Here is a 278,516-nt window from a genome sequence, read left to right as displayed (position 1 = left end):
ACATCTCCTCAGCCTCTTGGGGGCTTTAAAAAAAGCCAGTTTATTCTCCTGAAGTTTCCAGACTCGCGTGTTACAGCCGGCCGGTCGAGCTCTTCGGAGAAAGTGAGTCAGAAGCTGCACACTGACACAGGGCTGCGCTTCACTGGCTGTGTTGGGACAGAGCTGGGGGGACAGCAGGCGATGGGGAGCACCCACATGGGAAGCAGACGAGCTCCAGGCATGTTTCCGACATGGCTGTTGGGGTCTAGACCTCAAATTTGGTAGCCACCTGCATAGAAACAATTTTGATGCTCCTGAAAATCCTGAAGCATCTTCCCAAGGCTGTCAGCTGCAAGGGGCCCAAGCCAGCCCCCCCCCACACACACACCCCGAGGAGAGAAGTCATGGCTCCGCTGTGGCTGTTCATCTCTGGCCGTGGGAGGGTAGGATGTGTCCGAGGGCTGGGGTCAGCAGAGAAGGGCTGCCTTGACATGATATGCCAAGGCACTTCAGGGAGGGAGATGCTCTTGTCGTTTGCCTGCCTTTGAAGTAAAAACCCTTGAAAAGGGGAGGAACGCCAGAGCCTTCTCCAAACGCACTTAATTAATTCAACTTGTCACATTAACAACATCAAAACAGGGCAACTGCAGCGGAGTCTGGGCCTCATCTCACACCCACCAAGCCAAGAGGGCTCCACAGAGCTTCCCCCGGAACTGGGCTGATCGGCTGCAGTGCAAAAAATTGGGCAGGATGCAAAGGACTCAAGGCACGAGTTGTACCTTGATGGCATTTGTACAGCATCGTGCACAACGGGGCCAGGTCCCCACCAACGGTGCTGGGAGCCCACTGGCAACACGGACTGCACAGGACCCTGTGTCTTCTTTGCTGTCCTGCTTCCTCCAGCTGGGAGGAAGTTATTTCTGTATCTGTGAATTTGTGTGTGCCCTTTCCCAGGTGGCTGTCGGGGAGCAGCGTAAGGATGTCTGTTACGGTAACTGTACCCCAAGGTCTCGCTGTTGTCTCGCCGTGTGCCATTGCGGGCAGCAGCCAGGTCAGAGGGGTGGCTCTCGCTGAGCCAGGCTGAGCCCCCGTACCCGGTGGGCATGGCCACCCTGGTGCCCCAGGCCCCCCCCAGCTTCTCATTGCCTTCCTCCCAGCACCTGACCCCAGCTGATAACCTTGGAAAGTTCCCCCTGACCCAGAGGAGCTGGGAGGGGGAAAGAGATTGACTTTTAACCCCTGCTGTGCTTCATCCTCCTCCTAAATGTGCTGAACTCTCCCCTGCCGCCTCCTCTCTACACCAAACCCATCCATCTCCCTGCTGCTGGAGGGGCCGCTGGAGCTGGAGGCCCCCAGGTCCACACACAAGCCCATCTGACATCGAGGAGGAAAGAGCTTTGCTTATAACCACAGCCTTGCCTGGAGCCACAGTTCCCTTCTTGCCCTGGCTTGTTGCTGCAGGGCAATGGGACCCCAGCAGCGGGTGCCTGGCCGTCCGCCTGGCAAGGCTCGGTCCCTCAAGGGGACCTGGGGGGCAGAGCGGTTATAACAGGGCCGCAGGCAGTGCTGCTCAGTGGTTAAACCACAGACCTCGGCCAAGTGACCAGGCGAGACAGACCCTGACCCTTCCCCTCCCAACGTGTCCAAAAGGAGCCATCGAGCAGCCCCGCACCCAGCCGGGACCTGGCGATAAACACAGGGCTTTGATGTGGAGGGGAAAGGGAGCCATCCCAGGCAACTCCTTATCTCCCTTTTCTTCTACCCCTGGTGTGAATGAGTGGTGTGGGAAAAGGCACTTTCCAAAAGCATCCCTGGAAGGGAGGGGCTGGGCAGAGGGCCGGGTACCCCGAAGCCACGGGACGAGGGGGCAGAGGTTGCAGCCCCAGCCCTCTGCAAGCCGTGCCTGGGGCAGCACTACGTGACAGCTGAGAGCCGCCTGTCACGCCAGGCCAGCCGCGTCCCCAGGACCATGCAGGAGCTCAGACACGAAGCTGGGACACACAGGCTGATCAGAGGAGACCCCAAGCGACTTGGTGGGGCCCCGATCCCCCTGCCTCCTTCTGCCCTCCTCCGGTGGCCGTGGGAGGTTTTTCTTGGATCATTCTCATCGGCCGTGCCGGCTAAAGCCTACTTGTTCACGTGGAGGCAGACCTTTAATGAAGCCCTCAGCGTGGTAGGGACAATTATCTTGTGCTCCGGGAACTGCCCTCATTATTTGTTATTAATACCGGACAGGGTGTTCCCAGCCCAAAGAATTACCATAAGAAATCCCAGCCCTGATCCTGCCAGGCGCTCCACGGGAGTCGTGCAAAAGGGTTTGCAGAGTCTGGGACTAAATATAGACCATGACGTGATGAGGAGGAGGAGGAAGCAAGACCAAGAGTCGGGAAGAGGAGAGATACATGTGCAGTTCCTTGGGCGGAAAGGAGCTGCCTGTACGTGCTGCTGTGTCTGCCTGCACCCGCTCTCTCCCAGCACGCTTAGGAAGGAAAAGCACACCCCACCGTGGCTGCTCGCGCACTTGTTAGGGCTGTTCGCATCAAAGATCTCCCACAGAAAAGCACGTGTCTCAACTCTCGATGCCAACCACCAAGGAGACCTGGAGGGAGGGAGCGCAGGGGCTGGGAGCCGCCCTTCACATGCCACCGCTCTCCCGAGGGAGAGGCGGCAGGGAGGAAAGGAGATGGCTGCTGGGAGGAGGTTTTCCCTCCTTCACTCTGTCTGCTTTGGAGGGGCAAAAGCGTCTGGAAATGGGGTGTGCTTTAGTGCAGAAAAATCAGTGTATCCCATTGCCCCTCCGGACAGGGCAGGCAGGAGACGGCTCTGCGGGGAATGTCCTGAGCTGCTGCGGGGCTGCTCGGCCCCTGCCACCGCTGCACGGCTGGGTCCCCACCTCGGGGTCGCACCCCACAGCAGCTGGGCTGCAAAAGGCAGCGGGGAGAGTGCTGGGGCTCCAGAGGCTTTTTTTTGACATTGTTTTAAACCTCAGAAACACGTTTCAGGAAACTTCAGAGGAGAAAATGTATAAAGCAAGGAGGAGCAGCATCTCCAGGCGACAGGAAGGTGGAGTGGGAGAGCCACGCTAGCAGGAGCCGAATGGTTTAAGAGCAGAGGTTTCCTTGGTTTTACAAATAAGAGATTCAAAGTTTGAAAATGAGTGAAGCTCTCTGCTTATGTGGGTCAAATTGAGGCAGCAGCTTCACAGAGAAAGGGGAAGGGGGATGGATGCAATAAAAACATTGAAACAGTTTGCGCCAGGGCTTGCCAATAAAAAGTTTAATTCTGGAGCTGCTAAATGTTTTGTTTCATCATTGTCAGATATGAAACGTGCTTTTGGGTAGCGGCATTTTCCCTGAGAAATTGGTCCCAGCCTAAAAAGAAAGAGAAAAAGCCTTTAAAGAATATTAAATGGCCCCCAAGAAAGAAAGGAAGGTTTTAATTTCATGTGGAGCACATTTGTAGAATGAACCAGAAAGGAAACATGGCAGAGACGCTTTCTTTGGACCTGAGCCTGTCTGACTTTGTCCTTGTGGTTTTTGGTTCAGCTACAGAGTAGAAACATCTGTTTCCCCCCGTTTCTCCCCCTGAGCCCTCCAGTGCAGCCTTGCTGCCGACACGGGCCTGGGACCTCACGGCCCGGCAGTGCCCGTTGGAGCTGCAGTCGGGTGTAATTAATTCACTTTGGGTGCTGCTGGTTAAGAGCCTCTCACAAACCCCAGCTCTCAGCTGCAGCTGAAGTTATTGCTTTTCCAGGCTGAGCCATGTGTTTCTGTTTATTTGTTCCGTGTGCCAGCAGAGCCCCCGCGTCCACATACATTATGTTTGCATATAAGCTGCAAATTTGAGTTTGATTTGGCGGGTTGGAGCCCTGGGGGCCTCTTGGCTGCCTTTGAAATAGTGTCTGGGTCTGAAAGGTCTCTAATACATGGGGCTGTGTGGTCCGGGAGAGGTGCTGGGGGTGTGTGGGGAGAAGACCAGGAGGAAAGAGAAAGGAAAAGGAGAAGAAGGGTGTGGGGATAATAAAGGAGAAAATCCAGCCGGGAGAGGGACCAGCAAAGCCAGCCTCCTTGCACTGCAGAGCCTGTCTCATGGCAGGGACACGGGATGCTGCCCAGCCCGCAGTGGCACAGCCGGTGCCCAGGTCACAGCAGACGCAGCTGGACCCCGTCTTTCCATGTCCTTTACCAAGGGATGTAAATGGAGCTCAGCATCCCCAGCCCAACAGTGAAACTCCCTCCCTGGAGGCAGCAGAGACAGAGCAGGCTCTGGCCACCCGAGCAAGGCAGTGCCCTCCTTGTATCATCCTCCAGCACAATCTGACAGTGGCTTTCACAGAGCCCAGCAGCTCCCGTCCCCGTCCCCCTGCTCTCCTCCCACAGCCGCAGGACCGCCGTGCCCTTGCATCCTCCAGCGCGCCCGTCTGAAACACCCAGCAGGAGGCTGGGAACGTTTGGCTGCTCTCCCAAGGAGATTTTCCTTCATAAAACACAAGGCAGGCGGGAGCTTTTCACATGCGGTGGGCACGGCTGAATCCCTTTTCTCAGCAGCCAGCAGGAGTAAAATGGAGCGGGGACAAGAGACGGACCAACCCGTGCCCCCTCCTGCAGCCGGCGGGATGGCCAGTGCCTTTGTTCAGTTTTCAGAGATGGAGGCAGAAAGAGGATGCTACGGAGGGGTTTAAGATATAATGATGGCCATGAATGCGGTGAAGGAGCAGCGTGGGGTGGGAAGGCTTTGGGCTGCTGAGGCTGAGGTTTGGTGGTCACCACAGGTGGCTCTGGGCTGACCGGGTGCGGGGCCGGGGCCAAGCCCCTTGCTTTGGGCATCTGTACGGTCAGGATCTTCCTCCAGGCTTGTCCTGGGCTTGTCCTGTCATGCTTGCAGATGGCATTGAGGGGGCAGCCAGGGTGCCCAATTGGGTCCCCACCATGGGGCATGGGGTTCCCATGCACCCCAGGAAACAGGGCTCAGGCAGGGTCTGGGGACACCCCGGTTTACCCAGGGGAGAGCGATGGCCCTGCGGCTGGTTTCTGCAGCCAGGCCCTTGGATTGGGGCGGGTTCCTCTCTAAAGTCCTGTGAGGAATTTTGTAAAAAAAGTAATAACCCAACACTCTTTTGCACTTTGGTGTTTCTACACTGCCTCACCCTAAAAGGCGTTCAGCATGCAGGGAAGCCTGCTCCAGCTTGCCCACACCCAGCTCTGGCTCTGCCCCTCCAGCCCCTCATTTCCCCCCTGAGGGGCCGGTGGGGACAGGGATGGGGCCACCACCCACCCTGGGGACCCGCCATGGGAGTGGGGGCAGCCGGGCTGCATGTCACTAGATGGCGGCGCCGGCTCAGAAATGGCTGCCAGGGCCTGGCGGGGTCCAACCTGGGGGACCCCTGGCCACACAGGGCTGCTGGAGGGTCCCCAGCACAGCCCCTGTGCTCCCCTGGCACCCCACATCCCACAGGCGCTGTTGGAGGCCGCCATGGAGGCCACTCTCCCGCCGTGGGGGAAGAGGCTGGGATGAGGCTGGGAAGTGCGTCCTGCAGAGACTGCAGCCGCCCCGAGGAAGAGGAAGACATGCGGGGCCACCCTGCCCACCAGACTCCTCACTCTCAGCCCAGCTTGAGTGCACAAGTGGTGCCAGAGAAGGAGGGCTTCGCATGAAGCCATGGCAGGAGGCACATGGGCTGGCAGCATCATGGCAGGTGGTGGCATGGAGGAGGGCAGTCACCGTCCCCAGGCCCTGCCACCACTCCCCAGCCCCGCAGCCACCTGCACAGGGCCAGGAGCGAGGGGCTCTTGCTGACACTGTCTTGCAGGGAGACCATGGGGTGACTGTGGCTGGGCTGTGGCCTTGTCAGCTGCCATTGTCCTCACTGAGAAGGGCTGGGGCACGCCCAGCTGGCATGGCTCCCCTGGCTCCCGCAGCCCCGTGGGGGACAAAGCAGGTCATCAGGGTGTCCATGGGACTTGGTGGTCCAGCACCACTCATCCACCTGCATGAGACCCCACCCATGGGTATGTACCCAGGTCTGGGGTGTTACCGCCATCACCCAGGACAGCAGATGGACGCAGGGACGGAGAAGAGAAGTCCATGTTTCAATCATCCATGAGTAAATAAAGACATGATATACCTCACCTACTGAAGCTGGAAGCTCTTCTTTTTCTGCTCGCTGCATCCTCACCTTATGGGACCATTCCTGCTCGTCAATGCCTCAGCAACCATGTTGTCTTCAGGATGGTTCCAGCACACTCCTCCCGTGTGAACAGAGTCACCTTCCCTCCTGTAAGTTTACTTTTGATCTCTCTTTTCTACCCATGAATCTGAGTCTCTGGCATCCTGAAGGGCTACTTTTGCTACCAGGTAGGAAGCAGCACAAATTCCTTAGACAAATCCCAGAGAATTTGTATAACCTCACTTACCAGCATGGGCCATGCTCATCTGCTAGCCGCTGAGTTGCCCAACATTAAAGTTGCGAGCAAAGAACTCTCAGTTGGAGAGAGACAGAAAGACAGGCTGAGTTAGAAGATACAAGAAGGATCCTGAGGGAGCCCTAAAGCAGAAAGCTGGTATGTTCTGGGTCATGAGCAGACTCACGTGGCAGGATAAAACACTTCCCACCTCTTGCCAGACTGACATATTTTTTAACTCACTAAATTTTAAACAAGCAAAATGTTGTGGAAAGTGAAGTCAACCTGCCTCAGAAAGCCGGTGGATACGTGACATAACCCTGAAAAGTGGTATGGGGTGGTCCTCCAGCTGCCAAGCTGATCCCAGATGAGTCAGGGCTAAAATGGTCTCTCCCTTGAGGTGTCTAAGTTCTGTTTGTCCCAGTCCTTCCCATTTTACCAGCTGTTGAGCCAATTCCTGTCCTCAGGCTTTCACACCCCCTTAAACAGGTCACTTTGGCACATTTCTGACCTCTGCTGCTCTGGGTTCATGGGTCGGGCCATTCCCTCCTGCATTAATTCCCAATGAGAGCGGGTTCTGCATCGCTTAACCAGGTAGCTTAACCGGGATCATCTTTTCCATGGATTTCCTTCTGCACCTGCCATGTCTTCTGGAAGCCTTTGGGAGCTGCCTACTGCAATGCAGCAGTGACAGTGAGGCATCTCTCACCCTCCTGGGAGCGGTGTGAGCGTGGAAGGCGTCCAGCAGGACATTCGGCACGTGCGCTATGGCCATCAGCCCCTCAGAGCCCATCCAGGCTTCCCCCTGCACAGCTCCTTCCTGCGGGGCTGCTCCTGAGCCGCAGCACAGCCTGACCATGGCTGAGAGCAGAGAGGAGGTCAGAGAACTGCATCCCTCCCGTTCTTTCCAAGGAAACCCAGGTGGAGAAGTGAAAAGATCTCATTTCATGCGTAGACCACCCCAGGTTGAAGGGTGTTAACCTCCCATGGGGGTCTAAAACACCCTGCATCACAACAGAGGAAAGCCCTTCACTGTGCTGAACCCCCAGGCCTGGGCAGATGCAGGCAGGGAGTGCAGATGGGCACCCCACCGGGGCAGGGTCTGGGGTCTCCATCCATGAGAAATCATCAGTGATTCCCTGGGAGGTATGCAAGCCTCAAAACTGGAAAGCAAACACCTCTCTCAGCAGCAGACATCCCCAGTATGGCCCCCACTGAACTGCTGCCCCACAGTCAGACCCATGGCAGGGTGTTCACGTTCCCAGTTTGGCCAGTTCTTTCCAGTACTGGAGCCCGTTACTGGACAGATCTGCAGCTTTAAGGCACAGCCAGGCCTCAGAGCAGGTTGCTCTTCCCAGCCTCCAGTGACCTGCCAGAGTCAACTTAGCTGAGAGTAATTAGTGTGGTTATCAAGGGAAGAGGTGGATTAATGTGGGAAAGTCATTGATGAAGGCAGAGAAGGGCAGATGCTTTCCTGGAGTCCCCAATCAATACAGACCTTGGAGGATGAATGAGGGCTTCAAAGAAAAGCATCAGTGAACAATTGAATGCTTTTAGCTCCCGGATGGCTGCTCTGCCTGCAGCAATGAGTGAAATATGGCACAGGGCACCCCGCACACTCTAGCAATTATCCCTCGCTTGTGGCTCTGAAGGAGCCTCTGCCCACCAGGCACCCGTGTGTGCAAGGGAGGAGGACGCCAGTGGGGTGGGATGAAGATGGGCACCAAGGATGCGGAGGTGGCTGTGAATTTGTGAGTTGGAGGAGACATCCCTCCAAACTCCTGTCCACCCTCAGCCCTCTGGCTCTGCCCCACACCTTCCCTCTCCAGGAGAGCGAGTGGACACTGGCAACGAGCGGGGCTGAGGGTGACCACTGGCACGCAGGGCTCTCTGTGGCAGCCACAGCCTTGAATGTGTCCCACTCAGGGAGTGGGCAAGAGAAAACCATGCCACCCCAGGTCTCTGAGCCTGAGCAGCACCCAGCACCACCCACTCTCCTGCCCCATGACCATGCCCTGCCCCACACCACGCAGCAGCCACCAGCGGGCTGTGTGCTGCCGGTCACAGCGCAATGTGTCGGCAGCCATGCCAGTGTCCCCTCCCCCTGCTCCATTTTCCTTTTGCTTTAATTGTGCAATGCTGAAAGTGGGTCAGGAAGAGCCGGGAGGAGCCGCTGGGAGGGGAGGGAGGGAGCTGCAAGGTCGCAGGCTGTGCTGCAGCCCCTCGGCAGGGCATGCAGGGGATGTGCTCCCCTGGCCTGCGGTGACGCCAGGTTGGCGGCCACCATGGCTCCTGCATGCCAGCACTCCTGCCTGCGCTGCCTGCAGTGGGCAGGGGATGCACACGGACATGTCCCCATGCCCAGAGCTGACCCCTTCCGAGGCAAAGCCCTGTCGGTCTCCGAGGTGCAGAGATGTGTTTTTAGTTTGCACTTAAGGAGAGACTGAGGCACGAGTGGGGAAGCAGCGTGCCCAAAGTCAGCAGCCTTGGTAGGAGGAGAACATGCCAGCGCTGCCGTACGTGCTGGTGCACGGGTGCTGAGCTACGTGGGCGGCTCCTGGCACACGGGTTATTGGCCACGGCCCTTAGTGCCATCCGGGCGGCAGTTGGTGCCAGATGAGTACGGCCACACACCGTCGGTGGAGCCAGGTCCCTGTGGCCCAGATCCCGGTTGCGGGGTGGGAGGGGAAGGCAGAGCTGCCCTTGACCCTGGTCCCAGCAGGTCCCCGGTGGCAGCAGGGCAGTGCTGTGGCCAGTCGGGACTCGCGGCGTCCCAGCTCCCTGCTGTGCCACTGGCTTGCAGCACCCAGTGGCTTTACTCGAAAGCCAAGCGGGACATGACGGCTCTGCAGAGAGGGAGAAAAACCCAAACAAATCGGAGCATGTTTTTTTTGCATTCCCGGCCCAGCTCCTGGCCCCTCCTCTGTCATCCCCGCTGGAATGTGCCTCCGAATTCCTCGCTGGCTCGCTGCGTGCTGCTGCCGGCTTTGCCTCTGATTGTTTGCAGCGATTGCGCTTTTCCCACACTCCAGATCATGGCTAGGAATCACCCGTGGCTCCGTGCCGGCTCCGTATCACCCCCAGCACAATATGCAAGCGCAGACTTAGGCGAAGTGGCAATTGAAGAGAGCCGGCGGGGTGAAGTGGGTGCTGCGTGACTTGGCCCTGAGTCACGCCGCGCCAGCTCAGCCTCCCCTCTGATCCCGGTTCAACACCTGCGCCGAGCACAGGGCAGGCGGGCGGCTGCCTCTTGCCCCTTCGCCCCCACATTGGACGCTGCTGCGGGGCTCACATGAGCTTGACCAAGCCCGGTCTGGGATGAGCAGGGTGGGAGGTAGAGGTGTGACTGCTGCCCTTTCACGCATTCCTCATCGCTTCGGCCTCAATCTCCATTCCAGAGCCGTGGAAGCACTGTCACAATTTTAGGTGCCCCTTTTCTCTGGTGTGGAGGCTGCAAACATTGGGATTTCTTCGCTTGCCGGCAAAGCTTTGGGAACACTTTTCCGTCTGAACACCTGGACTTCTGCTCTCTGCAGCCCTTGGAGAGGGAGGTGGGGGGGCTGCAGGGACATGTTTGCCTCCTGCACGTTGTTTTTTCTGGCTGGGGCCACATCCCCCTGCCTGGTGTCACTTCCCTGCTCCACGCAAGCAGGGCAGCTGCCATTTCCATCAATCTGGACACACTAGGGAGATACCCATGCCCCAGTGCCGGAACATTAGCAGCAGGATGGTCCAAAAACGGCTGAGACCAGCTGTGGTCACACAGATCCCATGTCCATCCCAACTCTGTGAACATCTGACACCTCTAAGCTTGAATCCGCCCACTCTCACCATTGCATCAGCAGAGCACCTGGCAGCCATTTCTCCTTCCAACACCCAAAAATGCCCTTATCTGCATCATAAAGTGGGGAAGAAGTCCTAAGGAGAGGTGTGATCTCCTGCCGACATACAGGAGGTCAGGAACCACCTGGGAGTGAGTGGCCCAGATTGACGTGCTGAATCCAGGCTTCCCAAAGCCGAGGCAGCCTCCATCCACTCCCATTAATGGACTGCATTTACACAGTAACTCCATAAAGTAGTTAATCCTTATCTGCAATTTATAAAAGGATAAACTGCACATGATTAAGACCGTACTGCGCAAGGCACCCAGCTCCAACAAAACAGCATTGCATCCCTGCAGCCCTCTGTGCTCAGCTCCCCCGGAGGGACCAGCACCCCGTTCTCAGGTCCCTCGAGCCCTCCAGGACCAGCCAGCAGGGACTTTCCAGAGGTCACCCACAGCCCCCAGCACCCTCCAGCCTCCTATCTCCCAGCCCAGCTCTAATCTCAGGGCTCTGAGCATGAATAAACTCACCTGTTATTTGCAAACAGTTCACCCACAAGTACTCAACAAACAAAAGCCTGTAATTAAGTAAATAAGATGAGCCCTCTCTCCCATTATACAGTGCTGTGGACTTACTTCTGTTTGAATTGTTTTATTGCAAAGAGTTTTAAATCACCCTTTTTATTTGAGATGAGGTAAAGGCTAAACATAGGGGGGAAAAAATCAGGGAAAGAAGGTCTGGATGGGCGGCTGCCAGGGCTCAGCCCTATCGTCGCTTTTCTCATAGGAAACCCCCATAAAACCACTGAGAACAGGACACCCGCAGCATCGCCTTCTGTTCTGCTCCTATCGCAAACCAAACATAGTGGAAGGTGAATGTAAACAGTTTCTTTAGCCCGATCAAATCGCCAGATGTCAAATTAGCACACTCAGTTAAGCCTCGGTCCTAATTGTGCCGTTTGTCATGCTGGAGCAGGCAGCGGCACAGCATCCCCCCCTCCCCAGCCCTTTGAGGGGGGAAAGGACTCCCGGCCCCCCGCTGCCCCCCAGCCCCAGTGCTGAGAGTGGGTCCTGCCCCCCCAAGCCAGCGCTGCACCCCAAGGGATGAGGATGGGGCAGGGTCCCATGTGAGAGAAGCCCCTGGGGGGGTGATTTCCCACCCTGTCCTGCCCAGACACCCCCAGTTTGGGGAGGGGGAAGGGCGGCTGCAGACGTCCCCCAGAGCAGCATCTTCCCCCCGCCAGCTCTCCGGTCCTGACTCCTCCAGCGAGGTCTGTTTTCTTTGGGTACCGCGTCTGCTTCTGGGGCACCGGCTGGTCGGGAGCCCTCCTCCTCCAGCCCCTCTCCCTGCCTCAGTCCTGCTGGCTCCAGCGCTGCCATCCCCAGCCGCCCGCGGCCGCAGCACCCAGCACTCGCCGCTCCCCTGCTGCTGAGCACGGGCAAGCTCGCTGCACGCGCTGGCACGCGCGGCTCAAACCCGATGTCGGTGTCAACCCCGGGCGCTGCTGGCAATCCTTATCACATTTTCTCAGTAGCAGAGCTCCCTCCTTCCCCACACAATGCAGGTCAGGGTGCAGAGGGACATTTGGTTTCTTGCCATCAAAACAGCCCGGTTTGGGGTTTGTTTTTTTTTCCTTCTTCCTGCCCATTAAATCCCCGTGGCTCCCCGTATCCAGCAGCCCCAAGGTGAGGTGGCCAACACGATGTGTGGCTGCTGGGTCGGGGCAGCCCTGAGCCAGCCCCACCAGCCACCGCTTCGCAGCAGAGCCCTGCGATCTGCCCTGCGCAGATGGGATGCCGCTCACACAGACTCCCACCCAGGCGAGCCGGGAAATGACCAAAACGGGAAATTAATGTAGTCAACAAGCATTTGCAGCTTTGCCTATTTTTTTACCACTTAGAGGGGTTTTTTTGAAAGGGCTCAATCATTTCCACGGGTGGGAAGGTCTGCCCCTGAGCTAACCCACTGGGACATCCAGGCCCAGGGGAGCAAGAGGATTCTGGTGATTTTGAAATAAAACTATTTTTTCTGTTAGAAAAACAAGTGGTTGGCTGGCCAAAGACAAATATTTTAAGTGTTTGCTTTTAACGCTTTCGGCACCACCCATCTGTGCCTTTCCATTTAACAAGAGCTTCTCACCTTGCAATGCTCCTTGAATCTGGGGTTGCTAGTTTTTTTAATTAACTTGAAATCAAACCAAAAATGGTTTCATCAGTCCCAAAAGAACATATTTTAATGTTTGGCTTTGCAAAGAGAAGCTTTCTCTGGCTGTGTGGGTTTTGCACAAGCCAAACAAGCCTCCTCCTGCCCTTCCGGCTTGCTGGTACGGTCCCCTTGGCCATGCCACCAGCCCTCGAGCTGCTCCCACGTTGTGCCCAGTGCAGCTTCACCTGCGCAGCAGCACGTGTGGCCAAATCCAGCCTCCTCTGACCCAGGAGTGACAATCTCAAAGCTGTTTTTTTGCTGCCAGCAAGTTTCATGCACATAGGCAGTGGAATATGAGGTCAGAGAGGCCCTGTTGGTGTCGCTGCTGATGTCACCTTAGAGAAAGAGACTGCACGGGGAGCTCAGCCTTCTTATTAGACAGCAGAGCACCCACACATGAGAAACACTTTGAGCGGTAAGTGCATAGGAAACCAGGCTGGTTTCCTGTCTCGGCTCTGCTGCTCCCGGCGCTGCTTCGTGCCGTGAGCCCTAGCCGAGCTCCAGCTCTGTCCATGCCAGCTCCCGTGCAGCGTGGCACAGCAGTCCCACGGGGCTCACGGCAGCTCTGCACTGCCGGGGGCGGGGGGCACTGGCAGCTGTCCCCACCACGGTGCCCGTGGCTGTGCAGCTCCATCAGGAATCGCCGCGGTATCACATAATGCTTTGCTGAACTCTTGTTTCCCCTGTTGATAAGACCATGCTCTTGGCCAGTGCCCAGGGCCAAGTTCTCCATGAAAAGGGGGATCCATCTGGAAGGCACCCCCATCACGAAGCTACCAGGCTCCAGGATGGAGGAACAAGCTTCCCTGGGAACTGAGGGATGGGACGTCTCCTTGGCTTGGGCATAGAGAGAGGTGGGAAGGATCTACGGGACTTGTGGTCCTAGTGGCACTGACCATCGTGCTGTGATCTCTGCAAACCTCTGGTGGCAACATGGCCTGGGCAGGGACCCAGCTCTGGGCACCAAACACCTCGGTCTGGCCTGCGATGGAGAAGGTGAGCCCCAAGCGTCCCCCTCCCCAGGGCTGCACTGCCCCTTCCCACCCCAGAGGCTGGGTGGTGCCGTGCCATGCCAGCCCATGATGTGCCATGCCATGATGTGCCATGCCATGCCGGCCCATGATGTGCCATACTATGCCATGCCACGCTATGCCATGCTGAGCCATGCCACATCAAGCAATGCCGTGCCATGCTGTGCCATGCCATGGTGGCCAAGCCCTGGTGCAGGCAAGTAGCCCTGAGGAGGCGAAGGGCCGGGGCTCTGCAGGCCGGTGCTTGCTGGAGCTCGGAGGAGGAATCTCAGCTGTTTGTGTTCAAAGCCATCGGTGGCTGGGGCCAGGAGTGCAGCAGGAGGGTGCGGAGCAGGCTGGCCGGGTTTGAAAAACCCATTGGTTCACGGAGGAACCAGCAAGGGAGGGGCAAGGGAGCAGCCTGCCTCGTAATTGCATTAATTAACCAGGCTCGCTCTGAGCAGGATCCCACACTGAGCATGCTGCATTCGGGGCTGTGCCGTCCACGCCAAAGGCAGGTGCTTTGTCATCCCTGCAGCTGTGCCCCGGCAGTGTCACCATCCCCTCTTGTCCCCATCGTCCCAGCGGGAGCATCCAGCCACGCCTGGGGCATGCTCTGCTCCCAAGGTGGCTCCCAAGCGGCTTCCCCGTCCCCATCAGACAGCAAGGGTCACATCTGGGGTCACCCTGGGCGTGCAGCCCTTGGACACAATGATTTTGGGGAGAAGCCCAGAGCGGTCACACGCTGGTTCCTTGCAGGCTTTTGGGAGGGGAGGGCAAGGGAGGGTTCCCAGTGATGCTCAGGGGTATCACGGGGGTCCCCGTGTCCTGTCAATCAGCGGGGTAGCACTGGGCTGCCAGGATGCTGCTGTGCTTTGCAGGACCGGGCAAGGTGGTGTGTGTGGGATCTGGCCCTCGGGCGTTTGCTCAGCCGGTGTCAAAGTGACGCAATGGAAAGCGGCAAGCAGGAGCGTGCCTTGCCCCTACTTGCAGCTCTTCCAGCTCTAGGGCTCGATGGTGGAGATAAACGGCCTTGATGGGACGGCAGGACAAGTTCCAACACTGCTTCCCAGCGCCTGCTGCCAGCTTCAGAGCGTGAGAAAATACCAGGCAGGGAGGGAAGGATCAGCATCGCACGGATGTTTAGAGATGATTGATATTTTTATGGTGAAGTTGGGATTTTTGGGTTCCTCCATCCCTCCACGTGGCAGGTTTCTAGGCTCAGGCTTGCATGCACGTGTTCGGCGCAGTGCTGCCCACGGGCGCTCAGTGACATGCCAGGGGCTGGGCTGCACCCCGACTTCTCGCCTGTGCACCCACAGGCGGGTGCAGGTGCCCGCTGAGGCCATGCACAGCTCCGTACACGGCCCCACCAGCCCCAGCCCTTTCCCCACTCAGCACCAGCGTCCCTGGTTGAGCCCGCCGGCTGGTTACGATGGGCTCTCAAAACTAGCGAGTCTGAAAGGAAATCAAGCAAAGTGCCAAAAGCACAAGTCACCCATGGGTGTCCATGGCCAGGGACCCGCAAGCCGGGTACAGCTCAGGGCTGGGTGCCTGCAAGGAGCTGCTGCCTCCCTGCCCATGGTGCAGCCAGCTCTGGGGACCAGCCACGGAGAGGGCTCTGGTTAAAGAAGCAGCAGAGACAACTTGATGCTTCTTAAACAGGCGGTGAAATAACCTTTCTGCTCAGCTCTGGGTAATGATGCTGTGGGGATCAGAGGGTCCCAGGGTGACCCCACTCCCCCCCCTCGCTTTGGCTGTCTGCATTTACAGCAGCTCTGGAACCAGCTGCGAGATTGAATCCTGGGGGACGGTATCTTGTGGTCAGCTGGGGAGGACCAGACCCTTCTTGAGATGCTCTAGGACATCACATTCGGCTCCTTTCACCAGCCCACCCTTCATACTGCTAAGAACACAGAAACCAGCCGGGAAACTCAGCCCTCATCTCCTAGCAGGTTGTGGGACATGTCCGGGCATAAACCGGCTCCCCGCTGCAGACAATGAGCCACCGTGTGCTCCAGAGGTGCTGTCTCTCTCCATGTAGGGGATTTGGTGTGGGCAGGAGCTCTGGGACAGGTCCCCGGCAGGGCCCTGTGCCCCTCCGTGCTCCCTCGGGAGAGGGAAAAACACAAAGACTGAGCTCAGCTCTCTGGGAAAACTCCCTGCCTGCTATTCAGTGCTGCATCCCTTGAGGTTGTCTAGAGGAATTCAGCCTGATTATCATCAGAATAAAGCCAAAGGAGCCCAGCTCTCTCCCTGGGCTCTCCTGCTCTCAGCTTCCCCCAGTGTCCCCCCACCGGGTCCGGCTTGGACCCCACTGCTGTGCCCTGCTCTGGGCTGCGGCTGGGAGCTCTGCCTGGTGCAGGAAGATGCTGTGGGGCGGGCAAGGCTGCAGTGAGAGGTCCTTGGCCGGTGTGGAATGGCCCGTCCTGCCCGCAGGAGAAGGGCCACGCTTCCAGCAATCGCATGTTGGTGCTCCCCCAATGAACACACATTTTGTCTGGTCCCAGGCCCTCTGAAACCAGCCGCTCTCCGGCTCTCCGTTACCAGCCTGCCTGATCATCACCACCCAAAATTCAGGAAGGGAGAGATGTGAAGAGACACGTGCTCCAGAAGGACGCAGGCTTGATCCAAATCTGAAACATCCTGCAGCATCTTGTCAGTGCTTCCACTGGCACATGGGTCAGGAGCCACAGACAGCAGGAACTGAACTAAAAAGGCACAGCCTGCTTCAAAACCAATGTCCTTGCAGAGCAGCTGCTTGGGGCAAGGAGAGCCTTTGGGCAGGCAGCCCCAACCCCAGCAGCACCTCCGGCAGTCCTGCACCACGTGCGGATGCTCCAGAAAACGGGGGGTAAATCTACCCGGGTAATTGGGTGCTCTATCAATTAACTGGGAACCTGCATGTGGTTCCTCTAGTTATTTATGTCTGATCATGCAAAAGCAACAACCACGCATCTTGGTAGCAGGTAGGGAACACACTTTTTGCCTCCAGCACTCCCAGCAAATGCATGTTTCCGCTCTGGTCCTGGAGGTTTGCTCTCACCTCCTTATCAGAGCCAGGACACGTGTGGTTTTTTGATCAGGAATTGTGTCCCCGGGCGCTCCACCTGCCAGCTCAACCTCCGCTGCTCCCCGTGGAGGAGGAGGCTCCGCACCGTGGGATTTCTCATCCTCCAGAGCAGCGGCACAGGGAAGCGGCTGTGCCTGGGCACGTCCCCGCAGCAGGCAGCGCTCGGCTCCCCCAGGCACTGGGGATGCACACCGCCGTGCCCGTGAGCTCACCCCAGCCACTCATCCCAACTCAGGCCTTTCCTCTTGTCCTCCTCAAGCCAAGACCTTGAGGGATGGGGGCTGTCTGCGTGGCGGTGGAGGGGGGAGCCCAAATCGGTGGGTTCTGCCCAGAGGTGAAGCTCGGAACCTGGGCAGGGGAGGCCAGTCCCTTACACTGCCCTCAAATATCTGCACGGCCACGGTTTAACCCTGCTCTGGTCCCTCTCCAGCCCTCAGGCTATTTTCTTGCGGGTCCAAAAGCTGTCCATGAGGGATATGACCCTGCAAAGACCCGCAGCAGGGCTGGAGCAGAGGAAGTATTTACACCCAACCTTTAAACCACACAATTTTCAGAGAACTGATCTGCAGGTACATTAGTGCAACAGCCTGTCCACATCCTCCTTGCGAGTGTGTGACACCGGCAGCGCCCGGCCCCGTGGCTGGAGGGCTTGGCAGGTCCCCCCGTCCCTGCCACCGCTGCGCTGGCCCGGGGCGAGGGCGTCCGTCGAGCAGCACCTGATGCATGAGTTCACCTGGAAAGCCCCAGCCAGCCGTGCCAGGAGAAGCAGAGGGGACACTGATTGCTGCCCTTGCACACTTGCATCCCGCCAAGCCGTCACCTGCCCCTGCCCTGCCCCACCGAAAAGGGCTCGATGCCACCCCAGCTGAAATGGGGACCAGCGTGGGGCGGGGGCTGAGGTACCTGAGCTGGGGCGATGCCTTGGAACTAAAGGTTGGGAGTTTAATATTACACCAGGAAAACAACTCACTGGAAACCTGCCACCGTTCATAAATAAATATGGGACAAGTCCTGACAAGTCCAGCTCATAGCTCCGGTGACACAACCGCTCTCTTCCCCGTGCCCTTTAAGAAGCCCTGTAAGATGGAGAGCATCCTCCCTCCTGCGCTCCCCAGGGCCAGGGATCACACCTGGCAGGCAGCTGGCCAGAAACAGCTTCTTTTTCCCGGGGCTTGGTCACAGCTCATCCCAGCAAAGCTGTGACACTTGTGGCCTGGCCCCCCGCCATGGCCGCTTTGCCCATCCCGCATCCCCCGTGCTGGGCGCTAAGGTGGGGAGTGGTACCCAGGAACGGTGTGGGGTGACGCTGCCCCGGGGAATACCCTTACAAAAGCTGCCAGGGAAGCTCAGGGCAGGCAGAAGTCTGATCTCCAGAGCACACTTAGTCCCTACGAGTGGTGACTGTCAGCTGTCAATCAACGGATGACACAAAGGGGGCTGGGAATGGCAGTTTGGGCGCATCTGGCCTCCGATGGGGGCCTGGGCCAAACATCTGCCTGCCAGCCTACTGATAAAAAATGGTGTTTTCATAAAACTGAGATTTGGGGGGAGGGTGCGTGGGGGGTGACATTTCTAACAAAACTCTTCTCTAGTGCCGGAACAGCAATCATTTTTATCACTTTTTGGCAGCCAACCAGATTTACAACGGCCTTTCACTGAAGAGACAGAGCTTCTGTTTGTTTTCAGGGCATCCACATTCCCAGGGTTTGACAGAAATGACTATTTTCCCCCCTTTTCTTCCAAATGTTGACACAGGAGTGAAACACTGCCTTTGCTGCCAGGTCGCCAGCCAAGCTGAGAAAGGGAAATGTGCTGCTTTGCTGGAGGAGAGGCTGGGACGTGCCTGGGTTTGCCTGCGCCCTTGGGATGCTCCACCCGGCCGGGATCGCTCCGAGCTTGGAGCGGCTGCTCCAGCCCCGCTGCACCAGCACCACATCCCGCATGGTCCTGGGGGCTGCTGCAGCCTGGGCACCATCACGGGGAAGGGCAAAACCCAGGGGCAGCACCGTCGTGCCCTCTCTCACCGCCGTGTTGAGCAAGGAGCCCAGAGCAGGGAGCCGTGGCCAGTCATGGCTTTGCAGGGATCCCAGATTTGGAGGGACCCCAAGGCGGTCACGGCTTTGCAGAGACCCCTGTAGCCATCTCAGTCCCCGTGTGCCCAGCCTGGTGCAGGGCACAGGTCCTCTGCAAGGGGGGTTCCCCTGCGGGACAGGGGATGAGGAGGGCATGGCCCAGGACCTCTGGGGTTTAAGGAGCTCGAAGCCATGCCCAGACCCATTTCTGCCCGAGAGCAGGGTGCCAATCTGCAGACAACCTCAGCAACACCCATGGGTGAAAAGCTCAACTCTGGGTTTTAATGCGCCCACTTTAGGCAGGGAACCCCAGTTTCTCCCCCAGCTTCTGTTCACCCCTCCAGCCCTTTGCACGGAGCCTTTGGCTGCTCATGGCCCTGACACATGGTCCCCAGCCCATCCTACCCCCCTCGAGAGCATGAGCCCATCCCTCGCTGGCAGCAGCCCAGCCGGGGGGCCGTGCCGGGCGGTGGGAAAGCAGAGGTGCGTGCACCTGCCCGTCGCCCCGGGGAGGTGAGTGGCTGTGCGGGGGGAAAGCGGGAGCAGGCTGGGGGAGCAGCATCCTCTGGCTGGGAGGGAGGAGGCTGGAGCAAGGACAAGCCGGGGGAGGAGACCAGGTGAACCCATCTCTTGGTCCTTGGGCCAGGGCACCAGGGCATGGGGAGGACGGGCCACCAGGCACCCATCTGACACCGTCCCCGCACCGAGGCTGAATCCTGCTGCGAGACAGGTGCCGGTGGGAGGCCACGGGCCGCCCTGGCGTGCCCTCACATGTCTGCCTGCGTCGGTGTCTCCTTCTGCAAGAAACTGGGAGCTGCACCAGCCTCCCCGTCTCCTGCCTGCTGCTGCCAGCGCTGGGTGCTTGCATCCCCCGGGGACGGGTGAAGCACACGTCCCGCTGCCCACCGGCTGCCCACGGGCAGTGGTTTGCTCCTGCATTCCTGCCCATGCTGTGCACAGAGGTGCCTGACCTGTGCAAGGATAAATTTGCAGTCTGGGGTGTGCAGGGCCGCTGGCTGGCCACTGATGAGGCTGTGGGCTTGCCTCTGGACTCTTGGGGGCTGATGGTTGCTCCCAGAAGGTGCAGCAGACCCAGGGCAGAGCACTGGGGAGCTCCCAGCTCTCTGCCCACCGTGGCAAAGCCCCGGTGCTTGGGAAGCTGGAAGCACCCTTCCTCTGGGTAACGCCAGTGCCAGATTCCCAGGGAACTTGAAACAAAGCAAATCCAGTCCAAGACACGCATCTCCAAGCTCTGTAGCTGGAGGGCACCGGGGGGAGATCAGGGGGAGAAAAGATGAGGGAAATCAAAACCTTTTTTTGCAGCCAAGTGCACATTTTCTCAAATCCTTTGCAGCTCTGCATCAGAGGCTGTAATTACCGAGACCTGCCCCCTCTGTCTGCACAAGGCTGCCGTGCTGGATGCTGTCCCCACACTTTGAAGTTACTCTTTGCAGCAGGGTAAAAGTTTGTTAACTCTTTTGGGATGAGCAGGGCGACCACCGTTGTCTCCTGGCTCATGAGCAGTGAGAACGCCTGCAGCACCGTGATCGGAGCTCGGCCTCCACCGCTGCGGCCACGATTCTGTCCTGCCGCTCTCCTGCCCTCTTGTCAGATGAGGAGACGTCAGCCCAGCGAGGGCAGCAGCCGGCGTCTCACACCCAGGCCATTTGCAAATGGTGACCAGCAGCATGGCAGGGTCCAACGCTGCGTGCCCGGACGTGTCAGCAGATGGCAATGTTTCTGTGCTCTGCATATCTCCGCAGATCTCTCCTTTACAGCCCACAGCCTGCTACCAAACCCCGCCAGCATCAGCAGGACCCCCCCATGGGGTCCAGCCAGGACCCAACCCAGAAAGTCCAGAGCATCAAGGTCTGATGATGCTAACATGCCCAAACATCTCCAGCACCCTGCTAGCAAAGATCTCCCAGCATTTCTCCTCCATCCGTGCCCAGGACACGGCCGTCTCATCCTCTCTGCTCTGGTGTTACTGTTTCTGCTCTCAGCCTCGGCCAGGAAGGGCAGAGGCAATGACAAAAATAGCCAACAAACTGTTCAATGAAGCCTTTTCAGACGCTTGGGTGTGGTGCGACTTTTGGGCAAGAGATCAGGGGTTGGCTTTTTCCATCCGGCACTGCTCCCCTGCACCGGCTTGGCTGGGCTCGGCTCAGCTCGGCTTGGCTGAGCCAGGGAGCTTGGGAGCACTAAGGCAAGCAGGCAGAGGCTGGGAACGGAGGAGGAGGTGGAAGTGGCCTTAGTAAAATGTCAGCCAAAACATCCCTGTGGGGAGCTCTGAAATGCAAGGTCTGAGCAGCAGCAAGTCAGGGCTCGGCGCTTTCCGTCCCTCTCACCCTCCTACGGCAAAAGCGGTGCCTGCACGCGGTGCCACCGGTGCCTGGCTGCAGCTCAGCCCGCCTCGCTCGCAGCGGGACATTTCTGTTTCCCAGACTTCCTCTTTTGGATGAGATTTATGAAGGCCTGATCACAGCAATTAGGAACCAGGAATGACCCAGCGAGCCTGCCCCAGGGGGGAAAAATAGCCCCGGGTGGTGACTCAACCGGCTTGTGGTGTACAGAGCCCGGAGGCTGTGGACGCATTCCAGGGTGGTGATGCTGCCACAGCCCTGTGTCACCCGTGCTGCATGGTCCTGTCCTGCGGACGTGTCAGGAACCCGCTCCGCCCCAACGATTAGCCGTGCGGGAAGGTGCCGGGGGCATCAAGCCGTGCGGAGCCAGGGCAGTTTGCACGATGGGGTGCTCCAACCGTGACCCAGCTCTCTTGAGCTGATGCCCCATTGAAAGTTTCTGCTTGTCCTGCAGGAGCTAGAGCGATGCTCAGCCCTGAGCACGGCCACGCTGCTGCGTTTGGCTTTTGACAGCTCCCGGCAGCTGGCAGAGCCTGTCCATGGACACCATGGGATGGGGGCTGCTTTCCAAGGACCTCACGTCCTGCGGGGGAAAGGCACCGCGGCACCAAGCACCAGGGAGAAGCCAGGTGGGATGCTGCGAATGTTTAGGGATTGCACCCCAGCAGCCCTGTGCCTCCCTGCCCGCAGGCTGGGACTGGAGGGGGGCCAGACCCTTCGTGCCGGCGCAGCACCGCAGCACGTCCCTGCCATGTCCCGGTATCGTTCCCTTTCTCTGTCTAATCCCATCAGGTAACAACCTTCGCTGATGCGAAGCCCCGAGCAGCCAGGCACGCTCCACTAAGTTGTGTGTCAACTCCGCTGAGCAGAAGTGTCTGTTGAGGGTGGGTGGTTACCGCAGGGTAACGTGTGCTTCCTCTGTGCAAGCTAAAAATAGATGGCAGAGCACAAAGAAACAAGGTGCTGGGTGCACCTCTGCAGGCACAGGGCACGGGGCAAGGAGGATCTCGACACAGCTTCTGGGTAGATGTTGCAAGAACAGCTTAATTCAATGCAACGTGTGCTCCAGTTTCGGGACTCCTTTTTGTTTTCACAGGAGATTTGCACTTGAAAAGCCACTGTCAAATTTGCATGCACAAACATGTGCGTAGTCAGTCCAGAAGCAGAAATGATGCCCTCTGGTTTCCAGAGCGATCCCCACTTCCTATTGCATACCTGGCTTGCACACCCACGGAGCAGCACCGGGCTGGTCTCCCAAGCTGGCCCAGAGCACTCGGGGAAAGCAGAACGGCAAACCCCCCCGTCAGCGCGTGTGCTGAACCCATACCCCATCACGGAGCAGACAGCTCTGCCCTGCCTGGTGATTAATGACCCTCTGCTGAGATTTCCCAGAAAGAAGCAAGTGCCTTTCCAATGGAAGGAGCTCGTTTCTAATGACACGGCCCTGACAGCTCATGCCATCTATTGCAAAAGGGGCTTTGACCATGAACTCCCACTCTGGAGGCTGACTTTGCATTCCTGATTTAGGAAAAGCAGCGATGCCCTTGCGAGCCAGTTCCTCCAGCTGCTGGCCATGTCCCGGGGCAGGCGGAGGAGCGAGGTCCTGGGGCCACTCCGGAAGCAGGAGCAGCTCGGTGCACATCGCCCCGGAGCGGAGCAGAGCTGATCCCCGGCGCAGTCTTTTGCTCCTTTGATAACACCAGCCCTCCCGCACAGCAAGCTGTTCCCTCGCGTGGCTACACATCCCCAGCCGAGCCACCGAGCGCACGCAGAAGCAGCAGCGCCAGTGCCAACTTGTATTTAAAGCTGAATCCTCGGCGGCTTAAGGGACCTGTGTGGTCTGAGCATCACTTCAATCCGCCCCCGCGGGGGCTCGCTCCCAGCACACACGGCTGAGAGGCTGCACGGGGTGAGCGGTGCCGTGCCGGAGCCCGCGGGGAGCGTTGCTGGCCGGGCGGGAGATGCAGAAGGGAACTGGCTTTAGGGCCCTTTGCCTGGCCAGGGTCTCCCCAACGCAGGCATGAGCAGACATGGTTTGCACTTCTGCAGCACGGAGCTGGTTTTGCAGAGCGCGGCTGGCTCCCCAGCATCCCAGCACCATGCCAGAGGGGCAATGGGGGAACCACAAAACCCTGGCCGGCCCCAAAACTTCCCACTGCCCTGACTGCTGCCCGTCGGGCCGGCCGCATCCAGCCTCACGTGCAGGGAGCGTTTGCTCCTTGTTCTTTTGGTCAAAGTGAGCAGAGAAAGCTGGCCAAAGCTGGAGAGGATTCGTGCCAAGAGCTGATCCTCTCCCACTCGCTGCTGGAAGGGTTATCAGGACAGGAGCGAAATCTGGAGCGGGGCCGAGGTGGGAGAGGTGTGGGAACGCAGACAAGGCAGGGTTATTTCCCCTGCGCCGCGGAGAAGCGAGGCAGGAAAGACACACAAATAGACATAATTGAGGCTAAATGTCTTAGGTTTTTGAATCAACATGCACCACTGAGAGCACAATCAAAGGCTCTTTAGTAATTTATTGACTTACCCTGAAGTAAAATTATCTGCACATATTTATCACACCCCCACCCACCCCCACCCCTTCCGATTAGGCAACTGAGTCCTTCCAGACCGCTCAGCTCCCCGGTGCAGCGAGCCGGCGGGAGGAGGATGGGACGTGGGACGGGGAGCTCCGTGCAGGAATGAGCCTCACGCCAGCGAGATGCACATCAGCACCCATCAGGGTGCACGTCTGCTGCCTCCCCACCGCTGCAGGTCAGCGGACATGGCCAGATCCTGCTGCTCTGAAATTCAAATCAGATACAAACACGGCTCCAGAGACATCCCCAGGGGGTTTGGTGGTTCTGCAAGAGCCACGGCCATAGGGGAAGGGGAGATTCCTGGGCTCTGACTGCAAGCCAGGGAGGCTTGGATGGGTCAGCAGCACCATCACATCCCTCACACCCTCCCTGCCCAGCCCAGGAGTGCAAAGAGGCTCCCACAGAGCAAAGGGAGGTGGTACAAAGCACTGGGGTTTTGCATTTACCACTACATGACGTCCCAGCTCCCTGTCGTGGTGCTCCCAGGTGCGTGTGTTTCCCCTTCCTGCCTGAGCTCAGCTGAGCCCAAGCAAACTCATGGCAGAGGTGGCCCTTGCTACCACCAGGCCAGCACGAGTGACACTTCAGCCTCATCTTTCCATGCAGAAAGGGGAAGGCAGCGGTGAGAGGCACAGTCCCCGGGCCCTGAGGTCAGGCATGGTTTCAAAAGGCACGTGCAGGTTTTCTGCGCTTGCAAAACTTCCCTCTCCATCCTCTTACGAAAGGCCCTCAGCTTGCAAAACAGTGGGGGTTTTGGAACGTGCGAAAAAAAACAATTTCTAAAGGAAAAAAACGCACTTAAGGTATCAGGCTTGCAGTGGGGGTGAGCACCTGGCTCTGATTGCACTACCGGGTCACAGCAAGGGCAGTCTGTGCCTCAGTTTCCCCTACCGAGGAGCAGGGCAGGCGCTGGGGGAGCAGCTGGCACCACGGGGCTCCCCCCGGCAGGCTGCCGGCCGTGCTCCCGCTCCCGTGCTGGCGTCTGGCCCTGGCCCGGGGGCTTGGAAAATCCCTCCCTCCCCACCCCATGCTGCAGATTCAAAATGCTGGTTTTTATTACTGACAAATGAGGTGGCGAGTTGGAGGAGGCCGATCCTGACCCCGCATCCTCGGAAAGCACCAACTGTCGCTGCGGGCAGCTGGGAGCATCCCCGGCTCCCTCGGGATGTATGCGAGACCATCGCCCCAGCTCAGCTCGGGGGGTCCATCCCAGCCTGCTGCAGGCGGACAGACACCCCTTTCCCTGGCACAGCCACAGCCCTGCTCCCTGAGGATCCCCCAAAATGCAGGGAAAGCCTCGCTGCGGTCCCTGGGAGCCCAACACACCGCAGCAGAGAATGCGAGGGGGTCCCCAATCCAGGGAGAACCGGCAGCCCCCCTGCCCCGCGCTGCAGCCTCGGGGAGCCGGGAGAACCCTGCTTATAATTAGCTGGCGGCAAAAACCCGAAGGGGAAACGCAATCGTTTGTGCAATCCCGTGCACAGCAGACAGGGGAAAAAAAGCTCCTACGCAAAGCCTTGCCCACGCTTCCTGGTGGATGCGGCTCAGCGGCAGCCGTCCCACGCAGGAAAGCTGCCACGGCTCAGCAGGGATGGGGTGTGCTGCACCCGCACTGGGACCAACATCTGTCCCCGCTCGGTCACCTCCCCGTGTGCCGGGGACAGCCCGGGCTGCCCTGACCGAGTGCCAGAAACGGACCCGGGCTCTTCCGTTCCCACCAAGGACTGGTTGTCACCGCGGGGAAAGTAAAATAATTGGAGGTTCGGCCCCAGCGCTGGGTCCCTCGGCCGCTCACCCAGCCCATCTTCCGAAATAAACATCCTCTGGCACCCGCGAGGGGAAGGGAGCTTCTGCCACTGCAGAAAAAACATACAAAGTGAACCAAAGCCACAACCAAACAGGAACACATGCTGCCAAAATGGGTCCCAGCTCCCACACGAGGGAAGATGAATCATTGGGAGATGAATCTTCTCCAGTGGGAGACCCTGGGGCCCGGCAGAGCCTTCCCGTGGGGTACCGCTGTACCCCGGGGTGCTCATGGGGGGGACAGAAGCCAACGCGGGAGGCAGAAGGGGTTTTACAGCCCAAGGACTCATCTGTAAGCACCGAGGGACACCCCGAAAGGAGCACAGAGGCCGTGCAGCCCCCGGGTGCCTCTGAGCACAGGGAGGGGTGCAGGGTCCAGCTCAGCACCTGGGTGCGGGGGGGACCACGCACCTGCAAAGCCCCTGGGCTGGGAAATGGGGTGTTTTCCCCCTGGCTTGCCCCGGCCCTATCGCACACAGCCAGCTGCTCTGCGCATGGGAAACTGTGAGTGCAGGAGAGAAAGATAGCGGCCAAGGGGAGATATCACCCTCCCTTCCTGCGGGCAGCGCACAGCCCTCCGCCCCGCGCCAGACAGGGGAAGCTGCGGTTCACCGGCCCCCGAGCCCCTCTGGCCCACAGCTCATCTCCTCGCCTGGCCTCAATTAGCCTGATTAGCACCAGGACTTTGCATAGTGGTAGATCAGGAGAGCCCCAGCCCGCTGGAGCAAAGCCTGGTCTGTGCGTGGACAAGATGAGGGGTGCTTCTCCCAGGCTGGCGTTAGCCCCCGAAAAGGAGGAGCGCTGGTCCCCCCCATCTCATTTTGGCTGCAGGCTGGTGCCGGAGGGAGGGTGCCCATCACCCAGCGCCGTGGCACAGCCGAGAGTCAGGGTGGCCTCAAGGCTCCCTGTAAAACCATACTAAGATGTGCCCGTAACCACGCTTATCACGTGCTCTGAAAAGCCGAGTGATTCGGGAGCCAGCAAACCACCGCCAGAATACCGTAAACGCCCGGTGCAGGTGCCTCGTGTCCCGCTGGGAAGCGAGATTGGCCCCAAAGTCACAAAAAATCTCACAGTGCTGAGCAGAGCGATGCCTGAATCCCCCCGGCTGAAGAAGAGAGAAAAGCAGTGATGTGGGTGCATGAGCGTGCACACGTGCAGGCACGGGTGTTTGTGCAAGAACGGGCGTGTGCGCACACCTTGGGACATCGCTCGCAGCAGGCAGCACCCAGGTCGAGCCCTGCCTCGTGCAGGTTGTGAGGTCGAGGGGCCGGGAAGGGCCGGATGCTGGCATTGTCCCCGGTGACAGACCCGGCCCTGGGAACAATCACCAGCAGCTCCGGTTGGGCTGCCGTGAATTATGGACACCTCCCTGCGGCCGACGCGGCTGGTCCCCGCGGCAGAAGGCATTGCTTGGGTTCAGCCCCCGCATCTGCCTCCCCGGGGCTCCCCAGGGATGGCCAGCCCTGGGAACCAGCACTTCACGGAGGGGAGCGCAGCCGTGTCAGGATGGGACCCGCATCCTCTGTTCTGCCCTGGCAGCCCCACTTTCACGCTCTGCGGTGAAGCGCAGCGGCCGTGCCGCACTGCAGAGCCATCCCAGAGCTGCTCACGCTCCCACCGGAGCCCACGGGAGTCCTGCAGCTGGGAAAGGGCGATCCACCCCATAAATCCATCAGCCTTTCTCTTTTTACTGGGAGAACGTCTGGAAGGGGATGTCGTTATTAAAGTCACCCGAGTGCTGGGCTCAGACCGGGGGAGGCGTGGGGCAAGATGAAAACGGAGCTGCACGTGGGCTCCCAAAACACCGACACTGGAAAGGCGCAGCCCCATCCCTGCGTGCAGGATTCATCCCCACCGAGCAGGATTCACCCCTACCACGGTGTCAGGGTGACCTATCGGGGTTTTGCTCGCCTGGTCCCGCAGGTCTGAGCATGGATGCTCCGGTGCCAGCCTACAGCAGGATAAATCCTCGCCGGCCCCAAGGATCAGCCTGGAGCAGCGGAGCCAGCTGTGAACGATCCCTGGGCGAGGAAGATGTGTGGGGGCAGGAAAACACAAGTCAGGGAAATGCGGCAGCACTGGGAAAAGTCTGCTCTTTTTTTTTTTCTTTTATTATTGTTGGGGGTTTTTGTTCTTTTTTTTTTTTTTCGGAAGGTGCCTGGGAAAGGAAGCGATTGTTTGGAGCAGATCTTGATGGCTCCAGGCCCCTCGTTGGGGAGATAACCAGGCGCAGCCCCTCTGCAGCCGGCGAGCCCCAGCCCGGCCCCGGTGGGAAATGTCCCACTGCAGCTGGGCAGCGGCGGGGGGGTCAGGGGGTCCGGCACCAAAACCCACCACCCCGGAGCCAGTGTGACTTGGGGGGGGAGGGATGAGGGCTGTGGGGTCCCCCAGCGATGCCACCCCCGTGGCTGCTGCCCCTGGGGCACTCACCCGTGTCTGCTTGGGGCTATTTTGGGGGTAAGCAGGAATTAGGCAGCTTTAGCTCCTTTCTGATGCTGTTGCCAAAAATCTTGGCTAAGCATATGTAATTAGGGACTCCATCATCTTTGGAGCCGTTACCCCCCTACCCGGCACTGATTTGCAATATCCACGTCTCAAACACCACCGTCGCGGACCTCTCCTCCGCCTCCCGCCATCTCTCACAGCTTGAGCTGGAGATTAGGGAACAAGAGAGGGGTTTGGGGCCTCGCTGTTCAGTCGGGAGATAGGGCCGGGTTTGCTCTGAGGAGGGAATTATTCTGGGTATGAATTATGTCATTTTCCTCTCCGGAAACGGCGCATGCTCCCGGGTGTCACAGCTGGTGGGGCGGAGGGGGAGGCTCCTTCTCTGGCACGTCCCGGCTCCCGGACCTCTCCAGGTCCCCGAACCACGAGGAGAAGCCAGAGGGTGAAGGAGAATGAGCAGCGGCTCCTCTCCGCTCTCCCCTCCACCCCAGACACTTGCTGCCCGGGAAGGATGCGGCCACAGTTGTACCAGCGCCCGCGGGCTCAGCTGTGCACGGGGTGCAGGCGAGCCAGGGCCATAATCCAGGCTGGCAACCGGGGCGAGACGCGAGGCAGATCAAAGGCCCGCGAGCCCTTCTCCCAGCCCCCCCAGTGAGCACCCACCAGGGTCCGGGCTCTGTGGCATGTGGAGCATCCCAAGAATCAGAGCAAATGGTGGGGGGCTGCATCCCCCTACCCTTGGCAGGGAGGTTAAAGATAGCAATGGGGAGAAAGAGCTCCGGAGGGGTCAGGAGCATCTGCCCCGTGAGCAGCGATGTCTGGCTCAAAGGCGGTCGGCAGCAGGCAGCCGAGCCGAGCCGGGTTGGGGTACAACACCCTGCACCCTCGCCAGCACACCGCAAACCCCCCCGTGCACTGTGCGGCCAGCGGCCCCGAGCCCCGCGCCTCGTCCCGGCCCTCGGCAGACACCGTCAAAGGGAGCATTTAGGGCCGTGCTGGCACCCTTGGCAGGCACCAGGGCGGGCGGCTGGGCCAGCTGCTGCTGCTGGCGCCAGAGCCGGCGGCACGGGCTGCGGGGCAGGTGGACGGCTGGCTCGGCCGCCTCGGTCCCCACAAAGGCGCCCCTTTCTCCGGGGCAGAGTCGGATCTGAATGAATCCGCCTGATTTATTTGGCGTCGTTTCCTCAAATGGCTTTCCCTGCGAGCGTGTCCGCGCCGCCTCTCCCCCTCCCAACCGCCGGCACAGCCCGGGCGCTCGTGGAGCGGCAGCGGGTGAGGCTCCCTCCAGAGCGGACGGTGCACCCAGCTCTGCGGGGTACCCCACAGATGCCTGGGGAAGGGGACACCTGAGTATTTTTGGGGAGAGGCCAAGTGCAAGGGCAAACAGTTTGCCAGTGCTCAGGGAAGATGCTGGGCATAGTATGTGTCCAAGGAGTGAACCGCTGCTGGGACCTGCTCCGGAGGCTCACGTTTATCCTAAGTACTTCAAAAAAGCACTGCGCAGACATCCCCACATCCTCCCCTTGTGCGATGCCAGGCTCTGGGCGTGCAGAGGGAGAAGCGCAGCAAAGCCCCGCTCCATCCCTGCAGGCAGCGGCTCGCACCCTGCCCGCCCCGACACCCCGACCCTGGCAGCACCCGAGAGCCAGGCTCCCCCGGGGACCCGGGGCTCTGCAGCAGAGCTGGGGCCCAGACATGAAAAGGCCTCTACAGTTTTCCTTCCTTGCGTTATCCAAGCACAATGTCAATTAAAAAACCACTCTGTTTAAAAATGCAAATGATCCCCGGCATGCTGATGCAGACAGAGGGAGTCGCCCTGTCTCTGTCAGTGAGGGCCCAGATCTGCTCATTTCACTATCTTGCTCCGTCGGAAATCTTAATTAAATTCTCCCTTTGATTTGGGCATGCTCCTGCACCCCACGCGGCTCCTGCCAGGGCGTGCAAGCCTCCCCAAGCACCTGGCTCCCTCCTCCTGCTCGGGGGAGCACCCCACACCCACAGACCTTGGGGGCGACGGTAGGAGAAACCCCTCCAAGACGGTGGGTCCCCATGCCCACGCAAAACACCGAGAAGTGGCACAGTGCACGGAGCAGGTGTGAGCCACGCCACGTCTGCTCATGCGTGGCAAAGCGGGGACCCGTGATGGGAAAATCTTTGCCTTCTCGGCTCTCGAGGGCTGATGATGGGGAGGCTGCTTGGAGGTGCCTTTTCCTTCTGGGGTTTTCCACCTGGGTTGGCATCCGCCCAGCCGGCCGTGCACTTGGCTGCATGTCTGTGCCTCTGCTTAAAAAGAAAAAAAAAGACAAGTATCAGTCCCAAGAAGACGCCTTGGCTCATTGCAGGCTGTTTGCACGCCCTTACGACAGCTGAAAGGCCATCCGCGCTTATCGGAGACGCCTTCCCTGAGCATCCCTGCAGACCGGCTGCCTTTTACTGCGTGGGGCTCCCCCAGGACAGCCCCCCCCACGACACGCTGCCTGCGGAGCAGGTTTCCAGCCCCGGTTGGAAAAGCAGCCGGAGGGTGAAGCCAGGCGGGTGCCTGACAGCTCACAGATGGGGCAGAGCAGCAAAGTAGGACAGCTTGGGGAGGCAGCTCTGCCTCTCCAGCCCAATTGTCCCTTTTTCTTCCCCGAGCCCCAGCGCGGGGAGGACGCGCGGTGCTCAGCATCACGCCGGCGGGTTACCATGGCGTTTCCCTGCCAACACCAGCCAGCGGCTGCCCCGCTGCCCGGCCCCTCCGTGCCTGCTGCTGCCTGAGCACCACTCGGCACAGCCAAGCTGCCCGCGCCGGGGGCTGCCTCCCTCCCCTCCTGCCTTTCTTCTGAGCTGGTGGACGAGCAGCCGTTGGGGAAGGAAGCGGCAGGGAGGAATACATTGACCTGGTGTCAGCTGCGCTGGCATGGCTGGAGCTGCTCCAAGGATGCGTTTCACCTGCCCAGTGCAATGTTAAAGTGGGACTTTCCTACCCGGGTAACTTGGACCAAGCACAGGATCACCTCGTTTGCTGCTAATTTGCTATTTTGTTCCTGCTGCTATGGCAAATATTTGTGTGTGGTATGTGTGGAGAAGTTCTTCCTTTGTTCCACAGCCTCTCCCATTGCCAGTCCCTGCAGCAAAAGCAGTCTGGGCTGACTGTTGATGCAAAGTGGTTTGGCAAGAAAGATCCTGTCTCTCCCCAAAATCTTCATCAGTGATGGGCTCGGGACGGCACAAGGCTCCGCTTCCCACCTCTCCCCCTCTGTTCAGGCCAAGGGAAGAGGGACTGAGCGGGGAAGTGGAAAGTCTGTTCTGTAGGAATTCAGAGCCAAGTTTGCAAATGATTTCAGGCATACATTTTTGCAGACTCCACTGTGGCAGAGCCAGAGGAGCTCCTGCCTCCCAAGGAACGGGAGTTCAAAGACTCTGCTGGAAGCTTTCATGACCTGAGAAACCCCCGAGTCCCAGGGCACATGGGCTTGCTGGAGACACTGCCCTGTCCCAAGGACCTTCCCTCCTGCAGTCAGCGAGCTGGAAGCAAAGACCTCATGGAAAATCAGGGGCTTTCGGTGGATGTTGAGCCACCCTGCAGCCCTGCACAGCCCACCCGGGGCTCACCACCAGCCGTGGGCAGGGCCTGCTGCGGTGCAGGGAGGTGTCCGAGGGATGGCAGGGATGGCTGGGAGCGTTTGCACACCCTGGTTCACCCCGTGTTCCTCACTGAGCCCCAAAATGAGGGCAAACATGATGCAAATCCAACCCTGAAGATAGAAACCAAAATTCATTTGCTTTGTTAATTACCTAATTACACTGAAGATAAACAACAGAGAGCATCTCCTGAGCCCTTTCAGTCTGCTGGATGTCAGATACCTCCAGAACTTGAGCCCAGCCATGCCACAGCAGATTGATTTTGGGGTGCCTCGTGCTCCAGGCTGAGCTGGACAGCCCCCCTGGCTCGACTCCCACCCACCTCCCACCCACCAGAGCCAGGAAAGGAATTTGGCCTCCAGGACCACGTTAATTATGATTGCTCCTTGCTGCCGCAGCAGCCAGAGAATGAAATTCCCTTGAGGAATTCCCTTGAGGAGCAGCGGCTGTGAGCTTTGCAAACACCCACCTCCCCAGCACGGGGCCATGGGGTCCAGGACACACCATCCCAGTGCCGCAGGAGCCCCTGCATCCACCTGCTGCCTTGTCCCGCAGCACCGAGACGCGGCATGGCAAACGACGGCTTGGGGAATGGCACTTCTTCCCCGCACCCTCCCGTTGCGAGGATGTGCCCGGGCATATTCCCCATCACTAAAATGCAGCCACTCAAAACTTGCTCGCCTGGAGTTCAAATGTGCAGAGATGTCCCGGGGCGCATGGAGAGGGGACCGTGCCGCCTGTGCGGACATGTCGCCCGCGCGTGGGGTGCTTGCGCCTCCCTCGGGAGCACCAGGAATCCTCCTGAGTTGGAAAGGAAGGGTCCCAGCTGGGCTAATCCCAGCCAGCCCCCCACCGTGGCCTGGCCTCCCCATCTTGCCAAAACCACCCCGTGCCACCCCCAGAGGTGCGCGGGCAGGGGGTGGTTTGGTGCCGGAGGTCCCTGAGCCGGGCTGACCACCACGTTTCCGCAGACAGGCTGGTTTCACAGCGCGGGCAGATTTCCAGCTGGGGCCCAGCCAAAACCAACCCATTCGTTACAGTCCAGATCTCAGACTGGGCTTTACAGCAACCGCAGTCCCAGAGCAGAGGGGAGAGGTGCCCAAGCCTGGCTGACCCCCAGCTCCTGCCCTCCCCAGCCACCCACCACCCATGTCCCTCCGGTGCCGGTCAACACCGGAGCCGTGGTGCCAGAGCTCTGGTAGGAGATCCCAGGGGGCACGGCCAGCGGGACCCTGCTTGGCAAAGCACCAGCACCAGGGGTTTTGGGGCTAGTGAGGCCCCCCCCCTTCCCACGCAGACCCCCCCCCCCCCCTTGCCCCGTGGGACCCACTGTCCCCAGGGGAGCGTGTCGGTGGGGCAGCTGGGCGGCTGCGGTCCTGGCCCTGGGATGACTTTGCTGGCATGGTGGTGAATGGTTTAGCTGGCGTCTGCCATGCCTGTGTGGCTGGCTGGGGTTGCGTTGATTTAGCAACGTGAGACGATTCTCTGCTCCTAACAGCCGGGCTGCTCCCAGGAAAGCTTCGCGGCAGAGGCACGGCAGGCATTGCTGCTCCCACGGGGACCCTAAGGGGTCAAGCCCCAGCCAGGCACGGTGACGGCAGGGAGACATCAGAGAAGGTTCAGGCTGGAATTGGGGGGATGAGCAGTGAGTAGGGAAAGACATCTCCAACCCTGCCTCCGCTGGGATCCCAATGGTTAAAACTGAACATCTTTGGCAGAGACATGCTGGTTGCTCAAGTGACTCCCCGGCCGTGAGGAGGCTCAGGGGGGCCGGTGGCGAGCCGTGGGCGTGCAGGAAGGCGACTTAAATTACCCCCACGGCCTCTCTGTAGCCAAGACTTTGGAAAGACTCTCTGGAGCCCGGGAAGGGTTGACCTCACATCAGCGATGCTTTGGAGCACAGACGCTCTCCATTTGGGGTTCCCGCAGAAACACCGCTGCAGCCAGCCCGGCGCAGGATGAGGACACGGAAATGCGGGGCAGCAGAACCGGCGGCGGTGGCTGCAGCGGCACGAGCAGGACCCGGCTCGCTGCCCCGGCGCTGGGCTGGCTCCAGCTGGAGCGCGAGTGGCTCGGTGCCTCATCCCCACGCAGGCGTGCAGGCAGCCGGCCCCTGCCGAGGGCAGCGTGCTCCGGCCGGGGGGTGCACGCGGCACGGCTGGGCGCAGCGTCGGGGCCGAGGATGGAGGCACCAGCACCCCGGCTGCTGTCCCACAGTCTGCCCGTGGAGCGGGGCTGTGGGGACAGCTCGGCTCCCCCTCTTTTCCCTACTGCAATTTTGTGCATGGAAAGGAAAGCAGAGGCCCCCAAAAGTTTAATTTCCTCCACCCACCCACCCCCCGCCGCTCAGAGCAGTGCGAGTTGAATTTAATGCTGTTAGTCAGGCAGTGCCTGGCTGGCTGTGCCGCTCTGCAAGCTGATGGGGAAACCAATTGAGGGCAAAATTGCTGCAAACAATTGTCCTTTTGTCCCTTTCCCTGGGGTCTGTCTGCCAAGGTTAGTGGAGCTGAATAAAACTCACTTGAGCTGCAACTCACACAACATACCAAGGGCTCCTTTCGGGGCTCGGCGGGGTGGGAGGAGGGAGAGCAGGGAGGAAGGGAGGATGAGGAGCAGGAGGGGATGGCGAGGGGAGGACGCTCCAGCGAATGCCCAGCACCCACCTGCCGGGCACTGGGATGCGGCAGCGGGCTGGGAAGCATCCTCCCAGTCCCAGCTCGGACCCAGTGGTCCATGGCCAACCACCAGCAGTGACCGAGCTGCTGAGAAATGGGGCTGCACCAGGGCTGAGCTGTGGCTCTGCTCACCCCCTTGGCACCCCAAAACAGGCAGTGCCACCTGCCTGGGGAGCCCGAGGGGGCCATGGCTCCTCTCCCATGCACCTTCTGCCCAGTGTCAACCTGAGAACAGTTTGGCCTCACCAGGAATCATCCCTCCGTGCCTGTGGGCTGCCCAGGAAAACCCCTGTAAAACACGTGGAAACTGATGCCTCCTCCAAATAAATAATAGCACACTTGTTTGATTTCCTGAGCACAATAATTAAAAGCCCGGGGGCAGGAGGCATTGTCTGAACGCCCCTGGGACCCAGCTCCCTCAGCTGACTCTTTACATTCCCCCAGTTATTCTTTGCATCCTTTTTTTAGCTTCTCCATTGGCAAATGAAAAATAAAAGCACTTTTTTCCATCAATCTGGCTTTGTTACTGGAAGCCGATGCCTGAAAAGAACTTCTGTGGGTTTTTTTCATGAGTAATGAGCACTTCTGTTCTCGCTGCCCAAACATGTATGTGTTTTCCCGTGGGGATGCTCCTCGCTTCCTTTCCCCCCACTCCCCCAGGTTTGTCCTGGGAGATTTCTTGCCTTATCTGTGCAAAGTGTAAGGGCTCGGCTGGAGCCACTTCTCCCTTTCTCTGCCATGTTCCGTGTCTTTAAGTATTTCCTCACGTGGCAGGTGGTGCAGCATGGCCCTGGTGGGATGGGACCAGCAGGCTCAAGGCCCAGGTGATGGGCTGCTGGGCTTCTGGGCTAGCAAATCTGCCCCAGCCCTGTGGGACACAGCCAGAGAGGAGGTGGCATCTCCAGGATGGCAGGAGCAGAGACTCAACCTCACCGGCACCAAAGCATCTCTTCAGTGCTCCTCTGCAGTGGGGAGCCCCGATATGGAGACCCCTGCTATGGAGACCCCCAATACAGAGACCCTTCTCTCTGCTCCTGCTCGGCAATCAGAGGGGCTGTGGGTGGTGCAGCCCCTCCAGCCACTGCTGGGCCGTGGTGGAAATATGCATCGTGCAAGAAAAATAAAGCAAAAGGACACCAAAGTGGGGCTGGCTGCTTCACTATTATCATCCTGGACAAACTCAAATGCAAAAAGGAAGCCTACAGAGGGTGGAAGCAAGGGCAGGTAGCCTGGGAGGAATACAGAGAAACTGTCCGAGCAGCCAGGGATGAGGTTAGGAAAGGTAAAGCCCTGATGGAATTAAATCTGGAGACGAGTGACGAGTGGCGTTCCTCAGGGTCGGTATTGGGACCAGCGCTGTTTAACATCTCTGTCAGCGACAGGGACAGTGGGATCGAGTGCACCCTCAGCAAGTTTGCCAATGACACCAAGCTGTGTGGTGGGTCGACACGCTGGAGGGAAGGGATGCCATCCAGAGGAACCTGGACAGGCTGGAGAGGTGGGCCTGTGCAAACCGCATGAAGTTCAACAAGACCAAGCGCAAGGTCCTGCACATGAGTTGGGGCAATCCAAGCACAACTACAGGCTGGGCAGAGAACGGATTGAGAGCAGCCCTGAGGAGAAGGCCTTGGAGCGTTGGGGGACAAGAAGCTCAACATGAGCCAGCAATGTGTGTTCACAGCCCAGAAAGCCAACCGTGTCCTGGGCTGCATCCTGTCCTGGGACTGTTTACAAGGAGATGGAGTGACAGGGCAAGGGGGAATGGCCTTGAGCTGCAGGAGGGGAGATGGAGATGAGATGTGAGGCAGAAATTCTTCCCTGTGAGGGGGCTGAGGCCCTGGCACAGGTTGCCCAGAGAAGCTGTGGCTGCCCCTGGCTCCCTGGCAGTGTTCAAGGCCAGGTTGGATGGGGCTTTGGGCAACCTGGGCTGGTGGAGGGTGTCCTTGCCCATGGCAGGGGTGGCACTGGATGGGCTTTGAGGTCTCTTCCAACACAAACCATTCTGTGATTCTCTGATCCCTGGCTTTGTTTGCAAAGCTGCGCTGGGCAAAATCCAATTTCTGGGACCTTCTGGGAGCTGGTTTTCTAGGAACCCAACCAGCTATGGGAAGGGCGAGGGACAGGCAGGCTGGTGGCGGCTCTGCCGCCCCGACGGGGAGCGTTTCCCAGCCATTGCCGGCCGGTTTCAGTTCCTCCCTGGGGACGGCGGCTCCGAGCAGAGCGGGGCTGTTCCCCGCCTGTCTGGCTGGTGGCCCCATGGGGATGGCACATTCCCACCCCCACACTGGGGTTCCACAGGGTGCAAGGGCCGGGCAGAGGAGAAGGGGGGGGGAAGGAGAGGGCAGCAGGGCTGCTCCAGCTCCCAGGATGAGCGTTCCCAGCAGTGACACCCCTCTGGGTAATTTTAATGCCCCCCAGAGGCCCCACTTTGCCGATGGGTGAGAAATCTCTCGCCTGCCTGCGAAGAGCAGCCGGGACAGCCGTTCCTCCCTCCATCCCCCCAATTCCCTGCACACAACGGCTCCAGCCCTGCCAGCCCCGGGGACACCCTGTCTGTCCTGAAACACGAGTGAGAGGAGACCGAGGCCTCGCACCGGCACCGTGCTTGGAGCTGTACACCCCGTCACCCCCAAAAGCTCATGGCGTCCCCGGGACAAGCCACCAAGGAGGAGCAGCAGAGCGTGGCAGGAGGTCATCTGGGCAGGAGCACCGGGAAGGGTCGGGGTGTCCCATCGCCTGGCCACCACCTAGGAGACATTTTGCCTTTCCATTTTTAGCTTTGCTGATGAGGAAAACCAACAAACGTCCCCAAAGGAGCTGTGGGGAGGGGGAAATGCCTGAAAGTGAATCAACCCAAGCCAGACACAGCAGTTTGCAGCCCATAGTGCTGGTAAGACCACGGCGTACATTGTGCCATCAACCCCAACCTGGCAATTAGCTGCGTCTGCGAAGCAAACCTCCCCCCAAATGCCAGCTGAGTGCTGGTTAACCAGGCACTTGATTTAGTGAGTTGGAAACCGGAGGGGCCTGTGGCAGCCAGCAGCAGCGGGATGCCCAGGAAGAGGTCTGCCGGTGATACCCGGCTCGGCCGGCTGCGGGCTCAGCCACAGAGCCGTGCTCCCATCAGCTGAGATGCAATACTGACCCAGAGAGGTTTTAGTTTACAGTTGCCAAAGGCAAAAAAAAAAACCCCAAACCATTTTTTTTTATCTGCTTTTTTGGCAAGTTTTGCTCTGAAAAACCTCTGAGTGTCGTAGCATTGTTGTCTTTTTCCAACCCGGAGGCTGCCTAGTGATTCAAACCATCAATGAAAGCTGCTGCCCCGGCCACAGCAAAATGAGGTGCTTTCAGCAGCCTGAACGTGTCGTTGGGAGGTTGCCATCAAACACTGGTTAAAAAAACACAGCAGAAAAAAAAAAACACAAAACAAAGGCAAGAGTACAAACAGACAGGGCTTGGGATCAGACCGAAGGAGAAAAAAAAAGTTATGAACTATATTTACTCTGCCCGAGATCCTTCACTGCCTTTGCTTCTGTGTGCGCGATTATTTATTCACCGAGGGCCAAATCGCAGGAAGTGCGCTCAGCCCGCAGCTCCCGGCAAGTCACCGGAGCCACCGCAGCTGCCACGGCAATCCTGCCCCCGCGCCCCCCGCCCGCCCTGGCGATGCTGCTGCGCCTCCCCAGGGACCTTCTCCCAGCACAACGTGACGCCCGTGGCGCGGCCGGGAGAGCGCGATGTTCCCTGGTGACTGCAGACCTCCAGGTGATGGCTTCCAGCTTTTCTAGGTGCTTATGGACACCCTCAGCACAAAACCAGCGTGAGCATCACAAGCTGCCACCACCAGCAGCGTTTCTGCGGAGCTGATTGGGTTTTAGTTGAGTGGGAGCTGCTCTCCCGTGGTACCACGAGCCCAAATTTCATGTGCCCAACCAGAGGAGCCAGGGAGGGGCTGGCTGGGCACCCAAAACCACTTCAGCTCCCACCGGAGCCAAGCATGGCGCGTTGTCCCCAGCAGCTGGGGCAGGGGACTGGGGCAGGACCTATGGCGTGCAGAGCTGCCCCGTGATCCCAAGGGAGCTGCGGGGTCAAGGTCACCCAGTGGAGGAGCTGGTTGCTGGTCCATGCTGTGATTTACCGGTGGGGTAATGGATGCATTAAAGATGTACATTATTTTTTGTTATTATATTATTTTTCTTTTTCTTATTTTTTTATTTTTCTGCTGAAATGCCTCCTGCCCAGGCACGGGGGTTTCTTAGGGAGCCCCAGGCGGGTCCCTGGCAGTGCTCTCACCCTGCTTCAGGTGCGGCAGGTGGGGAACAGCTTGAAATGCAAAATCTCCCTTGCTTTCAGATGCTCTTCACACGTCAATCAGGCCGGCAGTGAAAGCGTGCTGCAGCCCTGCCGAGCACTTCACACCAAGGTGTGCAGCCCACCGCTACCACCGCCGGCACCACCGGCACCGCCGGCACCGTCAGCACTGTCGGCACCATCAGCACTGTCGGCACCGTCGGCAGTCCTGCAAAACCCCGTGGGTCCCCCCAGCCCAGGGCCAGGCAGTGGGGCCGGCCGGAGGCTGCAGAAAGGTTTCCCTTTGACTCTCTTCTGCTTTCCAGGAGCATCCGTGTCAGCGAGGGGTTTCTGCCGACTGGGAACCCCATGGCCGTCAGGGCTCGGCAGTCCCACGTGCCTCCACGCAGGGTTATTTTTCTAGCATTTATTTTCTTTCCAGTCATCCGGTACGGTTGTTGTGACACTACAGTCAGCAAATATCATTAAACAGTAGGAAATGTGAGGTTTTACTGCTTCAGTGAGATTTGGCTGATAAAAAGAGGAAGACAGAAACCCTCTTTGAGAGAGTGCGAAGCCTTCGCGTGCTGCCCCAGACCTCCCCGCACACCTCGACTGCTCGGACCCCCAGGTCTGGGTCTGGCTCACAGCTGCAGCCCCACTTGGGGTGAGGGGGCTTGCTGGGTGCTGGGGGGTCCCCCACAAACATGCCAGGGCATCGTTGCCCGCCTGTCATCCCTGTCCTGGAGTGGAAGGCAGGATATGACCCCCTCATTGCCAGCCTGTCACAGGGTACCTGCAGGACCTGGGCTGGGGACTGTGCCTGGGACCCCCAAAATCTGGATAAAACCCATGGGCTTGCTCACGCCAGCGCTGGTGGCCATGCAACGCTCATCGCCAGCGCAGCCCAGGGAGCCGTTTTCAGCTCCTTTATCTGATGGGACTTTTTGAGGGAACAATGTCCCCCATGGCAGAGCTGGGGTGAACAATGGGCGCGGGGCGGTGGGCGGCTCGGCGGCTGGGCTGCAGGACCCCGGGCGCCCTGGCCCGCAGGAAATCCTTTTATTTTTCACTTGTGAACTGAAACAAACACAAGCTCCTGTTTATTTCCTGGTCGATTGTATTTTGGAGGATGGAGATGGCTTCCCCACGCCGGGCAGCTTAACTCCTCCCGTGCCGGCTGTGACTGTCCCCTTCCTGCAGCAAGATTGCTCCTCGTGCGGTGGTCACCATGCAGCAGGACCCCAGCTCCCCCCTGGCCCCCCGCCTCCGCTAATTTATGTTTAATTTGAAAACCTGGGGGTCATAAATAACACGTGCTGGTGTGGGAAATCTGGGAAGCGGGATGCCGGCCCGTTCCCTCCCATGGCTGAGGCTGGGGAGCGTGGAGCGGTGGCTGGAGCTGCTGCTGGAGGAACGGTGCAGCATCCCTGGGGCTGCTCCACACCGACAGCCAGAAGCAGCCACCGCCACGGCCCCATGGGATGTCCCGCTCCGAAGCAGGAGGGAAATGGCACCCCGATGCAGTGCTGGCTCAGGACAGAGCTGCTGGGCAGGATTTGTCCCTCATGTCTCCATCCCCCTGCACCTCTCCCTGCCATCCCCCAGCCCAGACTGCCACCATCCCGCAGGCTCGGGGCTGGCATCACCCCGTGTCTCCGGCTGCCGAGCTCTCTCCTGCGAGGGAGAGCGGCTCCCACGGCAAGGCCGAAGGTTTGCCGACCTCAGGCTTTTCTCACAGCTTCCCCGTCACATCCTCTCTGGCTCCCACGTCTGCTGTTCACAGGCGCTGCTCTCTTGGCTCCCGGCCCCGGGGCCTGTGCCTGGGTGGAAACAGCATCCAGATGGAGCTATTTTTTCACATTTTTGGGGGGGAGGGGAGGAAGGTTTGGGAAAAAGCCGCCAGGACCAGGAAAGCAGAAGGAAGGAGCGGATTTGCAAGGGGGCTGGTTAGCATGACCCCATTTCTGTGGGGTGCTCCTGGGAACAGGGGGGCTCAGTGGGGAAACTGAAGCGTGGAGCATCCCACCCCGGGCAGTGTCCTGGCTGACGCTCAAGTCTTTAACTCCTGCCCCATCCCTGCGTGGGTGCAGTCAGGGGGATGGCGTGGTCTGGATCGCACCTCCATCAGCGGGGAGCAGCTGCCCGGACAGGGAGTTCGGTGCCACGGGCAGAGCCCAAACTCGGCTCTCGCTTGTCCAGAGGCTGGAGAGGGAGGAAAAGCTCCTCCACCCCCTGAACCTTAAATTGCATCCATAGAAAACTTTCGAAACCCCACTATTGTGTTAGAGGATAAACATTTATTGAATATTTCCTGTTTGGCACAAATACTCTTTGACTCCTCTATGGTCTTTTTCTTCTCGTGTCTTTAAACAAGAATTATTTGAGCTGAATGTAAAGGAAAAGTATCCCCAGAGCGCGGAGCCCCTGGGAGTGCAGAGTGAAGGAAAGCCCACGTGTGTGCCATGCCTGCTTGCTGTTAGCTATTAATTTCTGTCTCCCGAGGTCTGACATGAGCAATGCATTATGCAAAGGTTGTGGGAATATTTCAGACACTGCATCCCGGGAGAACTACAATTTCAGTTTTACAGGGTTTAGGGTATTTTTTCTCCCCCCCCTTTCTTTCAAATGTGTTATTTCACTGAGATGTAACAGCGGTTACAACTTACACAGCATAGGGAAGGACGAGCTGGGTCCAGCTGGGGTGGTCAAGGGCTCACCGCTCTGGGCACCCACGGTTCAGCCTGGCCCCTTGCATCTCCAAAGCCCGCTGAGGTGGGCACCCATCAGATGGAGGAGCAGCGGTCGGACCTCGCTTGAATGCTTGGGTACAGGCAAAATCTGTGGGGCTGGACAGGGGCCGAAAGCGGGGCTGTGAGCCGCTGGGCAGCAGCCGGGGCTGGAGGCTCGTGGTGCAGCAGGGAAGGCGGCGTGGGGGGGACATGGAGGGGTTTGGGCCAGCACTTGGCATACCCTGGGCTGGGGAGAGCCTTGCAAAACATGAACTCTTCCAGCAGATAAGCCTTGCAACAGGCACCGGCCACAGGTACTCTTCTTCCCACTGCCGCTCCTTGGCACGTGCCGCCGCGGCAGCTCCGGGGCTGGAGCTGGGGAAGGCGAGGGGCGCACGGGGCCAGCCCGTCCTGCACGGCCGGGAGCCCAGAGGGAGAGAGAGGGCTCAGGCTGGGATGAAGCCGAATGGGGCTTGGTCCTGACACAGTCTAATTCTGGCCCAGGCACAATCAAAAGGGATTTATTTTTAGGCTCCAGGCTATCGCTGCTTTGGAGAACTGAATGGAAAATGTATATTTAGCATCTTTGGCGATTTGCTTAGAAAAATAAGTTCCTGTCACCACTGTGGGTGGTGATTTGTGCCAGCCCTGCCCTCACCAGCACCACCGGGGCCCCGGGTAGCCGAGCGAAGCCGGCAGGCATCGCCCTGCCGCATGGCTGGTGGCTGCAGCCCTGGCTCGCTTGGGCAGCGAGCGCTGTGCCAGGAGCTGGCTGGCAGGCTTGCTTCTTTTCTGTTTCTCAAAAGGATCATGCTGTCCCGCAGACTTTGCCCTTGCTGTGCCAAGGCAGGTGTTGGAGGGCAGCACCGGGGGCCTCCCGTGCCTCCCACCGCTGCACCCGTGGGACATCCCACCCGGGACCGGCACCATCCCCGTGCCTGGCGGCCAGCGCAGAGGGACGTAGTCACGTATTGACCTCATTTATTTAGTGCCTGTGGGAAGTGCCGAGGCCTCTCGGGTGTGAAAGACACGCACAAACGCACGGGAGGGAGATGGTATTTCCTCCCTGAAACGCAGGTGAGAGCCAGAAGGGTAGAGCGTTACAGAGCCGTTCACACTATAAATACACAAGATACACAGGAACCCGGGGCCCGTAGCTATTTTTGCCTGCAGGAAGCCGGGATGAGAAGGAGAGTTGCTGGCAGTGGGACGTGCCCAGGGCCAGGGCTGCCGGGCTGGGCATGTCCTGCCCCACGCCGGCTCTGAGCACTTCGCTCGCACACCACCACCGCCAGCAAAGGCAAGAAGTGTGGGGCCAGCGCTGCCCTGTCGCCTTCACCCTCACAGGGCAAAGAGCAGTTGCCAGAGAGCTGCCATCCCTTGGCTGGGGCTCGGAAAGAGGGTGCGTGGTCCTTCTGCCAGGCTGCTGCAAGCATCTCGTCTCAGGGCGATGGAAATGGCCCGGATAGGAACCCCAGAGCTGCTGGACCCCACGGTGGCTCGTGCTCCCCAGCGCCGGCTGGCGGGGCGGCTGAAGGAAAAGACGTGTTGCCTTCTCTGGGACCGATATCAGCTCCACATCCTGCAGAGAACTCTGCTGAATGATGACCTGCTCCCCTTGCACATGGGAAACAGCTTTACTGGTGCTGGATCAGGCCGTGAAGTGTGCACAGCCAGTATGGGAGGCAGCAAGGGCTCTGCAACACTCCTCCCTCCTTTTCCTCGCTGGCTGCGCTGGAGACAGCTCCTGAAGCTCCTGAGCAGCAGCTTCAGCCCCTGACCTGTTTTCTTACCCCACTTTCAGCTCCCTGGCAGGCAGATGGGCTGCATTGCTGCAGGGTCACCAACACTCCCGTGTCTCGTGTGAAGCGCACCGGTGAGCCAAAATGCAAACTGCATGGAGGGGATTAAAGGCACTTGGCCCCGAGAGGGGAGAGCGAGAACAGGACGGTGCTTGGGGCTGCCGCCTCCTCTGATCGAGTCTCAGACAGCTCTCTCCATCCACACTCATCTGCCCCAATTTCCTCGTTGCTCGGCTATCTCTTGGCTGGCATCTCTTCTTCGGAAGAAGCCAAAGGCAATAATTGCACGAAACCAGTGATGGCAAATCACCAGCAGCAGCGTCACTAATTGTACAGATGTTATCACCACCTTCAGCACTGCCTGTCTGTCTCTGCATCCTCTCACCTCTAGAAAATGGAGCCCAGCAATGTTTCTTGGTCCAAAAAAACTTAAAGCAGAGTCCTGTCTCTGCCAGATACTTGCTTGGGGGGGGGCAGGGGGTGTGAGGTGTGTGTGTGTGTGTTGCATGTGCATGCCTGTGGGTTTGAGTGTGTATTTGTGTGTGTGTGTACTTCTAGAGAACACACGTTTTGCAACCGACAAATGGGAATAAAATATTTCAAGAATGTCTCTTGAATAAAGTAATCTTGGGGAATTTGACAGCCAAGGTCACCCATAACTTTTGCTTCTTGTTTGCTCAGTGCAGAGCGGGGTCCCGGGCAGCGTCCCATGGATGAGGAAGGTGGCTGGTCCCCAGCTCCCCAGCTGAGGACAGCTGTGTGTTTTGGGATCTATGTCCAAGAGCAGCAATAGCTTTGGGATGTGGCTGGGGCCTGGAGCTCCCATCTCACCCCCACAGAAGGAACCCTGCCTGGGGAGCATCTCTCCTCCGAGTCCCGGTGTGACCTGCCGGGGCACGCTCCATCTCCGGCACTCACCAAAAGAAAAGTAGCAGGAAGAAAAAAAAAAAATCAGCTCCTCGTGATGTAGCCTCATAATTACCTGTTATTCTCATATCGAGGTAATTAACAATTAGGCAGCTGTCTGAATCACATGGAGAGGAACAATTATTTCGCTATTAATGGCTTCTGTTTAACAGGTCTTATTTTCCCAGATGTTTTTTTCTTTCCTTGTGCTCTCATGAATTATCCTAGCAATTAAACCTGCACCAGAAAGAGGGAGGAGTAGTCCTAATATTTACTGAACCTTGCAAAGCATCACATTTCTCAGCTCATGAACCTGTCACAAGTCATCGGGGGGCTCTGGTGGTGACGGGGAGCCCGTAACCCAACACCCTCCGCTGTCACCTGCGCAGATCTGCTGGCTCTGCCCTGCCGCTGCTGGGGAGCTTATTCATTTCACGGGTACCGCTGCAGATAAAAGCTATTATTTACAGTCAGTTACATATTTCCGTTGGCAAACCTCCTCCCTTAAGTGCAGGTTTGAAAACATCCCGCTCAGCAAACCAAAGCCGCGCAGGCTAAAACCAACCCGCTTTCACACGGGCGCCGTTCCCCCCGTGCCCGCCCCGATGCCCCAGCGGCGCTGTGCTGGGTGTCACCCCAGGGTGGCTGCGGTTTGGGGTGCGGGAACAGCCCGGCGGGGCCCATCACCTTTGTGTTCCCCGAAGGCACTTTGCAGGAGGCACCCCGGGCCCTCCCTGGAAGCGCTGCGGGGTGGGGATGCACTCCCCGCGCCGCCGTGCCCGTGCGGAGACATGTTAACAACCCCTGAACACTTCAAGCCTGGCGGCAGGGACATCCCAGGTCCGACCCTTTGAGTCAGCTCCCAGGGGTGCAGAGGTGGGTTTGGTTTTCCCATCTTTTCAGCTTGGCTCGTGCTCTAAAGCAGGAGGATTTGACTCCCTCCCAAATCTTTGAGTTTGGGGTGGCGGTTTTGTTGGTTTTTTGTTTTTTTGGGGTTTTTTTTTAGGGGGAAGACTTTTTGAGTTTGCTTTCTTTGGTTTGTGAGTATGGACTGGTCCAGCTCTGGAGTTTGTGTTTTCAACAACCAGCCAGGGCTGAGCCCTTGCAGCCACCCTGCACAGGGCCAGGCACCTGCTCCGCTCCCATTTGTTTTTTCCAGGCACGGAGTTGGGGATTTCACTGAAAAACAGGAACTTCGTTGGACAGCAGCTGCTCCGAAGCGGTGAATCAGCTCGTCCCGCTGACGCCCAGCGGAGCCGTGCCAGCACAGCGCTCCCATGCCCAATGCCCCGCACGCTTCGAGCCCCGACGTGGCAGCACGTGCCACCGGCCCGGTGGGCAGCCCCCGCAGCGTGGGGACCTGGCTGGCGGCTGCGACCACCCGCGTGGCAGCAGCAAGGGGTCTGCGGCTGGTGCCCCATCCCCGCCGCCTGCACAGAGGTCAGTGGGCCACGACCGGGCGCGGACGGCTAATGCCCTTTGTCCCAGCCTGACTTTTCCCCTCCCAGCAGGATTAGGACGGGATGACGAGGCAAGGAGCCCCCTAATCCTATTACCAAACCCCAGCGCAGCGCCATCGGGCAGCTCTGGGAACCGGCACGGGGGCAGTGGGCGAGGAAGTGGCCCGTGACATGTTGCACTGCTGCTGCAAAACCAAGTGCAGCCGCTGTCCTGCTCGAACCCATCTCCATCGGTTTTGCCAAAACCACTTTGTGCTGCGCTTGCAGAGCACTGGGCACGATGCCCGTCATGCGTGGGCAGCAGGAGACTCACGGGCACCCCCGACCCCTGCAGCCCCCACTGGTGGGGCTCAGCCCCCCGCAGCCACACACCCGGCGGCATTTGGAGCAGGTGGTCCCGAGCCCTTTTGGCTCATTTGGCTCATTTGCCACATTTCTCCACGGGGTTGCGGCTGAGAGGGCAGCAAACCTTCTCCCGCCTGGAGAGAGAGTTGTTTTTCTCCCCCGAAAGTTGCAAGGAGCCGTGTTTGTCTTTCTCTCCCTTCCTGTTTACCCGCTGCCATCAGGATGGGCTTTGATGTGTTTATGCTGCTGGACGATCGTGGGAGCATCGTCTTGTGGCCGCCTGCAGCTCCCCGCACAGCGCAGCGGGGACCGTGGCTCTCAACGCGGCAGCTCCAGCTGTGCCGAGGCCCCGTGCAGAGCCCGTGTGCCGCAGGGGCACGGCTCGGCTCGGTGCCGGAGCAGGAGGGAGCAAGCACGCCACTACCCTCGGCAGCGCCCGGGCTGCCGCACAGTTTCTACGCTCCAAAGTCCAGGCTGCAGCGAGAGCCCTTCCCAGCTCCAGTGGGGCACAGGCTCCTGCCAGGAGTGGGCAGACGGTGGTGGCACAGGGGTCTCACCGGGCAGCGTCACCCCATTCCTGTGTGCCGGAGCAGGGGAGTCAACCCCATCCCTCCAGTGGGTGCAGGGGTGTGCAGATCCCACCCCCCCATGGTCCCCACTTCCTCCCCCGCTGTGAGTCTCACCACCCCGTGCAAGAGCCGCTGCATTTGAAAGGTCACCGGGCTTTGAAGTCGGTGGCAGGGGAGGGTTCACGCCTTGCCGGTCCCTCTTTGCCGGCTGGTTCCCGGCCCGTGCCGCAGGGAGTGGTGCTGCTGGTGGGTGGTACGGCACACAGCCCGGCCCGTGCCACCAGCCCTGCGCCGGCACCGCGGCATGGGAGCAGCAGGACCGTCCCTATATGTGGAGATTGGGGGAAGCCCCACGGGCCAGCCAGGACCCCGAGGGGGGACACCCCGAGCGAGACCCCCCCTTCCCGCCGAGGGAGGCAGTGGGCAGCAGCCCTTGCCAAGCGGGAGCGATCCCTCCCCACAGAGAAAACCCCACAGAGGGACAAAGGGTTGTGGCATCACACAAGGGCTATTTTGGTAATTTATTTTCCAGCCTAATTCTAAAGAAAATCTACAATGATTTTCCAGGAAATAAATCACTCACATATAGCTGCCAGCAGGCAGAGTTTGGGGAATGGGCTCTGGGACTTCTCCAAACCCTTTGCCATGGGCCGTGGCACACGAAGCCCCCGAGCGCAGCCAGCCCTGTGGGACCTGCCGCAGCGCAGGGCAGGGGACCCCCGGTGCCCCGGCAAGAGGGATGCGCTGGGCATGACAGGGGTTTTCCTGGGGCTCTTGGGTGCACCCAAGCAGGGTTTGGGGGGGGTCCTCCCTCCCTCCCTCCCAGGTACGGAGCCTGCCGCGATGGGGCACCCTGCGATAAAGCAGGCGGCTCCGGGAAGGCAGCCGGTGCCCTGCAGCCTCTCCAAGCGGAAACGTCATCTTTTGGCCGATTTCTCCTGGTTCCCGTCTTCGTGTGCCTGGCTTTGATTCGCGGCCGAGCCCTGTGATAATGTGGCTGCCTGGGAAGGAAGGGAGTAGAAGGAACTGGCTATTATGCTTGGCCCCTCTCCAGGAGGTGTTTTTGCTGGGAGGCACCAAGGTCAGAGCTGGGTGGGAAGCGTTCCCCGACAGCAGCCCTCACACATGCACCCCACCATGGCAGGGGGGACGCAGGAGCCCCCACACCACCCCAGCAGCGGGGCTGCCATCCCGGATGCCCATAGCCCAAAATGCCTTGTGTCAGCACAGAAGATGCGTGGTTCCCTTTGCATGCATTTTTTGGGGGAAAGAGCAGCTTTGCAGCCACTCTGCAAAACGAAACAACTCCAAATCTTCCCATTTCCACGTGGAAGGAAGGGGGCAGTGGGTGGGAGCACCCGCGAATGGAGCAAGCAGCAAGGGCTGGGGTGCAGAAAGCACATTTTCACCCTCTTTTTGTAACCACTTTAGAATTTCAGCTGGCTTCAGCCCGGCGCAGGAGCTCCCAAGTCCCGAATCTCATTGCTGTGAGAACAGAACTGGCATTGACCTGCCCCTGAAATGACCTGCTGGCATCAGAGGCATCCCAGGACCCTCAAACCTGGCTCCCCCAGCCCAGCGCAGCAAGAAGAGGCATGTCCAGGTCTCCGGGAGTGACGTCTCCCAAAAAACCTGCCTGAAAACCTGCATGGAGCGAGTGTCCATGTGACATGACGTCTTTCTAGAGTGCTTGCCATGGGAGAGGCAAATCCCAGCGGAGCTGGGTGAAACTGCGGGGATGCCAGCATAACTCAGATGTGCTTGGCATTGCGCGGCGGTCCAGAAATCCAGTATCAGGTTCATGCCCAGGCTTGTGCGCAGAGAATCACGCTTGGGTTTTCACTGCTGCAAGCGATGGTTTTCAATTATTTAATGTAAATCTCAGAAGGGGCCTGATCCTTGCCCCTCCACACCCTCCAGAGAGCAATTTCTTTACTGAGATGATGAAAAGTCCCGTTTGTCTCAGCAGAAAAAGGAGGAATGGACAAAAAAAGCAAAGAAATGGATGGTTTTGAAAGAAGGTGCACACGACATGCAGGGTGCAAATGCATCCTGCACATCCCCAGGGCTGGGGGCAAAGCTGGGCTGGGGTCTGTACTTCGGGAGAACCGGGGTCACCGCCTGCGTTCCCCTGTAGGCAAGAGCTGGAGGGTGCAGAGCCACCCCCCACCCTGAGCTGGGTGCCTGCGACACCCCAAGGAATCGCCCTGGTGAGGGACGGGACGGGGACACACAGGGTCTGCAGCACCCGGGTGCAGGCAAGGGCAAGAACAAGCATGGAGGGGACAGGGACATGCACCGAGGGATGGGGGGACCAGCATCTCCAGTCAGCCCGTGCAGGTGGGTGCACCCACACCCCGGCACCCGCAAGGGAGCAGCACGGGGACGGGATGGGCTTGGGGCCGGGCGCATCGTCACCCAGAGCTCCATAAACCCCATCGGCCTCTGTTTACACAACAGAGAATGTTTCAGTTGTTTTATGGAGCAGGATAAGAGCAGCACAGGGGACAGGGAGGCCAGGGCTGGGCTGAGAGACACCTGCCCAACACCTGCCCTCCCTTCGCAGCCCATAAAGACATTTTATTTTAAACGTGACACAGATTTTATAGCACAATAGCGCAGCAGCAACTTTCACCCAGGTATAAACAGTACAGGGAAATCTGCTCCTCCGGGACGTCTCCCCGCCTGTCACTAATCCTGTGGGTGAGAGTTACTAAGCTGACTTTACACACCGAGAAACGATGGCCAGAAGCAACCCTGCAATTAAAACCAGTTTCAGCAGCCCACAAGGAGGAAAACGCCGTGGGTGCCAAGCCCAGATGCAGCAACTGTGCCGGGTCAGGGACACGCATGGCACCAACCTCTGCCCAGCGAGGGCTGGCTGTCCTCTGTGCCATCCCGACCACGGACATCCTGGTGGGACCGATCCCCGCAGCGTTGCCAGGAGGAAAGTCATCCTCCACGGGCACGTGCTGCCGGAGGCGCTGCCATCACCGCCGTGCTGGAGGGATGGCGAGATTGGTGTGCTTTATCCTATGGCTGTCCATTCACAATCCTCCACTCAGCTATTTAAGAAAAAAAAAAAAAAGAAAAAAAAGAAAAATCAGGATTTAGACCATTCTTGCAAATCCAGCCTCATTTCTCCAGTGCCCCGGGGAACTGTAGCTTAATCCCATTATGGGGCAGCTTTGGCTGGGATAGTTTTACATTGCAGACTCTGTGACCGGCTGTATTTTTATCTGCTCAGACTTTCCAGGATGCTCTACCCACTTTGATTCAGGCTTAATTACTAAAAATTGCTTTTTTTGAGAGCATGAACAAAGGTGCGGGTGCGTGTACCAGCGCGAGGAGGGCTAACCTTGCGTGTTGCTCCAAAGACCAGCCAGCAGAGGAATGCCAAACCAAGCACGGCGGGGAAAGCAGGAGAGATCCAGTTTGATGTTTGCCTTATCGGTCCTATTTTTATTGCACTGAATGTATAAGAGCAAAATATTGATTGTGATGATAAAGAGATGAAAGTGTCAAGAAGGAATAGGCACACTAGTTACTCAGGCGATTGGAAGCCGCGTTGGTTGTATTTAACAGGCATTTGCCATTAAAAAAACGCCTGTTTTTATTTAAATAGCCTAGGGCAAATTTCTCACTAAACCAACTTTCCCACGCCAGCCCAGTGCTCTAACTCTGGTTTTTGGCAAATTTTTTCCTGAGCTGTCAAGGCAAAATATATATAAGAATGCTGGTCTCACTTAGGTTTTTTTCCAGCCCCTGGAGACATGAAAATAATTTACAGATGTGCATTACCTGTTTATATTTGTATTAAGTTTTGCTTAACGGACATAATTTTCTTAGCTTGCAGTAACAAAAATATATTCCCAGAGTTTCACTCATTTAATTTTAACTTATTAAAACTTTTAAACATGTGTGGAGGTTTTATGTTTTTAAATCACTAATCACATGGACAGTTGCCAAGGTTTCTATTAAAGCCTTTTATGAACGCTATTTTTAAAAGTACCTAAAATCCCATTATTTTTAACCCCTGAAGACCACTCAAAATAAAAAGTTTCTTTGGATTTATGTCATATTCACCTCTTATTGCAAAAAGATTTATGCTGAACGCTGACTCTTCCCTTCCTCCCCATTTTCTGTTACTGGTGGGAGTCTCTGGGGGAGGCGTTTGGGAGAAGGGAACTCGAGGAGGTTCCCTCTGAGGATCTTGCACCAGATGCCCCCCGTACCAGGGGAGGGATGGCACCAGATTAAAGCGGGGCATCTCACAGCGATGCCTGGCTGGAGGAGTCATCCTCGTGCCGAGATGCTCGTGCCCCTGTCCTGCTCATGGGAAACCACAGAGGAGACCTTTACCTCCCCCACAGCAAAGCCTTCCCCAGTGCAGAGCCACCCCACTGCCGCGGGGTCACGGCAGCCCCCGGGTGATGGCAATAAATAGATGTATTTGACCTTTCGCGTTCAGGGGGCGAGGTGGCACGGCTGCACAGCCGCACGCACGGATGTGTTTGCGTTTATCCACAGCCTGGCCCCCGGCTGCCGCGCACAGACCCTCCCCACCGCAGAGGAAAGCCAGGGCCAGGGCTCACACGTGGCTTCCCACGTGCTCTTTCGGCCTCAGGCTCGTGGGTGTCCAGCACCCTGAGAGCAGCCAGTGCCAGGGAGAGCCGGTGATCCGGCAGTGCCTGCCACGGCAGTGCCAGCGCAGCAGGCAGGGCTGCCTGTCTCCACCACCTGGTCCTGCCACCGCATCCCGCCACACTGCACGGCAGCCAGCATCTCCACCCCTCCGTCCCCAGACGGCGTGGGCATGGTGGGGACCCCGACAGCCCCGTGTACCCAGGCACAGCCATGATGGTTCAGTGGGGCTGGGGGGGCTCCCTCCAGTTTTGGGGAGCAAGTCCCCGAGCGCAGCTAAGCTGAACGCGCAGTGCTTTCTGCATATGGAGAACAAGCCCGGGCAAAGCTACGGCCGGTATTTCCAGGCAGGTAAAGCTGGGATGCTCCCTGCTCACTGGGCTCCAGGGGAAGGGAAAAGGGAGAAGATGGAGAGAAAGAGAGCAGAAGTTTCCATCTCCAAGGAAGCCCGAGCGGTAGAAACCTCGGGCTGCCCTCACAGCTGCCTTGCCTCTGGCTGAGGCTGAAGATGGTGGCAAGGTCATGGTGGTGCAGAGACATCACTCAGCTGGGGTGGAGGCAGGGGCTGCATCCCGCTGCCCAGTCGCTGCCGTCCTATTCCTGTCTGCAGGGAGGATAAATCGGGGGGGGGGGGCACCCCCCTCCCTGCCAAGGGTAGAAAATGAGGGTGAAGAGGCATTGCAGCCTCGTGTCCTTTGGCGTCTGTTATTTGCTCATGAAACACGATGACGATCCAGCCTTGCCCCTGCTCTGCTGCAGTGGAGAGAGGCAAGTGGCATCCCCCCAGGATGCTTTAAGGTTTCAGAGGGGGCTTGAGCTCCCAGCAGCACCAGAACCCCGAGCGGCACCATGCTCCGCTCAGAGCCCCGACTCCCCAGCCCGGACCAGGGCACTGTTTTAGAGCCCAAAGTGACAAATGCAGGAGGAGCAGAGGAGGAGAGGAGAGTGCTGGAGCAAGGTACCGCTGCAGGGCTCACTCCTTTGATCTGACGAGCAGACTCTGCCCTTTGGTTTGTTTAATTGTTTCACACTTGCTCTGGAAATAATTTACAACAGGAAGCAGTGGGATAACACCGGGCCTGGCATGGGACGAGATGAGCCCTGGGGGCTGGTGGAGAGGTGCCCTGTGATGAGAGACACAGATGACGAGGGTGTCACCTCCTTCCTATTAACCCATTGCTGACCCTTGCTCCTCTTCCTCTTTCCCAAGCTTTCAGCCAAAGGCCGGCAGCCAGCCCTGCACATCCCCACAATCGAGAGCTGTAAAAGAGCCATCCGATGGTCTCCAACGGCCACAGCTTGGAGGGGCTCAGGGGGAGACCCAGGAGCATGACGGGATTTAGGTGCACCCATCCCTGGGGCGGTTAGTACCCCAAATTCTCTGCTCCAAGCTTTTGCCACCCCCTTTGCAGGCGCCACAGCACAGCGCTGCAGTGGCAGACACTAGGCTGCCGTAGCATGACGCAGGGGACCGGTGTCGCGGTGAGTCTCGCTGAGCAGGGTTGGCCCCCACAACCCCGCGAGGAAGCATCACTCGTTAGCACCCTCACACCGGCTGTTTCCGGCAGCGGTGCTCTGTGGGTACAGTCACTGAGTAAACCCCTGCAGTCATAGCCCTCGGGTGACACCACCAAACACGAGTTTAAGTGTTTAAACCCCTCCCCAGGCTCAGGGCCTGGCTGGGTTTCAGGTGGGACATCCCCACGCTCCCACCCCACAGGCTCTGGGGCAGCTCGGTGTGCCAGGCTCGACCTTGGCACAGTGACGGCTGGGGGCTGGAGCGGGGCTCTGGGGACACGGGGATGAGGACGCAGGGACCCACAGGCAGTGCTGCACGCACAGGAAGCCTGCGCATGTCTGGGGGTTGTCGGGCTGCCTCCCAGGTTTGGCTTCCCCGCTTCTCCTAATTTATTTGTTTATTTGTTGATGCGACGCATCGGGCTGGCCAAGGCTCTGCCTGCAAGTTCATTAGTTCACAGCACAAAACAAATAACATCCGACCCCAGCTCCGTGGGTAGCTGCCTGCACGTATGGTGAAGGCGGGTAGGAAATGGCTTGGCATACCTGCTCGCACCTGCATCGTGGTGCAGGTCAGAAGGTGAATCCCACCCCATTCCCCAGAGTGCACCCTGTGCCCAGCTCTCCTGTGACCCCCAGGGGATGCTCAGCCCAAGCCCTGGTCCCCCAGTGCAACCGGGCATTTACAACCGCCCCATCCCCGTGTGTCCCCATGGTTTGTGGGCTCAGGGCCCCTGCCCAGACACGCTGTGGGCCAGGCTGGGGGCCTGGGTCCTCGGGCAGTCCCTGAGCAGGTGCTGCAGCCCCCAGGGGCTGTGTCCCGGGCCTGTGCAGGGGCTAGGAGGGCTGCACTGGGGGGGGCTGTGCAGGGGCTGTACTGAGGTTGGTTAAGGGGGCTGCACCAGGGCTGGGAGGGGGCTGTACTGGGACTATGGGGGGAACTGCATTGGGATCATGCAGGGTGTAGGTGGGGGGCTGCACCAAGGCTGGGGTGGGGGGCTGAACTGGAGGTGTCTGGGGCTGCATTGGGGATGTCCAGGGGCTGCCTTGGGACTATGGGGGGGGGGGCTGCATGGCGGTGTCCGGTGGCTGCATGGGAGGGCTGTGCTGGAGCTGCACTGGGGTTGGGGGGCTGCACTGCGGGGTTGTGGGGACTGCGTGGGGGGGCTGCACCGTGGGTGTCCCCGGCTGTCCGGGCGGGCTACACCGGGGGTGTCCGGTGGCTGCATGGGAAGAGGGGCTGCACTGGGGCTGTCCGTGGGGGCTGCGCGGACCCCGCAGCCCCACTCCCGTCCCACGCAGGGACCCTCCGTGGCGGGAAGGGGGGTCCCAGCGGCGGCCCCCCGGGCTGGGTAGGGAGGAGCGTCCCGTCCCGTCCCATCCCGTGCACTGCCGTGCCGTGCCGCGGCGTCCCGCCCCGCGCCGTCCCGCCCCCCCCGCCCTCCCGCCCGGCCCGGCCCGGCCCGCCGGGGCTGAGCAGCCGCGGGAGGCGCCGGCGCTCGGAGTCGCTGCGCTCGGCGCTGGGGCGCGGTGTGTCTGGGGTTCCCGGCGGGGCAGCGCGTACCGGTACCGGCTCGGCTCGGCCGAGGCCCCGCGGATCTATGCGGCTGTGAGCGGCGGGAGCAGAGCGGGATGGAGCGGCTCCTGGCGCCCGGCCTCCTGGTGCTCCTGCTGCCCGCCCTGACGCGAGGTGAGGGCCGCTGCGACGGGCCCCGGACCGGCCGCCCCTGCACCCGGCAGGAAGTTTGCCGAGAGTGGGGGTCGGGCGCGGCGTGTGCTCCGGTCCCGGCTGGGCACCGCGGACATCGGAGCGCGGCACCGCCGGGGCGGGTGGGGGAGGAGGGGGGGTCCGGAACGCGGGGTCCCCGTGGGAACCGGGACTCGGTGCCGCGGGATGCCTGGGAACCGGGCTCAGGTCCTGCGGGGGAACCCGAGCTCGGCGCCGCCGGCGGAACCGAGGTCGGAACCGTGAGGGGAGCGGGGCTCGGCACCGCGGGGGGGGCGGGGGGGAGGGGAGGCCGGAGCCGCGGGGGGGCCAGGGCTCGGTGCCCCGGAGGAGGCGGCGGGGGAGCGGCGCTCGGGGCCGCCGGGAACCGAAGCTCGGTACCAGGGGGTGCCGCGGGGAACTGCGCTCGCTGCCGTCGCGGGGACCGGAGCTCGGTACCGCGGCCGGCCGGAGCGGGGCGCGGCGGGGCGGCGGGGGAGCCGCAGCTTGGGACGGGCTCGGTCTGGCGGAGGGGCGCGCGGGGCGGCCGCGCTCCTGCCTGTTGTTCCGCGAGAGCTTTTGACCGTTTTGCAAATTTTTCTCGGTTTCCTGTTTCTTGAAAGTCAGCCGGGTTCCCCTTACCGCCCCCCCCCCCCCCCCCCGCAACCCCCTCCTCCCCTGCGGCGCCGGCCCCGGGGCGGGTCCGGGTGCTTCGCCGCAAAGCGCTGGGCGACCGTCGGGGCCGGGGGAAAAGAGCCCTAAAAGTGGCCGGAGGTGCGGGGCGGAGCGGGGAACGGCCCGCTCCGGGGTGCCGGGGCTCTGCCGTGCTCCCGGGGACCCTGCGATGTCCCCTCTGCCCCGGGGCCGAGCGAGCAGCCTCCTCCTCCGCAGGAGTGTCCTGGCAGGATTTGGGGAAGGGAAGGCAACGGGGCTGCCTTCACCCTGCTCCGCACCGGGGCAGCCCGGGCTGAGAGCCGTGTCTGGTGCCTGGTCCCTCGGAGGAAAAGTTTGCAGAAAGTTGTGCCCGGCCGGAGTGGTCCCCAGCACCCCACTCCATCCACCCGTGGGACACGCGGGGCTGCAGACGGAGCCCCGAGCCCAGGGGGTGTCCCCGGGGTGCGTGGGACTTGGCAGCCGTCCGGGGAGAAGTTTGGTTCTGGCGGTGGCGGCGTGAAGCTGTAGTCGCTCAATGTGAAACTGCTCTGGCTGCACACGCGTGTCACAGAACCGGTTACCGTGAAGAGCGAGTGGGGCAGAGAAGGGGAAGAGCGAGCCGGGGTGGAAATCGGAAGCGATTCTGGTACTTTCAGTGAGTTGCTGTGGTAACTGTGCAGAATTTGGCTCTAAGGGCCAGACAATGAAACCTTTACTCATAGCAAGTTGTGACGGGCGACTCATTTCGTTACTGAGTTAATGGTAACTACTGGGCCCTCGGGCAGATGGTTTTTCCCAAATGGCATTTGTCACTCAAGGGCCTGATCTGGGGTTTCTCTCTGTCACTCCTCCTGCTGGAGGAGAAGGCAGAGCCTACCATCAAGCCCACCCCGAGTTTATTTTTAGGTGAGCCTCTCTGTGCTGGGGCCACACGTTCCCTGCCCGCCTCCATCACCCTGCGGGTGCTGCAGTCCCCATCTCACCAGGCTGCGCAGGGGCAGGGCGCTCTGGGGGTCTTGGCAAGCCTGTCCCTCGCCCGGGTGACGCTAGGGGATGCAGCCCCCCCCCGCCGCTGCCACCCGGGATCTGCGCTGTGGCTAACGCTCTCCTTCTGTTTGCAGGTTTACGGTGTACACAGCTTGCCGAATCCTGCCTCAACGGGGGCAAGTGTGAAACTTTTCTCAACGGGACGGAAGTGTGCCAGTAAGTATGGAGGAGCCAGAGGATTTTCATCTCCCCCGACCAACATATTGACATGCATGTTGACTTTGCTTTGAAGGCTCTGGATTTAATAGGGCAAGATGCGTTTTCTTTCCTTGAGTGGCAAGAATAACCTGCTTGTGTAGGAGTCGCCGCGAGTTTGGCAGGATTGGGCTTTGTTCCTGGCTGGGTGGAAAAACATGGGCAAAAGGCCATGTTTTGCTGGTGTTAACCTATGCAGACTGCCCTGCTGATGGAGCAGGAGGTAGGGCCAGCCCGCAGCACTGGTTGGACCGTCGGGCAGGGAGGGAGGCTGTCTGTCTGTCTGTCTGTCTTCCAGCTACTCCCTCCTGCCCCTGAAGCATTGCCTTTCAGTCCCTTGCACCCTGGCAGTTTGTGGTGCGGTGTCCAGTACATCTCCAATAAACTTTCAAGAGAGGTTTCATGGCGTGGGTCTGGCTGCTGGAGCTGCCCCGTTGATGTCCGTGGGTCTGCGGGGCATCGCCTGGGGCAGGCGGGGGAGCAGGGCCACCTCCTCCCGCAGCCCTGCCGGTGCCAAGCTGTGGTCCAGCCCAGCGTTCCTGGCGGGGACCTGGCACCCGGGCAGGAGCTTTCTCCAAGCCGATTGTGGGGAAACGGATGTGTAAAGCGTTGGGACTCTTTGAAGGACCAACTGACCCACCGCAGCGATGGCCGATTCACTCCAGGCTCCCAGGGAACAATAACCAAGAGAAATGAATAAGACTCCAGCTCCCTTTTTAAAACTATTCCATAAAAGAAATGTGAATGGGCAAGGCTCTGTTTTCCGGCCAGATTTCCCCTCTGCCTGTTGAACGTGGCCCGAGCTGAGAGCAGGCGGGGAGATGTTCCCACCCACCCCAAATTTCCAAATAGGAAGTCCTCGGCGGAGGAACCTGAAGGCATTTCCAATCCCAACCTGTTGAATGGCAGTTTCCCTTGACAATGTGTGTTGCTTTTTTGCAAATCCGCCTGGGTGCCGTTACTCTGCCCAGTAGCCAGGCACCTCCCGCCCCCTTCTCCAAGCTGAGCCCCCCAACCCTTTGGTGCAAATAAATCAGCAAATCAATCAGGCACATGAGCAATTTAATGGACAAAGGCTGGGTCCCTTTGTGAGCCACTAATGAATGCACGCCACTTTTTTTTGCACAGAAGCCCTTACCAACGCTTGACGCTCTAAATCTTGTTTTCTTTCATTCAAAGAGCGACAGCTGGGATTCGGTCGAAATTCGGCAGCTATTGTTAAGGGAGGCAGATTAATGCTGTGTGACTAATCATGTATGGCTTCCCAGAATGCCCAACCCTCCGCCCCCTCCCCAACCTTACACCCCTCCTTTTCCTTGTGGTCATTCTTCCCTTTTTTTCTTAAGTCTCTGCAACTCCTGATTTACATTTCATGTGCAGATGGTGATGGAATCTAATTAGATCTGATGCGTGCGAGCTCTATTTGGAGGAGAAGCCTCCAAAGTAGGCTTGGGGTGGGTTTTTTTTAAGAGAAAAAGTTAACTTTGAAGAACTTCTTCGTTGCTAGCTGCGAATAACCGCCTCTCTCTTGGCTGCAGACGCCGGGATGGCTTCGCAAGTGTGTGTGAGTTATTTTTGCAGGAAACCAAGGTGTGTGCTCTCAGTGTGTTAAAGCGCTTGTCCCGTGCAGGGTACGCTCTGTGGGCGATGGGGGCAGATATTAGATGTACTGCCAGCCTGGAGGAGGTACAACTTTCCAAGGTATCTGATAGCAGCTCGCAAAATCCTGGTTTTTCACTTGTTTGAATATCTCTTTACGAGGAGTTTTGCTTCCAAGATTCTTAAACAAAGCAGAGCCAAGAACACAGATACCAGACGCAGAAAAGCTTGGCACTGCCCTTTGGCGCCTGCGTGAAATGCACCATTTTGGCTGCTGGCCACATCTCCGCTCGGCCTGGCACTTAACAAAGTTTGGCCATAAAGCCCCATTGTGCTGCCCCCACAAATCCAATTAGAAAGTAGAGTGAAATAAATAGCGTACGAAGGAGATGCTACTCCAGCGGACAAGCGTCCCGGCGTTTGTGGCGAGAGAGAGCTAGTTGGGTTACGTGAAGACGACTCTGATAACACCAAAACCGAGTTATCAGCCCTGTTACGGAAAGGGAATCGCCGGTGCGAGATGAGGAGCTTTCTCTGCCTTTATTATTTTACAGCGATAGTTTGCAAAAGTCCAGGTGCCTTATCTTGCCTGTACCTATGCCAGGCAGTCCGGGGCACGCAGGGCTTTAATCGAATGGAAAGGACTGAGCATTTGATCGGCTGGAGGGCTCGTGACAGAAGCGGCCTAATTAAGCCGCCTTTGGAGCTGTTTTCCATCTGGGCAGGGGTAGCCGAGTCTTTCAGTGCTGGGAGAGCAGCAGCAGAGTTTTTGTGCATCTTGCACGGACCCCAGCTGAAGGCGCGGGGTGTTTCTGTCCCATGCATGGCACTTGCGCCAGACCTGGAGCTTTAAAAGGTCCGGTCTGCAGACGATGGCTGCTGCGGTGTTGCAGTGTGGTTTCATGCCACTGGGGAGCTGTGGCTTTCCAGAAAAGGCACTTGCCTCTGACTGAGGCATTTTCCCAGACAAAATGAAAAGGTTTTCCAAAAGGTCGTTTTGATTTCTAGTGGTAGCTCCTAATTAGACTGTTGGATAACCGTAGTTTTGACTGGCATCCCTGCAAATGAGCGGGGCTGATTTTAGATCGCTGTGCCATGTGACGCTTATTCCCAGGACCTCCCTTGCTCCGCTAGTTAAAAGCAGATGGCATGAAAGAGGGCTGAGTTTCAAACCCCGCTCCACCAGCCTTTCACCATTAAAGTCAGAGGAGCTGTGTCTGGGTTGTCATACTCTTGCCCAGAGAAACCAAATAGACGGCAGAGGAAAAGAGTAAGTTAAATTAATCACTAGGCTTGCGCTGAAAAGGGGGAAAAGTCGGTTTGCTAAAGTACTTCCTCTGTTTATGAATCAGCGCGGCGTTGTAGTTCAGCCGGGGCGATGGCTCCTGAGCTGGTGCCCATTGCCACCACCAGCTTCCACGGGCAGCGGGCCAGAAACCTTGGAAGAAACATTCAGAGGGGGACTGTAGTGACAAGAGATGATTATTTTAGCTCAAAACTTTCATGAGACAACCAGGAAGACAGAGGAGTGATCTGAGCCCTGCAGTTCTGTGCCCTTCAAGTTATTCAACTGCTCAGTCATTGTTATCTCATTGTAAAGGGCGGAAGTTTCCTTCTGGTTTGGTTTTTCTCATGTGCTTTAACCTAACGTTATTTCCATGAAATAATAACAAAGAAAAAAAAATGCAGTCTCCGTGCTGGAGAGGAAGAGGGTGGAGTGTTGAACAATCAACCAGAGGAAGCTCTTAAAGAAGTAGAGGAGCGGTGATTCAGCCATGTTGAGAACTCGATGGCTCTTTCGAGTCTGATCTCATTCTCGGAAAGAACAAGGTGGAAATGGGTAAGAGGGTAGATTAAAAATACAAAAGCATCACCTGTTGTGGATTCCAGTGGAAGAGAAACTTAGCTGAGAAACCCAGCTGGTGAGGTCACTGGGACAGCAGCGGGATTTTTTAGCTCTTTTTCTAGAAAAATCTGTGTTTACATCTCTCCTCTCTGCAGGGCATCTTGATGGTTATCGCTTGTCTCAGGTGGTCCCACTGACTTCTGCTAACTTACCCTGGGATTTTATTGGTTGGGCTGAGGTTTTTTTTTGCTTGATTTTTCTCACGGCTTGGTACTTGTGGTGGCCAGAGGGTTGTGTTGCATTTGGACAGGGGCCAGCATGGGTCACACTCAGGAAGAAATACTTCGGTAGGTCCCTCAGCAGTACTGGTGACACAGAGAGGAGCAGGAGAGGCGGGGTGAAGCCCACTGAGGTGAATTTGATTGGGGGTCCCCAGGATGCCGAGGGGATGAGGTGTTTGCAGTGGCCATCACCACCTGAGGTCAGAGGGGCTGTTCCCCGCCGGGTACTTGCAGCTGTTAAATGTGTGATGCGGTGCACGGGGCTCTGCTCCACGTGTAGCTTCTGTAGGTCACTCACTTTGTCATACGGAGTGTGTGTTATTCCACAAAAATCTCTTCCATCTCAACCACCTGACTTGCAGTTGTCTTACCTGCTGGAAGCCACGATACATCCATTTGTTCCATGCCCTGGTCTCACCTCCAAGGCTGTTCCAGTTTATTGTATGTAGCATGAGGGAGACACGTATAAGTCATTGCAAGACCAAGCTATTCACCAATTAAGGGCTTGGATAACATAATCAGGAGGCAGTTAGCAAGTTTTAAAATAACATTGTTTGGAAATTAACCTGCTCTTTCCAGGCCGGGAGGTATGGTGACCCTCGTTTTGCTCGTGTTGGTAGGTGTCCCAAATGGTAACGGCGTGTGTACATGAGTGGAATGTGAAATTTATAGAGCATCGGTGTGTTTAACGAGGAAGTAGCCTCGGGGTGCAGTTACCAAGAGCTGGTAAGCTCTGGATCTGGATGGAGACTTCTCTGTGGTTAACATGTTGCCAAACTCCAGGTGAAGGTTTTGGACCATGTATTGGGGCTGCGGAGTAGAAGAGCCTCTGGGATACAAGTTAAACCCCCTGGGAAAGCAAGACCTGCAGTGGGGTCTTGGTTGAGTCCGAGGGGCCAAAAAGGTGGTCAGGGCCTGTCTGTCTTCACTGCAGGTGCGTGGCTTTGTGTCCGGCCGGCTCCTGCTGCCGCCCAGGATGGGGCAGCACCACAGGCCGCTTGGGCTGCTTGCTCACCGCTCCCCAGGCCAGTCTTGGGCTGATCTCCTGGCCCTTTGCTTTGGGGACCAGGGTTAGAAAGACCATCAGGCTGGAGGGGTGAAGGTTTGGGGTGATTCCAGATGCTTTCCGAATGGTCTCTTCATCTCATTGCATGCCCTTGGCATGCAGCACCGAGCCCCAGCTCCTGGAAGTGGCTGTGCCAAAATCCTGCAGGTCCCTGACATTGCCCTGCTGCGTGGTGCCCTCATGAGCCTGGATTTGCTGCGGGGAAGAGGCATCCCAGCTTCCCCCACCCATCCATCTATGGAAGGGCTCCATCCTGCAGTGCTGGGCTCCTTGGGGTTGGCCTCGACAGGTATCGGCAGCGGTGGGTCAGTGTTACCACCATCCAAGGACTGCCAGGCATGGACATTGTGTTGGGTGCTCACCAGCCCGGAACTGTACTTGTGCTTTGGTCTGGGGTAAAGCTGCAGCTACTCACATCGGCCAGAGATCTGGAAAGAGCAGAAGAAGTGCTTTTCTGGTGTCGAGGGGGGCATTGCAGTTTTGCTTCTTGGGTGTCTGAGCTTGGAGGCATCCCGGAGCAGGAGCAGATGTGAGGGTCAGGACTTTGGCACCGCTGGCGTCAGCAGCATCTGATCAGGGTTGCTGAGGAAGCCCTGGTTGGACTTAATAGCACAGTTCTCTTTGCACATCTATCACGTGTGATGTTGGGAAGTCTTTGCAGCACTCCGCTAGGTCTTGGTGACATCGGACCATGGCAGCTCTCATCTGCCTGCTTGGAGAGTCCCAGGACCCCTAGAGATGCCCACCTGGGGACACCCAGTCTTTACTTTGACATCTGAGTCTTGCTGGTAGAGCAGCTTGGTGCAGCTTCCAGCCGTCTGGCCAAGGTGTGATGGTGGCCGTTCAGACTTGCGTGCCCTTGACTGGACTCTGCCTTCCTCAGTGCATGGCAGTGCCTGGACCCATTGCAGCACCTCCGTCTACAGTTCTAGCGCATGTCTGGCAGATCGGGTCACCTTGTATCACCTCCCTGCGTTGGTGAGTGCCCCGTGGGCAGGGTTCTGCGGTACGGGTTGGTGTCAGAGTTTCCACATAAATCAAGTGAGATGTGCTTGGTGCCTTCGTTTATCTCCATGTGCTGTTGCTTATCTGAACATCAAAACCTGTCTTGGTGCGAGCTGGAGCAGCACAACCTGCCAGGTACATCCTGGCTGATGGAGGTGAATTAGGCGATGGAGGTGCCTGTTGGTTAATGCAGCGCTCGGTGTAAGAGATGCAGGACCAGGACCACGACTAAAAGCCCATGCGTGGGGTTGAGGGGGGAGCCCTGCCCCGGGATGGAGCAGCATCCTGCCCACCGCCCCACGTGCAGTGGGGTTTGTGCCCTGCTCGCGGCCGGTGATGTCCCACGTCTGTGTCTGCAAAGGGCGGTTGGGAGCACGTGAGCGATGTGCGCGCTGGGTGTGCCTCCCTCGCGCAGCAGTAATTAATGTCTACGTCAAGCTTTCACCCGTCACGTCCTCCCCTTCCCCCATGGCAGTCTGGAGTTAATATTGGAAAAGTCGGTTAAACAGTTAATGTTTAGGCCCTGGTTAGCAGGCTCTTGCACATTTCCAGCAAAGGGAGCGGAGTTGCATTTTAATGGGAAACTTTCACGCTCAGTCAAGTTGCAAAAATTTATTTGCGCAGAAGTCATTTTCTTTTAACAAGTTTTCACCCTAATTCCCTTCCCCAAAATCTGAATTTAATGGTATTTATATGGGAAATGGATTTATTAAGTTTTAATGATGCTATAACATTGCCCTTATTTAATGGAAGGGGCACGCTGCAGGCAAGCGGCCATGTGGTGGTGGGCTGGGAGGGCTGGGTGCCGGGAGGAGCACCGACGGGCTGGGGAGCCCGTTGCTTGGGCTTGATCTAAAGTCAGTGTAGCTGAGAGCGGCGGTGCCAGGCTTTGCTTGGACCTCCAGGGCTGTGCAGGATCAGTCCCGGGCTGTCGCAAGGGCTGGGGCTGCAGGGCTGAGCCTCGCCTCCCGCTGCCGATTCCTCCTCATCCTCCACCGGAGTTCCTGGTGCGATGTGACACTACCTGTGTCCACCGTGACTGTCACCAAGGGGAGCAACCGAGCTTTGTCAACTGCTCTGTCCCATGTACCCATGCCGAGAGAGCCGGCATCAGCGGGGCGATGGGGGACCCCAAGGACCTTACAATCCCCACCAGCATCATTGCCTGGGGGCTGCGTGTTTCTGAGCATGCAGTGGTTTATTTTAAGATGGAAGTTATCCGCTTTTGATGAGCAGCCGTGGAGGAGAGCATGTCCCCAGTGCTCCCGACCCACCTGTGTGTCCTTGCGCAGGGGGATCAGAGAAAGACCCTCCCAAAGGCGCTCACGGACGGTTAACCCATCAAATAGCTCCTCTCGGGGCAGGTGGAGGAATGTGGCTGTCGACAGCGGGATGCGCAGTGCCGCTGGCTCCCGCCTTCGCGCCCACGGCCCGTCAGCGGCCGGAGCCCCGCACGCCGGCTTCGGGGCGGGCTGGGAGAGTGACCCCGCGGGGGAGCCGCCCGGGAGGAGGGGGGGGCCTCTCCCCAGCCCCTATTAAAATGTTAGACACAGACCTCAAAGTCAAAAGGCAGGGCGACAGACGGCCCTTTCACAGGGCCTGCTGCTCCCCACAAAAGGGGGGTTTCCAGGGGAGGGGGGCAGGAATGCGAGCTGCGGCCGGAGGGCAGAGCCGCTGCCATTGTCCCCGCTCCCTCGGCGAGGGCGTCATGTTGACACAGGGATTTCTGCCGGCAAAAGGTGTCGGAGGCAGAGTCTTCCCTCCCTCTGTCAACGTTTCCTTGGTTAAACTTGGCAGCAACAGAAATCCCGGGATACACATCCCCGGAGCAGATACTCGTCTACTCGGAGGTGCTTTACGTCCCTCAGGCCGTGCTTTCCAAGGGGGCGAGGGTTTTGTCGCTAATAACTATTTTTGAAAGCTTTGCTTGCAAAGAGAAACCAGCAGCTTCATGGCTGTGAGGTTGGGGGGAGCTGGATCCATCGCTGTCCAACCGTCCCCCTCTTTGCCTGCTCACCATCTCACAGATTGCTTTGGCTTTCGGTGGGGTTTGCGCCGCAGGGGCACCCGTGTGCTCTGCAAAACCCCCCTCTCCTCCTGTTTATAAATATAGGAGCTAAATATAGCTTGTTTAAACTCTTGGTGGCTGTTCAGATCCTAATCTCAGGTTTTATGTTCAGGATTAGAAGAGTGGGATGGTGGGGTCACACATGTCCCGGGTGGGAGTTTTCCATATTTGGCTCTCGGGCAGCGCCGTGTTTAGCCGAAACTTGATTTGAGGGGGAAAAGGGGGGGGAAAAAAAAAAAAAAAAAGTTCATCATCGCTGAGTGAGATGGTGACACCAGCGCTGCGTGCGTGCCAGAGCTCCCGGGAGCAAGGCGGCGTGAACCCACCCTGCGCAGGCAGCATGCGTGGGCAGCGCTGTGTCCAGAGCGGGTGAAAAAGGCCATTTACCCCAAAAGGGATGGGGAAGGGAGGGTGGCCTTGGGTGCCAGCGGTGCTGGGCTGGCTCGTGGCCTGGTGAGGTGGAAATTCCTCATCTCCCCCAAATTCCGATTTTTCCTTATTCTGGCTTAAAGAATAAAACATTTTTAAAGGGAAAATGTTCACAAATGAGAAATGGAAACAGGGAGCAGTTGCAGCGGGTGTTCTCGAATGCCACAGCTGCTGGGCAGCACCGCGGAGGAAAAGACGAGCCGGGTAACTTAATGGTGCCTAATGCACACCCGTCACCAGTGTGGCACTTGCCTGGGGACCTGCCCCGGCGTGGGCGGGCGGTGGGACTGTTTGCCAGCCTTAGCCCAGGTTGTGTTCCCCAGGGATGGGCAGCTGGAAGCACAGCCCTCGTGGTCGCCCCATCAGTGGGCTCCTCCAAGAGAAGGAGCAGGGACTGGGATGAGCGGGGAGAGCAGAGCTCAGCACGGGGCAGCCTGCTCCCACAAACAATGGGGCTGTGCGGATTTACACCGGCAGAGGATATAAAAAACATCAACTGGAGGAGAAAAAAAATATTTAATAGCAGCCATTGTTGAGGGTGGGAATGAGGCGAGTTTTGTCTTGGTCTCTTCCTTCGACATCTTTCATGTTTATTGTGAATGAAGCTCCATTGAAAGGCAGCTCCTTCCCAGGTAGCTGGTTACCACCCGGTGAATAGCCTGGCCACTTTGCTTAGTAATGGGATTACATTGTTTTTCATTACAATGGGAACTTTGATTCCCAAACTGTCCTGACTAATGTCTGCTTAAGAAACAAAGCCTTTCCCCCCCCCCCCCTGCTCTGTGCTGGTAGGAGGAACAGGGCTCTAGCATGATTTTCCCCACTCCCGTCCATGAGTATATCCAGCTTTGGGAATTCCTTTAGTTTCTCTCCAGATGAAAGTCTGGGTCTTAAAATCTCAATTAGATGGCTTGGGCTAGGTCAAAAATGAAATGGAACAAGAAAAAAACACATCAAAGACTTTGGATTGCAGTTTGCTTTTTTTAATTAAACAGGACTGGAGATCTGCTCTTGCTTTATTAACCTGATGTCACTCGAAGTAACCTGCTGCTTTGCCAACCACCCTCCCTGTGTGAAACTCTGTTTTTTTCCCAGGCTGGTGTCCCAGAGTGTTTAATAAAGCAGGGCCTGGATGGGACTTCATAAAAACCACCGGTTTGGTCTAGCACGGGGTTTTTGGTGCTGGGAGCCACGTCACGGCTGCCAGAGGTGTTTGTGGGGCCGTGCCGGCGCCGGGGGAGCGTGGCAGGGCTGGCGGGAGCTGTGGGGTGCGTTGCCCGGTCGGGGTGCCCCACGTGGGCGAGGGGGAGCTGAGCAGCTCTGCTTTCTCTGCCTTGGCTCTCCTGGAGCCGTGGCGAAGCCTTTGGGTTTTTAACGGATGCGTGTGCCAGAAACCACAGAGCGAAGCTGCAGGTGAGGTGCGGTGAGCCCAGCCGTGCGCACTGCTGGGGGGGGGGGGGGGGGCTCAAGCGGCCCCCACCAGCCCCTGGCTGCCAGGGCGGGAGGGAGCATCCACGGCCCCACGTGCCCCAGGGAGGTCAAGGCAGCGTCCAGCAGCGTTCCTCATCTCCCGGCACCCATCTTCTGCCGGCTCCGGGGGTGCCGTGCCACCCCAAGCAGGGTGGTGATGCCAGGGCAGGAACTGAGCAGGAGACGGGACCAGAGTGCAGGGTGCTGAGCTCCACTTTCCCAGCAGGACCATTTTCCAGGCCTGTCTTCCTTCTCCTGGCTCCGCAGTGTTTTCCCACGCTCGGCGGGGTGTTTCCGAGGCGGGCTGACACCGCTGGGAAGTTGTACGCACCTGCGGTCCCCAGTGATGCTCCTGCAGGAGCACAGGAGGGGCTCATGGGGAGGCGACGGAGTAACGGTGGATGGAATAAGATGGAATGGGAAGATGGAGTAAGAAGCAGATCTCTTCTCTCAGTGACACGGAGACATATCTCTGAGCGCTGGCCCTTTCTCTGGTCGGAGCGGAGCTGAGGGAGATCGGGGTCCCCCAGGCTGGCACCGAACAAACATGTCTTGGGGGGAAGGGTGTAACTTCAGGAGAAAGCTGGGGTGTTACTTCCAGGCTGTGCCAGGCAGGAAGCCACCGGCACAACTGGAAAAGTGACTCTTGTGCGTGGATGCCTGACGGAAAGCAAGCTTAACGCCCAGGGTCTACAGCTGCTGGGGCTGGGGAAGGCGTGAAAGCGGGCGGTTGTGGTTCCCGTCCGTAAGCCCAAGGGGGATGGTGGGGTAGGGTCGTGTCACCGCTCTGCGGCTGGGAGCAGCATGCGGTGGTCCTGCGTGCAGCTAAGGGAGACTCTTGCTGGTTATTTCTCCTTCCCTCAGCTGTTGCCAGCAAACACGTGAAATCCGAGTGTCCTGCTCGCGTTTGGCCGCTTGCTTTGCTCTGCAGGGTCCGGACGATGCTGGCACAGGCGTCCGCTTGGTTGCGCAGCACCATTGCTGGTGCAGAGGGCTCTGCGGTTGTGATGGTCCCTCGGCGGGGACCCTCTGCACCACACAAGGTCACGGTCGTGGTTTCTGAACCACCTCTGTGCTGGGATGGCTCTGCCGGAGGCTTTGGGGTGCAGGGAGGGCAGCTCGTCTGGGATGGCTGCTCCAGGCCACGGGTACCGCGGATCAGAGAGCAGCATCCCCCACAGCCCAGCCTGGGGACGGGTGTTGGGGTGGGGGCTGCTCCCCCCGGCAGGGAAGATCCCGCACCCAGCGCCTGGGTTTGCTGCTGCCCCAGAGGCAGCGGGGACTCTCCTGGCCCCATTAGCCTCAAGTACCCCCAAAACGGGGCTTGAGTAAAGACCTGAGCCTCCCCTCCTCAGCTTTCCCACGGTGCTCGTATCTTGGGGAAAACAACCGCGGCCGTTTATGCTTCCAGCAGATGAGGGTGAGGAAGAGGTTATGTGATAACAGCGCAGATAAGAGGCAGCCTGGTCGCGGGGCCAGCGGCCGGGATGGGGCTCCCCGCCAGCCCCCTGTCCCCTCCCGCAGCGTGGGGCTGCCCCCCGGACATGCCCCCCCATGGGGTAGGGATGGGGGACAGCGCCTGCGTGTCCGGTGGCTGGTTTTCATTTTGCTTGTGGGTTTATTTTGTGTGTTTTAAGCCTGAGGTGGGTTTTACCTCCAGCCCTGCCACGGTCTCAGCCCTTGGGAGGACACACTGGGGCCGGGCAGGAGAGCAGTGGGTGCTGTGAGTGCGGCCGTTCTCAGCTGCGGGGCGACGCAGGCTGAGCCTCTGCTGAGCGCCCCGCATCCAGGGCATCCCCCATGCACCCAGCACCTCTGAAACACCCCCCCAGCCTGCGCTTATGCAGGGCTGACGCATCCCGAAGTTGAACAAAGCCCCCGTGCCGCCATGCAGGAGCTGTGCCGGGGTGGGGTGGGCTGCGGGAGCACCTGGGTGTCATCTGTGCCGGCCGTGGCAGATGGCAGCTTAGCGCCGAAAGGAAAACAGCAAAACTCTTGAATTAGTCTTGGGTCAGAGGTCACAGAAACATCTGCCTCGGGATGCTTTCAGTGCCCGCATTGCTGCGGAGGGACAAAACCTGTTGCTGGTGGGTTGGGGGAAAAGCTTCGTGTGCTGTGAGAGGGAAGGGAGCGAATAAAGGGCCGGCGGCACGCGTGGAGTCGCACGCACGGAGCACCCAGTGTGTGGGGGCCAGGAGAGGCACCCCAGGTCTGCCGGTGCCGCTCACAGGGCGAGGGGGTGCTGGCAGCCGTGGCACCCAGGTGAGCACGTGCCATGCAAAGCTGGGGCAGCGGCGTGGCGAGAGGCAGCAGAGCTGCTTGGCGCTCTTGATATTTCTGCAGCTCATTCATGCTTTTGATTATATGGTCTGCCGAGCTTTTCTGGAGCCCTGCTGAAATAACTGCAGCGTTGGGCTGTTGTTTGTAACTCGTTAAGGATGTGCAGCAGACACAACAAATGCACGTGCCCACGCTGAGCAGATCCAGATTTGGCCTGGGCTCGGTGCTGGGAGCAGGATGGGAATTTGGGGCCGCTGTTCCCGTTCCCAGGCCATCCCCTGAGACTGGCTGTCTGACCTTGGACAAGGCCTTCTCCATCACCCTTCACATCACCCGTGAATCGTGCCGGAGATTTATGGGTCCGGAGCGCGGGGCATTATTCATTGCGCCTCCCCCCTCGCAGCAGTTTGAGCTCCAAGCGCTTGCTCGGGGCCAACGTTGAGGGGGAAGATGCGCCACAGCCCGATATCGTGGGAATCCAGCCCCCAGCCTCTGCCTGATCCCCCGAAACAAAAAGCCACCAAGATGAACGGGAGCCCCAGATGCTCCGGGGGTGTAAATCAGTGTGTTCACACCTGCAAGGAGCACATGCAGCATCCCCATCCGCAGGGATGGGGACCAGCTGCTGCATCGCTGTCCCCTGTCCTGCCCGGTGCTTCGGCGATGGCCCCGGTCCTTTGGTTAAGTCACGTAGAAAATATCGTAGAAGTGAAGAGTTGTGAGACTGTCCACCCTGACTGGCTCCTTGTGCCGGCACAGTGCTGGGAGAGGGAGCATTGTGCATTGGAGCGTGGCTCGGCCATCACCGGGGTTGGGATGCTCTCACCTTCCATCACCATCTAAAACAGCAGAGTGGGTCGCGGCTGGAGCATTTGATGCCTTTTCAGTGGGTTAATGAGTCAACGGAAACATTTCTCAGCTGCATGCTCAGGGGACGGAGAAACACCGGTATTTTTAGCCGTTCCTGCCTGGGTTGGGAACGGGGCGTGCGTCACGCGTGGGGCTGGAAGCATGGCCACGCTGGCCTCTCCGGGGATTTCACGGAGGCTCCTCAGGACCCTGGGCAGCTCGGCTGCCTTTCGCTGCCTCAAAGGTGGTTTCTAATGGCCCTTCTGAGCTGTTTTGATCTGAGGAACCGCCCTGTCCTCTGCCGACACATATATCTATAATTAAAGCATAGCTTTAATGTCTCTTCTGCTCATTGCCATAAGCTGCTTGAGGTTTGGTTTGGGTAGCCCTCGCTTGGGAAATGCCAAAGGAAAAACCACAGGGTGATCTTCACCTGGCTGAGCCCGAGGGGACGTCGCATCTTCCACGTCTGCTCACCTGGGATCCCTGACGCCACCACCCACTGGTATGTTTTTTACAGAAAATAAAGCTTAGCTCCCTGGGCTGAACTTTAGGAGAGGTTTTTCGCCCCTGGAGAAGTAGGTGGATGCATGATGAGGTTGCAGCACGGCTGGGAGCTGAACCTGGCTCTGCTGAATCCAGCCTTTCCAGACCTGGGAGAGCTTAAAAATAACTACGTCTTGGGCTGGCCCTATTTTTTACCTGTTTTTTGATGTCTTTGATTGAAGCCTTTGCATACGAGACTTGTCTCCAGGCTTTCCTCTGCAGCCAGGACTCTCTAAAGCCACTGCAGTCGTTGGGCTTTTAAACGCAGCTCCAGCGTCTGCGGCTGTGAGTGAGCTCTGCGACCCGTGCAGGGAGGCAACAGCGAAATTCATCCCCTGGCTTTGGTCCGCAGCAGTGCTCTTCCCTGCCTCGTCTCAGACTTGCTGTTGCAAACGTGGGCAGGAATAGCATCGTTTCTGTGCAGAAGTGTCTACGGATGATGCAGGAGTGGTGTCGAAGCCACCAGGTGCAGGGCTGCCCGTGGGCATGACCTGGGTGCTGCCATGTGCAAGCAGAGGAGCGTCCGGTGTCCTTGTTTCGTGCTTGTGCTGAGCAGCAATGTCACTATTGCGATAGCGACGTCTCTGCCATCAGAGGCCTTTTGCTCTGAAACCTTGAAAAGAAACCGAAATGACTTAGAAACCGTGGAAGGAGTTTGAGAGGGCTCCCCGAGCCAGGAGCTGGTGCGATGCATGCAACGGGTATGCGAGGGCTGTCCCCGTCCCTGCTGCGTTGTGGTTGTGATTTGGGAATTGCCAGGCATCCACAGTGGGTCTGTGCTGCACAGCCCCGCTCTGCGCGATGCAGACTCCTCCCTGCGTTATAGTAGCCACAACCGGATTTTAAGGGTGCCTGTGTTGTATTGCTTTTTTTCTGAAGAGTTGCTTCACCAGCACTTCACCCCCCTTGCAGGGAGGAGAAATGCGATGCGTGAGCGTACCCCGGTCCCGCCTGCCCACGTGTGCCCATTGCTCAGCTCAGCCCTTTCTGGCCGGGCCAGATCCGTGCCAAACCCTTCCCTGGCGTCTGCCATACCCTGCTCTCTTCTTGAGCTGATTGCGTCCATAAACCAGCTCTTAAAACAAACAAATAGAAAGCCATTTAAAAAGAAATAAAAATCTGCAAGCTCCATGAAATTTGAGGGATTTCCTCAAGCAAAAGCCTGGAAAGCACCGGGCAGCCCAGCCGGGCACAGGACAGCCCCCAGCCCAGGCACTGCCAGTGTCCCCAAACCCCCCCGTGCCTTCAGGCAGGGGCTCCCCTGCCCCCCGGGGGAGTTCCTCCAAATGCTAATTAACCTCCTGGCTAATAACCGTACCCGGGCTCGGGTTGGGCTCTACCCTGGCTTCCCATCCGTGAGCTCAAACCACCACTCGCCTGCACTGAAATTGGAAACGGTCCGAAAACTAATTGGGTGGGAGGGCTTTCGGCTCCGCGCCCCTCGCCCTGGCCTCATTTAAGCCCCGCGGCGCAGGAACCCCGATCCCAGCCATCGCCCCGCCGGCCGCCCGGCTCAGCCCGGGATGCAGAGCATCACCTCCCCGTCCCGGCTGCCCACAGCGGCACCACCGTGAGCCAAAGCCCACGCCGCGGCAGTTCCTGCGTGTTCGGCCATTCCCGCGCTGCACCCGGGGCTCTTTGTCCAGCATCGATTTTTTTTTTTTTTTAATTCCCCCACCCTCCTTTTTTTTTTTTCCGCCTTTTTCTCCCATTGGAGAATCTTGTGACGCTTCCCTGTCCGCCAGCCGCCGCGAGAACCCGGAGGATTGTTTTAAGAAAAAAAGCGTGTGTGGTGCGGGGAGGCGGGGGAGAGCGGTGCTTTTAACAGATGACTGCACACTTGAGCGGTTTGCCAGCGGCGTGCCTGCGCCGGCCGCCCGGCCCCGCACAATGGCCCCTCTCAGGCGGCCACGGCCCCAGCCCTCGCATTCCCCCGCTCAGGGCCGCAGCGCAGCCACCCAGAAGCGCCGTCGCCCCGCAGCCGAGGCGCCCCGGGCTTGGAGCCGCCGGCGAGCCGGGCATCGGCCGCGGGCGCCGGCAGCTGCTCTGCCTCATTAGGATGCACACCTGCTCCCCGCCGCCCTTTGTGTGCCGAGCAGATGCCCTGATTTATTATTATACACATTTTCTTTTTCATTTGGCCTGGATAATGCCGTCTCATTAACTCAAAATGTCTCCGAATCCTGACAAATTCTCACACAATCCCCAACAATGAAATCAGAATTGGGTTAAAAAAAAAAAAAAAAAAAGTAGGGAAGAGGAGAGGGGGAGTGGGGCCGAAACGTGGTGCTGCCGCCGGCACGGCGCGGCAAAGCACGGTGGCTCCGGGTTGGGGCCGGCTGAGGGTGGGGGTTTGCTGGCTGTGCTTCACCGGCGGAGCCCCGCTTTCTGGTTTTGGGGTTTGCAGGCTGGTGGGGTTTGCAGGTGGGTGCTCTGATAGCAGCCGGCAGCCCAGCACGAGCTGAGCGTGGCGTGCCCTGCTCTGCTGGGGTGGCATTGCCATCGCGGCGTGGGACGGCAGCGTGCCGGCGTTGTCTTGCTCCTCCCATGCCCTACTCGCAACGGCTTCTCGGTGCAGCCAAGCCTGGGCAGAAAATCCCCTTTGGAAGTGATGTAACGTGAGCAGAGCTGGTTGGGGACAAAACGCGCGGCATCTCGTGTTGCAGACGTGATACAAGAGATGTCGTGCGGGAGGGTTTGTGCTGGGAAGGTGCCGAAGGACGTCGTCCCCGTGATCTTCTCTGATGTCAGGTGCCCTCGGTCTCTCTGTACAAATCTTTGCTCCCTCCTCCCTTTCCTGGGGGGCAGCTCCCCCCTCTGCGGGGTCCTTTGCCGGCCCTGCCTCCCACCCAGCGTCGCCGGGATGGCCAGCAGGATTTGCTCTTGCGGCATGTCCCCGACATCTGCCCCGGTCCTGCAGCAGGCAGTTGCTTCAGCCCTTTTGGCCAACGGTGACAGATGGTTGAGCCAGTGGCTGCGTCGTGGGGCTTTTTCTCAGGGCCCCCACACAGAGGGATGTGGCAGCCGGGGCCACTCGTCCCTCCTTGCGCAGGGTTTGTCTTGGCTGTGAGGAGCAGGAACGTGTCCCACCTGTTACCAGTCGATGCTGAGCCTGTGTTTGATCACGTTTGAGCGATTTCTGAGGATGGAGGGAGGATAGGAATCACCCTGGTGGAGCAGGGACCCCAGTGCCGGCAGGGCCGGGCAGGGGCACAGGGTTGTCCCCGTGCTGCTTGGCCCCACGGGCCACTGCAGGGTTTCCTCTCCCTCGGGGTCTGTAGGTGCCCGGGGTTGGGTGCGGGTATGGGGGTGCCCCTTCCGGCTCCACCGCGTCCCTCCTTGTGCCTTGGTTTCCTCTTCAGCGAGGAGGGGGGAGCAAAAACCCCACGTTGTGATGAGAAGCAGGACGTCAGCGCTGGAGGCTGCGGTTTTGCAAGTCGGTGCAGGCTTCTTGATGGGGGACGCCTTTGTTCCTGGCGTCTCTTTCATCTTCCTCTTCTCAGCCCAGAGCGGCCAGGGCAGAGCCTTGCAGTTGCCCAACCCGATGTGCTGGGATGCGGTGCGGGGTCGGGCTCGGGGAGGCGTTCCCGGAGCCAGTCGCTGGGGTGGTGGGGTGCCCCCAGCCCCTCGGGGCTGATCCCGCTGACGGCGTTTCTCGCCCCTGCCAGGTGTAGCGGTGCCTACGTGGGCGAGCGGTGCCAGCTGCCCAACCCCTGCCTGAGCTCCCCCTGCAAGAACGCCGGCACCTGCAGCCCGGTGGTACGCGGCAGCACCGTGGACTACACCTGCGCCTGCCGCCTGGGCTTCACCGACGAGCTCTGCCTGACGCCCCGCGACAACGTCTGCCTCAGCAACCCCTGCCGCAACGGCGGTACCTGCGACCTGCTGACGCTCAGCGAGTACAAGTGCCGCTGCCCGCCGGGGTGGTCAGGTGAGGGGGTGCCACCGTGGGGCACGGGGATGTGGTGACCCAGGTCGGGGGGGTTGAGGGGCACCCTGTGCCAGGGGAGGATTGCTCCTGGAAAACCCCCACGGATGGAGGAGGATGCTGATTTCAGCTTGGTCCAGTGCTGGGGGAAAGGAGGGGGGTCTGCACACCTGAGCAGGGGCTTGGGAGGGTCCCTGGCTGGGTGAGCTGCAAGCCTCCTGCATGGGTGAGGGTCTTTCAGGGGCAGAGGCGCACCCCCTGAGAACACAGTCCCCAGTCTGCGCCCCAGCACAAAGATCGTTCCTGCCAAATGCCTGAGCTGCAGTTTACATCCTCCTCCTCCCTCCTTGCCATCCCCAGGCAAAACCTGCCAGCAGGCCGACCCCTGCGCCTCCAACCCCTGCGCCAACGGGGGCCAGTGCGTCCCCTTCGAAGCCCACTACATCTGCCGGTGCACCGCCGGCTTCCACGGGGCCAACTGCAAGCAGGACGTGAACGAGTGCAACATCTCGCCACCCGTCTGCAAGAACGGCGGGAGCTGCACCAACGAGGTGGGCACCTACCAGTGCTCCTGCAAGCCGGCGTACACCGGGCAGAACTGCGAGCACCTCTACGTGCCCTGCAACCCCTCGCCCTGCCAGAACGGGGGGACGTGCCGCCAGATCGGAGACACCACCTACGACTGCACGTGTCTGCCAGGTAGGGGCTGCCTCTGGCGGGGGAGGACGGGGACCAGGACCCTCTTGCAGCCCCTTTGTCCCTCTTAAACAAGTAGTGCCCGATCTTGCCTCGAGTTATGGCTCAGGGAGGAACAAAACCCAGGAGCTCGCTGTGCCGTGTGCGTTTGGGAAGATGTTGAGCAGCAATGCCCGAAGAGGAGAGGTCATCTGGGGGCTTTTTATACTTGGTGATTCACCAAAACAGCTCTTCCAAAACAACTGTTTGAGCAGAGGCCCCTGTGCGGATGCTCATATTCCAGAATAAGAGTGCCTTTTTCCGCTTTAGCTTAATCCACTTCCAGAATGGAATAATTAGCCCGGAATAGCTATTTTGGAAAGTTTCCGAGTGCTAAGGGAGCTGGGAAAGGGAAACCCTCTCCGTGCTCACTGCTGCTCCCTCCAGCAAGCGCTGGAGCAGCCTGGCTGAATTACAGCCCCCGAAATGAAGGGCTCTTGCGGTGGGGCCCGCTGGGGCCCTGTCCCAGGAGCCCAGCACCCTGCATGGGAGCTCAGCACCCTGCACGCCAGGGGAAAGAAAAGCAGCTGTGAAAGGGCCCCCTGACCCCTGCGAGCCCTTTCGCTTCTGCCCTCGGGCAGCGCGGTCTGCAGCGCAGTCGGGGCAGGGAGCGGAAGGAGCTGAGCACAGCCCCACGCTCCTCCTGGCCCCGCGCTGGCTGGAGAAATGAAATAGCTGAGTTTCCTGCCGGCGGGCGGCCGGCGCAGCCCAGAGCCCCGCTGCCACGCGATGCAGCCCCACGCTCAGACCAGGCTGTGTTTGCCGGGGAGCGAGTGCCATTTCTTGCCCGAGCCAGCCCTGCCAGCCCGCTGCGGCAGACGCAAAGGGGACGCGTCTGCCCTCTCCCTTGGAAGGAAGCTGTGAGCAATGCTAAGCTGCCGGACAAGTCTCTTGTGGGATTGCTTTGATCTCCTCTGGTCACCCGTAGCCCTGCAGGAGCTGGGGCAGGACGAGGGGTAGGCGGCTTCTCCGCTCTGTACCCCGGGTGGTGCTTGGCATTACGGGGGGAGCTCTGGCCTTCCTCTGCTGTAGCTCCTGTCCCACTGCTGCTGGGGACATGGCATTGGGGTGGGGATGGGGTCTTCTGACCGGCACGGACGTACCTGTATCCTGCCAGCAGCCCGGCTCGGTGCTGAGGAAAGATGTGCGATCCCTGCAGGGCAGCATGGGGGGTCTCACGTTGATCTCTGACACAGGCTCAGAGGTTCAGTCCCCTTCCCAAAGCTTGTGGCCACAATAACTCAGGAGGCTCATTAACCATCCAAAATATGCAAGGCCCTGCAGGATCTCCTGCTTTCCCTCCACACCTGCTCACCCAGGCTGGAACAAAGCTCCTGTCCTTAGGGGCAGCGAGGCATTGGGGCTGACCAGGTGAGCGGTGCTAGGGAAGGAAACTTTTCCTTCTGGGATGAGCCGGTGCAGCCAGGAGCTCCTGGGGCGATGCTCTGCGGGAGCAGCTCCACGCCCTGGCCCGGCAAAGCGGCATTGCCACAGGGACAGGCAGGTGGAGGGGGCAGGAGGAGCGGTGCTGGCCCTGCCCTGCCGTTCCGCTGACGAGGCACTTTCCCCGGAGCAGCCCAAGCGTCGGGCATGTCCCGGTGAGGTGTGGCCCTGGGGGAGCATCCCTGCTGCGGGGGGGGATCGGCACTTCCACACCCAGCTGCGGCTTCGTGGGCTGTTTCCAGATTTGCATGCTGCACGAGCTGGTTCGCCTCCTGCGGGGTGGCACGGCATGGCTCCTGCTCCGGGGGGACGGGGGGGGTCCCTCGGCACCTCTGCTATCCGGCATGGCTCGCTGCAGGAGCTGCATCAGCTTCGGGTGGAGGCAGGAGGGACCGGGGGGCTGTTTCTCATGATAAGGGAGTGATTGATACGCTGGTATGCAGCGCAGCAGACCTGAAACAATGTCCCCTTTTCATTCCTGGAGAGGCCTGGCCGTACCGAGTTTCTTCAAGTTAAACTAATCTTGGCTGTTTTATCATGCCATTGCTGTAGAATGTAACCCTGAGTTTAAACTAATTGCAGTACTAATTACTCATTGGGATGGTTCACAATGAGTTAATCCTGGTATCTAGGACATTGTCAGTTATTGCTGTTCAGTCTCAGCCCAGCTGCTTAAAAATGAGGCACAAATCAACATTATCTGCTTTGGACTCCTACCAGCAATCGTAAATAGCTGTTGCTGCTCCTCGTGTGATGGGGCTGAGGCTATGGGGGAGAGGAAAACACAACCCTTCAAAGAGAGCGGGGACAAAACCCCAGCTGGGCCAGGGTCTGGGGTCCCACTGAGGATGAGCCTGGGCACCCCATCCCTTCCCCGTGGAGGTGACATAGTGAGCTGCCTGCGTGGGGGAGCAGCCTGGCTGGGACCTGCAGGACGCCTTGGGGAGTTCAGGGGAGCTGCAGGTGCATGCCGGCACCGTGGGGAGCTGCTACGGGCTGGCACTGCCGTCCCGACCCCGAGTGGCCAGGCGGACTGGGAAGGCTGATGCCTGACGTCGGCTGGGTCAGGGGCATCGGAGGTCTTACAGTAAAGGCAGCTCTTAACCCAAGTGGCAGTTGGAGGGGGACGGGGTGGCTTGGCAAATGCCCTGAGAAGGGCCTGGCCGTTTCATTTCTGCTGCAGATGCCGCGGGGAGAGGCCGAGAGCGGTGCAATTTCCATGCGTGCCGCGCTATCGAGTGGAGGCAGAAACATAAACGCGAGCAGCCGGGCTCACCGTGCGAGAGGCGGGCTGGGATTCGCACAGCGCTGTGTGGGGTGGTGGTTCGCCCTGCCAGGGACTTGGATCCCCCTCCGGGGGAAGCGCTGCTGATGAGGCTCTTTACATGTGAAATTAAAAGCCGGTGATTCAGCACCAGGTGCCGCAAGCCTTTGTGGGAGCAGCGCTGGTTTATCCCGGCTTGCCATGGAGCCGGATCCTCCACTGCTCGGGGTGAGCGTCTCCAGAGCCGGGGACGCCCCGTCTGCCCTGCGTGGAGGGAGCCGCAGCCGCTTGCTGGGCTCTGGCGATGGTGCCCTGGCAGGGAGACCTGCGCGGCAGAACCGAGCCCCGGCAGAGGCAGGATGGGGCTTCGGGTGAAACCGGGCAGCTGGCTTCAAAGCTGGGCTGGGAGAGCCTGGTGCCTGCTCAGCACCCAGTATCGAGCAACCTGCCATCAGCGGGGGGGTGGTGAGGGGCTGAGGCAGTGGCGGTTGGTCGGTTGGCATCACAGCAGACATCTCCTCTGTGCAGGGTTCACGGGCCAGAACTGTGAGGAGAACATCAATGACTGTCCAGGCAACAACTGCAAGAATGGAGGCACCTGCGTGGATGGCGTCAACACCTACAACTGCCAGTGCCCACCCGAGTGGACAGGTAACCCCACTGGTGGCAGTGAGGGTGGCATGGGGCTGGGGTGGGCGGATGGATCCTGTCCCGGGGGATGCCAGGGACTGGGTGGGGAGAGCTGTCCTGCTTCACAGCGATGCTCGAGGAGCCTGCGGGCGCTGGGCAGCACCAGCCTCATGCAGGTTCCCTGTCCCCTGGCAGGTCAGTACTGCACTGAGGACGTGGATGAGTGCCAGCTGATGCCCAACGCCTGCCAGAATGGGGGCACCTGCCACAACAACCACGGCGGCTACAACTGCGTCTGCGTCAATGGCTGGACCGGCGAGGACTGCAGTGAGAACATCGATGACTGCGCCATGGCCGCCTGCTTCCACGGGGCCACCTGCCACGACCGGGTAGCCTCCTTCTACTGCGAGTGCCCCCACGGCCGCACAGGTGAGGCCCCGTCCCATCTTGCCCCCCGCGCGCAGTGCAGGGCGGCAGCTCCCCGCATGTCCCCTGGCTCCTAGCCGAGGTCTCAGTGTACGATGACTTGTGTGCCCATCACCCTTGACGCGCATCTGCCTTTTGCCACCCAGGTTTGCTGTGCCACCTCGATGACGCCTGCATCAGCAACCCCTGCAACGAGGGCTCCAACTGCGACACCAACCCCGTCAATGGCAAAGCCATCTGCACGTGTCCTTCGGGGTACATGGGGCCGGCCTGCAACCAGGACGTGGACGAGTGCTCGCTGGGTGAGTGCCGGGGCTGAGCTTGTGCGGGTGGCCGAGGAGCAACTGGGGAGCGCCAGCGCAGCTGGGAGCTCACGTGCGGCCGGGAGCGTGTCCTGTAAGCCATGCTTGTGTTTTGCAGGAGCCAACCCTTGCGAGCACGCAGGGAAATGCATCAACACCCAGGGGTCCTTCCAGTGCCAGTGCCTGCAGGGCTACTCAGGCCCTCGCTGTGAGATTGATGTCAACGAGTGCCTCTCCAACCCCTGCCAGAACGATGCCACCTGCCTGGACCAGATCGGGGAGTTCCAGTGCATCTGCATGCCCGGTGGGTGGGCAGCCCCATGGACCCCTGCCTCAGCACCGAGTGTGGGTGGCGGGAGGGCTCCAGGTGCTCCGGAGCTCAGCATCGGTTTGGGCAAGGAGCCGTGGGAGGCACGTGTGCCTGGGACAGCACCGAAAAGAAAGAGCTTGGTAAAGATTGCATGGTATCCTGCAGGGATGAGGGGACGGGAGCAGAGAGTTGGGCACCGTCAGCCCTGCTCTGCACTCCTCTTCCCAACCTTGCTGGCTTGGATCATGCCAAGGGCAGGGAAATCCAGGGTGTACTATCATGGAGCAGCTTGTGCATCAGGTCCCACCACCTGTAGCGCATCTCCTGAGCTGCCTGTGTAAAGACAGGGGGACTAAATACACCCCGGTGTAACTTGCCTGTCCTGTGCCGGTCCCGTGCCACGGCACTGACAGTGCACTGCGTCTCTCCGCAGGTTACGAGGGGGTTTACTGTGAGATCAACACGGACGAGTGCGCCAGCAGCCCCTGCCTGCACAACGGCAACTGCCTCGACAAGATCAACGAGTTCCATTGCGAGTGCCCCACCGGTACGCGGCATCCGTCCCACCGCCTTCACGGCAGAAACAAAGCCATGGTGCACCCTGGCTCGAGCCGTGAAGGAGCCAAAAATGGGCTCCTTTCATTTTAGAGCCCCCAAAATGGGGAGGGGGGCGCTGAGCACCGCCTGGTGCTTTTGGGATGGGGGTTCCCCCGTTCCGGTGGGGGGCTGAGCCCCACGTGAGCGATGCTGCGCCGGGTCCAGCCCATGGGAGAGGGGAAGGAGGATTAAACCCCACGGCTTTGCACTTGAAAAGGCCCCTCTTTGGGAAGGAGGGCTGGGGACCGGGGGGGCTGCACCAGCGGCTTTGAATGCGGTGTCAAAGTCACGGGGTGGAGCGGAGAATGGGGAGACGGTTAATCTGTGAAAGGAGGTTTTGAAGTTCAGAGACTTTGCTCCTCTAGAGATGTAAATAAGATGCTCTCAATGGCGGGTCGCAGCCCTGCATTCAGGGCCCCCAGCAGCCATCCCCATGGAAACCCGGCGCCCCGGCCGGGACGCGGGGGGCCCGGTGGGATCTGCCCGGCGGCGGGGGGAGGCTGGCGGGTCCGGCCGCTGCGCAGGGACGTGACTTCTCCCTCCGTTCCAGGCTTCAACGGGCACCTGTGCCAGTTCGACATCGACGAGTGCGCCAGCACCCCCTGCAAGAACGGTGCCAAGTGTGTGGACGGCCCCAACACCTACAGCTGCGAGTGCACGGAAGGTGAGGGGATCCCCGTGTCCCGGGGGGCTCCAGGGATCCTGCCCCTTGATATGCCATAAAACCACACTGCTGAATTAAGTGCCCACCCCTCCAAGCACCTGCCATGGGGGGTGTCCCTGGACCCACTGGCAGTGGGGTTGGTCCTTGGCGATGCGATTCCCACGGGGCAGGACTGTCCCTTTCCCAGGTACTGTTGGAGCAAGTCGAGCCCTGCTGCCCACTGGCCCGGAGTTGGGTGTAACGAGCCCAGCGCTCATTAGGTGTGGCCCCGCAGCAGCCGTCCCACCGTGCTCCCCGCCTCGGCAGCGGGCGGCAGCGAGGGGGACGGCAGGAAGGAAGGAATAAAGCTGCCTCTATAGGGATGCAAGGTGCAGGGCTGCGGGGGCTCGCCGACCGAAACCCAAGGAGCGGTTGCACAAAATGATGACTTGAGCCCTGGTGGCAAACAGTGGCTCTTTTGTGGAGCAGCTCCCGCCAGAAATCTTCCAGCTGAATGGCCTCTAATTAGTGTCTTGCTAATGCCAAGCCCCGATGAAAAGCTGCTATGTGGGCTTGGCGGGGTCTAGTCAAAGCTGTACTTTGTCCTCGGCTCTCCACCCCCAGCCTGGCGGGGAGGGAACTGGCCAGGAGAATAGGATCTGCCAGGGGGGGTTATTATTCGGGGGTGCCTGCCCTCCGGGACGAGCCACGGGCGAGCGCGGGGCCCCACTCCTGAGCCGAGCTGGTTTAATGCAGGTCATTGTGCACCCCAGGACAAAGCCCGTGAGCAGGGGTCTGACCGGCCCCACCGGGGTGCTCCCCTGCCTGTGCCCCGCTCCCGGGGGTCCCAGGGCTCCTGGTGGGGCGGGTGGGCAGGTCGCACCACCCCGGTGCACTGCCCCACACCTGGGCAGGGTAGGAAGGAGTGTCCCCCATCCTGACCCCGCGTCTCCCATCGTCGCCCCACGTCCTCCACCCTGACCCTGCGTCCCTCCCGCTGGTGGCAGGTTTCTCAGGCGCTCACTGCGAGATCGACATCGATGAGTGCAACCCCGACCCGTGTCACTACGGGACCTGCAAGGACAGCATCGCCGCGTTCACCTGCCTCTGCCAGCCTGGCTACACGGGCCACCGCTGCGACATCAACATCAATGAGTGCCAGAGCCAGCCCTGCAAAAACGGAGGGACCTGCCAGGACAGGAACAACGCCTACAACTGCCTCTGCCTCAAAGGGACCACGGGTGAGCGGGAGGGACCCCCCCCGGGGGCTCCACGTGGGTCAGCCATGCCGGCACGGCACCCTGGTCCCATCCCTGTCCATGGGCGAGTTGGCCCTGGGCCACTGCCAGCCACCGCCCTGGTGCTGGGGCCAGCCTGGGGCATCCTTGGCGAGGGCAAGTTCTCCCAGTTTGGTGCCTGGCTCTCGCAGGAGCCGTGCCCCAGCTGGGAGCTGGGAAGCCACTTGCAGTGGAGGCGTTTTGTTGTGGAGCAGCGGCAGCAGCCACTGCCAGTGGGCTTCATTTTGACTCGTCAGCGGGGCTGGGGACACCCTAATGGCACTGCTCTCCTCCCCAGGGCCCAACTGCGAGATCAACCTGGATGACTGCGCCAGCAATCCCTGCGACTACGGCAAGTGCATCGACAAGATCGATGGCTACGAGTGCACCTGCGAGCCAGGGTACACAGGTGAGGGCAGGGCACGGCAGCCATCGCAGCACCGTCAGGACCTGGTCCGGATCCAACCTCGCGCTGGGGAGCCCCGGGAAGTCCCCTGTGCCCACGGCGGTCCAGGGATGCCTGCGGCTGGTGGTGCCCCACGCAGCCGGGCCAAGGGTGCAGCCAGGAGGGGAGATGCTGCCGTCCCACTTACTGGAGGTTTTGCAGCCTCCGGCGCTCCTGCTTGTTCAGGAGGGTGACCCTGGCCCAGGCTGAAATCAAAGGGGTGTCTGGTGCCGCGAATTCGACTCCCACTGCGCCCACTCCCATGGGTATCGGGTTGCTGCCTTGTCCAGCTGGTTTGTTTGATCGCTGCTGGAAATGGCGGAGGGCTTTGATGGGAGCGGCCCCCGCCTCTCCCCGCTCGCGCGGCCCCTTGTCCTTCTGCCCGCCGGGAGCCACAATAAAGCCTGGCTTTGTCGGCCACGGCAGGTAGGGTTACAGGCTGAAACCGGCTCCCTTCAGTATTCCCTCCTGGACCAAACAATCCCAGGGCACGGCCTCTTCCCAGTCACGTTTATTTAAGCCAGGCGGGTGATGCAGGGGTGTGAAGTCACCTTACCCGGAGGGCAGCCCCGCTCCTATGCGGCCGGCACACGTGTGCCCGGAGATTCGAGCCTCCGGCAGCCGTTTCCCAGGTGGCTGGAGAGGGACCTGCCCAGAGGGTGCCTCTCAGGAGGCAACGCGCGCCCACCATGCCGTGCATCCTATGGGGTAACATTTCATCACACCCCCCTTTCCCAGGGCACATGTGCAACATCAACATCGACGAGTGCTCCAGCAACCCCTGCCACAACGGGGGCACGTGCAAGGATGGCATCAACGGCTTCACCTGCCTCTGCCCAGAGGGCTTCCATGACCCCAAGTGCCTGTCTGAAGTGAACGAGTGCAACAGCAACCCCTGCATCCACGGGAAATGCCACGACGGGCTGAATGGGTAAGCTGGAGGGCGTGGGGGCTGCTGGGACCACCCGGCAAAGCCGGGGTTAGAGGCAGGGTGAGCACCGTCCCCGGTGCTGGTGGTTGTCCGTGCTCTGTGCTAGTCCCACGGGATGTTTCCCTGCAGGGACATGATGAGGAGCCTGGGCTTTGCTGGGTAAATGATGGCTGGTGGAGCTGGGAGGGCCAGGTCGAACCAGATCCTGTGTTTTATGCCCCAATTTTTCCCCAAAGCTACAGGTGTGACTGCGACCCGGGCTGGAGTGGGACAAACTGCGACATTAACAATAATGAGTGTGAGTCCAATCCCTGCATGAACGGTGGCACCTGCAAGGACATGACCAGCGGCTACATCTGCACCTGCAGGGAGGGCTTCAGCGGTAAGGGTGCGGCCAGGGACGCTGCCCCGTCCCTGCCACGCTGGGGCCTGGGTAGGAGTTCTGGGTGGGGGTCCCCACGACGCTGGATAGGCTGGAGGCTTCTCTGCAGAGATGGTGGAGACCCCAGGTCTGGGTGGGAGACGTGGCAGCGCAGCCAGCCTGGGGACCCTAAGCAGAGTTCGAGCACCCATGGCTGGAGCTGAGAGCAGGAGGCTCTTCCAGGGCGATGGGTGGGCCGTTGCCGTTGTCACCAGTTCCCACCGTACCCTCAGTCCCCTCCCACCAGCACACCTCCATCACAGCCACTTTTATCTGGTTTTCTTAACACAGGACCCAACTGCCAGACCAATATCAACGAATGCGCTTCCAACCCCTGCCTGAACCAGGGCACGTGCATCGACGATGTCGCCGGCTATACCTGCAACTGCCTCCTGCCCTACACAGGTGAGGGGGAACACCCTGCACCCCCAGGCCCTCGCCAGGGCTCCGCGGGGGCGCAGCTTCGGGTGTGACAGCAAATTGGTCCCTCTGCACATGCAACGAGCCTGGCTGTGGCTGTGGCTCCACCTCCCTGCGCCACTACAGCTGGAGGAAATTTGGAGGAGCTTTAGGAAGCAGCGAGCCAGAGCTTCCTCCCTCATCTTCCTTCTCCTCCTCCTCCTCCTCGAGGGCACCGAGGCGGTGGCGTGGCTGCAGCCTGCACTCCGGGCAGCAGCACCGAGCAGCCGCCCCACTCACACCCCACTGCCCTGGGGGGTCGGTGCTTCCAGCAGCCCCGTTCTCCTGCCGTGGGGCTCACGCTGGAAAAAGCGAGCCGAGGCTGAGGGGCCGGGGGATTCTGCTGAGCCGATTCCTGTTTGCCGGCCTCCTGCTTCCGCTCGCGCAGAGCGGCAGCCAGTGCACAATTGCAGGAAGCCGTGAGCCGTTTCCTGCCCTTGGCAGTGGCCATAGAAACCCCTGGGGGGGACGGGGACGGGGCAGGCGGGGCGGGGAAGGCTCTGGAAAATAGCAAAGGCCAGTTCAGGAGATACTGGCTGACAGGGAAGATAAGGGTTCGGAGGGAACGTGTCCCTTGGCTGGACGTAAACAGGAAAAGCAGCTGAGAGGGACGGGGGGAGCACAAGGGGGGAAAGACACCCCGAGTGACGCTTCCCTGCCAAAGGAAGTGTGCAGCGCTTTAATGCAGCCCAGATTGCCAGGGCTTAAAAGATGCGGGGGGGGCCCGGGATCATGGGGGACCAGGGCTGGAGGGGATGGCCCCAGCTGGGCTGCCCTGGGGCAGTGGGGAAGCCCGGAGCCTGCCCCAGGGCTGGCAGCAGCCCAGGGCAGGGGATGGGGTAGCGGGGTGCTGGGCCACCCATTGTGTCAGAAAGGGTGTCAGCAGGTGCTTTTGCCTGTGCAGGAGCCACCTGCGAGGACGTGCTGGCCCCCTGCGCCGGCAGCCCCTGCAAGAATGGCGGCGAGTGCCGGGAGTCAGAGGACTACAAGAGCTTCTCCTGCAGTTGCCCCTCTGGCTGGCAAGGTAGGGGCACGGCACGGCTCGGGGTTCAGCGCACCAGCTCCCCCGGCACCCCGCTCTCCTTGGCTGCTCGGGGAGTGAAAGATGGAGGGGAGGGAGCAGCGGGCAGGTGGCTGCCTGTGTGCCCTGCCGCATGGGAGCAGCCCTGCACGGTGCCTGGCCTCGGGGAGGGTCCTGACCTGCCCACGGCTCAGCCGGGTGGATGGCACATCCCGTGGTGAGGGTGGTTTGCTGTGAGCGGTACCCAAATTGTCATCGTTGTCCCTGGGGCTTTTGCCAGTGCCTCCAGCCCACACGGTCCCTGTCCCACTCTCTCCTGCAGGTCAGACGTGTGAGATCGACATCAATGAGTGCGTGAAGAGCCCCTGCCGCAATGGGGCCACATGCCAGAACACCAACGGGAGCTACCGCTGCGCCTGCAGGACCGGCTTCACTGGCCGCAACTGCAACACCGACATTGACGACTGCAAGCCCAGTAAGAGCAAGGGCTGCGCTGGGGACCGCTCTGCCTGGCCCTGAGCCGTTGGCTTCTCTGCTGGTCCCGAGGCTGGGGTCCTCTTCCCGGTGCACAGGCGAGCCCCAGCCGCTGTTTCGGTCTGGGCTGTGCTGCAAGCCCTGCTCGGGCTTTTGGGCCACCTCAAGCACGTCCCAGTTGAGCTGCGTCAGTCCAAGGCCAGATGGGAGCTGGCAGGAAGGAGGCTGGGGGGGGGACAGTGACGTGCAGGCAGTGAGCAAGCGTGTCCCATGTGCCCTCTTTGATCCCAGTCTCCCGGTGGGGCTGGCCTGGCCTCTGCCTGGTCCGTGGGCTCTGTCCCATCCCTCCGCGCGGTTAGGGGACGTGCGTGGCGACAGTGCTGTGGGGCAGCTCCCACGCAGGGCTGCTGCACCAGGGCCGGAGCCAGTGCACCTTCACATGGTGTTACTCCTCTCCAGATCCGTGCCACAACGGTGGCTCCTGTTCCGATGGTGTCGGCACGTTCTTCTGCGAGTGCCTGGCTGGTTTCCGCGGGCCCAAGTGTGAGGAGGACATCAACGAGTGTGCCAGCAACCCCTGTAAGAACGGCGCCAACTGCACCGACTGTGTCAACAGCTACACCTGCACCTGCCCCTCTGGCTTCAGCGGCATCCACTGCGAGAACAACACACCTGACTGCACGGAGAGGTACAGCCCAGCGCAGCTCCTGCTGCAGGCGCAGCCTTTGTCGGGGCTGGAGCAAGGGGCTGAGGTTCCTGCGCTGCCCCATAGCCCCGGGCCGGTTTGCGGGGGCTTTGGCGTGGAGCACGACCAGCAGTGACTCACCGGGACGTGATGTTTGTGTCCCCAGCTCCTGCTTCAACGACGGGACCTGCGTGGATGGCATCAACACCTTCACCTGCGTCTGTCCGCCCGGCTTCACGGGCAGCTACTGTGAGCACAACATTAACGAGTGCGACTCCAAGCCGTGCCTGAACGGGGGCACGTGTCAGGACAGCTACGGGACGTACAAGTGCACTTGTCCCCAGGGATACACCGGGCTCAACTGCCAGGTAGAGGAGCGTTGGGCTGTCTTGGCTGCTGACCCCAGCGCCTGTCCATGCTTTGGGGTGTTGGGGGGGTTACTTCACCCCAGGTGTCCTGCAGAAGCCCTGCTGGGTCCTGACCCCCATCCCTTGCTCTGCTCCCCCCAGAACCTGGTGCGTTGGTGCGACTCCTCTCCCTGCAAAAATGGAGGGAAGTGCTGGCAGACCAACAACCTGTACCGCTGCGAGTGCAACAGCGGATGGACAGGGCTCTACTGCGATGTCCCCAGTGTCTCCTGCGAGGTGGCTGCTAAGCAGCAAGGTAAGTCCCTGCCATGTGTATGGTTTCACGGGGCCAGGGTGGGGTCCCCAGGTGCCCCCCACGCTGGGCTCTGAGCAGGGATATGCTCAGTTCTCTTGGTTGGGGATCTTTGGTACAACCAGAGCGATCTCCAGGACTGCTGTACCATGCACCCCCTGAGGCTGCAGTCCTGGCTGCCATCCCCGGTGGGACACGTGGTGGCCAGTGCATAGCCCTGCGGTGCGTGGGTGTCACTGAGGTCCCCCTGTCTCGCTCTGCTCTCCCCGGCAGGTATCGATGTAGCGCATCTCTGCAGGAATTCAGGGCTCTGCGTAGACACCGGCAACACTCACTTCTGTCGCTGCCAGGCCGGGTACACCGGCAGCTATTGCGAGGAGCAGGTGGACGAGTGCTCCCCCAACCCCTGCCAGAACGGAGCCACCTGCACGGACTACCTGGGAGGCTACTCCTGTGAGGTGGGTGCCGTGGGGGCAAGATGCACAGGGGGAAAGCACCAGTTACTGCCTTTCTGCTGTCCGAGGAGCTGCCCCAGCTTCAGGCTGGCTCGGGTTGAAGGCTGGCGTGCTGGCTGTGCTCCTGCAGCCACGTGGGAGTTGAGGGAACCCCTCTGATAGTTCCCTTCTTCCCTCCTTGTAGTGTGTGGCTGGTTATCATGGAGTTAACTGCTCAGAGGAGATCAATGAGTGCTTGTCCCACCCGTGCCAGAATGGAGGAACCTGCATCGATCTCATCAATACCTACAAATGCTCCTGCCCCAGAGGAACTCAAGGTAAATTAATTCCCCAGACTGGGGCATTAGTGGGCTGAGTGCAGATATCCTCGGTATCTGCTCATTAGCTGCTCGGGCTAGCAGAAGCAAACGCAAAGGTAGAGGTTCGTGTTTGCTTGCGAGCTTAGCCATCAAGGCCACGCAACCTTGGGCGCGAGCTGCGCGGTGCTGCGTGCCTCCTGCCAGAGCGGTGGCTCAGACTGCCATTGAATTGGTCAGGCTCAGCCCCTTCGCAGGGAAGGTTCACACGAGGGACCACCGGGCACCCCGATACTGTTTGATGAGCTCTGTGGGTTGTTCCCCCATTTCTCTAGGGGTGCACTGTGAGATCAATGTGGATGACTGCAGCCCTTTCTTTGATCCTGTCACCCTGGGGCCCAAGTGCTTTAACAATGGCAAGTGCACGGATCGGGTAGGTGGCTACAGCTGCATCTGCCCCCCTGGCTTTGTAGGGGAGCGCTGCGAGGGAGACGTCAACGAGTGCCTGTCCAACCCCTGCGACGCCCGCGGCACCCAGAACTGCGTGCAGCGGGTCAATGACTACAAATGCGAGTGCCGACCTGGCTATGCAGGTGAGCGCCGCGTCCCCCCAGCTCCCGGCCACCCTGTGCATCTCGCACGCCTTCCTCACACGTTCCTCTCCCTCGGCAGGCCGTCGCTGCGACACCGTGGTGGATGGCTGTAAAGGCAAACCCTGCAGGAATGGTGGAACGTGCGCGGTTGCCAGCAACACCGGCCGTGGCTTCATCTGCAAATGCCCCCCGGTACGTACCTGCTCCTCTCCAGCTCTGAGACTGGGATGTTGCGCGGACCTTGCGAGTCAGCCCCTTGCAGAGAGGGGCAGCCAAGGGGCCAGTTTTGCCCCTGAGGCTTCCGCTGCTGGGATAGGCAGGGGTAAGCGTGAAGGGGAAGATGCTTTGCTGTGGGTGCTTGCTGGAGGGAGGTGTATCCATGTAACCGTATCCTTCTCACTTGCAAGGAGACTGGGTGAGGATCAGGGAGAAGGAGGTGGCTCAGCCCTACAGGTATGCCACACAGCTCTTGGCCGGTTGACCATCGTTTGCTCCGTGTAAAGGTGGAGCAGGCAGCTATTGAGAAGAGCTCCCTTCATTTCGAGGGGGATGCTCTAACCAGGTTTACATTCCAGATTATTGTTGCCCATCACTAGTTTCAGAGAACTATGAAAGCCACGAGCCATGCCCTAGGTACAGCAATCTGATTCACTGGGTTCGTCCTAAGTTTCCCCAGAACACACGTGTGTTAGGCTGCTCGCAGGACAGCGTCAATGATTCTGACTCCCTCCTTGCTGTCACCTCCCCAGGGATTCGTGGGTGCCACCTGCGAGAACGACTCCCGCACCTGTGGGAACCTGCACTGCCTGAACGGTGGCACCTGCATCTCCATCCACAAGAGCTCCAAGTGCATGTGCACACCGGCCTTCACGGGTCCCGAGTGCCAGTACCCGGCCAGCAGCCCCTGCACATCCAACCCCTGCTACAACGGGGGCACCTGCGAGTTCTTCAGCGATGCCTCCCCCTACTACCGGTGCAACTGCCCTGCCAACTTCAACGGCCTCAACTGCCACATCCTCGACTTTGATTTCCAAGGTGGCATCGGGCAGGATATCATCCCACCCAAAATTGAGGAGAAGTGCGAGATTGCAGTTTGCGCGGGGTATGCCGGCAACAAGATCTGCGATGGGAAATGCAACAACCACGCCTGCGGCTGGGACGGGGGCGACTGCTCCCTCAATTTCAACGACCCCTGGAAGAACTGCTCCCAGTCCCTGCAGTGCTGGAAGTACTTCAACGATGGCAAGTGCGACTCGCAGTGCAATAACGCTGGCTGCCTGTACGATGGATTTGACTGCCAGAAATACGAAGGACAGTGCAAGTAAGTGACTTGCTCATTGACCCTCTCGTTTTAAAGCCATGACCTTTGTGCTGATCGTCTGGGGGTATTTTCTGGTTGCAACTACTAAAGCTCCTCAGTGCAGACCTGTTGTTCTCTCTCTACGTTCTGTTCTGCTGCCTACGGGGCTGCAACTCCAGCAACCACGCTTCCCTGTGGTCTTACTGAGTTTACGTACACGTTGAAGCTCTCTGGGTTAGGCTCACTCCAGGTGGCTTCCCCGTCCTTGCCTGTATCATGCCATAGAAGCGAATTCTCCAACTCACAGTAGTAACCCTGAGTTTCAGTGTAGGGAGACCCCAGAAAACATGGCATTAACCAAACATTGTCTTTGGCAACAGCAGGAACTTAATCCCAGATTCCTGGACAAGCTCTGGTCTGAGTAACTATTCTGTGTCCCCATGTCTTTTCTGAGTCATGGTAATTTGTCCCTTTTTCTGGTATCTAAATTGCAACTTAGAGTTTAACAGCTGCTATCTTTCACCCCCAGAGGTGAATGCTTCACAGCGCTGCATGAAACAGTTGCCTTCTATGTAAACCGGCTTAGCGTCTATCAGGATGAAGAATATTTATACAAAAGAGAGGTCCTTGTGGACCACCGCTCATTTTCTCAGCAGATAGGTAATATGCGCAGTACTTGGTCTAATTCATTCTTCTGCCTTTCTTTTTCTTCTGCCCAGCCCTCTGTATGATCAGTACTGCAAAGATCACTTCTCAGATGGTCACTGTGACCAGGGCTGCAATAATTTTGAGTGCGAATGGGATGGTCTGGACTGTGCAAACAACATGCCAGAGAAGCTTGCAGATGGCACGCTGGTGGTGGTGGTCCTCATCACCCCTGAGAACCTGAAGAACAACTCTTTCAACTTCCTGCGGGAGCTGAGCCGTGTGTTGCACACCAACGTGGTCTTCAAGAAGAACCCCAACGGAGAGTATATGATCTTTCCATACTATGGCAATGAGGAGGAGCTGAAAAAGCATTACATCAAGAGGTCAACAGAGGACTGGTCAGATATGTCTAGTGCTGTCATCAACAAAGTAAAGAGCAGCCTTTACTCCAGGGCTGGCAGAAGGCAGAAGAGAGAGCTCGATCAGATGGACATCAGAGGGTAAGGGGGACCAATGGGTTCCTTTCTCACTGAGTAGCATTTGTTTTCTGGGTTGATAATAGTAACACGCTATAAAGGGAAGGATGTAGGCCAGATAATTGTATTTAGACGTTGCTTTCTGTGTGAATAGAAACCGGATTTTGCTCTCATGTGGGAAAAGCAAGCGATCGCTCAGGAATCCCTGATACAATGCTGCGCCGACTCTCACGATTGAAGGAGTCCTGTGTATTGTTGGGAGCCGGGGCTGGGCTGGGTGGGACCTGGAAGCAGAGGCTGGCCTGACCGACTGTCTGACTTCAGGAAGTCATTGAGTTAAGCCTCAGTTTCTCCCTGGGAAATGCTTTCTAGAGCTTTGTTGTAAAACTCAATTACTGCAAACTGTGTTTGGAGATCTTTGGTATAAACATATAGATCTAACCTTCTACCTCTCTGTGGGCTCAATCAAAGCCACTGAAAGCAAAGGAGTTAGAGCAGCGAAACCAATGTGAAAAGATCTGAAGGCTCTCAGACAGCATTATTTAAGATACTGTAGTGTCTGGGTAATTTTAAAACATTGTGAAGTAGAGATTCCCTTCCATTCCTGTAGAAAAAGAGTTAGGTTTCACAGTATCCGTTGAAGCAAATCCAACAGACCACGAGTGTGAGCTGCAGAGCTTGGGCCACAGGGAAGCAAGGAGATGGGTTCCCACCTTCGAATTCCCACTGATGGGGGGTTAAGGAGGGAAGGGCAGCAGGACTCATCCATCTGCTCAGCGTGGCCATCGCTCCACGTTCCTCATTGAGTCTTTTCTCGCATAGGTCCATTGTCTACTTGGAAATCGATAACCGCCAGTGCATCCAGTCGTCTTCCCAGTGCTTCCAGAGTGCAACCGATGTGGCGGCGTTCCTGGGCGCCTTGGCCTCCCTTGGCAACCTGAACATACCCTACAAAATAGAAGCCGTTAAAAGTAAGTATGGCTGGTCGGCTGGGGAGGAGAGACAGCCAAAACTTTCCAGCCTCATCCATGTTTAGTTATCTGTCAGCTGGCCGCATTTGAGCACAGTCTGGTTTTAACAACCTTGCATCTTTTTTTTCCTTTAAGTCTGTTCTTTAAAAAAATTGCAAAACCAGTTTTTTATTTTTGCTTATTCCAGGTTTATTTCAAAATCATTATCACTATAAAAGTTAGGGGGGGAAAAAAAAAAGAAAAGAAAAGAGAAAGAAAACCCAACCAGCTCCAATCAATCAGTGACATGCAAGGAGTTGAAGTTTGTATCTTGAAAATCCCCCCTAAATCCTTTTGTCTTAACAGCTCAATGCAAGCGCAATGATTTGAAGTTTGCTAATCCTTTTCCTTAAAGGAGAAAAAAGTGAAGCTGTCTCCTGATGCAGGCTGGCTTGTGCAGCCGAGAATTTGCCGATAGTTTGCAATTCTGATTAATAGCGTATAAAATGACCTTATTTTGGGGGGGCTGATTTAGATCAGACTTAGGTACCTCTATTAACTAATTTTCCTTCATTTCCACTCTGTCACTGGTTTGCTATGCAGCTTAATGTCTCAGCATCTCTTTGTGCCCCACTGTTTTGTAGGTGAAACAGCTGAGCCCACGAAGAACTCCCAGCTGTATCCTATGTACGTGGTGGTGGCTGCGCTGGTCTTGTTTGCTTTCATTGGAGTGGGAGTACTGGTGTCTCGTAAGCGGCGCAGGGAGCATGGGCAGCTTTGGTTCCCAGAAGGCTTCAAAGTGACAGAGTCGAGCAAGAAGAAGCGACGAGAACCACTTGGGGAGGACTCTGTTGGACTGAAGTGAGTAATTTGCTTGCTAACCCATTAAACACGGTGCAGCGGGGCTGCTCGGGGCTCTTCTGAAAGAACCCATTGGAGTTTTGTTCTCTAGTGCATCATATTGGCATAGTGGGGAGGAGAAAAATCAGGTTTCTTAAAGTTCTGCATGGGGAAACAGTGTTCCCATCTGGAGGAGGTTTTTAAATGCTTCGTGGTCCATTTGCACTTGATAAACGATGAAAGGCAACCTGAGGGAAACCTCCTGGAAATTGCCTTGTTGATTCATCTTTCAGTCTGTGCATGTAGAGAAACACAGTCCATCACAGACTAGTTCCTGCAGAGGAGCTAATTTTTTGTATGGTTTTATTTTTCAAGACCCCTCAAAAATGCTTCAGACGGCACGCTAATGGATGACAACCAAAATGAGTGGGGTGATGAGGAGACCTTGGACACCAAGAAGTTCAGGGTAAGCTCACTGCCACATTCCCTTTCTGTGCTGCTAATAGTCACTCGCTGGGTTTTATCATGGAAGGAGCAAAGCGCTGTGGAAAGCAGCAGAGCAGAGGGACCCTCGGGGGCCCAGTCTGTGCTGCACATCGCTGCCGCCGGCTCCTTTGCAAACCCGCGTGTAACAAACGCACCTTGGAGACTCTCAGAACTTCCCACGCTAGAGCTCAGCCCCCTCTTCCCACCCTGACTTGTGCGCTTTGCTCGGTGCTCATTTCCCGCTGTCGTTCCCCAGTTCGAGGAGCAGGCGATGCTGCCCGACACGGACGATCAGACGGATCACAGGCAGTGGACCCAGCAGCACCTGGATGCCGCTGACCTGCGCATATCCTCCATGGCGCCTACTCCACCGCAGGGGGAAATCGATGCAGACTGTATGGATGTCAACGTCAGAGGTCCCGGTAAGGTGGACTCCTTTCACTTCTGTGCCGCTTGTCAGCTAATCTCCAATCCGCCCTTACCCCGGGCAGATGAGCAGTCCCAGACAGCGCTGCCCGTCTCTATTGCTAGTACGGAGTCGCTGCTAGCTGTTCTGCATCGCATGGTTGCTGTTGTGCGTGATTTAGAGATAGACTGTCACATTTTGCTTTCCATGAGAGCTCTTTTGTTTAATCACTGAGACGGAAATTAGAGAATACAGAAGAAGTACCTATTAAATAATCCAGTTTATCTCTCTGCCGCTCCTAGATTCCTCTCGTCCCACCAAACTGCACATTTCACAATCTTCTTTTCAGTTTTTTAACTACATTAATAGTTAATAGGCTTTTAAATTATTACAAACATTTGGTCTTCCCCACATCTGTGGAATTGACCTCTGAAATAATAAAAATATTTAAGGCTGCACTGTGCCATGCTTCAGTTTGCTTTGAGCAACCTTCCTTATAAATTGCACCTCACATGTTAGTCTGCAAGCTAGCAGATGAAATAGGAAAAGCAGCGAGTGGTGAGATACCACTATGGAATTTCAGATCCATATCAGAGGAAGGATATTCATGTTTGATGTTTAGAACCAGCCAGGAACTCAGTCTTGATGCACCCACGAGAATAAACATCTATCGCAGACAAAGCATCTTGCTGAGCCGCCTGCATTACAGAAGGGTAAAAAGCCTTTTTTTCACCGAGTTCCCCTGTGCTTTTCAGATGGCTTCACCCCCCTCATGATCGCCTCGTGCAGCGGAGGAGGGCTGGAGACCGGCAATAGCGAAGAGGAAGATGATGCTCCCGCTGTCATCTCAGATTTCATTTACCAAGGCGCCAGCTTACACAACCAGACTGACCGCACCGGCGAGACGGCGCTTCACCTGGCTGCCAGGTACTCCCGCTCGGACGCTGCCAAGCGCCTGCTGGAAGCTAGTGCCGATGCAAACATCCAGGATAACATGGGCAGGACGCCCCTCCATGCCGCCGTCTCTGCCGATGCCCAAGGAGTCTTCCAGGTAGTTGATCCTTTCTCCACCAGTTTTGGGGTTTTCTGGGGAAAGTACTGGTGCTACGTGGTGAGTCGGGGTCTCCAGGGTCTGCGGGGTCTCCAGCTTGCCCTGGCAAGGTGCGGGGTGAAAGTCTTGAAAACCGAAGCCCCTGGTGTCTCAGGGCAGGGCACGGCAAAGCAGCAACCCCGTAGCTGCCCTCGGACGTGCACCTCTGGGCTGGGAGCGGGGACTGGAGGGGTCAGCCTCGGGAAAGGGGCTTGCAGGTCCTGAGACCCAGGTACCTGGAGTGTCTGCTGTCTGTCCCTCCTGACGTTTGTGTTTCCTGCGCTTTGGCCCTTGTTGTGACAGATCCTGATTAGGAACAGGGCAACCGACCTCGACGCCCGAATGCATGACGGGACCACTCCTCTGATCTTGGCCGCTCGCTTGGCTGTGGAGGGCATGCTGGACGATCTCATCAACTGCCATGCAGACGTCAATGCTGTGGATGATCTAGGTACTGCAGGCAATTAAAACAGGCTTCCTCAGAGGTGGAAGGAAAGGGCTGCTTGCTGTTACTCTTACCACTCGTTAATGCGTGTTGTATTTCGTGATCTTCCCCTGTAGGCAAGTCGGCACTGCACTGGGCAGCTGCTGTGAATAATGTTGAAGCCGCAGTAGTTCTCCTGAAGAACGGTGCCAATAAGGATATGCAGAACAATAAGGTAGGAATCTCCTGGGCTGACATAGGCAAGGAAAGAACCATTTGGGGAGTCTGTTAAAGGGTAGTTTTTGCCCAAAATACAACACTGCCTGGCACTGAGACTCTGATTTGATTGTTCTGCTGTGAATGAAGCTGTTGGATTTAGCTCAAAGAAGCACTGTGGGATTTGGTCCTACGGGTGATGTTGATGGGCCGTGCAGTGCGTGGTGAACAGCACGATTCGACGTTCGTGTGGCCATCTCCTCGCGTGTTCTAGGTCACTCGTAGGGTTCCTGGTTTGATATCAGTATAAGGACATGGCTCAGCAGGGTAGGAAAAAGCAGCAGCAAAACCTCACCAGAGGAGAGACAACTACCGTCTCTGCCACCCAAGTGCATGGTGTTGGGCGTGGAGCTCAGGGTAGCGTTAGCCGGGACAATCTGTGAACATAAACCTAACCCTCTTTGCTGGGTTCCTAGGAGGAGACCCCACTGTTCCTCGCAGCCAGAGAAGGGAGCTACGAAACCGCCAAGGTCCTGCTGGACCATTTCGCCAACCGTGACATCACGGACCACATGGACCGGCTCCCACGGGACATCGCCCAGGAGCGCATGCACCACGACATCGTGAGGCTGCTGGACGAGTACAACCTGGTGCGGAGCCCGCCGCTGCACAACGGCCCGCTGGGGGCACCCACGCTGTCCCCACCGCTCTGCTCTCCCAACAGCTACATCGGCAACCTGAAACCTGCTGTCCAGGGCAAGAAGGCCAGGAAGCCGAGCACCAAGGGCCTGAGCTGCAACGGCAAGGATGCCAAAGACCTCAAAGCCAGGAGAAAAAAATCACAAGATGGAAAAGGATGTCTGCTTGACAACTCCAGTGTGTTGTCTCCGGTGGACTCCCTGGAGTCACCCCATGGGTACCTGTCGGATGTTGCCTCTCCTCCGCTGATGACGTCTCCATTTCAGCAGTCCCCTTCCATGCCTCTGAATCATCTGCCAGGCATGCCTGATGCCCACATGAGCATCAATCACCTCAACATGGCGGGGAAGCAGGATATGGCCCTGGGAAACTCCAGCAGGATGGCCTTCGATTCGGTGCCGCCGCGTCTCTCTCACCTCCCCGTCTCCAGCCCCAGCACGGTGATGAGCAACGCCCCGATGAATTTCTCCGTCGGCGGAGCGGCCAGTCTGAACGGGCAGTGCGACTGGCTCACCAGGCTGCAGAACGGCATGGTCCAGAATCAGTACAACCCGATGAGAGGCAACATGCAACCGGGAGCGCATCAGCAGACACAAAACCTCCAGCACGGCATGATGACCTCCCTGCACAACGGCTTGCCCACCACGAGCTTGTCGCAGATGATGAGCTACCAGGCCATGCCCACCACCCGGCTGGCTTCCCAGCCTCACCTGATGCAGAGCCAGCAGCTCCAGCAGATGCAGCAGCAACAGCTCCAGCAACAAAACATGCAGCCGCAGCAGCAGCCGCAGCAACCCCAGCAGCAGCCGCAGCAGCAGCAGCCGCAGCAGCATCACAACCCCAGCTCCAACGCGAGCGGCCACATCGGCCAAAATTTCCTTGGTACCGAGCTGAGCCAGCCTGACATGCAGCCGGTGAGCAGCAGTACCATGGCAGTCCACACGATCCTGCCTCAAGATTCCCAGATGCTGCCCACGTCTCTGCCATCCTCCCTCGCCCAGCCCATGACCACCACGCAGTTTCTAACTCCACCTTCCCAGCACAGTTATTCCTCCCCCTTGGACAACACCCCCAGCCACCAGCTCCAGGTGCCCGACCACCCTTTCCTAACGCCGTCTCCAGAGTCGCCGGACCAGTGGTCCAGCTCGTCTCCTCACTCCAATGTGTCCGACTGGTCCGAGGGCATCTCCAGCCCTCCCACGAGTATGCAGTCACAGATGGGACACATCCCCGAAGCTTTCAAGTAAAAGATGGTGTTTCAGAGACGCTGGCGCTCAGTGGGAGTTAGAAGCTTGAGGGAGATCTTTTTTAAAAGGACGTTGGATGCTTTTATTAAAGGATCCTTTTTAAATATGTTTTTATAAAAAAAAATAAAAAGACAAATTAATTCCTTTTTTTTTAGTATTTATTTATGTACTTTTTATTTTACATGAAAACACTGCCTTTTTATTTATATGTTCTATTGTTAAGAACTCAATGTGGAACACCAGTTGTGTTTCAAGAAATCAAAAAATTAGGTTTTTATAGGACATTCTCTTTTGTTTGGGGGGTTCATTGTGTTTGATTTGAGAGGAAATGTTTATGTAAAGCTATAAGCAATGATTTGTGATTCTGAAATGTCATTAATTTATTTTTTTCTCTTTCAACTTGGAAAGAGAGGTAAGAAAGAAAAGGGGAAAGTAAAATTGACTAAAAATACCACTCCTTAGGGGAAAAAAAAATTAAGTATGGACAGATTTTTGAAATGTACTTTAAAATGTTTCCTTTGCTATTATATCTGAGAGGACATTTTATGGTACCAGTCATGAATCTTTGTTTAAATTTCAGTATTATATAGTTGTACATTTGCCTTGATAATAGAAATTTTTGTTCTCTCTCATTTTTCTATATATAAAAAAATATATATTTAAATGATTTTTATGATCTAAAAAAAAAATAAATCAGGATTATAGACCTGTAAGAACAAGTTCTAAGCTAAAAACACCCCTACATAACATGAATACTGTCCCCCACCAAAAAAGATGTGTATTTGCCAAACTTTTAAGAGAACAAGCCCATAACTATGGAGTATATCCAAACCCGTAACTGTGGAGTTTATACGCAAAGGAGACTTCATTTTACTTTGAATATCTTTACTGGTTTTTTTGTTTTGTTTTGTTTTGTTTTCGTGTTTGCATTTGAGTAACTGTTTAAGAAATAAATGCCAATATAAACTTGTAAACCACATCCTTATTTTAAGGATGGCCTGCCTATTTTAAAGAAGGCGTGTCTATTAACGCAGACAACCTGAGTGAGATTACAAAGCATTATAACGCTGCCACCGCCAAGTGCTCGCCCGTATCCGGCTCCTCTGGCAGCGCAGATTGCTGGGTGCTCAGTGGAAAGCGCTGCTGGTTTTGGTGGGATGCTGGACTGGCTAAACAGGAGGGCGAAGGACAGCACAGGTGAGTCTGTGCTGTGAAACGTTAACATTTTGTTCTTGTTAGTCTGGAGTGATGCATCTTTTTTTATATTGATGTACACTCTTTCTGTGTATCATGTAAAATATAGTATAAGCCTGTGGCAGATTTAATGTTTGTAAATATGTTTGGGGGGTTTTTTTTAAGAAAAGGTGGATTTTGTTTCAAAAATCTAAATGAGCAAGTCTTAAATGCATCATAAATATATCACCTTATAGAGGTGTTGGAATATCACTCACTCGGGTGCAAAGGCAAGCAGACACCCTAAGACTAGATATGTGTATGGGACAGGCAAATAGAGAACAGTTCATCAAGAAAACCTGAGAAAAGGATTCCTTTTCCTCGTTCCTTTTTATTAGAACACCAAATAAAATGGATATTTCTCAAGGCACAGCACCTTGCTGAGCACTCATCTTAGTTAACATTTCAGACCATTGTTATTGTGACATGCCTGAGTGATAAAAACATCACGTGGTGTTGAATCTTCCTATGTTTTATAAACTAGAGTGTAGTTTAAGAAAAGATATCTTCTGTAATAAAGTTATCTACATGCAAAGTTGTAGTTTGCAAAAATGATGTATTTTTTTTGGTTAACTGATTTGCAATAAATGATGCTTCTGGGCATCTAGATTTTACTAAAACCGGAACTTAGTGTTTTTGTTACGGATTGGTTGAAGCCTGGGCTTGATACCTGCCGTCTTTCAATCCTGCAGGGCTGCCTCGGCACAAAGTACCGGCGCTTTCCTAATGTCTTGTTCTCTGGGTTAAAGCTCAGAGTTCTCTTTAACTTGTGCAAAGCTCTCGCAGACGTGAGACGTCTGGTTTGAGCAAGGCAGGAGGGGCTCTGCCCAGGTAGCCCTTTACCTGCGCTGGGGATGCTCTGATGTCCTCTCAGGCCTCTGCCGTTAGGTCGGGATCTAAAAGGAGAAACGTTGAAAAGCTGTTTTAAAGACCATCGCTCACACATGTTCAAAGTACTGTATTCTGTCACTTTAAAGCTTTGCTTTCTGACCAGTTTTTAGGAGCGTTCTCGGGCTGATGCGACAGCCAAGGGTATAAAATGGCCACATGCTTTTAATTACATACAGAGCTCTGTTTCCATAGGCACTACGAGTGGTGTTAAGAGTTATGTATAGCGCTTCCTACTTCACACACAGCGCTGAGCATATGGCCGGGCGCTCAGATGTGGTGGCTTGCACAGATAGAAACTGGAAATCCATCCGACGACACCGCCGAGGGGCAGCAGCACCCCAGGGAATTTCACTAATGCCACTCCGGGCACAAACACCGCGCAGAAACATTTGCTGTCCTTGTTGCACTCAAGATTTTTAAGGTAATTTAATTTAATTCTTTCTTTTCCCCACAAGGACTCTGTAGTCCAAATGCAGCTCCAAAGTCCCCAAATAACTGGATATAAATAGCCGAGCCGTGGACCTCCTCCCAAATCAGATAAGCCTGGTAACTCCTGGAATGCTGGTATTTTCCACTCCACGGCCAGGGAGGGAGCGGGCATGTGTGTACATGTACCCGGTATCCAGCCCCAGACGGATTCGGGGCCGCCAGACAGTTGCTGTACCACGGGTCAGAAGCTGGTGCTGCAGCTGTGGCATTTTACGTGCCACCCAGCAGCAGTGAAACGCAGTACCTTCAGAGGTCAGGCAGGCAACGTGCCAGCGTGCGCTCCCTGCCAACTCTGTGGAAAGGGGTATTTAACTGAAGACGAATCCCTCTTCCCCCTGCAAAACGTGGTTCACCAGTGAGGATCTCATTACCCCAAGGGACACCCTGGAGATGGGCTTCCTGAGACGTGCTCTTCCCCGCCCCCCCCAAGTTGTGTCTCGCTGCATCCCATCTGGGATGCGCTAGATGAAGTGTGTCTGCCTTCCCCGCGATTCGCACATGTGCTGTCCATGAATCACGCCTGGGAACATCCAGCCACGTTCCCACGCAGCCCATCCTTCCAGGCTTCTCCCACACGTACACGTCCCAGCGCTCATGCCCACGGCTGGCTGTGAGCAGGGCATGTCCCCTTGCTGCCAGCGAGACTGGGAGAGGCTCGAGCCAACGTGAGGCGTTAGTAAGACTCTCTCCTGTCTGGTCTAGTGTGCAACACTCCGGTCACTCATGGTTGAGGCGGGAATTTGGCCTGGAATGGATTAAAAAAAAAAAAAGGGGGTTATGAGGATGTGCAAAAGAACGTGACATTGCAAGAGGCAACTAAACACGTGGCTCATTTAAGAAGCGAGGGGCTGCAAAGGGAAAACAAAAAGGTCTGCATTGGCACATGAATAGGTACTAATGCATTGGCCATGAGGTAATTCAAACTAGAAGACAGAAAAGATTTTCTAAGCAGCAGAGGAGTAAGGACACACAGTTCAGTTTTTAAGGGTTTAGCCCCCAATGACTTGTACATTTACGAAGGCGTACGGTGACCCACCAACTCCTGCCAGTCACGGGTACATGAGATGATCGTGGGGTCGCAGATCCCCAGCTGCGATTGAGGCAAAGTTAAATGAGAAAGAAGAGAAATGGCCCCAATTTCAGACCCTCTCTCCACCCTTTGGGCTTTCCCACCAACTCTGTCCAGAAGGATCTGCCTTTCCCCAGTCCCCTCCGACCAACCCACGCCGTCCAGCCGCAAGCTCATCTCTACCTCATGTTGGTAAAGATGCTGGGAGCTGAATTTCAAGCTCTCACATCAACAGAAGATGGGGAGGAATGAATGGGTCATGGCAAGCGCAGTTGTTTTACCATTACAGGTGAAAAAGGCTGAGAAGCACTAAAATTACATCCCATGCCAAGGGAAGGGCTCAGAAGCGTGTGTGTAAGACGAGATTAGCACCGAGCTATTTTGATGGCAAGTATGTTGATGCTATGAGGAATCGGTGCGTCTGAACTATTTGTTTACATGCTGGAGGGCTTGGGGTTTTTTTATTCTTTGTTTTCATTATTCCTGCTCAATTAGATGGGACATTTAGAAATTGCTACTCTGTATTGCTTTTACCCCCAGGCTATCGGTGTTTGCTCAGAAAGTTGCTAACAGCTGCTTGAACCCTGATTGCCGAATTGTTACTGCAGCTCCAATCACCCCCTTAAGAATGTACAAAAGGAGCCAAATCCACCTAAGGTGTAGCCTCTCTCGAGTTACACACGGGGTAATGTGATTGCGGTAGTTTGAATAATCACAGCAACCAAATGAGTAAATAAATACAGCTCAGCTTGTCCGAGTTGGATAGAGAATACTGATACTCAGAAACTCTCCTTTAGCTATTTCCCCAGTTTCTGAACTCAGAAAATGATCCTTTTAATAGCGAGCTCCTATGACAGGGCTGTGCTTATGGTTGCCTGCAGCCTGAAGGCCGAATAAATTATCAGAAATTAATGGGAAAAGGTCAGTATCGTTTGCGTTGTACCCCAAGTAACCTGATGAAGCAGAAAAGAAAGACACACGCTGTCCTCTTCCCACCAGCAATTCTTATTTGTAATGGGCCGCTCTTGAGTGCAGGACTGCCTGCATTTGCTGAGTACAGCAACTCAGTTTGAAACCTTCAGGGTAAAAAGGGATCGAATGTCACAACTGTGAAAGGGATCGAATGCAACAATTCTTTATAATCACATACCTACCAGAAGAAGAGCAAAGGTGAGATCCCAGCATTCGTGTTTGCATTGCGTGTGTATGTGCGTAGGTATATAAGAAGAGGGTTAGATATGTAACATAAATATATTGCTGTAGATACAGATGTAAGCTGTTGATGGTATTTACAGAATATTTTTTAAAGGCCAATCAGGCTAATTAAAATCATGTTTCCTCAGATTACACCTGTTGAGGGAAATATCAAGGGAGGACCAGGGCTTTATCTGCAATTCATGCCTGCGTAGGGAAATGGTATTTGACAAGCTGGTTTATAAGGATGTTCCTACAAAAGAGGGAGATGAAAGGCACTTTAAAAATCACAGCGCTGCCTCTGGTTCCCACACCAGCATCAAAGTGCTGCTTCCCCTGCTCGGGCTGGGCTTTGAGGATATTACCCCGCTTTAATGATGGAGCCTCTTGCGCTGGTAATAACCCTCGATTAAGATGTTTGTTTAGGTCGTTTGTATTTTCCTCTCCAAGGCTTGTTGTTGGGTGCAGAGCAGCAGTGGCACGGCCGAAAAGGAGACACGGCTTTCTGGCGCTCGAACAGGGCCTCCCGCTTCACGGTTGTGTGAAACAGGGCCTCGGAGCAGAGCCGGAACGCGGAGCGAAGTCTTCAGACTTGCACCTCACCGTTTGATATCGCGTCACGATCTCGCCTAAACAAAAACCCGCACCCGAAGAGAGGGTTCCCAGGAGAAGGGCCGTTACCAGCCCCTGAGTTAGCGCACCCAGGGACGGGTGGGTGCCGCAGGCCTGAGCCGAGCCGCAGCTCCCGGGCACTGGTGCGTCAGCCTGCCGAGCGTTCCGTCACTAACGGCCCTTCCCCAGTCCGGCATCCGCGGGACAGAGACCTCGCTCTGCAGCGAGCAACGCTTTCTTACATTTGCCTCTTCCTCCAAAAAACCCAGTTTTTCCCCTTCTCTTCACCGGCCCCAGGCAGTGCCCCCACCCGCCCTGCTCCCCCCCCCACCCCGGCCCCTCTGCCGTCAGCTCCCGCCCTGACAGAGCGGGCCCGGGCTACGGCCCAACGCGGGGCCGGGCCGGCGGTGCTCTGTCCCGCCCTGGCGGCCGCCTTCGCCACTGCACCCGCCCGAGGAAACCCGAGGGCTCGGAAGTCCCGGTGGACGCTGGGCCGGGCCGCAGCCTGCCGTACCCAGCAGCTGCCTGAGACGACCGGGATCCCCCCACGGGGCCGCGCTCCGCCAAACCCCGGCCGGTGGGAGCGAGGCCCGTGGCGGGCAGGGGGCTCGGCAGCGCGGTTTCCCCTCCCGAGGAAGAGCCCCCCCCCCCCGGCACGCCCGCAGGCCGAGCGGACAGCCGGGAGCGCCCCACCGACCCGGGATAGGCGCAAAGACCGGCCGCGCCCGCAGCCGCCCTAGCCGGGACTCGAACCGTTGACACCCGAGTCCGCATCCGTACTGCGCCTGCGCCAGACCGTGACGTTGTCGACGCCGCTTCCGCCCTTAGTTTTGTGGGCTTTGGTGGTTTTTTTTTTTTTTTTTGTCCTCCGACATTTCTGCCTTCCCCCTTTTCCCTTTAAAGGAACGCGGAAGGGCGGGGGGGGTAGTGGGAGAGAAACACAAACAACTGCGCGCGGCGCCGGATTCCGCACGCGCCGTGGCGTCATCGCGCGACGCGGCGTGACACGTCGGCGGCAGCGGAACTTCGAGCCGGATGTTCCAAGATGGCGGCGGAGGGGGCCGGTGCTGCGGCCGTGAGGGGGGGCGGCGCCCGCTGCTGAGAGGCCTCTGTCGGTGGGGGGGCTGCCAGGTACCGTAGGGCGGGGCCGGGCGCCGGCGCAGCGCGGGGGGCGGCTGAGGGAAGGGGCGCGTCGGGCCGGGGGGCAACCGGAGGGCTGGGGATCCCTGGCGGGCTCCGTCAGGAGCTCAGGGCCTGAGGTGCGGGCCCCGGGGCTGGCGGCGGCCGGTGCCCCCTCTGTGCGGCTGGAGCTGCCCGGCGCCGTCGTGCCTCAGCGCGGGTGGGCCTCGGGGCCGTGGCGGTCCCGGGACTCGGCCCCTGGTCCCGGTTGGGGCAGGTTGTGATGCCGCAAGGAGGGGCGAAGCGGTGAAACGCTGCCGCAGTCAGCGGGGCTGCGTTGCCGAGACGTCTTTCCCTGCAGGATTTGGGTTGTTCTGGGTCGCCTCGAGTGCCCCGGTGGGACAGGCGCACGCACTGCGGGCGTTCCGAGCGCTACTTCTTGTGGTGGGGGAGAGAAAAAGAGATCTTGCGGTCAGAAGTATTGCCTGACGTTCGTTATCACGTATTTCTTTTGATGAGACGCAATACTTCTGGCAACTCAGGGTTGTTTTTGTTCGAGTTGTCAAGTGTCATAGGTCTGTGCTTTATTGGAGTAGCAACTGGTGCTGACTCAGTAGTACGGTTGCATTAAAGTGTTCAGGACCTGCTGGTGTGATGGACTGGTGGCCAGTCTCCCTCACAAACCAAAAGGGACTGTTGTGTGCTGCTGCTGTCATGGGTCACATTAAGCTCTGTGCTTTTGATTCCCAAAGAGCTCTTTTCACTGAATAACATTTGTAACTACAGTTGCCATTTGAGAAAGCTAATAGGAAGCTATCAGCTGTACTAAAGATGTAGAATGTGTTCAGTCTGAGCATCATCCACATCTGTGCAGATGTGCAACTGTCTACATAGAAGAAAAATCTGAAAAACAAATGTCCCAGATACTGACTTTAAAGCTGCCAATCTCATTTTCCAGCTATTCTTGTCTTGGGGATTGCAGTGGGGGTTTTTATTCACTTTGTTCTCATTGTTAGGAATCTGTGTATGTGAGCATGTTAGTTATTGTTTGGTACGTGCGCATGTGCGTGCAGACGTGTGTGTGTGTATATGTAGGTACACATGAGAATGAAAATTAGTACTCTGTAACCTGCTTTGTGGGCATACTTATTCTTGTTTAAGAGTATTTATTTAGCTTATGTCCCTTGGAGATAGGATTAAATTAATTCCCCCAAAATAAATTATTCCTTCGTGCAGATAAATTTTCACAGAGGAGTTTAAAACTAATCATGGCTATAGAGCTCATCAGGTGAAATTTATTGATGGCCTTGTCTAGAAGGTAGTTTTAATCTTTTTTTCTTTTCCTCTTTGGTAACATTTTCCTGGCATGTCTGGAAACACTTTCTGCAATTGTTATTTCTGGTGACTAATGTTTAGCAGGCTGCTCTGTATTATCTATTAATAAACCTGCTGAAAGTTAAGAATTTCCAGACTAGATAAAGCAGAGATGGATTGATCTTAACTTACGTAGTTATTTCCCGTTTATAAATTTCTTCAAATCAGCATTTCTGTTAATACTGGATTGGGAGCAGGGAGGGTCAGTATCACCGAGTTGATATCTTCTGTTTAAATTACCTGACATGGGCACGTTCGTTTTATTTGGACTTAATTCTTCACATCTTGCATGCTTTCACTACTGTGTGCAGTCTGTTAATATTAACTTTCCTTCTGTAAGGAATCTGATACCCTCGTATTGAACTTCTGTAATGCAACATTAGAGATCTTGTTCTAGGAATGACAAGCCAGCGCTTTAAAGTAGAACTCTACACTTATTTTAATTAGCTAATTACTGGTACTGGTTGTTACAAAAATGTGGTAAAGTATTGGGATTTTTTTTCTTTGTGTGCATCTGATAAGACACTGTAAGGGGTGGAGTCCACATTAGAAATTTGGAAGTGGGTATTTAAGTTATAAAAACAGTTGGCTTTTGTGCTCGGCTGTATTTCAGAAACAACTTTTCTATTAAGAACAGAACTGTTAAGTAGATATCAACATTTTGTTCAGTTAGGTTAGTGCTTTCCAGGAGATAACTGTTTTGGCAGATGTTTTAATTAGCTTTTTCCCTTCCCCACTTTGCAGTATGTTGCATAAAAACACTTGTTTGTTTGGAAGGGAGGGAGGAGCTTTTGCAGTTAGGTTCATACAGTAAAGAACGTGATGAAAAATAAATGGGGATGTCCAGAATGGATGTCCCCCAGCCTGGGGTTTCTGAAGCATTTGGAAAATGAGGTGGGTGTTTAGGCAGGGTTTTCTGGCAACATGGCTGGGAGGAAGCATGGCCAGCTGGAAAACCTTCACCTTGGTATCATAGTAAGAGAAAAGATTGCAAAGCACTAAAACCTTTTTGTAAGTATTCCTTGATAAGGATTCAACAGGCAGCTGTGTTTCAAAAAGAACGTTGAAGACAAATGCAAGTAATGCATGAAACTGATGTAGCTACGTTTCTATTTAATGTTTTTCTGTTGAAGTCAGTTTCTGGTCGTCTTTCCCATTTTAGCAAAACATAATTGTTAACAAATTTACAAAGTCTTAAGATATGTCTATGAAATATATGGATATCAGGGAGAAGTCGAGAAACTCTGTTGACTGATGCTTCAGGCCCTCTAAAAGAGGCACCTGGATTATACATAGGACTGTTGCATTCTACAGTGATGAGCAGAGAAATTTTTCCCTAGTTGTACTGATGTTTGATAAAAGTCTGTATCGATCATGCTGTAGTACCAATCAGTATGCTTTTTATTGGAATTTTTTAGTTATAAATCTTTATGAAATACATGTAGTTATGCAGTGTTCACTCAATATATATTTTTGTTAACTAGAAACCAGAAGTGTTTTGCATTTGAGCTTCTCTGTAGCTATTAAAATTTTGGCTTGCTTACAAACATCTGACTTTTCTGGCTTCCCATTTTATTAGTCTTACTGACGAGATGCTGAATCTTAAAAAAAAAAAAAAAACAACTGAAAATTGCACAGCTTTTGTCTGTCTTCTCTAAACAGAAGTGCATCTGGTATGAAACAATTGCCATGGGTACTTCACTCTACATGATATAAACCATATTTGTTGTGTACTATTAGAAAACATTTAGCAAAGCATTTGACACTGTCCTGCACGACATCCTTGTCTCTGTCTTGGAGAGACATGGATTTGACGAATGGACCACTCAGTGGATAAGGAATTGGCTGAATGGTTGCACTCAAAGAGTTGTGGTCAATGGCTCAACGTCCAAGTGCAGACCAGTGACAAGTGGCGTTCCTCAGGGTCGGTATTGGGACCAGCGCTGTTTAACATCTCTGTCAGCGACAGGGACAGTGGGATCGAGTGCACCCTCAGCAAGTTTGCCAATGACACCAAGCTGTGTGGTGGGTCGACACGCTGGAGGGAAGGGATGCCATCCAGAGGAACCTGGACAGGCTGGAGAGGTGGGCCTGTGCAAACCGCATGAAGTTCAACAAGACCAAGCGCAAGGTCCTGCACATGAGTTGGGGCAATCCAAGCACAACTACAGGCTGGGCAGAGAACGGATTGAGAGCAGCCCTGAGGAGAAGGCCTTGGAGCGTTGGGGGACAAGAAGCTCAACATGAGCCAGCAATGTGTGTTCACAGCCCAGAAAGCCAACCGTGTCCTGGGCCGCACCACAAATAGCGTGACCAGCAGGTTGAGGGAAGGGATTCTCCCCCTCTACTGCGCTCTCATGAGACTCCACCTGGAGTACTGTGTCCAGCGCTGGGGTCCCGAGGACAAAAAGGACATGAGGCTGTTGGAGCAAGTCCCAGAGGAGGCCACAAAGATGATCTGACAGCTGGAGCACCTGTCCTGTGAATACAGGCTGAGAGAGTTGGGCTTGTTCATCCTGGAGAAGAGAAGGCTCTGGGGAGACCTTATTACAGCCTTCCAGTCCCTAAAGGGGCCTACAGGAAAGCTGGAGAGGGACTGTTGACAAGGGCATGGGGTGACAGGGCAAGGGGGAATGGCCTTAAGTGGAAGCAGGGGATATCAAGATGAGATCTGAGGCAGAAATTCTTCCCTGTGAGGGTGGTGAGGCCCTGGCACAGGGTGCCCAGAGAAGCTGTGGCTGCCCCTGGCTCCCTGGCAGTGTTCAAGGCCAGGTAGGATGGGGTTTTGGGCAGCCTGGGCTAGTGGAGGGTGTCCCTGCCCATGGCAGGGGGGTGGAACTGGATGGGCTTTAAGGTCCCTTCCAACCCAAACCATTCTAGGATTTTATGAAAACAAGACTGTCACATGTTGCTAAAGCTTCACTGAGCTGAACTGGAAAAGTACTGAAGAACAACTCTGGTTTTGTCAGCTTCCCTCCTCCCTAGATTGTTAAGGGATGATAAAACTGAAAAATACATGTTTCTGATTAATTTACTGAACATCCTGTGTACCAAATTCCGAACTGGTATCGTTTGGAATTCTTGCTGGCAGAGTTGGAATACTTCTGTGCCTGTTCTTTCCGCTCTGAAATATAGCTATAACTCTGATACTGTGCCAAAGTTCCACTAGTGTTAAAGTGACATTAGTTAATAAGTGGGGGGAGTTGATTGTCTTTTATTTTCTTAAATGCAGTTTTTCTATTATGCAGCATTCATTTAGAAGAGAGAATATTTGTGATGAAAACTCAGTTGCCTTTCTCAAAATAAATAACACTGCTGTCCTACACAAAGTTTTCTTTATTAAAACAAAAATGGATTGTGTTCTGTTCAGGGGAGTAACTTCTGATGAATTCTTTCTTGAGATGCTTGCTTCTCATCTTACCTGTAAAAAGGTCCATTCACATTGAGCAACAGTGCAACAGAGCTGAAGATTGTCTGTAACAGAATTAGAGTTAGATAATAATTTCTCAACTCTTTATAATTAAATTGAGCTTACCATAGTGCTTGCAGCTTCTATTGTAGGCTGACTGCTGCTGTGTCTTGTCTATGATGCATATTTCTACTTAAAATGGATTTTGGGAAATGTAATGGTATAATACCATTGGTGTTTTAACAGTCTGAGATTTTAACATTTGTACAGGACCAAACTCTGTTTAATTACTCTTGGAGCTATTTGTTAGTATGGTTGTTAAATAATGTGCATTGTTACCACACAGCATTAAACTTCATTAATACTGGACTTGGATTTAGAAACATCATGTTAGGTGTAAATTTCTTCTGCATTCTGGAGGAGGGAGAGATGTTTTTCCACTTCAAGTTCTTTGAGTAATTTCGTTTCTAAAATAAAAATTGCTTAAATCACAGAAGTATTGTGAGAAAGGAAACTGACTTGTCATCTGTTTTGCCTTAACAGGACGGAAGAAGGGATCTGTCCACGGCATCCACTACTAGTTTGTCATCTAGCATCTGATCCTGCTGGAAGGCCATCATGCAGCAGCCTCCACAGACTGTTCCAGCAGGAGCAGCAGCTCCACCTCCTGCAGGCATTGCTCGGAACATGTACTGGAGAAGTAGCTCACTCAGTAAACGAGCAAATGCAACAGCTGCCCCAGTGCAGCCCGTGACAGACCCTTTTGCATTTGGCAGACAAACTCCACAGGGTTCCCCTTTAGATAATCCATCCAAGGGCAATGCATTGGTTATGCAAAGTTCTTCCCCAGCGGTGTTTCCACAGCCGGCCGTTATGCATACTTCACCGTCACGTGCAGGGGACAATCCTCATGGACCGCATATGTCTTTATCAGCTCCTGTATCTCAACCAGGAATAAATACCAGTACGTTTTCTAATGTTCCGATTCCTTCATCGTCCCCAGCATATGTTATAAATAGTACTACAGAAGTGCATCCAAATGCAGATTTTGGACTCCGTGGGCCTGCAGTACCATTGCATTATAATACAGGAGCAGCAGTTGAAAATTCTTTCAGCGTGCATCCTGGAATGGTGTCTGCCTCAAACAAACCTGGAGGTACACCCGATGTCAGTAGAGATCCAAATGACGTTCCTTCAGGACCTAATGCAACAGCGCTCTTCCGTCCACCTCCTCAGCAGCCTGTGTCTCAGTGGAGGCCTGTTCAAGGTAACCTGCAGTCTCCAGTTAGAAATTTTGTGCCCTATCCTGAGCCGTCTTCTCAGACTGACGTTCATAACATTTCTCAGTCTTCTGTTAGCACTTCTCATCCTCCTGCACAGACAAATTTACAGCAGGGTCCTGTACACCAAGGTATTCCACAAAACATCATGCAAGCACCTTTATCCATTGGTTGTGAAAAGAATGGGAAAAATATCTCTGCAAATAGCAGTCATCACATGAACAGCATCCAGCCTGGAAATGTGTTTAGGCAGAACACAGAAATGGCTAATGCTTGGTTAAGTCAACCATACCAGGAACAGTTTCACCCGCAACCACCACTGCAGGACTCCAGTTTTGTCATTCCCACAGCTCAGGAAAATAACCCCAAAAACCAGTGTCCAGATATGTCCGAAACATCAAATAGACCTGTTCCCACAGATCGAGATTCAGGAACTCTCTCCATGTTTTTCAAAGGGGATGAGGCAGAAAACGAAGAAATACTTTCATCTGAAAAGAATTACTTAGTTGAGAAAACAGAGTTTGATGCTTGTCAGTCAAATTTGACATCCTTGTATCACCAGCCAATGCATCCTCAGTGGGTTGCAACTAATGTTCTCTCTCAGGCACAGATAGGTACAAGTTCAGCCAATGAGGTAGTGCAAAAAGGACTGGATGTCCAGTACTTTCCTAAAATTGTAAGTCAGCAGGAGACACAGGCTGCTAAACACTCTATGTTTGTTAGTGATGACAAGGCACGTATAGGCAATGCATCTGGGAATGGTGGGTCACAGTATGAAAATGTTGAGAACCTGGAGTGCATTCAGAATCAAGAAGTGCTGCCAAGTGAACCACAGAACATCAGTGCTTCATCCCCTGCTGCTGGTCCGGATCTGTACAGATATGGATCCTTTCCAGGTCAGATGCTTCCAAAGAATGCTGTTGTGAGCCATGCTGAAGGAGGACCAAATTTGGAGGCACCTGATTCATTACCTCATCCTGTCCGACCAGATAGTGTATCTTCAAACTATAGCAACATTAGCCATAGGAGTGCTTCTAGCTCAGCAAGACCTCAAGAGCAAGCCGGTACGTTTATTCAGCAAGAAAGTGGGAAGCCTGATGAAGAATCTTCTGCTAGCTTCTTTAAACAGATTGACTCCTCTCCTTTGGAAGGTGATTCAAACGAGCCAAACCTGAGCAAGAACTACCATGGTAATCTATCCCAGCCTCCAACTCCAAGTCCTCCTAAGCCTACAGGAGTATTTCAAACAAGTGCAAATAGTTCTTTTGAACCCGTGAGGTCCCATGGAGTTGGTATAAAACCTGCAGAGATTGACCAAGCAAAGATGGTGGTTGAATTAAGAGAGAACCAGTCAAACCAAAAGAGTATCAAGAAGAATACAACTGTGCCAGCTGCGTCCCCAGGCAATCTTGAACAGCCACCAGATAATCTGGAAACTATTTTCATGCCTCAGGTACATCCACTGCCTCTTGCAGTCACTGGTGAAGCTGGAAATATGTTGCACTCTGGACCTGTTATGGAAAACATACAATCAGTATCTGAGAGAAGGTCCTCAACAAGAGCACAGGGAGCAGTTAAGAAGTGTGATAGCCCAGCAACAACTTTGTGGGCTCATAATGAGTTACCTAATTTTGGGGGAAATGTTCTTCTAGCTCCTGCTGCTCCTGCAGTGTACGTACCTGCCAAGCAAACTGTAGAAGTCATTCAGCCACCAGAAGAAGGCCTGTCTAATCAGCAGCCAAGTAAACCAGGGACTATTGCTGTGCAGCTTTCCCAAGATGGAAATATAACTTCTGAAAATCTTGAGAATCCTCCCAAAATGGGAGAAGAGGAGGCACTTCAGTCTCAGGCAAGTTCTGGTTATGCGAGTTTGTTGTCTTCTCCACCTACAGAGTCTTTGCAACATCAGCCTATCCTGATTGCTCAGCCTAATCAAAGCTATAACTTGGCCCAGCCAATTAATTTTTCTATTTCTCTATCTAATCAGCTAAGCAGCAATGAAAACAATCAACCAGTGAAGGACTCTGGGGCTGGGGACAAGCCTGCGATGGGTCCCCAAACTTCACATGCTGGTGGGATCATTTCTGGGGAAAATGTGCCATTATCTGTGATGCAAGTTGGATCTCTATTAGTTAATGCACTTCCAAATACTAATCTATTGAAACATAATTTATTACAAAACCCTGTTAATTCCTCTGATACTGCTTCTAATCAGCCTGCAAACTTGGTTATGAAAACTCCTCTTAATTTGGCTCCAGAAGGGCAAAAGAATATCAGTATGGAAGGTTTTGTTCCCGAATTTGCTAGCAAACCAGGGTCTAACTCATCTGTTTCTCCTGGGACGAATCTTCCCAGTGGAAGTGCAAGTGCACTAGCCCCCCCTGTTAATTCTGTAGTACAGGCTAATAATTCTGCAAACCATTTAAATAGCAAAGAAGAATCTGCTGGAGTGCTCGACTTCACAGTATCACGGACGTTGGAGAAAAGCAGTGCAAGTAATTCTGTACAGATGCATAATCAGTCACTTTCTGGTGGTCCAGTATATCCTCAACAGTCAGCTGGTAGTGCTGGTCAGGTGGGTGCTGAGATGCATGATAAACAACATTTCTATCAACAGGTGACAAAAGATGTACAGCATGAGGCTGTATCAGACAGAGCTGTACAGGGAGCATTGCCATCTCAACCACAAATGCAAGCAGCTCAAATGCAGCAACCAACCTCTTCTGGGCAGTCCTCAATTCCTTCAAACTACCAGATTGCCACAGGGACTAAAGCCACGCAGGCATCGCAGCAGCATGAGAACCAGGCGTTGAGTAACCATCCACAACCTGTGGGTCCCCAAGAGGCAAGTCCAGCCCAGCTGGCAGCAAGGTACGATCAGACAAGTCCTGATAAGCAGCCAGCGTCTGGACAGCCATCGGGTGCTCCGACTTCCACAGCCCCTTCTACCACCACCAGCCAGTCAGTCATGCCAAATGTGCAACAAGACCTGCAGCGTCCATCTCTGCCTCAGACTCCTCAGGATGCCTTTGGTCCACCCCAGAACCCTTACTACTACTATAGACATCCTTATGATGCTTACCAGCCTCCATATCCACCACCTTATCCTCCTGCAGACCCCAGAACAGCAGCTCATCTTTATTACATGGTAAATTTTTGTTTTTCCCTTCCTCCCCCATCAGTATGTATCAGTAATTTTCATCTTTGAATTACGAGTTTAGACAGTTTTGTCATGATCAACATTCAGTATAGCATTCATGTTAAGTATTTAATTGTAGGGAAAATCCAGATAGCAAAAGATTAAATTACAAAGATCATAAAATCTTAAAGTAGTTGCTAATACAAATTCCAGTTGGCACAGATGTCAGTCAATAGCAATTTATTTGGTTCTTTGGAAAAAGTTGGCAGTTATAACTGTCTTAGCTGCCCAGGTGTTCAAATTTGGTTCCCATCTGCTGTCTGAATTAATGAGAGTTAGCAGAGTGGCCAGCATAGTGGCTGAACTTCCTTTAGTCCAGACATAAGGCTTTTTTTCTTAAGTTTAGGATAAAAATAGCCTTGACTATAACTTGCCACAACAGGCTATACTGTAGTCTGTTGATCTGCATCTCTTCAGGTATCACAGTTGTGGGGTGTACAGTGATTTGGTTTTAAAGGCTTATTCCTGGAGATGGGAGGCCTCTTACCTTACATGTCAATCTCTTTTCTAGGAGGACAGCTACGGACAGTACGATCCCCGGTACAGACACTATGATAGCACCAGCACTGCATATATGGAGCCTGGGAGTTACCGGTATTCTGAACCTGAACGCCCTAGTTCCAGAGCTAGTCACTGCTCTGACAGGCCTTCTTCTAGGTATGCAATCCCTAAATTGAGTGAAGATCTGGTATACCCTGAAGCAGTGAGTGTGATGCCTGCTGAAGTTTTATAGCATCAGCCGCAGTGAGGAAGTTCAAAAACTCATTGTGTGCTGCTGTAGGAAGGGATGGTATCAATTGTCACATTTGAAAAGGATACGATTCTGCAGTCTTTTCTGTTGCTAAAGCCTTATTACTCCTTTCATTCAGTTCTCTGGGTGGTTGTTGGGATTTCTGCCAGGAAAGAAGTCACTGCAATGGACTTGCTGCTGAGGTTGGCCCTTTTTCACACATGCTGTGAGGGAGCAGTGTAGGCCATGGGTTTGTTAATCAATACTCATTTAGTTTCTGGCTGTCACTTAAGCATTGGTCCCTAGTTCTGTTAATAAATGGCACTTCTGCACACTGGTCTGGGATTTGCCTTGCAAGCATAGGAGTACATGTGGCCTATTGTGACAGGTCAGTTTGTCTGATGATTACTTCAACTGTGTGGATAAGCTTTCTCACAAAACTCCCGAACTGTGGTCCATGTAGCAAAGGTGCTATGTGGGCATATTTCACCCACTGACTTCACTACAGGTTTTGATGCAGGTAGCACACGAATTAGGAAAACTTAAATGCCTTGGTCTGTGTGATTATATGAAATACAAAAATTGAGAGAGGGAAACAATGTGTTCAGATGCTACTTGCAAATGTTAAATAAAAACCAGGAATTAAATATCAGGTGGTAGACAGAAATTAAGTCTTTAGTATTTCTCAAGCAAGAAGCAGCAAATTACCTTCCAGGAATTACTGGTTTTTGATTATTGCATAAGTGATTTGTATGAACTTCAAATTCATGACAAAATGTTATTGCTTACCACCTCCGGAAGATTATAGGAGGTGTATGTTGGCCTTGAGAAGTACAAAACAAAGGCTGTAGCTGCATGTGATAACTTTTATCAACATCCGAAGTGAATCTAAGTGCACTGTGAGATCTTGTAATGAGATAGTAACCTCTAGTAGAACTTCCTGATGTGTACTCTTCTTATGTACTATTTTTATAAGAGGGTGAAATTCCTATAGATGGCATTGGGCAGATCAAAGCCTGTTACGAGCAGCTCTGTCAGTGTTGATGTGCGACATGACAGTGCAGTCGGATGTGGACTGTGGTATGGTACTGCAGGGCGGCAGAGCCTAAGAGGGGCAAAGTCAGCGTGATAGCGTGTCTGAAACTTGCCCTTAATGTACCAGTATTGATGATGCAGCTTTGTAAACTCAGTTTGGGAAAGGGAGGGGAATAACATCTTTCTGAAGGAGACTGAGAAGGTTGGTTGGGTGGATAAACCTGATCTGATAAGATCAAATCTCCTCCTCTGCAGAGGTAGGTGCTGTGTTAGCAAACTTCCCACACGTTCCAGGGAGGAGCATCACTTGACTTGCTTGGTCACTTTGGAGTTTGCGCTATCAGTTGTCTGATCAGTTGTAGAGGAGCATGAAAGTTCCCATCATTCCACATTGACATTAACTATCTTTACCTCATGTGCATGTATGTATACGTATGTGTGTTTGTGAGTGTATGCACATGTGTAGATATAAACATATATGCATATACATACGTGTGTATATACGTAGACACTACATTTTTCATCTAACATACATCATCTAGCTTTTTTCAGAAATTGTGGGATGGTGTCCTAAAAATGGCATATAATAAAAGCTCAAGATTTTTCAAGTAATGGCCACTTCTTTCTTTTTCCAGTAAAAGTATTCTAATTATCTTTTGTATATGCACTGACTCTTAGTTTGACGTGTTGGTTTTAGTCAGGTTCTTGTGCTTGTTCTGTTCATTTGGACAAGCTGTATTCTAACATGGGCCCTGTAAATGAGTATTTTCTTCTATTCAGTCCTCTAATTCCTCAAATGAAAAAACAAGCCTTTCCTACATGCTGCTGTCCATCCAAGCCCGCTGAGAAGGGCAATAATTTAGAAGATGGCTCGAATTAGTTGTGATGTGCTGTGTTCCAATTGCATCTCAATGCTACCTCATTTATTCACAGTATTAAATGTAATTAAATATAAGCATGTGCTAACACTCAAAACATTGCTGCATCTACTGAAAAGCTGAAATTGAGAAACAGACTGAGTGCAGAAGGAAAATAAAGCATTGGGATTACAGTACTGCTAGTCCTGGCCAGCCACAGATTGGCATCAGCTCCAAGTCAAACAAGATGATACAATATTGAGTTCTTTGGCCAGGTACCCGAAGAATGGTGTAGCGTGTTCTGGTCTTGTTACCTTTGTGACTGTATTTAATGCTGGTGACAGATGCCACAACAGTTCTGGAGGCTGAAACCCTCTGTTCAGAATTATCTATCTATGAGAGTGCTAGTTCATGTCCTGACCCATTTTCCTGACCTCTTCTCCAGACCATAGTCCTCTCTTCATCACCATAAGATGTATAACAAAATACTGTTAAAGTTGAGGGAGCAATTACTTCATTACTTGTTAAGTTACTGACTTCTCTGTTGAGACAGTTCAAATGATGGTAATTATAGCAGTAGTTTTTGTGATTAATTGTGTGTAAGTAATTAAACTTATCACCAAAGCAGTTTACAAAAATCACTAAATTACTGTATAGTAAAGGGCTGTCAGCTTTTTATGGTGCACAACAATTTAGTGTTATGTTGGTTTGTATAGTCTTAATTTTATGATTCCTTGATTACCTGTAAATGCGTTATTTTAAATAGGAAACTCTACTTAATCAGTTGTGGCATATAGTTCTTCATATCTCCTGCTGACTTTAGAAAAGATTGTAGGAGGAATAATAACTTTCTGTACCTGTGCGCTTTCTTTCAGGCAAGGGTATACTGAAGATTATTATACAAAAAGTGGATGGAGTGATTATTATCCAGACTATTACCCAAACTCATATGATTATGGAGGTAAGGTGTCAAAATGAACTCTGATTCTTTTCAATAGAAAATTGCAAGTTTAAACAAAAATTTATGGGGAAGAGGAACTTTAAGATCAGACAATTATTATATTTTTCCATTTTAATAAAACTGATATCCTTTCCACAGCCAGCAAGAATAGAGTTCTATTTGCTGAAAATTGATCTTTGCGCTTACTTCAGTTCTTAAAACCATGCCATCCTTCCTGTACGTTTTTTGTTCAGTAGAAGTAGTAAATAGAAAATAAATTAAGTTTTTTCCTCACTAGCAGCCTTCAATTTGCCTTTTCATTGTGAAAGCACACCATTGTAAGTCCACAGAGTAGTTCTCTTTAATGTGTTGCAAGCCTGTCATTCACCGGGGTGTATCCTTGGTGTGTAACCTGCAGGCAGACTTCTAAAGTACATTTTGGATGGGTGTAAACAGAGATTGACTCATGACTAAAATTTGGTTTTGTCCATAATTATCTGAATGCTTACAGAGACATACTGGCGTTGGTAATCTGAAGATAATTGCTTGTATAGTGCCTGGGAGGATTTTAAGCAACATCTGTCCACATCCTGAGATGTTTAGCATGACGCTCTGAAGATTGATTACAAAGATTCTGTTAATATTTGTTGAGTTATTATCACATTATGATCGAGTTTTAAAGTTGTTAGAAAAGATCTATCTTTCTGATGATAAACACTGTTCCTTCAAGAGTATCTAGCTAACTATAATGACCATGTTTCTCTGAAAGATGTGAAATTGATTTTTTGAGTCGTTTTCTTTTTGGTTTGTTTTTTTAACTAGAAATGAGTGGACATATTTGCATAGCTTTAAGTACATTGTTTTGGTTTTGCTATATGCTTCGGGACCAAATCAGCATGTGATTAAAGAGAAAGGAGTAGAAGAAGGTTACAGGCCACAGCTTCCAATGCCTAAACCATTTCTTTCTGTTTTCTAAAGATCCAAGTCGCTGGGAACGTTACTCATCAGCATACGACCCTAGATACAGAGATCCTAGAAGTTATGATCAGAGGTATTGGTATGATGCTGAACACAACCCTTACCAGAAGAGAGAAGCATATCCATATGGCAACAGGTTTGTCTGTTCAGTCAGTGTTCTCTCAATGCTCTTTCCAGATCTAGAGCAGCGTGGGGCCTCAGAGCTGATGATGATCAGAGGACTTGTGTGTGTGTGTGTGTGTGTCTGAGTGGAAGTGGAGAATCTGGTATTGATTTCTTCAGGGCTGAGTCCCCCATAGTCAAAGGTGTCACCAGAAAATTAAGTTATGGCAGTAAGCATTAAGGCAAAGGCTGAGGCTTTGCTTGTGCACTAACAGAAATACTGCTTTTTTTTTTGCTCAATGTCTGCCCCAAAGCCTTCAAATTCATGAACTATTGTGGTAGTTGTATCAGGCATCAGAATTTCAGGATATCGTGCCGCTTTAAGTAAAATCCTCTCAGTATTCTCTAGGAATGCAGATGCCTCCTGTAACAGACTATTAAAATGCACTATTACACATATTTCACAGATACATGTTGTTAGTTATTTCTGTAGCTTTAACGCAGGTCATTGAGGAAAAACAGATGAGCTGTCACATCATTCTTAAGAAAAGGATTTAAGGCAGTAGGACTTGTGTTCAGATGGGGTGAACATTCTGTGTATTTTCCTGGAACAGACTCGGAGTATGATGTTGGTCTTCATCTTGAATGTTCCGGATGAACTTCTTGAAGAAATGTCAGTTTGTTTACTGTAATAAAAACCTCAAACTAGGAAATAATCTAAAAGCCCTTCTGAAGTTAGACAGAGTTTTCTTCTTGACAGGTATGCAGTGAAGTCACTTCCCCCAGGGATATGGGTGACTATGTTCATCTTTGCTTTCTGTGTTTTTTTTGTTCTTCAGACATGACCGATATGAAGATAACTGGAGATACGATCCTCGTTTTACTGGAAGTTTTGATGATGAATCTGAACCCCATAGAGATCCGTATGGTGATGAATTTGATAGACGCAGCGTCCACAGTGAGCATTCTGGTCATAGTCTCCGTAGCTCCCGCAGCGTTCACAGTCACCAGAGTAGTTTCAGCTCTCGCTCTCAACAAGTGAGTTTGAAATGGTCACATCAAGTATTCATTGAGATGCGTTGGGTCTTTCTCTATTTAGGGGTGGGTGAAGCATTAGAAATATGGAAATATTTCTGCGTTTAGCTTGGGGAATATGTATTTTGAAAACTTTTATTCTGTAAGTTAAGGCTGTTTTGTAATAGTGTTGAACTTAATATTTATCACAGTTGTTGAGAGAACTTTAACCAAAATCAGCACTCAGCTGCGCAAGTTGCCACACACACAGAAATGGAAAATTTCCTCTACTGAATCCATTTGCTGTTTGTGAGAACTTTGCCCTTTCTGTGCTTGGCTGTAGTTGATAATGTGTCTGGCTTTCAGTGTTACATCGTTTTTCTCCTCATAAGCATGAATGCTATTACTGAACTTGGGATCCATTAAAAGACTAACTCCATATTTGTATGATGCTATTTTGACTTTAAAAGCAAAACCCAAATCTAACAGATTGCTCATCTACTTATGCCATAAGTAAAAATACCTGAAAAACACAGAGAATATTTGGGTAATTCTTGAGCTACAGTCTTTGCTAGTGGAATGTGTCATTTTAGCTGTATTCTCATGTGTTGGTTCATCATGTTTCTTGAAAGTTTAGGTGGTTTTCCAGTCTGAACTCCAATTAATTTAGTAATATTGGAAGTAGTATTGGAGATCGTTTAGGCATTATTCTTTAGGCACCTGAAGTCACTTAGGCATTCATCAGGTTTAACCAGTTGAGACTTTCTGTCAGTGATACAGCAGAGGTGAACATTGGTTCTGATCCAGCAACACTTGAACCTGTAACTTGTTCTGTAATGTTATTCTTCACACAAGCACATAGACATTCTGTCGTGAGAGAACTGAACATACTTGGATGTGAACAGATCCAACGGTAGCGAGAACACCAGGATATATTATCTTCTATAGCCTGTTGCTGCAGGTGTCTTGCAGGGTAGCTTTCTCAAACGCAGTGATGTAGTAAGCCTGGTGTACGAACAGTATAAGGAATCAAAGCCGGGGAGGGGGAATGCTTACTCTCTTGAGTCATGCTTGCAGTATTGCTTGCTTTGTGTAACTTCACGCTCTCTGCTAACAATTACTAATATGATCTATTTAGAGCCAGCTGTATAGAAGTAATCATGATCTAACGGCTAATACGTATGAAACTACTGCGCAGGCAGTGTCGCTCCACACAGATTATCCATATGGCGGATATGCTGCTAACTTTGACGGACAACAGCCTTTTACAGATTATGGCTACCCGACTGAAACTGGATGGTCAGCCGTAGAACAAGGTATTGGCACCATTGGGGAAGGAGGAGGGAAGGCGCTGTGCTTGTGAGGCTGTCTACCAGTAGTAGTTTGCACTTCTGTTAGTATTTGTGGTGTGTGAGATGCCTTTCATGTATTCATTGAGCCTGTTAACAGGAAAAAAAACCCCTGTTTTACAGTGTATGTACACATGAACAAAGTTTTGTTTCCTTTTCAGTGTAAGGATAACTTGCTTGCTGAAACCTGAGTATATCGCAGAACAGTAGTAGCTAGACAATGTTTGCTGTACTGCATACTTCCATTTGTAAATGTCTTTTTAGATAGATTTTTGACTACACTGCTGGTGCTTCATGGGCAAGTTTAACTTAAACTTCAGATTTTTCCATAATTTTTTCTTACCCTTTTGGTGTGGAACAAAACACACTTTCTCCAGAAAGGCTTTTCCACAGTATGTTGAAATACATCATTAGCTCTTTGAAGATGCATCTTATATTTGTACAGGGATCACAGAAATGTATCTGATAAAAACAATCAAAGCTCCTGCACTGGGGGGGTGGGGGGAAGTGAATTTTAAAGTTCTGTAGTCTAATTAATTTTGTTCTTTTTGTTGCAAATCTTCAGAAGATCTTTGGGACTACAATGGAACTGATTAATTGTTGCTTATAAAGTTTAGCCAAATTGAATGTCAGGGTTCTTTCCACTAGTACTGTAGAGTTACTGAGTTGGATAAATACATCAGCAGGTTTACTTAGTTGCAAGACAGGTTACTTGTTCTTATTTTATCTTTTCTTCCCATTTCAGCACCTTTAAGGCCCTCAACACCTGAGAAATTTTCAGTGCCTCATATCTGTGCTAGGTTTGGTCCTGGGGGCTTCTTAATAAAAGTGCTGCCAAACCTGCCTTCAGAAGGACAGCCAGCTCTGGTTGAAATACACAGTATGGAGGTAAATTTGAAAAGAAAAAAGGGAGGTGGTGGAATACAGGTCTGTCTTTTGGAAGGGGAGTAGGGAACTTGGATCTATAGCTTCCTGACTTTTTTTTTTAATATGTCAGCGCATGTATCTTTATATTTATCTGTTTGTGCTGTAATCATAAGTAAACCAGTAACTTTAAAAATTCTTTTCCTCTGAGAGATGAGGTAGTTATGATCAGATCATCTAGCTCCTTATAATTTTGTTCAGGTAAAATCCTTACATCCTGGAAGGGCTGGAGTTGTGTTGGTTTGTTTCTAATATATTGCTGTTCATAGAGACAGCATTGTCCTCGTGTGTTCTCTGCAGGGCTAAGGGCTACTTGTCATCTAGATGGGCTGGGGATTAAACATCATGGATATATTTTCATTCTACTTGTGCCGCTACAAAAAAATGCAATGTTCAAGTCATGTAGAATATATGGAAGGAGGGGCTTACATGATGAGGGTAGAATTCATTGGTAAAACGTCACTAGAAGGGAGTAGAATCATACACAAGTACTAGAACAACATCAGGAAAGTTATTGGACTTGGCAGAGTTAGGTTTATGGTTGGACTCCATCTTAAAGGTCTTTTCCAACCTAAATGATTCTATGATCCTATTCTATGATTAAGGAGATGTGAGGAAAAATTTCATGTTTTTCTACAGAATGACTTCCACATAAAGTACATTTCATAATTTATTATGCCTGTGCAGGTTGCAAATCACCGTATGTATTTGGTTTAAGAGCAATATGCTTGATTAGGCTATGGGTTATGTTCAGGTCTGGAGTGTTTATTGTTAAAAAGCAAAATTCATAGTTAGAAGAATTTCTTACGGTTTGTATTTGTGTTTTAGACTATGTTACAACATTCTCCAGAGCAAGAAGAGATGAGAGCATTTCCTGGTCCTCTTGCTAAGTATGTTCTTACATATTTCAGAAATAACTTTCATGCATTCAGAATTCATTTCTTCATCAAATTTTTAATTGTCTGCAAATTACGGGATTTAAACTGACTTAAAATATTTGTGGCTTTTCACCTGCTTAAATAATACATGAGCTTTAAATTTGTTCCTCATACTAATCACAGTAATGATCTGAATGTTTACATTTATCTCCTTAAAAGCTTTTTTCTTTCTTTTATTATTTTTTTTCCAGGGATGACACTCATAAAGTGGATGTTATTAATTTTGCACAAAATAAAGCTACACAGTGCTTTAAGAATGAAAATTTAATTGACAAAGAATCTGCAAGTCTGCTTTGGGACTTTATTGTACTGTTGTGCAGGCAGAATGGGGTATGTCTCACTGCTTGAATTTTTATCTATCCGCAAATATTTTATACACAAAATGGTATTTATGTATAAAGACAGTAACATGCGTATAGTGACTTATCTTGGAATAGTTCATAGATTGATGGAACAGGTAAACTGGTCACTTGTCCTCAGGTGCTCAGAGGTGCTGATATTCACACGTTGTTGTTGAAGTGACAAATAAAACGAAGGCAATGTTGAAATAATGGAATTTTTTTATTGTTGTTTTTTCTCTACTATGTATAGACTGTTGTAGGAACAGACCTGGCAGAACTTTTGCTCCGAGATCATAAAACAGTGTGGCTTCCTGGGAAGTCCCCTAATGAGGCGAATTTGATTGATTTCACTAATGAGGCTTTGGAACAAGTGGAAGAGGAATCTGGTGAAGCCCAGCTCTCATTTCTCACTGACAGTCTTATAACCACAATTGACAGTCTTGAGAAAGAGACAGAGAGATTCAGAGAGTTGCTGCTTTATGGCCGCAAGAAGGTGAATGCTTATACTGTTGTTCCAAATACTGCGTGTGTCTTATTTTGCTTACTTATTTTTCCCAAATCTTAAAGCTCTATGCATCAGTTAAAATCATTTTTGCAACTTGCACTGCATATAGTATTTCACAGCACTGCACTACAGCAATGTGGAAAAATGTTATGCCCTGCCGTTTATAATATAAACCAAAATTATGTTCATGTGTTAGCATTTGATCTAAACAAACATTTTTTTCATTCAGTCACAAAGTACTACTGTAAAACAATCAGTGTTTATCTGCATAGTATGTTAAGCTATTCCCAGGGAACTAATCTCTGTATTAATTAGGATGCTTTGGAGTCTGCCATGAAGCATGGTTTATGGGGTCATGCTCTGCTGCTTGCCAGCAAAATGGACAGCAGAACACACGCGAGAGTTATGACCAGGTACTGTTTTGCTTGTTGCTTAGTACAATATGATTACCTGTTCTGCTAATGAGGTAGAGACTGGGTGCTCAGAAATCTTGCTGTCAAAATGACGAGTTATCCTTAGTAACTCATGCAAGAATTATGGTTTAATTTTACCTGTATATTCAGGTGTCATCTTTTACTTTTTATCCTGGGGCATTCTGGCCATAAACTTAAACCTGAGAAGTTATTCTGTGCCACTCATTCCATTTAAGGGGTGTTTGAACAGGGTCATCTTTGGGCTTGCTTGACAGGTGCTGTTAGTCAGGCTTTGAAAAAAACTGCAAAACCCCAACTGTCAACTTTGTTAAAGCCAAGTAACTCTGTTGTACCCTTCATTCTCCTTGCCTGAAAGAAGCAGATGTGTTTGTGCATGCTTTGTCTGTAGACAGAAAAACTCTCTGAGCTTCCTGAGTTTGTGAAATCATGTACTAAGTCTAGTCAGCTGGCATGGGGAGAATCCTGAGACTTTTCCTAGCTTGGGCTGACATATGTCAGTGTGGCAGATCCAGTTAACTAGTAATGTTTTGCTTTTGAACATTATCCACTGGGCAATTGCTTATTCAGTGTAGTATTTTCAAACAGCATTTCCTTCTCTTGAGCTAAGCTAGATAAACTGCCACAGAGTGTTCAAGTACATTTTAACTGCTTACCCCATGTTTGTGTTTTGTTTTTCTGTATAACGTCTCTGTAGATTTGCCAACAGTCTCCCAATTAATGACCCTCTGCAGACTGTTTACCAGCTCATGTCTGGAAGGATGCCAGCTGCATCCACGGTAAGATTCAAGTGTGAGCTGCAGTTGAGACTAAAGAGGTACTGCAGTGAGTAGTGTACAACAGTAATCTTTCCATGCGCTTTTCCTAGAATTGTCAGATAAGTTGTTTTAGTCCTTTTTAGGTTGAAACACCCATGCAGAGCTCCAGTCGCTGATTTGACTAAGTAATTCTTCTAATTTTAGTGCTGTGGAGATGAGAAATGGGGAGACTGGAGGCCTCATCTAGCAATGGTGTTATCCAACTTGACCAATAATGTGGACTTGGAATCCAGGACCATTGCTACCATGGGAGACACTCTTGGTAACTCTCGGGGAATGAACAGGGTGATGACTGAAGGAAAAGCTTTCAGAAAGCTTTAATTACTCATTTTTTAAAAAAACCCAAACAATTGCTGTGTAAAATGTAAAGTGGAACAGTTTTATGTGGGTGCGTGTCTATTATGACGATATTTGAATGCAAAGCCAAAACAATACGGGACACTAGATTGCAGTGTGTCACCGAGAGGAAATATCCTGAGTTCTGTCGCTTATTTCTTTGCAGCTTCTAAAGGCCTGCTGGATGCTGCTCACTTTTGTTACCTTATGGCCCAAGTTGGTTTTGGAGTTTACACAAGGAAGACAACAAAGCTTGTCCTAATTGGATCAAATCATAGGTTTGACTTTCCTTTTTTTTTTTAAATGACTTTTTAGATGGAAAAATGAAAGCTTAATGGCTTGAGAGACTGAGTTACAGTGCTCCCCTTACCATCACTAGCCACAGCTGGTTTTGAGATAACTCTTTGATGCCCTGTCCTTGTTTGAGGAGTAGAAGTTACTGATATTATGTGTCTAATAGAGCTATGTTTCTTACTTTATTTCTGATTGTCTTTATTTATTGTTGGCATATATAATCTCAATGTTAAATAACATTTTTCCTCTCCCATTCCCAAATAGCTTGCCATTTTTTAAGTTTGCCACCAATGAAGCCATTCAAAGAACAGAAGCCTATGAATATGCACAGTCACTAGGAACTCAGCCTGGCTGCTTGCCCAATTTCCAGGTGAAGAGCTGTTTTTTGGGGGTTTTTTTTTATATTTTATTTTATTTTGGCAGGTTTTATGCGAGGTTTTCTCTCTCATGTGCTGTATTCAGCATAGCAACTATTTTATCCGTTGTAACATGAAATACTCGTGGATAATGTAGTGCAAGATAGCTTTTTTCCCCCCTGTTGTCACTTAAATGTCCTTTTTGCATTTTTCATCTGTGCTTTCTGAACTTACAGATTTTAAATTTTGTTGTTATCAAAACTATATTCCAAAAGAAAAATCCAGCAGAATGTGTTGGCACTAGCTGTAGATAAATACATAACTTCCATTGGATACATTGGGTGGAAGAGGAGAATTGAATGCTTTTTCCCTCATTTTTTTTCCCTGCCTAGTATAGATGTGATAATGAGATACCTGAGCTTTCAACTGAAATGACAGACTGCCTTTCATTTGTACCTCTAAGAATGTTCTGACCACTTGGTTTATTTCACCCGCTTGCGCTCCATAGGTTTTCAAATTCATCTATGCTTGCCGACTAGCTGAAATGGGACTTGCTGCTCAGGCTTTCCATTATTGTGAAGTGATTTCCAGAACTGTCCTTAAAGATCCACACTACTATTCACCTGTACTAATTGGCCAGCTAATCCAGGTAACACAAAGAATTAAGTCTTTGTGGCTTCATAGTGTAAGTGGTAAGCTGCGGCTAAAGTTGTCTTTTGTTAGCTGGTTAACTTAAACTTTACAATGATTCCTTTCTCTAGGTGTCATCACAACTACGGCTGTTTGACCCACAGATAAAAGAAAAACCAGAACAGGAATCTTTTATTGAACCTTCATGGTTAGTAAGGCTTCGACATGTGGATGGACAGATCAAGGTACAGAACGTACTTTTCAACCTGAAGTATTCTGTTTTAAGGATTAGTCTAAATCCAGTTTTTAAATGGTTTTGTTCATACTGCTAATTACAGAAACATACGAAATGACCTTATGATATATTCATGTCGTAAATTGCAAGTGTTGTGATTTCATCCAAGTGGATTGGCCACACTTTAGTGCCCTAAGATTCAGTACAGAATAGTCAAAGGGTGGTGTACGTTATATGCAACAGGCTTTTCTTAGGACCGCAATGCAAGGAGAATTGCAAGGCTCATTAGGTTGCAATAACTCCTGCTGTAAGCAGGATCTGCTTGCCAGAAAAAAAAAAAGTTGTGTGTGAATTAATGTAGCTAGATTGTAACAGAGTGGAAATAATTACCATTTATTTAAAGAGTGCTGTTAGAAATTTGAACCTTGAGCTAATTAATGGAGCTTCCATTTTAAAAAAAACTAAACCCCAAACCAAACAAAAAAACAACCCACAAACAAAAAACTTTAACTGTTTCGGTTGAGCTTAGCCTGCAAATGGCTGACAACTCATTTCTTGACTGAACACTAAAAAAACCTCTGTGCTGTTTTCACTCTTAAGATTTCCTTTGCTATATGTTCCCTTGGTTATGAACTTAATGTCTGGTACAGTTAATAAGATCTTGCTTTTTTGTGCAGGAGGGTGCAATAGCTTATAACACAGACAGATCCACTCCACCACCATATGCATGTAGTACACCAAGCTCTGAATTAGACCATGCTAGTCAATGTGATGGAGCAGGAGTTGGCCGTGACATGGGTCCAGGTGCTGAAAATGCATTGTTAGCATCTTTATTACCCAATATGGCTCAACAGATGCAAAGTGTGCAGCTGATGCCTTCAGGTTAGTGTTTCATATCCTTCTTCATGACAGAGAGAAAATAAATGTTTCAGGTTTCTGGCATAAGAAACCACTTAAGAGGGTGGTAGAAACAGTGAGATTTCACTTCTATATTGTATCATTTTATTCATAGGGTGAAAGGTTCACACACTGGAATTTCTGTTTAGTTATAACTCTTAACTTTTTCTTTTCCATGCTGTAGTACCTCAGGCTGTCCTTGATGGACCAGCTGCTATGATTCCTCCTGGTGACCAAGAAGCTGTCCGAAGTGTCCCTTTCTATTCAGTGGCTTCTCAGCCTGTTGGTCCAGGACCTGGCTTTGCACCTCCGGGATTTTCAAATCCATATGAAACTGAACCATCACCACTGTATTTAGGGTCAGCACTACCACCAGGAGGGCCACCACAAGAAATGGAACCACGGTCAGAAGAGCAGGCAAACCTGGAAACAGGTCTGGGATCTTAGTAAATAGCTTTCCTTCCTTATAAGGGGAATGAAGTATTTTGGGGAATAGTGCAAAATATCTCTGTTTAGAAAATTTAAGTCAAGTCTGGGGTAATGAAATTTAAAAACACCATGTAATGGTACAGAAACATCTGCGGAAAGTTATAGTATTCATTCTGCTTATTTGGCTTAGTGTAAAAGAGAGGTCAGACTCAGCAGATGATGATTTAGACCCTAACAGGTAAATTTCTGTATCACGGAATCCCTGAGTGCACTGAGATTGGCAGTTCTGTTTGCAAGGTCTGTGATTGGAGCCTCAGGGATTTCTGCCTCTGGATATCAGCTTCTAGGACCCTGATAAGTTTTAATTCTGTGACAGCAGACCCTGGCACGTGTGAAGACAAGGCATACACAATTTTGGCTAGAGCTGTGTTAGAGGTGTGAAGAACCTTAAACTGCCCCATACTGATGGTCGCATCCCTCAGCCTGCTCTGACCTGTGTTTAGAACGAACATAATACCCATGCAGGAGAAAAAAATGTCACAGGAATTGCAGTTCACATTCTTTAAAAGACCAGGTTCTTTCTCGCACAAAATTCATAAATAGTGAAATTTTTTGCCTTAAAAGTAGTGTTGTGAGGGTTGGGGGCTTTTTTGATTTTGTTTTGGGTTTTTTTTTCTTCTGTTGTTGTTGCCTTCTCCCCTGCTAATATAATCTAATTTGGTTTTTAAGGAATCCAGAGAATTGCCCCGGAGTCTCCTTCACAAAAGTCTTTCCCTGAACAGAGAGAGGACGATTTCTATGGCAGAATGGCTACTATGGTATCTTTATTTCATACATCTTTTCAGCAAGCGTCAACTGCATTGCAGATCTTTGCAAACATAACAGTTTATTTGGGCTCTGTCTTGCTCTTCAGCAAGACTTGAAGCTTATCTTTTCTTCCCCACTATCCTTCCCCTTCAGTGGAATAGATATTGAAGAACTAGTAGAAAAATTTTAGCTGTAATTTTCCTCTCTAAAAAGAATTATTTAAAAAAAAAAAAAAGGAGGAGAGGGGATATCAGGGATATTGTTGTCTGAGGAGTTTAATTTGTCCTTCTCTGCCCTGCCTTCCTCTCCCATCTCCCAGAATGATTCTTCATAGCCAGAAGAACTTGTAGCATACATCAGCAAGTGAGGCAAGTAGCACCTAAAGACCAGTTCTGTGACTGAGTTTTAAAAGTATAGTATTGACTACCACTTAGTCACGACTGGAAGTGTGGAAGGTGTTTATTAAAATCCCAACGCCCTTTTTTAAATATATAGTATTTCACTGTTTAAAGATTACTGAAGTTGGTATCTCCTTGGAAGTTAGTTTAGTCTCATCAAGTGACAATTGTTTTAAAGAATTAATATAAACATTTTTAATAGGGATACATTTGGCAACTGATAAAGGATGGGGAGATTTTTTAACTAGAAGTTACCCATAGTTACAGAAGAAACAGTGAATTTTTTTTATGCTTGAATTGCTATACTAAAATTGGAAGAACAACCTTATGTTGGAGGGGGAAAAATGCAGCAACTGCTCCCTGGTGCAGCATTTTTATATCTTTCCTCTTGTGGGCTGGTTAGCCTGCGCAGCAGTGCCCTGAGTTAACTCTTTTTAATGGACCAGTTACGTGATAGTGCAATTGCTTGGCCAGGCTTCAGCTCTTTTTCTGCGCCTGCTACATGTCAGAGGAGATAAAAGTACCCAAATAACCAGCTTGAATATCTTGAATTGTGCAGGAATTCTTGATAAAAAGTGAATGTTGTGTCAGATCTTTAGCTGCTTGCTTATTAAGTATGTCCTGGCTTTATATCTAACCAGGCACCAGGGCGAAGATCCAGATCTGCATCTCAGTCTTCAGCACATATGGTATGCCACGAGCAGGCTGTTTCTTTCACTAAATCTTCATTCTTATTTATGTTTATTTTTTACATGCTTTTGTATCTCTTCATATTACTAACTTTACAAAGAAGGAATTTATTTAGCAAGATGAAATGTAATCCATAACTCCAGCAGTGTCAACTTTGTACTTTCCTGTATATTTGTAATACAGGGCTACGGGCGAAGATCCCGAACAACTTCAGAGTCCTCTGCTCATTCTGTGGGACGAGAGAGATCCAACTCCACAGCAAAACAACCCTCTCCTTCTCCCTCTGTTCCTGTAGGGAAAGAAACTAAAAAAGAAATAAAAAAGGAGCCAGCATCTAGAAAGGTAACCTTTCTAAGTAAGGTAGCTATAGCTAGAGGAGATTTGTTAGTATATGTGGTAACCCCTAGTCCAGGGTACTGATTGAAGAGGTCCTGGCTAACCTGTTGTTTATTAGATGCAACTCTGGGCTGAGAGTTGAAGTCTCTAACAGAAAATGAATTGTTGCATGAATTTTTCTTTTAATCTGCCTGTAAAGACGGTGTTGAAAGAATTAACTGAATAGATGAATTTATTTTTAGACTGGTGCAACCTGGTTTCGCTGGCTGATGGGAAAAGGAAAGAATGAAGCTCACCTTCCAGATGACAAGAACAAATCAGTAAGGCCCCTAAATCACAAAAACCTTTATACATTTTAATTTGTTCAAAATGTTTTCCCAGATGACAGATGAAGATTGTTTTGACAAATAAATAAATGTGTAAAACTTTCCAGATTATGCTTATTCCAAGACTACTAATCTTTGACTGTGATTCTCTTGTAGATTGTTTGGGATGAACAGAAACAACGCTGGGTTAATCTGGATGAACCAGAGGAAGAGGTAAGAATCTGAATACTCATTATTTTTCCAAGTGGAAAACTGAAATCTGTACTGGCACACAATTTTCTCTAATCTGTTATTGGCTCTTAAGAGCTGCCTTTTACTGATTTTTTTTTTTTTTATTAAAATGTGCAACATCTTGAAACTAATAAACAGGTTGCACGTTCTTATAGTCTACATCCTGATGGAACCGTTTGTATCTTTAGTTGTTGGCGTGGATCCAGTAATTGTGATTGAATTCATAAGGGAATTTGCTCTAAACTTAGTCTGGTGTATCTCTTCATAGCGGTTGGCATCACCTAGACAATTCCTTGTTAATTGATTTGCTGCAAACAGAATATAGGGGAAAAAAGGTAGGAAGAGTCTATAGTTTTGAAAAGGTAATGCATCGTATAGCAAGGAATCACACATCCTGTCCGTCCTTGTCATTCAAGGATCTATCTCAAAACACAAACAAATGGTAAGAACCACTGTTGTAAATGTTTCCTTTTAGAGTGAGCATAGATGGGTTGTAGAAATACCTTGACATTAGTTAAGTTATCAGATGGAAGATGAGGAATGTTGGTCTGCACTGCAAGATGTATATCTGTATACCCAATTTTATGTGCTCTGGAAAAGGTAAGGAGAAGTCAGACGGATACTTGGTTTAAAACTGTCAACGATGTGGTTGGATTTTTTTTGTTCTCCCTGCAGAGTAAGCCTCCACCGCCACCTCCAACCGGATTTCCTAAAGTTCCTCAGGCTGCTCCACCTGGAACTGGAGGCCCACCTGGTGCCCCTGTCAACATGTTCTCCAGACGAGCAGGTAACAGACAACATTGCTGCTTGAAGTATGGAAGACTTCAGATTTTCTCTTGCCTAAAATGTGAAGGCAGAAGTCTTGGCTTTTCTGGAGTCGTTTAGAACAGTTGGCAACTCAGTGATACCATGGAGCTGCAGCTATTGCTGGCTTTGCTTGTGCCTAATTTCTGTACTGTGATTGCCATCACAACTGTATCGTGTCTTGGGTATTATTGTTTGTATCCCTGGAGCACTATTTTCTGATTCTGAAAGATGGCTTAAGCAGCACGCTGTTTGAAATAGAATGAGGATAACTAACGCAAGGCGTATTTCTGTTATTTCTGGATTTTTCTGTTTTAGCAGGAAGCAGAGCCCGTTATGTTGATGTCCTGAATCCAGGAGGAACCAAGTCAAGTGGTGCTGTTCCTGCACCATCAGACCTATTTGCCCCCTTGGCACCAATGCCAATTCCTGCAAATGTATTTGTTCCAAACTCAGGTGTGTCATGAGTGGATAAAATTGTAAAGAGGTTGTATGGTTATTTATGGCTATATAAGTCACTTTTGCCAGCGTGTGTATTACGTGGCCTTTCATGAACATTTAGGAATGTTCAATCTCATTATCTCCAGTTTGTTTTAGAAGTAGAATTAGTCTGGGAACTGCAGTAAAACAAATGGATTTGTAAAGCCCAGGTCTGCCTGCTGCAAACAAAGGTGATCTCTTTTTTGCTGGGTTTTTTTTTCCCCCATGTTGCAGAGTGGCTAGGCCATCCGAATAGCAAAATTTGAACCGTGCAGCATTCCTGTGTTGCTCGGTATCTCATGCTCGCTTCCAACACCTGTTCCTAGTTCCAGGATTGCTATTTGGCAAAAGAAAGGGAGAGGCCTTACCTTCACACTTCCTTACCATCTTTTTTTGCCTGCTTTTACTACATGCTGTGTTGCGCCAAGGTGGTCTGTATGAACTGTGTGCATCTCCTGCTTGCAGACTGGTAACAAGACCCAGGGCCATCTAGAGACATTGACACTGCCCTCTTTCAATTACCTTTTTCTGGGAGGAGATTGTTATTGTAGAAATTCAGTTCTGCTGATGTCCCTGCTTCTCGTTCTGTGAAATCAAACACGCTGGTATGGTGTGTTTGGCTAAATCCCATTTCTTTTGTAGTTCCAGGGGAACCCCAGCCAATGGAAGGGAGTGGTGCAGCAGAGCACACACCAGCTGCGAATCAAACCAACACAGACCCTGCTGCAGCTGTTGAACCAGAGGTGGGTTAGAAAGAACATCTTGTATATACAACTCCTAATTAAAAAGCCCTCCAGGTTCTGAATAGTAGTTTCATAGCCATAGCAGATACAAAGCTTGTTGTTGTAGGGATTACGTTTGTGTAGAACATTTTAGTTAACTGGAGAAGGGAAATGCAAGTGAAAATGGCAGCGAGAAGCCCATGAAAAGCTGCATTTTCTAATTTGGCAGGGCTGCAGGTTCTATGGGTGTGGTATGTGTCAGGAAAGGGACCAAGAACATAGGAAGAACCATGCACGGCATGTTTCACCTGGCTTCATGTATTGAAACATTTTGCTTCAGTGGGATCAATATAGCAGAAATGTGAAATAGCATCATAGTAACGAAGCTAAACAAAAGCGTGTTGTTTTTCTTTAGTATTTAAATCCTGCAATCCTTCCTCCTGCATCTGGACTTCCTGTTTCTAACCCTGATGGCTCCCAATCAGGCGAGGTAAGGCTTGATTCGAAGTAGTTAGCTAATGACTTTTGCAGCGTATTTTAACCATTAATTGGTAGTAGACTTAACATGGGCCATGTAAAACAACAAGTAACTGATTCAGTTGCTGATGACTAGTCAAGATGGAATCATGTGAGTGCCTCCAAAATTGTACAGGAAAGACCTCTGAGCCCATATGAGTTCAGCCTTTGTGTCCTCCATTCTGTGGTGTGATCTCCTTTTTCTATATAAGTAGACTTTTACAAGCCTTTTTTCAGAGTAAAATGTCAATAGTAGTTTGAGGATCTCTTCTTGCCTCCATGCATGCATATAATTTCACTAATATTAAAGTGCAAGACACAACGAGGAGAATAGATTGCTATGTGCAAGGCAGAGTAACATTACCTTTGTTCCTACTAAATGTTTTCTATATCTACATAATTTTGTGCTTTAAGAAGTCCTTTTGATTTAAACTAACTTCTGGCTTTACATTTTTTTTTTTTAACTCGAAGTTGGTTTAACCTTTGGCAGTGAGACTTTTAAAATTGAATAAAACAACTGAAAGCTTGGGGCAGTGACATGCATGACGACTTTTTTATTTGTGTTTTTTTGTATTTGTGTGTTCTTGCTGTTTTGTAGCTTTCGCGCTCTAGTTCAATGAGTTCATTATCACGTGAAGTAAGCCAGCATTTTAATCAGGTACATGTGGCTGGCCATTCTCATTTATGTTAACTTATTTACTTTTCCCCTCTTTATTTTGCATTTGCTCAAAATACTTACTAATGCTACTTTTAGTCATTTTCCTGTCTTCTCATTTCACAGAAATAACGTTAAAAGTAACTAATGATGTAGTGTTCCTTTTAACACTCAAACAGGGTCTTCAGAGTTTTTTGTATTTATGAGAATGCATGTAATCCAGGCATGCTTTTTGTTTATGTTCATGTTCCTAAGAGATTCACTTCATAATTTTGATCAGCTCTTTCCTGGGATACCAAAGAAGTCAGTTGATTTTAAAGAAACAAAAAAAAACCCCAAAACCAAAACACCTCCTAAAAAGACTCACACAAGCAAAACCTTGTCATTCTGCTGCTGCCAGTCCCAAATCGGTGATAATACCATTGCCTTTCATCTGCAAAAGCCCCTGTAGGAATTAAAGGAATGCTTCATCTCTGCTGTAAGTTCCAGTAATGTGGGGTCACCATAAAGGGGTGATACAAACTCTTTCTGATAGTTCTTAGTAAAGCAAAACTTGACATAGAATGTTTCTTTTGGGGCAAGTCCTAAGGTCTACTAACACAAGCCAAAGGTACTAATTCAGTGAAGTTGCACCGGTGTCTTGTTTTGGTTTTGCATGCTTTGTATTCTCAGAGCTATTTACAGTTTATGCATGTGACATTGTTTTGCCAATTCCTACATTAAGCAAGTAATATTAAAGAGATGTTTGCAAACTGTACCGGCACTTTTTGCAGTTGTTACAATATGCTGCGCTGTCCATATTGTTGGCATTATTACTGTGAATATTTGCTCTGTGTGACTAAGCAAACCACATTTGAGAGGCAGTGAAGCTCTGCAGTTCTGTAACTTCAGTATTACCTACTTTCTAGCCTGCGGCTGTACCACCTTCCGGGGGACCTTCAACAGGAACAGTACCATTCTACAACCCTTCTCAATTTGCACAAGTGAGTAAAGGCCTCATGTTTACTTTGAACAAAACTATTGAACAAAACCACGATTTCACCTTTTACTGGCTTAATCCAGACTGTTGCATGTGGAGTGCTAAATGTGCACGTAGACCAGTCTAGCATTTTATATCCAGTATGACACATTTTTACAGAATGTTTTTTGTTCCTCTTCTCTTTTTTCAGTCTCCAGCAGTCACTGGAAGTTCAAGATTGGGAAGAATTGGACAGAGGAAGTATCCAACATTGAAGTAGAATACAAAGGCTTTGTATTTGGAATTCTCACTCGTGTTCTGAGTATACAAAGAACTATTCAATCTTATGGGACATGTACTAGCTGCAGTTGACATGACAGAAATTTAATGATGGGTGATTTTTTTTTCAAGGGTCTCCCTACTTGCACCTCATCTACGCAAATCATTACCAAACATGAAATATATGTAACTCTTCCTTTTAAAAAACCTTGGCTAGAAATAGCTTTGCTGTGATAAAGAATAGACACAAGGGAGGAAATAGTTGCTGTCTGTTACAAAAACTATTTGTAAATTGCTTAGGCAATTTATTCCTTAAGTTTATTTTTAAACCTACTAGTGTGACCTTCAAAGGCATAGTTTTCAGGGATTCCTTAATTTCTGAAGGATGCTCCCCTCCCAGCAGGGGAAATACACATGTCCACATTGTAACATAACACTCTGTGGCCTTAACAGGACCATGCACAATTGTAATGCTTATCAAACGGGACTTGGTTTGTCAGCGTGTGAAATCGGAGATGTTCATCTGGGAAATGCCTCATGCTGGTTTGTTTTTGGAGGGGGGAGAGGGCCACAGCTCATCCAAATAAATTGACCTATATTGAATGAAAACTGTGACTGTAATCTAATACTAATTTGATTTGGATCTTACCTAGTATGTATGTAGTTTGTGGTTTAGACTACTTGTAAAGCAAATTGTATAGTCTGAAAGAAGCTCTCTGTATAATAGCCAACGCTGTACTATTTGACGAGTGAGTGTTCTTCTAAGTGCAATACGGTTACTTGCTTTCTCTCAAACTGCTGGCACTGTACAATTGAGGTGGTAACAGCTTGAAAGTTGTTTAAGTTTTTTCCTGTTGAGTGCCAGAATCAGCATAATACTCTGTTCTTGAATTTCCATTACTAAAATAACCAAGGTCTTAAATAGCTAACCGCTGAATTTCAAACATACTAAAAGTAGACGGATTAGACCTCTACCGATGGACTTTAAAATCTTTAGGTTTAAGATAGGTAATATGGAAACCATGATATGCAACATTCATATTCACTGAAGAATCTGAATTAAGTGCAAAGAGAGAAATAAACTTTAAATATTTATTAAATCATTAGGCCATATTTTATTTAGAACTTCCCACCAAACTATTTGATTTTACTTGAATTTCTGCCCATGAGTAGAAATAATGTGAATGTGACATTGCCAGTGTTGATCCCCAATTGTGGTTTTTGTTTTGTTTTCTTTTGTTTTCTTTTCCTGAATATCGCCACCTTTCTGAGATCTCGATAGCCTTACGTATGTCCTAAAAGGTTTGTATGTAGCTGAAGTAAAATGCTGTTTGGGGGGATTAGAAACCTTTGCATAATGGTCCATACTCAATTCCAGAAGTGGTCAGCAGCAGTCAGTGTGGTTTACTTTTCTATAATTGAAACCTAGTCAGACACTTGGCTTTCCTCTAGTTCAGCCAGGCTGCTGATGGTTTTCTCCTTTCAGTAGAGACTGCCAAACAACTTAATTCAAGAAGGCTTCCTTTGAGCTGGGAGCAGCTATCTTTCCTAAGTGTAAGATTTGACACTGTAAATTCTTAAATAAAATATTTTGCGCTCTGGAGCACTTTCACATTTTACTACTTGTGGTTATTGCTTTAGCAAGCTGGGTGAAGGAACCTCTCCTGTAGGTTTGGAAATAATGCATTTACAGAAGGGAGGTAGAGCGCTGCCGTTCTGTTCTGGAACTGGCTTCTTTGTGGGGTTGTGCATGAGTATCTTCACTGAAATGTTCAAAATTGAAGCTGTAGCCTTAACTTTTTTTTTTTCAAGTGTTAAAATGCTTTGCTTTAAACTGCTTATTTAAATACCGCCTTCATCTAGAACGGGTCGTGGCAGTCGGGGGTTTATACGGTTCATCGATTTCTTTCTTTTATCGCTGCCCTAGGGCGGGGTCTGGCGGCGCGCTCCTCCGGCCGCCAGGGGGCGCCGCCACCCCCCGCGGGGCGGGCCCAGCCTCGCCGCCGTTGCTACGGCCGGGCCGCGGGCGCGCAGCGGGGCTGGGGCGGCCTCTACCGCCGCCCGCCGGGCCGGGGCGGCTGCCGGCCCTGCCTCTGAGCGCCCGTGGGGATCGCTGGCCGCGCCCGCGTGGAGCCGGCGGGGCCCGGGCTGCGTCCCGCCCGCAGCGGTGGGTGAAGTACCGCCGAGGCCAGCGCAGCGGAGCCGGCCTCCGCCGGGGCGGCAACGGGCCGGGAGGTCAGTGGGTCTCTCGGCGGTGAGCGTGGCCGGGGTGGGGGGAGCCTGTGGGTGGGGTCTGCGGTGCCCGCGCGTGTCGGTGACCGCGGCCGTGGGAGGGGGGGGGTCTCGTCCATCCTCCCCTCGCCTGCGGCTGGCGCGGCCGCTGTCAGGGCTGCGGTCGTCGTGGCGAAGCGGGTGGGTGAGAGAGGGAGGTGTGAGGAGCTGGCAGAGCTCTCCCTCCTGCGTGGTCAGTGCGGAGAGCGGGCGGCTTCCCCTCGGTACAAAGTCAGCGCTCTGGTGTGCTGGAACGGGCTTTTGCATCTCCAGAGCTGCAGAGCGTACCGCTCGCTGCAGGTGGAAGTTTGGTTTGTGATAGCGAGGTGCTCCCCCCCCCACCCGAGTAGAAGTCTGCCTTGAACCCCAATTCTGTGTCCCTAAAACTACTCCTCGGATATTTTCTCAGTCTCAGCGGCAGTGGCTGAGGGTTGGAGCAAAGCGAGAAAAGGCGGCAGCCATCTCCCCGCTGTGAGATCACGGTAGAAGCTGAGATCACTGGAAATTTCCTGGCCCCTGGCACCGAGTGCTGTGGGCAGCCTGGAGGCTGCTCGTACCGGTGACTCACTGTACGGCGAGGAGAACAAGCTGTGGTTTATGTACAGTTTTGATTTCATTTCACGCTAACATTTTACACGACCTTTTCTTAAAGAAGGCTGTATACAGCCGTGATGCCTACAGCAGTGAGGAAGTCACTTCGCTGCTCTGCTCTTGAGAAAAAAAATTAAAAAAATAACATTGGTTTTCTACCAAGGTCAGGTTAAGGTTTGAATTGTTCTAGAGGGAGGTCCTGTGAGGGGCTTGCTTTCTGAGTAAGGACCAGAGTTCACAGCTCAATAACGTTTCATTCTTATATGTTTCTCTTGGGGAAATCCAGGTATCCCAGCTCGTGAAATTTTGCAGGCAATGCATCTGCCTACACATACACCTGCCCTTCATTCTCAACTAAAGGATGAGCTGTCTTCAATCTCCATGTCATTCTGGCTTGGTTAAAGCCCTGTGAACCTACGGGGTAAGCAAGCAAAGAAAACTATGCTGTGAGGAACTTTTCGTATGGAGCAGTGTCCGTAGCTGGTTCCCCGGGGGAGAATGAGTACTCCAAATGGATTGCCGCAGCACTCAGGGGCATGTGTTACCCAGGGCACGGAGGGTGGGGCAGTACAGGACCTGCACGCTAAAAAAGCTGGCAAAGCAGCAAAGGAGGCTGGTGGCAATGGGGTGCTTACCTTTGAAGATCCTCCAAGTGTAGGCACCTCTTTAAATCAAACCTTAAAGCTTCTACCAGATGAACTCAAAGCTAATATGAAAATTAAATCAGTCACTCCAAGGCCTCCTCGGAAACCCCGGCTGGAACGTGCTGCATCTCTGGATGAGAAAAGCTGGAGGAGGTGGAGACGGTTTAGAACAAGTCAGGAAAGTCTGACTGATCCCAACGAGACAAGTTCCTCAAATGGTTCTCTGCAGGAAGCGTCCCTCAGCCCTCCCATCAGGAGCAGGGCAAGTCCCTGCCATCAGTGCTGCCAGCAGAATTCCTTGCAGACTTCATCAGATGCCTCGGAAGCCAGTCTTGTGGGGAAGAGCAGAGGAGGCACCTCTGACCTGGGGAAACGAGCCTCCGAGATCTCCAGTGCCTTTGGTGGGCTTCTGCGGGGGAAAGCATTTGCAGGCGGCAAACCCCGGCTGTCCCAAATAATGCCGGCTCGACCTCTGCCACCCATGGAGCTCAATGTGGCCTCTCACACACTGAGGACAGCTAATAGGATTGACTCAGATTGTATGGATTATCGACATTATTCTCAGCACAAGTTTGGGAGGGTAAGCAGCAGCTTGAGCGATACCAGGCTACATGGCAACGGGATGGTCTATGATAATTGTTCCACAGACTCCATGAAATCTACATTCAGCCTGCTCACTCCCATTCGCTCCAAGGATGTTCGAAGCAGGTATGTCCCTCAGCTTTTTCTGGCAAAGTTTGGGGTGTGTTAGCAGGGAGCCAGCTGCCCGCAGAACCCTGCTGGGTAGAGGCAGGGAACTTCCGACCGATCAGTAAAGCACAGAAGTTGTTCTGTGGTGTTTAACCTGCTGTGGAGACTGGAAACAGTTTGAAGATGAAGAGATTAGTACAAATACTCTTTATTTGCTCCTTTCAGCTGGGTATTGTTTTTCATAAGTATGTTTGATTTGCTGTCAGCTTGCTTGTAATATTGAAGTAATCCATTTTGAAAACTAAGAGCAGTAGCTGTCCATGCTAACAGTTGGGAAAAAACTATTTTTTTTTTTAATCTGAAAGTACATTGGGCTTGAACTGAAGTGTTAGATGGCAGGAAAAAAAACCCCAAACATTTTAGCTTGAAACTATTGTGTAGTACTGTCACAATCCTGTGAGGTGCTGAGGGTCCTCTGCAGATGTAGAGCTTGTTTGGCTTCTGGCAGGATCAAGTCATGTACTGTGAACTGCTTTGGTGTCCCACAGGAGCTCCTCTGCCCCAGCTTTTCCAGGAATCTCTTGAGGAAGAGTGTGATTCCACTCAGATCTGAGCACCTTCTCCTAGTGTGGCCCTGACCTCTTCCTCTGGTTGCTCCTTTGTCTTCATTATTAGTTAAGTTTAGATTATCGATTGGAGGGAACTGAGGTGGGCATATTAATCTGCTTGCTAGTGTATCGATCCTCTCCCTGTGTTGGCTGCAGACCCTCTATTTGTGAAGACCTGCCAGCACGCAGCACAAACACTGCAACGAGTATTATTGATAATACTACAGGTCAGGAAATATGCAGAAAGGTAAAGAAGACCAAGTACTCAGCTAAAGGTTGTATGTTCTAGACACACAACGGTCTGCAAGACCTTGAGGGATAAATCTGATCATTGATCCGAAGAGTGGGAGTCAGTGGTTCAGGGGAGAATAATTCTGAGATAAATTAAAGTGTTACTAACTGGTCAGAAAGCCCCAAAGATAAGATTGTTACTTGTTTGCCATGAGGGGTTTTCTTTCACTTCCCTCTGCAAACTGTTGGAGTCAGGTGGGCATCTGGGTTGGCCAGCGGGTAGCACAGCATTCCCTGACATCATGCTGTCGTCATTATTTGCAGAGCTTAAGGAAGATTAAAAAATGCTTATTCAACTTGCAGTCCTTTTGCCAATACCCCTCGCTTTTGTAAGCAGTGTGTTCTTTGGAGAGGCAGGCGGTGTGGGGCAGATCTATCCTTTTCAAATGTGATATTCTTTTTGGCCTCAGACTCAATAAATCATTTGTAAGCTACTTTGATGAGCTGAATCGGAAGAATGTGAGTTTGAACCCTTGATTAGGAGCAACTTGGCACCAGAACACTGGGAATGATGGAGCTATTTTCATGTTTTAAGTAAACTGAGCTGCTTCAAGATACTCAAATATCAAACCGGTCTCTTCATTTTGTGTCTGCAGTAAGTACTAGGGGGACTGAAGACCTTGGATGGCTTCAGTCTTCTCATCACAGAACCTGGCATCGTACTCATGTCCTGGCTTTGAAAAGGCCGGTTTATGACAATAGTTTTGTTTTCTTGCATATGATCCATGAAGTCTTTATAAGGGTTGGAACTTTATAAGGAACTTTAGGCAAGCAAAACAATGTATAAATACTAAATGCCATTTTCTTGAGCTAAAGGTATGTTCTTGATAACTCAAGATTCAAGCATTACAAATCAGTATTCTCACTGCTATGCTGTTTCCTTAGATGCTCTTTTGTGGGACTTCTGTTCACAGAAGCTATTTGGAAGGCAGCCTTCTGGCGAACGGTGCCTTACTGGGAGCAGAAGAACTTAGCAGATATTTCCCTGACCGGAATATTGGAATTTTTGTGGCCACCTGGAACATGCAGGGTCAGAAGGTATGTGCACATAAGTCTCCACGGGTCTTTTGGCAGTGTGAAAGTTACCCCAGCTTTACTGCAAGGACTGATGCAATTTTTTTTTTTTTTCTGTTCATGACATGTTTTATGTTCCTCATCAACCTGAGTTCATGATCTTTATCAAATTCTGGGGTCCCTCTCTTGCATGTTCAGCTTACTGAGACATTGTGACAGGGTTCCTCAGATACTAGGTATGAAAACAGTGACTGTGCTAGTGCCACTCTGGCTTTTTGCGGCAGCTCCTTTACGCTCCGTTGCACTTAGGGTCGTATGAAGATGACTGACGATTTAGTGCTTATGAGAACATCTCTGATAAAGAACACAGCCTCCTGCCTGCATCTTTGCGTAGCCTAGGAATTCAAGATGGATTCTACCAGGTGTCTGAGAAGCTATGCTTGGAAGAACACAAGCAGCCCCTGGGGCGTTCAGTAAATAGCCTCCGAGCCTGGTAAAAAGTAAGCATCGCAGGAAATTAGAAACATCACATTACTGGCCCACGTGGCTGAACTGTGGAGTCTTGGTTACTGCTGGAGTGACGGCAGTTGAAGTCTACCTTTGGGAAGGAGAATTTTTAGTATTGTCAATTTATTTTTTGAAGCCTGAATTGTTTGTGTATGCCGTGGAACTTGTAGCTTTGCCTGGACTTTCCCTGCACTCTTCTAGTAAATTTTTGCATAACTAATATTGTGCTTTTTCTTTTTTTTTTAATAATAGGAACTTCCAGTGAATCTGGATGACTTCTTATTACCAACAGATCCTGACTATGCCCAGGACATGTATGTCATAGGGGTTCAAGAAGGCTGTCCAGACAGGTAGCAAAAACAATGTAATGAACCATCCTCTTTTCTTGTTAACTAGTTAGTTTGGTTTTAATTAGTCTGGAAATAAACTACCATCATATTCTCAATAAACCACTCATTTAATAAGTCTGTGAATTCCATTGCATGAGCACCAGGGGAAATGGTTTTTAGAGGAAAATGTCACAAAAATCCATAAATACAGGACTGTGTCCTGTTGTCAGGGCAGCTAATAGTAAAACTCCCGTTTGATTTCAGTGGACATCTTCCCATAGATCTGAGCCAGCCATGAGCTAGCTCACGGGCTGGCCGTTAGCATTAGCAACGATGCGCTCAGTAGTAGTACATTGATTCAAATTTCTAGTCTGTCTGAGACTGAGCAACCTTAGAAGAGCAGGTTGAAGTCAAACTCTGCTTTTTTTAGGAAATCTTCCCAGTGGGACTTGTTTTTCATAGAATCATAGAACGGTTTGGCAGTGGAGGTTTTGCTTACGCTTTCTTGACATTCTTTATCAGAGGAATTGCTCTGTTTTCACAATGCTGATTTCCTTTCCTGGTTATTGTCTCTTGTACTGTCCTTGTGATCCAGCTGTTGTTCTTTCCTGCAGAAGAGAGTGGGAGATCCGCCTGCAAGAGACGCTAGGCCCCCACTACGTCATGCTCTACTCTGCTGCCCATGGGGTGCTGTACATGTCGGTCTTCATTCGAAGGGACCTGATCTGGTTCTGCTCAGGTGAGTGGTCCAGTAAGAGCTGGAGAGTGGGGAGGTGAAAGGACTGCTGCCATCGAGTGTCTTGTCCTTTCTCCAGGGCTGTCCCTCACCTAACATTCCTGCTCGCTGTCTAGGGGCTTTGCAGTCAAAGCAGCTTCTTTTTCTGCTTCCAGAAGTGGAGTATGCCACGGTGACAACTCGAATCGTATCTCAGATCAAAACCAAAGGAGCTCTGGGAATCTGCTTCACATTTTTTGGCACCTCCTTTCTCTTCATCACCTCCCACTTCACATGTGAGACATTTACAATCTTTTAGAAGTGTCCTGAATGAGGGAGGAGGGGGGTTGCTTTACAGAGGTAAAAAAGCTGCAGGGGGATGGAGGAGCAGGACAGACTGAAGTCAAAGCTCAGGACTGCTGGTAGCAAACTTAACAGAAGAACTGTATTTAGAAAAACAGGAATAAACTGTGCACAATTGTATCCCTTTTTCCACACCTTCTGTCATTATTTTTCAATCTGTATGCTCTTTGGGTCAGAGCGTTACATTTTACATGTGGAAAATGCCTGATGTCCTTTGGAAGCTCCTGTCGTAACCAGAACTGGTAGTGAATGACAATGACACACCGTTGGCAGTAATGGGATTTCTGTCTTTCAGCTGGGGACAGTAAGGTGAATGAGAGGAAGCTGGACTACAATAAAACCATTCAAACCCTTACACTTCCCAAGAATGTTCCGGACACAAACCCATATCGATCCAGTTCTAGTAAGTGTGAAACCATGCTTGTGTGGGAGCCCAAATGAGCAGAGTTTGTGCATTCTCTTTCAGTCTACACTAAGGAAGAGAGAATGAGAGTGCTAATTTGAGATGGTATAAAAAGAGACCACAGGTCTTTGTGTCTGAGGATGGTTGTTATTCACATGATTTTTTTTTTTTTTTTTAGGTGCAGCATAATTTTTTGGGGGGGGGATTTGAGCAAAAAAGTTGAAATGGAAGGGGAGAGAGAAATTTCAAAAGGAATTTTCATGTGATGTATTTTTTTCTCAGACCAGCAATAAGAAAAATTTGGTGTAATTTTTATCAATGTTATGTCCAAGTGTTTTCTAGAACAAGTAGAAATTACTTTATTGTAAAACTTAAGAGAAGGAACAGTATTTCAATTTGCATATACACAGGTCAGCGTATTGTTTGCAAAATTCCATTATTGTTTCTTAAGACTGTGCTATTAACATGACGTCTAGATATATAGCTAAGCCCTTTTTCTAGAAAGGTGCAATTACTCTTTATCTGCGGTGTAGCATTAGGGTTTTGCGTTCATACTATTTTTAGGTCCTGTGGATAGTTTGGTCTCTTTTCAGCTTTTTGTAGGATTTTTAAAATTTCTGTTCTGTTTTCTACTCGGTTTTTATTACCACATTCTGTGATGGTCAGAGGCAGAAAACATGCTCAAGTATCATATCTCCTGATAGTAAAACGAAAGAATTTATGCCTGTTCCTTGAACATATCTAGCAGCATTCTCAGTAAGCTGTGTGTCAAACAGCTCTCACTTCAAAAGAATTCAGTGAGTTTCATTTTAATGAGCGTGTAGCTACATCATATACTTTAATTTTCTTCAAAAGGAGATTCAGGGAAGAAAAGTTGGGGGTTTTTTTTTTCTTTTTGCTTTCAGAACTTTTCAGGATGTTTACCTTTATACTGACACTTTTGGCTTGAATTTGCAGGTGATGTCACAACTCGGTTTGATGAAGTATTCTGGTTTGGTGACTTCAACTTCCGATTAAATAAGGATCGCGAGACTGTGGATTCCATCTTGAACCAGAACCTAGAAACAGACGTGTCCAAGCTACTGGCGTATGACCAGCTCACTAGTGAAATGAGTAGGGGTGAGGGACAGCTGGTTTTCTCCCTAGTCTCCAGGAACAGAGATATCTACACGCAGAAATAATTACAGCCAAACCCCTATTTCCTAGAGACCTTTCCTGCTTTCTCTTGTTAAGTTCCCTAAAAAAGGAAGTCAGCAGTTGTCAAATACAGTGGCAGTCTGTACAAGGGACTTTTTGCTCTAGCGTTTTGCTATATGTAGTGTATCTCCCAAGCCATTTACTGCGCTGATTCATCTGACTCCTATAAACTGGACATCATTCTGTCAGAGTGTCTAGGGCATTTAGATTTCAATAGCTAGCATCTGCAAAGCGTCATGAGCTTTCAGTGGAAGGGGAAGTGCATGCACCAAGTGTTCTTTGTTTAAACAGCCACTGACTAAATAACCACCGGCTATTTTTTATCCTCACTATGTAAGAACTTGAGCTTGCTCCCTTTCTGGAGCCCACGCCCAGGTTTTTCTAGTCATGTATGTACATGGCTGCTGTTGCTAGCCAGCATTAGTTAAGCAGCGTTGAATAAACGCAGAAAGTGCGCTGGGTTCTTAGGAAGGAGGAATTTGTTGTTCATAATGTTTTCCCCTTCCCTTACAGGGTCTATTTTCAAGGGATTCCAAGAGGCTGACATTCATTTCCGTCCTTCCTACAAGTTTGACATAGGAAAGGACAGCTATGACACCACTTCCAAACAAAGGACTCCTTCCTACACGGTAAGGGATGATTTCAGAGCAGCGTGCTCGAAGGGCTGCTCAGCCTCACATCTGCCTCCAAAAGGCATTCTCACCTGCGAGAAAAAGCTGCTTTCCACAGTTGGTCTGCGTGAGATACGGTCGTGCTGAGATTTGTTGCTTAAGGGCAGCAGGGCACGGGAACTGGTTTGGAAGAAAGGATTGTTGAACCTGTGAGCACAGGGAGAGTTTGGCACAGGCTGCTCATCTTATTTTCCCTGCCTTACATCCTCTTCCAGTGCATTCTCCCCTGTGCTCAGGGCTGGGCTGAGAACCGTTTTTGGGGTGAGACACGCATTCTTCATGAGTGTGTCCGTGTCCAAGACAATTTCAGTAAGTGGAGTGTGATAAATGACTGGATTTGTCTCTTGTGAACCAGTGCTTCTTTCCAGGGTAGATGCGCAAAGGGAGTTACCATCAGTCTCCTCTCTCTTTCTGCCTCCCAGGATCGAGTTGTATACCGCAGTCGATACAGAGATGACATCCATGCTGTCAAGTATTCCTCTTGTCCTGTGATCAAAACTTCAGACCACCGGCCTGTATTTGCCTTGTTTCGTGTGAAAGTCAGGCCTGGCAGAGACAAGTTAGTACCTCCTCATGCCTCTCTCTATGATTGCACGTGGCTCCGGTGATCCTGAGGATACGCTCCTGTTCGGAGTTTGTCCTCTCAGGAGAGTTCCTGAAATAGAGTTTATCCCACGTAGCTCTCTGCAGCCTGTTTGGTTTTACCCAACACATGCTGTCAGTGGTCAGAGCAGTAAGAGCACTTAAACCTTGCACTGACATCTGAAATCCCTCTGCCAGGTCCCTTAATCCTCCTGAGGGAGATAAACAGAGTCTGTTGCAATTGCCTGTAAATCTGTTTTATCTGAGATGCAGCTCTCTGTTTTTCCTATCAGCATGGACAGCTTTCCTCTTCTGTTCCTCTTTCCCTCTTTGGGATCAATGCTGTTTTTCCTCCCCAGTGGTGGCTGCATTTCAACATAGCTGTATGTCAGTGGAGTATTTTGAGATCCTCCAAGTTCTTAATATCCCACTGTGGGCTGTCGTGCTAGTAGAACTCCTTAGAAAATGTGGTCATTGAAATGTAGTTAGTATTGTGAAAACCCTTACCTTGTTGCTGTGGAAGAACAACTTTGTTTTACCGATTTTTCTCCCACAGCCTTAAGAAAGTAAAACTTAGATTTCTGGCCTTTATTGTAGTAACTAGTTGGGAAATGTTGGGCAAACAAGCAGAATGTATTTGTGCCCTGATCAAATTGCTTGTGTTTATATTGTAGCATTCCACTTGCTGCAGGGCAGTTTGACAGAGAACTCTATTTAATTGGAATAAAGAGGCGGATTACAAGAGAACTTCAGAAACGGCAAGAGCAAAAGGACCAAAAATCCAGCAGCATATGTAGCATTTCCTGAGCTGAGAACTCTGCGATGCTTGTGTTAGAGGTGCCAGGAAAGAGGATTTCAGGCCACAGCAAACTCTGCAGGGAATCGTCTGCTTAAGCACCTCTGGCAGTTGCTGTGGCTTGTGAAGAATGTCTTAAACCTCATCTTGGATTCATCTGCATGAGCTAATCCACGTAGCTCAAGTGCTTTTGCTGAAGAAAATGGAGTCAGTTATTTAGGACATCCATCCCAACAGATGTAATTGATTTGGTTTTAACTATACTATCTCTGGAAGCAACCGGGTGCAATCTTTTGGTTCCAAGATGACTCCACGCAGGGGCACAGCTTCTGGAACTGGCATGACTGGGGGCAGGGGACCTAAGAAAAGCCTGCAGAAAGATGAATGTGTGTGTTTGTTTGATTTGATCTGGTTAGCTTACATACATTGTGTGGTTGTTTTTTTCCTCCTTATCTGTAGCCAAGCGTATGGTTTTCTGTAAAATGCCTAACAGGGACCAGTTAGGGGACTTGGGCAGCTTTGTGTAAGGATGGTGCTCCAGTCTGGGCTTTTTTGGTCCTCTACAGCAAGATCTGTGTGAATGTACTACTGTACATTGGAAGCATAGAAACATTGCCTTTCAATAATTATTCTACAGGCCTTCTGTTACTAAGGGGGTAAATATCAATCTCTCACACCATGTATTTGGCTGTTGAGACTGCTTGAACCAATCCCTTAACTCACTTGCCCTCTCCAGGAGTGATAAAACTACCTGCCTTCAGCAGCAGGACACTCGAGTTGAAAATAATGGTCTAAGTACAGCTACTGTGTAATGCTTCACCAAAGTGATTACGACATCAAGCGAGTATACTAGGGAAGTAAGCAGAGGAACTGCAGCAAGTCAGATCAGCACAGTTCCATTACCTCTCATTACTGTTAATTCCTTTGGTTTTATTTTTCCAATTCAGTGAACTGTGAATAACTTGCGATTTTTGAAGTAGTGTTGTCTTAAGGCTAAACAAACATACTACATGGACTGGTATGGCACTGGTAAAATATTAAGTACAGCTAATACTTAAAAAAAACTCTTCATGGGCACCAATCAGCTGGATCATTAATCACCTTAGTACATAAAACACCGTGCAAACAACTTGGAGGAAGTGCTGCTAACTATGCAACCTGTCCAAGACAGCTTCTGTTCTGCGGTACAAACATTTATGGCACTGACCTGTCTGTAGCCATCAGGTATTTGGATTTCCTTTCTTTTTAAAGGAATAAGAATAAATTAATGCAATACCTTAAATGAGAACCAGCTCTTATTGCAGGGTTGTCAGAACTAGAGTTCGTTGACTACGTGATGCATGCTAACCGTTTGGGTGACCTGAGCCATTTGTCTTCAGCTGGAAAAGTGGGACAGATTTCTTTGGAATCATTTGCATTGAACAAACAGAGCACACTTCACCTGCCAGTTCAAGAAACTCAGTCATTAGCTGATGAATTTCAGAATTCTATTTGCTCCAGTCATTTAGAGATCGCTTTATTTTCTTACAAACATACACAACAACGGAATAGGACCTTCATACTGTGGGTTCCACAAGAAGCAATGCGACATTTTCTTCTAGTTGCAAGAGGAAAGGTAAGTGGATAACACAGGTAATAGCTGCCTCTCAGTGTTCTGCTCCCAGTCTGATTGCTCCTTACAACACACAGCTAGCCAGGGAAGTGCTGCAATGCAGCCATCCACATTTTTAAGCCCCTGTATTAGGGGATCATGTAAATCAAATGTTTTGTTCCTCTCTTTTGGGTCTCCATTTCTTCAGTATGTCAAATGCCTGGCACTTAGCTTCACATGTCTTTCTGTAACTTGGTCTCAGTCACTTTCAAAATCTATGAGCTTTCTAAATGTTCTCATTTTGTTGATCTTGACTCCTAGCTGAGCGATATTTCTGCTGTGAGACAGATAATTACATTGTCTTTTTGCAAGGCCTTAAGTTCATCTGTGTGACAATTAAGAGAGTAGGTATGAGTTCAGCAACTCCTTTAATAACTTTGTTTGTATACCAACTCTGGAGTAAAGGAACTTTTATTCTTTAGCATAGTTCATTTGCGAGTGAAAAAACCTGAAGAATAGTCTAGAATGAAAGCGATCCTAAGTGTCCATGTAGCATTATGCATAGTATCTCTGTAGATGAACTCCACAGAAACTTAGTTAAGCCATAGGTCTACTTTCCTCTGCGCTCTAGCAAAATTATGAAGTTATTTCCTTTCCAGACGTGTGACTTCTCGTAATACAACAGACAGTAAATTACACTGATGAAATGGATCCATAATGCTTGTAACAAAACCTGGACTGTGGGAAACTTGTTGCCTAGCTTCACATGGATAATAACTAGTATTTTCCTAATTCAGTTTGGCAAAGTCTTTGTTCACCTTGGTAACAGCTACAAATATTCTTTGAATTCAGATATGTAAGCCAAGCTCTTTAACATGCCACCACATTCCTCAAGAAGGGCACACACCAGGGCCTCCAAGTGACAGCCCCACTGCTGCTGCTGCTGCTGCTACAATTACGTGGCAACACACAGCACTGACTTACTTCTCAGATACATGCTTTCAGTTGTAGTGATGAATATTTTGGCTTGCTATGTTCTCCCCAGGGCCAAGAGAAGGCTGTATACACTCATCTTTTCTTGTAACTTAGAGGATGGAAGTACTCATCCAGAGCCCAACATAACGAGCTCTTCACGTCCAGTGTTCTGAAGCAGCTTTGTTGAGCTGTAGCAAAGCTCCACGTTTGCACAGTATGCCTGGAAAGATGGGGGGAAGGGCTTGCAGCAATATTATCTCAAAAACTTATTAAAAAAGAAGTAAGTCCGTCAGACGTGCAGGACGCACTGCTTTATCGAAAGAGCCGATACATCCGAGGGAGTCGCCCATCCTTGCTGGAAAGTGCTGCCTGAATGTGTTCATAAGTGGGCAAATCTGTTAAGTCACCCAGAGCAGCCACAGCGGGTTTTTTGTGAAGCATCTTAGTGACCACTCTCTTGATATCAGTAGATTTCACCTGACCTGCAGAAAAAAAAAAAAAGCAGCCAGAGTTGTGACAACTACATTCTAACTAACACGAAACAGCTTTATTATGAAGCTAAGTCGGACCCCGTGCTCAGAAAACCAATCACTAACTCGAGGCCTTCTCTACCAGGCTTCTGTTTTTTCCTTCCTTCCTTCCAACAAAAATAAGCATTGTGCTAGCTTGCAAGCAATTGAGAAGATCAGTTTCAAATAGATATATGAAATAGACTGAGAGAGATTTATGCCCCCAGGCTTTCTAAGGCAATTCATCTGTGCTACAAAAATATGTTGCACCCACAATCCAGTCAAGGTAAGGAAAAGCACTGTCTACTCACCGATCAGGGCACAGAGCTCATGAGGTAGCTTCCTTGTGTTTGTTGCCAACACTTGCCGTCCCACATCTTCAAAAATAACTGGCCGTGACTCAAGGTTCATCATGAGCATGGACTTCAGCTGCGTCTTCGCTCGCTCAAGTTCTACCTGTAAGCGAGCAACAAATACAAAGAGATGTTCAAAAAAAGTCTGGCCACTGCTCTCTACTATGAGATGCCATGTACGTGTCCTGCAAAAACCTTCCTCTTTAGCAACACGTTCACAAAGTTACTATATGCTTTTACAGAAATACGTAACATACTTATCTACAAAACCAGATTCTAGCAAGGCCACAGCAATGTATTATTTCAGCAAGTGAGGCTGCTGACCTCGCCTACAGCTCCTGCCATTAGAATGAATTCTCTTGTGATGATTTCCACCATCTCTCGAACCTAGGAAAAGCATATAATTGAAAGAAGATTAGAACGATGCTTATTCTGTTAACATGACTGGTGATAAGTCATATGATTACTTTTTAAGGACACCTGTCTGAATACAGGACTAGTTACCTGTTTTGGATCTGCACTGGCATGTATACACAGGAGACCTGTATCCTCATAACTGTGGTGGTAAGAGGTTGCATTATACATCCAGTGGTGCCTGTGAGTATACAAACAGTATTTAAACATTTAAAAATCAGAATTTAAATGTAAAAATTAAACACAGACAGCAAGTCCCCTCCTAGTGTATTTTCAGGACTCTCAGCAGTGCCAAGGAGAATTGTCAATCCCTGCCTCTGACAACTTCTGCATCTACTTCCTTCTCTCCATCCTTGAGACCAAACCCAGAACAATACAGCACAGTATTACTGGTACCTCCTGCCAACTCTGTTAATATCCCCTGATTAAAGGAGGGATTGGGAGAGCGGAGGAAGACAGGATTCCTGGTCACCTCTGCCCTTTACTTTCACCCTCTCAAAATCCCCACTGACAAATCAGTGCCGCGTGTTTCAAGTAGAATAAGCTGATGTAAAACCTGGAGGTACTGGTTTTCAAAAGATGAAGCCTTCCATGTGAACCTGCTAGAGAAGAGTGTTTCTGCTCTCCCTTAAACAGAAAAGCAAACCAACCTGTTGAGCACATTGAGATACAGTCGGGTGAACATGCCCTTGCCAGGCCCTCCAGCTGAAAAAGAGCCACCACCTCCCATCATCATGTTTAATACGGCAAAGGGAATGAAGTCTTCCTCCTGAATTCCAACAAGAAATGCAGTCAGCTAATAACCGAGCTCTCAAGGGTCTGGGATGAGTAAAGAGGGAGAAAGAGTCAGAAATATGGCACAAGGAGAGTGTAAAAGTCAGTGCCTTCATCAAACTGTCAGTGAAAAAGCTGCTTGTCTGTACATACAGCATCAGCAGCAAAAGTGCCAATGTTTACATAATGAGATAGTATTTTGGGATTCTTCAAGTGCAGGGCACCCAAACCAAAGGATTTTAGGTTAATACTTACTAAAAATGAGCAGCTTTCTAACCCAATCATGATGTGGGTAAGCTCTGGGATGGGAGTAGGGCCCAGACTCACGTCTGACATATCTTTTTCAACCTGGGGAAAGGGAAGACAAATTATTAGGACCATTTTTCACCTCTGTTGTATCCAGCTTGATACATTCCCAATAATGAACCTGTCACCCAAATAATGGCTGTCACGGCCAGTTTTGGCTCATATTCATGAACAGAATGCAATTTTAGAAAATAAAGCCTATAGAGAAATCAGCTCAAGTCCAAATCTGCACCCCCAAGAGAGAGAAAGAGGCACGATGCCACTTCTCCCTTCCTTTTACCTTGACAATGCCTCCTGTGTACTGAGCCACAGATCTGTCCACGTCCTTGGTCTGCCCGCTGCCCCACACCGGCTCGGCTCCAAGCAAATGTTTCTTCGCACACTCCACTAACTGTTCATGCTCAATTCCCACCCCGGCAAGCACCATCCTGTCTGGCGTGTAGTAGTTGCGCAGGTAGGAATGCAGGACTTCTCGGTCGATTTTGTCAGTATTTTCCACTGGGCAGAACCTGTTCAGTCCAACTGTATTATCTCTGTAGGCTGCCTAAAAGGAAACAGATAGGTTAAAGTAACAAATATTACTTCACCTCCCTCCATCTAAATCTTTTCTTTCTGTTTTAGAATTATGCCTACCTGTTTGAGACATGTAAGAGAGGGAAGGCTGAGCATTATTTCACTAACATCAGCGTAACTCAACAACATTTGTCACCCACATCAATAAAGAAAAGTTATAGATAATTTTAGTTTAGGTTAAAATCTTTCACGTGTGTAGAATGCAGGATTTCAAAGTGGAGGGACAGCAAAATTCTCCCTCTTACCACTGAAATCTAGTTGAATAACAGAAAAAGCTGTTTTCAGAATAGTCTAAAATAAACTCTGAAGTTGAGGAAAAACTGAGGACGAGAATGTAGCATGTCTCATACAGGGGACTGCACTTTTCAGTGTTTTACCGCATGGATCATTTCTGTGAGCAGAGGCTCCGGGTCAGGTCTCATGTTCAAGTCTTCAAGCTCAAATCGTATAGCCATTCGAGTCATCTCGATTTCTTCATCTGTAATAAGAGAGAAAGCAGGAGATAACAACCAAAATACCCAATTGCTACGTGGTAACTTCTTGATGAGCACGACCTAATGAAGAATTCTGAAATCTAATAGCAAGTAATGCGTTGGGAGTCTTTTTTAGAGATAGAAACTTATGTTCCCAGACCTGATAACCTAGGCTGTAGCGCTACATCAGCCAGCAAGTTGACCACTGTGTCCAGGCCTTTGGCGTCAGCAGAAACAGCGTACATTATGGTGTCCCTGCAACACAAGCAGACAGGTTCTGCACTGAGAAGTCACATCTACGATCGTTCAGATAAAGCTGCTTGACCATTATCATTAAATGCTTCCAAAAGGAAACAGAACTGACTTTTATAACCCTTTCAGGTTCACTTTTGTAGCTTCTTAGCAGTTGCCACAAATGGATTTGTGCTGCTTAGAAGCAAAAAGTGGATTTTACTGTCACACCCCCAAAAAAGCAACTCAAACTACTGTCAGTATTAGAGCCACTCGGGTACAGAGCACAGAGAAAGAGCATCATCGTACCTCGATGCCTGGCAGTCGCAAATGCCCCCGTGCTTTTCTAAAGTGAGAAGAATTTCATCTTTGCTGCTAAACTGAGCTGTGGACTAAGAAAGAAGATAACAGTGTTATTAGTTAGTAAAGCAATAACTGTTTGTAATCCTTCAGTGTAGCCCCAAACAAACATCATCTTCTACGTTCTTTAAGTCAAATGGTTTGCTAAATATTAACTAACCTTGGAGATGAAAGCACAACAGACTTTCAAAGTATAATTACAGTCGCAGTAATTAACTAGGAATACCATCACCACCTATTTACAGGGATCAGACCCACGGTGCTGCTGCGAGGAGCGGGTCCAGCCCTCGGCCGCTCTCACGCTCCCCCGGGTTGCTCACTGCTCTGCAGATTTACAGTGTTTCCGAGAAACTCCAGGACCCCGCTATGACAAGTACGGTACTCACGGAGAAGGCCAGCTTTTCCAAGAAGTGAGAGATGCCACTGAGGTATTTCGCTTCATGTCTTGATCCCGAATTTACAAGAACTAGCGTTAAGAAGAGAAGAAATCAGCGTGACTTTTACCCCACCCCCACCCCCGCTCCTTACACACCGGCCAGGCTCCCGGGGAAGGTGAAGTGTCACCGCCACATCCTCGGCCGAGCCAGCTCAGGCCGGGCCACAGCCCGGCGCCCCCCCCCGCCCCCCTTGCCGGGCGCGGGACTCACGGCCCACGGTGCAGAACTGCCCGAACTTCTTCTGGGAGGCGACGCGCAGCCCGTTCTCCAGCACCGTCACTCGAGTCTCGAATCGTTCCCGGCCCTCGGCCGCCGCGAAGACCGCCTTGGGCACGCCGGGCAGCGGGCAGGTCAGCGACACGCTGGGGTAAGCGCCGCCGCCGCTATAGCTCCGGCCGGCCGCCAGCCCGTACCTGCGGGACAGCGGGAGCCGCCGTCAGCGAGGCCGGGCGCCCCCGCAGCACCTCCCCCGCGGCCGGTACCGGGCGCTACGTTCCCCCCCTTCCCCGTCTGCCCCCCCCCACGGGTGACGGAGGGAGCGCTCACCGTCGGGCCGGGCCTGAGGCGCCGCGCCGCAGCCACGCCATGGCGACCGCCATCTTGCCGTCACCCGGGAGCGTCCCTGCCGCCCGGCGCGGGGTCACGTGTGTGCGAGGCAGGAGGCACTGCGCAGCCGCGGTGAACCCGGGGAATAGATGGGCGGGGAAATGGGCGGGACTGAGCGCCCCGGAGAGGCGGGCCTCGGGTGAGGCCGCGATTGGGTGAGGGTGTAGTGGCTTCTCGCTAATTGGTCCGTTCTGAGGGAAGGCGGGGCCCGCTCTGAGGTGAGGACCCGCCCCGCGGTCGGTGGCCGCCCGGGTCGCGGAGAGGGCTGAGGCGGGGCGGCTATGGCGGCGGGGGGGCTGCCGGCGGGGGGGCTGCCGGCGGCGGGCCCGGCCGAGCCCAACCCCTTCTCCTTCCACGAATTCGTCCGTAGCAAGGCCCGGAGCGGCGAGGAGGTAGGCGGCGCCCGCCAGGTAGGGCCTGGGCGGAGTCGCGGCTGGGCCCCACCGCGCTGAGGCGCCTGTCCCCCGCCCACCTCAGCCCCTCTGCTCTCTCCTCTGCAGGCGGCGCGGCCCTGCCCGAGCCTCGGCCCCCTCTTATTCCCGGATCTGGTGCCGCCCGGAGAGGCGAAGGACGAGGAGGAGGAGGAGGAGGAGGAGGAATGGAGCGGGAGCTACCAGCCCTTGACCGTGGAGCAGGCCCATCTCGCCGCCGCGGGCCTCGACTCGCCCTCCGCCGGCTCCTTCTTCTGCGAGGGGCTGGCAGGCAGCGAGGACCCGAGCGTAGCCTCCCTCGGAGCCCCGCCGGGGCCGGGCTTTCACTCCCTGCGGCAGCCCAGCTACGAGGAGGTAAGCACCTCGGCCGACCTCCCGGCACCTTTCTCAGGGAGGACACAAACGCCACCTGCGGGCTCCGTCTTCTGTCAAGCGACCTCTGAGCTGCTCGTGTATCAGGTTGTTACAGAAGCTTGGTGTCAGCCTCCAGTGTTACTAAAGTGTGCTGTCAGCAAGGGCTGTGCCACACCTGGCAGCGTGTTGTTAGAGATGCTTGTGGAACAGAAGTAGGTCTGAAAAATTGCTCTACAGCATGTGTCAGATTTGGTACCTTGTCTGTCCTACTGCTTTTGGCATGACCCAGGGGTGACTTCCTCGTGCTCTTCCCCCTGAGGTCATATTAATTTAAAAATAACAGCATTTGATTAGTCACATCTGCACTGGTTGCTTGGTGCCACGTTTCTGTGCCCCACAGGGTTAGTGAAATTAAATGGTTTTGAGAGGGGAAAACTAGCTGGAATGTAATAGAAAGCGCAAGACTTTCCAGCACTGGAGTTAAAACTAAATATTTCTTCTGGTACTGGTCTTGGAGGGCTAGTGTTGTTGTGAAACCACACCCTCATATCTAATGAGAATTTTTATTTTTTAGCTAAAAGAAGAGAATGCCAGTTTGAGAAGCAAGATCAATAAGCTTCAGATTTTCTCTGAAACTCAAGCAGACAAGTGCGTAAGCCACAGTATGGGGGAAAGTAACCACATAAGCAAGGAGTTGTCTTAGAAGAGGTGCTCACTGGAAACAGTCAACGTCTTTAAAGAAGAAAAATGTAGTTGAAATCTATGCTATTTATTAAAAAGCTTTAACAAACCTGGTTTTCTTATTGAAAAAGGCTTGGAAAGTAAGTAGCAAGCTGACATCTGATGAGTGTGTTTGTGTGGCTTATGCTTCCTGCAGTTTAGGTGGTTAGTGAAAACGAGGGTAGGGCTTAACAGGATCCATTTCATAAAGATTCGGATTAACAAAAAAATCTTAATTTCTGTCCTTTGAAGCAAGAAAAGCATTTTTATTTTTACTGGTGAGCAACTTGATATTGAGAGACTTGAATTTCCTGAGGTTAAACAGCCCGGTGACTGATCTGGGGTGGCAATTTCTTAAGGTCCCTTCAGAATCCTCTGCGCTTCGCTGCTCTGTGCAGTGAGGCAGCTGGTACTTCTATGGTGATGGGGTAACCGTTTGTTTCAGAATTACCCTTATCTCAGCTGATTGTGAACAGCCATGTTTTCTGTCCAGCCTTTCTGCATTCAGCTGTATAGTTCCCATTAATGCTAATGGATATTGAACAAAGAAATCCCCTGAGCCACAGCCTAGAAGTGTACTTCTGTGGGAAGACGTAATTTTTCGATAACGTGAAAGAATGAGTTTCTTGATCCTTCCCCAGAATTTTCTTACTAAGATATTTAATGTTACAAGTGCTTGCTGAACATTGTCTCCTGTTTTTTAAGGATGAGGAAGCTTGAAAAAAAGCTTGAGGAAAACAAAATTAAAGAAGAAAAAGAAGCACAGGATTTGGAAGCAATGGTGCAGCACGTGGAACAAAATCTCCAGCTGATGACTGTAAGTGTTGGTATTGCCATAGCAGCAGAAGCTTGTTTGAAGTTTCTGTAGTTCCATTCCTTTTCCTTCCTCCTCCAGGAGAGTGAGGGAAGGTGAAGTGATTGCTTCACCCTTGCGAGCACTAAATAGCTCTGCCATGGGTTCATTTTCTTCCCTTATCACAAGACTGTGTCCCAGTCTAGAACTCCTTTCATTGCCTAGAATAAGGGAGGTCTTTGCAGAAATACCATTTTTGGATTCATCAACATCTTCAACTGCTTTTTTGCAGCCTTCTGAAAACACCTCTATGAACTAAGAGCTATTTTTCCTGCTTGCTTATTTATACTGAGTACCTTTTCCTCTTGTCCACAAACAAAATTTAGTGGCTAGACGTGATGGAGAGCACTTGAAGATAATAGAAAGGAAAATCAGGGAGGAAACAGCTGATCAGATGGGCTAGGGGCACAATCCCCATCTTGGAACGTGAGGTGGTATAACACAAACCACATCAAGTTCTGTGCTGGAATCATGTGTTCCTACATAGCTCAAACTGCCTGCTGTGTCCTAAGCACTGCTGTGATCTTTAAATGATCTTTATTCTATTTCAGAAACGGGCTGTTAAAGCAGAAAACAGCGCTACAAAACTGAAACAGGAAAACGCATTACTTCAGGTACGAAGCAGCGTTCTTAAGGCCTTGCTGAATGTATTGAGAGCAAAAGCATACACCTTGAAATTGAGCCTAGAAAAAGGATATTGAAAAATTCTAACTATGCCTCACTTTTCTTAGTGAATGCTATAGAAAGTATTCTAGACTAGAACACTTCAGCTCTACGCAGACTGTTAACTTTGTCTCTGGGATGTGTGGTACTTCACTTAAAATTTTGCTGAAGTTTGATGTGATGTTCAAATGCTGTTCGATATTTGGGACCTATGAACGCCGTAATGCACCAGGGTGTTTGGCTGTAGGATGGTGCCTGACAATGCTGCGTGCATTTTCAGTTTTAACAGAGACTTCCACGTTGTTTTCTGTCAGAGACTGCTCCCCAGAGCTGGGAAGATGTTCTCTCTAGGCAGTCTGGTTACGGGATCTATTAGTTGCTGTACCTAATACATTGCTGTCCAAATGTATTCATTAGTTTAATTGTAAAGTATCTACTGGAGTTTTGTGGTTATTTTCGTATAAAGTTTTTGTCTGCTTCCTCCCTAGGTTCAGCTGAAGAATTACAAGACAGAGAATGAAGCTTTGAGGCTGGGCCAGTCAGCAAGTCTGGCCGCGGTGAAACAAAACGCGGACATCGCCCTACAGAACCTTCTCACAGTTATAACAAACTCCCGCTCTTCAATAAAGTGAGTTGTTTTGAGATCACTCTCCTAACGCTATCCCCAATGCTTGTCTAATTACTACAGCTAAATGTCCCCAGTGGGGTTTTAGGATCGAAACTCTTGATTCTTACATTCTGTACGGCAGATCAGCTAGTCCATGTTCTTACTTACCTGATACATATTTTCCTCCAAGTTTAGGTAATAAATATAACTATAATGTCCAAGTTTGGTTTTTTTTAACTTAATGTAAAACCATTATACTTAGACTCTCTAAGTCTCTTATATTTCACTTCAAGAAGTGAAATCTTCAGTCCAGATGAATTGCTTCTTGAAAAGTCTCATTGTGTGGGTAACCACCACACAGCGCTGCTTTATCCTGTCCCCAGCCTAACGCTGTGCCTCTCCCGTGTTCCAGGCAGCTGGTCTCCGGAGCGGAATCGCTGCAGCTCGTTGCTGATCTCCTTAAATCAATAGACAGAATTTCTGAAATGTCAGAAGATGGACAGTAAAGCTGCAAAACGGATTCAAACTGAGAACTTCGCTTTCATGCAGAAATCGTTACTTAAAAGTTAATTTCCGATACTCAACCTGGTTACGATGCGAACTGCTGCAGAACTGGCTTCTCCATCTCTACCTGTCGGGCAGCCACAGCCACCGGGTTGCTAAAACCTGAATCGACAAGAGTATGTCCCTTTTTTCCTGCTACACGGGGACGACGGCCCCTCCTTGCCTCGCACCCCGCATTCCTGCGAGCCCCCCCCCCCGGTTTTGCCTGGGACCCCACAAACCCCCCCGGCTTTGGCTGGGCCCCCCCTTGCCTTTCTCTTCCCCATCAGGGTGTTCCTGGCCGCGGAGGGAAAAGGGGTTGTGGGGCTTTCGAGCCGGGCCCGGCCGCCGGAAGCGGTTTGTAATCATCCTCATCGCGGCCGCTGTGTGACGGGTTTTGTGGCGCTATTAAAGACCGCGGAGGTGGCGGCACGGCCGGGGTGCGGTGGCTGCGGCACCGGGGCGGGGAGAGGGGACCCGGCGGCGTCCTCAGGCCGGCCACGTGCGCCAGCCCCGCCCCGCCGCGGTATGGGCGGTGCGCTCGATTGGCTGGGCGGTGTCACGTGCGGAGGGGCTCAGCTGACCGAGGTGCTCAGCGGTGATTGGGTGGAGGGCGAGGGGGCGGGGTCCGCGGCAAGGCAGTGCGGCCCAGGCCCGGGAGTCTGCGGTGTCGCCATGTCCCGCTGGCCGGGCCCGGCCGGGGCCCCCCGCCGCTCCCCGGCCGCTGAGGCCGCGCGGTCTCCCTCGGCCCTCGACCTAAACGCGGAGCGGGAGAAGATCCGGCGGGAGATCGAGGAGCTGGAGCGGAGTCTGGAGCCCGGTGGGGCTGGCATCGAGGTGGCCGTGTCGGACTCCAGCCTCAGTTCTGACACGGGTACGGCGGGGCGCGGGCGGGGCGCGGGCTCGCCGCTCTCCAACCTCCCCCGCTGCTTCTGCTCCTGCATTAAGTTACTGCTCTGGCTCTTGAGATGCGTGACGGGGGAGAGGCTCGGGTCGGTTTTGTATTAACCCCGCCATTTCTGCCAGGCGCTGCGCACAGGCGGTGCTGGGAGCGAATTTTGGAGGTCTTGAAGCAAGGCGTCTCCTCAAGGCTTTCCTTAGCAAGAGACCTTGCAGGAGAAGCCTCTTGCACCGGTGTTTTGCATGTTTTCATGATGAAACCCATGGCAAGCTGGCGGGGAAGGTTGAGAGGCCATCACGCCTCCTGATGGAGGTTTCTAGTCAGGGCGGGTAGTAACGAGCTGACTCATGAAATGCAACAGCCCATCAAATACTGTCATTAGTTAATTCCCAGACGTTTCCACGCTGTCTGAATGGACAGCACAAACTCTGCTGTGTGAACCACTCCATTTTGCAGGCTGCCTGTGCTTCCTAAAATTAATTCTTCAAAGCAAAGAGGGTGTGGTAATAGTTGGGGTATCTATACTTCTGGTGGCTGTCACAGTTGCTTCATCCACCTGCGTTTTGATCATGCAAGGCTGAATAATGTACATCAGAAGCCTGTAGCCACACTAAATGCAAAAACAAATATTGCTGAAGAGTGTGGATGGGCTGTTATGTGTTTACAAATTTGATGGGTTTTATTGGGTTGGAGTGTTCACTTGCCTGCGTACTCTGCAGCCTTTATTTTACCGTGATGTATAGGACTAAGATGCAGTTTGATTGTTGCTGCAGTTATCAGGAGCAGCTCATTTTTCCTACTGTAGAACAAAAAAGTGCATGCATGGAATATAACTAATACTTTTACTTGACAATATTGGCAGTATCCAAAACCTCTAATTGTCACATCTGAGATACGATGTGGTGCTTTATTCTGTATGCTTTAATTGAAAAGTCTTTGGCTTTGAAGCTTTCCTTTTTTTATCCAACTGCAGTCAGCCTTTTTGTGTTTTTGTTGTCTAACAGATAATGGTGAAGATGATGACTCAGATTCTCATGCTGAAATGGTAACCATTTTTTCTTTAAGCATCTTTCCATCTGTCTATTGAAGGGGAATTTCACTCTGTTCTGGAGAAATCTAGGCAGCTGGCTTGGCTCTATAGCTTGGGAATGATTAATAGTAGACCTGGAGGTTTGGTTAATCCTGCCCAGGACTTTATTATTCATGTGTAATAGATTTCTTCCTGTGAAAACAAATGACAGGCAGCAGAAGCCTCACTGCTCTAGTGCTTGTTGATCTCTATCACTGGAAACACCAGCTTCTGGGGAGGTCTCAGAGCAATTGCACTTGAGAAAGAAATCATCAGCTTGTGATCAAGAAATCTTTTACTTCTTTGTATCTGAAGAGTACTGGGTTTGTACATGAGGGGAAAATTCCTTTTAAGACTTTTTACAAATCTGTTTACCTTTGGTGTTGTTTTAAACATAATATTTTCTCAGACTTCATATAAAAACATTTAGCAGAGAAATATCTTAAGACCTGTAGAGCACAGTAAAGGAGAAGCTAGTTTGTGAAGACAAATCTGCTGGTGCAGATTGGACCCAGGTGCAGAGCACTTTGATGAAACAGTCAGCCCTGCTTTGTGTCTGAAGCATGTGGTAGTAGGCCAAGGGAAGAATTGCTTCAGTAGAAGCACAAATGAGGTGGAAATTTGAAGGGGTGGTTCTGAAGTACAGATTTAGCAGGTAAGAGCGCTCCAGTGTAAAGTGCTACTATTTTGCAGTTCACAGTTCTGTGGTTGATGGTGCAAGACCAGGTGTTGGTGAAGTTTGGGGTCAGACTTTGGCTCAAGTAGCAGCAGGCTGAACTAACGAACAGGGTGAGCGGAGCTAGGCGAGGCTGGTAACTCTGCCTCTGGGGGCGTTCAGAACAGCTGCCAGGGAGAGACAAACAGTTATGTGCCTCCAAATCTTTCGAAAATCAGTTTTGTAAAATAACAGAAAGATTGACTTATGAAAATAATTATGTTACATACCTGCTTTTAAAGCAAGCAATTTTTTCCCTTTTTTTCCTCTTTTCCTTTTTTCTCCCTGAAATACCTTGTTTGCTTCAAGGAAATGGAAAGAGAAGATGACAGTAGTGATGATGATATTGAAGGTAGTCTGCCACAGGATCCAGAAACATGTCTGCAGATGAACCATGTGTACCAGGAAGTTATCCAGGAAAAGATTGAGGAAGTCGAGCTTCTCATTGCACAAAACAAAGAACAGCAGGTGAGCAAAACAGGAGTAAAATGTTCATTCCTGTGCTTTTCTGAGTTGCCATTTGTCATCTTTCCCTGCCCACCAAGCCCAGTAAAACTTTCCAGTACATTCCTAATCCATCACAGGGACCAGTGGAATCAGCTGCAGCAGTTGTAGTCCCTTGTTCATATGCTGGTGCGGTCCTCAGTTTGCTTGGCCAAGAAACAGATTCATTTTCTTCATGGCAGTTCAGACCAATGTCACTTGACTGGCCTTTTGAATGCCTTATCTGACTGATGTTTCCATGCTTTCTTATCACAAAAAAAAAGCTACCACTAGGGTATCTTATATTTTAGCTTGTTGAAGCAAATTAGTATTTTTTTAATCATCTGCAGTGTACTGTACAAACTGAGGAAGTTCCAAATCCTGTCTTTAATGTGTACGCTGATTTACAGTCTGATGCTGCAAATTTGAACCCTACCTGGGATGTTTGTGATGGCTCAGCCACTGCTCTCTGAAATTAGGAATTTGAAGGAGACACTGATACTGTTTAATTGATTCTTGTATTGCAGAAGGAAATCATGTGCGAGCTTGGTGGTCCAAAAATAGCAAAGGCAGGAGATGGTAGAAATCTACCAGCAAATATATTTTTGGGTCACTTTATGAAGCCATACTTTAAGGATAAAACAACAGGAATTGTAAGTAAATATAACTAGGTTGCATACTGATATGTCTTTCAATGACAGATTTAAATTGTAACTGTGTTAAAACTGTTATGTTTCTATTATGTAACTGTGAGTGTCACTCCTGAGTTTGAATTCTCTTCTTTTTTTCTCATTTGTTACTTACCCTCTTTTGGAAATGTTTGTTGTACCTGTGTCTGGCTGTGATATCTGAAAGCAAGTTGTGAGAAGTGGCATTCCAGCCATGGGGCACTTGAACATTCTTATTCTCAACTTAACGTTGATTGTTTGTCTTCATCTCCATGATCCAATTCCGTGCTGTTGTTTAAAGTACTTGTTGAAATCTGATTGTCCTTGAAACTGAGTTTCTGAGGCAACTGTTGCTACTTTTTTTTATATGCCTTTAAAGGGTTGCTAGCAAAAGGAGATCTTGACTTTTTGTTGTAGCTGTCAACTGTCACTATACATAGATTAATATAACATTCAAGCAATGACTGGTAATTTTTCTATGAATTCCTACCCAAGTTTGTAGTGCATCTTAAGTAGGTACAAACATGCGTAATACATGTCCCCACGTCCAAAATGCTTTTTCAACTGTCAGCTAATGTGAGCAGGCCTGACTCTGAGCTGAGAACGTACCATGTAACCATGGACAAACTTACTTGCTGGAAGTATCTATTTGCATTTGTTTTCTTATGTCTTCTGATGTATCTGTGAGCTAGTGCTAGTAAAGGTAACTTAGCACTTTGCATAAGTTTGAGTTACCAGTCTTTTTGTAGCAGTTCATGCTAGAGTTCTAAGAAGAAAGCGCCATTTTTCTGGGTATCTGACTCTTCCAATGTATCTAACCCGTCTAATCTTTATTAGGGCCCTCCTTCCAATGAAGATGCCAAGGAAAAGGCAGCTCAAGGCATAAAATCCTTTGAACAACTGCTTTCCACAAAATGTAAGTAAGTCTGTGCTGTTCAGTGCTCTATAAGAGCTATAACAAATGTATATATTCATACTGTTAGTTCCCCCCCCATTTGCAGTTAAACATCAGCACTTCTGATGTTTCATACTTGACTCTACAAAAAAAAAAAGTAGTTAAAAGTAAAAGGGATGCTCCGTAAATTGTTTCATTGAGTTATTAATGACTCGCTGCTTTCATTTGCATTTGTTTTGATGCATCATATAACAACATCCTGTGAGCACTCCAAAACCAAATGAGATTCAGTGAGAGAAATTCAAGGGACACTTACAGCTCTGGATGGTTACAAACACCTGGGCGATGATCTTTACTGAGATCTCTTCAGAACTAAAACTGAGCAAGAGGCTGCGACTTGCCCAAGTCAGATGTGCCATTAGTCATTTTGGTGGAAAATAGAGTCAATTTACCTAGCCTCTAGTAGCTACTTTGCCCGACAAAACTGCATAGCTAATGAAGATGAACTGTTATTGATGACCTGGGGGATACTTTAACAGTGGTATTGAAAGCAGTGGATCTGTCTCTTTCTTGGCAGTGATTTTGCACTAATACTTGAATGCTTGATTACTTTGTTTTGTCTAGGGAAAAGCAGAGAGAAGACATTATTGCAGAAATCAGTAATAAGTGACCGCTTGCAGCGCCTGCTTCAGCCGAAGTTACTGAAGTAAGTACTATGCAAAAATCTTTCTCCTTATGAGAACGTTATATATGAAGGAAGGAGAGGATATATGTGGAGACTTTACCTTCCTTCTTGCATTAAGTGCGATTCAGTAAGGTTACAAATCACAGCAGAGATACTTTGACTGTCACCATTGAGCCTGGGAGACCACTCTGAATTACAGCAGTGGTCCTCAAACTCCCCTGTCCTATGGGCACCGGTGCAGAGGATGACACTGTTGTAGGCAGCAGCATCTTTCGTTCTTTGACGTTTATATTATCTGTGTGTGCATGTGGTACCAAAGAGTCTCAGACTGCGATGTCCTGACTGTAAGCAAGAGGTTACAGCATTTGGGTTGGGTTGTAAATGCTTGATGATTGTTTTGTGGGTATCTGGCAGGTGGAGAGGTTTTGTTTTGGAGGTGTTGTGGCATTTTATGGCCATCTATTTCTGCCCATTGACGCAGTGGTATAACTTAAAATAGTCTACAGAGCTTAAAGCTGAAATTGTGATATGTAGCAAGTATTAATGGTGTGTCCGGCGAGAGGTTTCTGTGCCTGGAGCTGGTCTTTGTTGCTGTTGCAGCAACCGTTGGGTCTCTGTAAATAGCGAAATGATTAATCTGAGACCTGTTCTGGGTCAGTGATTTGCATTGAAGGTGCAAAAATAGGACAATGAGTGTGCTGTGTGGGAAAACCTGGAAGAACTACAGTTTTGTGTAATGTGGAAATGAAAGGAAAGAATGACGCTGATGGGGAAACAATCTTTGCCATGTGTCTTCTGATGCCATTGACCTCATTCCCATCTGGTCATATCAAGTAATGATAAAAATGTCTTTAAACAGGATGAGTTATTGGAATCAGAAACTGGAAAAAGTCAAGACTGAAATGGAGAAACAGATCTTGGAAAAGCAAATCAAAGAAGTAGAGCAAGAAATAGAGGCAATTAAGTAAGAAGTCTTTTTGTGTTCTTGGTGAAAATGGAAGTCTATTCTTGGTATTTACCTCTTAAAATTCCCTCCTTCCTGGAGTGTTTCTAGAAATGACATCTGGAGAAAGCTTTATTTGTGTTGGCTTGCAAAAAATTAAGTGCTGTTCAAACTCTGCAGAGCTGTAATCTCCTCAGTTTTTTACTAAGAATTGTGTTTTGGGTCTTGGTACACAAATGTAGTATCTATACCCAATGTAGAGGTGCTGCTTTAAATAGTTCTTGATTTAACAACAAGGAAGCAGAGAGCTTAGTAGTTCTGAACCTTTGCTCGTTAACAGGTCTGGAGCAATGTCTTTCTTTTGATTTTACATTAATTATTTCTCTGGCTAAACCAACTTCATCTTGAGGGGACTGTTTTTCAAGAAGAAACATTGTTTTGGGCAAATTTACAACACAGGGTGCTCTAACATAGTGAGATAATAAGTGTTCAGTTCCTGTGGAAATCAGTAACAGGTGGGAGGAGTAAGATGAAACAAGATCAGAAAGATAAAAGTGACTGTTTGTTTAACCATTTAATGTGGTTTGTTCTTTCTCCCTGGATCTTCTGCTTTAGCCAACTCCCAGAAAGTGACTTGATAGGAAACAGATTCGATGAGCATGACTGGGAGAAAATTTCAAACATCCATGTAAGTTGGGAGATCAGCTGTTCTACTACTTCTGATATCTGTGTCCCTTCTCTTGAAAAACTACCTGACCTGGTCTAGTTTGCATCTGCTGTTCCCATCATGCATTTCTTGAAGTTGACTGTTAATGTGATCTCAACTTGTTAAATTTAATGATTTAATTCTGGAAAAATTAGCAATAAGACATATCTGGAATGCAAAATACATTCCTTGTATCAGTGTTCCTGTCTGTCCAGGTGTTTCAGTCCCAGCTACAGGACAAAACAGATTTTTGCTGTTTCTTTTAGTTTGATGGACAACGTAGTTCAGAAGAACTGAGGAAGTTCTGGCAAAATTGGGAGCATCCAAGCATCAACAAAAAGGAATGGACTGAGGAGGAAATAGAGAGGCTAAAGAAGATAGCTGCTAAACATGGTTATCTGGACTGGCAGACAATAGCCCAGGAGTTGGGGGTAAGGTCTTCTGAGCTCAGAAACAAGGGGTGACAAGTTAGTTAATTCTGACTTAATTGTGCCTCATGTCAGTTTTTCAGAAAACAATGTTAATTCATTGTTAATTAATGCTTTTCTGAGAAGCGTTCAAGAACAGTACCAAAAAAGCTTGGTACTTTAGCCTTTCCCTCTTGCTTTTTGTCCTCATAAATAACCAGTTATCTGTGTATCTCTGTTTTCATTGTATTAAGACAAACAGGACACCTTTCCAGTGCTTGCAGAAGTATCAAATCTATAACAAAGACTTGAAAAGGAAAGAATGGACCAAAGGTGAAGATCAGATGCTTTTAGAGCTTGTTCAAGAGATGAGAGTAGGAAGTCATATCCCATACAAGAAAAGTAAGTGACCTACAAGTGAAAATGCCTTTTGTTCACCTGTAATTTTTTCTTTCATTCTCCCAGGCTTATGTCTGTTAATGTTTCTGTATACTAGAACACCCAGCCTGCTCTGATTCAAGGAATTAATGAACTTTTATTTCCTATGAATGTTTCCATTTCCAGGATAGTCACAGTTCTGCATTTTCACCTTACCTTTCTAGCCTGTGATCTAGCCAAGGCACAACATTGCTGTGGCTCATCTGAAACTACAGATGTACTGATTTCTAAACCCCTCTGTTGATGAGATGAATGAAAGAGGATGGTTGAGGTTTCCCTCTCCTTTTCCTTGGTGGGAGCAGTGATATTTGCCTTTCCTGTACCTGCCTGGGAGCTTCATTAGATCAGCAAGAACTTAGTATCCTTGGAACCTTTATCCATCGTTGAAATTGGCTGAGACTTGTAACAAGTACTGATGGTAGTGTGAGCTTTGGGTTTTGTAGCAAAATCATCAGAGTTCTTCCCTAGAAAGGCAATATGCACTCATGGCCAGCTGTTTTGGCAGTTTTCAGTGCTGTGCCCAGAAGCCTTTTCTAGGGGGTTGGTACTGCTGCTTCTGCTCCTCAGAAGCGTGGGAGGCAGAATGACTAGTGAGGGACAGAGTTGAGAATAGTAATCAAGTATCTGGCATCCTAAATCCAAGCCTGTGAGTATAACCCCTGGTGTCTTGAACCTGTCAGATATGTATTGGAGCTGAAACCTTTCCTAGTTCTTTGTTGTTGCAAGATGGATTGTTGGGTCATCATGTGTCTGGTATGGATAATACCATTACAAATAGTAATGTTTTGTGTATGCCATGCTCTTTCAATTCTTCTTGTGTACCACTGTTTAAGTATTTAAGCTGAGATTAAAATGCTGCTTGTGACAATCCATTGTTTGAAAATATCGCAGTTACAATGTAAGTAAAGGAAGAAACATTGTTTGCAACAGCCTTTAAAATATACCTTTGCATTTCTAGTTGCTTATTACATGGAAGGAAGAGATTCTGCTCAGCTGATTTACCGATGGACAAAGAGCGTGGACCCCAGTTTGAAGAAAGGACCCTGGACGCCAGAGGAAGATTCTGTAAGCTCTGTTCTCTGATGCCTAGAATTGCAGGGTGCAAAAGGTGGGAAGGTTGGACTGTTGAGATGTTGCATGGCTATATACATCTGAGCTTTAACAGTGGCACAAATGAATGTAAAATGGACCAAGGTGGACAGTTTACAAAGTCAAGAGGGCTTAGAAACTCCTAAACACTTCTGTTCAGAGATTTACAGCACAGTGGACACAAATACAACTGCTTCTGTCTTAGGCCTATCAAGATTATTACTGATGAGAATTTCAACTCTTGCTTTCTCTCATTAACATAGATGCTGTTGGCCGCAGTTAAGAAGTATGGAGAGCGTGACTGGTATAAAATTCGGACAGAAGTGCCAGGGAGGAGTGATGCTCAGTGCAGAGATCGGTAAGTACGCTAAATCTAGTAACTCTACTTTCAAGTGTATTACACAGACCCAAGATGTAAATTATTTTACAAATACATTTGATTTGCTTAAACCAGTGTCACCTTAAGAGCTGTTTTGTAAAGGTGGTTATGGTCTAAATATAGTCTCTAACGTTGTCTCCATGTAACCCTGCATTTGTAATTATAGAAGTCAAAAAGGTGAAATTGAGTTTAACAAGAGAACAGTGCACTGTTGCCTGTGGTGTGCTACTCCCTCAGTGTAGCTGCCTGCAGGTTAGTAGAGGTTGGGAAGGATGTTGTTCAAAATAAAGCAAAGGGGTCATTAAGTGCGAATGAGCGCATGTAGGGAGGGAAGGTTGTCATCCGTGTATTGTCTGTGCATCTCTGAAAATGATCTAGTCAGTGACTCCCTGTAACTGAACGCCAATAATGAGCTGCTGAGCAATTTTCAGCCTTGGACTCCAGGAGACTCAGAGTACAGTGTGCCCTAATTTCAATGACCCGTTTTATGGGTGGCATGATATTTTTGAGAACAAAGAGATTGTAGCTGTGCTGTATTAAGGGAAAGGGGATGGGATCCCTTAGAAAAAGGAAAGATCTGGTAAGGAATGCTGGTTTTGTTCAGCCTCAAAGTATGCAGTGATGACGAGAACTGTACAAGCAGGATTGAATGTTCCTTACTTTTAAAGTTTTCATTTTGAAGGTACTTAAAAGCATTGCACTGTGATGTAAAGAAGGGCAAGTGGAGTTTAGAGGAAGAGGAGCAGCTGATTGAACTGGTTGAAAAGCACGGCCTGGGTAAGTGTTTCTGTGGCTTGATCTTTAGAAGTTTAGAGAAGTAAGTATTGTTAAGAAATTCATCATTTAAGTTTCCTCCTCTTCTATTTTAAGCCCTGCAGCTGATACTAGCAGGCTCTGCTTCATATTGATGATTGCAACCTTCCTTATATTGTGTAGTCTGTTCCTGGAAATTCAGTTATTGAGGGATTGTGTAGTAAAGAGCTCGGTAGCTCTGTTAGGAAAGCGTCAGAGCTATGACAGTTTAGAGGGGTCAGTTCTCCTCTAAACAGCCTCAGAAATAATTCTCTTATTTTCTTTAAGATAGCCTTCCTTAACATCTTAACAAATAGAAGCTTTTCAGCATTCAGTTTAAGCTTTCTGTTAAGCACGCTCTTACTGCTACAAGAGAGTGTGTAATTCTGCTAGGGTTTTCGTTATTGGTTCATATTCTAGTAGTTTCTGACTTTAGCTGAGTGTATAGTGGTGCAAAGTCTGATTGAAGAACACAAATGGTTATTAAGGTTTTGAGATCCATTCATCTGGTAACTCTGTTTCTTACACAAGGAAATGTACAATATATGTGTAATGTTCTGCACTGAAAAGGCCTGTGTCTCAGTTTGTTGCATTAATAGGTATGCTCTACTCTGCATCCTTTTTAGGTCACTGGAGTAAAATAGCTTCCGAATTGCCACATCGGACTGGCTCCCAATGTCTAAGCAAGTGGAAGCTCATGATTGGGTCTAAGGTATTGTACAAAATGCTGCTGTGTCACAGTCTCATCTCTTTAATGAAGATTCTCTAAATGTGAAATCCTGTGAAATAAATACAAAAATTAACATTGATTTTACATAATCAACGCTTTTGTCATGGATGTTCATGGTCTGATTTTTTGATGTGTTAAAGCAGCCTTTGTTCTGAAGGTCTGAAGTTAATTTGCTATATATTTGTATATTATCCAGCATTTCTTTACTGCCCCAAAGTGCTAGTAAGGATGGGATATACCTGGGTTTTCACGTATGTACCTCACGAGTTGCCAGTTTTGGTACCACGCACTCCAGAAGTTAAGACCATGTTAAGGATAGTCCTGTTTCCTGGCAAAGCACCTGCCCTAGGGAAGGATTCATGGAAGTCCAAATGTGTTGAGATAGGGCACTATACTTAGCTTGTACTTCCATGTGCATCTGTTCTTAACACAAACTTGTCTTTATCTGTAGCTTTTTCTTTGCATATAAGAATCTAAACCAATAAAAATCTGTGTCCAAAGGTAATTGTCAGTTGTGCTGGATTTAGTTAATCTTAGCAGAAGTAAAGCAGAACTATCCATTTTGAAGTTAGGCTTTACTGATAGAACACTGCCCCATAAAACTTTTGAGAGATTTGCAAGTTGAGGGTGAACACTGGCTAAAACTTGTCTGTGCTTTTTTTTGACTGAGAAGAAAAGATCTAGGCCAACAAAACGCCGACATGTGCAAGAGAGTTCCAGCTCTTCGGAGAGTAGCAGTGAAGACATAGAACTGGACTTAGCAGACAGTTCAGAAGAGGAAAAAACGAGCAAGGAGGAGTGTGCATTTCCCAGCATTGATTTGTGGATACCGACACGGACAAATATGCAGGAATCAAACAAAGGAAGATACCAAACTCCATCCCTTTTCTCTCCTGTGAGTGCTGATGCAAAGACTAGTAGCAGTGAAGGTCCAAGTGCAACGTGTGATGGAAACAAGGACAGAGCTGCTGATAAACCGTCAGAGTTGAACACCCTCCTGAGGGGCATGGCACGTCCACATTCAACAGACGTCGTTGTGAAGAATCCAGTAGAAGTAATGACAAAGGTAAATCCTGGGATGCTCAGTTTGTTCTTGATGGGGTTGGAGCTCAGATCAGAAGTCATGGGGAAGCGCAGTTGCTGCAGTAAAGAGAATATCTGATGAGTAGATGGCAAAATCTTTTCTTGTGCCTCTGTTGGCTGCTTTCTCACTATGCCATTGGGGGGTGCTGTTGGGAACTGAGCGGTGGGCTCAAACCAGAAATTTCTAGCACTGCCTCCCTGTGCATTACCTAGAAAATAGCTGTGTTCCTTCCTACCCATAGTGTCACAGAAACAAAACTTTTCCTATCTTCATAAAGAGAATTGTCCAGTGAATTGTGGTGTCTCCCTACCCTGGTGACTAGGGCATATACGCTTAAAGTTTGGAAGAATTAAGTTACTTATACATCTGTATCTGGTTCTGGGTTGGGTTTTCACCCCTAATCACGCACTGAAACAGTACAAACCTTCCTAGCACGTTTTTGCAGAAAGATATTCCTTAGCAAAATATTAAATGTCAAAATTTCTAGGTAAGTTCATGTAAGCAAAAATGTTCTGACTTCTGTGCTAAAAATTGCACGTGTGCCCTAGACTGTGGGATCAGTTGCACTGATGACAAGTTTATTGGTTACAGAAGCGGTGTGTTCTGGGGGTTATGGTATGCAAGGGTTGCAAGAGCTTTAATTTTGATTACAGATACAGCATTATTTTACTAATAGAAGTTTAGGGAAGAGCCAGTGGCTTTTTCAAACCTCTCGTCCCGTCCCTTGTACTGTTAAACCAAAGAATGCAAAGAGAATCATCCAATAAATTTTGACCCTCAGTGTGGGTTTCTGTAGCTACTTCACACAAAGGCTTTTTCAAAGTAGAGATTTGGTGTTGTGACAATGCACAAGGACTAGAAGGTAAGGTAAGCATCTGTGCTTCAGGGGTGATTTAATAAGATACTTCCAACAGCAGGAATGTTGAAAACTTTTGTACCTTCTGTGTATAGCCAGTGCAAGTAATTTTCTGAGAGATACTTTCCCTTTTATCTCTTCTCGTATGCTTTGTTTTAAGGCTTCCAGATGTGGAAAGCAAGTGCTACGGGTTACCCTGGAGAATGTGAGAAGAGTATTAAGAAATAACACATGCTTTCAGAGGAAACTTGTAAGTGCCTTTTCTGCCTTGTCCACTCCTGTGATGCGAACACTGCCGGGCTGTATTTAGTGGGAAATGTTTTTTGATAGAATCACAAATCTTCTTGCACTGTAGTCTCAAGAGGAAAAGCTCATAATTTTTTTTTCTTTCATAACTGCCTCATGAATAGTTTGTCCTGGGACTAATTATGGTAGAACCTTCCTAATTAGAACTATATGTATTTGTTCACGCACAGCAATCAAAGATACTAAAACCCTCTGCCGCTGTTTTACCAAAAATATCTGGAGTTAGTACTTCTGTTGGCCAGAAGCTTCAGGGACTGCAGAACATCACAGAGAAAACTTACCGTCAAGAGAGAGAGCGTTTGAGAAGAATGAACCTTGACAGAAAGCTTCTAATGGCAGTGACACCTTGGGTGGGCAATGTACTACTGCCTTGCACCTTGCAAACTGGGAAGATGGCTTTTCATCAGACAAAAGGTAGTGGTGACCCATCAAGGATAGTACTCTCCTACTTTTTGTCCCTACATTCTGACATCTTCTAAGTGAATGCCCAGCTGATTTTGATATTGGACTTTTTTTCTAGCTGATTCTATTCAAGAGAAGCTTAAATCAGTCAGTCTTGTGAGCACTCCTCTGTTCACACTTTTCATTCAGGTAGGTTTTACTGTCTTATTAGCATTATCTGCTTTCAAACAGTGGTAATCTTTATTTCTATATTTGATGGTTAAATAAATGGTTTATCTTTGTTCCTTAAACTAATCACCTAATACTGGATTAATCTGAACTCATGGCTTGCATATGTTTCTTAAATAAATCCTGCATCCAGAATCTAATACTCTGAGGACTTTTTCTGTAAGTGTGAAAATGTCCCCAGAGTCTTGTATGTGAAGTCTCTCCCATCCGTCTTGTATTGTTACTGGCTCTACCAGAATGTTTTTATTCTCAATCAAATTTTAATGAAATCCTCATCTTGCAGCTCTTTCAGATTGATACCAATGGCTGCATGAAGGTTATTCGTGAGAGAAGGCTAAGGCAGTCAGAGCTGCTTAGGGCTAATGCAAGAAGGCCTCAGCAGGTATTGCACACGGTCTGTTTCTAAGCTTTTCCCATTTTCACATTTTTCATTCTCTGTGGCCAGTGGGGCTGTTTGTGTGCGTGTGTTACCAGTTTGTTTTAGTTCAGAAGCATAATAAAATGTATAGGATGTTAGTAGATGTGGGTTTGATTCACACCTGTGCTGTTTTAATGATCTTTAGATATCTCAGAAGTATAATTTAATATAATTTTTTTGGCAGGCTTCCCAAAATATGGAGACTTCTTCAGGTACCTACCAGAACATTTATTTTTATGATATGCAAGAACTTTTCACTTAATTCATCACCATTACATTAATGACCAACTTAACTGAAGGAGAACTTTTGGAACAAAACTACATTGTCATGTGCATTTTTTGCTAGCTCTTGGATCTTTCAGTTATTGGCTAAATATGTTACCCTTTGGTAAGGACTGGAAAAAATACTGAAGGGCTGGGGGACCAGTGGCTTGGGGCCACCAGTTCTGTAGACTATCACTGTTATGCTTTTCCCCAGCAAGGTGCTGGCTGTAGGTTGTAGTGAACATGCTGGCACCGACCAAAACCCCAGTTCGTTGTTGTCATCCTGGCTGGTGCAAAGTGCCGGTGTAGTGTTGACCAGTACAATTTCTCCTGTGCGGTGTTAAGGTGCATTCCTAGCCCATCTGTGATTTCTGGGGAAATTTACATCATTACTGAACAAGCGGTAAACTTGTTGCATCAGAGTTACCTGAAGGGTATCAGGATGGGGCTTGTTTAAATCAAGACCTGTTGTAGGAACTCTCACAAAAAGGAATTTTGCTACTTCCTATGCAGGGTACTCGATGCTTAATAGCTAAGGAAAGGTTTTTAAAAATACTGTTCAATCTTTTTTTTTTTTTTTTTTTTTTTAAATTTTATTCCCCTCCTCTGTAGGCAATTCATCACAATCTTGTACTCAGAGGAACTCCCGAAGGGGCATACCGAGGAATGCTGTCAGACCTGTTGCGTTAAAAGCAAGGGAGACTGCTGCTGCTGTCTCTGAGAGCAGCACTCCTGCGGTGCAGGGAGCTCCACCAGCCCAAGTGCAAAGGCAGAAGCCTAAAACTGTCTCAGAATTACTGAGAGAGAAGCGGCTAAGAGAATCCCGGGCTAAGAAAGCGATGCAGAGGACAGTATTTGTTGCCCCACAGATGCTGGTTTCGGGGCCACTGATAATCCAGCACCCACCACAGCAAATCATTCCTTCTGCACAAGCAGAGAGCAAATCTGCAGCAGCTGGTTGTACAAACAGCCAAGCACAGTGTGCACCAGCTCCATTGCCGGCATTTACATCTGTTGCATGTTCAACTTCTACCCCTGTTGTGCTTGAAAACCATTCCTCATCAGCGTCAGAAACTGGGAAAAGCCCTGGTTCCCCACAAGGGGCAGAACTACAATCCAATAAGGAGCTAAAAGAGCAAGCTTTGGAAGGTAGCTCTGAAGGAGGGGTTTTTCCAGGTGTGAATCCAGCTGCAGCAGAGAAGGCCCCAAATCAGGGAGGGTGCAATGGCCAGGTCCTGGCTGGTAGTTCAACTTCAGTAGTGTTGCAAAACCAAGCTTTTGTTTCACATCAAATTACAGTGGTGCCTGTTGGCATTGAGTCTGGCACCAACAAATTGTCTCTTTCCACACCAGTTACCTGTGAACTCAATAGTAATGGACCACAACAGAGGCCAGTAAATCTATTGCCCGCTCTTGTAACTCCACAAACTGGTTCACATTTGATTCCCAACAGCGTTCTGCCTTTCACATGGGTGGTGACGCCACAGGCTTTGCTCCCCACCGCTGTACAGGCTGTGGTGGGTGTTCCCCAAGGACTGCCAACTGCTGCTGTGAGAAGCCAATGTCAGATGACTGTGACTTCCAATGGCAATGTCTCGAGCTTAGGAGTGCCTCCTGTACCAGCTGGTACATCTCATCCCAGCAGTGCAGACACAAAAGCACCAAGTGCCCAGGTAGCAGAAGGAGTACATTTGGGAAAGACAGCTAACCATTCCATAACTCCCTTACCTGTGACCTCAGTGAGTCCTGGAGGCACCACATCCAGCGTTTCTTCTGTAACACCCGCATGTTCAGGTGGCTTCTCCAAGGCTTCTGACTCCTGTGCAGCTCAGACAGCTGTTCCAGTTGATGCACCAACCCTGCATGCTGTGCTGCTGCCCCAAACACAGCTACCTGCAAGCACTCAGGGATCTGATTCCCCATGTGTGTTGAGTCTCACTAGTTTGGTAAAGAGCCATGACTCCATTACAACAAATGGATCATCTTCCAATCCAAGCATCATCACAAAAGGGATTGTGCTCCAGCCAGGAGATCCAGTTCCTGATAACAATGTTCCAAGGAACTCTGATGGCTTTGCTGCACGAGCATTGAAAAATAGACCAATTGCCTCAAAACCTCCAACTATGCAGCCTGCTGACAGTCCACCCCAGCCAACCACTTCCAGTGCAGAAAAGAATCCACTTGACTTTAGCCTGATTTCCCTTGAAGATGAGGGGTTAGTGAAGGAGTGGCTGAATGGGAAACAAGGTGTCCAGGTACCATCACTACAAACCAGGTTGCCTTATTTGCCACCTTTTCTGTGTAACTTAAAAACCCTCTCAAAGCTACTTCTGCAGAAAGCAGCTCTAGAACAGCAAGCGGCATGTCTTCTGCCTTCTGATGCCAGTCAGGATGAAGGCGCTGGGGTTGATTTGCACGCTATCAGAGAACTGGTTCAGCAGAAACTTGGCAATAACCCTGCTTACCTCCTACTGAAAGCCAGATTCCTAGCAGCTTTTACACTCCCAGCTGTACTAGCAACTCTTCCTCCTCCAAAAGTGACAACAACTCTGTCAGCCAGCAGGAAGCAGTATGAAGAGAGTGATGAAGAGGAGTGGCAGAGCGAGAAGGAAGTGTCTGAGGAAGAGGAGAGTTGTGGGAATGAATTAACAGGTGTACGGTTGGATGGGACAGTTGGTGATGAGCCTGGAGACAAAGATGCTGATTTACTAAATCAGGTAAACAGAGGTGCTAGGGACTAAAAGCAGAAAGCTACTGCTGGCTAAATATTGCTCCCAGTGGAATCTAGGGTGAAATCCCCACTGTTCTTAAGTGTAGCAGAAATTTGGTCCTTTTGAATGAGCACAGTTTTGCAGCCGATAAAAGAAAAAGCTCTCTAGCTCAGCTGGGAGCCCGTAGTCCTCACAAGGATAAAAGCCTGTGGTTTATGTAGCATGTTAAACTTGATGTGATAGTTTCTAGAAATGGGTATCAAAGCTCCCTTCCTCTTACAGTTTATAATCTGCTGTACTGACTCCTGTATTTTTGAAATCAGGCCCTTTTTTTTATTGTATGTGTCCTTTAAACCCCAATAATATCAGGGGAATTATGTATGTTTGCCTAAAATCAGTCTCTGATTTTTTTTAAGCTAAATCCAGTACTGCTCAGCACTTTTTCTTACAGAACATGCCAGGAAGTTGTGTAGCTCAAACTTGCATTTCAGTTCATTGTGGCTCCAAAATAAACAAACAAAACAGTAGTGAATAAACAAGGTAAATGGCTGTTTGTACAGAAAGATGGCAAAGCTGCCTAAAAATCAGAGCTTTCCCATAGTAAAAGCCAGCAGTTACCTTTCTATTCTGGCTCTGACTTTTGGGTCTGGGCCAAGTTCAGTGTAGTTTAAACTGTGAGCAGTTGGTCCAAAAGTCAACAGCAGTTCCTCACTGCCTGACAGTCTTACTGCCAACCTGTGTCCTATCTCATCTTCACCAGGCTCCCTCCCACTCCCTTTATTAATGCTGCAGCCAGGTTATTTTCCTGGTGCTTTTCAGTGAAAAGTTTGTGGTAGGGGGTATATTTCATGAGAAATCAAAAGTTTAGGTTGACCTGTGTTGTCTGGGGCATTGTCCGGCTCCAACAGTGAAAGCTAAAGCATCATTTGTGGCCAGTGTGCAACCTCTCTAAGGAATGGTTGTGCCTGCAACATCAGTAATGAACAGTTGTGCCTAAAGAGAAACTACAGCGGGAGTTGCTCTAGTTTGGCAGTGGTAGCAGAAGCAGGAAGAAATGCCAGTGTTGGCTGAAGGTTTCACTCTGAAAACTTCGGGATGTTTTGTGCTTGCTGTGACATTGGTAATACAGTATTGTTGTCCCATGATTAACGTTGAAGGAAGATTGTTTTTTAAATCCTCTGAACTCCCTAAAATAAAAAGATGGCTGAAGGGGTTCTTTTGCAAGTGTGCGAGCTCTCATGGTGTTGATAGTCTCTTCTGCTGATGTTGCAGGACATGGGAGCCGAAGAGATGGCTGCACAATCTGCCTTGGACTCCTGCACTGATGTGGCTGATGCCAGTGCTCCTCAAATCAGGAGAAGTGCTCGCTTCAGGAAAAGGAGGAGGATTTGAGAAGGAAATGTGTTAGTAGCTACTTTGTGAATCTTGTATTTCTTGCCTGAGAAGAGAACCTGAAATACATTTGTCTGTGGTACAGCTTAGACAATGAATCATGACCCTAGGAGATGACTAGAATTATCTTGACTTTTGTTCCTTTAGGACACAAGAGTTCTACAATCACCCATTAATCACAGACTAAGACTAATACTTTGACTTTCAGGGGAGGGAAAGTTGATGTCTGTGTGCTAAAATTATATACAAAAGTCATGAAGTTCAAACATTTGGCAGTCTTTTAGTCCACGCTGCTGCCTACTGGTATTATACCTAGTTGGTAGCACTCTACAGACTTAGCTGCTAACATGAAACTAGTTTAATAATAGAGGGCTGTAATTTGTGGAACAGGAAAGCCTGGGCAGCTACTGCAGAAAAGAGGGTTTGTGTGTGTGAGTGCTAAATGCTTTCGGCAGAAGCCAAAGTAACTCCTTGCTGCAGGTTCTAGTGGGCTGGTGGTAAGGTGTCCTTTCTCTGGGCTGTCAGGCAATCCTCTGGATCTGGGCAGGTAGTGGCAGTTCTTTGTGTAGTTTGCCCTCTGTAGCCTGGCTCGTGAGTCTTGAAGAATAGTATTAAAAGCTGGTGGGTACTTCATTGGAGTTTGTCTTTAATACTTCATCTGTGAACAGCTTTGTGGGGTTTCTTCCCGCCCCCCCCCCCCCCCCCCCCCCCCCCATGGCTTCATTTCGCTATATGTATAACAGGATGGCTTCTATAGGGTACAAGTGTGTGACATCTTAATATCTGTTGACACCTTTGGTGAAAGAGACTAAATGAACTTGAACGGTGTTTGCGTGATTGTCAGATAAGACTCTTGGGTTTTTTCTTTAAAGTTGGTTTTAGAAACTCCAAAATGGCAGCTTCCCTATACAAGTGCTGTGACTAATAGGAGCTGTTTGTGCTTTGTTACAGGAGTCTCTTGAATGAAGTCTGCCATCCTACATGGCGGCAGGAGATACTCTTTGCACTATTGACTTTTAACACTTTGAACAAACTGACTAGACGGACCTGGGGAAGAGAGGAAAATGGCTGGACTGGTTTTCCTGTCGCCTAACAAAGTCTGCATCTTTAGTTGCAAATAATGAAACAAAATGACTGGAGGGAAGTGTTTCAGGCATAGAGCAATTCTGTTCTCTTTCAAACTAGCACCTGCCATAGATGCTGTGGGGGAAGATTGCTGGAGATCTGGGGAAACCAGCAGTGGTGGTTATTTATTTTCTTTTTGTGTTAGCCCCTATTTATGTGAATGTTTATCCATGTTCAGAATATGTTGTTCACTGGGTGTCTCTTTTTAGTGCTGTGACAGTGGCTTTGCTTGACAGCTAACTGAATACTGCTGAACAAGCAGCAGATTAATTTTGTATCAAAATGAGTCTTGAGTATTTGTTGAAATACAGATGTTTTATTTTTCTCACTTAAAATTACTGATGTCTTCTGTGTTTTGTTGGGGTTTTTTCTGGTAAACAGTGCTTTTAATAATGTGCGTATGATTGTGATTGCTAATGAGAAAAATGAAGTTTGCAAGCTGCATGAAAACCAGGGGGAGTGTGGAACATGAATATGCATGTGGCTAAAACTGCAGGATTTAATTAGGCTTGGATTCTTTCTTGATTCTTCCATAGCCTGCCTCATACAGCCATTTGCAAATCACTCAACAAAAACTTGTTTTGTCATTCATGAAACAGCAATTTCTGTCTTAGAGAGGTGCAAGGTTAGCTGAGTCAAAGCTGATAAAATCTAGTGGGAAAAATGCTGCAGAAAAGTTTCATTCCACTGCACTGGGTAAGCTTCCTGAGAGTGCAGTGGTGAGTTTAGAGCACTGGGAGGTGCAACTCTTCCATGAGGGCCCTTTAGGCAGAACTGGGGTCACGGGACAGTGGATACGGATGTTGCTGTAATTGGGTGTCAAGACATTATGGAGCAAAAGGAAGGATTTTGAAATGGCTTTCCTCTTACAGTGTACTCTATTTTCCATAAGCCAGTGTAGATAATGTTTTTCCAAGAAATTCAGATGTGGCAGCAGCTCTGCCATACAGTTCTGTGTGCTGTTCACCACAGGGCTGTTACTGTGAGGCACTGGTAGCAAATGTGATCTGTGCTCTAAATGATTGTTGTCCTTTGCAGATGCTGCTCAAGAGATGCCCTTGTAATCTTACTGCTTGTGGAAAAATTTGGTATTTTAAGAAGAAGCTTTAATCCTGAAAAAAGAACAAACTGATCTGTTACTATAGAACAAAAACTCCTGAGGCTAGATTGGTCAATTAGCAGGCATTCTGATTACCTTCAGGAAGGGCATAGCTAATAGAGGTGCTGTTATCTTTTTTTTTTTTTTAGTGTAAAGCTAATTTAATGCCTAACAAGAAGCACAGGCTTAAAGAATCTCTGAGCATCTCTGCCCCACTCCTAATGATAACACAGAGAAACCCTCCAGAAACTTAGAAAGCAGAACAAAGGGTAGAGTGGGAAGCTAATGGGAAAATGTGTCATGCTGCCATGGTATCAGAGTGTGTGTGTGTTCTCAAGACTTTTTTAAAACAGACTGTTAGTGAGTTCTTGTTGCAGCTACAGTTCTAGGACTGTGGGGAGGCGGGGAGGCAGTCAAAGGTATGATGTTGATGCTTAACATCATTCCAATGCTGCTTGCTGTGCTGCTCCTTTAATGACTGTTAGAGACACAGCCTGTAATTTAGGAATCGTGGGTTATGTTCCTGGCTTTGCCAAGACTTGACTCCCTTTCCCTCAAAATACTGAGTTGTCATAATTATGCTTGAAGCTTAAGGGCATCCAAAATTTGAGGAATCATTATAGAAATCATCCTTTTCAGCTGAACTCTAAATGAAGAGAGAGTTCTTGCTGCTACCTGCTTTCCTGTAGAAAGACGTTAATAACTGAAAGGCTATTTGAAGATCTTCTAACTCTGTGGCTTGTTTTGTCCCCTGAAATCAGCTGGACAGACCTATGCCTGTGACCTTCACTCTTTTTAGTCCTCCTGGCCACTACACAAAGAAACTTTCTGGACCCTAGCTGTACTTCAGTGGTACAGTTTGGAAAAGAAAACCAGAATGAGTCTAAAACCACTGCATATGTAATGCTGCTGACTTGCAGTGTGACTAGCAGTTTTCTCCTCCCTCATCACCCATTCTGGCTTCCCCTTTTTTTAATCTCTTTTTTTTTTTTTTTCCTTTCATTTCCCATCTCAAAGTATAGCTGAGTAGTTTCCCCTTTTCTTTTTTTCTCAAATCAGTTTTGCTCCTGGAATAATCTTTGCTCTAGCCAGAACATAAAGGGAGGCTGCATCCAAGACAAGTTTTCTCAGACACAGGACACAGATGTGTATTGCTAGACCAGGAGAGGAAGCAAGGAGACTTTTGACTGCACAGGCTCAGGTTGGTCCATGTAATGCAGAATGGTTTATATTAACAGGGAATTTTTTTTTTATTATTTTACAGCTCTGAAGTAAGGCTGTGGTGTTTATCTACAGGGGAATGCATTTCTTGTAATCTGCTGGGGCTGCTTTGATCTCAGGAAGAGCAGAACATTTTTCTCCATGATAAGTAATGACTAGTTCTATGTCAGTCCAGCTTGTTAAGGTTAACTAACAATGTAATGTGTAACAACTATGTGCTGAAGAAGTTTGGAGTCTTTGTGCTGGAGCAGAAAAACAATGAAGGTTTGAGAAGACCTTGGAGAGAGATGCAGTAAGATGTGTGTGAAATCCCAGACCTTCTATAACTGCTGATGGTCAGAACTCTGTTCCACCCTCCTGCCCCCAAACAAGATGACTAAAAATGTGAATACTAAGGTTTCAGCCTTCCTGAGCCCCTGGAAATGACAATGGCTACTGCAGTCAGCTCATACATGTGATATCAGCATAGTAATTAATGACTGAGATTTCAGAAGGTACTTGTTATGGAACAGTCTGACCACAAAGGGGCAAAGAAATAAAAATAATGCCAGCTTCTTCTTTGAAAGGCAAAGAAGCCTGAGTATAGAAGTGTTGGGTTTTCTGCATCTCTTTACCTGCACGCTCCCAGGCTGAGAAGTAGTAGTTTTTCTGCCCCTGTAGTTAATAGCAGGTTCTCGTTGTGAAGCAGGTAACTAGTAACGTCAGAGTACTGCTGCTGAGGGGGAACACTGCAGCAAGCTCCTACCAAACACATACACAGAAGCACTCCTCATCACCGGGAATGCTTCCATGGCCTCTCGGTGTGTCTGTGCATTGGTCATGCTGGTGGTGTTTGTGAGTGTAAATTGTTAAAGCTGCTCAGGTGGAATCAGAGGTAGATGTGAGAGGCTGCTGACCTCATGGCTTCCTGGTGCATGATTTGCACCTCTGTGTTTGCAGTGAAAATCATACACAGCTGTGCGTTCCCCTTCCCTGCACATAAAGTACAGCATGCAGAAAACCAGCTTTTGTATGATTACAGCTGAACGCAGTTAAGGCTATTGCTGTTGGGGGTTTTCACAGAGCCTTTTGTGTGGTGTTAGATTTGGTGACTGTGTGGTCAGACAGAATACAGGGATCTCAAATGCTGGGAGATAGAGAAGGAAGAGCATGAACTGTTTGTAAAGCAGATGCAACAGCTAATTTGGAAAGCTTTAAAGATGTTTGCACTTCTTCAGAGGATGCTTAGTTTCTTCAGAAAGTTGCGATTTGCCATCAGCTTATCCTGTGTTGTGTTCCACCCTTTTTGTATTGTTTATGGGGATTAAAGATTTAATTCTAATCATAGCTGAGCATCTGGAGAACCCATGGTGAAGTCAGTGAGATCTGGCAGCGTGGGGTAAGTTGTTGGGAATCTAAAGTTAGTTGGATTTTCCTCTGTTCATGGAGCTTTCTCTGACTTCTCTGTCGCCAGTGGACCTGTTGCTAAATAGTTTCACTTTCCTCTCCCAGTGAGATCTGGGAGATGTTCAGCTGGTTGGAGGGAGATCATCAAGCTTTAGTGACTTTTGTTTTCTCAGAATTTCACACTAGCTCTCCTTCACATGTGTGTCAGCAGCATTGGCACTAGCCTCGCAGCTGCTGGTATCTCCTATCTGGTACCACAGTGTTCTTTCAGGTGTGACTTAGTATATCACTGTGTTCTGTAAGTGATTTGGAAGCGCTGAGATAAAGACCACATGGGAGATGTGTTCCTGTATCTCAGAGACACTTTTCCATTCTCAGTCTGTTAACATACTTGGTTTCACCACCACCCCACTACTCTAGGAGGTTTAGAGTCTGCTTGTTTGTTTTCTGGTTTTCTTCCAAGACAGGACAACGCTGCTTACTAATACTTCAACATGTTGGAAGAGGATAGTGATGAAACATGTTGGAATAACCTGGAGAACTTCCGGGTGAAGCTGATCTCTGTGATAGATCCTTCCCGTATAACACCCTATCTTCGCCAGTGCAAAGTGATCAGCCATGATGATGAGGAACAAGTTCTTAACGACCCCAGCCTGGTCATGCGCAAACGGAAGGCAGGTGGGTTAAGTGCAGCCTTTGGCTCTGTGTATGCTCCTATGCTCTGTCAGCTCTTGGGAGCAGATTGGAACAGAGTGCTAACGGACTGGGCCTGAAGGAACGCATTGCTTCTAGGTTACCATCTGCCTGTGTTTAGACTCAAGTGTTGTAGGTGCTGCTATGCAGCCCCTTTCCCCAGCACATCATTGTGGGGAGAGGAGGAGTGGAGATGGCTCCATCAATGCATTCCCAAGCTGTGTAAGGGTAATGGGAGCACAGAGGAGGTGCGGCATTCTGGTGTTCTGAATCTCTAGATTAGCATAAGGGAGGGAGTTGCTTTGGTTTGACCCATAAGGCTGTTCTTGTGTAACAATTTTGCAAGGGGATATTTCCAAGATTAATTCAGCAGATGTTGTCCCTTGTTCCTATCTTCTGGTGTTTGAGGGAACACTGGCAATACATTAAGTAAATTCTTCATGACTGTTCTATACAGTTCTGTTCTTGTTTCAACCAGAGATAATGACAGAATTCATTATGCTATTAGTACGTCTTTTGGATTGGATTAACTCTATTGGTAAATTACTGACAGTCATTGAAAATTGTTTTCCCCTGTTTTCCAGATTAGGAAACTGTAGAACACAGAAAAGAAGCCCTCTGGGCTTGATTTGGCACAGAGTATTTCTAGACAAAGTAGGGAACTGAGCTCAAAGTCTTTTTAGTCCAGGCTCTCTTAGGCTTGTCCCTGCTACCTCTCTAGTTATGTGCAGTGTTCTTACACTAGTGGCCCTTTTTCCCCATGTTTGTCTCTGGTATTTGGAAGTGGAGCCTTGAGCTGCAGAAACTGTTGTGGTGCTTTGTTTTAGCTTACCTTTTCTGTAATTATCAGCAGGATAACAAAGCTATCTTCTGAGATCTGCTTTTTGCACCCGCTGTAGTAGGAGCTAGATACAAAGGCTAAGTTGTAATTGTTCCTTCACAGTTAAAATACTTCTGTATAGTTACAGGGTGATTAGCTTAGGATTTGATTCCAGGGACTTTAATCTGCATGTGGAGAAAGTGGAGCAATTTTTTGTTACGTTAGAAATAGGTAAAGAGATAAAAGCAACAGAATATTCTATTCATTTATTTATTTCAGGTGTTCTTCTGGACATTCTTCAGCGAACAGGACACAAGGGCTTTGAGGCGTTTATGGAGAGTCTTGAGCTTTATTACCCACAACTGTATAAGAAAATAACTGGCAAGGATCCCAGCAGGGTTTTCTCTATGATTATAGGTAAAGTTTGAGTTCGGGGAAAAAACAGCTCTTCATTTGGCGTTGCTGTACAAATTAAGGGGGTATCACCTCCACTTTTGCCTCTCCCCAGCTTTGATTAGCAGAGTCAGGAGCATTCCCTGGCTTGCTCCCTGTGTGCTTCAGAAGGGTTCCAGCATCACAGGCCAGACCTGGGAGGTTGGAGGAGGAAGTAGAAGGATCAATTCTTCCTTCTGCCTGTTCTGTCAGTGACACTGTGGCGTAGAAAGGCACAGAGCAGGGGGAAACAGCAGGGATAACTTGATCACGCGTGTCTTCAGGGTTTGCATGCTTGTGCATGGCATGTGACGATCCTGAGCTCCAGTGGCAAGTGGGTGGGAACCTGTGCTGTATGTGTCCGGGGAGCAGATAGGACAGCAGTGGCTGACGCCTGCCCACTGAACAGACACCGCTGGGGAATCTGGCCTGAGCCAGCTCCTGATGAACGAGATCATGAAGCTGCAGAGCACCATGCAGGAGGAGCGGCGGAAGGCCCAGGAGCTCACCATGTGGCTGCACACCAAAGAGGACACGATCAGAGAGATGTGGGTGAGGGACAGCCTGCTCCGCAAGCACCAAGAGCGGGCGCAGAAGATGAAGGAGGAAAGGGACAGCCTGGGCAAGGAGCTGCGGAAGTGCAAGGACGAGAACTACAACCTGGCAATGAGCTATGCCAAACAGAGCGAGGAGAAGAGTGCTGCCCTCATGAAGAACCGGGACCTAATCCTAGAGGTCAGTCACCCTTTTCTCAAGCTTCCTCCTTCTTACCTGATCCCTGGAAGGCTGTGCTGTGCACCAGACTTGTCTTTGCCCAGGATGGCCTGGACCAGTCCAGCATGAGGTTCTGTGCATGTTCTCTAGCAGGTGGCATGTCTTGGTGGTCCCTAGCTCAGCCCATGTATTACAAGTTGTGCTGTGAAGAATTAAGTCTCCCCCTCATTCAAGACTGGGCCCTCTCACAAGGGCAGTACAAAAGCAACATGTTGTATCCATTTAGCACACAGGCAGGACTCTGGTCCCCAGAGCACCAAACATCCTGAGGAAAACAGAGCTGGGGAGAAATTTGCCCTGTGTTTGTCTGAGGATGGGAGAGAGAACAGCTTTTGCAGGCCAGAGTTTTCTCCTTGTTACTGATGAGCTTTGAACCTTCTTGTAGATCGATCACTTGAAGCACAGCCTCATGAAGGCTGAGGATGACTGCAAACTGGAGCGTAAACACACGATGAAACTGAAGCATGCCATAGAGCAGCGCCCAAGCCATGAGGTGATGTGGGAGATCCAGCAGGAGAAGGAGTTGCTCCTGGCCAAGAATCAGGAGCTGGAGAACACTCTCCAGGTTGGTAGGGGTGGCTGAATATGGACTCCTGAGAAGCGATTGTTTGTAGCAGCCAGGGCAGCGATGGGGCTGCACTGAAGATGGTGTGGGTCAGCTGTGGCCTTGTTCTCCCAAGTCAAATAGAGCACTTAGGACTGTGGGGAGAAAGTTGATATGGAGTTTGATGGTTGCTGTATCTCAATTTTTTCTTTGTCCAGCAGGTTGCCAGGGAACAGAATTTAGAGAAGAGCCTCTCCAAGGAGACCCTGGAGAATGACTGTAGCCAGATACTAGAAGAACGCCGGGAGCTGATGAACACCATTTACAGCCTTCGCAAGGAGCTACGGCAAGCTGAGGTCCTCCAAGACAAAGTACGTGATGCAGTGCAAGTTCCTGCTGAGGGTCTGTCAGTAAGAGGCAGATGAGGCACCTGCGATGTCTTGCCTATGCAGCAGAGGAGCTGCTCAGCAGCAATCCTTTGCTGCTCCTCTCTACTGTCTGTGTTTTAGCGTGCCTTTTTTCAACAAACTATTATTTTAGCATTCTGTGTCTGTGGTGTTAACTGTTACCTGTTAATGCTTGTGTTAATTAACAGTCCCTGCCTCAGTCTGGAGGGTAATGGGAGCTTTTATCATGACTGACAGCTCGGGTACATGTAAATCGATCATGTTAGCAGTCATCCTAGTCATGTTGACCAACCTTCTGATCAGCCTTGCTCCAGCTGGACAGCCTGGCTGAACTCTGATGTTGCACGGAGGTCCGGCCATAGCAATCTGTGGAATGGAGCAGAAGTGGTGAGAGTCTAGCTCAGGCTCTGCCCACAAGCAGGGTGCTTTTGACCTTGTCTCAACAGTATGCAGAGGAAAAAGAGATGCTTGAACTACAGTGCACATCTCTGAGGAAGGACTCCCAGATGTATAAAAAACGGATTGAAGCTGTATTGCAGCAGATGGAAGAAGTGGCTTCAGAAAGAGACCAGGTGATAAAACATTCCTCTTGGAGCTGCTGCTAAGCCCTGCTTTGCTGCCTGAAATGGGCAGATCCTGTAACCCTGAATGTACTGTTGTGTGACATGTCATGACATGTTGTCCCTTATGCCAGGCGCTCCTGACCCGAGAACAGTTCTATGCGCAGTATTCCAAGAACCTGGTTGAGAGGGACACTTACCGCAAGCAGATTCGGGAGCTGGGGGAGCGATGTGATGAAATGCAACTGCAGCTCTTCCAGAAGGAGAGTCAGTTACTGGCTACTGAAGCCAAGCTGAAAAGGTTGCAACTGGAGCTCCCCACACCAGTACGTCTGCAGGGTTGTGTGATGGGTTGGGAAGCAGAGTTCAGGGCCAGAGTGTGGCTCTTCCAAGGCCTTTGCACCTAACCAGTCCGAGTTCAGCGGGCAGTGGCCAGCTGCCTGGGTATCCCTGTCCATGGAAATGCTGAGTTCAGAAAAATGAAAGATGTGGTGGTTCCTTTTAGCTCACTCTGGTTCCAGACGTGGATAAGCTGGACTGATGCATGCTAAGGCCTTCTGAGTTTGTGTTTGGAGCATGTCCAAAGATGATGAGGGGATCCACAGCCACCAAAGAGTGAACTCTATTTAGAGACTGTGTACGAGCCATTTTGATGAAATTGGGAGCAGGGTGTAAGGGTGCTAAAGTTTCTGAAACTAAATTAGATATACAGGGACTTTTAATTAGTATGGTGTCTTGTGTACTTTCTCCAAGTGGTCAGACAGGAGTGTAGGAGAGAGGAAGTCCTCACTTCTCTTTTTTCTGGAGCTTTGTCTCCTGTGTTTTCCCTTCCTGCCACTTCCTTGCTTATGAGGAATGATTAATTCATACTGCTTTTTTTTCAGACCTCTGACCTGGATGATACCTCCTCCAGAGATTCCCAGGAAGTGAGTAGGGTGCCTCATTTACCTGTTACTTTCTTCTGGGATGGTTTTGAATTTCTCACTTGTGCTCATTTCCCTAAGTAACAGCAGTTTTCAACCCATGGTTCAGGCTCATTGCAGTGATACCAAAAAGTACGGAGGCAGCAAAACAGACCAGTGACAGAATCTCCCCGTGTTCTGAGATTTCCAAGTGTAGGATGCAGTTATGGTGTTAGCCAGCAACATTTATTGAGTCTAAGCAAATGAGGGGAATTGAATTATTTTGAGTTGCTTCTAATTGTCTCTCTTGTGCGAGACAAGGCAAAAATAAGTCTTACCTCGGGGACATCTGTAGTAAAGAGTTTTCACTTAGTTTGTAACTTCAGTGTGAAAGTGATTGTCACATTGTAGGCCACAAGTATAAATGAGGCCAAAGGAACTTGATATATTCATGGAGGATAAATCCATGAGTAGATCTGTAACTTGTGGCTCAGAAAGTCTCCTGTTGTGCGGACAGCAAGATGCACTAGGGAAAGATGGGTTCTACGCATGTCCTGTTTCTTATATTCTTCCATCTGTGTGAGACAGAATTAGGGGCAGTTCTCATGTTCTTGCTTTGTTTCTGTCCTATAGCTTACTCTTCATGGTCATCTAGATGAAGATACACAACCGACTAAAAGTAAGGCTTTTCTTGGGAAAACATAGAGTAGAATTGAGAGGATAGTCCAGTGTTTCAAAGGGACAGGAAAAGACATTCTTGGGGTTTATTTTTAGTGAAGAACAGGTATTCTGACTGGGGACTCAGTTTGAGAGAGATGCTTCTCAGTGGGGTGTGCTTGGCACTCTGAGTAAGACCTCCTTGAGATGACTCGGAACAGGTACCCATAAATCAAGGCATTCTGCCATACCACCATCTGCCTCCCCTATAAAAGGGAGAACACGTCCCAAGATGCTGGCAACAGTGAATGTTTGTAAAGCTTTTTTTGAGAGAAAAAACTCCACAGGCTGTCATGGTCTCTGAAAGGGTCTTTCAGATAGCTGTATGACCTGGGAAAAGTGGCATCATTGGACCTTCCTGGGACCTCAAGTCCTTTTTTTCTGAGGTAATCTGTCTACTGAATTTGTCCAGGAAAAATCACCTGGTGCCTTTGAGAAATAGCTCCTGGGTGCCTTTTTCCCTCCCTCCTCTTGCATTTGTGGCAGAGCTAAGAAAGAACAAACATCCTTCCACTTCAGCTGGACCATGTGGCTTTCTCCAGGGATTTTTTCCTCCCCTCTTCCCTTTTATGTTGCAAGCTATTTTCACAAAAGCAGAACCATGTAGTTAACGCTGTCACTAGTTCTGTTTCTGTGGCATCCCCAGTGGAAATGACTCAGCAGTGTGGAAGGGAATTAATAGACTCCTCTAAGAACTTGAAAATCTCTTTCAAAACATGTTGAGAAAGGAAGGAAACTAGCACAGTAGAAGAAATTTTCTGGTTTGATCTCTTGAAAGATCGAAATGATCTTTTCATTCATTGAGATGGGAGATTTTTCACAAAAGCTAAACAACAGTGATCCAAAAAGCCTTTTATTATTCTACCTCGCTCTGTTCACAAACATGTATCACAATACCTGATCACCACATAAGGAGTTTCATTAAAATATGGTCTGAATGTGAAGTGCCTTGATATGCGTAACTTAGTTGTTAGGCAACAGGGACAGAAATTAGAAAGCTGCTGTCCCTTCCTGAGCCTGATGGGGAATTCCATCACCCTAAGGAAGATTCAGGGTTCAAGTAAAATGAGAAGTGACTCGTGCATCAATCACAGGACTGAATCCTGAATGTTTTGAGATTTGGTTTCAGTTCTGCTGTTGATTCTGTGTAGTGCTGGGCAGCAGTTATGTTGCAGCTGTTGCTGTTTGATGAACTGGTGGAGGGAGAAGTTACTTTGCAATGGCAACTGTGACTAAAGCTGTGATTTTTTTTCCTTCTCTTAGAAGACTGCCCTGAAGGACAAAACCAGCAATTTAGCACTCGAGAGAGCAGTCTGCCTCCAAAGTCACCAAGTGTAAGAGAATCTTTGTGGGCTCTTCTTTACCATGACTGGGGTTTGTGATCTTTAATGTTTTTGTTAATGATGGATTTACTACCAGGTTTGAGAAGCATGTAAGCAGCAACTGCTTTTTCAAAAATCTGAGCAATTTGTGCAAAATTCACCCTCCAGAAAGGGTGGGCTCTGAACTGCAGAACAATTATGGTGGTTATTTCTCCATCTGTGCCTAGAAATTTCTGTTAACTACTCTCTGGCCTTCATCTCTGGGAATGGATGTTTTCCAGTTTAATTGTCTGCAGTATTACTGTTGGTACAGGAAACGGAATCCCAAATTTACAAACGGGAGGGAATAAAGATGGTAAAACTATGTGAAACAGATGTATGACCATCCTGCACACAAAATAGTGGACAACCCAGAAATAAACATGCTGTACTTCATTCTGCAGGCCCAAGCAGGTGCAGGAAGCTAGCTGTAGGCAGTGGACTCTTTCCTGGAGGAGGGGTTTGGTAGTGAACATTTGAAGGCATAGGCTTCCATTTTTTTCTCCCTTTTTTTATATGTAAAATGATTCATTGCACAAACAAGTTGGAGAAGAGAAATGACCAAGCTTATCTGGGTGGTGTGCAGCCTTTTACCCTGCAGAGGCCAGATGCAGTACATAAGCCACCTTTGCAGAGCAGGTTTGTGCTACCTGGTGCTGACATTTATCTGATCTTCACAGGAATCCAGTTCATATTTGTTTGGATTTCTTTCCAGTTCAAGGACTGTAGCTTAGCCAACGAGGAACTGGCAGAAAAGGAGCGGAAGAGGATGAAGGACTGCTTTGAGCGTTACCGAAGGTCTGGACTTTAGTAAGCAGGACTGATTTAGACATATCTGTGTTACTTAACTGATTAGCTGCTTGTATTTCCTCTTTCCTGTCCAGCCCGTCCCAAGTTTGATTCATGGAGGGCATAAGTTCACTACAGATCTTATCCTCAGAGTCTCATGGTTCTAGTTGAACTGGTTGAGACTCCTGCCTTAGTACCAGAGGTAGCCAAGGTAGTAATGATTGCATCTGCTCTGGACCATGCAGGTGGTTCCACAGCAGGGAGTTGGAGGGTGCTCCAAAGAATTGCTAGTTTATTAAACTCGATAGATTTCTCCCATGTGAGTGAAATCTGTCTGACATTCACTGTCCATCTGACATACTGCTGACATCCAAGACCAAGCTCCCACGACTGAATGGGACAGGTTTCCACCCTCTGTCTTCTTCAAACGCTCTTGTTTGAAGGCCTATTCTCCAAACGTCCGGTGTCTTCACTGGTCACTGCCTTGATGGAGCATGAGACCGATGACAACCTTGTACAACAGGGATCTCAGTTCTAGCATTAGGTAGAAGTGCTCCTCATGGCACTGTAAATGACTCCTCTAATAAAAATAGTGCTGTCAGCAGTCAAAGAAAGGACTTTGGGCAACGTTTCTTGGCATCTTCAACTGAATGTTGACAATACGCTACACTTTAGGAAATATAAGAATGTCTTCGTCAATTTAGACGAGTTCCCTTTGCTTGCTACCACTCACAGCTTTATCTTGTGTGAGCTCGCTAAACGCTAAGTGGATTGATACATCTTGAACCTCCCCAGTAAACTCCCCAAAGCATTCAAATGCCACTTGTTTGCAAAAAAATCTAAAAATGAAACGTCTAGTCTTGTTTTCAGAAAAAGAGCACTGCGCAGGGCACCGAAGGACCGGCACCACGAGGCCGACTGGGAGAACACCACCGGCAGCGACAACACTGACACCGAAGGCTCCTGAGAGCAGGAGCCAACCTGCGAGGGAAACGCCAGCCTGGCCGGAGGGGCTGTGCCCTCTGTACTATTTATCTCTCAATGGACGAGTTGGATTTTAAAACCATGTAACAAACATTTATGAGAAGTTGATGTTTGTAACGGGACAGCGTTTTTTAGCTCTGCTGTCCCCTTGTCCATCTCTCTCTTAGAACTGCAGTGCTGTGAAAGGGGTGCGGTGCACAAATAAAATAAACAGATTAAATACTTACGGCCCCAGGCTCTGTGCGCGGCGCTGGCTGGGCCCCAGGCCGGAGCTGAGCTGCTCTTTAATTGCAGGCGGGTCCCCGGTGTGTCGCCGGGGAGGCCCTGCTCCTGCAGGCAGCTGGAGGAGCCCGGTCCCGAAGGGCCGGCAGTGCCGCTCGGTTCCCGGCCGGGGCCACCTCTGGCGGCGGGGCCGGCCTCTGCCCGCACCCGACATGGCCGCCGCCGCCTCAGCGCCCGCCCCCTCCGTGCGCCTGCGCCAGCGCCATGCAGCGCGCGGCGCGGGCGTTGGTCGGGGTCCTGCTCCGCGCCCCGCCGCCATGGCGGCCCCACCGTCCCCCGCTCGGCCCGCAGCTCCGCCCGGCCTGCAGCGCCGCCGCCCCGGGGCAGCCGCGGGCCACGCACTACCGCCTGGTGTACACCTGCAAGGTGGGCCGGGGCGGCGGGGACGGGCCGGGAGGACGCTGCCGGGGCGGCGTGTGGGGGCCGGGGCGGTGCCGGGCGCTGCGGGCTGAGGTAAACGGCTCTGCCCAGAGAGAGGTGCTCTGCCCGGGGGGCGGCGGGGGGGCCTCGCCGGGGTCCGGTCCGTGGAGAGCGTCAGTACAAGCTACACGGCATCGTAAGGCGATCAGGCCGCCTTGCAATAGAGGTGAAGGAGGGGGAAAGAAACCTCTTAGGTAAATAAAATGGTTTTGTCCTAAAAGTTCCAGAAACTGGAGTTACTGTGGTTATAAAATCCATTTTGTTTGCTTTGTAGGTCTGCCAGACCCGATCAGCAAAAACGATTTCCAAGTTAGCCTACCATAACGGGGTGGTGATAGTGAAGTGCCCCGGCTGCGGGAATCACCACGTCATGGCCGATAACCTGGGCTGGTTTTCAGATCTGCAAGGCAAGAGGTAAGTGTGCCAGCAGCACGCTCCTTCCGCAAGGGAAGGGCTGCTGAGTTGTAACTGCATCCTCCTGAGCTCATACATTATTTCTTTCATGTTTTTCAAATGTGGTTCAGAGAAAACCAGAGTTTTTGTGGGTATAATTCTATTTCATCCAGTTTCTTAAAGCACACAAACTGAGTTTTATAATCTGCTGTAATTTGACTGTCGCTACCTAGGATCCAAGTAAATGGTGTAAAGCTGCAACAGAAGCTGCGTGATACGCAGGTATCCTTGGTGCCAGCAGGTGAATTACTGCATGTGGGGTTCCTCTGTTCTCCCTCAGGCTTTATCAAATCACTGCTAGGTTTCCCGGGCTAAGCTTTTCAAGCATGTAGGTATCTGCTGCTGAATTTCAATGATTTCTACCTCCCTGAGATCGCTTTAAAATTTTCTGTTCAGCTCTAATTGCTAAATTATTGATCCTATTGGATGAAAATAGTCCCAGAAGGTTTGGATGGTTTTATCTGCTTCCCAGACTCTTTATGGAGAAACACTGTGGTAATGCTCACGTGTGATTCACTGCGTAGTGTTAATCCTGAGAGCAAAGCATGCGAGAGCAAGCCTGTGCTTGACTTAGGTCCAGCCTTTGCTGTGGTGTCACTGTTGGTTTTCAAATCACTGTTAAGGAATATCGAGGAAATCCTGGCAGCCAAAGGGGAGAAGGTGAGACGTGTGGCTGGTGAGGAAGCCTTGGAACTGCTGCGGGAGAGCTCGGCAGATACCGGGTCTCAAGGTCAGCTCACAGAGGGAGAAAGTGGGGAAGCCCCCCCAGAGACTGGCGGCAAGGGACAGACCTGACAAATGAGATTTGCGTCATTCTGCCGATGGCAAGAGACTATTAACCTTTGTTCCCTGATTTTGATGGGAAATTTCTGCGTTTAAAATAAACTCGGGCATTGGTCTTTCTCTGTTGTGTTTCTTTGTCTTGTGTAGCTTTGCCTTTGCTCAAGCTAACATTTTTAGAGGTAGAACATGAATATTTTTTGTGGTACTTGTTTTGCTGACTTCTAGGCAAGTCTCAGTGCTTCAGCAGTGTCCAGAGCCCTGCTTTGTTCTCTGCTGAGAAGGGAGCAGTAATTCTTGGTCCGTGTGCTTTGGCCTAGGAGGTGCAGCTGTAGCTGGAGGCTTTAGCGATGTGCCTGGCCCAGGTGTAGCACGGCAGCAGCTGGTTGCAGAGCTGGTGGAGGTGTGTCCCATGGCAGAGCAGAAGAGGCAGTTGACACCTGAGGAGATGGGCCCTGACCCCCTGTGAGTTTGCAAAGCTAAAGGGCTCCGCAGGAGGGTCAGATCACTCGCTCTTGCTGCAGTCATGTGCTGCTTTTTTTTTTTTTTTTCCCCCTTGCCATCTGCCAGAGTTTCGCTTCTGTGCCCCTGGCATCAGGGCTGAAAGTCTGATGTATTTGTGGGTTACAGCATGAGCCACCCTGTGGGAACATCAGCCCCCACGCTCGGGAATTCCACTCGGGGCGATGGGGTTATGCAACTTCCTTGCTGGTGAGGGGGAGGATGGGTGTGAAGGCAAAATGAATGTTTGTGAAGCTTGTTGGAGATCAGTAGAGTACCTAGCTGTCTTAAAGTTACTTGACAGATATTGAGGTGCTTATTAATGCTATTGCTGCATGCTAAGTTCAAGTAGAAGAAAAAATAGTAATTTAATAAATGAAAAATGTAGGTGTTTACCAGTATATAACAGGTAGTGATGAATAAGGCAGTGAGGTGATCATATTGCACTTTGTTAGGGCTTACTTCCTCTGCCTGCATGAAAGTTTAACTTCTCTTAAGGCCCATTAGCGTGAACTACAGTGAATTATCTGCTTTCTCAGGATTTTAAACTTGCAATCAAAGAATAATTCAGGTTGGAAGAGACCTTTGGAGGTTTCTAGTCCAACCCCCTTGTTCAGAGGAGGATGCTCAGGGTTTTGTCTTGAGTATCTCTGCAGATGGAGGTCCCACAATGTCTTTGGACCCCTGTTCTGGTATTTGACCAATCCCATAGTGAAAAAAACCCAACACCTAACTGAAATTTCCTGCATTTCAGTTGCACCCATTGCCTTTTTTCCAAACACTGTGCACTTTTGAGTGGAGCCTGTCTCTGTTCTCTACACCTTGTCATTATCAAGCTATAGAAAGCAGTAAAATCCCTCTTATCCCTTGTGTCTTCATGCTGAACAAACCCAGTTCTTAGTCAAGCTTGTCTAAGTGCTCGTGGTCCTTAATCAGCCAAGTATTCAGTGAGGGCATTGCATGTATTAAGGAGTATTAACGAGTTTACTTCATTCATCTGAAGTGTTCATAGTAATTTTATACATGTTGCATTATAAGCATGGCTGACAGCCACAGGAAAGCAGTCACATTTTCCTGTTGGTATGTAAGTTCAGAGTGATGAAACAGTGTTGAGGGACAGGAACTTCATCCGGCTTGTGCATGTACAGATCCTAGTGAAATACAGCTCTCTCTGAAAGTAGATGCTGGAGTGATCTGCGCGTTCATCAAAAAGAGGAGTCTTGCATCTTGGAACACTGCTGTGTGCTCACCCTGTTGAGAGCTGCTGGCACGTATTAGCGCTCTGCTGGAAGAGTGGTTATTTTATTACCTTTTACCTGAAAATCAGCATTCTGCTTCCATTGTGCTAGTGCCTTTGATGGGGTGGAACAGAGCAGCTGTTGCAGGATCCACCTTGCCTTGGAAACAGTTAATTTACAGCCTGGCTTTTTGTGCTGTTTTCCTTACCTTTCTTACCTATTACTGTCCCCCAGCTACAGAAGGGTGGTGCTAGTTTTTGCTGTATCACAGTAAAAGCTGTAGCAAAGTCTGTCCATGCTGGATGTTACTAGATTTTAGTTTTTCCTCAGCCCGGCATCCTCTGGCGCTAGGTGCTGTCTTGAGGCAGGACAGAGCGCTGTCCCTGTGCCTGGGGGCTTGCAGCCAGGTGCTGGCCTGCTGCTGCCTTCTGCAGCACCCAGATCTGAGGATGGAGGGTGGTGTATTGTGCTGCTGCTCTGAAGGTTCAGGCCAACATCATGGAAATGGCCTCAGGTTGTGCCAGGGGAGGTTTAGATGGGGTGTTAGGAAAAATTTCTTCACTGAAGGGGGGTGTCAAGCGCTGGAACAGGCTGCCCAAGGAAGTGGTGGAGTCCAGCCTAAATAATTCTATGAAAACAGGAGGCAGCAGGTGACGTGGAGTGGGCAGATCTTCAGGGTGAGGTGCAGAGAGCTTGCTGCTCACCATTGCCTGTGAAAGATCGGCAGCAGGCAGGCTGTGTGTGGTGTGCAGCCCCCAGGGACTCATTAGCACCCAGCACCGAGGCTGCAGTACTGCAGCAGTGCAGGAAAGAGGTGCTTTTCATGCCAAAACATCCTGGGGCTTTCAGCTGGAAGGGGAAAGAGTCACAGTTATGTGAATGCATTTGCATATAATATCAAAGGTTTTGCTGCTAATAGATTGCAGGTCAAAAAGGAATTTTGTGCTCCCTTTTGAAGCAGGTTTTTCTGAAAAATGTTGTGTCACAGGGAAGTGTGTCTGTGCTTGAAAGAGGACACAGGTGAGCACACTTTGTCTGGGAGGAGCCCAGCAGACCTTGCTTTAAGCCAAAGACGAGGGAGTGGGGAGAAGAGAAGCAGACTGGAGTAGATGGAGCAATCTGCCAAGATGGGGAAAAAAGTGACACGAAGGCCGGGCACAGCAGAGCAGAGGAGAGCAAGTGAAGGTGCAGCCAACCAGGGTAAGTCTTTGTGGCACAGGGGAGAGGTGGTGATTTCAAGTAGCATTCACAGGATAGGCGGCAAACATAAAGCCCTTTGCACATTCCTTGAAGCATTTCACTGTGGCTGTTAAGGGAGGGATTCTCATCCTGAATCCTGTTCCACAAGGGCTTTTCTGCAAAAATGGCACTTTGCCTCATGTTTTCTGCCTCTTTGAACAAATCCTCCTTTTGTAGTTCAGCCAAATTCCAGCATTAATCTGGCCAGTGTAGTACTGGGTTACTGGCATTCTGTCCCTTGCTCAGCAGGCAGGCAGTGGTGTTTGGTGAAGCTGGTTGTGGTGAGGGCTCGGTGGGGCTGGGAAGCGAGCGGTGATGGGGCCTGCTGACGGGAGGCCTTTGCACAGCCCCAAGCAAGAGGGAGGCTGGGGGTGCAAAGGCTCATTTGCTGGGGCTACCAGACATAACCCCCTGCTGCTTTTTGCTACCAATGTGCATGAATGCGTTGTGTGCACCGCATGGGACTGTGCCTCCTGCTGCCTTACGTAGAGATGGCAGTTCTAAACCCTGCCACTCCTGGTGGGGGTGGTGGTGGACAGGAGCTACTTGGGAGCCTCTCCGGGCGATTTGCCTGCCTCACTGAAGCGGCAACTGGGCAGGTATGTTTCGTCTCCTGTAGCATCAGCGCAGGCAGTGAGGAGGGGCACTGGGGCTGTGAAATGAATCACTGCTCAGTTGTGCTGCTTGCACAGGGTCTAATGTAGGTGGGTTCTGGGCTGCCAGGTCCTACAGTAGTGTTGGCAGAGAGGCACAGTGAGGGTAAGCGAGCCCTCTGCTCCAAACCCTGCGTGCATGCATCTGCGCTGTGTCCCTGGGTTTGGATAGTCAGTGCAGGGATGGCCCCATGTTACTGCAAAGCTGTACAGGAATTCACTCAGCCCACAGCTGTATCCTGGGCTAGTGGGCTCCTAGGAGATTGCTCTGGGGAGCTGCCGACAGCTGTGTAGCTCCAGCCTGAAATTTACAGTGCCTGGGTGCTCAGGGCCAGTGATTCCCTTCCTGCAGGCTGAGCGCCTCTCCAGCCAAATGAAGATGAGCAATGGCTGGAGCAGTAACCGCACAAGGCTCTGGGGAGGGGTGAGGTAAGTGCTGAGACTCAGCCCTGACGTGACTTGGCAGATGAGCAATACAGTAATCCCTGTGGGCCTGACATCAGCCCTGGCTCACAAGTGCCTCTCAGGGCACATGTACAGCTGAGTGGGAGAGATCAGTATTTTGTGTTTCTGCTGGATTTTAGAGGTCCTCTTCACCTCCAGCCCTGCACAGGGGACAGCACCCTGCACTGTAGTAACTTGCACTTTACAGCTGCTGCAGCAGCGCTCTGCAATCCAAAGCTGAACAGCGAGTCGCTCAGCATTAGCACTGCACGGGCCCCAGCAATCCCCTGTCTCCCCGGTGGGTGTCAGCACCTGAGAGCTGGCTGGGGTGGCTTGGCAGAGCGGGAGAGGGAAGGGCTGGCCTTGGACACGGGCGCGCTGTGTCCCTGCTGCCATAGGGTACAGCAGAGCAGCAACCACTGCACGCTCTGAGCTGCTTTGGCAAGTCACTTGAAGCCATTGCCTCTATCTTTCTGTTTCATAGATGCTCTGAGAGAAAGAATGTTTACTGGAGAGCATGTGCTCCCTTCCCCAGCTGCTAAGGCCAGAGAGAGACCGCAGGTGAGACCCTATCACCTACTCACAGGGATTTCACCTGTCCCTGGGAATCTAAACTGCTATCCTTTGTGTACCTGGGGGCATGGTTCTGTCTGCAAGTCACACACAGAGACTTCTACCACAGAGCTTCTTGTGTCCAGGCACTGAGAGGTGTGAGAATGCCTGATGAGAACGAGCTGGTGGCTCTTCATTAATCTTTGATCAGGACTGGCAGTGGCCAGCACAAGTTAGCCAGGCATGGGAAGACCAGCTGTGACTTGGCTTTATTCTCACAGGGCTCAGGATCCAAATCTACTGCTCTCAGGCCCACTTTCTAGCAAAAGTCTAATGGCTTGCTCATGCCTGCTGCGTTGGAACGAGCTAGCACTGCTGCCCGCTGCTTTGTGAGTATCTTCACTAAGGGTTGATGCCAGGGCTTTGCGCAGCACTCACTGCCCTTTTCCTCTGGTAGCTGCTGCCGGGGAAACAAGATGCAGCTTTTCGGACCAGGTGCCGAGAAGGCACCGAGATAGGGCTGAGCCAGAGCCCCCAGGCAGGGCCTGAAAGGAAAAGCTCGGCCATGTTCCTAGAGATGTCCAAGCTGACTGAGAAAAGCCGGTCTTTTCTCGGCCACCGCACGGCTGTTTGTCTGCCCCGTTGTCCTGGGAACTCGTGGGCAGGGTGCTAAGGGCTTTGTGCCCCCCTCTGCAGCTGCGCAGTCAGGGAGATGCTGTGCATTTAAGCCCGGCAGAGCTGGGCATGGTGGCTGCTGCCTAAGAGACCTGTGTGCTCTTAATGTAAAGGGATGTGTAGGCGGGTGCATACACCCTTAACACTAACAGGTACTGATGTTTGCCACAAGATACCAGCCCTCAACACAAACCCCATTCCAAAGGGCCAGCATTAGCCCTGCTGTCAGCAAAACAGGCAGGCTGGCCAAGAAATAATGGAAATGAATTGTCACTGAAGCTTAGACACAAATATTTATTAAGCACAACCCTCCCCTTCCCCTCGAGCTGTATTCATTTCTAATATATTAATTCATTTGGCAGATTATTTTTTAGAAAAAAAAGTACCTGTGGGTTGGAAATTCCCCATTAAAATGACATTAGCAAATGCACATGTAAAAAATAAATAAGCTCATACATTCAAGTATATGGCAAATAATTAACACCTCTGAAAGCTTAATGGTCAGATTCCAGTTCACCACCTGGCTGAGAGCTGCACAGGCCCGAGCCTGCAGCTGGTCAAGTCATCTTCACCTCTAATGTTCTCCTCCTCTGTACAAACACAAGCTGGGTTGGTAGGTCAGTGGCTGGGCAGGTCCTCTCCCTTCTCCAGAGCTCTGACCAGCCCCAGGAAGGAGGCCAAGCCTTGGCCAAGCAGTCCCTGCAGCAATGTGGCAGGTGAGTGCTCCCTGGTAGCAGGTAAAATGCAGCTACCCCTCCACATGGTCAGTGCAGGCAGGTTAAGTGCCCAATGAGCAGCATCACTGGTCTAAAAAAAATCTTACTGCTGGTTGGAAATGTTTCCATCAAATGCATTTCAAATAGAAAGTGCTGATTTGTTCTCTATAGGAACATATCTGCTTTGGCAGAACTCATTACTGCAGTTTCTGAAGTCCAAGATCACCTATCTGGTCAAGCAAAGAAAAAATAACCTCCTGAAGTTAGATCTGCGCTCCTTCCTCTCTGGGCTTGCTTTTCCAACTGTTCCAAAAGGGAAAGGAATGAAAGTAAATGTAGACCCTTGCACTTGTGTGTGGGGTGGAACTGACTTCCCAGCCAACACCCGGTCTGGAGCTCTCGCAGGCTCCGTTTATTGGGGACAGGTTGGGCAAAGCAGGAGTGCCTTGCCAAGAGCAGCTCTGCCGGGGCCTGCAGGGCCAGGAGAGGCTCAGCACTGGCTTTGGGAGAAACAAGGGGAGGGAAGGGCAATGATCCCCGACCACTGTCGGACACAAAAAGGAGGAGAGGATGGTTCTGCTGCTCTCGTGACAAGCCGTGGCTAGGAAACTTTGCTGGCTCTTGAAGCGGGTCCTTGCCAAATGCAGGCTTCTGCTTCGGGCACACTCACCTGCACACAGGACAGTCCTGCACTGGCTCTGTCCTTCTGGCTCAGCGGCACCAGAAACGATGAGTTGCCCAAGTTTGCCTTGTGCTGATGGGCAGAGAGAGACTTCCTTCCTCCCTTCCCAGGCACAGGCCCCTGTCTCAGGCTGCAGTTCAGGCTGCACAGCTGGCCGTTGCCTTCTGGGCTTTGTCCCAGGCTGAAGCTGGGCTTTGCTGTTCTCTAGGGGTAACCAAATCCCACTATCGCTCGGGGCAGGCAAGGCTTTGCTCCCGCTCCGGAGGTCCCAGCACAGCTCTGCACAGGACTGCAGTTGGGGAAGCCAAAGGGTGTCGCAGCGCTCACTGCAGAGTCCTCAGCAAACCTAAAATAAACTTAAAGGGGGGGGGGCATGACTCTAGCTGGGGCAGGGTGAGGGTTGGAAGGACCGGTGTAGCCTCTGACTTGGGCTCATTTCCTCCTGTAGAAAGAACAAAGCTGAGCAAGACATTCCAGGGAAGGATCCAGAGCAATTTGCGTCACCTTGTGATGCAGGCAAGACAGGAGGACTTCAAATTGGAAAAGGTGCTCTTCCCTTCCCCAATTAAATTAATAAAAGTGTTGTGGAAATAAAAGACATCAAGGCTGGAGTAAAGTACCCACTCTGGGCTCCTCCTTTGGCCAACAGCACAAGTTCCTGGATTTTTAGGTGATAAGCAAAGGGGCTGCCAAAGTCATCATCCCTCATGCTGTGCCCAGTCTTACAGTGGCCACATGTCCTAAAAAAACCCTTGTTTAAAAACCATCCCCAGCTGCTGGTCCCTCCTGTAACACTGCCTCCGTAGAGCAGCCGGGTGCAACGCGATGGAGGAACGGCTCCCTGCGTCCCTGAGGCGGCTCCTGGGAGAAGTCTGTGGCAGCGCAGGAGCGCTCGGGTTTGAAGCCACCTACACTTTTTTAAAAAACAAAATGAAACTAAAACAACCCCCCCAAGCCAAACCCCAGTTCTTAGCTGGAACCAGGCCTCTGCTGCTCCTCTGCTGCCTCCTCCTGGGCAGAGGCCAAATCTACCCGCTGCTCATCCATGCGTTTGGCCTGGACGCGCTGGATGAGGCTGAAGAAATCTTCGTCCGGCATCGTAGGGCCACGGGGAATGGAGTCTGGCGGTGCACAGCGCTGGTCATCTATCCTGGAGGACTGCATGGGGAGGAGAACAGGTGTTAGGACCGGGTACTGATAAGAGAGACCTGTCCTGGAAGTCAAGGGTGGGGAGCAGCACCCAAGAGGTGCCCAGAGCACGTGCACCCATCTGGGGGTGCGGGGCAGCGGGACCAGCAGGGCTGTGCCCTGCTGCAGGCTCCGGTCTAAGGGAAGAGCAGGGACCCAGCCCAGGGCTGTATGCCCTGCCTGGAAGGTGGGTTCTTCAGCCACTCTCTCACCTGCAGAGCAGTGACAAAAGCACAGAACAGGGTAAAAAGAATGACCGGGAGGCAAAGACAAGCACCTGCCTGGGTGCCCAGGGCTGTGGGTGGGCCACAGCCCCTCTGAGCAGGGCAGGTGGGATCAGGGGGTGGCATTTGCCTGCATGGGAGAAACTAGTTTCCCTCCTCCAGCCCGCTCAGCCCTGCCAGTACCTGACACTTCATGAGCATGTTAAAGAACTCGTCCCCGGGCTCCTGGGCATCCCCCTCCACCCGCAGGTGCCCCAGGTTGTTGTGTGTTATCCGGAGGCCTGGCAGGTTGCCCACGTTGGCACGCTGGTCATCCAGCCGTCTGCTCTGGGAGCTGGCGATGAGATCGAAGAACTCCTCTGTCTGCGGAGATGCCATTAAGGAGGACTGGGCTGTGAGTGGGGAAGAGGAGCACACCAGGGTCACAGCGCTGCCTGCTCACACCTGAGCTGCAGCCCTGCTGGCTGCAGAAAGCCCAAATCCTCATCACCAAACTGCTGTTCAACCAACCACACTCCCGCCAAGGGACAGGGGCTCGCTGTACAGGCAGGCCTGCGGCTGAGCCAAGCAGGACGCTGGCTTCTTGCCTGACTGTCGGCATCTCCTTCTACCCTGCGTGGGGGAGCAGGAACAATCCCAGCGCTGGGAACACAAGTGAGCAAAAACCCACCATCAAAACAACAAGTGTTACGGGGACCAAACCCCGCTGCCCCTTCTCACAACCAGCTGCTCCCTTTTCTGAAGGCCGATGCTGTAGCACGGCCCCTGGTACCCACCTCCCAGAAAGGCCCCGGGCTGCGTCCCTGCAGGTGCCCTGCACGAAGGAGCCGGCCTGCACACAGCTCCCAGCCCAGCACCCAACGCCTGTAGCGGGACCCTCTGCCTTGCCTTCCCTGTGGGAAGCAGAAAAGCTTTGGTTCAGCAGAGCTGCAGTTTCCATTTCCAGCTGGAGTGCAGCTCCCCCAAGGGCTGTGCACGCTCCCTGGCCAACAAACTTCTGAACCGAACACATCCGATTTATGGGGGGGGCTGTGAAAACAGCACAGCACGCTCCAGAGTGTGCCCCCTGCCACGCACACAACAAACCCATCAGGCAGCACAGGGGGAAAGTAGGTGCCTTGGCATGGTAAGGTGCAGAACCTCATGTAGACATCTCCCACTGCTGGACCTCCCACGAGGGGCTCCCTGCTATGTCCTGTGCTTTGGCCAGCTCCTGCAGGACGCCAACGATGCCACCTCAGCCCAAAAGATTCAGTGCCCCGACATTAACTGCTGCCTGTGAGCAATTGCTGTTGTTTGCAGCACAACTACCGGCAGCTTCCGCTGCTGCTTCCACTCAGGTTTCCACCTCGAGCCAAGAGGCACCGCCGTGCCAGGGCCAACCCGCGCTTTGCCCGGGGCACGGCGCTGGGCAGACGCCGGCAATTGCAGGTGAGCTCAGAGTTCTCGAGCGCTTGTGTGGCTTGGTAGCGGGCACCTCGCACAGTCCCGAGGGCTGGGTATAATTCCAGGCAGGTAATCGGCAAAGCCCAGGCCTGGCTAAGCCACTCACCTGGCAGCACGTCCTTCCCAGGCCCCCCAGAAGCCCGACCTTCTTGGGCCAGCTCAAGCAGAGGCGCTACCGAGGTGAGCCTGGTAGACGCTCTGGCTGTCACAAGCTGCAGGACCTGCGTCATAGCATGCATGAGGAAAACACTCGTGGGGTCTGGTTCTTCTCATCGCACAGAGCGGAGTGGAGCCAGCCCTGGCTCAGTCTGCCGGGAGGGGGCTGCACAAGCTGGCAGCAGAGGGTCCCAGTCTAGAACCTATACGTATACTCTATACTCCGTAAACCCTTGGGGGCGTATCCCATCCAGACACCCCACATGCCTGGTGCTTTCTAGCCGTGGGGGTGCAGCACTGGAGGAGCTGTCGGGCCTCGCGTGGCCATGCACAGGCAGTGACCCCAGCCTGGAAAGCATCGGCGTCACGTTGGCACCAGCGAGGGGCTTGCGCAGGGCAGAGCAACAACGGGACAAAGGGAGGATTTTCAAACACCACGCACGAGCAGTGCTGGGACCTCGGCAAAGCGAGCGAGTCAGCCCCCAGCCCTGGAAACCCCTCTTGGGCAGCGCTCAGTGGAAAGAGCCTGTTGGCTCCCGGCAGCTGCTGGGCAGTGAAACGCTCCCAAACAACAGACGCTGTGCTTGGGACAAAGCAAAAGAAAACGGTAAGAAACCTGGCCCAATTGGTGCTGCCATCCCAGTGAGCACAAAGCACTTGAGGAGAGGGTGCCCCGAGCCTCCCGAAACAACATGCTCTTTCTAAAGTCCCAGCTCGTGGAGTTGCAGAAATGCATAAAGAGCTCAGCGCTGATGCAAAGATGAGTTTCTTCCCCTCCAGCTCACAAAGAAACCTTGAAAATAACACGTCTGAAAGGCTCAGAGACGAAACGAGAGCTGAACAGAACGTGTGCCTACTTGTACTTTCTTTAAAAAGCTTCATATTTTAAACTCAGTCTCTTAAATTACACAGCTGTTACAGCAAAATGCACTTCTGTATCAGAAATGCATATTTAAAAAAGTGATGCTCATTTCCACCCTATTTTTAGAAGACAAAACCCTGCTCACCTCACAGCCAACCTGCCTTCCTGCCGCAGCCTGACCTTCTCTGCACTGCTCTGCTCTTGCTGCCGCTTCAGCCCCTGCTCCTGACACCTACATCTCTGAGCAGTCCTGTGCTGCGGCTCTTGCCACACTCTGAGTGATGTCAGGGGTCTCCTCCTCTCCTCTTTGTACTTCATGTTCATTTGGAAACCGATAAACAAAGCCATCAGTTCAAATGAAGTGTTTTGAGCCCTTTGTGATGGTGATTAAGCGTGCAAGTGTGACCTGCACATTTTAGTGCTTCTCTCCAGCTTGGTTTAAACAAAGGACCTCAACACTCTATCATAAAAAAAGACATGAAACCGAAGTGCAAACACAGACTCGAGCTGCCTTTCCTGTCCCATCTATTTGTCAGACGGCTTCCTCAATTTATCCCTGTTCTTCCTACGGGTGAGCTAGCTGTCTGCCTGCGGGACGTCCCTATTGTTTATCCAGCCTTCTGGCTTACACAGCACCTATCACCACAGCATCCAAGAACTGTACAAAACCCAGAAGTTCTTCCTCCATGGCAACGCAATGAGACAAACTGGCAATACTTGAACTCGGCTGTGAAAACCCACCCCAGCCCTCCGCATGCCCCAGCTCTCCAGGCTCTTACAAGGCTCCCTCAGTAATGACCATCAGCATCTTCCTCCCAGAGATGCTGGCAGAGGCAGAAGTCCTCGTGCCAACCTCACTGTTCAGGCGGCCAGACCTTCAAAAGATCCGTACTGAATAAATCCAAGTATATTTTGCATTTCTCTTGCTAGCTTACTCTCCAGGCCTTAGTTCATATTCTCCAGCCTTTCCCTCAGCAACCATTAACATAAGAATGTTTCTTTCTTCCTTAAATAATGATGGAGATTGCCAAAGAACTGCTAAGTTCAGAGAGCTGAGGCTTGGGGAAAACATCACAAGATTCACAGTAAAACCACGACAGCTGGCCACACCATGGGAGCAGCATCACTCCCATAACAACAGTGACTTGTAAACGCATCGGTGCTTACATATCCGTTCTTCCAGGGCAGGGACCGGGGTGGCAGCTGCCTCTGCAGCCTCTGATGGGCATTCTTCCAACGGGCAGCGCTGATCATCCATCCGGTTGCTCTGGAACTTGCTCAGCAGGTCAAAGAAGCATTCCTCGTCCGAAGGGGTCCGGTTGATTTTCTGGAGAGACAATAAAACACAGAAGAGTCAGAACGCCCCAAATAACTCCTCGAGTCCAAACGCTACCTCTGGCAATGCGTCGTGCCCCCTCCTGGTCTGGTCAGAGGCCGGCTCCTGGCTGTGCCCGCAGCTTGCCAAGCCCCAGTGCCTGCCGGAGGTCACTGCTACTTGGTCCCTCTGTCCTCCTGGCTCTGAAATAACCTCTCCCTTTTTCTCTTTCCACCCTTCAGTGTGGACAATCTAACACCACTGTCCTCGAGGAGGCCACAGGCAGAGCGTCATGAAGGTCCCCTCTCCCACAGGGACCCCGAGTGGGAGCAGGGTGAAGAGCTGCTCTGCGACTTGTTCTCCGTGAGACGGGGCACCCATGGAGATCTGCGGCCCCTCCGACAGGTCACTCGTGCTGTGGCTGACCCCAGATGCTCCAGGCACTTCTGCAGCCCAAACCAGAGCCAGGCTCCTACCAGCGAGCAGCCTCGCCTCGTGCAGAGCAGCCTCCGTTGCTGCACAGCGTCTCGAGCTCAGAACGAACTGGAGGCTGAAAGGGAAAGAGGGGAGGAAAAGGAGACAGCGTTCACCCTGACACAGCTCCGCGGGGAAGAGGAGCTTCTGGGCTGGCAAAGGGGTGGGCTCAGAGGGATTGTGGTCAGGAGTGCGAGGGACGAGGGGGAACGGTGCGGACACCCTGGCTGAAGGGTTGTTGTGTGCCCAGCTGAGGCTCAGCTGGAGCTCAGGCATGCCAGCACTCAGCCGTCCTTTCTAACCAGCTAAATTTAACCTTTGCAGGCCACTGCCCCCCGCAGTCCCAATGCTCCTGTGTCCTCAGCACACCACTTGTAACAGTCACCGAGCTGCAAATGACACAAAATTACAGTTTTTCCGGAAAACGGTTCTTGCACAAGAGCCCCAAATAAGCACCTTGCACTAGACAGTGATGCGTTTAAGTCGCACTGCAGAAGGGTTCACGTTCAAGGCAGCCTCTCGAAAGCGCTGAGTTGTGTCCAGTTCAGCGCAGCGAGGGGCTGCATGCCCTGTGCTGGGAGAGCGAACCCAGAGCCCTGCTCTGGAGTGGCTGGTGCAGTAGGAACAGCAGATCTTTCCAAGGAGCCACTCAGAACAGGATATAAAATTAGACAGCGGTAAGAGGGGCATCTGCCAGGCTCAGGAAGGGTCCCCGCATGCTGACCTGGTCCCACCAGGTGCTGGAAAAAATACCACAACAGAAACCAACCAAAAACTCCTACAAGTGGGTCTGCCTGTGCTGAGCTATTTCCAGCACGGGGCTGGGGAAGGCCAGTCTGGGCAGGGGCCCTGGGTTCCTCCTGGGGAGCAGCACATCCCACCGGAGAGAGCACAAGGAGAGCCGGGCTGGAGTGCCAGGCCTTTCACCGGAGAAAGGGATCTCTCTCCTTGGCTGTTGATGAAGCAAAGCCCCTCTCCCAGCTCTGCCAGCGGCCACGCTGGGCTGCCCGGGAGCCCTCCTCCTCCTCCCCCCATGCGTGGTGCCGTTCCCAGCAGAGAGCTCTTCACCACGACAGAGGCACACGAAGCCCTTTAAGGGAGGGCTGGGCTGGGGAGAGCCTTGTGCCGACAGGGTTAAAGCCACAAGTTGGATTCAGTAAATGAAGGGAAACAATTTTCCTGTATGCTAAGCGAAGCAGATGAGATGCACTCAGCTTCTATTTAGGGCAGCGTCAAAATTAGCAGCGGGCCAGAGAGGAACATTAGCAATGTGGGAGCTGATCGGGGAGGGGAAAAACCCCTCTCACCTCTTTCCCCGCGCCGATCTGCTAATGAAACAGTGGCTCAGACGGACCATCTGAACCATCAACAGTTGCACCTTGGAAATCAAATCTTGCTTGGGCTTGAACCGAGGATGAACTACATCTCTCACAGCTCTGCTGTGTTGGCTTGCGTGACCCAAATTTCAGGCTAGAGGAAGAAGCCGGCTCATTCACACGAAACCTCCCTCTAGCTCCCTGCAAACACACAGAGTAAATCAGAGCAGTCACAGGTCCACAGGAGGAGTTTTGCCTTGCAGGGAGCAGCCGGGCAGCGCGTTGGTCAGAGCCCTCAGCTCAGGGCTTCCCCCAGCAGAGACCAGACTCCACCCGGGGCGCATCCTGCCAGGGACCCTGCCTTTTCCTGTGTCAGGATCTCTGCTCAAAACGTGTCCAGGAGAGGAAAGGATGCTCTGAATCAGTAGGAAGAGCAGCCGGTGCACGTGAAGTGCGGGACAGGGCTGGCTGCATGCCTGGGTACCTCCCGGTACGGTGGCACCCGGAGGGGCAGGAGGCCGGTGCCCGCGGGCCAGCGTTAGGGCTTACACGTGCTGTGCCAGCTCAGGAGGTGGGGTGCCGCAGGGCCCGCAGCACCCGCTGACGCCAGGCTCCCTCCCGTGCTGCCCCAGCCAAACCGCACCCCGGGCCTGCGCCTCTCTAATTAAAATGCCCAGATATGACAAGGCACAGAGCACTTGGCTCCCTCCACTCGCAGTCTGCTCCTGGCCCCGAGGAACGAGCTGCACGGGCAGATGGATGTGCAATCACACCCTGGGGCCCACCGTCTGCTACCGAGCTGTGCTTGCCCGGGGTTTGGCACATCCAGGACGGTCAGGAGGCTCCCCAAGAGCCAGGACATCCCCTAACGGGGCTGAGCACAGTCCTGTGATAGCGCAGACACGCATCCACCGGTCACCATGGGCCCAAGACCCAGAGCCCTAAATGGTTCCTGGGCAGCAGCTTTGCTTTCCAGCCCCGAGATCACTTCTCACTCCACAGCTGGTGTCCCTGCCTGGCCTTGCCAACCATCCTCCACCTCTAGCACCGCAACTGTCCAAATTCTGCCCAGTGTTATTTTCCTCTGGTCAGCCAGTCTCCATCACGGGCAAAGCAGCAAACCAACCCCTTTTGCACTGGGCAGAGAGACCCGGGGCTTTTGCTGGCACCTGCGGGCTGGGGGCTGCTGGTGCTACAGAGATCACCCTTGCGGCAGCCTCGGCTGCAAACGTGCTCGCCCTCAGCACGGGCACAGACACACACATCTCTCCCCATGCGGGGACCAGGACAAGCGTGGAGCCTCTGCTCCCCGACCGGGACAGGACAGGGACGGCCACCGTCCCAGGCAGGCAGACGCTCTGTACCTGGGGGTCAGAACTTTGTTCCCATTTTCTGTGAGTGGTATTTGCACCTGGATGCTGCCGGCTTATCGAAGAACTGAGCAACCTGGCTAAGGACAGCCTGGAGCAGGACTCGCTCACCTGAAACAGGCCTCCCTCGCTGGAAGGCATCCAGGCTTTTGCATACATTGATTTGCTGGTGGATGAGCACACTGTTTAACCTGCCAGGTTGGATCCAGGATGTGTAAAACACAGCTGAGGTGTTGGAAAGGCAGCAAACAGCAGCTGCGGGGAGTGATGGGGAGCCTGCTGCCGCTCCTCTCCCTGCACGATGCCACCCCAGCGAACCTCTCTGCTCGGCCGGGACCGGCGGCTCTTCAGGAGGGGTCAGATCCTGGTGCTGGGGCTGCCCCAAGCCCCTCCCTCTCCCAGGCTGCAGGTCACTGCCCTTCAGAGCACAAACACACACTACTTCCTCTTCGATAAGCTAAATAAAACCTTTTGCAGCCTCTGGCCAAGAAGGTCCTGGGCTGCCCAGCTCTGCCCCCCAGCACAGACCAGCATCTCATGGGGAAATCCCTCAGATGGCTGCTCTGGATGTGCAGGTGAGGCCAAGGCTGAAGCGATCTCAGACAAAGCAAAACAAAGTCAGAACAGATTCCTGTGCCTAACCCCTCTCGGCCATTTTCACTCAGATTCAGGAAAGCCGTTAAACAAACGTAGAAGGCCTAATTGCAAGAGCTAAACCACTTTCCACCTCCCAACACCTGAAGCCACCACAGCCCACAGCTGCCCTGCAGGGTTTCTGCCCTTGGACACTGCTGCCCACCGGGGTCTCTGCAGAGAAGAGCCCTTCTCTGACACGCTCCCGAGCCCCATCCCGGGATTGGCAGAGGATGCATTAATTATTTCCGTGCTAGTTTCACATGGTGTTCCCATGCCTGAGGTCCCCAAGGGTCCTGCCGAGCACACGGCGCTCCCTGGCAGGCAGACGATGGGGGTCCTCGCTCCTTGCCCTGCACACACATCCTGGGCCAGGAGCAGTAAGTCCTTGGTTGGAGCAGGGCAATGCCACCAACACCGTGGCTTGGGCTTTCTGCTCCACGATGCTGCTCCCAGGCAGCAACCTGTCCCCAGTCCCGCTTCAGCACCCAAGCAGCCCGTACCCACCTCTGGCCGTGGCTGCGCTCCCCCGCCACGCATTGGCTGTCAGAAATACCTTCCAACCTGGATCTGGAGACAGTGGCTTCTCCCACAGCTTCCTGCTGCCCCCACAGGGTTTAAAGGCAGCTTGGGCAGAGCTGGAGGGCTCCCCACGAAGCCGCAGCAGCCGGGCGGGATGCAGCTCTCTCTCCCTGCACTTGCTGCTGAGCCCCACCGAAAGCCTGTCCGATGGCAGCTGCACGACAACGCGCTCCCCGGTCGCTCTGGGATATGGCTCCAGAGGCCCCCAGGTCATCTGCCCTCCATCTGCTCCGGCAGAGCCACGGCATGTCCCCCAGCAATTACTGCCACTGCCATGTGCCAAAAGCACCGGCTGTACCATGCATGGGTGAAGTGTCCCCTTCAAAGGGAGCGCTGCCCAGCAAACCAAACTGCAGGCGCTCTCATGAGCTACCCAAAGGGCCAAACCTTGTTCCTCCATCAGATCAGCTTCTACTTCACAGCCAGTGTCCCCACGGGGTGCTGGTCTGCCTTTGGCCCCCCTCTTCTCTTCCAGGCTCAGCTTCTTGCAGACCTGCCCCAACACAGTAAGGATTCATCAAGCTCGAGGACTGCTCACTCCAGCTTTACGCAGCCCTCCGAGGCGGCCGGCACTGCCCTACCTGCGGGCAGGACCCGCTGCCCAGGAGCAGGTGGACCTCGGCAGGTCTGGCACAGCAGATCCAGCCCAGGAGCTGCTGCTCAAAGGTGGTCTGGCTCTGGTGTGTGGGCCAGGTCAGGGACAAGGTGAGGGCAGATGCAGGATCAGGGATAACGCAGCAGTTTTCACCACTGCTCCCACAGCAGCCCTTCAGAGAGCACTGCCTTGGCATTTAAAAGTGTCCACCAATGATTCCTCCTCCTCCCCTTATTTCAGTGAGAGGACAACCTGGAGGTGAAGTGACTTGACCATGTCCTGCAGTGATGCAGTGGCAGAGTTGGCCCCAGGGCCAAGCTCTTGACTGCGGACAGTTCTTGGAAAAATTGTACCCCTTGTTCTAGCAGGCGGTTATCTGCCCCGGACCTGGCAGACGTTCATCCCAACACATCTACACCCGCGTGCCATGCCTTATCTGTCTCTCCCTCTATAACCAGACGCATCACAACTGCTTACCTCCTCTTTTCAAAGCAGTTGATCCCAAAATCCCCAGGCAGAAGCGGGGCTGGGGTGCTGCTGGCAACTGCCAGTGCTGGCAGCGCTTTACACCCTGCGCTGCCCTGCTGCTGGCCAGTCCTCGCTTTGTCCCTGCACCACCCCAACACCTCACCCCAGAGGAAACCATCGTGGGGGTCAGCATGCAACCCCAAACCGCAACACCTTGTGGGTGCATCAGGCACGGAATTAAGTTCCCTGCTTCACCAGGTGAATGGCACCAGAGGGGGGTTTGGAACCTCCTGGAAGGTGAGGGGGGCTGGAGGAGGGGAGCAGAAGGAAACCCCTGGCCAAAAGCCACAGCCTGTTTTACTGGGAGATGAAACGTCTGGAGCATCACCTCTGAGCTCAGGCATGGGACTCCCCCAGTCCCCAGCCACCAACAGCCCAGTCCTGGCTGGAGTCTCCACTCCTGGATGAGACCATCATCTTCAGAGTCAGAAAAGCTGTTAAACTTGTCCAGTCTTTGCTGAGGACAGCAATTCCCTTTCAATGCCAATCCTTAAGCACTGCTGCCACGCTCCCTCTGAAAGGCAGGGCTGGCCAGCAGACACCCCGTCCTCCCCCAGCAAGCACGGCCAGGCACGGAGAACCACCAACTGCACTCGCCACGCTCTGCTGTAAGACATCGGCAGACACCTGGCGCAGTCTGCGCATTGCTTGCATCTATTTCCCACAAAGTTGCAAAAATATTAATAATAAAAAGTTCAAACTGAAGCTACCTGCAAACTTTAAATAAACAAGCATACACAGGCAATATCTAAGCCCTGGCCTGAGTAAATCTCTCTTCTGTATCTCTATCTACCTCCTCCTCTTACCCCCGATCCAGTCTCTCATTTCAGAGGACAGAAGGGAAACACAAACAAAAACCGAGTTTTACTTACTGACCTCAGAAGCCAGCTCTTCCCCAGGCTCCAGCTTTTACATCTTCACGGGCAAGAACGACCTCCCCTCGCAGGGCAGAGGCTGGCGACAGGGGCTGCCGCTCCGATGCTCGATGCTCTTTAGCTACCGCTCGCAGCCAGAGAGAGCTCTCCCCAGCTCCGCTCCGGCTGCCGGAGCAGAGATTTATGCGGAGCGCGCAGCCATGTGAAGAACGTCGCCAGCACCAATGACCCGCTGGGTGCGAGATGCAGCTTAAAGCGACAGCCCAGCTCGCCACGCTCCTCCCGGAGTCACTCCTGTGCCCTTGCACGAGGGGGTGGACTCCAGCAAAGCGTTCATCTCTCCCTCACCTCTCTGCCACGATCCCAGTGTTATTAGATGATGCTCTTAAACACACAGTGGAGCTATGTGAATATTTAGCTTTCCTTCCACCTCCTCACCTCCTACCCACCACACACACTTTACCTTAAAAATAGATTGGGATCAATTTTCCTAAACTACATCTGCAAACACACTCAGCTCTACAGGCACATGCACCACGACAGTAAATGCACTGTGCACGTACAGACACAATATGATCACTCAGATTTAAAGCACCAAAATATTGAAGGTCCATTTTTAGCTCCTGATAGTCCTCCTGCTCCTCATATTATTAGATATGTGATTTTTTTTTTGTCCTATTGCAAGAGCCGAAGATGCTCAGCCATAAACATCTCTTAATTTAAATGTACCACTGTTTAACAGAGGGAAATTTCTAATTGCGACAAGGTTTTAAACATGCAAAGATGGAAATGCCACGCAACAGTGAAAGAGCTGTTCTTACCTCCCATTTGTGAAATGTGAATTTGTGACTGTGAAATGGGTCACTGGAAAGAGAAGCAGCTTGCCAAAGGCCAGCTGGCAGGGCAGTGGCAGAACGGGGACAGAGCCCCGTTGGCACTCTCGGCTCTCTCCACACTGTCCTCTTACACTTCATTCTCATCTTCCATTGCAAAAGTAGGAAATTTATCCTGAACAAATCCTGCTTTGGGGGACTGCCTGTGCCTCCCCATACCAGTAATTTATTTCCAGGAGTCACACAGTAATTAGAAACAGGGAAACTGTGGGGCCTGAGATCAGGACTCCTGGCTCGGTACCTGGCCCCTGCCAGGCTGCGTCCAGGGCACAGCGGGTCTCAGCCCCAGCTCCCTCCTCTCCCAAGAGGGGCTGTGAACCTCGCTGGGCTCCGCAATGATCCTGGACTCAAGGGCAGGGCAGCACAGATGCATAAAGCACCTCCAGGAGAGCAGCAGGGCTGGGGCAGCCGTGATCGGGTACTGCGAATCCATCGGTGCCCACGCGGCCGATCGAGCTGATGGGAAGGGGGTCAGGCCATGCTCAGGGCAAACACAAATTCTGAAGCAACAAGTGATAAAACACCCTGTGCTGACGAGACACAGGCAGAACTGCCACGGTGGGGATGCTGCAGACGTGCAAGATGGACCCTCCTGGAGCACCAGCAATGCTGGCCAGGATCTGTCCTGTGGGGCAGCCCCACCTGGTGTGTACCAGGAAAAGAGGCCAACTCTCCATCACCCAGGAGCGTGCAAAATCCTGGTATCAGCACAGAGCGGGCAAAAGGCAATTACTCTGCACCTATTTTGTTCTGGTGCTGCAGGCTATGGAAGGCAAGAGACAATTGGGAATCGGCCTCTAAGCTGCTGCCTGGGGAGCTCACATACTAATCTTCAATTCAGGTTGTGATTTAATTTCTAAAAATGCTACAGCAACTGAGGAGGGAAAGAAGGGGCAAGGAAGGGCAAGGGGCTGGGCAGAGCCAACCTGTCTGCTGTCACGCTCAGCGCGGGGGCACAGACGCTGCTGCAGCTCAGGTGAGCTGAACGTCTCTGCTGCGGCCGCCGTGTCCCCGCTGTCACACTGCTGGGGGCTGAGGTAAGGGGATATTTTGGTGGAGAGGGATAGGAGGGGAATGAACCAGAACTGAGACTCTGCTCCTTATCTGAAGAGCTGAGTTGACTTGGGCCAGCTATGAAAGAGGGCGTCTGAAGCTGGTATGGGGGGTGAAATGCAGAAGACAGGTATAATACAGTACAGAGCCCACACGCAGGAGTTCAGTGCTTGGAACAGCAAGAGGAAACGACTTTTTGCATGTGGGTTTAGGATGCAGCAAAGGAGAGCGAGTGAGACATCCGTGATCTGCAGAGACACCACTTGCAACTTCGGGTTCCAGCTCTCACGCCAGAGAGCCGCAAGCGTGCGCCCGAGCGTGCCCTCGGCACACGTGTGCCCTTCAGCGTGTTTTGCAAACTGCACAGCCACAGCCCCTGGTGCAGACCATACACACACTGCTCAAACACAGGACGTGCGCACCGCGCTTCCCTTGTAGGATGAAATTATCACCCTTACTTGGACTGTTTTCAAAGATTTTTTTTTTCCTTTAAACAACTCGCCCACTCATCCCTATAAACGCCAGTGCTAAAAGCTGGTTCTGTTGTTAAGATTTCAAATAACTTGGGGTTTATTGTTTCAAACAAAATCAAAATAACTCACCCACGCTCCCTCCTTCCTTAATACAGTAACTGCTGACCTGCTGGGAGCATGCCCCACTGCCACACGTGGCTTAAATCCACACCTTTGGATCAATAACAGGTGACAATCCCATTCTCCCTTTTATTTTGAGACGGAGCACGGCGTGCCTGCGTGGGTGTCTGGCTGAAGTGTTACTGACACCTCTGCTGCTTGCAGTGCCGACTGCCTGAAAGCTAGTGCCGCCGTGCTCAGATTTGGTCACTTTGTGCAACGACCTTATTAATTCTGGATCTACGCTTTTCCCCCAGCTACACGGTAATCTACCCTGAAATCACAGGTCAGGTAGCCAGCCCTCACTGCTGAGACCAGTGCATCCATGGCATGGAAATGACTTCTGGTTTCTCTTTGGGAGGCAATATATTAGTGTATTCAAACAGTCCTCAAAGAGCTACAGCAATACTCTGTAGTTAATGTAGCAACTTTTCCACATAGGTTTTGACAGCATTTTCCATGCCAGGTTGGATTTCCCTGTCACCATTTAATAGAAATACACAAGCCTAGATTTAGCACCTAAAACTTAAATTACTAACCAAGGAGATAAGTTAGAAACATTACCATTCCAGGTCAGTCTCTTCAGTCTATGGAAGAAGATGGGAAGCTCCAGAAACCAATTGGGCCCATCAAAAACCTGGAGGATCCCTTAAATACCAGAACTGGGAGTCAACCTGAACTACTTGCTCAAAACAATTCAGGTTCTAAGGCAGATGCCAGCAAGGAGTAAGTTCTTGGAGCGTAACCCATGCTCACCCTCACACAGAGCTGCAGTACCTGGCCGTGCACACCGTAACACACCCGAGTAGCAAAGCACAATGTTTTAGCTGAAACTAGTTGCAGTGATTTACTTTGCAGTTGGAGCGGAGTGGAACTAGGACCACGCTCAGCTGTTGAGTCTCAGCTGAGCAGCAGTAATTTGCTAAACCAAAATAACTCCATTGCTTTAAATGATATAACCCATATTCTTGATTAATTAGCACAGAAGCCAAGGTTAATATATAGTGCTCAACTCCCAGTCACCTACTCTATCCACTAGACCGCACCACCTCCCTACTTCCAGCCCTACCGAGGAGTAGGAGGTGATGGAGGAGACAGGTGCCTATAAGCCCGCTTGCCAGTGAAGGACACGCTCCTCTTCAGCGATGGAAATGATCCAACGCTCCCCCAGCAGCAGATATGCCCTCCTCCCCACAATATACTGCGCTCGGTGCATCTGAAATTGGAACCTACTGACAATTTGCTTTGAAAACGCTTTGCAACAAAGCCTACTTGTCTCTGGATTGCCAAAATTGTGCTGCTTTCTTGAAACATACTTTTATTTAGACACCTACTTGGCTCTTAGCACAGCACTGTTTTAAAAAGCAGCCAAACAGATGCAGCACCTTTACCAGGGGTGGTGACGATCAGGTGAAGTTAGTCGGTGGATCCGCACACACCCAACTACATTAGCACCTATAACGCACATCTAACCTTCACACAAACGCCCTTCACTGTAGCAAACGCCCAAATCTTAATTATTATTTACTCATATTCCAGCAATGCCTGACGGCCGTGCTCAAGATCAAGGCCTTGTTATGCAAGGCACCCCACAAAACATGAAATCCTGGCCCTGCTGTGGGCAGGGAGGATCCTGGGGCCGGTACCTGTGGGTTTACCATTTCAGCGATGGTCAGACACAGCCCTTCTCGGAAGAGCTTAAACAGGTAAGACGAAAATCACACGCAAACACAGGAACAGCTTCTCCTATCAGCCAAAAGCAGCTCTTGCTCTGGTAGATGCTGTTTAAAAGGGCAAGATGAAACTACTCCCCGTTTGGGGAAGGCAAAGACAGGGAGGCTGATTTGTTCCACAAGACAGTGCCCAGAGAATACTAGGATGCAAATGGCTTTAGATACGGACAAAAAATCCTCCAGGGACTTTTCTGCACATCTCGGGGACTTGCACCTCCTGCACCCAAGCATATTCAGTGGTCTCACTCCTTGCTGGCTCTCAAGGGAGGGCTGCAGCCATCGGCAGAAGCTGGTTCCCCCTCAACTCCAGCATAACGAGCACTGCAGGGAACCGCACCTCCCTCTGTGGCACAGACACCACGGTCCAGGATGGAAAAGTTGGATCCATGGGATCGTTTGGAGCCCTCCTCTAATTGCACATGTCCCCAAGACGTTTCCCCAGCAGTCCCTGCACACCAAGCACTTAACTGGGCTGCGCTCTCTGCCAGGGGCAGGCATCAGTCTTCTGGGGCCACATGGGGAACAGGAAGGAGCCGGGGGCTCTGAAAAGCCATTATTTAGGCTTTTTTAGATTAATTGGTGTTAATTGCCTTGGGAGGCTTGAAAATAGCACTGCTAATGGGAAACCTGGACGCAGGCTGAAGGTGAGGTGTGAGCAGAGGCTCGTGATTGCCACATTAACCCCGGACGCAGGTTGTGCCCTGCCCAGCGGGCAGCCAGCAGCGACTGCCAAAAGCAGGGAGACCTTCTCCTGTCCAGCTGGGATTTGCCAGCCTGCACCTCCAACCCTGCCAGCCGCATTCACACGCACACGGGGCAGAGGGAGCCTTCCTGCCACTGCGACAGTTTTTTATCATGAAAGCTCCAAGAAACAGCACTTGAACCTTCCTCATTTCAGGCTCCTTTGATTTATGGACTCACATCCTTCTCCTGACTCCCGCGACCATGGAGGACGCTCAGCCAGCTCCCAGGGAGCCTCAGTTTCCTGCACCTAGTCCAAGCACAGACACGAGGACAGCCCAGAGAGACCCCGAAACCTCTGCTCACCCCAAGGCTATCCTAAATCCAGGAAAGAGGACTGGCATTGGACGGGACCACATCTATCCGTAAGCAGTGGGTTAGAGAACAGCTTAGAACCAGAGGAGGTTACTGCCCGTCGCCTGGGTGCTTGAACTCTCCTGCCTGACCGCGAACAAACGCTGGGGACGGAGCTGCACTGGTGATGATCGAAGGCAGCGAGGTGGCCTTTGGGCAGGTTGACCAAGTGACCGCATGGGACAAGTTGCTCACAGGCTGTGATCTGGCCTCCCCAAAGCTGGGCAATAACAGACAAAAGCCGAACTTGCCCCAAGGTTGTGTTTGTGTCTTCTGGGAGAGCCTCCAGCGCCGTAGCCCTGTCCAGCAGCCGGTAACAGCCATTACCAATGACAAAGTACAGACAAAACTGCCTATACAGGCTCCTGCACTGCTACAAGTCTGTCCTTAAATGAAACCCAAACCCCATATTATCAGGGTGCATTTCCCTGTTTTTAAACAAAGTTCATACAAAGAGAAACACAAGTTACTGGTATGGAAAAGATGATCTATGTAGATCCACCAAGCGATAGAAAAGCACACAGCACGGCTCCAGCAAGCACAGCCAGACCATGCTCCCTTCCCCACCTCAGCGAACGCACAGAGACCGCCGGGTCCATCAGGTGCTCCGTTACATGCCAGATCCCACCAGCCCCGCTGGGAGCTCACCCCCGGCGCTGGCAGGGATACAGGTCACTGCTGGCACCCCACTCAAACACACGCACAGCCATTGCACCTGCATTTGCCCGAGCAAGAGATATTCATGCGAGAAAGCCAAACAAAAACCCCAGTTACTGGAGACTCCTGCATCATCTGGTGTCATCATAGCTCCAGCGATTTAAGCAGAGTTATGCTGATGTACATCCAAAGAGACTATGATTTTTTTTTTTAAGCTCTTCTAGCACGTGCAGCATATTAAATGTGAGAGGCCGGAACTACGAATGTACAAAGTGCCCCAAGCACGGCAGAGACCCTAGAAATGAATGAAGAGTTCCAGATTTTGAGAGAAGTCAAACATTTGGAGTTTTATTGTTTTGGGTCTGGCTTTGATTCATCCCTCTTTTTAGTATTGTTCTCTTTAAAGTGACAGTTTCTAGGAAATGGTGAGTGTAACATCTCTTTTACTGTCTCATGCCACTTGACGTCTGACAATTTGCCGCAAGAAAGGCTGTGCAAGGAGGAAAGCAGACCTCAATTATGGCTTCAAAGTGCCAATAACTGAAAACTCAGTTACAATGAGTCAGGGAAAGAAGAATGTATCTCTGTAGCTTGGTTAGTCAGCTCCAGCCTGGACCACTGGATTAGCCGGTCTGTAGACCTTCTGTTGTAACCTCCAACAAAAGCCTGCTGGGGGACCTTGGACAACCAGTTCAGTTTTTACCTCCTTCCTAGAGCAGGCTCCTCTGGAAGGTCTTTCTTACAGTTTTTTAGCTCCAAAACCGGCCTCCACACTTAGCCAGCTATGGATGGAATTTGGGGTTCTCAGACGTGCTTTCATACATTCCCCTGATCCTCAGCTCAGGGGATCTGAGAAGCATCCAGACCTTTGGGGTCCTTGGTGTAACTTCTGCACAGCTGAGGGCTTGGGCAGCCGTCTTGCGCATTACGTTCCTTTTTTCTGCGTGTGGTCGATGCACAAGCAGAGGTTTGTGTTAAATTCTGCATCCTATCTCCCTTCCACAGCACAGCTTTGATTCACAACCTGACCTCAGTCTGGGAGGAGGAGAAACCAGGGACAGGCGTAGTGGGAAGAAGCAGAAAGGGGGTGTACCAGTAATGAGAATATCTCAAAGACAGGAAGATGAGGAATTCAGCTTTATCTCTGGGACCTTAAGCACTGAATTATCTCACCAAGGACAAGGCCTAGGGGCTGACACCAAGGCACAAGGGCAGAGCTGTCTGCCTTGCTTCTCTTCAGAGCAAAATGTGGGCAGGACGCTGCAAGGGCAGCTCTGGGACCAGCCCTGAGCAAGCAGTCCTCAACCCATCACCGCCCCAGATGAAGGATACCGATCAAGCTGTGGCCCATACAGATACCACCCGCCCTGCCAACATCAGTCCTGCCCCAGAGAGTGCGTGGGAGTTATCTGTCTCTGAAGTGGTGAGAGGCTCTCTTTTCTACTTAGCTTTTGTCCTCCATATCATCTGCAGGACAAAGGGGAGAGAATAGTTAACACTTGTCCTGTGCTGCCCAGCGCACCTTATAGGGGTCATTTCTCCTGCTTCAGCACCCAAAAGGGTCAAATATTCCCAGGTGACCCAGAGATCACAGTCTGGCCTTTTTCTGGCTTAAATTAAGAAAAGTCAAAACCATTCACTGCACGTTCAGGGGCTCCATAGCACAGCAGTTATTCTTCCAAAATGAAAACAGCATCAACTGAGTCTCCTCGGTGCTGAGAAGCCCATTGCTTGGAGCAGAGACGCTCCTGGGACCTGGCTGCAGAGGCTGGTTAAAGCAGCCAGTGCCCGTCTCCTTCTCATAAGCAAACGTTGTGGGCAGAAGAGATAATCGCTGCTTCTCAAATCAAGCCAGGCAGCCGTCTACGTTGTGCCCAAGGAATCTAAGGCAGAGTCTCTGGACTCCCATTTTGGGACTCTGCAGGGCTGATTTTAAGGAAGCCTCCCCTGGCCCCCCAGATAAGCAAGGCAGAGGATGCAAAGGAAAAGCCTCGGACTGGCACAACACAGACTGTTGTGCAGAGCGCAGGGAACCGTGCACAGCTCCTTGAGGACAGCTGGGCTCTCACAAACCCAAACCTCACATCACAGAGCTGTCAGAAATGCAGGTGCCATCCCCAGCGAGGAGGGGGTTGCCCAGAGAGCGGCAAGCGCAGCATTCAGCCCCGGCGCTCTGGAGGATCAGGACAGCTCCTGCCTCGCCTCTCCCTGCCAGGGACGCTGCTCCCTCCCCACGCGCTCTCCCAACCACACTTCACCAGGACCAGCTTCTCCTCCCTGGGATGCCAAGAAGCCTGGCAGGTAATTCTGGCTTTTACTCCAACCGCAGATGCTAACCTACCTCCCAAACCCGCCCTTCTGCATGAGAAAAAGTAATTTAATGAAGGATCGTAAAACCATCAGCCCCGTGTAACTGCTTGTGCAGCCCCAGCCCCGCACACCGGTTCAGTCCCCCAGGCACGACACTTGCCTGCAGCAGAGCCTGCCGTGCCTCCCTCTCACTCACACGCTCTCATTGGATAATTACAGAGAAAAACCAAGGCAAATCCCAATTTTAGTGCCATTATAAAACAGAGAGGGGGAATTCATTACCTGGCAGCTGTTAATATTTAAGGAAGAAAGTGACAATTTACCTCTGAGGCAACGAATGCAGCAGAGGCAGTACCAACCAGAAAACGCTACTGCCTCCCCCCACCATCTCCGTGCAGTTATTTCGCAGAGATTTTCTATCTACCCATTTATTTCCCTGCCTCCCATGTTAGCACCAAAGTCCCAGCGAGGAACAGCGTGTGCCAGGGCTCTGCATTGCAAAACTCACGAGAGCTCTGGCTCTGCTGTCTCTGCTGCACCTCTAGATTTTGGGAAAGCGTTTTTTAAATCTCTCCTGGCTCACGTAGCATCAGTGCAACCAGCCCACCTGAGTCAGAAGAGGAGCTAAAGAAAAAAAGGGCCCTAGAGGTTAACAAAAAGACTCATATGGACATATGGAAAGAAAGGTCAGGCAGTTTAAGATGACACTGGGAGGCAACCAGACCGAACAGCCCAAATCCCTGGAAGAACCTCCTGATACCTGTCAGACTCAAGCCCTCCAGAAAGTTTTTCAGTGTATCCTGCCTCCAGCTATGAAATATCTCAGCACAGCCTCTCTCCCAGGTCTGCGTCTGCACGAAGCGCTACAGATGGTCCCACAAACTGAACAGGAAGATAAAGCATTACAAGAACAAGCCACGGCTCAGTGTTTACCTGCTCAGTTCCAACAGGACTGACACCAGCACAGCAGCCTCCAGGTGTCATAGGAACAGTCTTAAATTTAGCAGCAGCCGCCTTCCCTCTCCATCTCCCTCTTTCTCAGATTCTCGGAGCACGTTCACACCAGAAAGTCTGACCAACGATAATGGCATAATTATACCCATGCAGTTAAACAAAACATAAAAACTGTGGGATAAAGGAGGGTGTGCTTTGCACTGCCCTTGCATTGCAGTAGTTTACACATCAATAAGACAAAGTGGCTACCTCATCTTAAAAGAGAGGTGAGATGCACAGATAGCCACCACAGAGCAGCAAAGGCTGCCTGGTGCAAGCCCTCATGTTCAAGCTCCTGAGGGACTGCAAGGAAATACCAATTTAATCTTCTCTCAAACAATACAAGACAACCAGGGAAAGAAGCTTTGGGGCCAGAGCACAAGTATCTGGGAGGAAGCCCCTGAGGCTGTCTTTATCCTTGCACCCAAGCATCCATCTGGCCAATTCTGCAGTCCACAGATGGGGGCACTTGACATCCTAGTGCCACCTGGACAAAAGCCATGATTCAGCAGGAACAGGCAGGACCTCCCTGCCCAGCTCTGCCACGGACCCCATGTTGCCCTCCAGCCCTGCTCCCTGCCCAGTGACACCAGGAACTGAACTCTCCTACTTGGAGGCCAGGCAGAGGGTCAACCACAAGCATCTGCTCAGTGCATCGCTCCTGCAACCTGACAATCCACTAGTAAATCATGAGAGAGAAAACCATCAAAAGAGCTCTGGCAACCTGCCTTTGGGGCGGGGGGGTATGGTCTACAAAATTTTCCCTTCTTTTATGGTTGTTTCTCACTGTACTCATAAAAAAGATCTTATAAAAACATTTGTCCTAGGGAATGTTTAGCGATGCAACATGCTTGCAAATTGTTCAGTGTCTAAATACATCAGCAACCCATCTCTGCAAGTCATCACTGCAATCAAACACAGCTCTTCTTTCTCTTGACTATAAATGGTCTTTGCTGAGGACAGGGTGGAGGACAGGTTTAAAGAGCGAGGAAGCGCTCCCTCGAGCTGATGCCCTCCCCTGGGAAGAGGAGAGTCCAGATGAACAGGAGCATTTCTAGAGCACGGGTCTCCAAGGAGGACAGAGGACTGGGTTTGATCCTTACCACTCTCCATGATTTTTGCTCCAGCTGTTGGACCTTGACCCAATAAAGTGCTTTAGCCCTTGAACTCTGGCACACGCACAGTCCCATTGACCTCAGAGACTTTAGCTCAGTGCTGACCTCAAATGCAAGGCCTAGAATTGGGGCAGGTCCCCAGCCCCTCCCCAGATGGTCTTTTCAGGAATACACAGCCCCTTTCTTCCACAGGCCCTCTCCTTTTCCACAGTGGTTGCTCTCTCAGAGTAGGGGGGAGAGACACACAACCTCTGATATTTCCAGCGTTAGGAAAATCCCATCCTTCTAGTCACTCTCTAAAATACAGCTGTTACCAAGTCAATCAAGAGCTGGAGCATTATGACCTTCTCCACAGAGGAGCAGAGGGGTTAAATTTATAAGCAAGCCTTTGATGTCTGCAAGCTTCACGTGGTACAAAACCTTCTACTTTGATGTTATTTTTAAAAGAGACGAAACTCAGAAGGTGTGTGGTGCACGAGTCCCAGGGAGCACTCGGATCCGGCCACCCGTGACTGCAGGCACAGGGACTGAGCTCTAATGCGGCTACTTCTGCTCAAGGCTCTGCTGTGACAGAAAACGTGACCAAACGTGTCTCACTCTCACCAGCTTCTCCCAGACCAAACCCACCTTTGCTCTGCCTGTGGAGAACCAGGCACTTGCTGCCCTGAAGTCTTCCCAGAGGAGCTCCAGATCTGACCTCAAAGGTGAAGAGGACCCTGCCCTTGCTGATCCCCCAGACCCAGGCAGTGCCGGTCCCTCTCCTCTCGGCCACCACCCGCTGTGGCTGGGAAATTCCCCAACTTCACGGGGCCGCGGGAGGGGTAAGGAAGCCCGTCTCTCTATCCCGCCAGCAATGCAAGCCTCCTGCATGAGCTCTCCATTGTGTGCAACACCAGCATCTTGCACAGCAGTGGCAGGAAGGTCTAAGCCGCATGGAGGGACCTGCCACGGGCGCTGGCATGCTCTCCTACCTTACGCAGCACCTGGGCCATGGCTTCTCCTATCCATCCCAGCATCCCCACGGCTTTGCCAACAGGCTGAGCCCTTCTCGCAGGGCCCGACAGAGCTGCCAGCGGGGACAGGCTCCTCTCCATCCCCGAGCTCACTTCGCCTCCCTTCGCTTTTCCCTGCCTCCCCTCCCCTCTCCTGCCTCCTCCCATGGGGAGTTTCCCAGCAGCTCAGTAATTACCATCATCATCACCAATGCTAATAACACCACCACAGCTCCCACCATCCAAAGCTCAAACAACTTTACAGCCATCATCACGCCTCTGTAACCTCCCCGGGGTAGGCAGGGAAGCAGCATTACCCCATCACACAGATGGGGAAGAGGGAGGTAAACAAGAGGCAGTTGGTAGCAGAGATGGGCAGCGAAGCCGGGAGCTCTGACTCAGGCACCGCACCCGCAGGACCTCCCTGTCCCAGTACGGTCCGCTGCAGTACAGACCCTTGGAAGGAGGTCAGGGGCTGTTTGACAGCAGGATTTATCCAGAGATTACATCACTCAGCTTGGGGCCTGGGCGTCCTGCGATGAATTTTCTTCCTGGGCATCCCTGCACTCAGCCTGGGTTCCTCTCTGCAAAACGACGATGGGAGAGCAGCACACAGGACTGCGCGCGCAGTCTGAGTTCACACTTTCTGATGGGACAGCGGGTATCGTGGCATCCCATAAAACCACCTTAAATGAACCATTAGAGCTCACCTCTAATTAAGGACTTGCTGTTTTGTGATGGATTAAAGAGGATTTTTGCTTTGAGCATTCACAAAATGAGGAATTGGGGAATGGGGGGGGGATTCTTGTCTGAACAGCCTGACCAAGGAAAGCTTCTCTCCCATCTTGGGTGGGGTTTGTTACGTTTGATTTAAAAAGCCTCACATGGATGGGAATCACAGCTTTTCAAAAAAGCCCACCCACACTCCCATACAACAGACCGATGTGGCCCTGGTAGCCCTCTCACAGATGGGGACAAACGCAGAACACAACGCAATGGGTTGCGTCGCTTTTAGCCAGTACCTGCAAGACAACTTTGCCTTTAAATGTTTTAAGGTCTGGTCTGTGCTACAAAGTCAGGCTGGCATAACTGTCAGCTGGAAGCACCAACGTAAAACAAAATTCACCTGAAGTCACCCAGCCTTGTCCATCGGAACATGCTGCAGAGACGTTCTCCTGGCAAAAGAGCCCTTTCTGGAGGGTATTTCATGTGTGGCAGGGCACGGTCTGGAGACAACCCGCTGGTGTAAGCCATGTCCTGGCAAGGCTCTGCTGCCTGCAACAGGGGTGACGGACCATTTATTCCTACGCCTGGACAAACAGCACACACGCAGCACTGCCAGGCACCGCAGGGATAGGGGCAGGATTTCATGTGCCTCCTGAGTCTCTCCAGTTCTGGCTGCTCGGGAGCTCCTGGATTTCTGAGGGTATTTCAGAAAACTAGGAGAGGGGATATAAATACACCTGCCTTCACTTTGTGGGTGCACAGGCAGGAGCAGCGTGTCCCTTGCCCGCTCACACACTTCCATCAGAGCCAGGAACCAGCATGTACCCCAGGTGTCTGACAGGCACCTCCTGTGACTGCAGCGTGTAAGTCTACACTTGCTCTTTCATGGAGGTTCACCAAAACCCCACGTGTACTGTCACGAGGTCACTGGTGGTTGGCAATGTCCCGTGGGGCCTTTTCTTAGACAGACTATGTACTCAGAACTACACTCCTGAGGAATGCTTTTCGCCTTGCTCTTGACGGAGCATGACTTTTGTTTGGTTTCTGGCTGAATGTCTGAGTTAAAAATACAAGGCTATTTCTGGCAGAAGTGGGTTTTTTTTCTGCCTTTGTATTGCCTTGGATGCCCCCGTGCTGCTGTCTCCTTTCTGGCTCAGATGAGCTTTGTTTTCCTTCTCAATGATCATGTTTGCACCGGTGAGCAGTAGGAAATGCTTTTCCTATTAGAACATTTCCATGAGCACTGTTGGGAATGAAGAATGAGCTCAGAGAAGTCTAAAAAAAACCCAGTTGGTGTAAAGATCCTGTCTCCAGTGGTCAGAGAACTGAAAATCAGGAATGTCTGTGGTCAAAAAGGGACGCGTATGTGCGCACATGCACACAGGTACAGCAGGATATGTTCTCCCCGTGATCCGCAGAGCAGGAACAAACGACTCGGTGCTAGAAATACTTTCAAGCATCCCCACTCTTCATCCCAAGCTCTGCAGCTCAGACTCTTTTTTACCCAGCACGAAAATATTTTATTTCACTTTTCTTAAATGCCAAGAAAAAATAGGCCTATCCTTCCTGGCTTGGATTTATTCCATCTGGAATCACTGCATGATCACAGGACTGTGATAGTGTGTTACAGCCTCAGTATAAAGCAAGAGCCCAAATACTTTCAAAACACTGGTGTGATCATTAAATCTTTGCTGTTACACTCCACCTCCTGCCAACAACAAGCTGAGGACTTGGGGCTTCTCACTTGACATCACTGAGTTCAAATATGTCCAAGCCCCCTCCCACGATCCAGAAACATGCCACCGTTTGTGGGTGTGATCCCTGTTTCCAGGACTGGGAACAAAACCAACACAGCTGCAGGAAGCCTCCCCAGTACATCGTATTTGCCACATGTCCCAACAAACATGAACATAACCAGACGATAATGGTCTAACAAACAGCTCAATTGTTCGGGGTGAAGACATCAAATGGCACGTGGAGAGCTTTTCAGGGCACGGATCCCCACCACCTTCTGGGGAGCCAAGCATGGACTGAGTCAGAGCTCCTCAACACCTAACGCAGGACGTTCTGCATGCCAGTAACCCATAAATCACTGACATCAGGGCCAGCTCCTCTTGCCAGTTTCTGCCCTTTAAGCATGCTCCACCTAACTTACTTTCAAAGAGAAGCACGCTCCACCTAACTTACTTTCAAAGAGAAGCTCCTGGACAATGACTGACAAATTCAAAGAGACCGCTCTGCACATTGCCACTCTGGAGATCATCAATGTGATCAGGAGATGAGAGGGAACAATACCCACGGTCCTAGATTTGGCAAAGGCAACCAACATTTTTGGTTGCTCATCAAAAACCTGAAAAGGGCTCTGTTTCCCGAAGGCAACAAGCCACTTCTCATGAACCCCAGGAGGCTGATCAAGTCAGGCTCCACACAGCAAGGGTTCCAAAGTGCTGTGTTCTTCTGGAATTCAAGGCATTACATCCTGACAGTCACAAACTCAGGAAAATTCAGGTCTAAACTCTCATCCCTCAAGAGGTTACCAATACCACCACTGAATACCAGCTCTCATAAACCAGTTCATGATGGAGGTTGGTACTATTGTTCTGCTTAATGGACAGTGAAGCTGAGGCTCAAAAAGGCAAAATTACTTACCTACAGTTGCCCAAACAGCCAACAGCAGAGCTAGATGCAGGCTCTGTTTTCCAGCCAACAGACCATACTGCCACCCCCATACCAGGTTGGAAATGAGCTAAGAATGAACATGCTATACGAAACTCCCAGATCAGTACTGGAGGAAAAAAACCATCTTCCTACCGACTGTGACATCTGGACTCGGACTTCACTGGTATCCAGTGGCGATGTACTTGACCCCTGGGACTTTGTCTCTGAACTGGGTTGGTGCTCCTGGTATTTCTTTGACCTTGCGGGTAATGACAAGAACTCTTTTCCAGAGATCTTCAGGTCTCCCACGTGATGGCTGTCCCCATTCTGGTCCTTGGGAAAGCAAGAAATAGTCATTGCACAAATTGCTTGTCTCGTGTTTATGTGGAGATCTGTTGGCAAGTAGCCACAGAACAGGAGACACACAGAAGCAAGAAGTTAACCTGGAGTTTAGATGGTATGAGTTGCTACTCATGATGTGCAGGTTGAATGAGGACATTTTGCCTATCTCTGCAGTGAGTGATTTTAAGTAATAGAGAGGAAGCATCACCCAAACAATACACAGTAGTCAACTTCTCCATAGGGAGAAGTAGCATCCTCTTAAAAAAATCCAGTTATGGAGGTAGAGACGTGGCCGGTTTACTTACAGGCACAGGGAATGACGAATGAAAGGTCCAGAAGCAGTCACTGCTGCTACTGATTTCTGGAAACTCATAAAAACCTCTTCCAAACAGAATGGCAAGTTCATGTTGCCCAGGATACCAAACTCTTGGCACAAGCCCCTCCACTTGCTGTGTCTTCACTTCTTCCCAGCGCCCAGCCGTGCTGCAGCCCACACTGACCCATGGATAACCTGACCATGCCCCAGGAAATGTGGCTATGCTAGATGCTCCACAGCATTTCCCGCCTCTAGGATTTGGCTCCCGACATACACGGAGCATTGCCTGCCTGTGTCTCCCACTGGCTCCAGCAAGAAGAAGGGCCTGTACCCAATGGTTTCCTAAAAGGCAGATTAACATGAATGGCTGGAGTCCCACTCAGCCCTTTTGCCAACCCTCATGCTACCAGAAGCACATGGGGACGGCAGGGCAACATGACTAATGACAGCAGATGGTTACAAGCAGTCCCTGTTCTCTCACTGCTGTCCTCCGTTGCTCTCTTAAATGGTTCTGCTCAGTGCTCTCATGGACATATAAAATACAGGACTATCACCCCTGTGTAATGCATGGGGAAACTGAGGTCACAGAGATTACACATCTCTTGAATTCTAGTTTTTGTCCCTTCTCACTACAGCTCCTCACTTGGCTTTTCCAGGTCCTGCCCCGTGCCTGGCTTCTCCATTCTCACCCCCTTCCCATAAGATGCACACAGCTCTATCCCTTCTCTGTCAAAAGTCTCAAGCTAACGGCCCTGCGTGTATTACCATAACAGCCTCATTACTGCTGTCATGCAGATGAGGCCCTCGTACAGAAGCACTAGCAGGAGTATTCAGCGTTTAGCTCCAAAGACACTTATTAAAGGCACCAGGCACTTTACATGTAACTGGGGGAATTGAGTGCCTCAACCTGCTTGATGCTTGGGACTGCAGTGTTTCTGGGCTGCAGACCACCTCTTTATCATACATAAAGCACTGAGGGGACTCCCCAGGGTGTCCTCACTGCAGCAACTACATGCAGGTGAAAGAAGCTTGAGCACAGCTCAGGAGATGACCCACAGGCCCACGAGGTTGGGATTTAAGGGCACATAGACCGAAAAGCCAAGGATATTGAACAGGATCTGAAGTCACAGCATGCCAACAGCACTGTGGGATGCTGCAGCCAAAATGACTTTTCCATTCCTTGCAATACAAACAGAATAGTTGAGAACGTGTGAGGAGACTCATTTCCCTAGATGATACTGATGGGACCAATTGCAGCCAGGTTGGTGTCCACATTTTGAAAAGCAGCCACAAAAGTGGATTTCAGAACTGGAAAGAAACTGCCTTGTAATGCCTTACTGCCTTAGCTAGAGCCCTCGAACTGTTTAGTTCATGACAAAAAGAATAGATGAGTCAATTACAGCACGTAAGCACCTTCAGGGTAAAAACCAGCATGTGATAAAGAGATTTTTAGTCTGGTAGAGAGAGGAATAAACAAGAACCAATGGCTAGGAGCTAAAACCAGAGAAGCTTAAAACAAGGAATAAGGCACAAGTTGGAGAGAGCAGGATGATCAGGGAAGCAGCAATCTGCTGGGGGGTTCAGAGCTGACGTAGGTCCTTCCTGGCAGATACGCTCTGCCCAGACACGCGACTCCATGCAGAGGCATTGGACAAGAGTTCCTGGCCTGTGCGGTAACAGGGGTCCCTGCTGACTTTGAAAGCTATCTCTGGCAGAGATGATGGGCAGAGAGGGTGAGATGACAATGAGACGGTGCTGGAGAGATTACAGTTCGCTCCACTGATTTATTCTTTGCAATCTTATCACCCTCACCATAGCAGGTTTGAAGCAAACAACCCTCTCCCATGACTGTAATCACTTCTCCCTAGGAGCTGCAGTGGGAGAGAGGAAGGGGAACTGCATCCAAAACACTCTCGCCAGGAGAGGTGAACTCACACACACCCCACAGGACCACTGCAGGGAGAACGGGACAACTCACATCTGACTCTGCAGTTAGGGACTACCCACAGCTCCCGTTTACTCCAACCCCCACCGGGAAATCCCCGAAATCCCATAACCCTGCCTGAACTATCGAATGAGGTTCAGCTTTTACAGCAAAGAACAGGAAACCAACAGCACTAACAGCATTAGCAGCAAATCACACATCAACAAAACTCTCCCTGCCAGTCCTCTGGGCCATGCTGCTCCAACGAGGACACACAATCGGATGTCTCCCTGTCATTGGGCATCGCTGTCCCTGCTGTCCACACCACCGAGTTGGAGTCACACTGGTTAAGGCAGGTGGGAGCCAAAATGGCCAACGGACACTTGGGAGAATAATCAAAATACATTAAGCGTGTTTGGCACTTAACTCCCAAAGAGAGCTAATCCAGGGAGGAGCTTTTGCCTGGCCCTCCCGGTGCTTCCTGAGATGTTTAGGCACTCCAACGGTTTTGCAAGCCTGAGGTTGTTTCCCATTGACCACGGGCACCTACCTGCAACTTGGGCGAGTTTTTTCTCTCTGTGACACTTACGCAAAAGGGGAAATGCTCCCTGGGACACTCGGGAGAGCTGTTCCTGGAAAGCGCTGGATGAATGTAAATTATTTGTGCCAAAGACAGTCCAAAAAGGCAGAGCACAGCTGCCTGCCTGGCCACCTCCTCTGGGAACAGGCATGACTGAGCCCCATGACAGCACCAGTGCAGCGCTGCTCCTGCCCAGGAGTTTCTGAGAAACTTAAGTGATCCCTGCAGGTGGAAAGGCTGAGTGCCTCCCAGCTGACTGTAGAAACAGCCTTTGCCCTGGGAAGCTTGAGAAAATGCTGATCTGCTTGGATCTGACATTTCCAGCAGCGAACCAGAGCAGAGGCAATCCTTAGAGCCCCTGGAACAAACCCCTCTGCCTCCTGCAACGCACCACCTCCTGCTTCTGACCTCTCCGTCCCTACCTGTGCTGAGCGCAGCACTCCGCTGGGCTAACAAGGCACTGAGATTTGCCACCAGCCACTAAAGGGGCTAAAATGCTAACAATGACCCTCTCAATAAAGGGCTGTTTTTTCAAAAAAGCATAGAAGTGGCTTTTTCAGCTTTCAGTTGTTAAGTGCCTTTTTAGTTAGACCAGCTGTTCCTCTCCTCCAAGCTCTCCAGAAACCCTCTTTGGTTAATCCCATTGACTCCAATGATATCTGTTAATTGCATACTTCCCCGCAAATGAAGCCAGTCAACAAGCCATTACAGATTCCTACTGATATTTAATCTTTGAAGCCAGGCATCTTTGCTTACCTTTTCAGAAGGGAACTTCAGGAGGTCTAAGCTGTCCATGCTGTTCCTTTGGAGTCTCTTTGGCCTGGCTCCTGCAAAACAACGCACTCTCGCATCAGGAGGGTGTCACTCACTAACAGCACTACTGTCACGCAGATAAAATTCAAGCCAGGGCAGACCCTCCGCTCCTGTTAACTACAAAGTCAAAAGGACGGGATGCTGCAGCTGTGCTGTCCTTGAGACTCAAACGTGGGTTTTTCCTCTATTGTTTTGAGTCTTTTGCAAAACACTGTCACAGCAACAGCGAGGGCTGCGTGAAGCTTTTGCTATCAAACCAGTGGCCAGGTCACGCTATGACCCTGATCTCAACTGAGGTCTCTGGAATTCAGGAGTTACAAACCTCACTCTAAAAACGCAAGTCAGGGGACTGACATTGAGAAAAAAATCATAACAAAAACATAGCTTAATAAATGCATGGATTTGTTGCTTTATCTTCATGTTTTTAACTTAAAGAATGTATCTGGGATGCAGCTTTGAGCTTTTCTCTACAGTCACGAGGGATGGAAAACTAAGTGAAGGAGCAAATATTTTCTATCTATCATAAGCCCAGCCTTAAGGGGAGCAAAACCTTGCCTTGAAGCTGACAGAGAAATCAGAAAATTTGGCAGCATTCATTATAATTTGAGATTTCATTCTAATGCAGTATTCTAGCAATAACAGAGTGAAACACAGTTCAGCTCTGACTCCTGCTTTCCAAACTCCATGCCTCCTCCAACCTGCTTCCAGCTTGTATTGCCTCACTCACTAACACAGCCAGGATTTACAAAAAGGCCCTGGGATGCCTTCACCCACATCTGGGAAAACTTCTGCTCCCCTTCCCTGATCTTTCCTGAAGGTTCAGTTTAGCTGGGCACATCCCACACCAGCAACACCAAACAGGGCAGAATCGAAAGCTTTGGACTCAAGGTCCCGTGATAACTTCCAAGCTTCAGGGGAAATCCTCGGGGAGGGTGGATGAATGCATGTGAATTGAAACCCATCCCCATGCTGAGCCCTGAGAACGGAAACCACTGAGCTTTGTGTGGTTCCTGCAACAGCAAACTCACCAAACCTAAAGATTCCCCAGTTTCCCACCACCACCTAACAGCACCGTTGCTTATGTTACAGCAGCCCCCACAGACCCTGTTCAAACCCTGGGTGCCACTGAGCTGCTCACTGGCCAAACTTAACGAGAGAGAAGGCACAAAATTCATAAACCGATTCAAGACTGCAAGCAGAATATGGCGTTTAAATGGAAAAAACGTAGCAGGGACTCCTGCATTAACACGTGTCCAGCTCTGCCAGGACTCCAGATGCGACCGTAGTTGTCTCTAAACTGCAGCAACTCCAAAGTCACTGCTGCTTTCAAAAGCTCAATCTCACTCAGCTTTGTGAGATACCAGACGAGCTCAGATCAGCTAGGACTGTGCTAAGGGTTACGCACATATATCACATCTTTGTTATAAATGACCTAAAGTTAATTTCACTGCCCCTTGCTACCCTAAAGTGATTTACTTCTTGCAGCCATAAGCACTCAAATCAGCAAAATACTTCTGCACGTTTCTCTCCAGTCCAAAAAGCACATTAGCACCAGCTTCATTTTAAGGTGACTTCATTACTAGGCTTTGAGTTCAGAAGGGACTGACATCAGGGTTGGTGAGTAAGTGCAGAACAGATATCGATGTGAATACACAGAGAGCAAAGAAAACAAGTAACGATAAGCAGTCATCATTTCTACCAAACTCTACCCTCTTCCACACTGCAAAGCCAGTTGCTCACTTGGCAGCAGCTCAGTAACAACAGGATTTGATCCCGGAAGGTCAGCAATCGCTGCTGACACTGGCAAGGGTTCAGACATGGGGCTGCCCATGGGGATTTAAATCCCTTTGGAGCAGGCAGGCAAAAAAGGACTTTGCTGCTCTCAACAAAGCAGGCACAACTCTTGGGTTTACCATTTTTGTTCCAGTCTTTGCTTCTGTTTACTAAGATATCTTATCTAAGGTATCTTATGTTTGCTAATGTATCTTACGCACCTCTTGTGAGCAGGTTGGGAAAGGCTCACGCTGCCGGATACCGGTGAAACAACACGGTTATTTGGTAGCTGAACACATCTATTACCACAGGCTGGATGTCCGCTCAGCCATGAAGACGGCTGAACTGATCAAGCCTGAGCCCTCTCCCACCATGAAATGAAGAGAGCTGCACCGCTCTCGGCGGGCAGGCACAACCCACCACCCTGCCAGAGACACAGGACCCCCCTTCCATGTGTCAAATGCCGCCCAAACTTACGCTCCTCGGGGGCACCAGCGATACCAGTTTTCAGCTGAAAGGACCCAGAGCTCTTAAACAAAGCTAAGGCCCTGTGCCAATTCAGTGGGAGACACGAGACGCCCCCCACCCAGCTCCCATCGCTGCACCATGCTCCCAGCAGCAACCCGTGGGCATCAGCAAGGAGGAGGTGGGTGTGCAGCGGCAGGGCGGCTGCTGCCTGCCCCAGGTCTCCTCCCATGCTGCCAAACGAGCGAAAGGCTTTTGGCTGCTGCCACGTCGGTCAGGCAGGAGCTCAGCAAGGGGAAGGCAGCGGCGGGTTGTGCCTGGTGGCTCCCGGTTACGCACAATGACATTCTGGACATCGCTATAGCTGCTCATGGCGCTCAGCTTGCCCCGGAATAACCTAGTCTTACGTGTGGAGCAGCGAGGTGGGTCTGGAATAAAAGACACCTACAAACACTTAATCAGATGGTACGTTTGGGTTTCAAAGCAATGCCCAAGAGGCGAGGCCAGCATCTGGAAGTGAGCGTGCGTCACAGCAGCTTTTAACGGCCACTTCCAGGAAAGCAAGAAAGAAGCAAAGTGTGTCTGATTAGATAAACATCATTTCCAACAGTCTAAAGAGTCGTTAATTATACACCTCCATCCTCAGGTGCTTTTTTACATTTGCAGTAGCATTAAACTGCTGGCCAGAAACCATTAATCTCTGCTCTGAGAAAACCTGCCCTCCCCTTTGTTAATTTAATATACGTAGTCAGCTGAGACTACCCCAGCAATTAGGGCATGCAGAACAATTTGTCTTTTTCAGTTGTTTTGATGCTGGTGTTCCTCTGTTACCATGTGGATCTCACATTCAGTTGAGCTAAGGGAGGAAGAAGTTAGGAGTTACAAACTTCAGAGCCATCCAACTCAGCTATTTTCTTCCAGAAGAAAACGCAGGCGGCACCGGGGCCAAGCGCTGGCCTCACAAAAGCCCACGGTGCTGCCACCCCCACTCACCACGAGCTGCCCCGCAGGCAGAGCAAGCAGTGCCATTAAAACAAGCAGCTAGAAGAATTAAGAGGTTACCTATAGTCGGGGCTACCGTTAACCGGATCGACACAGGCAGCAACTCCCACCGCGTGTGTGGGAGCTTCTCCCCTTTACTCCACAGCAGACAGGCTCGGTAGCCTGCACGTACTCATCTCCCAGGAGAGCAGAAAGATTTCCATACTCACAAGCGCCCCACGACAGGAGGAGTCCCATTAACTTTCTGTCTCTGACCAGGACATTCCCTCAGATGGTTCCAGACATAACTCTCAGCCTCCTTCAAGTTATTTTTCCCAGAAATGCCTGTAGCACTGCCTAACATTCAGCAGAAGTTCAACTCAGCCTCTTTCTCCCCAGTGCCGATCAACAGCAGCAGCCGCCGTGGATGCAAAAGATTGAGCAGCTGAAAACCTGGGTCTGTTCCTCTGGAAGGTTTTTTTCCTCTCTCTCCAGTATTTATTGGCATGTTTACCAAGCCTACTGCAGAGTAACGGAAAACCTCAGGGGCATTTCTAAATGCTCTCTCTGTCTTTAAGGTTTACTAAGGTCTCTAACAGAGCAAGTTGAAACCTTCTTGTGAACATCAGCTGAGCAATGCTACTGACTGGCTGTATTCATGCCTCATTTTCCTGGAGCTCCTCAGATGTTGTTCTTCTCAGTGCTCATGCTCAGGGTTGTTGTTTCTTTTTTAAATATTTTTTTTCAAAATCTTCCCCCCCCCCCCCCGATCTCAACACCGCCATGAACCAAGGGTTTTGGGTTGGGTGGTTTTTTGTGGGTTTTTTTTTTTTTCATATTGCTTTTGCAATTTGGTTCCTGAGGTGAGTTTAACGGTTTTCACATTCCTGTATTTTAAAACTCGATGAAGCAGTCACCTCCCTTCCAGGGAAGGATGAACTTCAGTGAGGAGAAGGTTTACTGCAACAGAGCAGAGGGGGATGCTTGTGTGCTTGCTTGCATGCATATGAGACATCTTTGCTTCCTCCAGCTCCTCCATATCCCATTTCAAAAATACCCCCTATTCTTCTGTCTGTGGATATATCCACACCAGACACCCATCAAGACCCATATTTTCCCTCTGTCTCACAGTCCCACGCTGCAGAGATGAAGACAGCCCCTCTGCACATCCTCATGCTACCTGTGATGTCATGGATACAGGAACCTTTTTCTACAATGTCTTCTTTAAAGCCAAAGTTTGGTAGTACATGCTCTTGCCCTTCCTCGGGCTTTTTAAGCTGATCAACGCAGAGCTACACTGGGCCCTGCATGTCTGATAGAAAAGCTAAACCAGAGCGCTGACATGGTGCACGCAGCAACCACAGCACCTTCCCCCCATTCTCCTGTCCCCTTGGTATCTGTCACCAGCTCCATATTGCCTGGAAGGGCAGGATCAGCATAGGCTCTAGAGGGAAGGACTCTATTCCTGAAGCCACAGGCAGGTGCTCCAACAGGCAAGTCCTTGGTTTTCAGGATGCAACTAGAGGAGAAATGCTCACATAGCAGAATATCTCTAGCAGCACCTTGCTTCAAAGTGAGATCTAGCCACAGAAAACACAAGGAAGCTCTTTATTGTAGGATGATGATGGGACTATCCCATATAAATGTGCAGTAGGGCAAAGACAGTGAGGGCAGAGTTTTGTTCCTCCATGAACGGTCTCCATAGCCAGCTGGCGCTCCTGAGATTTCAAGGTTGACAAGAGGGAGCAGACCATGTGTAGCAGCAACTCAGGGAGCCCTGCCAGGAGCTCTCATCAAGTTGACATGTGCTTTGATAACTCCTAGGCTCTTCCATATCTCCAGCAGCTTGGAGAGCTGCCTACTCCATCCATGTTTGAGATGAAGCAAACCCCCACCCCAATGCAGACAGAGCGACAGTTCTATTTGCAGGCCAGGAACACACTGTATCCCTCTGGGGTGGCTGTACCAGAGGAAGCAGAATTAAACCTGACAGTGGACTCCACAGAAGACCAAGGGGAAAGGCCAACATCATTCCCTCTGCCACCAGCCCTCCCGGCTGAGCAGCACACACAGCTCCATGGTTCCCCCACAGAGCACAAGCTTCGCACCACAAAGAACACAACAAATCTTGGCATAAGCACTTGCTGTATTTTCATGAAAAGGTCATTTTTCCATACCTGTATTAACTGAGATACTGACTTGTCTTTTGGGCGAGTTCTTCCAGCCCAGGACAGTGCCTCCCCACATTAGTACAGACCCCAGCATTTCAAAACCTTGATTTTGGCAGACAACTCTAAATATTGTTCAATATGACTAAATTAGACCAGCCAGCCAGTTGTTTAGGGTGGAAGACTGGTCTGTAAACCCTACCAAGCTCAGAAGTGACAGAAGAGATACAGTCCAGCAATCTGAATGCACACAGAGCATCTCAAATCATATGCTGCTGATATGTAATCAGGGAAGCTCTGTCAAGCTAGTGCTCCATTATTACAGCAAGCTCTTCAAAGACGAAAAGGGGGGAAAAATGCACAACAGCAAGAAAAGGAAGGGGGGTAAAAAAACCTGCCTCTGGTAGAACAAGCATCTCTTTTAAGGCTTTAATTAGTTTTCAAACACATAATGGGTTCTGGCACTATAAATCCACTTGACCTCTATTATTGCCAGCACTTGCATGATAAATGCTGGCATTTGTTTTCCCAGTTGTTACTAGGATAGAACAATACTTTTCTCTAAATAAGAGTAAATAATATCAGTTAGTTATGATGAGTGCACCATAAATTCCCAGCACCCAGCTGTTATATGTCAATCCATGGGAAGGACCATCTGCTTACCCCCCCCATCCTTTAGGCAAGAAAGGACCAGGGGAATCCTGACAGCTCTGGCCCCTTCTGCGTCTGAGGATACAGCTAGATGGGCAAAGTAACATTTTTCTCCCTATCTGTTATTTGAAGGCTTTTCTAGCTGCACAGTCCAGACAAAAGCCAAGAGCAGGTATGGCTTACAATAGAGAGGATGATACACATGAAAATAAAAGTCAACCCATAGCTAGGGGCCAGGGAAAGCTGCAGGGAGGTTGGTTCCAGCGTGTTGTCACATCAGACTTCCTCAGGAATGCTTCAGTCCCATGTAAGGCCCTCTATCCTCAGCTGTCCATTGTCAGATCTGGGAGCCAAAAGGACAGGAATGAAGCCTCTTCTGCTGGGAAGACCGGGCTCCAGCATGTTTGCTCTGACATTCTGTGTTCATTGGCACACAGACAGCACACAGCTGAGCAAATATCAGCCTTCCAGACAGATCCTGAGCACTAGAAAAACCTTCTCCAAAATAAGAATTTTGCAGGTTTTTTTTTCCTCCACGGCAAAACTGTTCCTTTAAAAAAAAGTATATACAATAGGCAGTAATAAAAATAAGTTACTTTTGAATCAAGATGCTCGTCTGCCTGATTTGGCAGAAGATGCTTTGTGTATGTGTCAGCCGGGTTTCGCATCCTCCAGAATCCAGTCTGACAGCTGAACAACTGGCTGAAAATAACAACAGTATTGCACAGCTATACGGTACCCGGGAGCCCCTTGACATTTGGCTGACTGCATCTGGGTGAGCAGCCAGCACAGAGGCTTCTCAGATGGGGAGAGGGAATAAGGAGACACTCAGGACCACGTGCCAGAACCACCTTCACATGGTGGAAGAGGTGAGACTTGGAGCAAAAGTCCTCCTTGGAGATAGAGATGGCACAAGGGAAGTACTTTCCCCCATGGGGCCAAAACCAAGGTAGCTCAGAAAAGCTGCAGTCTTTGAGTAGAAGGTGATCTTATGTCCTGTAGCCCTTCAAACTTCTACTGATTGCCATGATGTTGGCTACATCTTTGATTACAGTTTCCCTCCCAACTGCAATGGGTGTTAGCTTTTCATCTAACTGAGCAGGAAAGCGCTTCTTTACCAAGAGGGTGGTCAAACACTGGAACAGGCTTCCTAGAGGTGGTCGATGCCCCAGGCCTGTCAGTGGTTAAGAGGCACTTGGACAACGCCCTTAACAGGCTTTAACTTGGTCAGCCCTGAATTGGTCAGGCAGTTGGACTAGATGATCATTGAAGGTCCCTTCCAACTCAAATAGTCTATTCTATTCAAGTCTGGAATATGGCTTATTTGCAAATAAAGTGTTGGCAATTCAGGCCAAAGAATGAAGTATTTTGGTTTGTATTTGCAGGATCTGGAAAATGCAGAGCACCCAATCATGCAACACCTAACAGGTAGTCAAATACAAGCCTTGGAGCTTTGTGGGAAGCTTGAAGCCATGTTAGAGGCAGCCTCCCATAACCGTAACCTCCCCCAGGCAATGGTCTGTTTAATAGATTAACAGTTGTGGGGACAGGAGGATTTTCTGGGAGATAAACTGAACTGGGTGGAGCAGGCTGGGAGAAGGCATGTAACCTTGGGGCTAATTCAAGAACAGCCCTGAAAGGCTTGGCAGGAACACCTAGCTTTCTTGTAAGAGCAGGGTTTTCTCTGCCAGTATATAGCAGAGCCTCATGACCTCCAGTCTGCCATTATCAGCTTGTGTTGAACAAGCACAGATCAAAAAGAAACCGAGTTTGAGCTAGAAAGCGACACACAGTAATTAACACAGGCAACATCTCCAGCAGCTAGACAAGCCCAATTACGGCAGCTGTGTCCTACAGACTGACTCAGGGAGGGCAAGAGAAAGAGCAACACACGTCAGAACCTTGCAGTGATCAAATACTCTCAGTAAAATCCTCTAAAAAGAGGGGCAACCTACTTGATCCCTCCTCCTGGATGCTGTTAATCAGCCACCAGCTTGCAGCAGCCAGGCTGGCCACGCTGGACTTTGAATTCATCAGCTCTGCCTCTACAAGCTGCCAGGTCTCTTTGCTAAGCAAAGGTCTGCTGTCTGAGTGCTTGGCCCTGCCAGGTTAAGGGCCAGCCTCGCTGCTGAGTGAAGGAGCATGGTTCCTGAGGTCAGTCAGGACATAACGGTGACGCATGCTGAGGGTCTGGCCTTGCCTTGCTCAGTGACGTACCACAGCAGACCACGGTCATCCATACAAAAACCTTTAAGAGATAAAAAGTAATTCTATCTGGGTGAGAGGTTCTCAATCCTTCTCTTGCTCTGTGCTGCGTGGAGAAAAAGAAAAAAACCAGTAAGCAGAGGCATCCTGTTCCTAATAGTAATAGTGTATGTTAGACAGAAGATCATCGTAACGATAGGCATTTCCTACATGTTGGCTACCAAAGGAAACTGTCTGTGGAAAGTGCATTTGGGAACCAGACAGCACACACCAGAGCTGGGATGGCTGCAGGAGCCTGGAATAGCAGCCAAAGTGAACTTCAGGCTTCCGAGCTCGGAGCAGGAGTTTATGTAAGGAACCGACAATTTCAGAAGAGTTAGCTCTCCCCACAACAAGAGGTCTCTTGATTTAATGCATGGCTTTGCCAAAAGCCACGTTGTACCTTCTCTGCCACAGGCTTCAAGAACTGGCCTCATCCTCCTTTCCAGCACTTGCACTGTCCCCTGGCATCAAATAAAACAAGCACCTGAATTTCATTAGCACAGTATCTTCTCCTCCGCTCTTGGAGCATTTCCTCTGTTGTGAGCTGAGAAGTCTTGCTGCGCTTTACGGTGACACTGGGAAGGAGGCTCACATACAGAGCAAGATGAGAGAAGAACATTAACTACTACTTAACACTTTGAGAAGAATATTTTAAAACTTTATAAAGCCAATACTAGGGCAGTCTGAACTGAGTGCTAAATTACTCGGTTTAAATCCAAATGACTCAGAGGTTCATCCTCCCATCAGTGCTGCTGGAATGATTTAACAGCTGTAACAGCAGGGGTTTCTCAGATTTAGAAAAGACTCATTAAAAAGATAATGAGGCATCCTTTACAAGTCCTAAATCTTCACCCAAGAAGCCCCCCATGCAAGCAGCACTCCTGTCCTTCCTGCCCTGCTCCCTTAAGCATCACAGCAAGAACCACCACAAACTCAGGTCCTTTTGGACACCTTCCTGCAGGTGCCTTACTGGGTGGCATGTGGGAACATTTGCGTTAATGCTCCTCTGAGCATCTGTTAGAGCACAATAGAACAACCAGACCACTTTGCATTCTGCCTTCCACTTGGCCAAAAGCTACTCTGCTTCAGTCAACAACCTCATCCATCAAAACACTGCATAAGCAGGTACAATTAACCAGCACGGCCTCGGGCTTTCATTTTCAGAATGAAAAAGGCTGAGCTGCAGCCCATCAGCTCTTGGGAAAAATCAAATATAGTTCAGGTTACTTAATATTAAGCAATTGCTATGCTTACTCAGCCTGACTGGTAAGAACGGGGCAGGTTCCATGCTGAAGCCGTTAGCGATGTCACCCCAGACTCATGTGCTGAGCAGAAGGCAAACACTACCTAGACAATGAAATTGCAGCCTCAGTGAGCAGGGCTGTCCCACTGTCAGAGAGATGCTGGTTTCAGAGGGCCACATCTCTCAGCTGTCACCCAGCACAGTCCTTTGCAGGAGGGCTGAGCGAAACATGGAGAAGGAACATCCTTGTCCCTGGGCAGCATCCCAGCCCGAGGCACAGGCTGGCATGGGTTAGCAGCACTGCCGCCTCCCTGCTTTGCGTCAATAGAGGGCTGGCCAATCTAGCATGTTTCAGCAGCCCTAAACACTTCAAAGATATTTAAAACAAGCAAACAAACAAAACCAAACAGGCTAGGGAACATAAAAGCAAATTTCTTCTATCCCTGTCTGATTGATCCAAGGGTTCAAAGATTCCTGTGAAGAAGGCAAGCTCAAAACTGCACTGAGGATGCACAGACCGACATTCAAAGGCAGACAGAACTGACTACTGCTCAGGAAGGACAGGGGTTTCATGCCCACCCAGGCTCGGCTGCCCACTTCACCACCTGAGAATACAACCCGAAGCATGGCTGCCTCTCACATCGGCACGAGCAGTGCTCCAGCTCCTGAACACCCAACAAGCAGACTCACCTTGTGCCTACCCTTTTTCAGCAGATGATGAGCAGGGGAAGTCAGGCTCATGGCCAAGTCCTTTTCTGCCCTCAGAGCTCATTGAGCACAGCTGGGCAGCAGTGTCTGTGCAGTGCCAACAGCACAGAAACCATGGCAGGAACCAGCTTACAATGCTATGAAAGCATCTACATGCCAATGCCTTCTGGAACACCTGCATCCCTCCCCACCTACACCCAGCTGCCAGGAGAGGTGCTGCTCAGTGTCTCCGAACACTACCACTACCTTTAGAGATGATGACTGAGGCTGATGCGCTGCTGAGAACAAAAGAAAAGCAGCCCAGACTCAGTTTTCACTTTGGAGAGGCACTGAGGCTGGCCAGGGCTGCTCTCTGCCTTCTGTTTGGCACCTCCATCCCTTTTTGGCGGTGGCGGAGCCCCTTCTCTGCACCCCCCTCCCACCTGGCAGGCTGCCCAAGCCGGCACCAGCATCCAGAGGAGAGAGCTGGCAAGGAGGAATTGAAGAGGGGAATGCTGCAAGGCTGTTTAGCGTACACCGCAGACCGGCGTTACCCACCCAGGCACTGCCACCAGGCTCGGTCTAGGAAGGGCTCAGCCCAGTGCTCCTGACTCACTGCTACGCGCAGAGCACTCGGCACAGCCGACTCCTTGCTAGGCAGATGCTGAAACCTCAGCCCAAACTGGTCTAGAAAAGGGCAGCCAGAGAGGGTGGCACAGGCAGCCAGCGCTCCCAAGCCTACGTCCAGCAGCGGTGCCAGGGGCAGAGCACCGTGGGACCTTTCCCAGCACCAGGCAGCACTTCTTGTTCGTGGTTGCCTTCACCCCTACAAAACAACTCCCTTACAGGCACAGCGAGTTCCCTCACTTTTCTCCAAAGGCAAAAGCCTACCACTACTCGATTCTTAACTTGCAGTGTGTGAAAGAGAACAAGACCAGTTTTCAGGGCCACATTTTTGGGTGTTTGGAGAAACAGACACAACCTCTGTTTATTTGTTTCAGGCTTTAGCTACTCTCTAGCTGCTTTGGGTTTGTTGCTTTAAGCTCTCTGTGTTTGCATTTCTTGACAAGGTCGTTGCTTTCACAAGACTTTTGCAGCAGTGCCCCACTTCCCTGGCCTCCAGCTTTGTCTTCTGACGTCCAATTGCTCTCAGAATATTAATTAAAATCACAAAGAGCTCAGGAAGAGGAGCCAAAACAGCAGAGGAAAACATCAGACAACTCCTACCTCCCCCAGGCCCCCGGCAGAGGGCAATGCCCAAGACTTAGAAGCAAAAGAAACCTGTGAAGGACATCATAGTCTGATGGTCCGGCGCAGGGTTTCTCAGCCAATGGTACAGATTTTCCCAGAACTCAAGTTTGCTATGAAACTTTATTCTACCTGCTCGATAAAATTAATGTGTTTTATAACATGCCTGCCCTCTCAGATGATTTTAGCATCCTTATGATTATGCAGACATTTTATAACCTTAAGCAGGGAAAATAATCTGAAGGGAAAAAAAATTTGAAAGCTGTCCTCACCACAAGATTTGTTGACATCAAAAGGCATGGCTGGTTCAGAAGTCAACTTGAATCTCAACTCTCTCACCTGCTTCTTATTACAGAAACAGATGTTCCTCTTGCTGTAAATTGCTGCTATTAATAATATAAATAATTATGCTTTTCTAATCATTTAATAGGCAGCACAGGAGGGTACCAAAGTTCCTGGCAGCCAGTAAATACATCTCCCTTCTTCTCAAGGGCTCAGAGACACATTGGTGGCCTCTCTTATCCTCCGCTGAAGTTCAGAATAGAAGCTAAGGAGAAATCAAGGGAGCCAGGCTCCTCTCCACAGGCTGTCCTGCAGACCCATCCTCTCTCCAAATCTCTATGCAACAGGTACAGCACCTTTCTCACCTGAGATGCACGCATGTGGCTAAGCACTGCAACACTCATGCTCCCTTCCTCTGGCAAGATGCTGCTGCACAGCCCCAGCCCGTGAAACACAGGGGCAGCTGATTGTTATCTCCCCAGCAGGTTCCCAGGATCTGGCGAGGGGCAGCATCCCCCACATCTCACCAAATGGGGAAGCCCTACTCTGCAAGGGAACCTGCCCTGGGCCCTGCGGTCCCTCCCTCTCCCACACTGCAAGCCCCTGTCATTTGTTCTTCCTCCAGAGAACGCTTTGTCTTCTGTTGCCAACAGCCCCAGCCGTGGGAACATGAGCAATGGTGCCACAGATTAACGAGCTCACTGCAACCTCCAGCAAATGCTGCTTCTGCTCAGCCCCTATTCCCACCCTCCAGCTATCACACACACACAGACTGGCATGGCTCTAGCTCTGTCAGATGAGAGAAAAATCACTACTGGCTCCAGATGTTAACACAGCACAGGCACATCTGGATCACTGGAGGGCAGTGAGCACCCGTGGGCCACACGCTGGCTCTGCCTTGCCCTCCCTCACCGTCAGAGTTAAGCCCAGCGACTGACCACGCTTGCTACATGCCTTAAGGAAAATTCCTAACCCTTCCAGCGCCACGCGCTCTCTGAGTCCCACGCTATGAGATGCGGTCGGTGGGGCTGTGTCACCGCCTGCATGGGGGACACAGCCACACACTGGGCTCAGCTCTCCCCAGGAAGGGGTCTGCTCAGACCAAGACCCTCCCTGACTCCCAGGGGACACCATCCTGCCTGCAGTGGAACACTAGACTAGTCCATAGCAGGTTGCATTCAATGGGGAGTGTGTTATGAGAGCAGAGACCTTCTTGCTTTCTTTTTTTAATTACTTCAAGCTAATAAAAGGCTATACACTCCTGGTTATGCAATATGGTCAGAGCTGCAGAGCCCCTCTCCCAGATAAATCTGACCCAACCACTTCTGCTGCAGCTCTTCCACATGATACACTCACACATCCAGTCAAAGGTGTCTCAGCACACAGTGCTCTCACCCCCATGCAGTCCTTGGCGCTGCCCTCCTCCTGCACCCCTCCATTCCCCAGCCTGAGGGACCTGGCACCCCATCAGCTCATTTCCTCCACACTGTCCCAGGAGCAGCAGCAACATAAAGGTTATTTTCCTGTTCCCCTTTCAGAACAAAACAATTTGCCAAAAGGAAGCCCTTCACAAGGTGCCAGGAATGAAGAGAAGGCCCCAGCTAATAAGTTTCCCAGCAGTTAAAGATGGACCTGCCGTGCAAAAGGAGGCTGCTGCAGCCGTTGTGGCCCACATGGCCTTTGAGGAAACGGCTCAGCTCCACTGCAGCTCCTGATGGGGCACGGCAGGGCATGCTGGCTCCCTCGCCTACAGCTCGACTTCTAAGGAAAAGCTTTAGCACTGACGTAGCAGGCTACACCTTCAAGATCAATACAGAGAGCAAACACGCACAGCCAGGCTTTCTCCCTCCCTCCCAGGACACCGTGCCTCAACCTGAGCACCATCTTCTCTACGCCAGTTCTACCAACAGGAAAGAGAACACAACACCTGAGAAAACGTGTCTGCACTAACAAGGTCATATTTAATCAGCCGGCACCTCCCGGGATACAGTTTCGTCTGTGTGAATTAATAAGTCTGTCCATAGCGACAGAGCAGCCAGCTGGAAGTGCCCCATGCCAGGCACCCACAAATGTCTGCACTGGGCAGTTCCAGGACAGGCAGACGGTCCCCAAGCTGGGGACACACGTCAGGCTGGCAGGCTGACAGCATGCTGTGGCGAGGACTCAGCTGCGCTCTCCTGCTCCCCGAGGAGCAGAGGCAGAGCGACCTGGGGCACAGTGTGGTGAGTAAAAGTCTTTTTGTCTGCTGTGACCAAGTCTTGCCACATCTTTGTTTCCAAGTTGGGCATCACTGCAGGTGTTCCAGGGGTGAGAGAGCACCCAGCATGCTGATGCTCACAACCTGCCTTCAGCCTGTGCTGTAGGCTCATTCCTTGGGTGCTAATGAGAACAAGAGCAGCAAAAAATCCCTGCCAGTCACCTTTTGAAAGCTTGCTCTATCAGTCAAATCAGTTTAAAGGGCCCTGCAGAGCTTTAAAAGAGACAAAAGCTAGTTTGCTGCTTGGCACAAGGAATTTCATTCCCGATGCAGATTAATTCCATTAACTCATTCCGTGCCCTTTTTGGGGCGGATCCTTTCCTGCTCTTGCAGCTTACGGAAAGCACAGAGCAAACATACTACAGTCTCCTTCCTGGTAAAGGCACTCGACAGCCTCATCTTGCTTTGGCATTCATATTTCCTCCCGTGTTGCCCACTTGCAAACACCTCCCCCTTCCCACACCACATCTTTCACGAGGCCCTTTGGTGCCACAAAAGCCCAGACACTCACCTTGTGCTTCATAGCCAGAATAGTGGTGAGCCATACCCACATCCTCATCCCCGGGGCCCAAGCCGAGGGCTGACTTGAGCTGGGCCATGTTCACCTGTGCTGTCAGCTCACCGTTCCGGTCCCCGATCTACAGGGTGAAAACCAACAGGGCAGGTGGTTAAAAGGCAACGTGCTCTAAGCAAACAGCCCCTAACAAAGGGTTTGCCGGTCCCATATCAAAGCAAACATGCAGCCAGCTAGAAGAAAGCTTGGAGACACCCTGAGAGACCATACAGCCCAGCTTTCAACACCAAAACAACTCTCCAAAGCTATTCCTCAGTGATGGTCCATGCGTGCTGTGCACTGGCTGCACCTCAAGATGCATTTCTGCAGAGTTCAGTACAAGGAACTGAGGGGACACAGCTCGGCCACTGCTACAGAACTGAGACAGAGGTAAACGTGCACATCTGGTCCATCCTGTAGTGCATGTCCACAGTTACTGAGCAGCCACACTACTCTCAGCCACGTGGGCAGTGTCACACTCAGGGCTTGGGTGCTCTGAAAGCCCCTCTCCTGGCTCAGGTCCATGCAGCTTTAAGTCGTTAGTAGTGATCAACCCACACAAGCCTCCAAAAGTCTTTTGGAGTCCAACTCTTTCCAAATTCCCATCTCTCACTGGCCTGAGGCTGAGGGGGCTGATGTTACATGTTCAGGAAGAGATCTTTCCAACAGCTCCCACTACTTAAAACGGGGAGTCGTAAGACATGCTGCTGAGCCCTCCTCAAAGTTTAACAAAACAAGAAAATTACTCTGCTGCATATCACTAGCAAACAGAGAGGCCACTCAGAAACCAACAGCCTCTAATCTTCAGAGGAAGAGCAGCCTCTGTTACAGAGGAAGACCTTGGCTGCTCCCTTGGAGAGGCCTGACTCCCTATTAAATGCCTCGCAACAGCTTTTTTGTGGTCCTGCAAGATAGACTACAATGTGAGCCATCGCAGAAGAAAATCATAAATCCCCACATTATTTATGACAAAGCCTCAAACACTAGTAAAGGGAGGCAGATGCAACGGCTTATCATAAGGCGTAAGTCCCCTGCCAATTACAAGAGATTTGCTGTTGGCATCACCTCCAGATAAATTACTGTCCTGGTTAGGTGTCTCAGTCCTTGATGCTCTGTTAAATGCTTCCCCAACTTCCACTCATTCCAGTTCATGTCCCTATTAACATCACAGGAACACACTGGCAGGACAACGATCCTTGGCAGGACCTACCACACACGCACCCACCATAGCAAAGCCCCGTTTTCTGCCCTCAGCTCAGATGTCTCAGTTTCCCAGGAGCCCCCTTCCCCACACAGAGATGGGAAAGGTACTCCAGAGCGGTGTCTGAGAGCTGGGACAGCTTCCAAGGTTTTCAGGTACATCTCCTTCACTCCAGCTGTTTCAGAAGAATTTTTTCAGTAACCTCTGATCACCCTGCAGCAGCTTCCAATGTGCTTACCTTGAGCAGATTTCATTTGGATTCAAATGTCATCATTGGATTTATATTGGGGTAGAAGGGGAAGAGGGTGATGGGAAGCAAGCTGAACACATTAGCGTGCAAAGGTTTAACTTCAGTAGGTTTTTCCTGGGCAAAATGCTGGTGCTTGCCACAACAGCACAAGCAGCTCAATTGGTTCCCAAAGCTAAAATAAAACATCAACTTTGGAACAGAATCACTAACTACTAGGAGCTAATGCAGGCTCTCCTCACAAACGGACAGTCTCTGCGCTGCTCAATAATTAATGTGGAGGAGTTTATTAGCCACCTACCATGAGTAACCTACTCCTGACATGCTTTGTAATCACAGCCGTCACCCCAGAATGAGAACACCACTGTGAACCCTCCCGCCCCAGAAGTCACCAGAACCACCGCTGCTCCTGCCCTCCTCCACCCCTCATCTGCACCACACATTGCCGAGCCGCCACCGGGCTCTGAGTAACCAGCCCCACGCTGCAGCAGTCCTAGCAGACTAAAGCTGGAAAAGTTAATTTGTCCTAAAATGTACAGGGCCAAAGAACAGTATTTCTTCTGTGTGTCTGATAAGTATAATTAAATACATAATTAGGCTGGTATGTCAGTCCTAACCCAAGATTTAGCCAACCTAATAGACAGGCAGGAGAATAACAAAGCACTTACATATGGTGATTTCAATTAGTGCTTCAATAGGACAATTTCTTCATCTGGGGAAGACTAAAGAGGCCATGGCTGATTTCCTCATAACACTCTGGAAGGACCAAACAATGGCATTCTTGCTTTCTCTGAGTCACCAGAAAGTGCCATATGTTTTTATACCAGGAAAGCTGCAGCTAGCTGGGCAAGCACGTCTGTGAAAACCAGGGTAGCTGCATGCACGAACCCCAACCGCTGCAGCAGCGGTACGGGGCTCACTGCAGGCTGTGCTCGTCCAGCGTCAGCAGTCAATTGTATTGGGACAATGCTGGAGCTTACCACGTCACAGCTGGGACCCCCTGCCTGCTCCACTGAGAGGAGATAACTTGTCACACTGTGTTGCAGTACAAAATGCAGCAGGCTTAGAGCACCCAGCCATCAGGTAGAAGCTGGCCTTGTTTTCTCCTGCTACTTGCCAGCAAATTGAGCCAGACCACAGCTAGAATCACAATGCCCACCTCAGTCAGAATCTCACAGCCTTGTGCTTAGGAAAGGGGGGTCTTACTGAGCAGCTGGACACCAAGAGGTGTCTGAGTTCCTTCACACCAGGGTGCACAACACCTTGGCCAGCAGACTAGATGACTAGTCCCCAGGTCCTTCCTCACCCAGGAATATCGGTTAAGAGGAACGTACAACAAAGGTACTAGCTGTAATTAAGGGGAAGGCTGGGAGCCTCCCATAACAAGAATATTTTCCAGCCAAGCCCTGCAGTTCCTAAAGAGACCATTGAAATAGCACATAGACAAGGGCTTTCCAGAGCAGTCATAGCAAGAGAAGAACCACATTAATATAACTTATTGGCATAAAATAAAAGTCTTCCTCTCGACAGGGATGGCTGATTCCCTCTGATCTCAACCAGCTTCTCTTACCTCTTGGGAGATTTCAAGATGTTTCCTTGCAAAGTGCAAGGCTTGTTCATGGTTCCCCAGAGAGACATAGGCATTTCCGAGACTCCAGCAGGCTCTTCCTTCTCCCACCCTGCAAAACAGGAAACGGTCAACCACAGAAATGCTGGGCAAAACCCAGCAGCACAGCAGCCCTTTCAGGGCCTCCTCTAGAGCACTGACAGCCAGGCCTCCTAGCTGTGTTCTCACCTACAGAAGTGTTCTGCAAAGGAAAATTAAATACATCTTAAACTCTTCTTTTCCTGAGGTCAGTAAGATCAGGGAATGAGCAACAGCCTCAGAATTGGGACTGCACTCAGTGGCAAAAAGCTGAGCAGTGCAGCAAGAGCCCAGAATGGTTCAGCTTCATTTGTGAGCACCAGCCTGACAGCACAAGCCAGAGCTCCTGTCCAGCTTCCACCTCGCTCAGCAAGGATTCCTCTCCAGAGACGCACAATGCATCAAGAGGGCATGTAACATCCAACCCTTTAGTTCAACAACAGCCCAGAGCTAAATTAGCAAGAACTTGGGGCAAGAAGAGAACATTGCAGGCATGCAACGTTCTCCTGCTAGACACCAGCGCTGTGTCACCCAGGATGCATGCACAGACTGAAACTGCATGCAACAGCCACCCAAATATTGACCTATTTCCACAAGGCCTCCAGGGTGCTGCTTCTTGTTTTCAGAAGCCAGAAAAAGCAGGCAAATGTGAAACCTGCTGCAGGCAGCCCTCACCCTCAGCCCCAAGCTGAGCCAGCCCCCACCAGATCCCCAGGTGTCTCTGGAGCAGGTTTCAGCACCTGTTTGCAGAAGCAGGCAGAGACCTACTGCTCATCAGAGCCTGCTCAGCTCTGCAAACGAGCAGATGTGGGGGGTGATGGGATAAAAAAAGCACATGGGGGCACAGGGGGAGGTTCAGCGTGACTGCAACTCCCTTTTCAGAGGTTTGGGCGGGTTGATCAGCATTTAAACATTTTTCTTGTCACCCTGTTCAATACCTTCTGCTCATAGGGTGTGTTCCCAGAAATGCAGGAGCCCACAGGCCTGCACCCCCACAGCATGATTCACCCTTGGGTGGGATTATACCTTCTCTGAGCAGATACTGCCCAGATAGTGCCACAGAGCTCCCATTTTAATGTCTCTGCTCCATCTAGTGGAGAACACCCAGCTTTCCAAGAGCCATCAGCACTTAACACTGAACAAGGTGGCTGCAAAGTCACTTCAGCTGCAAGGCAGCTCCAGGATCACAGAGAGCATATCCAGGAGGAAGGAAAAACCTCTCAAAAAAAAGTGAGTCCAAGCCTCCTAAACAAGGAGGAATGAAGCCAAGAAGCAAAATATATCATCTCTACATGCTCTGTGTAACGTCATTTATTTCTACATGGAAGTTTCCAGCATCATTTCAGAGCAACAGAACGAAGTGGCATGTACATATGTATGTCCTACCCACACAGTTTCTAAGGAAGATACAATTTTTGTGAACTTGAGGAAGCTTTAGAGGAGGCCTTCTGGGATAAAACAGCAGTAGCCACATTGCAAAGTGCTGAAAACAATGCATTTTCTTGAAGTACCTCTTATTAGAAATCTCACTCAGCCCACACAGACATAGCTTTAAGGGCACAACCTCCAGGTTTGAATGACATGATAAAGGTGTCAGTCATGTTACGTTTTTGACGGATGACTGGACTAAGGGCTGGGTTCTGAGACATTTCTAAAGACTTTCAAGAATACATGTCACTGCTGTTTAACCTCAGCAGCAGAGAACAATAAACAAACAGGGAAAGGTCGGTGCTCTGAACACACTAAAGCGGAAACACCATCTCCTGAGGCAGTCCCTTACCTGTCTCCCAGCTCCTGTGCTATCACCAGGTGCTTTAGATGGTACTCAATTGCTCTTTCATAGTCTTGAAGCAGTGTGTATGTGTTTCCAAGACTGTAGCAAGCCTGGGCTTCTACTGCTTGGTCTTTGAGTTGTCTGGAGAGCTGGAGTGTTTTCCTGCATGGAACAGGTGAAAACGAAGAGACCTGGTCAGTGCAGGGCACCTCTGCAAGATGACAGGAAAGTCGCTGCTTTGGTATGCGCATTGAAGTCAATGCCTGTTACACCTGCAGGCTGTCAGGTGGCTGTACAGCTTGCCACTGCTGAGCACCAGGCATGCAATGGACCTGCAGGTCCCTCGTCATGTCCCCCTGAGCCTATGAATTCACTGCAACAGGTCAGGATTTCCAGGGAACATCTGCCCCGAGTCTGCCTTAGCCCCTGGCACTTACTTGTAGTACTCAGCAGAGATGTCAAACCTCCCAAGGAAGATGTGCGCATTGCCCAGGTTGCTGTACGCTCTCCGCTCGGCTGCCTTGTCCCCAAACTCCTTCGCAATAGCAAGGCGCTGCAGCAGACACAGACTAATGAGTACAGGCTGGCCATTACCTGGTTTCTGTTACACAGCAACTTTTCTGGGAGATTAACTTCTTGGTTTACAAAGCTCCGGCTACCAGTGAGGTAGTGGTGTACGTGCCTGTCAGGGCTTGATGCAGCAGGAAATCTCCCCCTCTTTTGCAACTCAGGATTAGGAAGGACCTTTGGAAAAGTGGGAGTAATGTCGCATCCTCCTCTAACTCCTACCCAGCCTGGTCAATACACGCCTCTCCAGCTACAGTGCAAAAGGAGTTACACACATATTTCAACAGCTGAACAAAGAGGCGAATGGAGAGCTGTAGGTGAGGCTGTGAAGGGATGCGGTTGATCAGCAGACTAACATGCAGGAACAAGGCTGTCACCTTGTGCGGTGCTGTGGCACAGAATGAACATGCACGTGTGTGCGCTCCATCTCACCATCTGCGCTGCAGCTGCTCCCCAGACTCTGCCCCTGCCTGCTCCTCAGTCCTGCTTCTCCTCTCACATCCCCTGCTCCTCATGCTTCCCCACCTCTCACCCTCCACTTTGCAGCACCCTACTCCTTGTCCCAAATACTGTACAGAGTTTTCCTGCCCCTTTTCAAGCCCCTTCTTGCAAAGCACTGCTGACTGCTGTACTCCAGCATTTAAAAACCAGAAGAGGTGTGACAGGGCTGACTTCCCAAGATGCCAAGCACCTTCCACTGCAAGGAAACTGGTATATTTCTCTGAACTAGAAGCTGAATTGCATTTGAATTGGGGCAGGGAATGTGTCACCTCACCCCTCTGCAAGATTTACACAAAGTTATTATGTTCTACAAGCAACATTTATTCCTGATCAACAGCTCTTTCAGCAGCTTAATTAAATTCATGGCTTGCATTTATTAAAATCTAGACCAACACAAATTAAGAGCAGAAAAGCCTTGCTAGGCCCAGCTGCAATTTGCCCTTAGATATCACCTTTGGTTTCCAAGCCAACAGCACCCTTCCCACAAGCTGCTCAGTAGCTGCTCATGCAGATTGGAGCGAGATGTCGCTCCGCATGAGTTAGTACAACAGGGCCAGACCCTGAGGTGCACACAGGAGGGAGAAAACCAGCTGAGGGCAAATGCCTCCCTGCACAAGAAAGGCTGCTCCCCAACAGCCAGGCTCAGCCCCTGACCCCAGGAAGAAGGCGCACTGATTTCCTACCTCCTTGTGGAAGGCTATCGCTTCACTGAAGTTGCCAAGTAAGTACTGAGTGTTGCCAAGGTTGCCATAAGCACGGCCCTGTGCAGCTCTGTCCCCCAGCTCCTTCACCAGGGACAGGTTCCTCCTGAAAGAAGTCAGAACAGTGTGTCTGGTGAGACACGGCAAAGAAACTTGCACTGTAAAGAAAGGAGAGCTAATCCTGGAGAAGGCATTTCCCCAACCCAACTACCTGTCCTTTGTATCCCTTGGCAGGTGAAAGTCTGGTGATCTATGCTAGATGCAACTCTGGGAGCTCATGCAGATCCAGTGGTGTAAGTCCCTGTTGCGCTCTCGACCTTGGGCAACCTGCAGCTGTGCGCAGGAACTGCACAAGTGCTCACACACCAATGGTCTGATAAGATCCCATGTTAATAAGAAATGGCCACCTCACTGTACAGGGGAGAACCAGGAGCATGGGAGAAAGGAGATTACCTACAGCAGGACAGGGACACACCTGGGGAGGGGGGCAAGATCCACAGCCCCATGCCAGGGCTCTGCTCATGGAGCTTCCCAGAATTTCTTTACTTGGTTTTTTTCCCCGCCTTTACACATCAGCACACATAGGGAAGCTTAGAGCTCCCAGTTGGCAGAAATTCACCCACTGGCTATGCTACATGCACCAGTCCTCAGTAAAAGGACAGTGAGCTCTATATAGGCACTATCAGAGCCTCAGATATGAGAAGACAGATATAAGATCTTGTCACTCTCTTCATTTAAAAGGGCTACTTAAAAAACGCCTGCATTATTGAAGCAAAACTCTGAAGTACAAGGAGAAAAACATTAGCCCAGAAGTCTGGTGACAGCCTTCCTGTATGAGACATCAGAGTGATCTCAGCTATTTAGGAAAGGGAAGGCTGTTACAAGCAAGATAAACTACAGATCCACAAGAAGGACTACGAGGACTTCAAGCGAAAGCCTCTTCCCTTGGGTGAAGAAGAGTCTCTGCTCATGGCCCCAGCGATGGAGACACATAGGGATCCTTCTCATCAAGGCCAGCAGAGAGCAGCAGGGGCTACAGGAGCTAGTAGTTTAGCTTCCAAATACAGCTCTGAGAAAGAGCGGACTATTGAACTTAATTGCATGATGATACTTCAAACTACAGTGAGTTTTACTAAGGCAACGCCAGGATGAATTTAGCTCTAATTTATAAAAGCTTGCAGTCCCTCTCTCACGTTCCTTAAGATTAATTTGCCATGATAACTCGGCATCTCAGGGGACTATTCCTAATTCATTACAACATGCAAAATCTCATTCAGTGGCCTGATTTTCAACAATGCTGAGCCCACAGTCTCATTCTTTGCAACAAAGATTTTCCAGAGCTCCCACATCCTCAGTGGGCCAGGAAACAAATCCCCCCCTATGAGAAATGCTTCCGACAGGACTCAGGAAAAATTGTTGTCTTGTATCCCATGCAGCTATCATCAGCCTAATGGTTATCAGAGCTCAGCTAACCTGCAGACCCTGAAAGCTGTCAGCAGAACAAGAATACCACAAATGCGGATTATGATCTGAGCAGGATAAGCTCAAAGTGTACCTGCATGCATTTTAGCAATCACCAATACCTGACCAGCCCTGTTCCCTGCAGGAGAAAGTGTTGGCCAAGCTTGAATACTTACTCATAATATTCTGAAGCTTTCTGTAGCGTCTCCTTGACTTCTTGAGGCAGGTAGCCTGGGTCTTGGGCCATGTTCCAAGATAAGTGCTTTCCCTTTGCATGGTAAACATTGCCTATATTATAGAGTGCTCTGGCTTCACCTACCTAAAGGGAAGAAGAACAAGAAGCAGCAAGGTATTACACTTCACATCCCAATATGGACCTTTCCATTGCTGGGCAGAGATGGTCAAAGCCAGGAGGCCCACATTTTCCTTTCCCATCTTCACTATCATGGCAGCTGTTTGTCAGCAGCATGAGACCTGTGATACAGCCAGAAGGGAGAGCTTCACACTCCACCTCCTTCCAAAGCCCACCTTCACATCACAGTTACTGACTTGCAGACAGATTATTTTTAAAGCTAGGAAATAATTCCTGTTGGATGCTATGAACTAATTACCTTGTCTCCCTGCTCCTGAGAAATGTCCAAGTGTCTCTGGCAACAAACAACAGCTTCATCAAACTGCCCAAGTATTTTCAATGTATTCCCAAGGTTGCCGCTTGCCTTGGCTTCTCCGATGCGGTCCCCAATGGTTCTACAAGATGACAGGAGGAACAAAGAGAGGTGCTAAAGAGCTCTCAGACTTATTCATCAACTGTTGGAGGCAGAATTCAAACTGCAGTGAGCCAAGCTGCAGCACTGCATGGTACGTACACCTCATCCAGCAGTTCCCAGCACACACGCCTGACTGAAGCGCTCTCAGTTTTGAGGACAGATTCTTGGGTTTTTTGCTGTCTCAGGTGAACTACTCTAATGACTTCAGGTGTACTTACAATGAATAGCTGGGGATAGGAGAACTGGACACTGCCCTGCTCTTGCCCCAGGCACCATCCTCATATCCACATCCCTTTCTCCACCTCCCTGCTCTGAAGGTGGCTGGCCCATTCTTGTTGCCTCCCAAGTTCTCCACAGTACAGTCACCCCATGGGACTCAGGGCTAGTTTTAGGTGCTTATTTCTAGGGCGGATTCCCTCAGGCTGCTGGGTTCAGACCCTACAGAATTTGCCTTCACTCAAGTCCTGACAGGTTGTGGCGGATAAGGACAAAGTACTGCTGCTATGCTTACCTGGCCAGGGTAAGGTCATGTTTATGGTACTCCAGGGCCTTGGAGTACTCCTTTAGGTAGAAATAGGCATTGCCCAGCTGACTGTAGATGGCACTGAGAGTTTTCAGGTCCTCTGTCCCCACTTGCACTGCTGCTTCGAAGAAGGCTGCCCCAACTTTGAAGTCCCCAGCCTTGCACAAGCGCTCTCCTTCCAGGGCCAGTTCCAGGCAAGATGCCTCCATTCTGCCAAAAGCAAGACCATCATTTCTAGAGGAGTTAGTCTGCACTGCACCCACACTGCTATGCGATGGTTAAAAAGTTTCCTTCCTTGCATATCTGTAATTACACATTGCACCAGGAAAAAAAACCTACCAAAAAACCAAACCCTGGAAGAAGCCACCCTCCAGGCAGCAGCCGCCTCTCTGCATTCAGCCTCAAGCAGCAAGGCACCAGCCCCAGGTCAAACACCATTTGGGTGATGAGAACTTGGGGACACACAGCTGGCACACCTCAGCAGTGTGGACACCAGCTTTCAGTGGACATGGTGGGCACTCAGCCCCTCTGAGAAACCAGCCTCCTAGGCATGAGACACAGGAGCATGCAGATTTACAGACTGCATCTGCAAGTGGCCAAAGGCAGCCCCTGGGTTCCTGGTAGGAATCTGGACAAGAAACTCTGGGCTCCTGGCTCTCAAGATGCACATTCACATCACGCGAGTAACACGGCATCTGTTTTTCTTCCAGGTGGCGCACAGCACAGAAGCCACACTTTCCTCAGGGTAACAGAGAGGGTAGCCAAATTCTAACACATTTTTATTGGATACCAGAGAAAACCCTGGACTGTGCAGAATTTCTTGGCTGAGCAGCTTCCACAGTGCTCAGTGTCTGCTTTTCATTAACTCCCCTGCTGTCACTTTTTCCACAGGCACTGCACATTAGCCTCCAGGCTAGCGTTCCTCCCCTGCATTTCTCAACACCTTTGGCAATGGTGCATGCTGTGCTGTCAGCGAGTGCTCTGCAAGCCAGTGGAGAGGAGCGACAGCAGTGATGCTGCTTCAAGAGACAGGAAACGTGCTCCTTTGAGTGCTCCACCAAGTCCTCTGCAAGTTAGAGTTGTCCCTGTTAGAGCATGTGTATCCTCCAGTTCTCAGAAGGGACAGAGCACGCGTTTGAAAGCTTACATTTGGAAGTGTCTTGCCTGCTGCAAAGCCAGCCCCATTACAAGGCAGATGGGCACAGCATGTTCCTGCTCCTCTATTCAGACACTTCTCTTTGCTCTTTTTGGCTTTTTCATTTCTGCTCAATTTATTTTTAAAAGTCAAAACTATCTAGGTCAAAGGTGGACATCTGCTCAGAAAAAACATAGCCCATTTGTCCAGAGTCAGAAAAGCAAGGGTCAGACAAAAGATAATAAATAGCCAAAGGTGGCTTCTATTCTGTTCTCAGCCAAAGAGCACTCGCAGGAAGTTTGACTGGGGTACCCAGACTAAGAGAACAACTCGCTCATCGCCACTGCAGCAGCCCAGCTGATGTCTCCTGCAGCAGTTTCCTGCTGAGCCGCAGAAGATGCTGCCCCAAAGCCACCCTTGTGACAAGCCAAGGCACAGCCCCTGCAACCAGGGTCTCTGCAGACCAAGGCTGAAGCGTGCTGGCCAAGCCGGGGCACTCTGCACTGCTCTGGCTTCTCTCCCCAAGGACACCACCTGCCACTGTGCACCTACATGTCCCACACACATTGACTTCAGGGCAGCACTGCTCCTGCTCCAGGTCTGGCAGTATCTTCTGCTCAAGTCTGCACCCAGCGCTTGCTTCCCCCTGCTGCAAAGGGGCACGAGGAGATGCACGTACAAAATACCAAGCCCGATACATTTTTTCCTACAAACAGGCAGAACGGCATTGTCTCAGCTGCCAGGAAACAAAGCCAGTTCCTCTATGAGCAGTGGATAAACTGTCTAAAATCCAACCCTATTTGCCTGGCAATCTCCCTGCTGAGTTGGCTCTGCATGGCTGCAAACCCCCAACACTTGGCAGCCCAACGGCATCCTCCAAAGCTGGACAGCCCACAAGGACTGTCCAAAATAAAATAAAATAAAAAAAATAAAGCACAAGAGAGCTGGTTTCAGACTCTCCCTCCAAACACATTTGTGACCTTTCATGTCTTACTGTTCATTTATGCCCAAAACCATTGAGTAACGAGGGAGAACAGGATTGTGAAGCAGCTCATTTGAGCTCCCACCTCAAACTCCCACAGAAATATTTGATTTCAAGCTCATTGCAAAGCCCACATTTGAGTGGCTATTTTACTTGCGCAAGAAGGCTGCTTGTGGTGCAGAGCAGCATCAGACCCTGTCTCAACTTCTGTTTGTTATAGGAAATAAAAATATTAAGACTGTTAATACTAAAAATGTTTAGCTTCTCTCTACTGATCCTCTTGCTAGACCACAGAAAAATTAGTAAGAATGAACTTCTGCTACAGCATGTTGAATTAGAGGGACCCATTGGGGATCACACGAAACTTCCATCAGTCCCAAGGCGCATCCATGGTTTGTAGAACACTAGAGTGGTTATCTAGTGTCATCACCAGGTATTGACAAGCCTCTACCGATACATCTCAAACAGCTGAAAGAAGGCTTGGGACTGAAGAAAGACAAGGAACACCTTATCAAATCAGCAAGATTAAATTCAGGGAGCTTAGCAGAGATGAATCTTGAGAGGACCTGAAATACAGGAATGAGCCATTATCACAGGAATTAATGTTGGATTCCAGTTGGAAGACAGCAGAGACAGAAGAAAATCTCAAAATAATTTCAGTTCAAATTTCAACACAAACAAAACTCTTCCCAATATCCAGTTTCTCTTTAAGAAACTGAGCCCACCAACTGTAAACAGTCTAAAAACTGAGCTGGAGACAATTTCCCTAATTCATGGCACTGCAATCTAGCTCAGATCAAACTTCTTGTGTGTTTTGAATAGCTTGAAGTGAAGATTCCCATCCTTGCAACATAGAAAATCCAACAGCAACAAAACCCAACTCCGTGCTCCAAGGGTGGCATCTCACTCAGGCCATATTTGCCAGTGGAAATAACCAGAAGTGAAACTTGTGCCTCAGGGCCTGCATTCTGATACACACACACTCGCACACACTCACATTCTCTGGGTGCTTTCCTGGTGTTCCCATAGTAACTATTCAGGCACAACGAAGTGACATGACCTTCCAGTGCACACAGCCTTTAATTAAATCTGTTTGTCCTTGAACAGGCTGCTTTGCAGAGTATCTGACTTATCTAATTAACATCACTGCTCAGTTTGGGACCCAAGCAAACAAGGGGAAGGGAGAGGAACAGTTTTCTCTGTATCACACACTCTGCCAAGCCTTTGCTGCCATGTGAAGGGACAACAGACAAGGATGGCAATTATTAATAGAAACACAACTCACTTCTGAAGCCCACCTGCCCTTCCCACCTCCCCAGGGCCCCACAGCCAGAGGTAGTTCTAGGAAGCAGCTTTGCATGCACTTCAGTCACCACAGGCTTAAAAGTGCTCGGAAACACAATGCCAAGGGCAGAGGAACCAACTAAAGGTCAATGAACAAACTCAAGCACAGTAAAACACTACACATACAACAGCTTCTAAAGGCCATAGCTCAACTGTCCGTAAGAAAAGACCAGAAGGGCGATTTAGGCAGAAGATAGAAATCTACTGTTCAAGTGAGCCAACCTGAACCACCTTGGCAGACTGGCAAAGGAAAGGGAAAACAGTGAATAAAGACAGACCCAAATTCCAGTCCCAGTTGCTCCCACAGTACATGCCCGAGCCCTCCCCTACCTCTTCTTCTGCAGGTTATGCATTTTTTGAACATAGACCCAGAGCTCCAAGCCCACTGGCAGAAGGAAGCAGCGTGGCTGAGGTCTACTTGGAACAATTTTGCAGATGGGTCTCTCTAAGTTCACAGGCAGGATCTGGAGTTTTGAAGATGCTGATGGCATCTTCTTGTCCATAAAACATGCATTGTTTGCCAGTTTTCACTCCATCTGCTTGGGCAACATTACCAGTAAGTTGCTGGAATCTTGAACTTTGTTTATCTGGGACATTTCTTTTTCTCTCTGTATGCTGCCCTTGAAAGGGAAGGGGAAAGGAGCATTGCTTTTGTTTCCAGAAACCTGGAGAAAGTAATGTCCTCTTTCCTCTAAGAAATATAATATCCTTCGTCCACTGTTAGTTTCAGGTACCAGATAGGCGAGTTCACAGCTGAAATCCAGAAACAAGAGAGTGTCTTGATTCTTCACATATTTTCAGCGCTGCTCAAAGAAAGAGGGCCCCAGAAGAGTCCATGAGATGGCCAGAGTCAAAGGCAAGCAGTTCCTTCCTTTCCGAGTTGGTCTTTTCCCAAAGCACTTTGCCTCTATGGTCGCATCAGCTATTTCTGTTGGTGCCTCTTTGCTCCGAGAGCAGAAGGACTTCTGCTGCTACAAACCTCTCCTTGTTGTGTGAGGAGTTCAGGGTTTCTCCAAAAGAGGATCATCTTTGGGCAGGAAGCATACAATAGGTTGACAGGCTCCAAAGAGGCCTCATCCGTCTGCCACCCAGGAAGCTTTGCAGGTTCCAGAAATGATCTGAGCAGTTCTCAGACCGGGGAAAAGCAGGAGAAGGCAGATCCCACAGAGCACATCCCTGTCAATTTAAATAGGCTCCAAAACATCCCCATCTGAGAAGATACAGCCCTCTACCCCCCAGGTATTAAATTTCTCCTCTGCTGACACACAGGCAACATGCCTGGGCCTGCAGCACCTCAGCAAGCACCTACTATTCACGTCTTAATACCAGAAAAGAAGATTCAGTCCCTCCTGAGCCAGCAAATTACTGATGACAAGCTGAAGGTGCTGGGCTTGGCCATATGGTGTGGTTCAGAAGAGAGACACTGCAGAACACGAGCTGCTTTTCTTACATCCACAGCTAAGATGCTAGAGCTTATTAATGCAATTTCCCCACCACTCAATGTTTTAGCTAATGGCATGATATGTCCCTAGCTGTGGGTTTGAACAAAGACACAGGGAGGGAGGGATGCTCACTTGAAGCAGCCTCTGTTCATAAGCCTTGCCCTAAATCAGTGCAAACCACTCGTACAGATTTGCACGTTCCTCCAGATAGGCAGGATTTCCACGTATTGCCAGAAGTCACATCCCAGACTCCAGGCGCACCACAAGCAGCCTGGGCAGGTAAGAATAAAGTTTTGAAGACACCAGTTGTAATCTAGAAATGAGAGTAGTGCTGGTGTGTACAGCATCAGTTCCCAACTGGAGCTCTAAGCAAGACCCACAGCTCCTCCACACCTTGGGTCATGTACACAGCTGTAAAACAAAAATGAAGGTGGCTCCCAAAGCACTTTGAGATCCTTTTGCAAAAGGTACTTCAAGAAGGACAATATATGTGTTTAAGAAACAATAACGAAAAGAACAATTTTTTTTAAAAGCAGTAAGAGGCCAAAGATAAGTCCAATGTTTGGCCACAAATGAGTTAGGCAATCTGCACAGCATTCTGCCAGAGGAATGAGTGGCATAATGCTGGCAGATCGCTCTGCCCCTGTCAATGCGACAATTTCAAACCCAGGAACGGATGTTGCTTCTGACATTCATGAGGCTGAAAAGGGTCACCTTCCACTGTGCGGTGACAGGGATGAGAAAGTCTCTTCCAAATCCAACGCAGGGCAGGGCCACCTTCCCTCCTCCTTAACTTCTTCCTTAAAGGATAACTGAAGGCAGAAGGAGCCAAGAAGAACAGGAAGAGCAGATATTGCCTTTAACAATAAGATTTCCCAGGGTCATCCATCACTGTCAGATAGCAGCTAACGATGATCTGCGTCACAGATTGCCTTTTGGCTGCCTTGCCTTAAGAGCAAAAGTTTTCCTTACAGAAGCTGCGCTGGCAAAACACAAGGACTCTCACGCATCAAACGTTTTCAAGCAACACAGCAATATGGAGAAGGCAGTGAGGGTCCCAGGAGCGCTGGGGATGCCAAGAACACTGCCAAGAAACAAAGCAAACAGCACAAGGTGTTATCAGTGCCATTAACAATGATCACCATGACTGCTGTCAGAACAGCAGTATAATTAGGACTTGGGTAATGACACAGGTCCCCAGAGGGTTAACACAACTCATAACGTGTGTTCAGAAGCTTGGAGCTAGTCAGACCTCCCAACACCCCACCCTCCCCCAAATCTTTGCACCTCCCTTGCCAAATTTTCCAAGAAAATAACACTGCATAGACAACATCACACTTGTCCTCCCTCTGCTAGGCTGGAAAACAACAGTGCAGACAGCCTTTAGCCAGAGCTATTCTGCAGGATCACGAGCTATGCGCTGACCTGAAGCTCAGGGCTGCTGCAGCTCCTGCAGCCCAGGAGATACAGCCACAGAAGCTGGAGTAGGACATCCCACCTCTCAGGTCTGCATCTCAGCCCCACAACTGCTCCAGACAGGTGGAAAGAGAGGAGACCATACAGCGTCCAGCAATTAAACTTGTCTTACACATTCAGGGCTGATTTGTTTCGACTGTCTTGCTGCTGACAACAAGTCTATCAAGCTACATAGAAAATAATCACGTCACAAGACAGAGCTAGGAGCCAGTTGTCTGCTGCCTTAAATACTGTAAATCTCACAGGGCAGGACAACGTCTTCCTGCTTGAAAGGTAAAACTGCCTTAAAAAAAAATATATTTATAGGTATTTGATTCATATTAGTGGGGGTGATTGCAAAACTCATTCCCAATCGGAGCTGCTGTAGTTCTACAGTCAAGAATAAAACTCAAGCTTTTAGACAGGAGATAAGGCAGAAAAAACCCCACTAAAACCACCAACAGTAGTAAAAAACATCATTACTATATCTATTGGTATGAATTAATGAGGCAATAGATTTTAGCATCTTAGTTGCAATCTGATTGAATTTTATACAAAAATGAATGTAATTTCAGAGCACTGATGACAGTGGCAATTAAATATTTTTTTCAATCAAAAAGGGATCAAGTTTATCAGGTGTTCAGTGTAAATGTATATTCACTGGCTTAACTAACTAAATATGCATTTAAATAATTAACTGGCAGCACATCCTCAAAGAAAGTAATCAAGCTAGGAATTATTCCCCTTTAGTAATTTCCTTTCCCAGCCTTCGCACAGCTCCTGTACATGAAAAGCAGCCGATGACTGACCCGCCAGGTAACACAGCCAGGTAGGGGCTGCTCGAACTGCCCAGGACACGACGGAGGGGGCTCACATCCCACACAACCAGCTCACACTGCTCCTGTGCCAAAGCCCACGCTGCGCTGGACAAAGGGTCTGACTATTTTCATGGGCTTCCCTACAAGAGGAAAGTTATCGCAGATCCTCCTGATGCACAGCCCGAATTTATTCATAGTGAATTTATACCTCTTTAGCCTTGGGCCAGCTCTGCAAGCTGGACTAGACTGCTCTTCTCTGCCTGGGGCGCTCTCACAATGAGATTCAATTCAGATAGTTTCTCTCTGGCTACTCTGCCCCAGGCAGGGTCCTTGCTCCTCATCAAGCGATGCTTTCCTCACAACAGGCTGGGACTCACGTCATCATATCATCAGCATATACACAGCTGCCTCTCTCCCTCTCACTTGCTCCCAAATCATGAGCTCCCATCTCCAAGAAGAAAATCTCATTACTAGCTCTTAAGTACATGTGCTTGCAACTTCATACCATTAAATATCATCACATTGCCATGACACCAGACCTATCAATCATTCAGTTCCTCCTATTCAATACTCATTCTCCCCTGCACTGCTCACATCTCTGTATTGTCAACGCACCCATTAGCAACCTGCTCTGTTTTGCAGGGAGGGCACTAATGAAAATACTCAGTTAGCTCACTCCGGAGACCAGTTCTTGGGCAATACGGCCAGCAATGCCTCTCCACCCTGCCAACAGCTCTCCTCGCAGCACGGCCCCTCGCTTCCCACCCACGTTGCACCCAAGCGCTAATCCTCTCCTGACAAGCAGTTTCCCCACACGGCACCATATCAAACACAGGCTGGCAGGGAAGGGCGACAAACAAATCAAGATATGCATGAAATAAGCTTGACTCAAACTACTTTTGGTAGTTTGAAACCAGCACACAGAAGCTGGTTTCCCTCCGGTCAATGGAGGGCAGAACCTCTGGGGCACTTTGACCTGCACGTCACCTTATTAGTGAGGGGAAGAAAACAGAACTTTTTTTTGTTTGGAGAGGAAAGGCCAAAGATGAAACACTGAATGCTGTACCCAGTCCTTCCCAGCTTCTGAATTAACTCCAAGTGTCTGGGCTGGTTTCCTTCACATCTCCTGAAGCACGTGAGGTGTTGCAGAGGCAGCTCTGTGCCACCAGCACATCTGGAGGGGAAAAGGTTTCCACTTCATACACTTTCACTAGTAGTAGTATTGCAGTGAGTCCTTTCAGTGACCCCCGAACTGAAAATAATATAATATATATACACACACTTTCTGCTGCTTGAGAAGTGTTTGTTCAAGCTGGAGCTCCAGGGAGTACCAAGATGAAGCAATTTTCACTGCAGTCTTTTGATAAGGGCATGAAGCAGAAAATCCAGAGGGGAAAACTACAGGGAGTTCTGGAAGCCGCTAGGTCTGTGCACTGGCTCCAGATTTCCTCTTCCACTCGCTGATGGTAGCATCAGTGCTCAATAGTAGTCATTTCAGTTAATTGCTAGCTACCATTAGCTGCAGAGTACTTACAAGGGATTCAATTCCACTGCATATTTGCTAATAAATACCAAATGACAGTGAGGAAGACAGCTGTATTTAGTTGCATTTACCCTCTTATTAGCAGAGCTGAATTAGTCCCCATTTCAATTCATAATGTCTCCAACAAGCTGCGTCACTGTCAGAAATTCAAATTCAAACTCCCCATTGCCTGCTTGCAATGCAAAAGTCATCCAGCACTCCCCTGCTCACACAACTGCCTTGTGGCTGCACACAACTCTCCATTGGACCAAGGGCCGAGCAGAACAACTACCTCTGTGGCTTTGATCCATGGGGATGGCGAGAACTGAAGGCAGACGGCAGTTATTTACTGTTTTAGCAGCATTTTGTGAAGCAACTTATGATGCTGAACTGGTATGCATAGCAACTTTTCAACCTAAGGACCACAAAATATTTTGCAAAGGTGTGAGGGCAGCTATTACCCCATTTTGCAAAAAGGAAGCTAAAATACAGCAAGACATAACTTGCCCACAGTGAATCAGCTGTAGAGAATGGAAAGGAACCAGGAGCCCTGGCTCCCAGCACCTCTGCCACGTCCTCCCTTGCAAGCACCCAGTGAACTGCTCAAACTAGAGCTGCTCTGTCGGGGATGAGGTACAGCATTTTCCACCCAGGCAAGGATGCTCACACAGCTCGTGCCACCAGCTCAACATGATGCCAAACAATCACTGAAGATTTAACCCTGCCCAAAGAGATGCCCCCAACTCCAGGAGCTTAAGATACTCATGACCTCTAGAAACCCATTCTGCACATGGAAGGATTAGACTCTCGATAAATTATACACTGGTAATAATTATCTTGAATCCACATACCAAATCCTTCCCACAAATACAGCTTAATCCATAGCAAGAACAGAGAACACAATGAATTTTTTCTGTGTCATCTGAGGAGTGAAACCTCTAAAAGGCAATGAGCACAAATTTAAGCCTTTGTGCTCCAAAATTACTCAAATATCAAAGGATCATGATGGGATGTAATTAACTTTCAGCATTTGAGAAAGCTCAGATGGGATTAAGGTGCAAATGTGAATTTCATCTCATCCTGGTTAACAGTTCACCTGATGCCCAGTTTCAAAGCACTTGAATTATAAGATGCAAATACCTTCCAAGTTTAAGGAAATGATGATTAAGGAGATGCTAATCTGAAAATTAATTCATAAAAACATGTTCTGACTCCTGAATAAAAAAAAAATAAATCCACCAAACATATGAACTGATCAAGATGCCTCAGAAGAGGGACTGTGCAGGAGAACTCACTTTCAAGAAGAGTGAGAAGGAAACCTTCTGAAAAGCCTGGAACATAATCTCTTTGCATGGGTATAAATCCAACCACCACCACCTGCCATTTGAGCTAAAGGAAGATAAGTGTAGAGGTCAACAGCACTAGCTTGCCAAATGCTAGTGGACTAGTGATGCTCTCATCTGAGGATGCTCTTATCTGAGGATGCTCTTTCCTTCCCAGGAGGCACAAAGGAGGATGCTCAATCTGTGCTGTCAGTAGACCCTTAACTGCAGACCACAGTCAAAGGTAACAGCTGTAACATCGGAGATCTGCCACGCAGAGTAGCAAACAAGCCAGTCCCTGCATCAGGATGATTTTTTAGGCATTCAGATTTTGTCACTGAAGATACTTGAAATGAACTCGGTGATTTCAGCACAATTAGGGAAACTTCCTGAATTTTCCAAGGGCGTTTTGCCTTCTTGTACAATCCTAGTGCCTTCAGTGAAACTAATCCATCACACTGCAATAAAACAACACTCTTGGGATGATTTCACCAGAAGTGAAGTGCTATTTCCTTCAGTCACTTCCAGAAACCAGAGGGCAAGAGAGGACATGCAGTCTGAATGGCTTTTCATTATAACATTACTTTGGCAACTAGGTCAACACATCCTCTCACTAAAATATATGCTGTGATTTAAATCAGCATTCTCTTCCTGCTACAAAATACATTGGGTTACAATTACAATATACATTAGAAAAACAAATAGTCAGTTTATCAACAGCTATACAATGAAAACAACCAATTTATTCATTACCTATTTTATTTATGCTATTCAATTTCTGTTACCCACCAAAATACAGAGGCTCATTCATGCCAAACCTGTTACGGAAAATGGCTGGATTCTGGTTTGGGGGATTATCTTTCCAAATTCAGAAGCACTGTAAATGAGACAAGAGAAGTCCAGACTCGGATACCTCTTCTCTACAACTGCCCCACACCTGCCTCCCACAGACACACAGCAGGGGCTCAGCAGCCAGCTCCCACGGGGGCAGCCTGGACCCCTGCCCAGAATGAGAGGACACTGCCTGGCCCCTCCTGTCCTCCATCAGAGACAGGGATGAGTCCTCATGGACCATAGAGGAGCTACAACACAGCGGTGCCAGCTCAGGTTAGACACAGTGAGTGTGCAGCCTAAGACTGAAGCTATGAGACAGCTTTGACTGCAAGGCAGCACAGCCTCCCCCCAACTTCTGCCCCCGGATCCTGCCACCCCCCCACACCTGCAGGGTCAAGCTCAGCACCACAAACACCACCCAGCACAATTGTTTCAGTTGTGCTGCACAATTGCACAGGCTGAGGGGCCTTACAAGATTTCCCTTCCTGCACACCCAGACTACTTTTCTAAAGTCAAGTCTTGTTCTCCCAGAAATGCAGAGGCCACCGGCCCAAGTCTTTTCTCAGTTCAAGCTGCCTGGAAACCTCCCCAACTGCAGCCCTCCCTTCTTCCTCTCTCAACCTGCCAATTGCTCCTGCCTTGGAGCTTAGACTCGCAGCAGGAAAACAACTGCATATTGAAAAGATGCTGCACAGTCCAGGCAACACTGAGGACTGTATTACGGTTAACCCGTCCAGACAAAGGAAGATGCCTCTGCCTGTCCCAGGCACCCAGCCCCTTGCCCCCTCTGCACACACGGCCTCATCCCAACCCTCCCCTGCTCCTGCCCAGTGCCAGCAGAGAGGCTGCATGCACTCCCTGCACGCTGCCTCTCTCCTACCCACATACCCATGCAAACCCCTGATCCATGCTCAGGGCACAGCAAACAGACGGTCATCATAATGCAGGGTAAAAGGCAACGATGACAAAGTTCACACTGTGGTTTCTCCACTGACTCCTCAGCAACCTACAGCAAATTTGGTTCTGTTCCCTTCCTGTCTCATCTGCTTCCCTTCAGCCCCAAGCCAAGTATTTCAGTCCAAGAGTGAGAGGGGCCTTTGGGATTTATCTGAAAACACACACCCCAGATCTCATGCTCCTGGGCCATCCAGGCTTCGAGCCAGGGAGATGCTGAGCGATCACAACTCGCCAAGAGATTGCTCAGGATGCTCTGCACCAACACTCACACTTGAAAGGGATTTGGATGTGATCTTAGTGATGGAAACAGCATGAACTTGGCCCTCCTTTACTTTCTGCAGAACTCATAGAAAAGCAATTGGCAGGAACCAAGTGATCAAGTCCAGCAAATCCAAACAAGCAGCAACTCCTTTTACAAACTTCTGCTTGGCAAAGCCAGTAAAGAGGGCGACATCAAGCCAGAGCACGCCAGCAAGAGCTCATGATAGATCCTCCCTCGGTGATTACAGTCCTCTGTGCCCAAACCAAGGAAAGCCACAAAGGCAGACAGACATGGTGGTTCTCCGAGGTCACAAAAAAGCAGGTGGGCAGAGCTCACATCCGGGCTGGAAGCAACACCAGACACTAGGAGAGATTTTTCATTGGAAAAGCTGTAGCAGAGCAGGTTACACCAGTTCTACATTATTTTTCTGCAGCTGTCTTATGCTCTGAGGGCTGTTAAAAGAATTGTCGTGCTCTCCCTGAAAGTTTCAGGGGTGCTAAAAATCAGAAATCAGCCCAGACGCACACATGCATTTAGAAGGCTGCCTTGGCAAACAGGGCAAGAGCTCAGACGCAGGACACTGCTATTCTCCCTGGCTGTTGCACAGCCTCTGGATTTTGTAAAGATAATGTTCAACATCTGTCTGAAAAATCAGGAAACAGAGGCTCCCCAAGAGCTCAGACATCAGCCAGCGGTCCTCAGCATCTCTACAGTTTTTGCAGCTCCTCCGTGCAAACCCAGACTCAGCAGAATGGCAGCAAAAGCGCTTTTGGGTTCTTCATGGCACTACGGAAAAATCTACGTGTGCCATCACATTAATCTGCAAACCTATAAATCAGAGTGTGGCAGGATTCCCAGAAGGCCAGGCCATCGCCTCACAGCGACACAGCTCGCGTGTAAGGTGAGAATTATGCTCTGCTTTGCTAATCTGAGGAGAACAGACCCACTGTCTAGCACTGTGCAGCGCAGTCTGTGGCGGGTGTCTGCTGCCTCTGCAGGGAACCCTGGAGCTCCAGCATCCTGCAAGCTGGTTTCACGTCTTCCAAAGGACAGTGTGGCTTAGTCCTCCACCGCATTTTCCCAAATTTTTAGCACTTTTGTGCTAGTATAGCTCCACAAATAACATCTACCCTGGAAACGCTTGGCACCACTGCACTGAACGTCTGCATGAATTGAGTGCACAGAGGCAAGTCCCCGCTCCTCCCCAACACAGCATCACGTCAGGTTTTGGTCCGACACTGTGGTATTCAATCATACATGTAAATAACAGGCAAGTATATATCACTGAGTTTGCCATATAGATCAAAGCACGGTACCTCTTTGCATCTGTGAAATGGACTCTGGTCCTGTCCTTCCATAAGAGGAATTTGTATAAACATCATGTTTCTTACAAAGTCTTCCTAGATACAGCAAGAACACTAATACTATCCCTAATACTTTTCTCATTGCTATCACAAAATCATGAGTTAATCCATAAAATGATTTGCTTTTTAAGCGAATTGCAAAACTTATTATGAAAAAAGTAACAAAATTATGTTCTTTTATAGGTTTCTTGGAATTGAGGTTTTGGTAAGGGGTAAAAAAGGGTGAAGCATCAGATTTTTAAGCTTTTCTATGCCAAAAAGCCGCCTCTGTTTTCTTCACAAAGTGGGTAAAAGCCTGCAGCACATCCAACTCCAGCAAAATATCCTAGACTCCTTCCAAACCTCAGCATTTCTCCCCCCAGCCTGACACAACAGTTACTGCTATGCCACAGCAGATGCTCTCCCATCCCTAGGACACCAGGTGAGGCTTGTGGTCCAGCTGACAGCAAGAGCAGATCCACCCTCAGCTTACCAGATGTTCTGCCTGGTACATAGCGCTGTAAATAGCAGCAGCCAGCCCCACAGCTGTACCGCACCTACAGCCATCCCTGCTGGGTTAGAGACAGAACCAAATACCCTTTGGAAAGGGGACACGACACCCTCTCCAAATCAAGCTTCCTAAGGCCATGTCCTTTATGGCTTTAACTTCCGATTCCTTTTTTTCTTTCCTCCACCCTCTATATTTCTTTCTCACCCTCACCTTCCCTGCTGCTGCAGTCCTCCTTGGCGTGGCAAGTATTTGTTACTGCACATGTAGAAAGGAAAGTTTAATGTTATAGCACGTATCACCTGCCTGATGGAAATATGCAGTTAAGGAGACAAAACAAGCAGGAATGGATAGTGGAGATCTCTCCACAGACCTATTTTAGGTTTAGGTTAGCTCCTTGTTGAACCTCAGAGGTATTGCAATGGCTTTATACAGAACACAGGCTGCTCTGTAGCACTGAAAAGAATTCGCTGCTCCCCTCCTCCCCTAGACTGGTGAAAGAAGGGAAGATATAGCATCAGGGTTATACACATGCCCAAATCAAGGGAGTTCATTTATCCTGACTACTGAATAATGCATATCTTCAGAAAAAAAAATTCTGTTCCTGCATAGAGACATCATCATTTAGCAGTGAAAGAAAGACATGGCACAACAGCAGGCTGCACGGAGAAACGCACTTCAGGAGCACAGGCAGCAGTGACAGGGAGGACAAGACAGGTGACAAGACAGCTCCTTACCTTAACCCGTAAAAGTGGCGAGCTGTGGAAGCTGCTGACACGCAGGAACAACACTGCTTCCATACAGATTTAGTGTGATGGAGAAGCCTGACTGTTTTAATCCAGGGCATTATGGAGTGGTTGCATTTGTGCTACACAAACAGCCCCTACAAGCCTTTCAGGAGCAGTTACATCCTCCAACACACATGGCTTTAATTGGGAATGCTTTTTTTAATTTTAATTCCAGTCACATGTTTTGAGCTGTTACTTTTCTCTCCTCTGTGTGTGCATATAGATAGATATATTTTTACGTCTCCTGTCTGCGTGCCATGTTAGCCTCAGGCAACCAGCTCTGCGAGCGAGCGTCAGCCTTGACAAATGACTCAGTTCTCCTTTGGAGCCAGGTCTGTAAAGCATCTCCTTCCTTCCCTTCCTAAGGCTGCTGTTAGCACGGCCACCCTGAGAAGGTGAGCTCTGCCCTCTGCACATGGGCTTGGAGCTTCACCGAGCACAGCTGGAGTCTGACCCTGCTCCAGCCAACCGGAAAAACCTCCCACTGATCAGACCCTCACCCAGGGGCCTTCAGAGATATTTCCACCACAGGAGAATGTCATTTTGTTCAGTGGGGGGAGCCCGGCGCAGGGCACACAACAGTTTGCTCACTCCTCATCCTTGTGTCACTGCATATTTGGCTTTAAAATAGGGTCAGGGAAGGTTCTGGATGCTGGGGCCAGGACCAGTCGGGCCACAGAGAGCACAGACCATGTAATGGAGGACACCTGCTCACTCATCAGCCCTGCAGCAGGACAGAGCCACAGCACACGGTCCCGGCGCTCCTTCCTGCGGACATACGGCATGGCAGGACACCTCTACTGGAGGCCTGTGTCTCAGACACCCGTGCAGCTTTCACAGGCTTTTTCCACTGCTGATCTCACACAACTCTCTGCAAAACGCTCACTCAGTGGCACGACTGATAACAACTTTCTGCCAAACACGGTGATGCCAAAGAACGGCTTTATTGAAGGAAATGTACATTTTGCAGAGTGAGTTTTCCTTTTCTTCCAGAACAACAGAGGAAACAGTGGGCATTTTCAACCATTTCATTGTTACCTCCTTAGACACCTGAACACGTTGTCAAAGCTCCCTGTCGAACACGATCTTCTCGCAAAGCCTGTGGTATCTGCTAGCGTGCTTTTGCTGTTTGTGCTCCCAGCAGCGCACATGAAAGGGATGAACGCAGATAACACGACAGCCTCCCTTTCTCCAGTGGCTTTACCCAGGAAAGCACCAAACCACAGACTTCAATCAACCAACTAGTTCATGCTTGCAGTTTCCTGGATTACAGCCCTGATGGAAGCAATTGATACAAGAGCTGGCCAAGGGCCGTAGCCTTAAAATTCTGGGTGCGTCACAGTGAACTTGGGTGTTTTATTATTTAGACCTGTGCAGGAGCTCAGACACTTGGCTGAATTCAGAGGCCAGGAAATGCCTCGAGGCACACGTGGAGTCTCACGACTCCAGGACATTTATCTGCGTTTATGTATATAAGCGCCTGTTCACTTATCAGGAGATGTTGGCGCATGGGTTTCCCAAGGAAGCTACTCCTTGCTGAAATGAGAAGGGCTTATTTGCCAGAAAGGAAAGAGAAACACACATTGCTTACGATGATATTGTCATTTGTTGGTGGTTTATATTCCTGCCTTCATGCTGCAGAAAGGTTGGCCAGTGAACAAGTCAAATCTAATGGCCTCTGTTTCGCAGCAAGATACAATCCCCAATGCCATTTTCTCAATACAGATTTCTTGCAGACAGTTGCTAAAAAAGGGGCTGTTTTCTGACGCAGTCTCAGCTGTGATATGATAACTACAAGAGCATAGCCAGAGTACAGTAACTACAGGACCCTCCTCAGAGCACTGGCAGCCACTGCCCAACCCAAAAGCTTCCTGCCCAACTGTAGGAATTGAGACGTGTGTTTTTCTCTCTCCATCTTTCACCATGCCCCAAAGACAACCACCCCTCAAGGCAGGGCACCCAGGAACTCCACTCAGTTCTTACGTGATTTAACTTGCAGGCAATTTTCTTACAGGGAACATTTTTCTGTGTCCCTCTCTCCCTTTTTTAAATTAACTGCTCTCATCTCAAAGCCTGAGAGACAAATAACTACACAGAATCACAAGTGCCTGAGCACTCTTAACAACTCGGGGGTGTTCTCCTGCTTTCTTCAAGGTAATACCTGGACTTGGGCTCTTCATGATGACCAGGCCCTCGGCCACCAAGGCTGCTCCTTTTCCTCTCCCAGGGCCTCTGGTTTGCAGTGTTCCCACCGCATTTGCAAGGCACACCTTGTAAACGGGCAGAGCCTGGTATTTAATTCACCAGCTGGTAACTTCCTTCTAAACAACTTTTTGCTCCCTCCCATATTAAGCAGAACAGCAGAACCATTGTAATATCTTGCAATGCAAGTGCTGCACTGCCCTGCACGGTTCAGTAAAAGATGAAGCCAAGGTCTGCAATTCACAATTAACCTCACTGTGACGTGGGTAAGGAAGCGCTAAAGGGAAGGAGTGGGAGTCAGGACATTCAGCTCCCAGCTTTGCCACCTATGTTCTCTTTCACCCTGAGGACTATACAGTTTCTCACCCTTGAAAACAGGAACAATATTTCCCAGAAAGGCTGCAATAAAATACTGATGTTTACAAGTACTCTGAAACCCTGGAACGGATATAACCCTTCCAGGATCCACTCAGTCTGGCGCAGCAGCATGGGACAATAGGTAGTACTGTAATACAAGCCATGAATAACAGTAATTAACAAATAGCCCCAGAGAGATGAACATTAATTGGCACTTTCTAGCTCTCCTCAGGCATGAATGGATACTCCACAGATGGAGTGCACAAAGAACAACTTCATCTCTGCAGCATGGTTCACAGGAGAAATTTGCCCCACAGCTGATTCGCACTCAAGTGGCTCCAAGCCAGAGCACGGGAAATCATAGCAATTTACACCAAAGTGCCCAGGGAGGTACCGCCAGCTAAGCCCCTGTGCACTGTATGGGGCAAACGCTCAGAAAAGGCACCTGCTGTGATACCTAGCAAAGAGCAAATATAGCCCCGTGGCCTGCAAAATCACAGGAGCATCAAGAAAATCATGGAACCATATAACCTGGCAAAGCCATTTCGTACAGCAAACCCTCCATTTTTCCTGTAAATATCCACAGCTTTTTTTAATCAAGGCATGGAGAAACTCCACCACACACACATGGACCACTTGCCTATCCCAGCGACATGCTGGAGCTTCCCCTCAGGAACTCAATGTAACTATTAATTATTTCTGTTGCCACACCACTTGCAAGCCCCATGACAAAGCCAGTCTCGCTGTGCTGTCTGCTGCAATCCTACAGCAGAAGTCATTCCTCAACAGGCTAGATAGAGCAGACAAGCATGAGCAAGGCTGCAAATCAAATAACTTGCCCTGGGTCTCATCATGGATCAGCAGCTGGACTCGTGTCCACAGCAAGCTCTGCACAGCGTCCAGGAGAGGCTCAGACGCGCAGCATTTCGCTTTCGCACAAGCCGTCTCTCTCTGCTCCCTGGCAGCCAGAGCGCGGGAGGGAAACAGAGCTGGGTCCCCAGGGCAGGAAAGAAGCCCCGTCGCACAGTGTGCGTTCACAGCTGCTTCCCAGGAGCATCACGCAGCCGTCATTTTCTGCAGCTCAGAGAGCAAACTGCATATATCAACTGATGGCACTAAGTTTTATCCATACATTTTTAAAAGCAGCTTCCAAGACAAAACATCTGCTCTCAGGTGGAGCCAGGGCTCAACATGAAATGGCTTCTATACCGAGTTATGTTATACTAACAACATAGGTGTTTTTCCCCATTTTAAATCCATTTTCTTAGTCCTTCTCCTGCAGCATCTGGAGGAAAAGTGCATTAGCCCCAAACTCCCAGAGAAGAGCCCCTCTAGCTGCTCCAGAGGGTGGAAATGCAAAGGGTAACAGGAAAGCACAAGGGAAGACAAGACAATCCAATATCTTTCATTCAAAATTCCTTCAGGTTTAGCAGCTGCACAGAGCTACTGACTCACAGCAGAAGATGAAGCTTCTTTAGATATATCATGTCTAATCTCAGAATCAGAAAGGAAAGACCTGCAGTTCCAGTGCCTGTCATCCTTGGGCAAAACCTCTTACTGAAAGAAAACTGGGAATAGCAGAAAGTTTTTAAGCTGTTTATTTCCACCCTGAAGGTAGTGATCAGATAGTAGCGCTGCCTTCTAAGTAATTCATCCAGGGTTTGTGCTGCTGCCCCGATGTCTAGGGTCTTGCAGAGGGGTCTTTTTATTACTTTCACTGAAACACAGAAGAGCAATCAGGTATCAATGAGATACTGCAGCACATGCTTGCTCCCCCTTTCCCAGGCTTCCATGGGCCAGGGATCAGTCAGGCACTCGCAGGATCAGGCCATTACACTGGTTTGGGTTTTGGCTACCCACTTTGAGGGCTGTCAGCCCAATGCCTTAGATTCAGTTCTAAAAAGAGCCTGTATTTGCTCCACTCCCAGTGGGAGCTGAGGCCACAGCTATTGCCCTCACCAGCCCTGTCATTTTATCCCGGGAAAAGTTAGTTAAGTCAGTTAAGTACAGGGTTGTACTGCAAATTGCTCATTTAATATTGCCCTTGAAACTGCACTGTAATGATAAATTTTCACTTCCTTCCCCAGGTAGTTGCATAACATTGCTGGGCATTGTTTAGAGAGCTGCTGCACGCCAAGCCAGAGAGAGGCAGCTGGCATCCCTTTCCCTTTCCCCTTCTCCTCACCAACCACCGGCAGGGCTGTTACCTTTCTGGTTGTGGGGGTTTGGGGTTTTTTTTTCTTCTTTCTTTTTTTACACTCTATCAGCTTACTACATGAAACAACAGATAGATGTGGCTCTGAATGCAAGTAGCCTTCCAACAAGATTATATATATATATTATTATAAATCCAATGTCTGGGACACTCTCCTCACTGTACTGGAAGAGGAGAATGCCATCTGAGCTATGCAGCCTGCTCCTGTCTCCTTCACCCAGGTATTTCTAGTCTCCCATCACCTCCCAAGTCTCTGCTATCATCACCAGAGCAGTCACGGTTCAGCTGAAGAGAGGAATGGCCACAAAGGAATTTTAAAATCACTCTTCCATAACAAATCAATTTCCCAGCCTTCATAAAGAGTTTTCATCCTTTGGTGTAATAGACACTGCTCCTCTAACTTACTTTGAAAATAAAGGCAGCAGATCCCTAATTAGTTACATCCAGCAGGAAAACAGAAATTAATTACACACAAGATTATGATGTGGCATAAGCAAATCATGCTGCAGACACCAGCCAGAGCTCTGACAAGACCTGGATCCAGCAAGAGCCAGAATGAGACCCACCACCCATGGAGACAACTAAATTGCAATACCATGATCCAACCACAATCCAGTGGTAAGAAGTCCTTGCTACCACCACAAACCCCAAGGACTTTCTCTGTTCTTAAGCCTACCCCAGCCAGGCCCCCACCAATCTCCTGGTTATGGGACACTGGCTGGAAAGGGTTCCTTTCTCCCTTGTTAGCCACGAGCTCTTTCAGATACTTTCCCAGGAGGGATGCATCTGATGCATCCCTAACACAACGGCTAGCAAAAGGCACCTCAGTAGCTAGTCACGGAGCACTGGGTAGCACGGCTCACTGACCCTTCCCAGCTGGGATGCTGTCTGTGAAGGACGAAAGCCTGCCTCGCTTCCAGACACAGCTCTCCATTCAGTTAGGCCCTGGGGTGACCAAATAGAGCGTTACCGTTCAACTCACAGGGAACTGGCTTCAAGAGGTGCCCTCAGGCCACGCACGAGTCATTAAGCTTATGTGACTTCACTTGACACAGCAGCAAACATGATATAACCCACATACATGTGGCCAATGCACAAAGTTCTCTTTCTAGTCTGCTTGGCAGAAATGCCTTGTACAACGTGAAGTATTCTGGGATAAAGAATCCAGAGGGCCAGCTCTCACCCCAGGAGCATGAGGCACGACAAGCAGGAGGTCTGGCATAACTTGAGTCAGTGAATTGCAAGTCAGCACAGGGAAAAAGCAGCGTATCATCAACTTGACTTACGCGTGCACGTACAAGTCAAATTAACACCCTGAAGACAACAATTGTTTGTATTGCAGCAGCACCTAGAGGTCAAAAGTAAGATGAGGATCACGCTGTGCTAGGCACTGCACAGGTACAAAGCACATCCCCATGCCATTTAACACAGAGACCAAAGGGAGAAGGGAAAGAGGGCTTCTCTCCCTGCATCCCACAAGGTGAAACACAGAAGAACCATAAAGGATGCCCAAGGTCCTGGGGAAACCGGCAACAAAGCCAGACACTGATTCCCAGCCCGATGTCTGCCCGGCAAGGGTCCCTGTCCCTGCTGTGGTGGAGACTAAATGTTCCGCTTGGCTCCACGTTGTGATGACCACATTACTTGCAAATGCTGAAACTACAAGTTGTTCAAAATGTCCCAAAACAGATGTCAACAAAACCAATACTTCATGCTAAGCTATCATATAATTTCTGCTCAGGCCACCTATTATGCAGCACAGCTATTTTAGAAATGTTTGTCCTGTTTTTCACATCCTTCTGCCTAACAGAGGCTGACTGTGTAGCCCTACAAAAGAAAAATTGTAATCTTTTAGAAACCTCTAAAAGAGCATTCCCAAATGTAATAAGCAATTTCAAGTTTGATCTGTGGAGTAAGGAGAGACAAAAAAGGGTCATTCCCAGCTGTCTAGTGGTGCAGGACATCACATTTTCACTGTGATGCCCACTAGCCCCCACTTCACAAGCCTGCCCAGCCAGGACAGACCACTTACAGTCACAGCACTCATGACACTGTCATTTTCAGCAGGAAAATCCTTACCTGGAGACAAGAGGACAGCTGTGACAATTTGGAACATCAGAATAGGGAGATGGGGGAAATCTGCCAGGAAGTCAAAGATACAAACAGCAGGTAAAATAGCTGGCAAGGTCAAACAGGTTAAAATCACGTAAACATTGTATTTTCTGTGTAGGTCCTGCTTATACAACCGATGTCACCTGCACCAACTCCAAGTATATTTATAAGGCAAAGACGTACAAGTAGTTACTTCCCATCCATCCAGAGCTACCCTAGGCATCAGCACCCAGGCACTCAGCTGGCTGCTCAGGTGAGGTGTGCTCCCTCTCCAGAACTCTGCCACCACCCCAGCTATTTCCAGGGTCTGCAATAGCTGCTACCGCAGTGGTTCAGAGGTATCTTTAGCAAGTTCAAAGGGATCCCTTCACCTAAGCCCTTTCCCCAGTCTCACAGGACAAGCTAATCATACTCATCCTCTGCCATCCTCCTGTGAGCCAACAACTCTCCAACCCTCAGGCTCAGAGGATTTATAGCAAGGCACAAAGCTCTGTCACCACATGGCTGCTCAAATCCAGCCCAAGTCAATACAGAGCCAGTAGTTGTCACCAGAAGGCTCATTCACTTGAGTAGTCAGTAAAATTCCTAATGAACACCAAAACTAGCACTGCTCAGGTGGTGCTAATTTTCACCTCTGAGGCAGATACAATTAAATACCACCTCTTAGAAAGAAGGTAAATATTTTGTATCTTAAAAGAAAGTAATATGCAACTGTTTTTTTTCTTTTGAATGAACACAAGGCAACACTGCTTTTACTATTATATAAAAGTCCAGACTTCCAAAGTTTTGAAAGTTTACAAGCACTAGCAGCTAGAAAGCAATCAGAATATTTCATAGTGTTGTGATCCCTTGGATACATGCAAAATGAACAGGAACTGTTCCAGTCGTGGACTTTCTTCCCAATTTGCTTCACAATCACCAGTTTATTCTACCTTAACCCCCGTGCTGAGTTGTGCCCTCTGTTGCTGCCTTCCATGTCAGGAGGCCAACAATTCTTCCATCTCGGTTTTCCCATCAGAAGAGGAGAAAGTTCCCTTCTCTAGAAAGATCCATGGTGCTCAGAGTGCGCTCTAATTGCCCAATGTGCATTCAGGTCAGGTACCCACTGTAGTGACATTAATGAGCAAGAGGGAGACTGTTTACAACACAATCAAGAGAAGTTAGTAAACATTAGAGCCACCAGCTCTATTGAAAATATGTAGCACTGCAAGAGAACACTGAGCAAGGGAAGGGAAAACGAGGAACAAGACATGCTTTTATTGGAGTTTTCATGTCAGATTTATACATTTCTGGTCTGATTGCAGCATTATCTAATGTTCTTTCTGTGTGGGATCAATTATGCATCCGTGATGTCAATGCAGTACAGCAACAGTTTCCACAGAACATGCCCATGCCTCACTCCCAGCCTTGAAAATCTCCAGTGAGGCCTTTTAAAAGCAAAGGGCCAACCACATCCAGTGGTCCTCTCCGGACCCTGGTGGACCGGTCCCCAGCACGACTGTAACATACACACTCTCAGGAACCACAGTCCAGAGGAATCATTTGATGGGCTTGGTGTTGCCTACGTGGTCAAAGTCAGCCAGCCAGCACAAAAAGGTGGGATCATACCTGCAGCAGCAGAGAAGAGCAGGACACCTGCTGCAAGCAGGGATTTCACAGCTTCAACAGCCCAAATTCTATCCAATAAAATCCTCAGCTGAAGTGGATGCATTTAAATTAGTACCAGATCCAAACCCCATGGAAGGTAAAGCATTATTAGCTCAGGCTCATGTAATACTTGCTCAATTCAAGTTTGCAGAACATGATCAGAGCTCAACATTTCCAACAAGCCCCACCAGAGATCCTACATTCAATACCAGGAGCTGGCCACCGCAGACGCATCAGCCTTGGAGAGACTCACAACTGCTCAACTGCTTCCAAAGCCCTGTAATTTCAACAAGTCTCCCCCTTGAGACCAACAGTTCCGCTGTAGCAACAGCGATTAAATAAATGGCATCAGAAATGTTGGCAAGAGCTGACGTAAAGAACTGCACAGGACCTCTTTTCCAAAAACGCATACTGTGTATTATTGCTGTAGCAGAGATACTCCTGACTTTGGCCTCTCTAAATAGAAGAGTTTGGCCCAGTTAGCACACAGATTGCCTGCTGTGAGCACAACAAAACAGAAGAGATGCCTTCGTTGAGGATGGGTTGAATTTAAGGAAATACCAAGGGATGTAGTAAAATGAACAAACACTTTCATTTCTTTGTGACATGCTTCCTTCCGTCCCATCCTTCTTCCTAGAAGGAATTTACCTTCCCCAGCACCCCCAGATAAGGGGTCTGGCACTCCCTGTCTGTGCAGGCACCTTCTGCAGTGTACCTTCTTACTCCTGAGCTACTGCTCCCAGGCAAAAAAACAACCAACCAAACAAAAAACTACAAGCAAAACAAACACACTGAGAAAGATGTTGAGACCAGTGATTATGGCTTTACCACCTGAACACCTATCACCCTAGATATGCCCACTGATTGGAGTTTGGAGTCATTTATTTCAAGCTAGAAGTTTCTACACTTTGATACAAGCAAAGTTAAGTTACAACTCCAGTTAACAGTGCAGTAAAAACAGAGGCTCCATTGACATGTACTGTCCAGGCCTGCAGAGGAAGCCAGAATTGCATAACAGCGATTTTTAACAGCACAACCCCTGCCAGAGCCACCCAGACTAAGCCACAGAGAGGTGCTTCCCACTTCGCTTCTATTCTCTCTTCACTAAACAGCTGGTAGCAGCATGAACTGTGCTGGACAGGCACACGTTAGCGGTACGCAGCCCCTCACTAGGATTTCCTTCACAAAAGTGGCTAAAGTCTATTCCCCAAAAAGTGAAAAATAGAAAGAAAAACATCCAGGCTGATTAAAAGCCAGTGTGTTTCTCTGCAGCTCTAGCTCCGCTGGAGTAGGCAGACCAATGGCTTTAACTCTGCATTCTTTTAATTTTCCTAGGAGTTGCTATATAATACAACAAAAACAAGAAACACCTGCTGTTCTAATGAACCAATACTCATTAGACAACCCACTAGCTGCCATGCTAATTATTGCAAAGCATGCAAAGAGAATTGATGAAAAGCTATAGTATTGCACATACTTCAAGCATTTTTTTTCTCTCTAGTCCAAATACTGCATTACCTCCACTTCTGACTGCTAGAGGAGAAATAAAACACAATGAGGATGAACAGCATCAACAACAACATTCCAAGCAATGCCATAAGGCCTCAAATTGACTCCAGTTTACACTTTTTTAGTTTTGATCTAAATGAAACGAATGGGCAAGATACAGTATTTTCATGAACGCCAGACAGCCTGAAGCTATTTTTTTCCAGGCTTGTGTGAATTCCTGTAGCACTCAATTTTAAAGCTGAGACTTAAAGTCTCTGCAGTGCAATCAAGAGCCTCCCATACAAATGCCCAGCACTGACGAGGTTTCAGCATCGGCCTCCTTAAACGAGGGAGCTGATCGCTCCAGGCTAGTGCCATGGAAAACCAGTTTCCCTCTCAGCAACCTAAGCACCCACCATCCTAGAGGCGAAGCAAGAGCTGCCCCATAGAGGAAACACCACCTCCTTCCCCCCTGTCTTCTCTCACTCTACTCTTGCTGGGTTCCAAGGCGTGCAACAGCTTCTCACTTCCCATGGATGAGCGCTCCCTCCCCTCCCCGGAAAACTCGCGGCCGCCAGCTCCCCCCGGCTCCGCTCCCTCCCTCCCGGCGAGGGGCCCCGGGCTCTGCGGGGCGCAGAGCTGCCCGCGGCGGCGGGCGCAGCTCCGGGGCCAGCCGGGAGGGTCCGGAGCCGAGTTCCCCCGCGGCCGAGCGCCCTCCCCGGCCCCGCTCACCTCGAGTAGAGCCGGCGGGCGGCGGAGCGCGGGCTGTCCCCGCCGGGCAGGCACGCCATGGGCGCCGGCCCCGCCGAGCCGCCCGCCGCAGCGGAGGCAGGCACGGCTGCAGCCCGGCACCGGGCAGCGGAGTATGGCAGCGGCGGGAAGTGATGCACCGAGCAAAGAAACTCGCGGGCAGGCCCCTCCTCCGGCTGATGTCAGCCCCGCGGCGGGCAGCGGCCCTTCCTCCTCCGCCCGGCCCGCCGTGCTCGGCGCTGCCGCCTGCCTCGGGGCCGCGGTTCCCGCCCGCCTGCGCTCGGGCGGCCCGCGGTGGGACGGGGGGGAAGAGCGGGGCTGAGCACCCGGGCAGGGCACCCCGCTGCCCGGGGCTGCCATCAGCCCTGCACCCGAGACACAGTGCAGCAGATGTTGCAGCAGGGTGGGTTACGCTTGTGCCGTGTATTTAACATCACATTGCAGTGCCTGCACGCTTACCTTCAGAGCTACCACAGCAGGGAAAGACAGAGCCACAGCAGCATCATACACACACAGCAAGGTGCAGACACCATACCTGCATGTTAACACAAGCATGTTGGCATAGCATCAGTGATTTCTGACCCACACCATATGTAGCCACTTAATTCCATGATAAGAAGTCTCTGGGCTTCACCTAGCCTAAGCCCTTTTGTCCTCAAAAGTAAATGCCTACACCTGAAGGCAGTTAGGACGAGCAGCAGAGAGCAGGACCAGGCACAGCTGTGTACCTTACCTGAGTCAGAAGGGCTATGCCACAGAGGCCCATGCCCTCCCAGTAGGTCTGCACAAGCAGACTCGGCCACAAAGCAAAGTCTGGCTGCTATCTTTAGTAACGAGGAATCCACCAGGAAAAGGAATGTTTCCCTTTGGTCTGCAGCAGCTTGCTTTCTG

At 50.9% G+C, this 278,516-nt stretch overlaps 9 protein-coding genes across 44 annotated transcripts; 7 read left to right on the top strand and 2 right to left on the bottom strand.

Moving 5' to 3' along the window:
* Window positions 1-53,776: 53,776 nt before the first annotated feature.
* On the top strand, window positions 53,777-98,055 carry NOTCH1 (notch receptor 1). 2 transcript variants are annotated; one of them, XM_054848755.1, is made up of 34 exons: window positions 53,777-54,012; window positions 55,803-55,884; window positions 73,031-73,293; window positions 73,651-73,989; window positions 77,261-77,383; window positions 77,558-77,791; window positions 77,935-78,090; window positions 78,209-78,394; window positions 78,834-78,947; window positions 79,548-79,661; window positions 80,648-80,881; window positions 81,216-81,326; window positions 82,101-82,293; window positions 82,530-82,675; window positions 83,006-83,119; window positions 84,078-84,197; window positions 84,517-84,669; window positions 85,128-85,356; window positions 85,520-85,721; window positions 85,863-86,016; window positions 86,287-86,471; window positions 86,653-86,785; window positions 87,238-87,357; window positions 87,437-87,549; window positions 88,107-88,678; window positions 89,377-89,805; window positions 90,604-90,752; window positions 91,376-91,592; window positions 91,947-92,037; window positions 92,314-92,479; window positions 93,219-93,514; window positions 93,857-94,004; window positions 94,115-94,212; window positions 94,670-98,055. In XM_054848755.1, the coding sequence occupies exons 1-34, from the start codon at window positions 53,955-53,957 to the stop codon at window positions 96,137-96,139; spliced, it is 7,512 nt and encodes a 2,503-aa protein (XP_054704730.1). In that variant the 5' UTR covers window positions 53,777-53,954; the 3' UTR covers window positions 96,140-98,055. The 2 variants fall into 2 exon arrangements, with proteins under 2 accessions (XP_054704730.1, XP_054704729.1); XM_054848754.1 differs by having other exon boundaries at window positions 87,100-87,357.
* A 4,547-nt stretch (window positions 98,056-102,602) lies between these two features.
* On the top strand, window positions 102,603-134,962 carry SEC16A (SEC16 homolog A, endoplasmic reticulum export factor). Of its 11 annotated transcripts, XM_054848414.1 has the most exons (33): window positions 102,607-102,758; window positions 108,073-110,658; window positions 111,427-111,957; window positions 112,520-112,665; window positions 115,506-115,591; window positions 116,549-116,684; window positions 117,490-117,688; window positions 118,803-118,980; window positions 119,759-119,901; window positions 120,766-120,827; window positions 121,067-121,205; window positions 121,467-121,709; window positions 122,037-122,134; window positions 122,850-122,931; window positions 123,115-123,232; window positions 123,473-123,584; window positions 123,865-123,970; window positions 124,465-124,605; window positions 124,718-124,831; window positions 125,499-125,703; window positions 125,903-126,151; window positions 126,877-126,965; window positions 127,994-128,041; window positions 128,226-128,384; window positions 128,621-128,698; window positions 128,861-128,917; window positions 129,611-129,722; window positions 130,058-130,195; window positions 130,862-130,962; window positions 131,357-131,431; window positions 132,056-132,115; window positions 133,021-133,095; window positions 133,282-134,962. In XM_054848414.1, the coding sequence occupies exons 2-33, from the start codon at window positions 108,148-108,150 to the stop codon at window positions 133,348-133,350; spliced, it is 6,660 nt and encodes a 2,219-aa protein (XP_054704389.1). In that variant the 5' UTR covers window positions 102,607-102,758; window positions 108,073-108,147; the 3' UTR covers window positions 133,351-134,962. The 11 variants fall into 11 exon arrangements, 10 of the variants coding, with proteins under 10 accessions (XP_054704381.1, XP_054704382.1, XP_054704385.1 ...); XR_008579992.1 differs by lacking the exon at window positions 132,056-132,115 and adding an exon at window positions 132,368-132,590 and having other exon boundaries at window positions 102,603-102,758; window positions 108,073-111,957; window positions 133,282-133,338; XM_054848406.1 differs by having other exon boundaries at window positions 102,603-102,758; window positions 108,073-111,957.
* Window positions 134,963-135,351: 389 nt separating this feature from the next.
* On the top strand, window positions 135,352-146,303 carry INPP5E (inositol polyphosphate-5-phosphatase E). Its single transcript, XM_054848824.1, has 11 exons — window positions 135,352-135,584; window positions 136,498-137,563; window positions 139,359-139,482; window positions 140,218-140,315; window positions 140,909-141,033; window positions 141,186-141,305; window positions 141,668-141,775; window positions 142,733-142,894; window positions 143,486-143,601; window positions 144,066-144,202; window positions 144,900-146,303. Exons 2-11 carry the CDS (start codon window positions 136,710-136,712, stop codon window positions 145,030-145,032), a joined length of 1,977 nt encoding a protein of 658 aa, XP_054704799.1. The 5' UTR covers window positions 135,352-135,584; window positions 136,498-136,709; the 3' UTR covers window positions 145,033-146,303.
* A 218-nt stretch (window positions 146,304-146,521) lies between these two features.
* On the bottom strand, window positions 146,522-152,689 carry PMPCA (peptidase, mitochondrial processing subunit alpha). Its single transcript, XM_054848825.1, has 13 exons — window positions 152,564-152,689; window positions 152,228-152,430; window positions 151,967-152,046; window positions 151,530-151,612; window positions 151,150-151,244; window positions 150,894-150,994; window positions 150,224-150,487; window positions 149,893-149,985; window positions 149,514-149,632; window positions 148,954-149,044; window positions 148,774-148,836; window positions 148,408-148,552; window positions 146,522-148,069 (listed from the first exon to the last, which is right to left on the bottom strand). Exons 1-13 carry the CDS (start codon window positions 152,614-152,616, stop codon window positions 147,900-147,902), a joined length of 1,560 nt encoding a protein of 519 aa, XP_054704800.1. The 5' UTR covers window positions 152,617-152,689; the 3' UTR covers window positions 146,522-147,899.
* A 146-nt stretch (window positions 152,690-152,835) lies between these two features.
* ENTR1 (endosome associated trafficking regulator 1) lies at window positions 152,836-157,226 on the top strand. Of its 2 annotated transcripts, none has more exons than XM_054849280.1 (7): window positions 152,836-153,033; window positions 153,124-153,408; window positions 153,983-154,056; window positions 154,834-154,945; window positions 155,533-155,595; window positions 156,133-156,272; window positions 156,664-157,226. In XM_054849280.1, exons 1-7 carry the CDS (start codon window positions 152,905-152,907, stop codon window positions 156,755-156,757), a joined length of 897 nt encoding a protein of 298 aa, XP_054705255.1. In that variant the 5' UTR covers window positions 152,836-152,904; the 3' UTR covers window positions 156,758-157,226. The 2 variants fall into 2 exon arrangements, with proteins under 2 accessions (XP_054705255.1, XP_054705256.1); XM_054849281.1 differs by having other exon boundaries at window positions 152,837-153,015.
* Window positions 156,792-176,815, top strand: SNAPC4 (small nuclear RNA activating complex polypeptide 4). Of its 3 annotated transcripts, none has more exons than XM_054849255.1 (23): window positions 156,792-156,931; window positions 158,700-158,740; window positions 159,789-159,947; window positions 160,490-160,615; window positions 161,468-161,546; window positions 162,150-162,231; window positions 163,070-163,174; window positions 163,769-163,841; window positions 164,126-164,290; window positions 164,521-164,668; window positions 165,663-165,769; window positions 166,057-166,151; window positions 166,855-166,949; window positions 167,591-167,676; window positions 168,368-168,760; window positions 169,795-169,884; window positions 170,111-170,354; window positions 170,461-170,531; window positions 170,854-170,964; window positions 171,173-171,200; window positions 171,865-173,969; window positions 175,236-175,366; window positions 176,307-176,815. In XM_054849255.1, exons 2-22 carry the CDS (start codon window positions 158,738-158,740, stop codon window positions 175,353-175,355), a joined length of 4,485 nt encoding a protein of 1,494 aa, XP_054705230.1. In that variant the 5' UTR covers window positions 156,792-156,931; window positions 158,700-158,737; the 3' UTR covers window positions 175,356-175,366; window positions 176,307-176,815. The 3 variants fall into 3 exon arrangements, with proteins under 3 accessions (XP_054705230.1, XP_054705228.1, XP_054705227.1); XM_054849253.1 differs by lacking the exon at window positions 156,792-156,931 and adding an exon at window positions 157,295-157,668 and having other exon boundaries at window positions 170,854-170,952; XM_054849252.1 differs by lacking the exon at window positions 156,792-156,931 and adding an exon at window positions 157,295-157,668.
* A 1,792-nt stretch (window positions 176,816-178,607) lies between these two features.
* On the top strand, window positions 178,608-189,390 carry CARD9 (caspase recruitment domain family member 9). 9 transcript variants are annotated; one of them, XM_054849265.1, is made up of 13 exons: window positions 178,608-178,780; window positions 180,650-180,864; window positions 181,979-182,116; window positions 182,541-182,866; window positions 183,291-183,470; window positions 183,671-183,820; window positions 184,303-184,428; window positions 184,551-184,742; window positions 185,301-185,342; window positions 185,952-185,997; window positions 187,299-187,369; window positions 188,112-188,206; window positions 189,056-189,390. In XM_054849265.1, coding segments are annotated over exons 2-13 (1,551 nt in total). In that variant the 5' UTR covers window positions 178,608-178,780; window positions 180,650-180,680; the 3' UTR covers window positions 189,057-189,390. The 9 variants fall into 9 exon arrangements, 8 of the variants coding, with proteins under 8 accessions (XP_054705240.1, XP_054705236.1, XP_054705238.1 ...); XM_054849261.1 differs by having other exon boundaries at window positions 183,671-183,859; window positions 189,044-189,384; XM_054849263.1 differs by having other exon boundaries at window positions 183,668-183,820; window positions 189,044-189,384.
* Window positions 189,391-189,655: 265 nt separating this feature from the next.
* On the top strand, window positions 189,656-208,079 carry DNLZ (DNL-type zinc finger). 11 transcript variants are annotated; one of them, XM_054849279.1, is made up of 4 exons: window positions 189,656-189,904; window positions 190,146-190,285; window positions 195,664-195,740; window positions 203,238-203,894. In XM_054849279.1, exons 1-3 carry the CDS (start codon window positions 189,656-189,658, stop codon window positions 195,719-195,721), a joined length of 447 nt encoding a protein of 148 aa, XP_054705254.1. In that variant the 3' UTR covers window positions 195,722-195,740; window positions 203,238-203,894. The 11 variants fall into 11 exon arrangements, with proteins under 11 accessions (XP_054705254.1, XP_054705249.1, XP_054705248.1 ...); XM_054849271.1 differs by having other exon boundaries at window positions 189,770-189,904; window positions 203,238-208,079; XM_054849269.1 differs by lacking the exon at window positions 189,656-189,904 and adding an exon at window positions 189,912-190,065 and having other exon boundaries at window positions 203,238-208,079.
* On the bottom strand, window positions 196,681-277,746 carry GPSM1 (G protein signaling modulator 1). 4 transcript variants are annotated; one of them, XM_054849256.1, is made up of 14 exons: window positions 277,608-277,746; window positions 252,131-252,352; window positions 251,464-251,599; window positions 251,029-251,171; window positions 249,374-249,497; window positions 248,060-248,175; window positions 247,629-247,784; window positions 245,774-245,882; window positions 242,714-242,840; window positions 228,144-228,214; window positions 224,379-224,558; window positions 202,848-203,007; window positions 199,400-199,608; window positions 196,681-198,962 (listed from the first exon to the last, which is right to left on the bottom strand). In XM_054849256.1, exons 1-14 carry the CDS (start codon window positions 277,664-277,666, stop codon window positions 198,774-198,776), a joined length of 2,001 nt encoding a protein of 666 aa, XP_054705231.1. In that variant the 5' UTR covers window positions 277,667-277,746; the 3' UTR covers window positions 196,681-198,773. The 4 variants fall into 4 exon arrangements, with proteins under 4 accessions (XP_054705231.1, XP_054705233.1, XP_054705232.1 ...); XM_054849258.1 differs by lacking the exons at window positions 224,379-224,558; window positions 228,144-228,214; window positions 242,714-242,840; ... (6 more) ...; window positions 252,131-252,352; window positions 277,608-277,746 and adding an exon at window positions 209,366-209,750; XM_054849257.1 differs by lacking the exons at window positions 224,379-224,558; window positions 228,144-228,214; window positions 242,714-242,840; ... (6 more) ...; window positions 252,131-252,352; window positions 277,608-277,746 and adding an exon at window positions 209,370-209,749.
* Between the last annotated feature and the right edge of the window lie 770 nt (window positions 277,747-278,516).

Source organism: Grus americana, chromosome 20 (genome assembly GCF_028858705.1).
Source record: "Grus americana isolate bGruAme1 chromosome 20, bGruAme1.mat, whole genome shotgun sequence".
NCBI lineage: Eukaryota > Metazoa > Chordata > Aves > Gruiformes > Gruidae > Grus > Grus americana.
The sequence above is the reverse complement of the archived record's forward strand: the minus strand, read 5'-3'. Positions and strand labels throughout refer to the sequence as shown.

Excerpts from the sequence above, each read along its gene's own strand:
- GPSM1 (XM_054849256.1), bottom strand. The coding sequence starts at position 277,666 with ATGGCGTGCCTGCCCGGCGGGGACAGCCCGCGCTCCGCCGCCCGCCGG. Across the intron at positions 251,600-252,130 it reads CATGACCTTACCCTGGCCAG|AACCATTGGGGACCGCATCG; the intron begins GTAAGCATAGCA and ends GTCATCTTGTAG. Across the intron at positions 247,785-248,059 it reads ATCTCTGCTGAGTACTACAA|GAAAACACTCCAGCTCTCCA; the intron begins GTAAGTGCCAGG and ends TGTTCCATGCAG.
- DNLZ (XM_054849271.1), top strand. The coding sequence starts at position 207,063 with ATGCCTGAGGTCCCCAAGGGTCCTGCCGAGCACACGGCGCTCCCTGGC.
- INPP5E (XM_054848824.1), top strand. The coding sequence starts at position 136,710 with ATGAGTACTCCAAATGGATTGCCGCAGCACTCAGGGGCATGTGTTACC. Across the intron at positions 137,564-139,358 it reads TCCAAGGATGTTCGAAGCAG|AAGCTATTTGGAAGGCAGCC; the intron begins GTATGTCCCTCA and ends TTCTGTTCACAG. Across the intron at positions 142,895-143,485 it reads CACTAGTGAAATGAGTAGGG|GGTCTATTTTCAAGGGATTC; the intron begins GTGAGGGACAGC and ends CTTCCCTTACAG.
- ENTR1 (XM_054849280.1), top strand. The coding sequence starts at position 152,905 with ATGGCGGCGGGGGGGCTGCCGGCGGGGGGGCTGCCGGCGGCGGGCCCG. Across the intron at positions 153,409-153,982 it reads GGCAGCCCAGCTACGAGGAG|CTAAAAGAAGAGAATGCCAG; the intron begins GTAAGCACCTCG and ends TTTATTTTTTAG. Across the intron at positions 155,596-156,132 it reads AGGAAAACGCATTACTTCAG|GTTCAGCTGAAGAATTACAA; the intron begins GTACGAAGCAGC and ends CTTCCTCCCTAG.
- SNAPC4 (XM_054849252.1), top strand. The coding sequence starts at position 157,323 with ATGGGCGGTGCGCTCGATTGGCTGGGCGGTGTCACGTGCGGAGGGGCT. Across the intron at positions 165,770-166,056 it reads GGACGCCAGAGGAAGATTCT|ATGCTGTTGGCCGCAGTTAA; the intron begins GTAAGCTCTGTT and ends TCATTAACATAG. Across the intron at positions 170,532-170,853 it reads TGTTCACACTTTTCATTCAG|CTCTTTCAGATTGATACCAA; the intron begins GTAGGTTTTACT and ends CTCATCTTGCAG.
- PMPCA (XM_054848825.1), bottom strand. The coding sequence starts at position 152,616 with ATGGCGGTCGCCATGGCGTGGCTGCGGCGCGGCGCCTCAGGCCCGGCC. Across the intron at positions 152,431-152,563 it reads GCCTCAGGCCCGGCCCGACG|GTACGGGCTGGCGGCCGGCC; the intron begins GTGAGCGCTCCC and ends GCTGTCCCGCAG. Across the intron at positions 148,553-148,773 it reads TGGCAGGAGCTGTAGGCGAG|GTAGAACTTGAGCGAGCGAA; the intron begins GTCAGCAGCCTC and ends GCTCGCTTACAG.
- CARD9 (XM_054849260.1), top strand. The coding sequence starts at position 180,681 with ATGTTGGAAGAGGATAGTGATGAAACATGTTGGAATAACCTGGAGAAC. Across the intron at positions 183,860-184,302 it reads TTCCTGCTGAGGGTCTGTCA|TATGCAGAGGAAAAAGAGAT; the intron begins GTAAGAGGCAGA and ends TTGTCTCAACAG. Across the intron at positions 188,207-189,043 it reads TACCGAAGGTCTGGACTTTA|TCTTGTTTTCAGAAAAAGAG; the intron begins GTAAGCAGGACT and ends TGAAACGTCTAG.
- NOTCH1 (XM_054848754.1), top strand. The coding sequence starts at position 53,955 with ATGGAGCGGCTCCTGGCGCCCGGCCTCCTGGTGCTCCTGCTGCCCGCC. Across the intron at positions 54,013-55,802 it reads GCTGCCCGCCCTGACGCGAG|GTTTACGGTGTACACAGCTT; the intron begins GTGAGGGCCGCT and ends TTCTGTTTGCAG. Across the intron at positions 83,120-84,077 it reads CTGCCTCCTGCCCTACACAG|GAGCCACCTGCGAGGACGTG; the intron begins GTGAGGGGGAAC and ends TTGCCTGTGCAG.
- SEC16A (XM_054848406.1), top strand. The coding sequence starts at position 108,148 with ATGCAGCAGCCTCCACAGACTGTTCCAGCAGGAGCAGCAGCTCCACCT. Across the intron at positions 121,710-122,036 it reads TGCTTTATGGCCGCAAGAAG|GATGCTTTGGAGTCTGCCAT; the intron begins GTGAATGCTTAT and ends TGTATTAATTAG. Across the intron at positions 133,096-133,281 it reads ACCCTTCTCAATTTGCACAA|TCTCCAGCAGTCACTGGAAG; the intron begins GTGAGTAAAGGC and ends CTCTTTTTTCAG.